The 226,524-nt window shown below is 43.8% G+C and overlaps 1 protein-coding gene across 1 annotated transcript; it reads right to left on the bottom strand.

Moving 5' to 3' along the window:
- Positions 1–6,687: 6,687 nt before the first annotated feature.
- IGF1R (insulin like growth factor 1 receptor) lies at positions 6,688–193,463 on the bottom strand. The gene is made up of 21 exons (XM_035131059.3): positions 191,529–193,463; positions 171,085–171,630; positions 62,689–62,998; positions 59,565–59,710; positions 53,448–53,592; positions 48,826–49,040; positions 46,509–46,635; positions 42,537–42,775; positions 38,672–38,839; positions 34,192–34,396; positions 29,410–29,696; positions 26,821–26,957; positions 26,386–26,545; positions 24,869–24,974; positions 24,221–24,291; positions 22,040–22,269; positions 19,847–19,957; positions 16,830–16,989; positions 15,731–15,860; positions 13,978–14,112; positions 6,688–9,869 (listed from the first exon to the last, which is right to left on the bottom strand). Exons 1-21 carry the CDS (start codon positions 191,620–191,622, stop codon positions 9,503–9,505), a joined length of 4,089 nt encoding a protein of 1,362 aa, XP_034986950.2. The 5' UTR covers positions 191,623–193,463; the 3' UTR covers positions 6,688–9,502.
- Positions 193,464–226,524: the final 33,061 nt, after the last annotated feature.

The raw sequence follows: 226,524 nt of genomic DNA, 5'->3' as shown, positions 1-226,524 counted from the left end.
CACATGTTAAGTGGCTATGGAAAACCATAGAAACATAAAGGAAAGCTGAATCCCCCCCTTGCAAATAAATAAATCTTTCTGTAACTCTGGTTCTGAAGAGGAAAATCTTAAATTTTAAAAGATGCATTACTGCAGATACTTTTGTTAAGAATTATCCAAAAGGTGGACACCCCCCCCCCAAAGAAACGAAGCTTTAACAGAAATTCATCATCATCATCATTTGGAGAGCATCTCATTAGAAGAGGCTGCATTTTTTAAAAGTATCTTGTATTCCTGAAAAAAAAAGGCAATACACAGTACGCAAAAATGCATACAGAATTCTTTTTATTTAACTTAATTATGTAGTACTGTAACTACTAGAAAAAAAAGCAGAGTAAGAGAAACTAAAGGAGCCTTAGCTTCAGCCATTCAAAATAGACAAAAGGTTCTTTTTTTCATAATGTAAAGAATCCAGAATATATCGCAACAGGAATAAATTCTTACAACAGAATATACAAAAACATTTTGAATTTTTTTCATCATCTACTGATTCATTTTAATATAAACACAGGAATTTCTTTAGGAATAATTTATACATAGCAAGTCTTTATGTAATAAATTGGCCATGTTATTACTGTTTTATTTTATTTTTTATTATTTTTTTAAAAAAACTTTCTATTTTAAACAAGGTAACTTGGAAAATGTTGTTTGCAAATGCATTCAGTTCCATAGCACTTTCTAGTTTCTGTGTTTTTTTTTCAACTTTTTTGTTCCAGAGGTAGAACAACTCTGGCCAGTCCTTTCTTCTCAAACCTCACTGGTTTAGAAAACAGAAAAAAATAAAATAAAAAAGGCAACAGAACTACCCAGAACCCTTTGGGTAAAGAGGAGAAGGAGCTGTTTTAATTTGGGTACAGAAATTGGATCTTCGGTATTCTTGTTTAAATAATTAGAATAATAAATAGGGACCTTTGATGGTCATTTAAAACAAAGATTTAACGTTGCTAAATATCTACATAAATTGTACAGGCTGCATACAAAGCCACCTTTTCTTTGAATAGAAGTGATAAGGAATCTGTAAACGTAAGTTGTCTTTCTTTCAGTGATAAGTATTGAAAGTGGTTTTTCACCACAATATCATACTATGCAGTCAAATCCTTCAATCAACCTAGGCAACAATAAAGCAGGTACTTAAATAATACAAACAATTCCAATCCCAAACACGTTTACTTGGAGATGCATTTACTCTGAATTTCAGTGTAATTTACTTCCAAAGAAGCGTACTGAGGATTGTAGCTAAAGACTGCGTAGCAGCAACAATGGTTCTGTTTCCTTAACCAATGAGGTTTTATCCCAACCTGCACCCATACAGTATAAGTGAAATGACCAGTTGAAGATGATCCCACCCATCCAGAGGGCTCTGGAAGACCAGGTGACTGAAGATACAGAACATATTCTGGGTTTACTGTGTATTTGGGGTAACAAATGAACCATGATTTAAGAGTTGGTACAGGATCCTTTTTTGGCATATTGTAAAGCTAACTAGTAAAAACCAGTATCCTAAAAAGGAAAGGAAAACAAAAGAAAACCTTAGACATACATCCACACACACACACACACACTGAAAAGTGCCCTTAAATTATTTTAGGCATTTATAAACTACAAACATTTCTATAAAAATCATTCTATGTACTTATAAAATGCAATGAAATATGTAATAAGGGTTTTGTTTTGTAAACCAGAGCTTTGTCAACTGACTACCCGTAATCTACTGGACTTAAGAGCTCTATTGAAAATGCTAATGGATTGCTAGTCAACAGAAAGGATACAAAAGTAAAAGATGACAACCACACACAAGTACACACCCATTCCACATGCACATCTAATGAAAGCCATCTGGAACTTGTGCAACACTTATTTATGGTCAGGTGGCCCAGTCCAGCAATCCCTTCCACTTGCTCTAGTACGTGCATAGAGCACATGCGCTACTCCATTTACTTCAGCAGAGCTGCCTTCCATTAAGGTGAAAAGGGAAGCCAGGTGTGCAGAACTCCATGTGCACATGGAGCTCTGGATGAGGGTAAACTTGTTATCATGGAGCTCTGGATGAGGGTAAACTTGTTATCAGAACCTTTAATGAAGTTCTACATAGTGTACTTTACTCCACAGCAAAGACATTGAGACGGGAATTCAATTATGCACGGACAAATTAATTAGTTGGATGTTGTCATGCTTTGTAAACTAGGCTGAACTTCGGGCCAACTGTGTCTGAAGATGAGTATCTTTGCCCCATACCTGTATTTCACAGTGTCTTGCATATTTTCTGCTTTCAGTTTGGATAGACCTCATTATAGTTCTTTTAAAAAACCTATTAAAAAGAAAAGTTAAGTGCCTCGACTCAGAACCAGTTGGTCTTCCAAACTGAGATGATAGCCAGCGACTTCTAGAATACAACCCCATTGGTTCTGTATCTTCAGCACCCGCGGGGGGGGGGGGGGAAGGGTTCAACCTAAACATAACGATTGAGTCGGCACATATATATGGACATGCTCTCTTGTTATTTCTCTTTGTGCCAACATTTCTTTCTTTCTTTTAATTATGCTTAAAAGAGTGGGGTCGCAGTATATAGAGTTCATTGCTGGGCTATGCAACTATCGCAGCAGCCCCAATAGATCCACTCGTTGTTATCCAGTGATAGAGTACACCATTGAAAAAACAAAATTAAAAGAGCATAACAAGAATGTGTTACCTACTACTGGAATGGAATTTTTTTAAAAAATATATAACTATATAGAACATTATATCAACAACAGGAGTGTCATTCATACAGCCATGGATTGTAGTAAACAACCCGCAGCAGGTTCCCAGAGATCTAAAAAGCAGTTCCATCTCCTGACTAGTCTTAAGGCTGAGCATTTCTTTTATTTTCTGTATCAACAGTAGCATCAGTGTTAAACTGTGAAAGAATCTTAACTTCTCTTCTCTTAAGGAGAAGAGGAGAAATGAACTGGAAATTAGCCCCACCTCATGCTCTGCTTTTGGTGTCTAGTTCTTTTCATAACAAGGTTAACATCTGATTTAATAGTAACCAAGCATGCAACACTTTTGTGTCGATACAAGATTCCTTCCTCTGAAACCAAACCACCTCCTGCACATCACTAAAAGAACTCAGCGACAGACACTTGCACATGAATCACATTTTGGGGGGTGGGTGGGGGTGGGCACTAAATCAAATGGAACTGTCCTGAAATGAAATTCTGGGGCTAATTATGAGATTAGAAGTTAACAAGTCACATGCTGTTCTTTGAAAACTCCAAATGAGAAATTGTTGCTCTTAAAACTTTGCATGTTGCTTCAATACAAACTGGCCTCCATACTGGAGGATTAGAAAGTAAACAAATCCCAACAATTATATTTTTTTAAGTGAGCCAGGAGGACCTGGAAAAAGACAGGTCCATTCACTGAACATCCATCCCAGTAAAGTTGGCATAGTGTACTGAAGATAGAATTATTAAACAGAAGCAGCAAATTGGCTTCTGCAAATTGAAATCCTGCCTCATCAACATTTTAGAATTCTTTGAGAGATTCAAAAACCATGTAGATCAGGATAATCCAATAGATATTATACTGCTCTTGACTTCTAAAAAATATTTTGCCAAAATCCTTCATCAGAGACTCCTGGATCAATTTAGCAGTTATGGAATAAAAGGGCAACTCCTCCTATGGATCACGAAGATTAAAGAACAGGAGGCAGAAAATCAGAATAATGGGGAAATCTCTCAATGGGGGAATATAAACAACAGGATCTGTATTGGGACTAATGCTTTTTAATTTATTAAGGGATAGTGAACACTCATGCTGACCGTAAAAAGCGCCAAAGAAGAACATGGGGAATGAAATTGTGATGCACACTGGACCAAAAAATAATCTTAACACATACACTTTTGATGGGATCTGAACCATCAAGTTGTTTCCAAGAATACATACTGGAGGTTGTGGTGTCTATTAATGTGCACTGGCAATGAAATAAGCCAATTAGGGATTGTTTGGAAATTTATTGAAAATAACATGCAAATAACCTAATCAATTGGTGCAAAGTCACTTGAAATGTTGGGTATGATTCTGCTCACCACATCTCAACAAGTTGGAAAAGGTCTAACCATGGGGTTGGAACATTTTCCCAGAAAGGAAAAACTAAGAAGTTCGGTGCCTTTAAAATTTAGAATATAAAACATTAAGGGGGGCGGGGATGATAAATTTTCTTTTATTAAAAAAAATGCACAAGGAAGAGAAAATGGGTTACAGAAAGTTCTTCTCATTGACACTGGATTTTGGGTCACCCAATGATAGAAGGTTCAGGACACATGAAAGAAAACACAGAACTTGCTGCTACAAGATACAAGGATAGCCACTGGTTTATATGGATTTAAAAAGGAGGCTCCATGGAGGACAAGAGGCCTTAATAATGGCTGATGGCCATGAAAGTTAAATGGAACATCTGGATCCAGATGCAACAACCCTCTTGCAGGAGGATATAAACTAGAAGGGCTGCAGCCTTCATACCTGGCTTGTTGACTGCTTAGAAACATCTAGCTGGCCACTGTGGAAAAATGGACGCTAAGACTGGTTGGATCCTTGGTCTGATCCATCAAGGTTATTCTTATGTTCTCATCAAAATACATAATGGACCTGTTAGTTCAGCTTCCTTTTTTTCCTTCAATGAAGACAATCTGTGTTGGTTAGTCACATCTGGTGACTGAAGGAGCCAAGATCTTCTGTGTTTACTATTAAGAACACGAGTAGATTTTATTTTATTTTACAACGTTAATCCAAACATCTTTAATTCAAGCCCATCAAGATCTAAAATCAGTTCTTCATCCCGTGCAAGACAGCAGTCTTGCTGAAAACCCCAGCCTCATGCCCAATATGAAGCCAACATTAATTCTCTGTTTGACATGCATAAACAACTGTATGGGAAAAGCCAGGTATATTATATGATCTGGGAAACACACATGTACACACGCACACAAATCCCAATACAAAGAACTGTGGAAACCAAAATGGAATTATTAAAAATGTTGTGAGTGCAGAATGCAATGGTAGAGTCGAGGTGGTTTGGTCCAGATGGGCTGACGTATCACATGGGCCCACTTGCTTAGTCACATGACTGCCTTACACTTGAATGCTTCTGAAATGTGTTTTTTAGATGGGCACTACATTGTTAGTGTTCTCTCCTAATATTTCAAAACCACCTACATACAATAAAAAAATAATAATAACTTGGACAGTTTTAAACAAAACCCTCTTAGCCAGCTGAAAGGACTGAGTGAGGATCCCCACGGTTGTGGAGATTTAATATGTGCAAGAGAACAGAGGCCACCACCACTACCACAAAGGGTCACCAAGAAGAAAAGGGCAAAACCAAGGGATTAAGCCAGGGGAAGCCTGGCATACCAGGCGTTCCAGATTCCTCCCCACCTCCCACTCATCCCAAGGCCAAGTGCAGGAACTAGATAGTCATGCTCTCTCAAGGCGACAACCACGGGCCATGTATCTAAGAGGCTCTATAATTCCAAAAATAGTCAACTAACACAATCAGATGCCACAGCAGGAACAACCTCCAGAATCAGGTAAACAGAATATAAAAATCTTACTGATAAGATGAAGCTGTGACAAATCTGACAACGGGATGGTCAGAATCCACACCTATAGCAGAGTTTTGGAGGTGTGGGGAAAGGATTTCAAGATGGTCCATCTGCACAGAATGAAACATGCCTCAGTGCTCCTGTTGAACAGAAGCAGCTCCCACTCTTCTCCACCAAAGTTCCTAAAGTGTACATTGAGTGGGTTCTTGGTTTGAGGACAACACATTTCACTGTCTGTTTTAGTCAAAGAACGGAACCTACTACACTTCATCATTATTATGTAGGTACCACTTTGCTCTAGCAGTCTTTTTTTGTGGGTGCTTGGGGCATCTGAAAGACATGCATCTGCTTGGACTCTTTATCCGTCCACAGCAGAGCAACCATCCAAATTCAGTACACAACTGGTGCATGATAAATGTATTAACAGTTGTCATTTTCTTAAACCCCAGAGAGCCACTAGTTCTCAGCCAGGATGACCTGGGTCTGTTGTGCTTCACTATGCCATTCTTTTCGATGACATGGGCATATTCCAGTGAGGTTTCCCCCCCCCCCCTGCCCATTCATTTCAACAACAGGTTTTAAGAGCAGCTATTGAGTTCAGCTCAAATGACTTCTGACAATGATTTTCAACTCTCAACACAGCATCAAGTGAAAGCATAAACGGTGTTTTTTAAACCAGCAGCTACAAATGTTTTTAGGTGACCTTTTTGATTTGGTAGTGACCTCTCCTCTCCAAAACCTGGAGGATGTGGTTTGTACAATGAATGAGGTTACCGGTATATCAACAGTATACTGTTGGCTGCTGAGAGATGTATATTTATATATATTTATATATATATATATATATATACACACACACAAAATAAGAGTGAGGTAGATAAATGTTTGAAAAAATAAGAAAAATAAAATAAAAAACTGTCCCCTTGTCATAACTCAAAAACCCTTATCTCAGTATTTAAAATTTATTATGGGGCGTCTCTACAGTGATTTAAACTGATAGCACAAAAATAAATAAAAAAATCCTACATAGAATACCTTTTTTTCTTTTTCTTTTCTTTTTATAAAGGGGGGGGGTATAGCTAACTATGGGATAGGTGAAAAAGAAAATAATGGGACTGAAGCTACACAAATGAGGGAGGGGAAGCACTACAAACATATCATTATCTCCAGTCACATCTAGCAATTATATTTTAATTCTTTGTTCTCAGTCAAACACCCCCTCCCTCCCAAAATGAAATATTTCAACATTTCCATCCCAGAACAACCCTTCTTTTTTTGCTGTCAGACTTTGGTTGGATCAGTGCTAATACAGAACTTCCATGCAGTTAAGTACAGGTGAATTAACGAGTGTTAAGGCACCTTGATTTTGCAAACTGCAGGCTCCTTGTTCCTCTACATATGCAACTCAGCTAACAGATTGCTCCTCGCTTTGTTTGGGGAGTTTGGTCTGAACTTATGCAGATATTCATAGCTGCTGCAAGGGAACCACTGGCTCACATATAAACAGTGGCCCCCAAATGCTCAAGACCTCTTGCGGCTTGCCTCCATTTTTAACCACCCACCATTTTCTGCAAGCTGGAACTATCAGCAACCCTTGTTTTTTCGCCACCAGAGCTTACTTTTTAAAAAAAGAAAAGAAAGAAAAACAAACGCAGAGGTTTCGTGACCTTGTACAAAGTTGCCCACGCTGAGAACTGAAAGAGACGTGCTGTTCGTAGGATGAAAGGGTTAAAAACCAATCAATCTGTTGTTTTCTTAAATGACCCCCAAACCTGGTATTGGCAGCTCAACAGCTGTTGCACCCAACATTTAAAATACATATGCATGTACTTCTTTATGTGTGTGGTTGTTTGAGAGAGACAACCAAAAACAAAACAAAGGCAAAAGGAAAATGGGGGCGAGGCTATCAATACACCAATATGAATATGAACACTGAATAAGAATGTACTAAATAGTTAACTTGTTTTCCTGACCTGAGCTTGCATCATACCTTGCACTGTAACAGACATGGGTGCTGTATTATGGGCAAAGGGCGAGGAAAAGGAGGAGACGGTTAAAAAAAGGGAGAGGAGGATACATATTTAGGCAGGACGCAGAAGTCACGCTACCAGAAATATATCTCCCCCCACTCAGGCCCGCCCAAACAGCCTATAGATACTGTTAAACTAACTAACAGAAAAGGGGTGGGGAAACAGAGAGATTTGAGAGAGAGGAAGACAGGGGGGAGGAAACAGAAACGTATTTATAAAAGGCATTAACAGTTGATGGCAAATCATGTTTCAGGTATCACGTCCTGGGAAAGTGGGGGGGGGGGGTTGGCGAAAAAGAGAAGTTACACATTATAGTACAAAGCATTTAGAAACTTTTTTGGGAATGGGGAGGGAGGGGGTGGCAAGAGGAAAAAAAGGGGGTAGACCTGAAGATTTCTCATAGATTAAATCCACAAAGATAAAGAACAAAAAAAATAGCAGCTTTTTTTTTCTGTACAGACATATAGATGAGCATCTGAACTGTAAAAAAGTTATAAAAGTGACACCAAAAGACAATGTGTATGCAAATGATCCATGGTCTAACATAGAACTGCAAGACCCTTTGAAGTCTTAATAACAGAGAGAAAAAAGGTCAACAGTGTTGGATGCTTGAATCCGTTTAATTGGCTATTCTTCTCCATTTTGTGTGTGTGTGTTTCTCTTAAGTATTTTCTCGCAAGCCTGCCACGGAACAGCAGGAACAACTCATGGAAATTCCTTCTTTTTTACTGTCTATTTCCTTTTCGTAGTGCTGTTGAATTTTTACACAAAATTCATCTCCGCCCCACCCCCCCCCCCGATTTGGCTAACCAGTGCCAGTTTTGTCCAGAATTCATATAAGGGGAGGTAATTTATTTCACCTCTACCCTCTCCTTTAGGTTCTCAACTGCGTTTTAAAAAATCATTTTTTTTGTCCAGTAAAAAAAAAATCAAATCTAGACAATCTGATCTTTTTTCTTTTTTCTTTAAATAATGCCAGTGTATGATTGGAGTGTATTGGTCTGCGTTTCATTTTAAGGGAACATGTGATTATTTTGCCCCCTCGATGCCTACCCAAAAACAAACACCCCTAAAATAAAGTTCATTTTGTGGGGTTTTTTTTGGCAAAATTTGGCAGCATTGAAAACAGTTTACAACCTTGGACAAATAATGGCCTTTCTTTTTATCTCTAAGGTGATCCTAAAAAGATTAAGGAATAATATAAAAAAATCCAGTCCTTCCCCCTGCCCTTCTTGAACTCCTGCTTTGCTTTTGTAACAATCTAAAGTGTTAAGCAGGTGCTTGCGAGGGGGAACAGAGAGAGACAGAGAGAGAGAGAGAAGGAGGGAGGGAGGAACAGGGGGAAGAGAGAGAGAGAGTGCTTCTGCTGGCCTGCCATTTTTCTCTTGATGTGATTCTTTAAAAAAGGAAGAAAAGTGCCGTACAGTTGAACTTCACGCAGATATGTTTCCCATTATGAAGCAGAAAGGAAGGAAAGGGGGATACACACATCAGATTCTCAAGTTTTCATTTGCTATTGTTACTGTCAAAGAGTTTTAGAAGGCTGAGTGTGTGCCCCACATTCAGAGTTTTGTTTTTTGCTTTGAAACAATCTTCTGCTTGCATATTGAAAAGAAAAAAGAAAAAAAATAGAGAAATGCTATTTCAACTTTTAAACTGAAGAGAGGATTCTCCTGTGTGCAGCTATGACAGTTCTGAAGATCCACTGAGGTACAGTAGGCTTTTGAATATATTGTTATTTTTCTTGCTTGCTTTGCTTGCTCTCTCTCGCCCACCCCTCTCCCGATGCTTGTGCAGATGCACGATTTCGCAACAACAACAAAACAAAAAAAACCTGGTTCTGAAAGGTCAGCAGGCCGAAGACTGAGGCAAAGGCAAGGCTCGCTCATTCTTGCGCCCCCCGTTCATGTGCGCGTACGGCTGCCTCTCCTCAAAGCTGGCCCGCAGGACCACCACGCCGGGGCCGTTCTCAGCTTTATGTCCTGAGTGTTTGTCAGAAGGTTGGAGGGTCGAGGAAGGATCCAAAGGAATGCTCTCCATGTTCTCTGTCTCTAAATCAAGCTCCTCCGTGTCGGGCGGCTTGTTCTCGTCGCTGTAGAAGAAGGAGACCTCTTTGAAGGCTGGGTCCAGTTCATCCTTTATGCTCCCGATGATCTCCAGGAAGGAGGGTCTCATCTTGGGATTGTACTGCCAGCACATGCGCATCAGCTCAAAACTGGAAAGAGAAGAGAGAAAAACACACAGGCGTGAAACCACCAATCTAGTTTTGCAGCGCTGAGTATTTATAAATGTGTCTCTATGCCGCCACATTGCAAAGTATTGGGGCAGTTTTCAAGGTGAAACTAGAAAACACCATTTAAAAGAATACAGTCGTACCTTGGTTGTCGAACGCCTTGGTACTCGTATGTTTTGGCTCCCGAATGCCGCAAACCCGGAAGTGAGTGTTCCGGTTTGTGAATGTTCTTTGGAAGCTGAATGTCCGACGCGGCTTCCGATTGAGTGCAGGAAGCTCCTGCAGCCAATTGGAATCTGCGCCCTGGTTTTTGAATGTTTTCGGAAGACGAACGGACTTCCGGAGCGGATTCCGTTCGAGAACCAAGGTACGTCTGTACAAACAAAAATATAAATTACCAGTAAGGTGACTGGTTAATAAATAACTAAACAGCTGCAAAGGCCTATCTACATAAAAATGTCTTCAACAGAAAGACAAAATGGAAGATGCCTATGCCAAATCTCTGCCGGATGTTTTCCACAGCGTAGGACCAACTGACTGACCACCGATACTAAATGACCAACTTTAGTTTCGCCGTATCAGCACCATGCATTTAAACACTATTATGCCACTTTAGACTCATGGCTCCCCCCCACCCCCAAAGGAATGCTGGAAAACAGTAGATTCTTAAGGGTGCTCAGAATTGTTAGGAGGTCCTTATTCTTGTGCCTGGAAAAATGTGTTAGTGGTACAACTGTGTGGCGTCATAAAAAAAGGCATCATAAATTCTAGCCTGGTAATAGATCATGGGTGTTCCCAATAATTTTTTGGGAGGGTGGTGGTGGTGGTGGGGCAATATGACGGGAAGCAGGCCAATTTCTCACAAAATGTAAGAATAGTGCCTGTACATTTGGTCACATACTACAAATGCCACAAACTTACTTTTTTTAAAAAAAGGAAAGCTGAAAATCTGGGATAACGGTTCATTTGAGCAGGGCAGACACTCCCCCCCCCCGTTACCTACCCCCAGCAGACGCACAGGACAAGGGGGTGAAATGTTATCTCCCCACCCTCTTAAAGTAAGCCCTATGTTTGACTAGCTTCCCTCCTCTTGAAAAGCAGGCAGCCTGTAAGAACAGCTGCCACCCCCTCCTCACCTCCCCCCACCCCCTCACAACCAAGGAGAAAGAGTGTGACAAAAATATCCGAGATCCATTTCTGTTACTTCATCGCTGTTCCTCCCCAGCTGACGAAGCTCTGTCTCCGGGGAGGGGGGGGGGGAGAACGGACTGGCACACCAGCTGGAGCCAAGAGCATGGGACACTGGGCTGGCTTCCTGCCCTGTGGCCTTTGGGCATTGCTGAGGAGATACCACAACCAGTGGAACGGGAGACACGTGACAATCAGCGCCAGCAAGCACACATCACACTTCCTTTAAGCCAGTGCCAGTGCTTCCCATAATAGGAAGTTTTTTGCTACTTGCACCGAGTGGTTAAGGAGGCCTTGTTTATACTGTCTTGGAAACAAGATGCACTTCCCAAGATGGAGGAAGAATCTGTAAGTGGATGGAACTGGGAGGGAGGGGAGAAAACCAATATGCTAATAACAGCATCTTCTTTGCTGGATTCCGAATGGAAGTCCATGTCTGAGGCTGGATTAATATGTAGTTGCAGTTGTGTGGCTGGAAATGAAAAGCAACAACCACCCCGTATTGGTCCGTCTTGGTCCCCCCGTTTAAGCTGGCAATGATTCATTATAGGTACAGTATTTTTACACTTGAAGAAGGCTCCCAGAGCAGCTTAGATATGAGCAATCGGGGAGAGATAGAAAAGGGAGGGAGGGAGGAAATCTCTGCTTGGAGGCTTGCAATATAAAAGGCACCATACAAAAGGAACAGGTGATGGGGAGAGAAGAGGGCAAGAAGAAAATTCAGGTACCCTTAAGTTAATAGTTTTTACACTGAGCAGTTAGAATGAAAACAGTTCAGGGAGAGGAAGAGCCAAATGGAGCTGGTCCTTCAGTAGAGCAAGAGGACAGGTCCTGGCGATGGATTGTTTCCTGTCCCCTTTGGACCAACAGCAGGTATGTATGATGCTGGTTGGGACAACACTCCAAATGACGGCGGCAGAGCAACATGATATACAAGCCAAATGTGGAGTAGTGGTTAGAGTGCCAGAGTAGGACCTGAGAGACCAGAGTTCAAATCCCAACTCTGCCATAAAGCATCATCAACATCATCATCATTTATTTATATGCCACCCATCTGATTGGATTGCCCCAGCCACTATGGGCAGCTCCCAACAAAAAAAATAGCAAAAGCACAATACAACATCACACACTACATACAGAAATCTAAAACAGTATGTTCTTATTCACAATATATTTCAAAATAGTCCAAAATACTCCTTGAACTCTGGTATTGCCTCTTGCTTGTCTGGATGGTGCATAGACACACGTGTGTGTGTGTGTGTGTGTGTGTGTGTGTGTGTGTGTGTGTGTGTAGAAACCAGCCTACAGTACAAAAGCAAAGTTCCCATTCATTGCTCCATCTTTCACTGATGTGTGGCCCTCAAAAGGATGTTAAGAAGGTATTGTGGCCCTCACAGTTGAAAAGGGTTCCTCAAGCCTGCCCAGGGCAAGACCTTGAACTGGACTTGGTAGTTCAGTAGCAGCCATTGGATCAAATCTTAGTAACCATATTGAGGGCTGGAATTCAAAGCTCTGCGTTTGTCTGCTGCTTTCCAAAACTGAGTCATTTACCCCATGAAGGATCAGAAAAATGAATTATGTAAAGTCTGACCATCAGTTAAAGCCAATTCAAGCGGGGGGAGGAAGAGTTATTGATTCCATAAAACATGTCAATTGGTACCTATTAGCAGCTTAACGTTTAACTCTATACAAAACTTCATTCCAATCCTCAACTTTAACCAGTGACTAATATAGCTTGGAAATGCCCGAAGGAAACAAAAATATGTGAAATATTTCTCTAAACATTATTTCAGTCTCAATGTTGGGGGGGGGAGGGTCATCAGAGCTTTTAAAACAAAACAAAACAAAACACCCTATTATTCTCATCCGTCGTCATCCCCGCCAAAGGAAATGAAAATGGGAAAACATTTCTTTTCCTCTACAGAACTCCAAAGCGCGCACACACACGCTACCCTTCCCCTCGCCCGCCTTGTTGAGCTATTCCCACAATGTCAAGCATAATTTCAAAGCCGTTTGAGCCTGCTGGAGATTCCCATCCTGGAAGGGAAAGAATGCAAGGTGGGGGAAATCCACTTCCATGGCAACCTCCAACAGGCTCTTCCCTCTTGCCCAACCCGAGCGAACGAGCAAGCAGCAAAACAACACTGGATTGTCACCGGACACCATCCCGAGTTCGCTGGCCAAATAAGCTCTTTCCCCAAGAATCTGAAGCAGCTGGGGCCCCCTAAGCTATTGCATCCCTTGTGTGGGCCTCCGACAAAATCGCAAACAGCAAGGCGCAGCATTTCTTTTCCAGAGAGCCAGTTCACAGAGAAGCGAACCATGCTTGAAACCAGCTTGTGTAAAAGCTGGGGATTGAGACGAAACAGCCTAAAGCTGGCTAACCATTGCAGCTGCTTCCGGTGGGAGGAAAACCTTCCGAAAGAAACATGAGTGCTGTGAATATTCCTGACTTGAAAGAATCATGGGCTCATAGGAAGCTGAAATGGAGTCAGACCACTTGCCCATTTAGCTCAGTACTGTATACACTGACTTGCAACAGCTCTATGGGGTTTTAGGCCAGTATGTCTCCCTGCTCTAGCTGGAGATTAAACTCAGGACCTTCTGCATGCAAAGCTCTACTGCTGAGCTATGGCCCTTCCCAACTGGAGTTACGGTCAATGAAATACATGCAATACATTGTGTAGGACAGAGGTTTGGCATTGCCTGCGTAAGAATTCCTAGCTCTGGCTTCATTGACAGCAATTCTTAATGGGAAACAGCGTAAATGGGAAAGTGACCTCAGTTCCATATCCCCCACCACCCCTTCAGCCTGCCTTGATGACCCGGACAGCTTGCTAGCATCAGAGTCAAGGCAGTCAGGTGAGAAGAGAAAGGCAGATAAAGATGGGACGATACGTACAGCATATCAGGACAGTTGTCTGGCTTCTCCAAAAGGCCGCCCTCCATCACGAAGCGAAGAACTTGCTCGTTGGACATGCCTTGGTAAGGCTGCTCTGCTAACGTGGCTATCTCCCACAAGACGACACCAAAAGACCTACAAGAAAAGCCTAAAAGTTAGGTAGCATTCTAGCAAATGGAAGTTTAAACGGAATTGGCTACTTTTGTGCACTGAGCTTATGTGAGCATCAGAGAGGGGATTGGGTATTTTGCTCACATCATCATCAACTAAGTAAGTAACCTCCTTCTCTACCCCAGACTTGCAAATGAAGGACAATATCTCACCTCAACAAAGGGGGTCAAGAGCAGAGAAATTCCAGAGGTATGGGAATCGGGCCTAACTGAGGAGGAAATGGTGCAGGGCTTGAAAAAGCCACATACGTGATTGTCCCTCATAATGAAAGGCTGCTCTGAGGTATGGAGATGAAAAGATCAAAAGGATTCCCGCTTTATTATGGGGGCAAACAGCAAGCCATGTGTTCAATGATGGCCCAACATCACATTGGCATTCTTCGAGGTACGAGGCTACCTTTTATGGCTTGGAATATACAGATGATAAAGCAATATTATGTCGTGGCTTCTTGATGACTGCGCCTACACCAAAGCCACCACTCAGGAAACCATCCACAAGTTATGGGGCACACGCCTTTTCTGATCTGGTAATAAATCTCTCGTGTTGGAAAAAGAAACGAATGCAACTGCTTTTAGGAAAGTGGCTGTTTGGGTTAGTTGCTTTGAGTGTTTTGCCGGTTTTACACATGCACCTCCCTGAAGTGTAAATTATGTCATGATTTAAAAGTAAAAACCCAGTGTTGATCAGCAGAAAATATCTGCAAAATAGGAAGCTAGGTTTATGCCAAAGCCACAGGGATTTTGTATCGCAAGTAACACTTTATGCTCCAAATAATGCAGATGCTGGAATCCATCCTAATAGAAACTTGCCTGGTTCTAACTAAAATCTCAATACCCTAGGATCTGGATTCAAATCATGCACACCCCTCCCTGCAACACTATTTCTGGCTTGGATGATAGTGTGCTTATTTTACTTCGTCAGTGGAATCTGAAATAAAAGCTATGTAAGCCCAGCTCTGAAATTAGCTTTTCCAGAAGACAGGGCTACAAAGGGAGCAACGGGTTCTCCCTTCCCAAGAATTCTGCAATGGGAAGCCAAGTGGTTTCCAAAATACACTTGTCTATGTAAGAAGCATGACTGCCAAAGCGTGGAGTTTCAAAATGTTTCTCTGGGGCTGTGGGAAAAACGGCATAGGCACAAAATGACACATCTTTACAGCTTTAAGTCTGTCATGTCAAAGAATTTAATCCCAAGCAGATATATATATATATATTTCCTGGTGTTTTCTTGCAATGTCTCTAGTTCTCCTCTCTAATTCTTTTGCAGCAGCTGCTAAGTAGCCCTGCATGTATATTACAGGACCGAACCAGCCTTCAAGCCATATAGGTATTTGTTTAAACATGTTTAAAACTGGGGGTTTGGCATGACAGAAGTTCCAAAATAGAGGAAGTAGCACCCTTGAGACTACATTACACAGGGGTTGCAGCAAGGAGTCTACAAATAGGATAGATAGATAATCCTACAAATAGGATAGGAAAAACCAGAGTTGTCCAAAAGCTTGATGTGTTTTCTCCATGCCATAATCAAGTTGCAGGGGTTCTGGGAATGTTGCAAAAACAACCCCAGACACATTCATTATTACCAGACGTCCGAGTTTGTCGTGAACACGCCGTCCTTTAGTGATTCTGGGGACATCCAGCGGACGGGCAGCAGTCCCTTCCCACCTTTGCGATAGTAATCGGTCTCATAGATATCTCTCGTCATGCCAAAATCTACATGGTACACAACAGGACACATGTTAAAATAATAATCATAATGCTAAAAATAAAACAAAAGTACCACATTGCCATAAAAGCCGCTGAATAACCTTATGAACTACCTCTAAACAATTCAAGCTGCCAACAGCTGACACCTGGGATAGAGTCAGAACATTGGGTCTTTCTAGCTTAACACTGGCTACACTGACTGGCAGCAGCTCTCCAGGGTTTCAGGAAGCGGGGGTTCCCAGCCCTTCCTGGCGATGCATGCAATGTAACTCACAGAGGTTACTGGAAGAATAAAATGAGAGTGGAGAAATCCATGTGGCACATTGCCTTGACCTGCTTAGAGGAAAGGCAATACAGTATATACAAATCTTACTTGCCCAGTGAATTGAACAGATTGGTCGCTGTTGTGGCTCCCCGGAGGTTTCTATTTGTGCTTCCTTGCATTCACAGGATGCACCACACTTACCCTTTTCATCTGCAGCCATAAGGAGGGAGGAGGAGCCAAAATTCTACCTTGCTGTAAACTGGACATTTTATTCCACCAGCCTCTAGTGATCTCACAAAGCTCTGCCTACTCCACAGCCCAAATAAATGGCCAGAAACTTGCTTTTGCTCATTTTATTCTTAAAAAGTTAAAAGCCAAGACATTCAGGGTGCTTGACTCTCCACTAGACGTAGACTTGCCCAGTGTTGTTCTCAAGACAGCTCTAAACAGAAGTAGCTGCTGAAAATGCATTTTGAGGACCCATCCTATTCTTGCAAACATAGTATGCTTTAACTGATTTTAATTCTGAATTTTAAATTGTTGTAACCAGCCCTGGGACCTGCTGGTGAAGGATGGCGAATAAATTTAATGATAACAAGCCGCAGGAAAATCCTTTTGCAGACCTGTGGCTTCCAAATGCCCTGCCTAGAACTAAGATCCTTCTTTCCTTTGCATTTCACCTTTGGACTGAAAATAAAAGGGGGGAATACCTCCAATTTTCACAGTAAAGTCCTCAGCCACCATACAGTTCCTTGCAGCGAGATCTCTGTGGACAAACTTGTTGGCATTGAGATAAGCCATGCCATCCGCAATCTCGCCTGCCATTTGAATCATCTTCTTTAGGGCTGGAGGAATATGAGCTGGGTTATTCTGAACAAAAAAAGAAGAGAAAGACAACTGTTAACATCAGTTTAAGAAGCTGTTGCTTGCTTCCTTCCTTGCTAAATTTTCAATGGTTTGGCTAGGATCTGTTCAGATTCATTTATTTGCATCTAGCAATCAATCCATTCCAAAAGAAAGGTTAAACACAGGTGGCAAACCCAGGCCTCCCTACTTGGCCTGTCAAGCCATTTCTTTGAAACCATGGCCAACTGCCCTATGGCTGATGTCACATGTGACGTCAGCATAGCTGCCAAGTTTTCCCTTTTCTCATGAGGAAGCCTATTCAGCATAATGGAATTTCCCTTAAAAAAAGGGATAACTTGGCAGCTATGGACGTCAGGTGTCTGGCAGGTAGAGACATGGCTGCAGAAAGCAGGATTGATGCACAGGGAGTTCAGTCCTGTTCAGGAATTCCAGCCAGTTCCATGCACCAAATTTGGCCCACTAGATTGGGAGGGAATACTGTACAAGGAGTTCAATCCTACTCAAGTTTGGTCAGACGATCCAATTCCTGTACATAGCAGGGAACGATCAAACAATCATACAGAGAAAAAACTTCCTCAGCAACTATCATCCAACTGTGCCTGGTTGCTAAGCAATAATTCCACCTGTCATCCTTTTAACACAAATAGAATTAACCCTTAAGTTGCACGTGGAATGATCTCTGCTGTTTTGTTCCCAACACCTCTGACAGTGGAGGGAAAACATTGCCACTGTGGCTCATAGCCTCTGAGAGCCTTTCCTCCATTAATTTGTGTAATCCCGTTTTCCCTTTCAAGGAAGGAATGTAGTTTGCTTTCCAATCACATTTTAATTGTCCTCTTCCACAAATGTGAGGTGCTCTCACTAGCTTAACTGTAAATTATTTACTCCAGAGGCTGACCGCAATGAAGGCAAGGGCCTACAGGGAGACCCGAGCATATACCACTAGCCCTCATTTTAGTAGAATATGGTTTTCAGGGGCTCCTGCTTTCGCCTACCCTATTTGGACCGTGCAAACAGCATGTGGGCGGCTGCAAGCCTTCTAATTGCCAGCATGAATGCTAAATGCTGGGTGCATGACTAAATATTAGTGTTTGTTGCAACACTCATTCATAATTCAGATCAAAACCAAAAAAGGGTAACAGCATGTAGCATTTAATACATGAGCAATTAGCTTATCTGTGCGCCTACCAAAGACCCACGCTGGGTTACACGTAGGCACAGAAAGTTTAATTCAGGCCTGAAAAGCAGGCTGACTAGCAGTGCACATGACAGGCATAAAGAAACAAGCAACTGCCACCTATAATCACTGAGAGGGATGGTGGCTCATGGGGTCCAAATCTGGGCAAAAGGGTCAAAAGGACAGCATTTACAGGTTTGAGGAGGAAAGCAGAAAATTTCTAGAAAATACGAGTACTCTATACACTGCTCATATTGAGCATAGACATATGCGACTGAATGGGTCTTATATGTATAGAACTATTTTATAATAGTTCTTAAAATCTTGTAACAAAACTATTTGAACTCTTTTTAAATGTGGAATTGCTTTTAAATGTTTGTATTGTTTTATAAAAAGAATTATTATTTTTATATACTCTCTTTAATTGTTTTTACTTTTATTGTTTGTGTGAATGTGTCCTGGTATTGCACGCTATCTTGTAATTGTTTTATAACTGTAAGTTTTATTCTTATAAACTGCTTTGGGACCTTACAGCAAATGGGGGCAAGAAACTAAATAAATTAATGAACAAAGAACCCCAACTGCATCTATTCTTCTACAAATTACTTCCGTTTTCTAGGAACTGAGCACATTCGTCTACCACAGAGTGTTGTAACCTCCTTCCCCGTATCATTTGTAGATGATAACTGCCGTTTGCCTAGCTAGGGAGCAGTGATATGGGTTTTCCAGAAAGTTTAGACTTGGAACTATTTCCAGTGGGGAAATTGCACATGGTTAATCTGAATCAGAACATTTTCTGGTTACAGGTAGGTAGCCGTGTTGGTCTGGGTCGAAGTAAAATAAAAAAATTCCTTCAGTAGCACCTTAAAGACCAACTAAGTTTTTATTTTGGTATGAGCTTTCGTGTGCATGCACACTTCTTCAGATAAGAAGAAGTATCTGAAGAAGTGTGCATGCACACGAAAGCTCATACCAAAATAAAAACTTAGTTAGAACATTTTCTGTTTGTGTCAGGAAGCGTGCCCCAGAGAGTGATCTAGTTTACCATGTTTATTTTACTTGTATTTAATAAACACAGCAAAAAACATCAAAACTGCCAAGCTTGGCTACTATTGCATTTGCAGTAGGCATCTCATTGTTACTAAGGAACTTATCAAACAGGAAAATAAACCACCCACATCGCTGCTAGGGAGGCCAGAGTCAAGGCAGTCTCTGAATTGGGAGATGTCCCAGCTCACAGGCCACTCTTCACCTGCTACAGCACCCCAAAAACACACAAGGACATGGGTCACACACACCCTGTTTTGGTTAGGACACCTCAGGTGGAAGAGGCAAGAATACCTACACCTGGGGCAGGTGGGGTTTCTTAAAACAAACCTTTGGTGATTCTGTATTTTCATATGATTGAAAGCTCTTATCCCCCCCCCCACCAATATGATGGAAAACTTCTTATTTTTAAATACAACAATGTAACAATGCTATAACTCTACTTAGCTCATAACTAAATAACTACCACATTTCTAAACAGAACAGTTAGATGAGGAGTCACCAACCATCTTAAGGCCCATGGGAGGCGAGTACCCCTCATTATCTCTCTTCCCCTCCCCAGGTCAGCCTCCTCGCCCCTGCCCCTGGTGCTTGGACTGCAAAAAAAGCAGTCAAACCTTTCAACACAGGACTGACCTCTGTGCCTGGCCGGAGCGACCGCAGGTAACTCTTCAAGTCTCCACGGGTCATAAGTTCCATGATGACCAGTGTGGGCTGGCCTTGAGAAACAACTCCAAGCAGCCGCACCTGAGAGAAGAAAGATTTGGGTTATTCACTTGCAGAGGCAGCATTTTATTAAAAGGTGTGCACTCTCATGTACTGTACAGTGGTACCTCGGTTTAAGTACACAATTGGTTGCGGAGGTCTGTACTTAACCTGAAGTGTACTTAACCTGAAGCGAACTTACCCATTGAAAGTTACAGGTAGGTAGCCGTGTTGGTCTGAGTCGAAGCAAAATAAAAAATTCCTTCAGTAGCACCTTAAAGACCAACTAAGTTTATATTTTGGTATGAGCTTTCGTGTGCATGCACACTTCTTCAGATACACTAGAAACAGAAGTGTCAGACCCTATATATATACAGAGGGTGGTGGGGGTGGGTGGGAATGGGAGATGGGCTGATGGGAGTGGTAAACCTGTAGATGGGTGTTAATGGCTGCTGATGGCTGCAATTAGTCCTGGGCTGAGGTGCTAAAGAAAGCTTGATCATGCATAATGAGATAAGAATCCGATATCTCTATTCATCCCAGGTGCTTCCATGGTTTTAAGCTTGGTAATGATTTCCAATTCAGCAACTTCCCTTTCCAGTCTGTTCCTGAAATTTCTCTGTAATAAAACAGCTGCTTTGAGATCTTGTATAGAATGTCCTGGGAGATTGAAGTGTTCTCCTACTGGTTTTTCAGTCTTATGGTTCCTGATGTCAGATTTATGTCCATTTATCCTTTGGCGTAGGGTTTGGCCTGTTTGTCCAATATAGAGAGCTGAAGGGCACCATTGTGTATGCCATCAAATGCCAACGGTGCCCTTCAGCTCTCTATATTGGACAAACAGGCCAAACCCTACGCCAAAGGATAAATGGACATAAATCTGACATCAGGAACCATAAGACTGAAAAACCAGTAGGAGAACACTTCAATCTCCCAGGACATTCTATACAAGATCTCAAAGCAGCTGTTTTATTACAGAGAAATTTCAGGAACAGACTGGAAAGGGAAGTTGCTGAATTGGAAATCATTACCAAGCTTAAAACCATGGAAGCACCTGGGATGAATAGAGATATCGGATTCTTATCTCATTATGCATGATCAAGCTTTCTTTAGCACCTGAGCCCAGGACTAATTGCAGCCATCAGCAGCCATTAACACCCATCTACAGGTTTACCACTCCCATCAGCCCATCTCCCATTCCCACCCACCCCCACCACCCTCTGTATATATATAGGGTCTGACACTTCTGTTTCTAGTGTATCTGAAGAAGTGTGCATGCACACGAAAGCTCATACCAAAATATAAACTTAGTTGGTCTTTAAGGTGCTACTGAAGGAATTTTTTATTTTACCCATTGAAAGTAATGGAAAGTGGATTAATCCGTTCCAGACGGTCCGCTGAGTACTTAAACTGAAGCGTACTTAACCTGAAGTATGAGTGTAATTGGTTCTGGAAGTCCGTATTTAACCTGAAGTGTACTTAACCTGAAGTGAACTTTCCCACAAAAAGGAATGGAAAGTGGATTAATCCATTCCAGACGGGTCTGCCGAGTACTTAAACTGAAAGTACTCAAACCGAAGCGTACTTAAACTGAGGTATGACTGCACTGCGCTTGTGAGTGTGTGACTCTTCACTACACAAACAAACACTATGCATCCACTTGAGAAAAGGGGGAGAAGGGAGTGAGGAGGAGAGAGATAGAAAGAACATAACATAAGCAGTGGAGGCCAGGCCACTAGGGTGAATGGGGCTCTGCCCCACCAACTTCAGCCTGTCCCCAGGCAGCCTCCACCTGCCCACCTTCTTACTTATAGCCAGCCCAGAGGGTGGCACCAGATGTCAGCATCCTCCTCCTAGCTGCATACACAACATAAATTTAAATCACCGCCGCCCCGTCCCAAAAAGAACCTGGGAAGAGCATTGAGAAAACTAATCCAAAAAGCTATGAAGGAAGCTTTTTTATCTGATATAGAATTCCATTTATACTGGTTCTGTACAAAAGCACCACACCGGCAAGCAAATAGCGGTTTTCCGGTGAGCAGCATCTCCCAGGATTTAAGTAGGAGAACAGGGTGGGGGGTGGTGACGGAGTGGAAGAAGCTTTAATGCGTTTCAGCAACTTACGACATGGTGGCAGTTGAACTCCTTCATAACTGAAGCCTCGTTCAGAAACTCGATCCGCTCTCGCATGCTTGCCGACTCGTTGACTGTTTTGATGGCCACCCTGGTTTCTGGCTCGTCCTTAACCACGCCTTTCGCTATCCCTTCGTACACCATTCCAAAGGAGCCTTGCCCCAATTCTCGGCACATGGTAATCTTTTCTCGGGGTACTTCCCATTCATCTGGAACGTACACTGTAAAAATCACAAGGAGAACCCGTTTCACAAGCAGCTTTGAATTGAAACGACTGTCATAATTTTTAAAATAAATAAAAAAAACCAACAGAGTGCAAGCAACATCCTCTTCCATTAAAGTATACTGTACTGGGATGTTCTTGCACAGGCACCCCCAAACTGCGGCCCTCCAGATGTTTTGGCCTACAACTCCCATGGTCCCTAGCTAACAGGACCAGTGGCTGGGGAAGATGGGAAGTGAAGTCCAAAACATCTGGAGGGCCGAAGTTTGGGGGGTGCCTGTTCTTGCACTTCTTGCTTTAATTTCAACAGTCATCTTACTGCTTCAACCCTTTGTAATCCTTACGTTGTTTAGCCATGCTATAATATTGCCCCCATTTCACAGATTGGAAACTGACCCCGAGCAAAAACATCATGCCCAAAGATGCACAAATGAGCCTATTGCTGAAGTAAGACACAGACCCAAACTTTAGCGTGTGGTGTACCTGGCAAGGGAGCATTCTGCAGCAGAGGTGTAATGCAAAAGCATATTTTAAGAGGGCAAGGACACTTTGCTTAGCATCTGCTATGCATTTCAAGAGAGGGGAGCAGAATAATGTGATTAAAAAGCTGTAACATGCATTTCTCAACAGAGGGTGGGGGATGTAGTGGCAGCCGCCATTACAACACGCTCTGGAAGGGGGGGGGGTTATGAGAAGGGACACCGGAGTTTTCCACTCAGCTGGCCATTAGATACCTTTGTAACTAATAATTTGCACCTGTGTTTTCTCATTTCCTCCTCCCTACCAATCCATTTTCCTTTTGTATCCTTTTTTAAAAGTATAAGCCTGAGAGGAGGGACTGTTGCTGTTGGGTATTTTTGTGATTTGAAAGTCACTTGGGGAACTTCTTTTGCTGAATAGGAAGATTATTTTTATATATATATATAAAATACACAAGCAACACGAAACTCCAGGTTTAACTTCCAAGAACAAGGTCAAGATTTCAACTCCAAAACATTAACATTTCCCTGTTTTTTTTGGGATGCCAGAGAGCTGCACTGCTTTGTTCCAGGAGGCAACTTAAGAGCTATAAATCCTAGCTTACAATTGGAAGGTGCAACCTCTGACAAGTCTTCAAAGAGCTACAGCCTAGCATTTAAGGAAAAAAAAGGTTAAAGGTTTCACTACAAATAAAAACTAGTGCTAATTGTAGCTGAGAAAGATGATGAGAAAGAATTGAGAAGGAAAAGACGATAGCTCTGCAGCAGAGGAGCTGCCTTTCCGTGCAGAAGGTCTCCGGTTCAATCTCTAGCTTCTCTATGTAGGACTGAGAAGGCATTTGTTTAAAATCTTGCAGGGCTTCTGCCAGGCAGCATAAACAATACTGAGCTAGATGGAGCAATGGTCTGATTTGGGATAAGGTAGCTTCTTATGTTACTATGATAGCTGAAAGATACAGTTCCCAGCAATCTTTTAATTGTGTATTTATGTTAAATATCCTTCATTTTGGGGGTTGTTTGCCTCCCTGGGCTCCTTTAGGAGGAACTGCGGGACAGAAATTTAAAGAATAACTATAAATCAATATATACAAGAGGCCTGCACTGTGCTTTTAAGAATTTAAAGAATTGTTAAAGTTCACTTCAAATGATTATTTGTATAGTTTTTATTAGTGTTTAATGTTTTATTGCTGTACACTGATATGATATTTCATGTTATTGCAATAAAAAAATACTATTAGGTATTCTTTAAGAACTTTCTGACCTACCTTGACCTTTAAAAAAGAAAGCAAAAAGCCTGAGACCCCCTCTCCTTAGCCCCCCAAACTTCCTCTTTGCCTGACTGACAGTGAAGGTTGTCTTTACAACTGATTCACATAGAGCTCCTTGTGACTCCACCTCAGGCTCTGCATTCACTTTTATTCCAAGAAGTTGCTATCTTAAAAGGAGTCAGAAGTGGAAGGCCTGACTTACCATCTGAGGCGCTGAAATATTCTGGGTTCACAGAGGCATAGAGCACTCCGTTTCCAAGCCTGTCGCTGTTCCTGTTAAAATGCAAGAGGAAAGTTTCTTATTTCAACACACATTTTTTTTTTAAAGAGAGAGAGAGAGAGATCAACGTTTCACTCTATTCTGGTCCTCTCACCTTTGAGTTCCGGTTTGTGACTTGCTTTTCACACCCACCCACCCACCCCAACAGCAGCAGCATTTGGCAAGTTTGCATAAAGGTGTTGGGAATCAATTGTGTTACTTCCCAAATATGCCTATGCTCAATGACAGGCTTATTGAACCTAGGTTAGCTGAACAAAATAACAACAACAACAACAGTAACAGCAGCAGTCAATCAACTATAGCAAGGTGAAGAACACACAATTTATTTGTCCTTGTCTAGGCTAGTATGACAAGGTTTAACCCATTGTGCCTGACTACAAAATCTATCAGGAAAAGGGCAATATTACTTTCTGACTTACTACACGCTGGCTGTCGTGTTGTTGTGAGGATGTTGTTGTGAGGATAAAATGACGAGAGGGAGAATCATATATGCCCCCTTGAGCTCCTTGGGAGGAAAATTGCAACATTTATAAATGCAATAAATGAATACAAATAAATATCAACCCTCACCTCTTTTTATTACAGACGTACAGCATGATGAGCAGCCCTCCGATGATCAAAATGACAGCAATGGGTAGAACAATAATCAGGTGCAAGAAACCCCCATAATTCGGTGCTGCAGCAATCAAAACAAGAAAGTAAATAAAAGGATGGTGATAATTCATGTGTGCATCTCTACTGCTGCACTAGCTAGTTAGACCTCTCTGAAACATAAATAGCTACTGCTGGGCAAACTTTTTAAATATAACACACACACACACAAAACAGAACACGGGGCCACCTAGAGCGTTCTTTTTACAAGAGCACTTTCCAGATGATTGGTATTTTGGGGTACGGCTCAACTACATATCAGAAAAATTCAAGCTGCACTATTAGAGCTGATTTGGAGGTCCTGTGCTACAAACCTGCTTCCTGAAAAAGAGCAGAGGTTTTGTGATAAAGGAAGGTGATTGGGAAATGGCACTGGAAAATGGCACTTGCTCTGGCACAATGTCATTTAATCTCATTGAAAATGATCACTTTAACTTCCTTGCAAATGTTATCAGAACGAATGCTCAAATCGGGATTAATGTTCAACAAGCCGATCATCTGGGGGAACCCCAAGGGTGGCTGGCTGTTGCTCCCAAGGAAACTCACACGGAGGAAAGAAAAAGAAAAAAAGGAAGAAGACACGGCTCATCTGCTGTTTCATCTACAGTATCTGCCTTGAAACACAGACATTTTATTCTAATTAATCTGGGATAAATATCCAACGATCCATTTTCTTTTTTTCTTTTTTTTTGCTTTAATAGATCTTTATTGAAAAGTAATGTTTTACAAAAAGTTTACAAAAAGTTTACAGAAAAGGAAAAAAAAGAAGGAAAAAACATTATCATTTCATCACCTAGGCAATTATATACATCAAAATACTGCCCTTGACTTCCCGTCACCATCTGCAACTTGTCTCCTTTATATTCTTCATGTACTGACATTCCTCATCAAAATCTTGTTATTCTTTTTTGTACATAATAAAGCTTATCCTACCAGATTGTCTGAGTAATTATTGTATGCCCATCAATGCAACACTGCCATGAAGATTCCTTCCCTGTTGTCGGTTTCTTGCATATAATTCCTGAACTTTTCCCACTTTTCCGTAAATGCCTGTTTGGGTTTTCCCTTTAGATTATCTGTTAATTGAGCCATTTCCATAAAACCCAATAACTTGACTTGCCACTCGCCAACTGTAGGGATTTTATCTCCTTTCCAGTTGGCAGCTATCAACAGGCGGGCTGCCGCCGTAGCATACAGGAAATGCTCTCTATATTTTACTGGCAAATCAGTATTCAGAATTCCGAGGAGGAAAGCCTCTGGTTTTTTAGTAAAATTGAGCTTAAGCTCAAATATCCAACGATCCAAATATCCAACGATCCATTTTCTGCCAGAAGTTCAGAATCTTAAATCTGAAGAACACACAAAATACTGGAGGGAAAGCAGTTACACAACCAGTGTGTCCGTATTTCCCTCCCCACCAACGAAAACATCCTTACTTTTGGGCTGCACATAGAATGAGATTGCCTCAGTCCAGGATCCATTCGCAGACAGTGATGTGGCTTGAACTCGGACAGAATAATTTCCAGGGTTCAGATGTGTCAGTTTGGCTCCTCGAAGTTTCTTGTATTCTTGCCTTGAAACACATTCTCGCTTCTCCTACAGAAGGTTTTTTTGGGGGGAGGGGGGGGAGAAAAGCAGTTAAAATGATTTTTATTAATGCATCTGTTGCATGCAGGACACCGAGACTCGAGGCTCTGTAACCTGGAGGACAGCTAGCAGAGCTTCTTCAGATGAACTTGGCGATTGGGCTGCGATAGAAGTGCTTAGGCAATCCTTAAGGTATCTTGGGCCCTGGTTGTTCAGGGCTGTGTATATAAACACAAGGACCTTGTAAATTGGGTTGGATGAAAAAGACCTATAATCCCGCTTACCTCTCCATTTTGCCCATATTTGATTTCATACATCAAGATCAACCCATTGGGGTTAACAGGTTCCGGCCACTTGAGGTATATAATGTTTTCTTCCTTCCCTTCCCACGTTACTGGCCCTGGAATGTTATCAGCTCCTTCTGCGAAAAGATGTGGGCAAGAGTCAATGTCAAGATTTGAGGCAAACAACATACCGTGGTGTCACTAAAGTAATAAGAACATACAAAGATCCTGTTGCATCATGCCAGCCAGATGCCTAAGGGAAAGTGGCAAGCAGGAAACGAGCACAATATCACTCTTTTCCCGCATGGCTTCCAGCAACTGGTATCTATACCCTTTTCAGACCCACAACATGCATTTGGGGACCCATTTCTTAATATTTTTTTTACTATAGATTTGCCTGCTAGTAGTGCTTCTGCTATGACCCACATTGAAGTAGGCCACACCACCAGTTGAAGACCAATGGTCTACACCAGGCATGTCCAAAGTCCGTGTCAGGGGGCCTCATCCAGCCTGCCGGTTGGTTTAATCTGGCCCCTGCGACAGTTTATTTCCTGGGGTAAAATCCTAAGAAAGCTCAACAACTTCAATCCTAAAAAAAAAAAGATCCACAACTTTGATCATCCCTCACGCATGTTCACTTCATCAAATCTGGCCCTTTTTGAAAAAAGTTTGGACACCCCTGGCCGACACTCTACAGCAGTGGTTCCCAGTTAGCCAATTACTGAGGAGCGCCTATTTTTCAAAAGCCAAGCCACAGACCCCCTACTTTTGAAAATCTTGATATTTCTATGGTAGTAGCAATTTTTTGAACAAAATGCAGGGTAGCCCCTAATAAGCAAAGGAATTTAGATATATACTAAAAAACAGACTAGGGCTGAGCGGTATCTGGTTTTCGACATTGTGATATATCAGTAGCTAAATATTGCGATACATCATGACGTCTGAAATGGGAGATCAGGTATGGGGATGAGGAAAGGAGCAGTCACGGACACTGGACGGGTGGTGGGGGGAAGAGGAAGTGGAGTCTGGGTATGTTTAGCCTAGAGAAGAGAAGGTTAAGGGGTGATATGATAGCCATGTTCAAATATATAAAAGGATGTCATATAAGGATGTCATATAGAGGAGGGAGAAAGGTTGTTTTCTGCTGCTCCAGAGAAGCGGACAGGGAGCAATGGATTCAAACTACAAGAAAGAAGATTCCACCTAAACATTAGGAAGAACTTCCTGACAGTAAGAGCTGTTCGGCAGTGGAATTTGCTACCAAGGAGTGTGGTGGAGTCTCCTTCTTTGGAGGTCTTTAAGCAGAGGCTTGACAGGCATATGTCAAGAATGCTTTGATGGTGTTTCCTGCTTGGCAGGGGGATGGGGTTGGACTGGATGGCCCTTGTGGTCTCTTCCAACTCTACGATTCTATGAGTCACCTCCACTGCATGGTTTGAGTGGGAGGGGATGGGTGTGTGTGCATCAAGCCGCCGTCAGTGGGGCAGCCAGCGAAGATGCACGTCCACTGTGGCTACTGCTGCTTTACCGTTGACTGAGAAAAGCTGCCCTGCCCTAGTGCCAGGGGAAGGTAGTGCCACGGTGCCTTGGAGGGCAATCAGCTGCCCTGTTCTCCGTCAGGGGGAGGGGGAGGTAGCACCTCACAATCAGCTGCCCTGTTTTCCCTCAACACGAGGGAAGGCTGCGGCATTATCGGCTCCCTCAGGGAAGGCAGCTCAGATTAGCAGCGTTACCAGCTGAGATCACTGTGCAATATTGGCAGTGCCTTGACATCAGCGGCCTTGCTCTCCTTGGCACGAGGAGCAATGTATTGCCGGGTCAAAATCGTTATCGCGGTGTGATTTTTGGCCAATATATTGAAAAATCGCACAGCACTAAAACAGACCATAAAACTTTTGATATTACCATGCAAAAAAAGGGACAAATATTTAGTTGGAGGGGACACAAGAGATGGGTTCCGCGGACCCCACCCCCAGGAGTCCCTGGACCCCCTAATTGGGAACCACTGCTCTACAGCGTGGAACGCCCTCCCGTCGGAGGTCAAGGAGATAAACAACTACCTGACATTTAGAAAACACCTAAAGGCAGCCCTGTTTAGGGAAGTTTTTAATCTGTGATATTTTAATGTATTTGGTATTTGTTGGAAGCTGCCCAGAGTGGCGGGGGAAACCCAGCCAGATGGGCAGGGGAATAAACAAACAAACAAACAAACAATAATACAGCGTGTCAGGCAGGGGTCTCTCCCAGGCTAGCAGAGACCCCTGCCTGAAACCCTGTAGAGCGTCTGCCAGTCAGTGCAGACCTTTGGTCTTCAATTAGCCCTACCTGGAGATGCCAGGGATTGAACTTGGGGGTCATCTGCATGCAAAACAGTTGCTCTACACTGAGCTATACTCCTTCCAGGTTGATTTCAACACGGGGAGTTAAAACTGCCTTTTGAAAGCAAGTCTGAGATGACAACGTTGTGCCAGGTTTTGGGTTGTTTTTTTTTTGTAAGATGCTTTGAATGCAGAGATAAAGATGGAATTGTTCTTTTTATTATTATTAAAGAAGGAAGGAGAGAATTTAAGCCAGGTTTCAAAACTGTACCTGCAGGCCTGGTTCTTGCAAAAACAAAGTTAGCGGCGCTACAGCCGAGATTTGCAGCTTCATGATTGCAGCTGTGGATGTCAATACGGTAGAGCGTGAAAGGCAGGAGGTGGGAGATAAGTGTCAGCTCCCGGCCTTCCACTTTGCTTTCAAAGAAGGGAAACTCCATATCGGCCTCCTCAGCATCCGATTCATTCGCAAAGTGCTCTGGGGCTGTGGCAGTCCTGTTCTTGTGAGCAAAGGTCGTGTTTGCAACAGGCGACACATCCCTGCGCTTCCGGTCAGGCCTGGACAGAGAAATAAGAGAAGTCAGTGAAAGTGAGATTAGCAACCCCCTTTTATAAGGAGGAAAGCAAATTTAAGAGACCCCATTTGTAGCCAGAAGTCACAATGTTTTGAGAGAAAATAATGAGAACCATTAGGACGGCTAAAGAATGACAGATGTCCAAAGCTTGCATGATGTCCCATTCAACAGAACTCTGTTTATAGGTGTTGTCTCTCCCGAGTTAAATTTCACATTGGTGATTCATCCAAGCCCAATAAAACACATTTCACAGGGAAGAGAAACAGAAAGGAGGCAGCTGAGGGCAGAAATGATATAGATAACACTGTGGGAAAACAGAAGCACTTCAAGCTCCATGGAAAGTTCAGCAATAGGACAAGCAATCATCAAGGAGAGAGGCAGATCCCATCATTGGATCCTTGCAGGAAAGCACTGGCCAGACCTTTGCTCCATATCTAGCTCAATTATTGCCTGCACTGGCTGGCAGCTGTTCTTCCTTTTTGGTTATTTTTTTATTTGCAAATTAAACAAAGTAGAAAGAAGAACAAGAAAGGGAAGAAAAAGAACTAATACATTAATAATACTAATACTAATAAACCACCAGCAGCTCTCATCGATACATCAGTACATCCAACCTACAAGAAATATATTAATATAAGACCTCCAGCTGTCAAAAGAGGTATCCCCAGACTGACATTTCATCTATAAGAAATATATTCAAATGTAGACAGGGAAGTGAGGTCTTCAGACCACTATGCAATAGGTGGTGGGTGCTTATCCTTCCTGTCTCAAAGTTTAAGTCTCTAAGCAACCATAAGGGCCCTCCAGGGCTTCAGCCACTGAGTTTTTCCCCAGCCCTACCTGGAGATGCCTGGGATTTTATAGAAATATTTAGAAATCACACTTTTAAAATAAATAAAAAAATCCTTCCAGTAGCACCTTAGAGACCAACTAAATTTGTCATTGGTATGAGCTTTCGTGTGCATGCACACTTCTTCAGATATCTGAAGTGTGGGCATGCCCTGACCTAGCAGAGGTTATCTGATATCTGAAGAAGTATGCATGCACACGAAAGCTCATACCAATGACAAACTTAGTTGGTCTCTAAGGTGCTACTGGAAGGATTTTTAAAATTTTGTTTCGACTACATCAGACCAACACGGCTACTACCTACCTGTAACTAACACTTTTAAAAAACATACAAGGTGGTATAGACCACACAAAACTACAGTAAGAATATAAACATAAATAAAAACATATTGGCTGGTAAACAGAAATTCAAATAACAAAGGCCTGTTTGACTAACACAGTTTTTAGAAGATGCTTTTTAAAAGGCAGGAATGATTCCAGCCAAACCTCTGCTACGTCAGGGCTTGCCCACACTAAAAACTCGGTCTCTATTAAAGGCCAACCAACCCTCAGATGCATAAAGAACCATAAGAAATGCCCCATTAGAGGTTCTCAGTGATCAAGGTGATTGTAAGGGATCAAGTGGTACTTAAGGATTGAACCTGGGAACTTCTGTGCTCAAAGCAGATGCTCCGTAACTGAACGACCAACCTTCTTTAAGGTCTTAGGATAACCTGCCTTGGATAGCTTAGATTGCCACCAGGGTCTCCTTTGAGAGGAAGGGCAGGATATGAATTTAAATAGTAATAAATAAAATAGCTGGGGCTAGACCTAACTGGTGATGTGTTTAAAAGAACACAAGCCTTTTATTTAGCATCTTTGGTGCTTTTGCAATGTTGCACACTCCTGCTCCAGCAGGAAAGTACTGCACCAGTCTAATTGACATACGAATTGCTCTCTCTCCCATGGGAGACAGCAATGACGAAAAGACAAATGGAGGAGGTGGGAGAGACAGACAGACAGACATGTGCAAGTAACAAGTTGCTTAAAGGGAGCAATCTCACCCAGTTCCTAATCTCACAGTTCCCTGACATCCTGGGTTCTTAAGTCACTTTAACTGCTCAGTGACTTACAAGCACAAGTGACTTAGCAGCTGCATCTCAACTGCTAAGGTTCTTCTAGCATTGAAAAAAAAATGCACCAATTATGAACACAAGCTGAGCAAAGAGGAGGAAAATATGCAGAAACAGTCAAGGCTTGTGCTAGCAAATCGTTCCCACTTGCTTCCTCCCACAACCCAAAACTGCAATCTAGAGACTGTCACAATACCTGATCATTTGCTACCATTTCTTCTAGGGTCAAGATGCTCAGGGCATTCTGTTGTTTTCACTGCCCCCACCAATGCATTACTCAATTTCAAAATTAACTACCAGCTGAAATAAGAAACCTATATTTGATTAGCACAAGAATGCCATGGCAGGAGAAAGCTTTGAGCAGCGGCTATCGGAACTAAGCTGATGGCTGTGAAAGGCAGAGCCAGGCAGAGGTTTCCCCAGTTGCCATTGGCTGAATTAGTCTGCTCCTTAGATAACTCAGCAGGGCAAGGAATGACAGCAGAGTGAATGGCCCAGAGGAATGAGAGGAAAAAGCCAGAGAGAGAAGAAAAAATGGGGCATACACGGTAGCAAGTATAAACTTCACACAACCAGGAAAACATGCACTTATCAGCGACCACATGCCACTATCGGTTCCATCTGAGCCTTTGGATATGCAGGAGAAACAGGCTTTTCCAGAAACCTGATTTTAGTATTAAGTTTTGCTACCCAAGTCTAAAAGCAAATGCTATCTCCAGCAATGCTACTGGGAAATGCTGCTTTTCAAATCTAGGCAAAAGAAAGGCAAACCATTTGCCAGGTCACCTAGGCATCTGTAAGGCCAGGAGTACCTGGCATGGTGCCCTCTGGCTGGCACTGGACTACAAATTCCATAACCCCTGACCCACTGGCCTTGGTGGATAGGGCTAATGGGAGCTGGAGTGGAGTCCAACAGTATCTGCAAGGCACCATGTGGGAGGATGCCCCATGTTAAGACTATTCTGAAGGCAACCATATGGAAATCCAAAGCTGTGGAACTCTCTTCAAAGGTTCACTAACCCCTGCAAAAAGCCCTCAAATGTGATGGGCAAAGGAAATAGCCAGCAGTGGCTCTTGGGTGTGTAAAAAGGTGAATACGGTAAGGAAAGTTTACCACCCTCTCTTGGGCGGGGCAGGGGGGGGGGAAGGAGGAAATATTTGAAGGCAGGCATGGCTTGCATAGTATCCCAAAGAAAACAATGTGATCTTGCAGTGAGGTGGGGTAGGATTTCTCATATTCGTTGTGTTACTGGAATGAGCATCTTTGGAATTTTTGTTTTGTATATGGTTTAATTTTTTTTTGTTTCTCTTTGTTATTTGTCTTGTTAAGTTGCTTTGAGGCTTCCCCTCCCCCTCCAATAAAGTGAGTAACAAATGTAAAAAACACAAAATAATAGATAACAATACTGAGCAGCTATTTGCTTCCACGCCCCAATGCAAAGAGACTGGTACTCACCTTGAATGGCTTGGGACCCAGTTATATGATTGAACACCTCCTACTCTTAAATCAAGCTGCCTGTATTCTATGCCCCAACTATGGAATGCACACCCCAAGAAGGCCCCTCTGACACCAACAGAGTCATCTTTGATTCACCAGGCTAAAACTTCATTATTATTATTATTATTCACTCAGGCACTTAAAAATCTTCCTTATTTAACCTCTTCCTTATTTGATTGACTTAATGATGTTTTCTGATGGCCCTTTTTAAAAATTCAATCTTGCCATTTTAAATCCTGTGTTCAAATCCTGCCCCAAAGTATAAATTTTGACAAAACACAATGTCTTTTGAACATGCGGCACATATCTTACATGGCTCAAGGTAACTGCACTTATTTTTGTTACTAGCATGTAGGAAAGGGTTTTCTGGTATTACTGGCTATGGGGGGGGAGAGAGAAATCAATCAAAAATACAAAACAAAAAGTTATCTGTTATATATTTTGGAAAGTTGTTCATTCACTATGCATTTGAACACCTCTTAAAGATACTGCAACCATTTCCTGCATGACGGTTCTTGAGATCAATGAAAGTTTTCGTGTATTTTGTGGTTACAAACAGATGCCGTCTTGAATCAGGATGTCAGACATAACTGTCCGACACTGCATTCACTGATTTTAACCACCAATTTCAAAAGTGCACAATTTACTCACTTCACAGCTTTCCTAAGCAATGCTGGGTATAAGGCTGCTCGTTTAAAACGAACCCCATCGTGTGTTGGGGAACCAGGCAGACGGCCTTCTCGGTAGTGGCACCCACCCTGTGGAATGCCCTCCCACCAGAGGTGAAAGAGAACAACAATTACCAGACCTTTAGAAGGCATCTTAAGGCAGCCCTGTTTAGGGAAGCTTTTAATGTCTGATGGATTTCTGTATTTTAATATTTTGTTGGAAGCCGCCCAGAGTGGCTGGGGGAACCCAGCCAGATGGGCGGGGTATAAATAATAAATTATTATTATTATTATTATTATTATTATTATTATTATTATTATTATTTATTTATTGGAAAGGGACCCCCTCACCTGGGCAAAAAGATGGCATTATGCAGAAAATTCTCGAAGACTTTTCGGTATTCCGCCTCCTCCTTCTCTGCCTGCTTCTCTGCCTCTGTCTTTGGGCAGGAGCAACAAGGTCCCCTTTCTCCCCCAGAACCCTCAGGTTTGGTAGGTTCAGTTGCTTCCTCGGTATCGATGGTGCCGTCGGCATACCTCCGAACTGGGACTTTACCTTTAAAAAAAGAGACGTGCGAAGAAATCAGAAGCTGAAGTAGGAAATGCAAAAGTCTGCTGCCTCTCTATTCCCCTCAAAGTGGGACAAGTCCCACTTGTGAAGACTTAAGTGAAGAGGGGGCAGGAGAACAGTTACAAACAAGCAAGAAAATTACCCCCCCCCCCACACACAAACACATACAAACGAAAAAGGCATAGGTGGCGACACTTGGGAAAACAGGAAACTGCCTTACACAGTTAGACATAACTTAGCTAAGTGTTGTCGCATCATGGATGGAGAAGCTCAGGGCTTACAGCGAGGTTAAAATATATTTGGTTTTTATCCAATGTTTGTTCCAATTTGTTTGCAGGGCAGTTACATGGCAAAAAAAAAAAGACGGTTCTACTCACTGTGAATGGGATTTCTGGGTCTTGTGGAAGCTGCTGCCAAACTCCTGCCATCCGGAGGTCAACAGGTAAAATAGCAAGTTACGTTGATAAACACAAATAATTCCTACTTGGCTACCATGGATTTACACAACAGTGGAAGGTATTAGGCATCTAGACAAGAGCTTATAGGATTCTGATTCCTCAATATCAGACTTGTCACTCCATTTGTCATCAACTGCCAGCACACTGAGTCTTCATATCCAAGGGAAGCAGAATACCCGAAGCTGGGATTTAAGATCCCCTATCCCGCATCAACGGGGAACTGTTGCCGTAACGTTAGGTCGGTTTGGAGATCTTGAAGCAGCTGGCTAGGAAGTGCCCTGTGGCAGGACTTTTCTGAAGTTCCCAGGAAAGATTCTTCGATGTATTGTAGGAGACTGGGGTTGAAACTAACTCCTGGAGAAGTTCTAGCAGAAACCCCCAGAACCTGATGTAACCCCTTCATCATGCCTGGCAGAGAGTGTTAGTGGTCACAAGACATTCCTGGACTTTGGTGTGGAGTCAGGGCACACTGCTAAGTCTTGAAGCAGATGGTAGGAGTCCGATTCTACTACTTCATATTGTCCACTCCATTCATCACCATCTGGATCCATCGCCTGAGGATCTAAGTGTTGGTCTTCAGGGGAAGCAGAGCCCCTTGGGAGGGACTGAGATCCCATTCCAGAGCATGTCAAAATCTAAATGGATAACTTTGGGAGCCACTGCAGAAAGCTTTCCCATCCTGGACTTAGGCTTGGGATCAGGGGCCGCTGTGATTACCTTGTCAGCAGAAGTAGGAGTGGCTGCAGGAAGATCAATGAATTTGAGTGTTTCCATAGCCTTGCCTAGAAGCATAGAGTAATGGGAGTCCTGAAATCATCTATCAGAGTCTGACTCTTCCACTTTTAATTCACTACTCCAATTGACACCCTGTTCACTGGAGGAGAGATGCTCTGATTCCTGAACTTTGGGGGAAGAAGAGCCCCATGGGAGGGACTGAGGAACCCTACAGGAAGGTCACACTCTAGACCGTCTTTTGGCCTGGTGTGTAGGAGGAGCAGAACTACCGGTAGAAGGATTGAAAGTAACCTAAGGTTGAAGAGAGGAGGAAGGCACAACTGCATTTCTGGCCAGATCTACCAGCAAAGCCTCCGTAAGGCAGTATAATAACTCTGGATGCAGATAAGGCATAGCTGGAGTCTGGAGCTGTGCGCCAAGGGCAGAAGATGTTGCTGCCAGAGGGAAGAGTTTTTGCGAGGTAGCTATGCGCTGCCAAACCAAAAGTGTAGGAACTTCTGTGGGATTTCTAGAGGACTGCCCAGGAAGGACCACTACACCAACGCCAGTGTGGTGTAGTGTTTAAGAGCAGTAGACTTGTAATTTGGGGAACCGGGTTCGTGTCTCCGCTCCTCCCCATGCAGCTACTGGGTGACCTTGGGCTAGTCATACTTCTTTGAAGTCTCTCAGACCCACTCACCTCACAGAGTGTTTGTTGTGGGGGAGGAAGGGAAAGGAGAATGTTAGCTGCTTTGAGACTCCTTTGGGGAGTGATAAAGCGGGATATCAAACCCTAACTCCTCTAACTACTCCTACTACTCCTCCTCCAAACACTTGTAGAGGGGAGCACCAAGTAGGCTGAGTTGCGGCTTCCTCTTTGCCCCAATAAAATTCTTCTGCTTCCTTGCCCTTCTGATTGAGTGCATGTCCATAGAAGCAGGGGGTCATGCCAGCTGCTGATCTTCCACTTACAGTGCCCAATTGGGTGGCAAGGTTGAAAGCAGCCTAGCATACCCTCTCTGGATCTAAGGCATTCATTGTAAAACACCCTTAGGGAGGGGGAAAGCTGACATCAAAGCTGAGAAAGCAGAAAGGATGGTTGAAGACTGATCCGGGTGACAGGGTGGGGGGTGGGGGTGCCACCATTAGGTTGTGCTCACAGAGGCTGGGTCCTTGGCCTGTAAGGAAGAGAACTGCAGTGTAGCAGCCATTAGCTCCCTGCATGACGTGGCTGATTTCTTTTAAGGCCTTGCACATATTTAAAGTGAATTCTTTTTTATTTTGCCCTTGCCTGTAGGCTAAGGCTTAAGCATAGCTGAGAGACTGAATTCTTCCCCCCACTTGCCTGTGGGCTAAGATTTAAGCAGAGCTGAGACGGGCTGAGAGCACAGATCAATGGGCTTAAGGCAAGGTGGGAGGCAGTGACAAGCAGAGGAGGGGGAAGACTCCTCTAGGCCCAGTGGAAAATGAAAGTAAAAGTGGGCCTGGACGCTTTGGAGGAAGCCACACTGGAGCTAAATAACGAAGTTATGAGTGAAAAAGAGAAAGGGGGGGTAGTGTCACCCAAGAGGGGCTCTAATGAAGGCAAACAAAGGTGAAAGGAAGAAGCAATCTGGGATAATGTCTGAAATTTGGCGATGGAGCCAGAAGTCTTACACAACTGCTTTCGATGCACGCAAAAGAAAAACTGGCTCCAGTAGAGACACGGAGGAGCTAAATAGGAATTGTTTGTAATTTTCAACTTATTTTGCCTCTTGACTGCCGGATGGCAATATAACACAGTTTGGCAGCAGCTTCTATGAGATTTAGAATTCCCATTCATGGTGAGTAGAAGTCCTTTTTTTGCCATATAACTGCCCTGCAAACAAATAGGAAGAAATGTTTCATAATAACCCAATTTGGCAGCAGCTTCTACAGAGAGACCCAGAGAAAACATTCATCCCACATTCATCTTGATTTGCTTGCGGGATATTTACACTTTCCAATACATTTCTCTGCCACTTTCCAAACTGCAAAAATTCAATGTTTAATTTTTAAGTGGATTTTTTGTACTAGGATGTAGGAGAACTTTAATCCACATTAAATGCACAAACCTAAAATTCTGGCATGCTACTAAATCACTCCCATGAAATACTGGCAGTCTGGAGGCATCCCATATTACTTTTGCCTCCAGGCGGAGGAAATCACATTTACAAATTTTCTTCTGTATTCTCCAATTCCCTAAAATGAGAACTAGAATTTCTCTAGGGTGCTAGAATTTTTGTTCCATTTTTTTTAAACCTGCAAGGAGATTCCTTTTGTTTATAATATGGAGGAATACTCAAAAACAGTACCTACCAACAGTAGGATGAAGGAGCGGTACAGCCCATTCTGAAACTTCACTCTTCTGCATGTGTAGATCACACCTTGATGATCTGCTGCCAATTTTGTGAAAAGCTAAACCAGCCTTTCCCCAGCCTGGTACTTTCCCTAAGTTGGTTGACTCCAACTCCCATCAGCCCCAGCCAGCATGGCCAATGGTCATGGATGATGGATGTCATAGTACAAAACATATGGAGAGTAAAGGTTGAACTAGATGATCTACCAGTATGCAAGGGTGGGGAACTTTTGGCCCTCTAGAAGTTTTATGAATATAGGAAGCTGCCTCTATACTGAGTCAGACCATTGGTCCAACAAGCTCAGTACGGTCTCCATTGACTGGCAGTGGCTCTCCAAGATTTCAGACAGAAGTCTCTCCCCGCCCTACCTGGAGATGATGGAGACTGAACCTAGGACCTTCTGTATGCAAAGCAGATGCTCTACCACTGAGCTATGGCCCTTCCCTAAAAGACCATATGTTGTTGCACTACATCTGCTATAGACCCCACCATGAACTATGGGAGATATAATTCATCAGCCAAGGTGTTGCTGAACTGCATCTCACATTGACTGCAGGTAGCAAAGCCAACATTCAAGACTGCTGGGAGTTGTAACCCCACAACGGGGGGTGGGTTCCCCATCCTTGCTCTATGCGATCTTAGGGATTTTCAAGTGCTAAGATGAAGAGGAACCCTGAAATGGTGTAAGGGCATTTCAACCTTGGTCTCACCTTTGGCGCAGTAGTTGTGCTTATAAAGGTAAGTATCCTGAGGCTGCTGTTGCCACCGCACAATGTAGTAGGAAAGGTTGCCGTTGGGGAAAGTGGGCGGGTTCCATTTCACAATCAACTCAGAGGAAGAATTGGAAATTGAAAAGACGTCCAGAGGAACAGATGGTACTAAGGGGGGAACATAAGAAAAGAAGAAAATTAGAATTCCTGCAAGGGGATGATCATCTGCTAAAGTCAGAAACAGAACGGGATTATATTTACAGTGAAGAAAACCATTGTTAACATTCTCCATGCAGGATATGTTGTGAACTGCTCTCAGATCTACAGGCATAAGGAGGTATACAAATTTAATTAATAAATAATAAAATAATATCCTCGCTCATTCACCAGAGCTAAAGTACAAATACAGTACAACATGGCACCCAACATGCACATCCTTATTTATTTATTTATTTATTTATTAATTATGGGTTTAGACAATTAATGTACTGGTCCATTACAATAGTCTCTAAGTGGTGTAAAATGAATGCAAAACAATGGAATGGAAATGCCTGCCAACACCTCCTGCCCCCTAATTTTAGTATTACGTTTAAAATTGAGGGATTTGGCCTTTTTTTACTAGGTAGGGGTTGCTGCTTGAGGAGGGGGGTAATCCTGCTTTTATCTATTTTATGGGGGGTGTCTCTTTTTTGTGGGGTGAAGGTAGTTCTGAGTATTACCAATCCCCCCCCCCCTGTGAAATGGGTATTTGTAGGTACCTGTGGCAGTTGTGCTCCTATGCCTAAAAAGGTCAGCAAAGGCTGTTCCAAAGCAACACAGGTTCATATGCCCCCAAATGAACCTGACACTCATTAAAGGAACCTGTGGTTCCTCAGGAGCATAATCAATGTCCCTTAATTAGATCAGTTGTGTCAGAGAAGCTTCTCTCAAAGGCAGCCCCTGGCTTCTCTCCCAATCACAACTGCCCCCTCCAGCAACATGCAGCCTTCAAAAGGGGCTTGACTCTGCACTGGGATGCACTCTCGGTTCACATGGGACAATGGGGAGGGCCCTAGAGGTCTAATCAGTGCCCCATGTGAACACAGCATGCACCCTAGGAGGCTCCTCAGAATGTTCCGCCTTTCCCTCTGCAACGCACAGGAATTCCTGGCGTGCAAAGTGTTCTTTGAAGGAGGGAAGTTTCAAAAACCAATGACATCAAGGCATAGCCAACTAAACAGATTAGCCCAGTAAATGGTCTAGGTGTACCCAACGCTATACCGGTAGAATTGGGTACCAATCTGTACCTGGATTGGAGACCACTGGGAAATCCTTGTGCACACTCTTAGCTTTCCAAGGAAGAATGGAAATTAAGAGAATTTACAACAAATATAATAATTTCTGCTACCTTAAATATGGTCAGGGATGTGCATACTCTGTTCTTAATACATGAGATTCTGAGCTAAAAATAAACACATTCAGGACTCTAGTAATGCAAATAACCGTAACATATTTAATTCCGGCTAGCCTGGGAGGGGATGGGGAGTTTAAAGAGGAACCGCACAGAACTTCAAAGCATCAGAAACTCTGTTTCAGGAGAAATGAGACTTATTTTTACCACGAAAAGTGTATGTTGCAGAGGATGGCATGCATATAGCCCCCCCCCCCCGATCCCTGTTTGCAGCAGAACCAGAATCAATCCCGTTTCCGCACTGAATCAGATACAATTTCCATTTTCAATTAAGAGAGACTTCGTTCAAGATGATTAAATGCTGTTGGGCATTTATCTGTGTTTGATTAATCTGACAATTATCACCTCTCCACACACAGCCCTGTATTGGATACAATTAAGTTCTGGCAAGGCCAGGGTGGAGTGGCGTTGTATAGTTAAAGCCATCACCGGTCTACAGGAGCTGCCTGACATGCTAACAAGGATGACTCCTTGCTTCCCTGTTTCAGCATAGGTTTCCCCCAACCTCACCATAGCTGGTCCCACAAATACAGTCGTACCTTGGTTTTCGAACAGCTTAGTTCTCAAATGTTTTGGCTCCCGAACACCGCAAACCCTGTTTCAGTTTGCGAAGTATTTTTGGAAGCTGAACGTCCGACAGGGCTTCCGCAGCTGCACTTTGGTTTTCGAACGTTTTGGAAGTTGAACGGACTTCCGGAACGGATTCTGTTCAACTTCCAAGGTACAGCTGTGTAGCACTTTCCCAACACGACCTCTTATTATTTGAATGGGACATGCACTGCTACTGCATCCTCTCCAGAATTCAGGAGACACAGAGGCACCAGAAATCTAAGGAGCACACTGACAAGTCTTAGGGAAGCTTGGGCCTGATAACAGAGAATTCGTGGAATGATAAATGGCATACATCTCCTTTAAAAAAAAAAAAGTACCATCCCAAACTAGGGAAGCTATGCTGAATTAACCTACTAATGGTATTTTGCACTGGCTAAGTTGCACAATATCGAGGGTTGCAAAGGTTGGTGGGTTATTTCCACATGTGGTGGGAATGCCCAGTCATACAAGTGTTCTGAGGAGAAGTACTTCAGGAAGTCTCAGCTATAGTGCAACAGCTTTTTTCAATGCACCCTGGACTAGCTTTATTGTCAATATTGCGTGATACAATGTGAAACGTGCAATATAAAGATTGAATCGTTTTCTTACTAGCAGATGCACTTACGGAAGCTGCTTAGTACTGGACGTACCACACACATTTTAGCTTAAGAGGTTGCTGGAGCAGAATCTGCAGATTGGCTGTGACAGAGAAATTGAGAGAGCGCAACAGACAGGCCAGAGAAGCCAAAATGCAGAAATCTTTCTCCATTACCTGCAACACCTCTCATTGTTTATGTTAATAAACAAGAGGGTAAATTACTCCAATTTTGCAAAAACCCTTCTTGCTCAGGTGTAATTCCTAAGCATTTCTAGTCACTGGTTTGATAATAATATAACTTCTGCCTCCTTTATTTTACCTTTTCAGTCTCAGTTGTGAGAATCTGTGATATTGGATGCCATATCTATACCAAGTATTGAAAAACATAATTAATAAAATAAAAAATAACAATCTAAGGAGAAGGCTCATTCATCACCCATTGACTGTAGCAGCAAGTCTTGAATTGACCATCACAGGTGAAACTTCAGCAGAACTTCAATGTAGGTTTAAAAGAAGGGCACCCAAATTATGCATATGCGTGACGGAACTGGCCAGAGCCTTAGATTCTGCAATGTATTTACTTCTGAAAAAACTGCAGCCCTGATAGCATTCAGCCTTCGTACTGGTAAGCCACATTAAAGCAGCTGATTCTAAAATTCAACAGTGACTATTTTTGCTCCTTGTTTCTGCATTTTCATATCAAAAATCCCTGGATCTTTGAATTAAACAAAGCTTGGATGAGATGTTGCAAAAACCAACAAACCGTATCTTTTGGCCATCTGCTGGAAAACCTGTGCAACACCTCCCCTTCCAATACAAATCTCAGAGTACTGACTAATAGCCTGATGCTACTATGCACATTTACTCATAAGCAAATCCCACTGGGACATAGCAGGACAAAATCTGAGTTGCATCCTAGTATCTATGTTTTGCAGCCAAAGCCTAATTAAGCCGAAACACTTGAGATTTATTGTTAGTTTATATTACCCACTGAAGGCATCGTGGATTGGTTTTCCAAGCACATAGCCCTCTCTGACAAAGCAATACCATCTTACAAAAGCGCGAAGTAATTTATCGGGACCAAGTGCTGTCACGCAGTTGTATTCAACAGAGTTTTACTCACAGTAAACCCTCTGAAAGTTAATGGAGTTAAGACATCTTCATGAATTTTGAAAATGTCTGAATATGACTAATCCTGGACATAATATTTGGGGTTTTTGTTTTACCTGCAGCTTTTGTTCGGATGTAGACGATCTCACTCTTTGCTCCATGAGCATGGTAATTCTCCATCATAGTGAGCATGACAGCCTTGACGTAAATGGCATACTGAGTCCATGGTTTAAGCGCCTGTAGCAAAATCCCTGGATTGTCCTCTTTATTTTGAGGAAGGTCCACATCAACCAGGTTCCAGCTGTTAGAGCGGCATGCATCTTGCCCGTCGTATTCCGTCACGTTCTTGAAAGGTCTGAAAATGGGCAACCAAAGAGGGCTGTGAATTTTTTACTTCTAACAAAAATCCCTCTTAAAAACTTTTAAGGATGGACGCTTCATGCCAACTTTCCCCCAATGAAACTCATAATAATAAAACTTCTGCATTTTATAGGATTTTTTAAAAAAACCAACCTGGAGAATCCCAGGTTTTTACTTCTCAAGTTCTATTCATATTTAGGAAACCAAGCCTTTGCAAGTTACTGAAATGACAAGGGATATCCAAAAGGGGCAGGCCACTGTTGTTTTTGCTTCCCACAAAATGAAGCTTTTTGTTAAAGACAAAAGCAAACAGCTTTTTATTCAGCCACTCCCTGGCTAAAGCAGACATAAAGCAAAAGAAGTAAGTAAGTAAGTAAGTAAGTAAGTAAGTAAGCAAGCAAGCAAGTAGAACCTCCCACTCCTCTTGGACAAGATGCATGCTTGCAGCCTCCATTAGGACTTGGATGGTTAGTCCCAACACTACTTTTTTATATGGTGTGTGTGTGTGTGTGTGCACTTTTCCCTTACGATTGTGGGATCATCACAATGCTGAAGTGATATTAACAGCCACCACTGGCAGAATTTATTTCCTACAATAGACTGACTAATCAGAGGTGGGCAGACTTCAGGGATAGGCAGATCTTGTCATATCTACTCCCCCTGCCCAGAACCCAAGATCTACCAAACAGACCAGATGGAAAGGGCACACAAGGGTGCCTCTGAGCACATTCTAAGCCTAAAGATTTGTTTTCAGCATTAGAACTCAGCTGAGCCCACAGTCCTCTCACAGAAGGGATCACATTCTTTATTTCCAACCTAAATTAGGCCACTGGAAAGTCAGTTTGATGTTGCGATGTTTAAAATCCTTGATGATCTACTGAAGATTGCCCCAAGATTTACCAGCGGGTACCAGTCTACCTTCCACCCTCTCCTGCTTTAAATCTATCAACCCTGCACTCTTTTAGCTCCCTAGTCTGAAGACTCCATTACTTCCTTCTCACCGAAAGTTATACAGCCCCTGTGAGGATTCACCCATCTCATTCTACTCTTCAATTTCTTGCCTTCACATCACTCATAGAGGCCCCATCTGCACCATATATTTATATCACTTTTATACCACTTTAAAGAGTCATGACTTCTCCCAAAGAATTATGGGAGCTGTCGTTTCTTAAGGGTGCTGACAGTTGTTAGGAGACCCAATACCCCCCCCCCCAATTACAATTCCCAGAGTGATTTAGCAATCAATTCTTCATCACATGGAACTCTTGAGAACTGTAGTTCAGTGGGGGGAATAGGGGCCTCCTAGCAACTCTCAGCACCCTAAACCAGGCATCCCCAAACTGCGGCCCTCCAGAAGCTTTGGCCTATAACTCCCATGATCCCTAGCTAACAGGACCAGTGGTTGGGGAAGATGGGAATTGTAGTCCAAAACATCTGGAGGGCCGAAGTTTGGGGATGCCTGCCCTAAACAAACTGCCCTTCCCAGGATTCTCCAAGGGCAGCCATGATAATTTCAAGTGATATCATAGTGCTTTAAATGTATGGTGTGAATATAGCCTTAATGCCTGACTTCTGATGAAGGCCAGTCTGCCCTCTGTAAGATGGGGGGAAACCTCATGTCATCACCATCCTGCAAGCTTTGCAAGAGGCTTTGAAAACAGCAATGTCATAAGCAATCTTGCCATGAGGGAAAAAAAGGTGGCTCTTCAATCCAGCCTTTCACAACTACAACTCCCATCAGCCCCCACTGGCACCATCTAAAACAGGCATCCCCAAACTGCAGCCCTCCAGATGTTTTGGTCTACAACTCCCATGATCCCTAGCTAACAGGACCAGCGGTCGGGGAAGATGGGAATTGTAGTCCAAAACATCTGGAGGGCCGAAGTTTGTGGATGCCTGGTCTAAAACATCTGGAGGGCACCCAGTTGAGAAAGGCTGCCCTTGTCCATCTCACCAGGACCCCATGGATTCAGTCTCCTTCTATTATTAGTCAAAATACATACACAATCACTAATTATATTTAACGAGTGCTTAACAAAGGGGAACAGATCAATATTTAAAAGAAAACCACTGTTTTGACAGATTTTTACTGTCAATGAAACTTGTTTAGTCAACTGAGTGGCATTATTCAAACAGCTCCCTCCTCACCCACTCCTGGCTGAAACACAAACTACTATTTTATATACAACTTTGAAGTTTTGGGAGCAACAATGGTAAAAATATTAGATTATACCAAAGCACTGTACACAGAAGAATTAAGAGGCCTTGCCCACAGAGTCACAATCTAGGTGCACAAGAGACACTGACTGCATTCAAGAGTAAAACTATGATTTATCATTAAGAGAACAACCCTACCCAAGCCTTGGGCTCTCACACTCCCCACTCCTCCATTACAACTCTGATGAAATTAGAAGATTCCATTTTTATTTTTGACTAACCACAGTTTAGCATTATGACTGAACCTGGACAAACTGTGGTTAGCCTCGAATATGGTTTACTTAAGGAAGCCAACTTCAAACCATGGTTTATGGAAGTGGCTCACTTCAATAAACAATAACTAACCAGATTTCACAGTCCAGATGCAATGCTGAGCTGTGGTTAATCAAAAGCAAACCAGATTGCCACCTCAAAGCTATGCTGGAGGAGGAAGGAGCATGTGAGCTCATCTACTATTGTTCCTATCATAAGCCTTATTGAGTTTATTATTATGTCTGAATGCAGCCAAGGGAAAGGAGTATGGAGAAAGGGGATGGGGAAAATCCTAGGCAAGATGGAAACTTACTGTGGATGGCAAGATATTCTATAGCTTTTTACATACCGAAATTGACAGGGCCACTTACAATGTCAGAAAAAAGAAGAAAAAATTAAAAAGAGGCAAGGGAAAAGATGGGTAATAGAAGAAAATATAAGGGTGTTTTTTTTTTGCAAAGTAACAGGCAACAAGGTTAACAAAGCAGACATGAGAGTCTGAAAAACACCACGGAATAAAATTTTCACAAAAGAGTAGCTGGGGAAACCCAGCCAGATGGGCGGGGCATAAATAAATAAATAGTAGTAGTAGTTGTTGTTGTTGTCATAAAAAGCCAACATCAAACCATGGGTTATGCAGCTGACTTGATAAACTAAGCAGAGTGATTTAAACCAGGATGCCTGGCTGAAACATAATGGGATTCTTTAGCAGTTTGTCCTTCTCCAGTGTAGGAGGAGAAAGAAAGTGGAGCACACAAGCCATACACTTTGATCAGGCATCTTCAGGCTCAAGCATATTGCAACAAACCATAGTTTAACGTTATGTGGCCACTGTATTCAAGAGGTGCTCTACCCTTTCATGCTGCAAACATTTTTTGCTCTACGTACATGATATGAACAGTCACCACACAATTTAGTTGCATATATACCCTTGGGAAACCTCAACTTCATTTCAAGTCTCCACTGAGCCATAGTGCTCGGTGGATTACCTTACACCAGTCTCTCATACACATGCAGACCTTACTCAGCCTACTTGGGATAAAGCTCTTTTAAAATGCAATTTAACCCTTGCTATAGTTTAACAGCATTTCTCTTTGTCTTCAACTTGGCGATCTTCAGTAGAAGCCACATGAAGACCCAGGCCCTCTTTTTACACAGTCAGTAGCATCCTTCATACAATTTGCTACCCTTTCCTCCCTCCACCCCACATACGCAAAACACACACATTAGTGGTATCATCTGGAGATGTGCATACTCACGCCTCTTTGTAATAAACGGTGAAGCTAATCAGATCTCTGTAGTCTTTGGGGCGATACTGTTCCCAGGTTAGCATGATCCGATTCTTCCTGGTTGTGTTGGAAATGAATTTCAGAATGTGGCTTTCACCTGAAAAACGCAGGACAGCAAGTGAGCTGAAGTGTCACAAATATGTAAGCGTTAACACACACACAAGGAATCTTGTTACATTCCAACTTCATTTCTAATTCTATCATTGTTCTGCTTTTACTTTTTTGTAGCCCAGGCTACAAACTAGCAAAGCAGCACTTACAGTCTACTTAGTCAGGAATATCATGGATCACCCGACTTTCAGAAGTTTTCCACTGATAAAACTGGTTGGAGATTAGGGGGGTTATGGCCTTTGTCTTCTCCTGCAGTGAGAGGCCTGGGACGGGGCTGTCTGGCACTTAAGGTGCGACAGGTAAAACATTCCTGTAAGCACAAATGCACTCCCCCCCCACCCCCACCCCGCTACAGGAATGTGAATGTGTAAATCAGCCAAGGTTGCCAAGAAGGTAATATGGCCCTTGAGTTGAAAGGGGTTCCTCATCCCTGCTTCAAAGTCCTTCAACGCCAAGAGCTTCCCAACTAGGGCTAGGCGATATCTGGTTTTCAACATCATAATATATCACCAGCTAAATATCATAATATACTGATATACCACGATGTCTGAAATGAGGGTGGAGCTACCCTGTTTCTCCGAAAATAAGACATACCCATAAAATAAGCAGTAGCAGGATTTCCAAGCATTTGCACAATATCAGCCATACCCTGAAAAGAAGACATAGTGATAGGCACAGTTCTGGAGGACGCCAAGGAAGAGGCCAGGCTGGACACGTAATAATAATAAAAAAAGACATCCCCTGGAAATAAGTCACCCTGTGTTTTTTTGAGGAAAAATAAATATAAGACGGTGTCTTATTTTCGGAGAAACACGGTATGTAGGAGCATTGGCTAGCTTCACGTTTTTCCGGCATCACAATTTTTGCATAGTGCGTGTGCACACATACACCATGATTTGCAATATACTTCCAGGTCAAAAATTATTAAAAACCGTTATCACGATATGGTCTTAAAACCAGTTTTGGACCATATATCAATTTATCACCCAGACTATTCTTAATATGTTTCATACAGAAGTGATTCAGCCAATCCTTGCCAAGTTAAATTGGAAGCTTGTTTACCATGAACCTCTGTTCATGGAGAGAAGTTGTGACCCCCCCAGGATAGCACCTCCCTCCAGCTGAGACAGGCTGGATTCTCGAGTCTTCAGACTCATCAAGCAGGGGAGGGGACACCCCACCCTCCAGATCAGTCCAGGGTTTGTCAAGAGCGCCAAGTGAACAGGCGACTTAATTCCTCATCTTCCAAAGCCATCCAATTCAAAACAAAGAGGGATGTGTGTGTTTGTGTATGTTTCTTTTTAAATACCCTTAATTCTTGCATTGAGAATCCAGCATGCAGAATGTCAAACAGGGAAGCAGGTTCTTGCTTGCTTTGCTGCTGTTGTTTCTAAAAAGAAGCTTGCAAATCTCAAGAGAACTACCAATGCTTCATCCCTTTTGTATTCTGGCTCAAAAAACTGCCAGCATTTCAAAGCCCATTTAGCTTGTTTGAGAAGTCTCTCTCTCTCTCTCTCTCTCTGCATGGAAGGCGAGCAAGTCAGAAAGCTCTTTTGTGTGTTTGTGTATGTTTTAAGAAACAAACAAAGGCTGGCGTGAGATTTGGAGGCAGCGGTAGCAGCAGTAGCATTCCAGGCACCTGTTATTCGTCTAGGGCTCATAAGCCTGCTGCCCCCTCAGCAAAAAAGCAGGCTGAGGACTAGAAACCAGGAAAGGGCCAGCAATTCAATGGCAGTGAATATAGGAGGACCCAACACCTCTAGGTAGGGCTGCACAATTCTCCTGTCTGAAAGAGACACTGTCATTTAACGCAGACAATCCTGAGCTAGATGTGGCTGCCTTTTTGTGGAACACACTCCTCAGTGAGATGCCTGGTTTTCTGGCACCAAGTAAAAACTTAACTTTTCTTTTCCTTCCCAGGTTTTTGATGCAGTACAATGATGTTGTCTGGTGCCAGTGTACTATTAAAGCTTTCTGCCACTATGGGATTGCTTTGTGTACTTTTACTGAATTGCATGTGTTTCTGTGTAAATGTGTTTCTAGTATAATGTATTTTTTTCACTTCTGTTTTTAAATATATTGCAAGGCACTTGGAGAGTATTTGCAAAACAACTAACAACTTTCATTAATTGCAACTGTAACAGAACCATCATTATCTTATACTTCCTTTACGTACAGGACGCTCTCTCTCCGTTGTTCCTTGGATTTATGTCGCCTTTACTCTGCCGGTCTTTGGTTCCAGTAACCCTCTCCATATCCTGGATCTCCGAAACACAGAGTCTGGGATTAAAAGCAAAGTACATCTTGCCTTCCTTTATGGTCAGGTTGTGATGGCTCCAGTCCCATAGCTGTTGCAGGTTTTGGTTGTCCAGAACATAAAATGAGTAATTCCTATAAAAAAAAAATAAGGGAGGGAGAGGACAGGAATGTTTTGAAAGCAAATTCAGTCTTTGCTAACAACTGTACACATTTTCTGTTCTGCATGTTGCCTCCCTGCAAATAAAACAAATAAACATTACAGTAGGGAGCTTACAAGGCTGACAATCCACACAAGTGTGTGTGTGCACGCACACACTCCTTGCTTGCCTTTTTTTAATAAACATTTTTATTAGATTTTCCAATTTAAATATCTAATTCATTCTCAAATTATACAAATTATGCAAATATCAATTAAACAATTAATCCAGATCTTCTGCCAAATTATACAAATTTAAAATTGACTTCTCATGCTTCAGACTCAGAAAGCTCTGACCTCCTTCTGTCACTGCTTTCTAATCAATAATATCCAGATCTTATCCAATAATCTATTAAAATCCTTTTATCTTCTTTCAGGCCCCTGAGTTTTCTCAGGCAAGCGAATATGACCAACATATAAGTTTCTGTGCGAATTTGCGCCTATGATTCCTCTGTACGTTAACGCTGTCTCTTCGCATGCTGGTACCTTGCCAGGTCCGTGCAACAATCCAAAGATCCTTCTCTCTCAGCCAGCAGCAGCCATCTTTAAGCAGTCCCCATAAATCAGATCTAGGGAGAACCCCCACAAGAATCACTGATGCTCAGAGAGAGTGACTTCCCCCACCCCAGAAAAGCTGCAACAGCAGATTAAGAGGCACTTTGGAGAGTGCTGTGCATTGCAGGCATCCAAAGCCACTAAGGAATAGTGCACTAATTACCATTGGGGCTCCAGAAACATAGGAAACTTCCTTACACAGAATCAGACCACTGGTCTATATAGCCTAGCATTATCAACATCAGCTTGCAGCAGCTCTCTTGGGTGTCAGGGACTGAACTGGAACCTTCTGCACCCAAAGGATGTGCTTTTGCTTGCTTCTCCTGAAGCATCTAGAATCTAAAGGCACAGTAATGGCTCAAAAGTCAAACTAGCATTCTTGCTGTAGCCTTGTAAACAGAGGCACTTGTATAATCGTCCCTGGAAAGTGAAGCATTGCCTTCAGGAAATAAAAGGATAAAAGCTGGTTTCCCCTCCCTTTTTTGCCTGCAAATGACTGATTAAGGAATACAGTACAGTGGAACCTCGGTTTACGAACACCTCGGTTTACGAATTTTCGGTTTACGAACGTCGCGGACCCATCTGGAACTGATTAATTCACTTTCCATTACTTTCAATGGGAAAGTTTGCTTCAGTTTATGAACAGACTTCCGGAACCAATTACACCCATGCTTCGGGTTAAGTACGCTTCAGGTTGAGTACTCCGCGGACCCGTCTGGAATGGATTAATCCACTTTCCATTACTTTCAATGGGAAAGTTCGCTTCAGTTTATGAACACTTCAGTTTATGAACAGACTTCTGGAACCAATTGTGTTCATAAACCGAGGTACCACTGTATGTGAATGAATAACTCCCTTGTGGACTGGAAACTTTGAAGGACTTTTTTACAAGATGTATCTTTTACGTTTCTGAAAAACATGGTCATAGTACCATGCCCAGACACTTCTCCAACAACACCTTTATTGCAAGGAATAGAAACAAACATGTCTTCAGAAACTGTATGCGGTAGACTACCCTGAGAAACATGCGGGCATGACTATGTGTTTAGTTGGTAGACAGTACTGCTTGCAGCTTACTGGTTTCCATACTGGTAAGAATGGGTGGCAGAGGGCTGCACCATTAACTCAAGGGTCAACAAACCTTTTCCAATTTGAGGACTATATTATCTTCTGGGCAACCTCCTGGGGACCACATGCTGGGGTAGGTAGGGCCAGAGGCTAAAGAGGGCGTAGCAATGAATATAAATGCTACTTTCAACCAGTAGGCCAGTTTCTATCCTCCATCCATGGAAGTGTGAGGCATTTTGAGACTTCAAGGGCACATTCCAGCACTCAAGGAGAGTGTGAATGAAGCAGGGCTAGTAGGAGGTGTGATTAGGGAGAGCCCTCAGCAGCATTAGAAACTCGGATATATACTGTATATACTTGAGCATAAGCCTACTTTTTCAGCACAAAAAATGTGCTGCAAAAGTTGCCCTCGGCTTATACTCGAGTGAGGTGGGTGGCGGTGGAGAAAGGCACAGGACCGGGCGTTCGGAGAAGTGCTGCACTGCGACTCTCCAAACCCCTGTCCTATGCCTGCTATGTGCGAGGCGGCAGAGAGGGAGAAGCGGCAAGGAAGGGATCCCTTCCTCGCCGCTTCTCCCCCCACCCTGCCGACAACTGGGAAAGGCATAGGACGGTATTTATTTTTATTTTTGAAATTTACCAGTAGCTGCTGCATTTCCCACCCTCGGCTTATACTCGAGTCAATAAGTTTTCCCAGTTTTTTGAGGTAAAATTAGGTGCCTCGGCTTATAGTCGGGTCAGCTTATACTCGAGTATATACGGTAAGCTACGGACAAAATGGCTCCTTAAACCAGGGTTACAGTTGCCAAAACAGAATGCCTAGTTGCCATTTGCGGGGCAGGTGGCTCAGAAGTCATATTTTTCAATGACTTTTTGGTTCCTGAAATTGGTTAGGATTGTGCAGATGAAATATAATAGAAATAGAATTTTACAGGAAGTGTTGTTAGTGTGTGAAAACAGTCAAGATCCAAGGATCCCCAAGCATGTATCTCCAGATGGTGGAGTTGTCGGACGCCATCCTGGCATCTTTCTTCATTTGGTCACAAATGGCCAACAGTCAGGCCCAAAATGTGCCTGGTGAATTTTGAATGCTGGGCCTGAGGGTCAGGCAGAGAAACCTGGAGGCCCTAGGGAACTCCCATAGTGGCTTTTAAAGAGGATTTGACAAATTAATGGAGGAGAAGGCTATCAATGGCCATCGGTTCTGATGGCTGTGCTTTGCCTCTACAGTCAGGGGCAACAATGCTTCTGAATACCAGTTGCCGAAAACTGTGGGAGTTGCGAGTTCTTGTGTTTGGATCCTGCTTGAAGATTTCCCACAGGCATCTGGTTGGCCTCTGTGAGAACAGGATACTGGAACAGATGGGCCATCAAATAGGTTCTTCTTATGTATGGCCGCATTCAGCCGTAGACATCTTCAGAGAGAGCTGGGAATGTCCCCTGCTGGAAACCCTGGAGAGCTGTTGCCAGTCAGTGTAGAAGATACTGAGCTGGATGGACCACTGGTCTGACTCAGTATAAGGCAATTTTTTTAATGCTCCCATGTCTTAAGAGAATGGCCTTAGCTCAGTGGCAGAGAATCTGCCTTACATGAAAAATGTCATCGGGCATCTCCAGGTAGGGGTGGGAATGTCCCCTGTCTGAAACCCTGAAGAGCTGCTGCCAGCCAGTGCAGACAGTACTATGCTAAATGGGCTAATGGTCTCCCTTGGTGCGAGGCACTTTCCTTATTCAAGAAACAAGAGCAGATCCCAGGATTTGCCAGGAGCAGAAAGAAGAAAAGTACTTGGTTGCTGCTCTCAATGTGCACCGTCAGGGCAATCTTCACAGGGAAGGGAGACAGTGGGATTTTTCGAGTGTAGAATCGAGCTTATTCTATCACTTAGTGGAATTTTAAGAATTTAAAGCTCACCAAAGCACAGCCTGAGAAAAAAGGGAGGCTTGTGAAGAAACCCTCATGCTGTAACATAATCCTTTCAGACCTGATAAATCAGAAATCAGACACATACAGTGCCTTTCCCATGACCTTGCTACCACCTTGTTCACAAACTGTTTTCCCCAAATCTGTGTTTATTAACTGCTGTCACAGCTTAAATCCAAAAGGAATTGGGGGGGGGGAGAGAGAGAGCATAGAGAAAGAGAACATACACAGCAATTTCCCAAACAAACTCCACTGCCACAAAAACAACCACAACCTGCAAGATTCTGACATGCTGTCTCCCCTCCACTACTGATAAATGTTGTTGCACGCATATGGTGCAAAGGTGGAAATCACCCTGTGGTTTGAGACCACAAGGAGTGGGGTCAGAACACATGAAATAGTGAGTAAAATATCTCAAAAGACCTCTGCCTCACATGCATGGCCGTTATTTAAGACAGCGTAAATAATACAGGATGCTGCAGTGGTACAGAAACATCAGTGTAGGTCTTTTAAAGCAAGTTTCTAGGCCTCATGGCTGGGTAGATGTATTTGGGAAAGCCAGGTGAGAAGCTGGAGTGGGGAGGCTTAATAATATTGATGGTGCCACCACTAACTAGTTGCTGCATGGCTGGTACTCTTTCCATTCCAACAGAAAATTTTGCCTCTTCCACAAGCACATGACCACTGAGAGACCACCACGTGTGTGTGTGTGTATGCCAAAGAACGTATCTCCAATGGCACTGTTTTCAGAAGAAATAGTGGAAACAAGAACATCATTACATGGCAATTAAATGCTTACCCTTCCAGCTGATCCTCTCCGTTAATATAGCGGAGATTCTTCAAAAATGAGAGGGACACCAGTGCATGGGAATGCCGGATCTTCACATAGCCAGTCACTGTTTCTATCAGGCCCATCAAGTTCTCCAGTTCCGAGGCAATGTTGCCTGAAAGAAGAGTTGGAGAAAAACTACTAGTTTCAGAAGCTTCCCTTTGCACATTGGCCCCAATCAGAATACTAATGATTGCCTTCTCTGATTAAATACAGGTTCCTTGTTCAGCAGTCCAACCTTTATGATTTACCTACGAACACAAGGCAAATGGAACGCAAAACAAGATACCGCTACAATTTTACACCGTCAGTTTCTGGCCAGTACGGATGGCCTTCCCTTCATTATGAATGCACCCTGCTAGTGCCAGCGTCGGATTCTGAGCTTTCAACAGCCAATGCTTTGGCAAGAGTTTCTGATGCAGTTGTAAATTTAAACATACAGGAAGCCACAGCTCCTGTTAGGCTCCATGACAGACGTAAATTTTACCATACTAATGCTAACAGAAAACATCCCGCTGAGAACCTCTGCCCCCGGAACCTCAAGCTATGCAAGTTGTGCTAGAGAAATAAGCAGGGTCTTCTCTAAAATGTAAGGTCCGTAAACTCAATTTAGGATTAGACAAATTCAGGGAGGATATAACTCTCAATAGCCAAGAGCCACAATGGCTATTGTTCTACTTCCACTGTCAGACGCTGCATGCCTCTGAATACCAGTTGTTGGGAATAGCAAGTGTGGAGAATTGCTGTTGCGCTCAGGTCCTGCTTGTGGGTTTCTCATAGGCATCCGGTCGGCCACTGTGAGAACAGGATGCTGGACTAGATGGGCCACTGGCCTGATCCAGTAAGGCTCTTCTCAAACACAGGACATAGTGGTCAATGCCCATCACCAATTTGGTCAGAAACTTTAGTTATCCAGAGGTTTGCGACTCTTGGAGGTTGGCTCTCATGGTCTTCATTAATTTGTCTAATCTGTGTTTAATGGCCTCTAAACTTATGACCATCATCCCATTCTGTAGTGGTGGTCTCTTTTAAGTTAGTTACGCATGGTGAGAAGTAATACTTCCTTTGGAAGTAGGTCCAGGACTGCCAAAACAACTTAGCTTCATTGGGTAATTTGGAATGGTAGGATTTCCACTCTTCTGATAAAGCGCCAACCTTCTGATAAAGCGCCAACAGATTCCCAACAGACTCCCTGTGCTAAGAAAGCTTCACCTAGATAACTCTCCCAAGGAGTGTTTGGGTTTCCAAACAAATTAGTGTCACCCACACACACCCAAAAATCTCTGAGAAGCGAGAGATTTCAGGGGTGCCAGAGCATACTCCAGGTTTTGTTTCCTTGGAATAAAGTTCACTGGAGTCTGTGCTCTCTTTGCGAGATATGGCTTTATTTACACATACATACAAGCAGAACAAAAGACGATTCAGGTCATTAATGTGCCAATAGTACTTGTTTCCTCATTAGGTTTCTAGGCCCCTGAAAGCCATAGCTGTGGATGCTGTGTCTGCCCACCTCCAGGCCCACATCGGACTAGCCCAGACATTGTTCTCCTACACATACCAGGGATACCACCTATAGCCAGGGCATGAGGCAGGGGAAGTCCTGCCTTCTGGATGCATCTCCAGCACAGTAGTTTCTATGGCAACTAGTTGCCTGTACTCTTTAATCATGCAAAGAGATATCCTATAGCTATTCATTTAACCAAGAGACTGGTTTGACCGCTTTAGTAGCCTCTTTCTACAGAATTCCATCATACAGGCAAAAAACCATAGGCCTGGACTCAAAGCTGACATCCAGACTAGCCCTCCCTATTCCTGTACCATTAGGATAAGGAGAATAGTCGGTCCATGTTTACAACAGGAGACTAAATGGAGTACAGATTCTCTACAGCACTTTTAAGAAAGCTGCTTATCACTTCTTTGAGTTTAGGTTTCCCACAAGCTTTGCTTTAGGGAAATAAATAGAGGGGAAAAATTATGGTATTTCTAGGGCTGTATCATGACTCAGGCCAAAAGGAATGTCATCCCCCCCCCCAAAATTATAGCTTTTAACTGCCTCTCTTATCTTGGACGTTTTGTTCTTGCAGATCCAGTTAAGACAAACGATGAACTAACTTAACAGTCAACATGAGGCAGAATTTAAAGTTCTGTTTCAAAAGGTGTGAAAATGCTATCAAGAGGGAAACAAAGTTGTAATCAATGGAGGCTGGATCCCATTGGGGCTGGTAGGGCAGGAGGCAGGGAGCAATTCTCCCGTATTCCCTGGGAAACCCCCGTTTTTCCAGCTGTTCCCAGCTGAAAGAACGGATTTTTTTGTTTCCCCCCGGTTTATTCTGGTGCGGCGGCCATTTTGGAACAGGGCGGAGCATGCTCAGAAGCGACTTTTGATGCAGCTCTGCCCAGTTCCAAAATGGCTGCAGTGTGACTTCGGCTGCCCCTTCGGCTTCCTCGGCGAAGGCAAGCAGGTGGGCTGTCTGCCTGCTTGCCTTCTCCGAGGAAGCGCTGCTGCTGCCGAGTCGAAGCGGCAGCGTGCACTTCCTCGGCGAAGGCAAGCGGGTAGACAGCCCACTTGCTTGCTTGCCTTCGCCGAGGAAGCGCCGTCCCATGCCGGCGGTGCGCGGCAAGGCAGCGGTGGGGGGGGAGGAGCGCTTCTCTCCCCCACCGCCTCGCCGCACACCTCCAGCATGAGACGGGGCTTCGGAGACCGAAAGGTCAAAGCAGAGCGGCCGGGGTGGGGTGGGAGAGCGCGTGTGCAACGCCCGCTTGCTGCTAGTTGCCGGGGGGAGCAGCCGGGAGCAGCGGTTGGCGGCCGCAGGTAAACGGTAGGCGGGGGGGGAGCGCGCGCAAGTGTGCGTCCAATCCCTGTGTCCCTGGGGCACGTGCGCAGTAGCGCGGACACAGGGACTGGACGCAGAGACACAGGGACTTTATTATATAGGATTATGGTGCCTTTAAATGTTCAGCAGAAATGTGGCTTCATGAAACAGACAAAATTATGGTGTTCCTCTCTGGATTCTTCCTTGCTTGTTTATAATAAAGACAAATCACACATTTCAAGAAAAAGAAGAAGAGTTTAGCATTGGTTGGAATCTTCCCAGAGTATGATTCACTACCCCGACGAATCGTTAACTAAGCACTTGTATTCTGTTAAGACATGTACTTGGTGAGGCCAGCTCATGGCACCAGGGAGGGCAGAAATGGAAGCTTCGGCGCCAGTATTTAAAGAGGGCATCATGTACACTGCAGGAAAAACTTTGCCAGTGGGCAAATACCTTAATCCACAGACGTGCCACCCAACGTCTATGCGATAGGAGGTGCCAACATTAAAATGCATCCTTACATTAAAAAAAAAACTAAAAGAGAAACAAGGGGAAAAAAGAAACACCACAAGCTTCTAAACGGCAGCAGCTCTTTGTTCCCATATTTGATTTGAAAACATAGGCCAAATTTAAAGTACTATGATACCGCATTTAAACAGTCATGGCTTCCCCCACCCAAAGAATTCTGGGAGCTATAGTTTGTTAAGGGTACTGAGAGTTGTTAGAAGATTCTTATTCTCCTCCCAGTTATGCAATTCCCAGTGTGGTTTAGCAATCAATCCAATTTTCGCAGAGAACTCTGGGAATTGCAGCTCTGGGATGAGAATCGGTTCTAGGCATGCCATATGTCCGAAAAATTCCAGGCATGTCATGAAATCGGAAGCCTAAAATGACGTCCTGGGGGAAATTTTGAATTTTAAGAGATGTCCGGAATTTCCCATACACATGACAACCCAGGCTCCCCCCCCCAGTTCCCCCCCCCCCCGCTGAGCAGTGGAAAGAATGTCCCCCCCCCTTATGTGGGAGACCCAAAGCGTGCTTGTGCCCCCCGCCTCCCCATGCGCAGCAGCCCAAAACTGAGGGGGAGGAGGGGAACACGGAGGACGGTGGAAAGAGGGTAAGAGCAGCCCCGAGACCCACCAGCCGTCCAGAGAGGAAAATAAAGACAACTCAGTTATCTTGTCCCTGCCTTCCTCCCATCTCAAGAGCCGCTGTGCTACCTTCTCAAAGCTGCCGCAGCTGCTGCCTCGAGGGGGGCAATTGCTCCCCTTTCCAGGATGCAGAGCAGGAGGCGAGGAGCCTGGCTAAAAGGGAACAGGGCACCTGTGGCTACTTGCCTAGGAGCTATTTGCTCAGTCCCACCCTCCCAAAGTGTGTGTGGGGGCACCTCAAATGGGAATCTCCCTTTATTTCCTCCCTGGTGGAAGAGGAGGAGGAAGAGAAGAAGAAGAAGAAGAAGAAGAAGAAGAAGAAGAAGAAGAAGAAGAAGAAGAAGAAGAAGAAGAAGAAGAAGAAGAAGAAGAAGAAGAAGAAGAAGAAGAAGAAGAAGAAGCTCTTGAAGACGCTGGGGGTGGTGGATTTTTGCTTTGTTTTTCGGGAGGAGGCTGGGAGGGAAAGAGAGAGAGAGAGAGAGAGAGAGAGAGAGAGAGAGAGAGAGAGAGAGAGAGAGAGAGGGTTGAAGTTGGAAAATGTGTCCTTTCTTTCTTTCAAAAGAAAGGGGATGTCAGGAATTATGGCAAGCACACTACAGCTCCCAGAATCCTTTGGAGGAAGCTATGACTGTTTAAAGTGGTATCATGGTGCTTTAAATATATGGTTGTGAATGTTGCCCTTATCTCAGTATCCCCCCCTCCAAGGTCATACTGTGAATTCATTTCCCTTATCTAAGAAGAGGCAGTAATTGTCTGAACAACTGTGGAACAAAATAGGTTCTTCATCCACCGCTCAGAGCTTCTCTCCACACTATATAATCTACTCCAGCCTTCCCCAATTTGGTGCCCTCTGGATGTTTTGGACTAAAATTCCCATCATCATAAACCACTGAATTCTAACGGTGGCTGGGATGTATGGGATTTGTAGGCACCTGTACAGTGGTTTGGTGAAGGCCATTCTACCCAGATCAAACTAAAAATTCAACTGTAATAACTATGTGGATTTATCGTATCGGCGCATATGCGTGCGTATATATATATATATATATATATATATATATATATATGCATGCACTTTTAATACACATTTTATTTATTCTGTTTCAACAATCAAACTTCCAAATACTTATATTCATGGTGGGAAGCCAAATAAACAGAGGTAGACCAGGTAAGGTAAGCACAATGTAGTTTTCCATCATCATCAAATTTACTGCACTGGCCTAGACAATTTAAATAATACCGGTAAACGAAATAGTAAGCTTTGAATATATAAGCAATACATTAAAAGTTAAAGTACAATATGATTCAAGAGATTACCAAACCATTCTACCACTCATGAGAGCTAGAAACTTTGCTACAAGCTGAAAAGTTGCCCATAAGCAAGCTTGCAGATTTCGGGTTCCCAATAACAATCCAAATGGAAATGCTAAATATGCTCCCTGGCCATTTGGCTAAGGCACTCCAGGCAAGAGGAATCTTCTCATTTTCCTTACTGACGCAATGGAGGAAGGCGGGAAGTCCCTGTAATTATTAGAGAAACTCTGCTGGTGAGGCAGGAGGTGTTGTAATGCAGAGATGAAAGGGGGAAGTCAATGCCAGTGGAGAGGGCAGGAGACTCAACTTGCCTGCAGTCTGCCTACTGTTTGAAGGATGCTTCCTTTCCTCCCTCCCTCCCAATGCCTGCTTTAGCAAGTAGCTCTCCCAAATGGCCTGCATTCTACCAAGCAAACATTATTCCATTTCTTTTAAAGGACTACGTTACCATCCTTCTGCATAGCTTGTTGCTTTTTATAAAGAAATAAAAATATACCATTAAAAAGGGAAAACTTTTTTTTTTTTAAAAAAAGAAGAAGCTTGCATTATTTGCAAGGTGTCCAAAATGGAGACGTTTCTCAAACAACAGCAGTGTTGATCGGAGCTTTTCTTTGGCCAGAGCTCACAGGAGCTCAGTTCCGGCACCTCTCAGGTAGGCGCCACTGCCATTCTAAGAGAGCCAGGGAGAAGCTCATCTACATTTTCTAGAAAAATAGGACTGGTGGTGATTAAACACACACACACACACACACACACACACACACAAACATGTGCAAGCAAGCAAGTGAACAGAAACTGCTTCTTACTTCCACGGCGAATGTTGATAACGAGGCTCCCTTTGATTTCTGTGCATCCTTGTAACAACTCTGCTGACGTGACAGAGTCAATGGTTATCGTCTTTTCAAAGGAGCACACCTTGGGGCAGGGTCCTTCGCAAGGGCTGCAGAACATGCTGTCAGGAGAGATGGGCAACAAATGATCAGCAAAAACCTGCCATTTTTCAATCAATGGTTTTTTTTTTAATTGAACTTCCCCAAGGAAAAAGCAAAACAATAGTCAAACAACACAAGATAAACAAAAATAAATCAAAACAATTATGTTCTGTGTGCACATTTAATGAGGGGGGAGAGAGGAGGGGGAGGAGGAAGTGGTGGGACATTCAAGCAAATAAAACTGGGCAAGAAGTCCATATATTTGAGAACTTCCAGTCTCTCCCGACTTTATAGAGGGTCACCTTCTCATAAGCCGCCAGTTTTTAGTCATGATGGTAATATAGGTAGGTAATGGCTTTTAGTCATGATGGCTATATTACCTTCAATATTGGAGAGAGAAAGGCAGTATGTAGGAGAACACTTTTGCTATGGATGTTCCTGGATAGGGATATAGTTTGGCCACAATTTTCTCTGCACTGAGAAGCTCGTGGTTGGGTTGCTGCAATATGTTCTATGCAAGGCTACACTTAGGGCTGGTCAGGAGGCTGCAGCAGCTGGTGCAGGACACAGTGGTTTGGTTCCTTGTGGGGACAAATTGCCATCAGCTTTTTTTTTTGATGTAAATTGCCTTGAGACAATGGTTTAGAAGGCAATTAATTAACAAATGTGGATAATAATGATGAAGAAGATGATAATGTCCAGCTCTTGGGTCTCCCAGAGATATCTCCTTGACCAACGTGATATTAGAACGCTGGACCAGATGGAACTCTGCTCTGCTCCAGCAAGGCTGCTCTTATTTCTACTGCCAGCTCCTTGGGGACAGAGAAATGACTCTTCTCTGTTTTATGAGCTACATGGAGATTCTTCAAGTCAGCTATTCCCACAATGACTATACTCCAGTCCCGGAAGAACTGCTCCCTGCCTTGCAGGCCTTTTCCCACCTGGCCTGGGAGGGTGGGGCTCTGACTGACTCCAGCTACACAAGCTGAGGCTGCTGAACAGAATCTTGGGCTGGGACATTGTTTAGGAGGCAGCGTTGCTGGGTGGCGGGGTGTGGGTACGTTGTTGCTGTTAATTTTTTGTAACTTTTATTTCAGATCTTACGGTTTATGTGGAAATTGTCCAATTTGGCTGTGTACTTTTTGATGTTTTGTTTATTGTTTCTGACTATTATTGCTACGTTTGGAATTATGTAATGTTTTATATGTTGTAAGCCGCCTTGAGCATGGTTTGAACTTTGGAAAAGCAGCATGCAAATTTATTTGTTTGTTTGTTTAATTTGTATACCGCCCTATACCCGCAGGTCTCAGGTTACAACATAAAAACAAAGAATACATTCAAAAAAACAAAAACAGCCCAATGATTGAATGATCCTCACACTTATTTCAAGCGCTCTCAGTACATGGCCCTGTTGGTTCATGCCAGAAACCATTAAAAGTAAACACACCAATAATTACCAACCCTTCCCTTGCAGCTATTAGTGCTAATCATGGGAAGGCAAGTGGTGAAGGGAGGAGGGGACACTACAAATTTCATTGGCTTTCAATTCACCACTTCCCATCTTCTCCATTGCCACACAGAGGCTCAGATAAAGAGCTTATGCTTTTTATGAGTGTTTTTAATCGCCTGAAAACTCAAGCAGACAGAGGCAGCAAGGAAAAAAACTTTCCCCAGTAAACACTGGGCTTCTAATTAGGGGCAAAGATCAGTACTTTGCACCTGTATATAAAGTAGGAACTCTTTGGGGGGCCAGAGGAAGGTTTGTTTGGATAAATTAACATAAGTAAGAAGTCAGATGTCAACAGGAAATGAAATCCCTGAACAAATAAAGGCAAACACTCCACAGAACATTTTTTTAAAAAAAGTTCAAGAGGAAGGATGGTATTTATTTATGTAACCATCCACTCATGAGAATGCCAAAGTTTTATTTTTATGGCACCCAACAAAGTAAGATTCTGGGCTCACTTCTGACCCATTAAGTTAGTCTGTCTCTTTTTGCTGCAACAGACTAACATGGTCATCCCTCCGGAATTTGTCACCCAAGCCCTTTGGCCAAAGGTTTATAAATGAAACACATGCTACAATGCCAAAGGGATTTAGGGGCAAGTTCACACAGATTTTCATTACTCATTGACTGCAACGCAGAAGTAGTCTGCGCACAATAAGTTGATCTGCAGTGGAAGAATACCTGTCCGTGTTGTTCAACTTGCCTCGTGGGCACAACACGCTTAAAGCACTACTACACCGCTTTTAACAGTCATGGATTCCTTCAAAGAATCCTGGGAGCTGTAGTGTTTTTAAGGGTGCTGATAGTGGTTAGGAGTCCCCCCCCTTCTCCTCAGAGAGCTGAAGTTCCTTAAGGTGGTTTAACAGTCAAACCCTCTTCCCAGGGAAATAACAAAAGACCCTCATCTTACTCCAACCCTGTTATGTTCCTGCAATAAAAAAAGTCTAGTTTCTGTGCACACACCTGCCCATCACCGAGGGCTGACACAGCCATCTCAGGTAGCAGAATTCAAGTGGCGTTTCCAGGCCCACCTCCACTGCCAAAGTGGCTGCAGTGGCTCCCAGCGAGATCTCGTGAGAATTCTGCAAAATCACAGAGACCTCCAGAGGTCTGTGACAAAAATCTGTCATGTGATCTTGTCAGAACCCAGAAGCAGTAGCTGTGCAACCCCAGTAAGTGAGGCTTCGAGAGGTGTGGCAAGGGGTGTGGGTGTGCAGTGCAGTGCGAGCATAGGGTTGCATCTTTCTGTTGCGCCTCAGGCAGCTAAACGGGATGGGCCACCCCTGGTCCGCACATAAATAGTTGGTACATTGATCAAAAAGCCACACCTCCATAATAAAAAAAAGGTACTGCATTGTTAACGGAATATTAGAAAACGGGACAGGTGTTCTACTGCAATATCCTCCATGTCTGAATAGTCTTTCTCCAATTCTGTTCCTCAAAGAATACAGCAACTTGCAATGTGTGTGTGTGTGTGTGTGTGTGTGTTACCTTTGAGTATCATTGCGCACAAATCCAGGAGGACAGTCGGACACACACGCATCGTCATGAATCACAAAGCTGTCATAGTCGAAGTGTTCCAAGGCCACCTTGGAGCAGGCCTCCTTCGTGATGCAGCGCCAGCCCTCAAACTTGTACGTATTGAGCGGGCAGGTGGCGACGCAGGTCCCATCGTGGTAGTAGTTGCGACAAGCCACACATGCAGAGTTGTTGTTTGGGGCCGTACAGCTTCCCAAGCACTCCGGGTGGCAACATTCATTTTGGTCAGTACAAGCATGTTTGCCACATGAGCTGGGGCACACTGTAAGGAGGAGGAAAAAGAGCAAAGCAGCATAAATAAGGGGCACATTATAAGGCATAAACGCAACCCAAACAATGGCACAGGGGCGGGGAATCTCAGGCCCAGGAGCTGAATGCAGTCACCTGGGGCTCTCTAACTGCCCCCCAGCTCTTCCCAGTCGCCCCCCACCCACCCATGGGACAGGTTTCGAGGAAAGAACCTAGGAACCTTCGGCTTGCAAAGCAGGAGTCTGAACGCTGCGCTACAGTTTCAACCCTTTCACTTGCCTCACAGAAGTTACACAGCCTAACAACATTCTTTTGCTGACATTTCCCCGCTCAAGCAGTTCAGAGCTGTTAGCGAACACTGCATGACATCACAGCAGCCTTAGCCGGCTGCGAGTTTTCTTATTTTTGTCTTCAGCTAAAGATAGTAAATGACCATTCGCAGTATTACTTTGAACGAGTAGTTTAAATAAGTCAACCGGTGTTAACCTGACATCATAAGGACTCTCTGCTTGGATGCCAGATTTGCTAGCCTGCAGTGGGCTGTGCCTCAGCTCAGTGTACGTAAATATTAGAAGTCTCCAAGGCTATTAAGGGATTTCATTAGCAGCTCCAGACAGCGCGTCTTGCAAACAGATGGATTGCTGCTCCCCACGGGTGCCAAAACGTAAGATTTAGTATGGTAACAAGATTTCCCGTTTACACAAGGATATCAAGCAAAGCCGCAGACACATGCATATATACCATGCCTTTAGAGCTCAGCTTGTGATACCTAGAAATATTATGTACCTTGATGCACACTTATTTAGGGTGATTTGCAAATGAAAACAAAAACCTACAACACTGCATGGGTCATCCACACCATCTCACCAAACTAATCTGGCATCAATGAGCTGAAGAGCACAGTTACACAAGGTTCTCTTGCATCACTCATGTTTCAGAAAGCATAAAAAGCTACAATACAATCAGAACAGGCTGTTTCTAACACAAGCTGCGTTTATACCGAGCCCCTCTGGTTTCCTGGCCTCGATTTTTGCCCTTTTATCATTTTAAGTACACAAGAGAGTCCTTACTAGAGTAGACCAAAAGCCCATCTAGTATAGCATCCTGCTTTCCACAATGGCTTGACCACAAGCAGGACATGGGCAATCTCCTGCAACTTTCCCCAGCATTTCAGAGTGGACATTCGCAGCCCTCCCTGGGGAATGAACCTGGGATTGTCTGCACACAGCTCTTCAGCGGAGCTGCAGCCCATTTGTGTTAACTTTAGACCACTAGTCTTCGTCTTAACACTCTCTTCGAGAAAATGCTTTTCAGTACGTGCCTTGAAATATTTATTTTATTATGAAGCCATTCTGTCTCTAGTTAGAAGGCTCAAGTAACAGGTGATTTGAAAGTCCCCCTAATAGGAGTAAGATCCAGATTCTGCAGGTTTGGACTATAACAAGGCTATTATATGGCAAAACACAGGAAAGTACCTGCAAACCGACAGAGCAGAAATATCTGGGAACTGAGCTTGATTAATTGCCAGTGAGGATAATTATCAAGAAGAGTCAGTTAACAGCTTATGTAAAAAAGACAATTTAATACTTCAGGTGTTGGAGTGGGCTACTCTTGTGTTATAAAAAAAATAGTTCAGAAAAAGGATGGCTATGAATGGAAAATGCAAAAGAAAAAAAATGTTACTTTGAAATGTATGTGAGGTTAATTTATGTGTATTGGTTTGTGTTTGGACTAGGATGTGAGAGATCAAGGTTCACCTGGCCATGTAGCTCACTGGGTGACCTAGGGTTAGTCACTGCCTCTCCATCTAACCCACCTCAGAGGACTGTTGTGGAGATTAAATGGAATGGGGGTGGAGGAGAGGTCCATGTACAGTGCCTTGAGCAATATTTGGCTATAAATGCATAAGAACAAACAAACAAACAAACAAACAAACAAATGGGATGCTTCCCCTCTTTTATTGTTGAATATATATAGTTTTGCTTTGTTTATAAAGAGAGTCCTCTCTGCCTTGAGACTCTGAGGAGAGCAGACAACAGAAGGGAAAACATACAAATGAAGCAATTTCTCACATTCCTAAAAAAAAGTAAATTATTTAAAAGAAAAAAGGGGGCAGTTTCAGTATTAGGGGGACCATACTACTGTCTTTTGAACACAAGACTGTGTCGTGGGAAGTCCTCTCCGTAAATTATTTTGTCGAAGCATAACAGAGCAAACACACTAAGTTTTCTGGAATGCCTCAAAAGGTCGCCATGACTTCACCGAGGCTGAAACAGAACAATCAGGTGAATAAACAGTCAGTTGGAGGGAATGAAGAAACGTAGCCAGCAGCGTAAGACGCCTGGCAAGCGAAGGCCACAGCCTCCGCCAAGATTGGCAGGGAGCCAGTCGCACGCGGGCAGACACAGAGTTGCCAAGTGTGGTGGTTTTCTTTTTTTTTTCTTTTTAGTTTTTAAAAGAAATATTCTTCCCTTTCTTGTAAAATGATAGTCAAGTCTTCCCTTTGCTCTCGCCAAGCCCTATCCTTCCCACAAACCCCAAAATTAAAACAAATCCCCATCCAATTGAGTACTTCAACAAAACTTTTGTCTCAAGAAGGGAATTCAGAAGGTGATGAGCATTTGTATATGACTTATGCATTTGTATATGAGCTGTGTATATGAACGTGCCTAATTTCACTCACAAAAAGTGGAACTTGGAAATAGTAACTCGTATTAAATCTTGGAAGAGGCTTTTAAAATGTGTTTTCTAACTATCTGCTTGACATCATCCGACAGAAATTGCCCTTCAGAACACATTATTGTACAGTAGTGCCTAGCAAGACGAATTTAATTCATTCCGCGAGTACATTTGTTTTGCAAAAAATTCGTCTTGTGAATCGCGGTTTCCCATAGGAATGCATTGAAATTTCTTTTTTTGCCCATAGGAACGCATTATTTAAATTTCCAATGCATTCCTATGTGAAACTGCGATTCGCAAGCCGAATTTTTCGCAAAACGAATTCGTCTTGTGAATCACCATTAGATCACAAGACACATTCGTCTTGCAGGGCATTCGTCTTGCGAGGTACCACTGTATTCATTCAGTGCATTTTAAATTTCTTAAATCAGAGGTTATCAACATGGCACCTATGGGTGCCAGGATGCCCAATAGTACCATCTATAGTGCCCAGTTGAATGTCTTTTAAATATCCCTTCAAAAATCCGCATTATATGAGAGGCTATCTGCTCTTCCTACACAGTTCCTGTTTGTACCGAATGGGCCTCTCCTACACTGAACACACACAACCCTTAAATGTGCCCACATTTAACTGAATGTCAGGATTGGAATCCTAGCCTCTTCTGAACAAAGGACAGATGGAAAGAGCCATTGGTTTAACAATCAATCCCTCTTCACAGGGAACTGTGGGAAGTGTAGTTTTGTGAGGGGAATGGCGTCTCCTACTAAATCTCAGTACCCTTAACAGACTACATTTCCCACAACTCTTTTGGGGATGCCATGATGGTTTAAAGTGGTATGATAGGGCTTTAAGTGAATGCCCTGAATGTGGCCTAACTTTGCATACTCCCCACTCCTGCCTCACTGGGTAAATCCTCTTCTTCGCCAGAGCAGCTTAATAAAGAAAGAGATGGGGTGGGTGGGATAAAAGCATAGCTGCCAAGTTTTCACTTTTCTCACGAGGAAGCCTATTCAGCATAAGGGAAAATCCCTGTTAAAAAGGGATAACTTGGCAGCTATGGGATAAAAGACATGACACTTCTGTGAGGAGGAACTCACAGGAGGAAAGCGTCATAACACCAAGCATGAGAACACTGAATGGCTTCCTTTAGCTTCCTGATAATTAAACCACAATTAGAAGATTTCTTGAAGGTGGTGGTCAGGGGAGAACAGGCTGGGGAAGGAGTAATCGCCTGCTAGGCCCTTATTTATAGCTTTTCATTCTCACTGTCGTTCACAGGTGCTAAGAACTGCAAGCAATTATCTGCTCTTGCTTTAAACTCCAGAGTTTGCACACAACTGCTTGCACTTGCAAAGAGCATAGAAAGATTCTGCTGTCCCAACAGCAACTCAGGGCATGCTGTCTACCATCCAAGAATTACATTTGACCCAAATTCATTTCAGGAACCACCATATGTTCCCTGTTTACATCCTACCAGAGCCACTCTTATCCAACGGAGGCTTCCAAGATATTCTGAGGATCTTCCCACATAGCAGTCCCTCCCTCCTGCTACCACTTACATTTCCAGAATTAACAACATCTGGTTGGGGGAGTTACATTTGAGACTTGTACTAATACATACAGACCCTAATCGAATTAAGCTTCAAAAACCTTGCCAATTAATTGCCTTGCTTTCAATTGATTGACTGAGGTGACTGGTTGAAATACCAACCTATTGAGGATTTAACAAGAACAATAAAAATATTAATATTAAAACCAAATCTTGGGGGGGGGGAGGAAAAAGAACAATGCAGCACCAAACGTCTTAGAACTGGACATCAATCAGCAAGCAGTTCACAAGTCTGGCGGAGCATTGCACTAGTAACATTAATTCAAACATATAACACTATCATTAAATGGAACCCAAAGTTCCTGGAGACAAAGTATTTCAGAATGTCACAGTGCTTTATTTTATAAAGCTTAAAATAATAAAGTTAAGAACCTAACCTAAAGCAACACTTCAAATACAGGGTCCCTCGACTTACGAACTTAATCCGTTCTGAATGCACACTCGTAGGTCGAAAATTTTGTAAGTCGAAAAGTGGATTCCCATAGGAAAAAAATATTAGGAAAAATTTGTAAGTTGAGGAAATCGCATTAAAAAAATCGCAAGTCGAGGAAACCGCATTTAAAACCGCCAACAGTTTCCGTTCGGATGTAGAAAAAATTTGTAAGCGTGCGGCCATTTGTTCCATTCCTAAGTCGAAAACTTCAGATGTCAAGTAATTCGTAAGTTGAGGGACCTCTGTATTTTTTTGGGGGGGGGATAATAGACACTATAAATATTTGCACTAACAAATTCCATACAGAGTTATATATTGCTAAATACAGTATTATTGGGTTTTTCTTAATAAGTTCCAAAAATTCATCTTTTGCCAGGGCAAGTGACAGATCCTTGGATGGGGTGGGAGGTGACATCCCAAATGTATTTTGAATATTTGAAAGTTGTTTTTTATATATTCAGCTGTTTTATATATTCAGCTCTTTTATTTTATTTTTATATTTTTTTTAATATATTCAGCCTTTGTATTGTAAATTGCTTCCGGATGTCTCGTGGGAAGTGAGCTTTAAGTGAAATAACAATTCCCATCATCCCTTGCCATTGGCCATACGGTACTTGCTGGGACTGACTGGAGTTGTAGTCCAGCAAAATCTAGAGGGCCAAAGGTTTGCCACACCCAAGCTATGCTAACTCTCAGCCAGCCACCTCGCCACAGCCTACAGCTATGCTGTCGCCCACCCAAAACATTTAAGCAGCAAGCCACATGGCAAATGATTCTCAAAAACAGACCCCTAGCTGTGAGCAGACTTCTCCCCGACTAAGGAAAAGATACTGGAGACTGAAGGCCTCTTCTAAGGGCAGCCGAGGTTAACAACTTGAAATGTGCGACAGAAAAATTATTCCACCAGGTGTAATGTTTAACATTGCTATAAGGCTGACATATCATTTGGTGTTTACCAGAAGAGATTGGGAAGGGAAAAGGACAGTGTGTATATGTGTGTGAGAGAAAGCAAAGAAAGCACGCTCTTGTACAGAACAGATCTTTTATCAATATTTTTTCATCTCCATTAATCCACATTTCTCGTGACGATGTCCTCAAAAAAGGAAGGGCACCCTCATATGCATTTAAAAAACACACCAACTTTAAACACTTGATGAGTTGCTTTAAATGCAAAGCTGTTTCAATATTCCTTATAAGTTTATTAAACTCTCAACTGTCCGTCCATGACTAATGAAAGTGGAATTGAGACGGTATTCTATATTTATCGCTCCACTGCTTGTTTGTGCCGAGGGCCCCATTTTTACACTTTGTTGCTGTGTGCAGAGCTATGCGAGGTATTGTGGGCTCCCAAACTTTGCCGATTTCCTAACAAGGCAGGTTTGTGTCCCAGGGAGAAACAAACCCAGGGCTGTTTTTGTTTTTTTGCAAAAGAGAAGCCTAACTGAAGCAGCGTCTCCAAGCTCAAACACACAAAGTGGGGTTTGGCAGTACATCTCAGACCTGGTACCAGAGACCATTTATGTGTAAATTACATGCCTGATATACAGCTCCACATCAAAATGTCTGAAAGATACGGTAACTCCTTTTCTACTTTTCGTTTCTCTCTATAGTTCTGTTAATGCAAAATGGTTTGAGCAGAAAGTGTACAATTTGGGGGTAGGAGTCATTTTTAAATCTTCTGTACTGTGTCAAGCTGTAAGTGAGGAGGAGGGAATCTCTAGCCCTCCAGGGCCACATTCACTATACATTTGAAGTACTATAAAGCCACTTTAAATAGTCATGGTTTCTCCCCAAATAAATTCTGAACCTGTAGTTTGTTAAGGCTGTTGAGAACTATTGGGAGACCCTTACTCCCCTTGACAGAGTTATAGTTCCCTCTCTGAGTATTATAGCTCTGTGTCAAACAACTTTCAGTACTCTTAAACTACAGCTCCCAGAATTCTTTAGGGGAAAGCCATTACCATTTAAAGTGGTACCATAGCGCTTTAAATTTTTTGATGTGAACTACAACTCTCATAATCCTTAGCCATGCTGACCAGGGCTGGAGGGAGTTGTAGTTCTGGAGGGCCCAAAAGTTTTCAATCCCTGCTACTGGTTATCAACATATAATACTGATAGAAGTACTAAAACATATTGCCCAACTATATTCAATACAACATTAGGAATAGTCAAGAAATGCAACCAAGAAGCTGCATTTGGTCACCAGGAGCTTCTAATTCAGCCATCCCCCAATCTGATAACCTCTATGTGTTTTGGACTACAACTCCAAACAGCCCCAGCTTCTAACTCAGCCTTCCATGCTGGATGTGGCTAATTATGTGTCTTTCTGGCCCAGTTCAGCCTCACTGACTAGGCTAGGGCCACGGGTAGCAGAAAGTGGAACAATGCATATGACTTCTACAGAGGACTATATTCCAACCACACAAAAGGCAGAGGTTTCCACACACAGGCGTCCCTCCCAGGCAAGCAAAGAGCAAGTGTGGGCAACCCGTTGGCCATCCAGATGTTGCTAAATGACAAGACCATTAATAGGCCATTGGCCATGTTTGCTGGAGTTGATGGGAGCTGTAGATCAGCAACATCCCCGCTGCACCGAGGATTCCCTGTCCGAGCTGCTTCAGGTCGTGGCGGATGTTCTCCTGGAGACACCTAGTTTGGTTGTCCTAGGGGATTTTAACATCCATGCCGACACGAACCTACAAGGGGCCGCTTGGGACTTCGTGGAAAGCGTGGCCGCCATGGGGCTGTCCCTGAATAAGTCTGGCCCAACTCATAGCCGCGGACATGCCTTAGACCTGGTGTTTACCTCTATGGATGTTGGTGATCTGACATTAAGTAAAAGTGAAACAAAAGAAGTGTCATGGTCAGATCACTTCCTGGTGCAACTGGACTTCTCCGCGACTCTTCCCCTCTGCAGGGAGGTGGGACCGATTCAGATGGTCCGCCCCCGCCACTTAATGGATCCAATTGGCTTCCAGAGAGTGGTAGGGGATGTTTTATCCCATGTTGATGGCCTTTCAGCTGATTCCCTGGTGGCCCGCTGGAATGTGGAGTTAACCAGGGCTATTGACTGTCTGGCTCCGAAGCGCCCTCTCCGATTGCATGGAGCCCAGACAGCCCCGTGGTTTTCCCCAGAGCTGAGGGTGATGAAACAATCGCTGAGACGGCTAGAGCGCCGGTGGCGGAAAACTCATTCTGAATCAGACCACATAACACCGGTCCTGAGAGATCTACACTGGCTCCCAGTACGTTTCCGAGCACAATTCAAAGTGTTGGTACTGACCTTTAAAGCCCTCAATGGCCTCGGTCCTGTATACCTGAAGGAGCGTCTCCACCCCCACCATTCAGCCCGGACACTGAGGTCCAGCACCGAGGGCCTTCTGGCGGTTCCCTCATTGCAAGAATTGAGGTTACAGGGAACCAGACAGAGGGCCTTCTCGGTAGTGGCACCCGCCCTGTGGAACGCCCTCCCAGCAGATGTCAAGGCAATAAGTAACTATTCTACTTTCAGAAGACAGCTGAAGGCGGCCCTGTTTAGGGAAGTTTTTAATGTTTGATGCTGTACTGTTTTTAATATTCAGTTGGAAGCCGCCCAGAGTGGTTGGGGAGGCCCACCCAGATGGGCGGGGTATAAATAATATATTATTATTATTATTATTATTATTATTATTATTATTATTATTATTATTATTATTATTATCTGGAGGACCGCAGGTTGGAATAAGACAGAATCAGGGTTCAAGGGCATTTTCCAGTCATGCAAAAGTACTCCTGTAGGGCAGGGAGCAGGGCCAGTGAGGGGAAGGGCCTGGGCACCTCCCCATTCCTGATCTAGGCCAACACTGACTGGCAGCAGCTTTCCAGGGTCTCAGGCAATGAGAGAGCAGGGGAGAGAGACCTTTCCCATTACGTGCTTCATGAAAGCCTTTTAACTGAAGAGGCTGGAACGTTCTGCATGCAAAACAACTGCTCTAGTCACCAATAAACGGTCCCTCCTTCTCATGCAAGGAAGTGTTGTTGTTCGTTTAAAAATAATACTGTGAAATTCTTCCACCTATAGTCTCAAGCAGTGCATTCCTGAAAGTGTTCTACCACCACATTTGCAATTAAGCTGCCATGGTGTCCAAGTCCACACTTGGTCCCTTTACCAAAATCCTAGAATGCTTCCTTCTTCAAAATGCAGACGGCCCCACATACATGCTGCTCTGTATCAAGCCGCACCCCCCCCAAAAAAAACCCCAAGTTCAAGTGAACTCATCTGGGAGTTTTGAAATGAAAGGAAAACTTCCAGAGCAAGTTCTGGCAAGTGATGCCAACCTCAGAACATGTTTTGCAAACAATTAGGAACCCCTGAAACAAAACAAAAAGAGCCATAGGCTGAAGTCATTACGGGGATAATTAGCAATAGAGTCATACCAGTCCTATTTTGCTTGTAAATTCAGCTCCCATTATAAAAGAAAGAGCTGAAAAACAGCCATTCCACCCTCTCTTTCATCCCTGGATTAAGGCAACTGTTCCCAAGTAGAGATGAGTATTGCAGATACCCATGTGTGAGGGCTGGGTAGCAATCAAGCAGCAGCAGCAGCACCCCTTATGCGAGCGAGACTGTGCTGGAGGCTGCAAAAGAGGTAATTCATTAGATATAAAAACATGGACGGTTCCCTTGCTGGGTTTTTAAAAAACAAACAAAAAACATATGCCAGAGTATAATGTAATGATTAGTGATGGGGACGTAGGCAGAGATATAGGGTTGTATCAAATGTTACTCATACTCACAGGAGACCTACTGCAATTCATGGATGACTAAGGCCACATTCACACCATACATTTAAAGCACTATGATACCACTTTAAACAACAATGGCATCTCCCAAAGAATTATGGGAACTGTAGTTTGATAAGGTTGCTGATAGTTGCTAGGAAACTCTTGTTCCCTCCACAAGCTACAATTCCTAGGATTTCCTGGGAAGGAGGATTGCCTGTTAAACCACTCTGGAAATTGTAGCCTCTGAAGGGAATAGGGGCCTCCTAACAACTCTCTAACCCCCATTTCCCTCATGGAGCTGCAATAAACAAGAGTGGTTTAACAATCAATCCCTCTTCTCAGAAAACTCTAGCAATTGTAGCTCTATGGGGGGAATAGGAGGCCTCCCCACAATTTTCAGCACCTTTAACAAACTACCGCAGTGTTTCCCAACCGTGTGCCTCCAGATGTTTTTGGACTACAACTCCCATCATCCCTAGCTAGCAAGACCAGTGGTCAGGAATGATGGGAATTGTAGTCCGAAAACATCTGGAGGCACAAGGTTGGGAAACACTGAACTACCACACTATTCCTAGAATTATTGGGGGGGGGATCGTCCTGACTGTTTAAAATGTAATTATAGCACTTTAAATGTACAGTGTGAATATGACTTAATGTGGGCTGGTTAATTTTAATAGGTCCTCTTCAAAAAACATTTAGCTGTACACAAGCCACCAAATTCAAGCAAAGCATTTTTATAGATGAGTTAAGAGGGTTGAACTAAAAAAAAAAAACCTCCTGCCAAAAGCTTTTCAAACTGTAAATGTTCAAAAATAATGAAACTTTAAACTTAATGTTCTAAAGGGCAGCCCACTGATCCAAAACAATCTAATGCAGGAGTTGTGAACTTTTGGCTTTCCAGATTTTGCTGAACCATTATCTTTGGCATTGGGCCATGCTGACTGGGGGCTGGTGGACATGGTGGATGGTGAAATCCACCCACACCTCTTTGCCCTCTCTCAATATTCGTGGAAGGCTGTAGCTCACTGATGGGGCATCTGCTTTTGTTTAGAAACTCAACTATAATGAACTATTTCAAGCCAAACTGAATTTTCTTCATTTGCATTATTAACTGTGCTTATGCAAATAAGTTTGCCCTGGTTGTACATAACAACATACAGGTAGTGTTACAAGTGGTACTGTAACTTGCATTATTTGAGCAAGAATTGAAAAGAAAACCTGAAGCCCTTGAAATACTGTACGAAGAATGCTTTCCTCCCCAATATTCTAGAATCTAGACAGACAACTTACCAAAAGGGGATGGGGGAGAGAGGCACCAACTGGGGTTGGTGATTTAAAACCTGCATTTAAAGACCAAAAAACACTAGCATACGAGTCTTTGCAACAAAACATACCAGGGAAAGAAGCAGCCATATAACTAAATGGAAGAAGTTGGGGGAAGAGACCTGGTTAATCTACTAGTCAGTCAGTCCCATAATATATGCATATAAGCATCATCCTAATGGCTGAAAGAGAAGAGATAAAAGACCCAGGTCCCTTCATATTCTTTTACGCTGAAGCCCTGGACAGACCACATGACATGGTTGTTTATGAGTCTGGAGCAGAGTCACATGATATGCTGCCAACACCTCCTCCTCCTGCCTTACACAAGGCTTTACAGCTTTGCCAACACAAACAGCAATGACCTGCTTATAAGGAGGCGGGTAGGAAATCTCAGGGCAGTGATGCTGTCTCAACACATCAACCAGGATGCATTGCAGGGAACTTCCACTGCAATCCAAGGACAATGAAATTCAGAGCATTGGAAGCTTTTCACGCACAGCTCAGCTCTCCCACAAATGTGCATCATGTCTATCCATTTAAACAAAACTTTGAATCTTAGATTCAGTCACACGTCAAAAAGAGGGGGGAGAGAGGGAGGAAGGAAGGAAGCAGATGCATAAATACGTTTGCACTATATTTAAAGGTTGCATTATCTTTTAGATAATGCGTTTTCAAAAAATGTTAGTAGGATATATAATAGCTGTTTGCATGCATTATCACACAAGACACGTACAAATCAACTGCATAAACCCATCAACTGACATGCACTATGCCTATTTTCAAAAATACAACTGTAACTGGGTCAAGGAATGTTCTTTAATCTGTTTGCATATAACAGGGTAGCAAAAGGAGAAAGGAAGTAATTTTGCCTATTGCTGACAACTCACACCATCCCTGACCACTTGACTACGGCTGATGGGTTATGTGGGGAGGGGGGAGAGAATGTGTTTTAATATTAAACAGATTTCCATTCTAGATGTGAGAACTAGCATAGCAAAGTAGGAGATAAGTACCCAGTTCAAATCTCTACTCTGCCATGAACACACTGCCATCTACAAGGGCGGATTTGAGCACTTGAAATACATTTGCAAATTCTCCCCTTGATTTGGTGATCCACAACTTTTCCTCCAGATAAATGAAGAAGGATGTGTCAACTGCAATATTGGTACTGTATATTCCTGCGTATAAGACTACTTTTTAACCCAGGAAAATATTCTCAAAAGTCGGGGGTCGTCTTATACGGTATACACCTACCCACAACACCATTGGGAAGATATGGAGACACACACACACTAACAATTGCTGGGACCGCTACATTTGTTTTCAACTGGACACACTGCAGGTAATACAGAATTAATCTGCAACGTGCTTTCATTTTTGGAATCAAACTAGTTTCACAAGATGTGTTTTTCAGGGGCAAAATATACGCAGTAGATCTACATTGTGTGTACACTACAAACTGTAAACTGCCCTGTAGTCTTCAGATGAAGGGCAGCATAGAAATTTTATACATAACCAAGTACTTAGAGCCAATTGATTCTAGAAAATACATGTGTGCACATGGCCAGTGTCTACCCCTGAATAACTAGATAATTAATGTGGAACTATTCATTTGAAGTGATGGTCTGCTTTTCTTTAATTCGTGTGCCCTGGAAGCCTTATTGGGATGAGTAAACGTAAAGGTAAAGGGGCCCCTGAGCAAAGGTAAAGGTAAACGTAAAGGTAAAGGTCCAGTCGTGTCCGACTCTGGGGTTGCGGCGCTCATCTCGCTCTATAGGCCAAGGGAGCCAGCGTTTGTCCGCAGACAGCTTCCGGGTCATGTGGCCAGCATGACAAAGCTGCTTCTGGCGAACCAGAGCAGCACACAGAAACGCCGTTTACCTTCCCGCCGGAGCGGTCCCTATTTATCTACTTGCACTTTGATGTGCTTTCGAACTGCTAGGTGGGCAGGAGCTGGGACCGAGCAACGGGAGCTCACCCCGTTGCAGGGATTCGAACCGCCGACCTTCTGATCAGCAAGCCCTAGACTCTGTGGATTAACCCACAGCGCCACCTGGGTCCCTATTGGGATGAGTAAAAATAATTAAATGCCAAGTTAAATGCAGGTTTTTCGGTATCTATGTTCTTTCATCACTTTTTTTATTCAAAAAACAAAACACCAAAGAATCCCAGCCACTCAGAGATAAATCGCGTATAGAAAGGAAATCCTTCTGGATTTTTTTAAAAGATGCCTCCATAATCCATTCAACACATATTGTACTACAGATTCCAGAAAGGTTGTTTTCCAGCCAACATTTGTTTCATATTCATAAAAATCGTCAATGACAGGGAACAGAAGACAGAGGCAGGCCCATTAAAGCAGCCTGGAACACAGAGAAATACTAGTCTCTCTCCCACACCTCCTATTGCTGCATGTGGTTATCAGGCTTGCCTTCTTACTTAATCTGCCGGATTTTCTTTGCCTCGTTTATTGTCAACATTGCTCCTAAAATGTCTAGACAGAACAAAAAGTTCCATTAGCTTGCTTTTGCCACGCACATCCCTACGTCTGGTCACAGCCAAACCGTGTAAGGGTAGGGTAGGGTAGGGTGGGGTGGGGTGGGGAGGAAAGAAAGAAAGAAAGAAAGAAAGAAAGAAAGAAAGAAAGAAAGAAAGAAAGAAAGAAAGAAAGAAAGAAAGAAAGAAAAGCTAGAACTTAAATGAAGATAAGCAAGAGCTTTTTAAAAGCTATTGGGGGGACTTAAAGTGGCCTTGTATTTTATTTTAATTGGCTCGTGATTTTTATATCTTGGCAATGTGCTCACCCAAGCGCCTATTTATTATTACAGAACATTATTATTTATTATTATCACTGCACTCAGAGAGCTGCAGATTCTCAATAACGCCTGCAACGAACCTGTAAGGTAGGCCAGACCAGCCACATCCCCACATTTCGTATGGAGAAAGTCCAAGAAGAGTGGCTTGCTGAAAAACACTAACAGGGTTGAGTGAGAAGATATAGGATCCCCACTCCTGCACCATTAATGTGCCAAAGACTGATCATGTCTTTTACAATCCCTTATAAATATATCCACCCAAAAGCAGACACACACACACACACACACACACACACACACACCCCTACCTGTCTGGTCGTTTCATACATTATACTGGGGCAAACCCAAGTTTGCCACTGCCAAATCTATTCAACCATGAGTCATGGCCAAATCATGTTTTGCAAAACTGGGTGGGCAACATTCACACCTGAGACTTAGGTACTGAACCAAGATTTTTCATGCTGAAGCCTAGGAACAAAAATATCTCCTTTTATCTGTCCCCTCCACTCAAACGTCGTGTTTTTATGAACATACACAAGAAATCAGTGGCAATGCCTCACTCTACTCCTGGGGAGGCTATAGTGATTTTCAAAGCAAGATCTACCAATTAGTCGACAAAATACTAAATTTCCATCCTAGTAATACTCACAAATCTTCCATGCTTCTACTACATCTAGGCATTAAACTTAAGAAAGGAGGCGGAGTTCTTTAAACCATTAACATTATTTTATGTGCACTGGATCAACCAGAGTACCAACCATTTCCCTTCTTATTTAATACACCATCAGTTGTGCCACTTACTACTTTGCATCCAGAAGCTTGGGCCACATGGTCAGGCCAAACCGGCTCAGTTCAATTCTGACAGAATGAGAGTGTTCTAGAGAAACAGTGTAAACCACTAACATGCAGCCTGTTCTGTCCTGCTCTTCAATTTGGAAAAAATTGACACCATTCAGAAATGCTTTAGGACACTTTCATCATATTCTTTGCAGACTACTGTAAAAGCTGTGTTTTGACACTGTACACAAGGGGGGTGGGGGACTGACTGGTGTGATAAACACGCATTGGAGGACAAAACCACAAATTCTGAATAATGCTCACAACATCCTTGCAAGAGAGAAGGAACTGAGGCTAAGATTTAGAGGTTTTCATATAGCCAAACAAGTTTCAGGACAAGGATGGACCATGAACTTTGGATGCTCCAAACCTAGTGAAGCGAAGCAGAAATTCTTCTAAAATGGACAGATTTCCAGTTATAAATACATTAGTTAGAAGGAATGGGTGCCAATTGCAAATAGGTAAAAAAGGTAAAGGACGCCTGGACAATTAAGTCCAGTCAATGGCGAATATGGGGTGTGGGGGCAATTGCAAATACAGTATCAGGTGAGCTTGGTAGTTTCAAAGTTTTCTACTGTGTTTACTAAACGTAAGTAAAGCAAACATGCTGCAATTGGATCACTCTTGGGGACACCCTAAGATTTTTTGAAGCAAACTAAAAAGCCCCCAATGCAAATTACCCTATTTCGCATAGGAAAATTTCCCTTTTATACCCCCCATATCCCCCCCCCTCAAAACCATAACCTCCTGCTGTTATCATGCCGGATGCGCCACTCCCCACCTTTTGTCTCTCCTGCTTCACACCACTCCAATGAAGAATTCTGAACAATCTGGAAGTTCTCTCATTATTTTGTGACATTTTTAGCTGGTTCAAATCAAGGCATTGCCAAACTGTGACCTATGGATTCTGTTCTATTAGACCAAGGGGGCTGCATGTCCCCTTTGTGATGCAAGTGCTGTGCTGTTTAAGACTAACGGTGTACAATAAGGGGAATTTGTAAAATAAAAACCTCATGGAGCCCTTTCTGTTGACGTTTCATTGATCTTTCACAACAGACTGAATCAAATCCGCCGGCTTCTATTATAATAATAAAAAGGGCAAATTCCCATGCAAAGAGTTTCTAGAGCTTCTCTTAGCATGACTCCCACATTTAATACTCTGAGAGATGAAAAAGCAACAATTCTGGCCGACAAGATAAAACAAAATAAAAACGCTTCAAGCACCTAACCTGAAGCATCACCTTTCCAACACACTTCTGGCCAGGAAAAGGGTGTGTGTGTGTGTGTGTGTGTGTGTGTGTGTGCAAGCTTGCGAGCATTCACTACCCAAACTATCCATGTTAATATTGGAGCAACTGCATTCTGCAAGAGGACTCCACGCCACATGTTCCAAGCAACCCTGTCACAAATAATTCATGTCCACTACTCCTCTGTCATACTGAATACAGGCACATTGTGCTGTGTGGAAATAGGAAACCTAATTCAGGTCATAGCAAAAAGCTTTTCTCCCTCCTGCCCCCCACCCCCCACTCACACCACAACATTGATCTTAACACAACAACCCTACTTTTCCTACAACCAACCGCTAATTCGAAACTGTTGTGGAAGGCAGGGAAACCTAATACTAGATTGGGGTGGGTGGGGGGTGGAGTGAATGTGAGTCGCCCAGTGCTTTGTTTCCCCCTGGCTGCCTGCATCCCAAAATGGTTCCATGCGCGTGTTCCGCCGCCATGCTCCTTTCAGTGCCATTATTAATAAACAGACGAGGCGTCTAAGCCTTTTCTCAAGAGCATAAAAGTGGGAGATGAACAGATAGGAAGATGCAAAGGAAGTGGGACAAAAGGCTTTCCTCCCCCAGCCGAAACAAACCACCTTTGAGTTCAGCATGCATGCCGTTTCTCCTACCGTAGCAGCTCACATATCAATAAGAAAACCCTGCATTTAGAAATGAGCACAATAAAATTGGGAGATATATAAAGGAGGACTGCGCTCTGGAAATTGCTCTTAAAAAAATACAAAAACGCAAGGCAGGGGTTGCCTCTATCAATTTAAAGCCAAGATTGCATATTCCTTCCCTGGAAGCACCCCCTCCCCCCCGCCCTGCTCTGTTAAATGCACAGACACTCTCCTGTTTACAGGAAGCAATTATTTTACTACATCCCAGCTAGAAGCAAGAGTTTCCCCGGTTCTATTGCAGCAGCATTGCTCTGCACGATGCCCAGTTGGATCATTTGCCAAAAAAACAAAAAAAGAAAAATCCCGACTAGTCAGCCAGCTTTGCAGAGCCCAGCCATAAAGGTGGAATTTCCGAAGGAACCAATTGGATGGCACGGAGGGCGGATCCAGATGATTGGCATGTTATTCAGAGTAGAAAGTAGTAAACAACCCCCCTCCCTCTCTCTTCCGCTGGCTGGGAGCAGAGGTGCCGGTAAGCACAAAAGATGCCGTGCTCCACCCTTTAATCTCTCCCACCCAGTGGCGTGCTCTAAGACAAAAGAGGACAGGCAAGAGCCATTTCGAGGTGGAGTCAAAGTCACACGTAGCCAGAGAGAGAGGATGAGAGTGGGATATGCAGTTTCACACAGCAAAAAGCCTTCTAAGAACCCTTTCAAAGCTGCATCCTCTACTACAAAACAAGCAGGTTTACTATGTCCCCACCCCTCCACCAAGAAATATTTTATTCATTTAACGCCCTTAACTGTTTATATAGGAACAACACAGGAAGTTGCTCTTATGCAGGGAGTCAATCCCCACCCCCCACCCCGGCCTTCATCCAGTTCAGTACTGTCCACACTGAAAAGGCAGCAAGGATTTCAGGCAGAAAAGACTTTTTCCCAGCCCTACCTGGAGACACCAGGGATGGAACCTGGGGCCTTCTACATGCAAGGCAGATGCCCTACAGCTGAGTATTAGACTGATCTTATTAAATGTGTCCTGCACCCTTTCCATGGTGACATTTTGGATATCTGTAACATACGCTTGAAGGATTAAGCATCACAATAATCCTGCACCCAAGCAAGTTACATTTCTGCACGCCATATAAGCAAATCAGCACAATAAATGCATTTTAAATGCAGCACAGGCGTTTTAAATGTGGGTTCTTTGCCGCATTTCAATATTTACATTTTGTCGATCTGAAATGTGATGCTCCACCGCCAAGCAGCGCACTGGCAGCAGGAATTGTCTGGGCAAGAGTCACAGCTGAGTGGCGGAGTATCTGCTTTGCATACAGAAAGGCCCAGGGTCCAATTTTTCCAAGTCTTTCCTGGAGACTCTGGAGAGTGAACCTGGGACTTTCTGCGGGCCTGAAATGCCTGGAGGGGGAAGACAAGTATGATCTGTGGGTGCTGCCATGCCAGCGATGCAGGAGCAGGTGGCAGGAGAAACTGGGTGGGAAAGGCACCTGCAGTTTTGCTACCCAGATGAAGTGCCACGGGGCAGCTGCTGTTCTCCCCCCCCCAAGAAAAAAAACCCTCACAACTGTGTGCTAAACTGAACAGCTGTTCAAAGTGATACCGTAGATTGGAAGGCGAGAAATAGGCTCAATCTGGCCCACAGTTTGACTTTCCTCCGAACCCCAGATACCACATACAGACATAATTTATGCCCTCAAGTAGTTTTCTGCTTCCAACACACAACATGGGAAAGTTCTCAAAGCTTTACCAATTCTATCTTTGGTTTTTAATGATAAAGTTTGTGTGCATATTGGTTTTTAATTGGTTTGGGGACTATAGCTATGTTTCAGCTACAACTTTTGTAGTTGTACACAGCCTGGGGAACTCCCCCCCCCTAACTAAATAAATGGGCTTTCTAACCAGGACAGGACAGATGAAAATTCACAGCACATAGTTAAATGATGGGGTTTGCTCTTACAAGATGTAGTGGAGGTCACCAACCTGGACTGCTTTAAAAGAGCATTAGGCAAATTCATGGAGTGTAAGGTAAGACACCATAGCTGTCAAGTTTTCCCTTTTCTCACGAGGAAGCCTATTCAGCATAAGGGAATTTCCCTTTAAAAAAGGGAGGACTTGACAGCTATGCTACTACACTGTGGCTACTAACTACAGTACTGTGGCTATGTTCTATCTCTGCTGCTGGTGGCAGTATGCTTCTGAATACCAGTTGCTGGGAATCACAAGTGGAGGAAATGTTGCTGTGCTGGTGTCCTGCTCTGGTTGTCCAGGATGCTGGGCTAGATTGGCCTTTAGTCTGATCCAGTACAGTAGAGCTCTACCTATGTTCTTACTGTAGGAAGAGACACATTTCATTTTGGCTTTCCTGAATCTACTGGCAACCCGTATTACTGGGCCACCCCAAGGTGCACTACTTTGCACAGTGCCTAGTGAAACTATGGGATTCGCTCCCACAAAATCAAGTAACAGCCGACAACCTGGGTAGCTTTAAATGGGGTTTAGCCAAAGTCATGGAGGCTGCTGTTAATGGCTACTGTGTTCTCCCCTCCACTGTCGGGAGCAGTATTCTCTGTGAATGCCAGTTGCTGGGAATTGCAAGTGGGGGAAGTGCCGGCCAGCAAAGGTCCTTCTGGTGGGCTTCCTTTGGGGGCACCTGGTTAGCCACTGTGAGAACAGAATGCTGGAATAGGTGAGCCTTTGGCCGCATTCTTATTGCTTCAGTAGAGACCAGGAGTCTACATACAGAATAAAAGGAGCAACAAGGTAATGAGGGCTGTGTAAACAAGAGGCATGTCACTGTAGCACCCAGTGCACTCAGCACAAACCTTGATCAGAATGATAAAGCCAACTCTAAAACAATGGAAAGATTAGCAAGAGGCACCCAACTTATATATACAAAGCTCATCTTTGAGACTTGGGAGGGAAGAACAAAAGGTTTTTGTTCCCCTTCCCGATACACGCATGCAGGTACACGTACGTGTACACACACACACACACACACACACACACACACACACACACACACACACAATATCCCCACCTACATTTAACAAATTACAGTAAGTCAAACAAGTTTGTTTGTATTCTGAAGGGACTGTTTCTTATGAGTTGTTTTTCATAAAACGATAAACTAAAACATAGGACATCATGTTCTGTCTCCCCAAAAGACAAAAGTTTATTGTTAACCATAGGGCTGAACATTCAAATACCAGAGAATTTCTAGGAAGCCTATAAACAGAAGGTGAAACTGACTGTCTTGTTTTTAATGCTGCGTATCTATCTAGGCAATATGAAACATCATTCCACATAATATGTGTAATTCAAAAATGGTCACATTAGCAAACCAGGGAGAAAGGTTTTGGTATTATTAGCCACTGGGTAATCTCAAATTTTCAGTAGCTGCAGCACGAATGCATGAAGCCTTACTAGGAGTACAGTACTAATTTATTTTATTTATTTAAGCAGATGAGGGAGGAAGCATTAAATCCTGCTCAGTTTGGTCGACCATGCCAACCCACATGCCTACAGGAATCGTGGGGGAGATACGTTTGCAACCCCTAAGCTAGTCCAGTATTACGTTCTTTGGCTAGAAGCAGCAGCCCAGAATTGTAGGCAAAGCTCTTCCCCATCCCTCGTGCCTTCCACTCTTGTTGCTGCCATCTCAAAACTTGCTGCCTTTCAAAAGTTGGAAGAGCAGCGAGTACGACCCTTTCTATGGCTAAGGCTACATTCCAACCAACCAAGAGGATTTTACACAACCACATCTAACACAGATATCTTACCATCTAGGCAAGTAAGAAGCACCAGCACATTCCAGATAGAAAAAGTACACAAGGATGGCACAGAGCAGGGCTGGGATGCCCGAGAAGAGTCCCAAGGGCCAGACAGTGAGGCGGGGGGGGGGGGGCCGCACAGGTCCAAGGTTTCCTAATCCTGTTGTTCTATAGTTCTCAAGCGTCTCCAAGCAACAGGAAAGACAAATTGTAAGCTCATCAAATATTTTACCCTAGACAAGGGGGTTAAAGAAATCTCTGCTCACACCGGAGATGTACTTGTGCAAAACCTCAGGCAAAGGAAAATTATTATATAATCACTTTTTTAAAAAGACGTTTCGTTTTCTTGTGAAGTAGGGTTAACTACGCAAATTCAATGGAAATTCATGTGAACCAAGCATGCTCCTGCCACCATTATCTGGAAATGCTTATGAAATCACACTTGACACTCCCCACTTACTAATCTTGGAAAGGGAATTGCCTGGCTGCTGCACAATGGCCACATGCCTTTATCATACTGCTCCGAGCAAGAAACCACAATCCACTTGAGAGCCTTTTCACTGTTGTTATACATCCAAAATAGGAATCTACGGCTACCCAGAGCAGTTGGTAAACTCTGTCCCAAGCAAGTAAAAACCAAGCAAGATGTAAACACCTCCTCGAGTTCACTGCTGTCGCTGAATTTGATGATTCTGAATGAAAGATTCATTTGCTGCCTTGAACAGAGTCAGCTCAGTCTTGCCTACACTGGCAGCGGCTCTCCAGGAATTAAGAGAGAGGTTTCGTCCAGCCCTACCTGGACTGAACCAGGGGTCCTCTGTATGCAAAGCAGGTGCTGGGCTTTCAGTAGGGCTTGTATGATAATCTTGTCTGGTTCACTGTGCTGAGTGGGTCTGCCCCTTCTCTTGATATTATGTAGACTGCCCAAAACCTGAGCTTCTAAGCCAGAGGTTTTCAACCTTTTGGGTCCACGGCTCCCTTGACCACCTATATTCTTTCTGTGGCACCCCTGTGGGGCTCAGAAGCCCAGTTATGTCACCCTTTGCTTGCAGAGCTCGCAGCCCCTCTCCGCTCCCTTGTGGAGGGTTCCCTCAGCCTCCTCTCTTCTCCCCTCTCCTTGAGAGTCCTCTGGGCAGCTGCAGCTGCCATCCCTGGTCTCTGAGCTTCTCCCCCCCCCAAAGATAGGTGCCTCCTTACTCTACCCCACAGGAGCCTGAGAAGCACCCCCTGACCAGCCCCAGAGGCAGCATTCACTTGGGGAGCTTGTAGCTAGGGCTGCTGCAACAAACAGCTGTGCAAGCATTTGGGAGGCAGAGATGCTAGAGGGCATCAGAGGAGGGAAAGAAAGAAAGAAAGAAAGAAAGAAAGAAAGAAAGAAAGAAAGAAAGAAAGAAAGAAAGAAAGAAAGAAAGAGGGAGGGCAAGTGTTGCTCACGGCACCCCTGACCATCATTCAAGGCACCCCAGGGTGCCACAGCAAAGTGGTTGAAGACCACTGTTCTAAACACATGGGCAAAACCTGGTTTCTAGGTGCTTTACCAGTTTGATGCTCCTATTTCCGCCATGTTAGGCAAGAGTGGGCACACTTCAGGTTTCCAGGCTCTGTTTAATGTTCACTCAACACCCCCAAACCCCATATTCACACAAAGGAGTCAGGTGCAAATATACTCTTTTAAGAGTTAAGAGTCAAGATACTTCTGAGTACATGCTCTTAGCCCAGGAATTGGTTTTCAGTACCAGAACTGAGCTCCCACAGTCCCATTACACAAGAATTCATTTCTGGTTACCAGTGCCTCTCCATGGTTACAGACAGAGGTTTTCCCCGGTCCTACTTGGTGATGCCGGGAATTGAACCTGGAATCCTCTGCACACAAAGCAGGTGCACTAACACACAGCCAGCAAGCGCATCAGTGTGCAGGGGGGGGATGCTGCTACTCCCTCCTCATGCATTCATTTGCATGTGAATGTCTTCCTGTAATGATGCAAAGGTTTCTGGAGAGTGTCTTAGGAGGCCTGCACTTGCCCTGGCCTGCTGGGCCTCTTCCACACACTGCAGACAAACACTTCCTCACAGCTGTGAAGGAAACTCGCTCACCAGACTGACCTTCTCACTGAGGATTCCCAGATGAGCTTCTAAGGAACTTCCAATTTCCCCAGAACAGTTTGAAAAACGCTGCCTTAAATTCTGCTGGCCATGTGAGTTTCACAATCCCCTTCATGGGGTTATAAAAATAACTACTGAAAAGCCAACAGCCTACTCGTGTTCCTTTTTAAGGTCTTAACAAAAAATTTCCAATGAATCTCACTGACCCAACACATTCTGAACTCCTCGTGAATTCTTAATTTCCTCCTTCATATGCAAAAAGTCACGCAATTATGCCATTTCCTTTACACCCTTCCACCTTGCATTAAGACAACATTACACCCCGTTCCCCTGCTGCCAACATACATTTTCAGTCTTATTTTTGTATTGGCCACAGATCATTACAGAAGTGCAATAGACAATATATTATTTATTCAATTAATTAGTGGGTCGCCTAACGCATGCGAGCCCATAGACGGCAACAAAAACTTTTCAAATTCAGTCTAATGCCTGGGTGAAGAGCCTTTAACCTGGTACTGGAAAGAAATCAGTTTTGGCGTAAGGCCGGCTTCAATGGGGAGAGCATTCCACTTGTGGGGGGCAATCTAAAGGTGGCTTTTTTCCTTGTTCCCACCATCTGACTGCCTCTTGGAGGGCGGGGCACACAAATAAAGGCCTCAGATGATTTACTGCACTTCAACTGATTTTATTAAATCTTTAAATTGCAATGTTTTGGTTATTGCTTTTTGTATATGTTAGCTTTTGGGGGGGGGCGGGCTCTGGAAAAGGAGGGGTAAACCACAAAGGGCCCCAGATGACATTTGTATGGTCTGGGTACATTCATGTTAGGAGAGGTATCTGGTTCGGTAATGAGGTTTTCAGCGGTATAAGGATTATCATCATCATCATCTAATTTCACCTATTATCAGCCCTTCATCCTAAGGTCACAACAATATAAAATACATCAAAAGTTGTTTTTAAAAATTACAAGAGGTGTGTTTTCAGCAGACACATAAAACTGCATAGTGAAAGTAACAGATATACAAATAGTGCCCCCTCTGTTAATCTTAAAACCTGAGCCAGTCTGTAGGGGAGGAGGTGGTCTTTCAGATATTTTGGGCCTATGTGGTCTAGGGCTTTAAACATAAACATGAGCACCTTGAATTAGGCTCAGAAATGAACTGGCAACCATTCTGGCTATTTTATGTTAACTTATTGCATTTATATATAATTTTTCTCTCCAAAGAGTTCAAGATGGTGCACATTGTTCTCTTCTGCCTCATTTAATCCTCACAACAACCTTGTGAGGTAAATTAGGCCAGGAGGGAGAGTGGCTGGCTGAAGGTCCCCCAGGATGGGCTTCCAAGTCCTAGTCAGATGCTCTAACCAATACACCACACCACCACCACCTTCATGTTAAAATCAGCAATGGCAGCAAACAGTTGTCTGTCCTCATACGCCTGTATACATTACTATAGATGAATGATTAACAGAGACGATATCATAACAGGCAAAAGGTATATCAACCAGGAGACATTTGTTTGCGAATGAAATCCTCTGCCAGGGATTGCTTGCTTGTTCACACTTGAGAAATGTTTTCTTATTTACAGCAGATAAAGGGGAGAATTACCTGATCTCCACTTAACGCAGAGTCCTAAATTGATTTTGTTAAATTAATGTTTAACCAGAAAACAAACAGAGCCATCTGTGGCAAAGAAAAATGGGCCACTTGGCATAAAGTTCATGGGAATTTCTAAAGTGATGCTGGCGTTATAAGCAATAGACCTCTTCTGCCCCACCCCAATGAAGACACATTGCTGCTGACAGTGCAGCACTTAACAGAATTGTAATTTTTCTAGGCGAACCACTAATTGAACATGAGTTTATTTGCTTTTAAATCATATGGATACCAATTTACGGATGAGCAAACTTTTGAAGGCTTAAACATATGCCCCCTCCATAAAAAGACAGGCCAACGTTTTTGCGTTAAGCCTGAATGGCCTCCACAGCAGCACCTGGAAACATCTTGGCAGTGTGGGAGGACAAACAGTTCCTTGGGAAACTGCAAGCTTTTCTCTCAAGCTTATAAACAGTCACTCACCTGTTCACCTGTTGTAAGCAAACATCAAATCCAGGAAGCCAAGTATGGGATTATGACCCCCACCACAAAAAGTGTTTGTTTGCCCAAGTAGGAGCTCATACAAATTCACACAGTATTGGCAAAATAAAATAAAAAATCTGGGCATGCAACTTTTGTGGAATTATTTGCAGTAGTTCTATCTATCCCATGGACACATCTTGAGAAATTCTAGGTACCAACTAGTGGAGCATGCACAGAGGGCCAGTGCAATGTAGTGGCTGCAAGTGAGAGCCATGATGTTCCCAGTTCAAATCTTGCTGCAGCCAAGTGGCCCTCTCTCACACACACTCACACTCACTCACACACACAAACACAGTGAATGTCAAGAATATAGTGTGTACATTTTGCCTCATATCTCAGGCCCCATCTCTACTATACTGTTAAAAGCAGTGTCATACCACTTTAAACACACACACACACACACCAAATCAATTCCTGGGAACTGTAGTTCCCTAAGGATGCAGAGAGTTGTTAGGAGACCCTTATTCCCCTCACAGAACTACAATTCCCTGGGAAGACAGATTGTTAAACTCCTCTGTAAAGTGTAGCTCTATAACTGGTATGATGCTGATTTAAATTCACAGTGCAGTTTGATCCTCAGGTTCTACAAATTCTTTTTAAAATGAAAGCTATCAATCTGGGGGTTACGGCTCATCTGCCCACTCCCCTCCAAGCAACCCCTCTTCTCTTGCAAATACAGATCATTTTGCAGGTAAAGAAAGACTGTTTTCGGTTGAAATCTGGTGTGCATATTTCACTATCGAGTTACTTTCTAGCAATTGGAATCACAGACCAACAACAATAGGCTCAATTGTTGTCTAAGGGCTTGGCAACCATGAAAACAATGATCTTCTGTTTCCCTTCCTTCCACCTAAAGCAAAATTAAAAACAGTAAAAGCCCCCCCCCCAAACCCCTATTTCTTGCATTTCAAGCGGAAACAGAATGCTTTCTCTTATGCTTCCCCCTCCCTCCACCAACCATAGAGTTTGAGCTTCCTCTGGGAGGACTTGAGCTTAAGGGTTTTCCAAAAAGGCTACTCTCAGCCTTCACAGCCTCCTCCTTCCCACTGCCAAGGAAGATATCACCACAAAGGTATGCATGCTGCTATGCCAGGCATTTCCCTAGAGAAGTCATTTTAGCCACTACACTGGGGTTCTTCCTATTTAAGAAGTCTCACCTACTCTGCAAAACTGCAGATGTGTAGGCCAAAGGAGAATACCGTAACCCAAAAGCCGATTTTATGCATGTACTGAAATTGTTCTCTCTCTCTCTCTCTCTCTCTCTCACACACACACACACACACACACACACACACACACACACACACGTTGCTCATTCTGAGATATAACCCAAGCAAGGAACACTAACTAGGGCACAACATCCACCCACATTTAAAGAAGCAAATGCAGAGATTGGAGCACTCACTTCAAAGCAAAAGGAATTGTTTGTTTACAAGCAGTGCAATTGCACGCACACACACACACTGCCACCAAAACATTCATTACTATATGTTTAAAAAGGAATATGCCTCTGCTTGCTAGATCACGCGGGATTGATTAATGTCTGTTCAATGCCAGGTTTTGCTACACCATTCAAGGCAAGCGTAGCACTCAAGAGGGAAAGGTACTAAGCGGTTGCCATCTTGCTATGCTTTTCCAAACAATGGTACAAGCGGCAGGTAATATGTCTTTAAAGATGGCTGTGCACTTCCACTCACCACCCTGCAAAGGCAGAAGGCAGAACTAAGGCTCAATTCAGATTCCCAAGTCTCTCCGTATGTTTTCCTAAGCAGCCAAACTCAAGCCCCTGAAAATTGCTCTCAATTTGTCATCTATGAATCAGTCTGCATGAGAGTTCAGAAACAAAGCACAGAAATAGCCAGTTACTTAATTTTAGGAAAAGTGGTTTGAGTAATTATGACAAAAGGTTAAATGCTTTTCAAAGAAAGAGGGGAAATAATCTGCAATTTTAAGAGTCAAGAGGCATCAAGATAGGAAAAGACAATCACAATCCCTAAGGAAAGAAGGAGCACAAGGTCAGCGTTTTTGAAAGAACCAGACCACCAGCTCAATTGACACCCTGGTGCCTTTTGAAAATAAAGTTGTCATCTCCCCTCTTTCCCTGAATTTTCTTTTACTACACGCTTACAGTGTTTGGTTTTGTTTTCTTTATGTCAAGCGGACACTCAAGCCAAAGGTGGTGAAGCTTTGCAAAAGTTTCCCAGATTTGCGCGACGGAAGAGAGGTTCTCTCTTTGGGCTGCCAAAGAGATGCTTCACAGGAAAGTTGGATAAACAGAGCACATCTGTAGGAATCCCAAAAGCCGTGGTAAATTTCAAGGAAGCCAACCATTTCTATTTCCTTGATGAAGCATTTATGAGATGAAGCCATCATGTAGGAGCCCAATATCGGCAACAGCTCATAAAAAATCTGAAGTGTGATGTTTGTTTCTTCACACACACTTAAAATCACTTTTCTTAGCATCTGTGGGTCCAAACCAGGCATACAGTCTTGCTTTGTGGATGAACACCATTATTTGAAGTAGGGGGGGGGAGGTACATTAAGCTTGCTTTTTTTAAAAAAAAATTAAAGTAGAAAAATACATTCTTCTTGTGTGTCTTCTCTTTTCCCTGATGTTAAATGCATCTCTGTGGACAGAGATAAGTTTTCTCCCTCTCTCATAAAAGTAGAACTCAGGGACACCCAACAAAGCTCAACACTGGACAATTCAAGACAAGACTAAAGAAAGTCCTTCTTTACCCAGCAATATGGAACTATGGAACTCCCTCCCACAGGAGGCAGTGATGGCTACCAACTTGGATAGCTTTTAAAGAGGATACTAGCCATAATAGCTATGTTCTGCCTCCATGGTTGGAGTTAGTAATGCGTTTGAATACCAGTTGCTGGAAACCACAGGAAGGGAGAGTATTCTTGTAATCAGGTCCTGCTTGTGGGTTTCCCACAGGCATCTGCTTCATCACTGTGAGAACAGGATGCTGATCTAGATGGGCCATTGGCCTGATCCAGCAGCTCTTATTATGTCTGTTCGCTAATGCATGGTGCTTGCATAATGAAAACATATTGGTAAGGTAGCTTCAGGGCCGTGTTAAGCTTATCTGGTGCCGTGGTGCAAGGATCCCTCTGGCGCCCCCCACCCCATCCACCCCTCCGGGCGGGCAGCAGCTGGAGGACGGCTCCTCTGGCAGGCGCGGCATGGCGGAGATGCCCTCCAGAACTTGGCGCTGTGGCACCTCGTGCCACTAGCTCCTATGGCTAAGATGCCCCTGGCCCTAAGCTACTGAATGTAATAGGGCCCTCTATATGTCAAGCTAAAGGTTCTAGAATAAAAACAGAGATTTGGGCAGGAGCAAGAGAATCAATGCCTATATAGCAACCTATATTGTATGTTGTAACCCTCTCCCCATCTTCTTTGCTATATATGAATACTGTGTCTTGCCTGAAGGGCATTACTCTGACACTAACACTGTTCCCTAGAAGCACCCACCCACTTTGCTGGCCAAGATGAGGCTCTCTCTTCTACTTATTACCCCAGCACTCACAGCCAAGTGGCAATGAGGGCTGCTGGGATGTTCCCTGGCAAACTTGGCCATTCAGACATAATGTGTGTGACTGTGTCTGTGTGCAGAATGGTTGCATCAGATGCTGAGGGAGGCAAAGGGGTACATAGGCCCATACAGCACTCCTCCTTTTTTCGATCCATTAGCAAGATAGAAGGTTGCCTTATTTTGAGACAGACCTCTAGCTCATTGCTGTCTGCACTGACTGGCAGCAGCACTCCAGATTTCAGCCCTTCCTGGAAACATCAGGAATTGAAGCTGGGCCCCTCTGCGTGCAAAATATGCTCTCTTCCCCTTCTTCTGCCTGGTTGTGGAAGCCCCTTCCTACCTTTGCTCTAATGGGTGTGTAGAAAGCAGGGGGTACCTGCCCCTTGTTAAAGTCTGCCTGCCACAAAGACTTCGGAAGAGGTCCCAACTGCAAAGCCCCAACACCCGTAGCAGCAGCTCTAGAAACCCTTTCAAGGGAGGGGAACACACTCTCTCTCTGCCTTCCACATTCCCATCTCTTACACGGTGCTTGCGACTAACGGGCTGTGGGTGTGTAAATGAGTACTTTAACGTGAAGAGGGCGAAGGGACCTCCTCCAGGGCAGTTTAACTGGTCCTCAATACATGCTGGACGCTTGTCAGAAATGGGATGCTTGTCTAAGGCTGAGGAACTCCTTCGCTCACATGAACATGCAGCCAGAATGCCTGAGGAGGCAAGCGCATGCACACCTCTGACGATCACCGGTCTGCTGGAGAGCTCACTGTGCCGTCCCGGGAGCACAGCTTTCTCCCCACAAGGAGGACCCCTGCTTACTGGCCACAAACTTGCGGAGTCTCAGCAGGGACGGCTGAGCGGTTTCTAGCCGGTGGAGCGAGAGGCAGGAGTTGTGGGTCCCATCGGCTGTGCCGCTCTGCCCCGCTTCCCAGGGCTTTCCTCAAGGACCCGAGGGAAAGGCGGCCGAGCCTTCGCGCCGGTGGGTGGCAAACTCCCTCCCTGTCTCGCCCTGAGGGAGGAGGCGCCACCTGTAATGGCTGCCGCACGGCGAGAAGGAAGCCGCCCACCCGGGCACCGCTTTCTCTGCAGTGTGAAGCCGCAGTGAGATCCAAGTGGGGCCTCGAGGAGAAGCCTTTAAAAAACATGCTAGCGGTTGAGGGTATTCCTGTGGCCAAGGGAAAGGGAAGGCCGCCGGCAAAGCCGTGCAGCTTCCCCACTTGCTGGGGCGCCCTTGAGAGGCCGGCGCCCTGGCGCAACGAGCCACTAGGCCCTATGGGAAAGACGCTTCTGGGAAGCTTCTAGGAAGGAGGATGGCTGCTTTGCACTGTGTAGCCAGCCTGAGTAAATCTGACTATTCTGGAAGAGGTGACACTGGCCTTTACGAGTGTGTGGCCAGATCCAACAGGCCTTGCACATACTGACTCTGTCATTCGTAACACACACCGAACCCAAATGTTCAGATTATCAAGTTAATTTTGGCTCCTTCCTTCCCACAAGGAAGTGGTCTAATCACATAGGCCTCTCTAGCTGGGCCCTGAGGCTTATCCCAGGCCACACCCACAACTCCCTAGGCTCTGCCCTCAGCTGCCCTGCTTTGAACTCTCTTCAAGTGCTTCTGCCTTGCTGGAATGTCTCAGTGAACTGTGATAATGCCTCCTACTCGCCTGAAGGATGGGGAGATGTGTGCGAATCTATGTAAAAACCTCCGAATGAAATATAGCCTACTGCCCAAAGCTAAGTGTGGCACCACTGGCTCCACCCATTTGTGTTATGGCTTCACGGCTTCACGCATCACAAGCATATGACTCCCAGAAAAAGGTTCGCCACCCCGGACATAAAGAATATGATGCATTCCAGAGTGTGTGCCTCTTTGCACAGCTCCTTAACTCTTAAAGCACCACCGAACTTGTATAGCCTCAAGAGACGTACGTTATTCCGGTTGTTTCCCCCCCCCCGGCCCCCCACCTCAAACAAACAGCATATTTAACTAGCATTATAAAAAAGAGAGCACATTTAACCAGCATTATCCATTCGCTACAGCAACCCATTTTTCACTCAGGTTCATTTAAGGACCTTCGTTGTTTGTTTTGGCTGCAACTGTCCACCATGTTTATGGAAAACAGGTTACGTTTTTGGCACCAAGTTCCTTCTGCAGAACCTCAGCCTTTGAAACCGTGCCCTTTTTGGAAAATGTTTTTCTACCTTGAGGCACTGCATCTTCTCTTCGCGGACCCACGCCACAGCCACATTGGGCCAACCCTTGACAGCACCTCTCTGATTGTGAAGCCTTTATAATCAGAGAGGAAAGAGCAAAGTGGTCCATAGCAATACGTACCTGAACAGGTGTGATTTGAATAGATAGTGGAAGCCCAATTCTTAGGATATGCTCAAGGTAAGTAAGAGGAAAATGTGGAATGAGGAGTGTGTTATTCCTGAAGTTCAGGGCTGGGGATCGCCATGCCTAGGAGCTGAATGCGGCCCTCCGGATCTCTCTACCTGGCTCTTGAAACTCTCCCTAGACCACACCTCTCACTGGCCCTGCTTATACACTCCAAATGCTTTTGCCTAGCTAGAATGTGTCCTTGAACTCTGGCGATTTCTCATGCTTGCCTTGACGGAAAGGGAGGGTAGAAACTAGCCAACTCTATTACAACATATGCAAAATTTACATTAGTAGCACCATTCCCCTTTTGCCCCTGGCCCTCAGAAGGCTGCCCAGAAGGGAATGTGGCCCTCGGAATGAAAAGAGTTCCACATACCCTTGCTGCAACTAACTTCCCTGCTCCCTCTCTTCAAACCGTTGACAATCTGATGTGAGCAGTCCTTTTGCAACTTGAAAAATTTGGGGACTTTTTTTTGGGGGGGGGGAGTAAATGTGCAGCTGGCCAGCCTCCAAGGCACCTTGTGCATCTGAAGGACTTACCCAAGGTCATCCAGCGAGCATGTGAAAGTTATGCACAGAAACTATGATAGCCTAATAGTTAATAGTTATAGAACTGACAATAATCCCGCTTATAAGGGCAGATGTAGAATACAAAGATACTGCCTGGAATAACAAACCTTAAGGGTCTGTTTTAAAATTGTAAGTTTATTATCTCATTAAACCCCTCATCAATTTGCTTTACATGCAGAAAGCCCCTCAGATTCAATCTCTGGCATCTCCAGGTAGAATGGAGAAAGAAAGAACCCTGCCTAAAATCCCAAAGAGCTGCTTCCAGTCAGTGTAGACAATATGGAGCTAGTTGAAGCATTAAATATTTGGTGGAAACTGCAACCTGAGTTTTGAGTTCCTCATTGAGTGAGAGCTAGGACAGGCAGATTCCGATGTTCCACGTCTAAGAGGATGCTCGCTTTTATCGGGGGAATGAAAATCACTGCACTTAAGAGCACCAAGAAAATCTGCCCACTGATATCGGCCAGTTCCCACTGGGTGTGCACTCACCCACCATTTGTATATGCACAGAGCACAAAGAGATCCACTGTACACCTCCACTTTCCAAGTCAGGAGACCTTGCAGTATGCAAGAGCTCTTGCATAATTCCCATGGTCATGTGGGAAATAGCTTAAGGAATAGTTTAAGAAGTTATAAGAGTAAATGTCAATACCACTGTGTTCCTTGAAGGTCAGAACTATTACATATTAAAAAGAGCTGCATTAAGAAGTCACAGGATGTTCAGAGGAGCAATGAGGACAACAATCTCTTTGGAGTCAGGATGAACTTTTAAACTTCATCTAGAAACAATTTTTTGTGTATTCTAACAAGAGGATCCAAGTTCTGCGCAGGTGTCTCTGTTGAGGACATTAAAGCTGAGGTCTTTGATTTAGCCACAGAACATACAGTTTTTTGGTTGATGAATGGTACTTCCCTTCCTTCTTTGCCTCCCCCCCCCCCAACACTAAAGATTATTAGAAAATTCAAAGAACAAAAGACAGGAACAGGTGTATCCCAAGCAGAACCTGCAGACAAACACACACAAACACCAATATACAGAGAATGCAAGGCGTTTCAAACGGACAGTCCACTCAGCCAAAGTAATTGATACAACGATTCAGCTTGAAATGGTATTGTAAAGTGGTTACAGTGCCAGACTAGGACCCTGAATCCCAGGGATCAAGTGACTATTGAGTGACAAAGCTCATGGGGCTTCCCTTAGGCCATTTGCCTAAGCTACCTCACAGGGTTGTTGCAAGAACAAAATGGGACTGAGCTCTATCAGGAGCAGGGAACTGGGGAAGGGCTCAGTGGTAAAGCATCCACTTTGCATACCAGAAGTTGCCATGTTCAATCCCTGGCATCTCCAAGTGGGACAGGGAAAGACCACTGTCGGAAATCCTGGAGAACAGCTGCTAGTCAATGCAAGAGTCCTGAGCTAGATGGGTAGACAGTGTGACTCAGTAAAAGGCAGGTTCTTATTTAGAGAGAACTGTGAAAAAGCAGGCTGCAAAGCAGGCTGCATTTTGGCAAGATCTCCCATAGACTACGACAGGGGTGGCCAACTCCTAAGAGATTGCAATCTACTCACAGAGTAAAAAAACTGGCAGTGATCTACCAGAGCTTTTTTTTTACAGAGAAGGAATACCCCTTTTGGGGGGGGGTGCAGGGCAAAATTGTTGACCATTTCTTAGGGGTGCCAAAGTTGTTGAGCTTCTTTGGGGGAGAGCCACTGATCTACCTGTTGGATGTGCCTGGACTACTACATTATCGTGTTGTAACACAACTGGAGTAAATATGCACAGGTCTGTCATGGGGATGGGGGAGGGAAATTGATATGCTTATTTAAAAGCACAGAATATAGCATTAACACATGCTTAATGAAAATAGGCTGTGCACGTATTTAAAACAAATCTATGAAGCATTTTGTTCTATTTTATTATGCTTTTGTACTTCCTTCTCGCCAAGACGCCCACAGCAGTTCACTATTTAAAATATATTGTGATAAAATATCAAAGCAAAACGTCACGAGTTATTTGTGACAAGCCATTATGCAAACAGCCTATGTTCTAATACAGCCTTTGCTGACTGGGTGCCCTCCCGAAATTTTGGACTACAACTCCCAACAGTGCCTGCTGACAAGAGTTTCCGCCCAAAGCAGGTGGAGGGCACCCGGTTGACCGAGGCTATTCTAAGATGAATGTGTGTGCATTCATACATATTCTGTAATTATCTTGTAGCAACAAATTTCTACCTCATACTACACTGGTAACCTGCCTCTTCTGTTGTTGCACACTTTCTGGAAACCACAAAATAACTGACTGTCCCTTAAAAAAAAAAAAGTTTGGACAGCATCAAAATATCCTAGCAGCAACATCAAAATATCCGATTCCCAGCAGCAAAGTTAGTGGGCAAAAGGCAAGACAACTTAGCCTCTCTTTTGAGCGCCTGTGAATCACGTCTCAGCAGGGAAGTTAACACGGGCTTTCCGGATTGGTTAGCCATGACATCACTTTACTATTAAGCCTTTTCTCCCGGTTGCACTTGAGATCCCCTCCTCCTTGTCCCGCAGCTCTCTAAGACCTCACACAGATCAGCCCAGGCCGCTCAGAGGCCATGGTTTCTCAACGACATGTGCTGGAGGGCTTCTCTTACCCGCTAGACTCGAATCTTTATCAGCAGGAGCAAAGTCAAGGCAGCTGAAAAGTTCCATTTTCCCCAAAAGTTCAATAATGTTGTAATATAACCCAAGAAGGCTAACGTGCAGATCTGCAAAGCCCAGGGCAGAACGGATTATGGGGCAGGAGTGCTGAACCAGACACTGTAAGCTCTCCTACAACAGTGATCCCCTTAGCAAAAATTGCTTTGTGTGCGACTGTGAAGCGTGTTTTGCACACATACTCTTTGCAGGGATCTACACACAAGGCTAACAGTGCCCAAAGGAGGTGCACATTCTTCCACCCCATGCATCATGCCAAATCACCAAGAATAGCTGTGTTTTTGCCGGGGAAACTGAAAATAGATTTAACATATGATCCTACAGTTTCTACTTTTTCCCTTTAAAATACTTTCCCTTGTTGCTCTAACACTGCCAGATGCTGTTGTTACTTCTTTAACCAGTGCCTTTAAGTCACATGCCAATATTGTTTGCCTATAGGATTTTTGCCTCTCTTTAAGGTGCTTGTATTTTCATATCTATATATATTTTAGTTGGAGCTGAGGGGACTGAGAGCACACCATAACTACTACCCGCCCCCCCAAAAAAACTAAACCAACCACTCTGTGTCTTGAACTCATTTTTTTTCCTGCACTGTTGGTCCTGCAAAAATGGAAAAATGGGGGTGGGGAAGAGAACTGTGGAGTACAAAATTACCAGTACTTCTGGTAAAAGCAGAAATCCATACAAGACTGAAAGAAGACAAACTAGCTTAAGTCACACATACCCAATACCATAAGGCTGTGTGTCATAGTAAGAGTGTCAGATTAGAACATCGCAACTCACGAGTGTTATTGTTGGGATTATGTATCAGGGAGAAAGGTGGGGAGAGAACCATGTAGGCAACCTTGGATAAAAAAGTGGGGTCTAAATGCAATAAACAAACAAATAAATGTAAAATGGCTGCAATGGTTGCCAGGTCATCTTCCAATACAGTAAGTAGCAATAAACTCCCAGTGATGCCATTTTTGTTTTCCATGTAGGACAAACAGGTGATCATAGATTGAAATCTGATATTAAAAATGGCAATATGTCACTTTTTATGACATTTGACATTCTTTTATGACATATACAATGGAACCGTCATTTTTAAGTCAACCCTTGTCACAAGCCTGGCCAATCTGGAACTATACTTGCTGATCTGGTAACATTTGATAGTCTTCACTTGGACTTTGTTATTTTAATTTAAACCCATGTGTAACTGTACTCATTCTATGTGTCTATTTTACACTTTCATCTTTTAATTTTCGTCTGGTTTTATAATGGTTTTCTGTTTTACCCAAAAAAAAGGGTGGGGGAAGGATGGGCTATATGTGTAATGTGAGGTTTTTGCAGGACTTTTGTATGACTTCTGTTAATGGTATAAGTTATGCTATGTGCTGCAAGTAGCTTAATCATCATCAGTAGTAACCAGTAGAACATTTTAACCAGCCAAAAGTGAAGCAGCCTTCAAAGGAGGAACTTCAAAGGGAAACTTCAGCATGAAACTGTTGAATCCCAGTTCATTATGCAATTCAGTTCTGACACCTGTGGCTTGAATAGAGATCCTACGATTGCTATAACATGCAAGGAAAAAGGAAAAAAGAAAATCGGGAGCAGGGTTTGAAATTAGCAGGGCACCAGGCGCATTTTGCACCTATGGATTCTCCATTTGCGAGCACCTCAAAAAGCCTGGGTGCCATTTTTTGCGCATGGCTAACATTCAACGATTTCTGAAATGTATGGGCTTTGAAGCCTCTAAGTATATGTTAAGGATAGACAATATGTTAAGGAGTTTAACAATCAACAGTAGAGTGAAGTATGGTACCAATATTTTTATTGTAAACACCAAATTAAACATTTTTAAACAATTTTTGCTGAAACATGATATTAACGACGTGTCACTTATGTGAATTGTGTATTAGTTCATGCTTATCAAAATAAAAAAATAAAAAGGGTTGCCGACCCCACCCCCCGGTGGCGACTACACATTCTGTTTTGGCACCTACAACCCAGGTCCCAGAAGCCATTTGGCTCCTAGCTTTTCTGTCGCAGTTTCTAACACTGGTCGGAAGGCGGGGAGTTTGGGAACCATTGTTGTAGATTGTTATTATTAGCAAAGCTGATATAAAAAAAGGGTAGGTGGGGAGAATGAACAATTTTCTATTATGCTGAAGAAACTCATAGATGTCTGGGAAAGCTGAACAAGAGCCTGGAGACCTATGGCTTTTCTCCTGCCCAGGATCACTTAGATGGATTAGGGATGACAACTATGTTGGACACGTTTCCAGGCTCATTTGCCAAACAGAAAATATCCTAAGAGGCTTGTTTGACTGGGAATCAGACACAACACATACATTTAAAAAGAGTAAGATCTGACACAGCTGTACTGGAAAGATGTTTCTAGCATTGAAGCAAGTGAACCATCTTCTTTAAGGGGAGAGATCAATCACGATGACGTTCCTACTGTAAGCCTATTTCACATTAACCTGTTGCCAGCACACAGAATGTGCTTTCTGGAGTCTACAGTTAAGTCAAAGGGCTGGGGGCAAGGGGGGAGGGAGGAGACAGAGAGAATTGGAACAGAAATCAAGCGCTGAATGTTTTCAGTGCTAATCCTTTCCTTTGGCACTTTCTCCTGGTTGGGATCTTGCCTTCGTTTCTATCTTTCGCAAGATCCTTCCACTACTGGAATTTGAAAACGTCCACACCAACATGAAGGACAGGACAGTCATGTTGCCAACTAGCTTCTTTTGCCCCTTTGAAATGTTGTCCAATAAGCAATGCATTCGAGCAATCGCTGCAAGTGCTATGGATATACTGCATTTTAGAAGAGGGAACAACTTGCATGTATTTACCCGTTTGTGTATTTTTTTCTCCTGTTATCATTCTGAGGAGTGTCAAAAAAACAGAAACGAGTTCCTGCTGGATTGGGCCAATGTCCCATCTAGTCCAGCATCCTGTTTTCACAGTGACCAAAGAGATGCTCTCTGGGTAGCCTGCAAGGAGGACCTGGGCGCTTCAGCAATACTCTCCTGACTTGCAATTCCCAGAAAATGACACTCAGAGCTACACTGCAAGGCACTGGGAAATCCTGTTTCCCTCCTTGCCCAACTCCTGATGCTACATTTTCAAACCTGTGCATTTAACCTTAAGGACTAGGCACTTCTCTTTTCCTTCTAAAATCTCAGGATGCTGAACTTTTTTTGCGCTGTTAAGTTTTGCACTTGTTCGGAGCGACTGTGAAGTCAAGACACTTGGCCCCAATCTCAAAAGTTCCAAAAGACTGTATGAAATACTGGACTAGGAGACCTTAAAACAGGAAGTCACTGCTCAGTGCAAGGTATTTCCAGCCATTAAGAAGCAATTATAACAAGGCTGCAGAAAAACAACTGGGCGGGCAAGGAAATGCTAGGTTCCCCCAGTCTTTCCCAGGGCCGTCTTAAGCGCCCCTGTCGCTATGGTGCGCCGGATCTCTCCGGCGCCCTTCCGCCCCGTTTCCCAGTGCGGTGGGCGGGTGGGCGCGGCGCTGCTGCTGCGCGGCGGGTGGGCAGGCACAGCGCGATCTCTCCGGCGCCCTCCCACCCCGTTTCCCAGCGCGGTGGGCGCCGCGCGTGACCAGCCGGCCAGCGGGCGGGCCGGCGCCATGGTGCCCTGCGCTACCGGGGGTCTACGTAGAGCCGGCCCTGGTCTTTCCATGCCACTGCTGCATATGGTCTACCACAAAGAAAGGTGTCTTATGCAGTAAACCAGGCCAATGATCCAGCTAGCTTAGTCTACCCTGACTGGCAGCAGCTCTCCAGGGTTTTAGGCACGAGGGATCTCTCTCAGCCCTACCTAGGCATGCCGGGGATTGAACTTGAGACGTTTCTGCATGCAAAGCAGATGCTTTACCACTGAGCTAACCCCTGTGTGGGTTGACAGTCTGGTTGCAACAAGAGTAAGACTAGTCCCCTGAACAGAATTCTTTGCAAGGCTGCCCTATACCAAAGAGGCACCTACATTGAACTGAATTTACAAAGGGTATGGAAGTTCCTTGCGGAATCCATAAAAGGAGTTAATAAGTGGTTGGTGTTGTTTTCTTTTAAGGATAAAAGGGAAACGAGCTTTCCTGCCCCCTCCCACCCCCTAGAAAAACATCAAATATTTTATTCCATAAATAATTGCAATAGGATGTTGTAGCTTTCCCCAAACAAACAATAGCTTGATTGTGCAATGTTTTGCCATGGGCAAAGCAGGGGGGGTGCAGAGAGATGGGGGAGCACACAAAGGGTTGCTTTCAGAACTTGGGACCTTACTACTGAAATTTCCCCCCTCCAATGCCCCTTCAAGAGTCTACTCCCACTCCCCATCTCCAGCTGTAACTTCCACCTCCCTCCTTCTTGGAAACAAGCAAAAGTGGAAGGTTTGCGTAAGAACTCTTTTCTGTTTTAAAAGATCACTTAAAAAAAGAAGTCCTCAAATAGTTGGCTTGCTTTTGCTTTAAAAAAAAAGTTTGGCCAGAAGAGGACTTTTTGCCTTGGAAAACAAGCCCAGGGTCACTTTGCTATTATTACCATTATTATTGCGTAGCTGATACTGTAATCGCACAGCACCCTTCCCTCCTACTGCCGCTGCTCGCAGCCTGGCTTGGCCATCTGATAAATTCATTGCTTTCTGCACTAAAGCAACAACCTCCACAAGACTAAGCTGTGAGGAAAGGGGGGGGGGAAGCAAAGCACTCAAGCACCAACAAGGTCTATGCTTGCGAATCAGAAGAAGGTGAAGGGAAAGAAGTCTTGCCTTCCAGATCAGGGATGGAGACAATCTGTGCCCCTCCGGATGTTGCTGGACTCAGGAATCTCAGTAAGTTAGATCTGCAACTCCATTGTCTATGCAGGCTAGCGGTAGCTCTCCAGAATTTCAGACAGCCCTTCTTGGAAACGCTAGAGATTGAACTTGGGACATTCTGCATGCAGCGCAGGTGCTCTACCGCTGAGCTACGGTATGTTCCTTCCCCAAGGGCAGTGGTGTCCAAACTTTTTTTCAAAGAGGGCCAGATTTGATGAAGTGAAGGGCCGTGAGGGCCGACCAAAGAGCCAACCCAAAGTTGTTGACCTTTTTTAGGATTGAAGTTGTTGAGGTTTAAGTTGTTTTTAACAGGGGCTAGATTAAACTGACCGGCAGGCCAGTTTAGGCCCCCGAAACGCCTGTTCAAGGGGAAAGGGCTTTGGAGCCCCTTCATCTCAGGGCCCTTCACCCCCATCTGCCCCAGTCAGCATGGCCATCAGCCAGGGATGATGGGAGCTGGAGTCTGGCAAAAGTCACATGTTCCTTCCCCATCCCTGTTGCAGATAAATTTAAATAAGGAAAAGAGACTCTCCTGCAGGGTATTTAATGCCAGAGGTGCAAGTGCATTCCCCCCCCCTGCGGCTTCACAACTGTTTTATTCCATTTCACATTATTTTTTAAGTTATAGCTGACTTTCTGCCTTTTCTTTATATTCTTTATATTAATTATTTTAATGTGTTTTGTATTTTGCTGCAAGCAAGCAAACAAACATCATCCTTGTTCACCTACTAAGCAACCAGTAGTTGTCAAAGCACATCTGTTAAATCGCAGTTACTGTGTAGTCTTGCTCTGAGAACTGTCACTCTTCCCCTTTTTCCACAATCCAATTTCTGGACTTAAAAGCTTTAGATAAGCAATGTGAATGTTCAGATTCTTATCTGCAATTGCACTTCTGTTGCTTTCTCCCCAACATCTCCTAAGCCTCCAAGACAAATATTTTCCCTAAACTTTGCAATTCTCTATGCTATGTTTTGTAGACTTTCCTCCCATGTTTACCTACGTTTATCCAGAACTTCTTCCAAGTCATTCCCCTATCTATGAGTACCAGTTGCTGGGAATCATAAGTAGGGGGAATGCAGTTGTGCTTACGTTCTGCTGGTGGGTTTCCCTTTGGCATCTGGTTGACCACTGCGAGAATAAAATGCTGAACTACATGTTCCCTTGGCCTGATCCAGCAAGGCTTGCCTTATGTTCTTGAACACTAAACATCACAATGTAAATTTATTTGCAGCCAAGAAAGAGTGACAAGTGTATGCACTACATCGAAACACTGTCAACATTCCTGCAAAGAACTCTACATTTTCTTCACAAAAACTAGGGACTGGGGGCCTTTTAAAAAAGCATGTTACAGGAAAAGAGACGGAAACAGCTCATAAACAGTTAACAGAGGACTCCAATTACTACCTTGAACACAAGCATAGATGGTCACTTCCACAACTTTAAAGCTAGTTCTCTTAAATTCCAGTTCCTGTCACACAAATCAGCCCATCTATTCTTCACCTCCACTGGTTGTTTTCCACCATCGTAACCTCATGGCCACCTTTGTCCAAGCACTGCCACTTCAAGACATTCTCCTCCTCCCCTCCATTTTTATGGCTTTATTATTTCCTAGAATGTGCATCCACTTGGAAACTAAAACAGCTGCAGAGCAGGAAGCCCCATGAGCAGTTATTCCCTTTACCAGGTCCCCCTGATGGGCAGGGCCATCTGAAGAGCAGCCATTTACAGTCTTTGCCTTGGGAGCCTTTTGGGTTCCTATGCAAACAGCATATTTATTGCATCCGTCTGGGAGGCTGGTTTAACCCCTTCTCCTCCCCTTACAAAATGCCTTTCCAGCCTGCCAGTCATGAAGAACCAGGATTATATTAGCATATGTGTGTGTGTGTGTGTGTGTGTGTGTGTGTGTGTGTGTGTGTTTAACTCTGTTAGTGACAAAAAGTTTTGAACGGCCACTAGTTACTGCAAGGTGGAATAGAGCAGAGATGCTTGACTGCACTTTTCCCATGCTGAAAACAGACCAATCAATTAAAAGCAGACAGACCCTGTTTTGCCACCACATGTACACCCCCTATAGCAGGAATGGCTCCTCAGATTAGGTTCGGCCCTGTTACTTCTGGCCTTTCCTGCTGACCTTATGGGTAGACTGCCAGGTTCTAAGAGCAGCTGAAAGCAGCCACCATTCACGGCTGCTGCTCCCACCATTTTTCACCGGCAGACCAAAGACCACCTGAATGAAGCTGGTGAACAGCACCGCTGGGACGGCTCAGTCAGTAGAGCAGGTGGCTCTTAATATCAGAGTTGTGGGTTCGAGCCCTACATTGGGCAAAGAGATTACTGCCTTGCAGAGGGTTTGAATAGCTGACCCTTGGGGCCCCTGCCAATTCTATCATTCTATGGTTCTAACAACTGGTGGTCTGCAAACCACAATTTGGGAACCCCAGACCTTAGAATCATAGAGTTGGAAGAGACCACAAGGGCCATCCAGTCCAACCCCCTGCCGAGCAGGAAACACCATCAAAGCATTCATGACATATGCCTGTCAAGCCTCTGCTTAAAGACCTCCAAAGAAGGAGACTCCACCACACTCCTTGGTAGCTAATTCCACTGTTGAACAGCTCTTACTGTCATGAAGTTCTTCCTAATGTTTAGGTGGAATCTTCTTTCTTGTAATTTGAATCCATTGCTCCGTGTCTGCTTCTTTGGAGCAGCAGAAAACAACCTTTCTCCCTCCTCTATATGACATCCTTTTATATATTTGAACATGGCTATCATATCCCCCCTTAACCTTCTCTTCTCCAGGCTAAACATACCCAGCTCCCTAAGCCGTTCCTCATAAGGCATTGTTTCCAGGCCTTTGACCATTTTGGTTGCCCTCTTCTGTACATGTTCCAGCTTGTCAGTATCCTTCTTGAACTGTGGTGCCCAAAACTGGACACAGTACTCCAGGTGAGGTCTGACCAGAGCAGGATACAGTGGTACTATTACTTCCCTTGATCTAGATGCTATACTCCTATTGATGCAGCCCAGAATTGCATTGGCTTTTTTAGCTGCTGCATCACACTGCTGACTCATGTCAAGTTTGTGGTCTACCAAGACTCCTAGATCCTTTTCACATGTACCTTAACTGAGTTAATACTACGGCCAATGGAAAGAAAAATAACTGCTTGTAGTTGCCACACACTGGACCTTCATCAAGCTATTTGCTTTCACACCCCATGTCTTGCTCCTGGTCATTTGCTTTCACACCCCATGTCTTGCTCCTGGTCATTCACGGCCACTTCAGAACCCGTGAGCATTTATGCCCATGCATATTATATTATTATTATTATTCTTTACTACAGTGGTACCTCAGGTTACAAAAGCTTCAGGTTACAAACTCCGCTAACCCAGAAATAGTACCTCAGGTTAAGAACTTTGCTTCAGGATGAGAACAGAAATCGTGCTCCGGCAGCGCGGCAGCAGCAGGAGGCCCCATTAGCTAAAGTGGTGCTTCAGGTTAAGAACAGTTTCAGGTTAAGAACGGACCTCCGGTACGAATTAAGTTCTTAACCAGAGGTACCACTGTATATGTTTTGGAAAGTTTGTCTATCCGCTGTCTATAAGTTTGTCTGCCTTTTAAGATATCATCACCAAACTCGACATGAGGGTTGCTTAAGTGGAGGCGGCGATGTTAAGCAGCATTTGGATGCCAGGTGTCATTTTTATTGAAGATAAGACCAAAATGTGACTCTGGCATGACTTCACCCAATTTCTACCATAGCAGGTCCAAACTCACAAATTACACTACCCATTTAAAAGAATACACTTTGTTTGTTTATACATACAAATTCCCAGGCATCGCCAGGCACTCATCACTAACAGTTAATGTGTTGTGTTTCTCTGACTTTTTAGTGCAAGTTGCAGGCAAGCTGCTTTAAAATGAACTGCGATCCTGAGACGTGGCATCAAAATCGCTCTAAACATAAAAATAAATAATTCCTTGCCATGATCTAAATGCTCATCTTTGAACATCCATAAATAAATTTCATCAGCTCAAGCAGAGGCTGGATGGTCATCTGTCATGCATGATCTACATGAGATCCCCGCATTGCAGGAGATTATAGACTAGATGCCCCTCGGGGTTCCTTCGAACTACTAGGATTCTGATTTGGGGGCAGCAGAGTGGGGAGGAAACTACTGCATATCTTTTTCACCATCTCCTCTCCTCTCCTGCCCCTAATGCTATCTTGTCACATCCTGCAGTGAGGTTGGAACACACTATTCTAGATCACCCCCCCAAAAAACACACACACACACACACAAAAACAGGTGCAAACAAGTGGCCTGTGAAGTCATCACGGGTGCCTGAGAATTACTTCAGAACAGTCCAGTGCTAGTGGCTTTAAACCAAGAGTCCTCTCTATTAGCATGCTAACACTTCCCCTGGAGGGACGTTTCTGCAACACCAGGAGCTCCAAGTTGGGGATCATAAGCTGTGCCTATGAGGAGCCAATCAACTCTGTGTTTAAACTACAGATAGGAGTTGGTGTGTGTGTGTGTGTGTGTGTGTCCAAATGTTGCCCTCGGTTCGTGCGTTGGAGCTCCTTGATCTAGTCTATTCCAGTGCTACACCAAGCTAGTGGCTGGATACAAACCATAGAAACATAGGGAGCTACCTTATGCAGTCAACCCATTGGTCCATCTAGCTCAGTATCGTCCACACTGGCAGGCAGGGTTTTGGACAGGTTTTTTTTTATTTCTCAGCACTACCTACCAGAAGACACCAAGGATAGAACCTGGCACACCTTGAACCTGAAGCTGATGACCTCTTCCTGTGGTTTCATGTAAATGTTGAAAAGCACGGGGAACAGACAGGCGCTTCCTTACCTGCCTTGCTATTCCTTAAAGTCTGACGGGAAACTTGAGTTAATTTGCCCTTCTGGCTTTCATCTTCCTTGAAGCTGGTTGATTTCTGTATTTTGAGTGTGAAGCGTTTATCTGATTATCTTCCCCCTTTGCTGCTGGCAACACTGTTTTGTCTTACTACAAAGCTTTTTCTAGCAGTTAACCCAGCTTGCCTACGCTTAACTTTATCACTTGACTCTGAACGGCATTTGATAACTTTGTTGTACTTTTCGACAGAGGTTGAGCTGCTGTAACCAGCTTCTCAGGGAGCCTCACTTGAACCAAGGGCAGGGGGTGGCATAAGGCCTGAGGATTTCACTTACTTATGGTCTTGAAGACTCTTGATGTAGCCTTCTTCATCTGGTATCCTGGGCAGTCACTGCCAGTCAATGTAAACAATACTGAGCTCACTGGACCAAAGGTCTGGCTATGTTGACACTATTACAGTGGTGCCTCGGGTTAAGAACTGAATTCGTTCTGGAGGTCCGTTCTTAACCTGAAACTGTTCTTAACCTGAGGTACGGTACCACTTTAGCTAATGGGGCCTCCCGACTTAAAAATGGAAAGCGTAATTCTGGTGGCCAACAAAAGAGGTTTAAAGACTGTCTCAAGGCAAATCTAAAAAAATGTAGTATAAACACAGACAACTGGGAAATACTGGCCTGCGAGCGCTCCAGTTGGAGAACAGCCTTTATCAAAGGTGTCATGGGCTTTGAAGACACTCGATTTCAGGACGCAAGGGAGAAACATGCTAAGAGGAAGGCACGCTTGGCAAATCCAGACCATGATCAACTCCCGCCCGGAAACCAATGTCTCCACTGTGGAAGGACGTGCAGATCCAGAATTGGCCTCCACAGTCACTTACGGACTCATTGTTAACACCGTGCTTATGGAAGACAATCTTACTCGGCTACAAGTGATCGCCAAAGAAGAAGAAGAGCCTCCGCCACGCGATTTCTGTTCTCATCCTGAAGCATAAGTTCTTAACCCGAGGTACTATTTCTGGGTTAGTGGAGTCTGTAACCTGAAGCGTTTGTAACCCGAGGTACCACTGTGCTTCTTTACATGCAGGGGGGACAGGGATGAGGGTGGTCTACCCAAAGCCACATAAGGGGTTTCTGGAAGAACCACAGCTTAAGTACTAGCTTCCCAACATCGAAAAATTCTGGGGTTTCTCAAGGTTCGTACATTCACCCCACAACTACAGAGAAAAAATAGTTTAACCCTATGCAGGTATTTGGTATGCAAGGGCACCGAATGCCTGGATAGGGATATCCCTGTTCCTTAAAAAAGGCTGGGGCAACCAAATATTCTTGCAGTGGAATGAAAGGGAAACGGAACTATTTCCACTAGGATTCGTGTGCACGTTCCCGCTCTCCATCTCTCTCTCACTGCGGTTGCCATGCAGGTCCTTATCTATAAAGGGGATAAGCATGAGTTTCAAAGAGTTTATTGTTAGTAATTAGGTTTCTCGCCCTATGCAGTCACCACTGCTGGAAGGCTCAAACAAGAAGCTTTAAACTGGGTTGTCCATCTCTTTTGTTTTTTGTTTTGTTTTGGGGTTTGTTTGTTTTTTTGCTTCGATAGAGGCTCAATTATGCCCAGGAACAATGGCTAGTCTCTTCATTCCCCCGCTGAATAGGAAGCGAGGGTGCCATTGTCGGGGAAGCGTCAATTCAGTTGTGAGCAACAGGAGGGGTCTGGCCTGCCACAAACAACCGGCTACCAAATGTAGCCAACAAGAAGGGGGGGCGCACTGGGGAAGACGGGACCGTAGCCTGTGTGAGTCCCATAGCCATTCCTCCGATGCAAAACCCCTCAACTTCTATGGGGAGCTGGGGGGGGGCAGGCCTTTGGTCAGTGTTGTGTTCCATGCTAAGGCAACTTTATTCCTTTTTTAAAAAATAAAATAAAAACTCCCAACTAAAGGGTCCAACCGCCTACACAAACTGGGTGAACTGATAACATTTGCTTAATTTAATTCTAGGCATTGCTTACACACTTTAAAAAAATCCCTCTGCAGAACAAAAACAGACTAAAAAAAATCCTACAGAGGTGTATTCTGTACCATATCATCACAGAATCATGGTATACAACTGCTGGGCGCATTAATTCACTACTACTTGGAAACAGTATGGAAAAGGAACCAATGCTTTTATTAACTTTTGTTTTTTAACCAGAGGGAGGGGAGACTTTGGTGGAAGAATGCAGAAACTAGAGCTGGGTTGATGTGTTCCTCAGCCATAAAACACATACATACACACACACACACACACACACACACACACACACACAATTGTTCAGGAAGAGGGAGGGGGGATCTGGGACACACAGAAAACAACCCTGGTTTAACAGCCATGTTAGGAAACCACTCGAAAAGTAAAATGGATAAAAACAGAGGTTAATTTCTCTGGATTCACAAGCCACTAAATGAAACAAGAGTGCCAGGCTGTTATCGTATCGGAGGTTGTCTTCCCCCTGCCACTGGTGCCTCTTTTATAAATGGCTGCTCTGGGGAGGCTTCACAGCAGAAACCAAGAGGTGGAAAGACAGAGAAAACAGCAGAAGCTGGAGTGTGTGTATACATTTATTTGTTTTATAAAGCAGAATGCAGAGATTGGTGGAATCAAGGCAAATAGGAAAAACTTCAAAATCCTCCGCAAACCAGACTCAGTATAGCATGCATGCGCGCGCGCACCCTACCCCCTCAGCCCCAAGTCAAAGAGCTGCACAATTTGTAACTCAACTTGGACGTTTCAGGAAAGCCGAGAGCTGCAGAGGCTTAATTTGAAGGAGGGGCAACACGTGAGGCTCTGCAATCTGAGGTGCTTGTATGTCATCCAAGAGGAATTCTGGAGGGCTGGATTTTACAACACAGGGCCTCCTATTTTGACTTATACGAAAAAGCTTTTCAACAATTGCCAAGGCATCATCGTGTGTAAGTGAGCGAAAGCAGCAAGGACAAGATTAAGAAGTATACATATACAGAAACATCTTAAATCCGGCTTGCCGAGGAGGAGTTTGGTTAAGAATAAGGAGATACAGTGATACCTCGTAGTTTGAACTGGGGGAGACTTGAAGGGCCAGCACATTTTAATAAAATTTAAATGCTTTTCTCTCTCCTGTTAGTCTGCACAACACTTCTGGAAAACAAATATGCCATCAGTAAAGCAATAAAAAGTGAAGAACCCAAGTGCATAGGAAACTTGTTTCTATTGAGTCAGACCACCGGCCTATCGAGCACAGGACTGTCTACACCAGGGGTCAGTAACCTGTTTCAGCTGTGGGCCAGTCCACCGTCCTCAGACCATGTGGTGGGCCGGACTATATATTGAAGAAAAATACAGTCGAATTTCTGTGCCCCACAAATAACCCAGAGATGCATTTTAAATAAAAGCACACAATCTACTCATGTAAAAACACCAGGCAGGCCCCACAAATAACCCAGAGATGCATTTTAAATAAAAGCACACAATCTACTCATGTAAAAAAAGCGGGCCAGGTTTAGAAGGTAATTGGGCCGCATCCGGCCCACGGGCCTGAGGTTGCCTACCCCTGGTCTACACTGATTGGGACTGGCTCTCCAGGGTTTTAGAAACAGGGTTCCTCCCAGCCCTACAGATTGAACCTGAAACTTTGCATGCTAAGTTCCTTCCCAAAAATCAACAGCCTGTTGTTAAGATGACAAAGGAGAGGAAAGGGGAGATTTGGGGGGGGGGGGATAACCATAAACAAAAGTGCAAGGCAACAAGAAGGCATTCCACATTCTGGACAACTGGGCCCATAGTAGCATATATGGAGGAATGTTGGGTTTATGTACTTAGCATTTGTGTTTTTCCATGTACCATGTTTCTCCGAAAATAAGACACCGTCTTATATTTATTTTTCCTAAAAAAAAAAACCCACCACCACTATGGCTTATTTTCAGGGGCTATCTTAATTTCTTCCTCCTCCTCTTGCCACGGCCAGCATTGCTGCTGCGCCTATCACTATGTCTTATTTTCGGGGTAAGAATGCTTAAAACAGTGTTTCCCAACCAGTGTGCCTCCAGATGTTTGGGGACTACAACTCCCATCATCCCTAGCTAGCAAGACCAGTGGTCAGGAATGATGGGAGTTGTAGTCCCAAAACATCTGGAGGCACACTGGTTGGGAAACACTGGCTTAAAAATCCTGCTATGGCTTATTTTACGACTTACGTCTTAAAATAGGGGAAACAGGGTAGTTCAGAGATGGACAGTCAGCCAAGGCACTTTCTCTTTGCTATACAACATGTGGAAATTAATGAATGACTACCTCCATCTGGAATCCATCTTGGCACACATGCCACTCCTGGTCATGTGCCACAGACAACCAGGCACAAGGCTGCATTAACCAAGTTTGATTCAACACTATGAACATTACTAACCTTGGTGCACAACTGGGTGAAGAACCCCTTGTAAATAGCGACTCACCTGGTATAAATTGTGGCGAGAAATCATCACCACCCAGCACCCAGCAAAAGAAACATTGCTGCCATCCTCCATTTTAGGCCAAAAATTATTAATTTTGGTTTAATTTCATACCCCACTTTTCTGACAGATTGGCTCCTATTACAGCACTAGAAAACAAAATATAACATACAAGGCAGAGGATAAGCAAGACAGCCAAGCTGATATCCCTGCTAGCTTAATGCGAGTAGGATGGCTTTGTTTTTTAATTCACATCAAAGAATAAGCTCATAAGAAGCCATGTTGTTTGGCATATGCAAAAGGAAGGTTATTTTTCCTCTGGAAACCCCCGAAAAGCAAGTACTGTAGATGTGCCTACATTTCATTAGCAAGAAGCAAGAGTAATGATTTCCAGCCTGATGAGAAAATCTCCACATTTGCTTATCACCAGAAGATATGCCAAGTGTCAACCTATATTCCTCAAGTATACTTGGAAAAAATACTAAGGCAGAAGGAAGGTTGGACCGTTTATCAAGCAGACAGAAAGCAATTTAGACTCCTTGAGTGATGAGATATGTGGACATTTTAAAACTGTTAACCAGAAATTCTTACATGATTGGCGGATATGAATACCAAAATGAAAAGCAGGGCTTGTCTGGGTTAGCTAAGTTGATTCTGTCTTCTTGTTCTGCCCCCAAATCTTGAAACTACTTTTATAAATACAAGGGCTGTGTAATAAACACACCAAGGAACGCTTCAATATGGAAAACCCAAGCTTCTAAATTCAGCAGCTTATCAATGAACCAGACTCAACGGAGACATGGATTTTTTTCTTCTTCTTCAAATAAATCAACATGTTTGTTGGGGAAATTTCCACTAGCAGCCTTGCCGCCCAGGTGGTTCACAAATTTCATATCTGGGTCTGTGTTCCTCAGTAGGTTTCATCTCCATGAAATGCTACACTGAAAACAAACCCCACGTCGCCAAAAATACGCATTCTCTTCTTCATGCAATTTCAGTATAATTTAGGCAAACCATTTCTAATTAGTTTATGTTATTTGGGGTAGGGGGAGGGGGGAAAGCACCCAAGAAATGGACCTGTAAAATGCAATCTGCCCATAACTTTATAAAAGACATGCAAGGAGTTTTGTTCCTCACTAAACAATTGGGGGGTGGACAATCTGATCTCAGTTATGAGAGCTTTGCTATGGGCTTCCTTCCCAACTTTAGAGTCAGCTGTGACTCAGAGCTGAAACTGTACCAACCAGAGTTATCACCCATGGTTAAACTTTATATTTTGTCATGGCCAAAACTCGGTTTAGCCGTCTACTGTCTATAGGGCGGCACACCCTCCCCTCTACTGCACCTCCATTTGCTTCCTCATTCCATGGCAACCAGTCTGTAGTGATGCCTCAATATGACAAGCAGCTAAATTGCGCATCCAAGCCAAATGAAAAACCCTGGTTTGAAGGCTACCTAGGGTTTGTGAGAACCACAATTTGACATGTTCAGGCATCAGGGCAGACATCAGTTACTATTAGCAAGTAGCAGAAGGTGAGAGCAAAACCAGTGTACACAAACCCTGGGTTGAAGCAAACCATGGTTAGCTATTAATTACATCTCCAGGCAGAGAAGGAAGTGGGGAATCTGCATACAAAGGGGGAGGGAGGGAACAAGCCAGCTTTACAACCATTAAATTAAATAATGATCGTCAGTACTAGGATAAGGGTAAAAAGGTAAAGGTAAAGGACCCCGACAGTTAAGTCCAGTTGCGAATGACTCTGGGGTTGCAGCGCTCATCTCGCTTTACTGGCCGACGGAGCCGGCGTACAGCTTCCGGGTCATGTGGCCAGCATGACTAAGCCGCTTCTGGTGAACCAGAGCAGCACACGGAAATGGCATTTACTTTCCTGCCGGAGGGGTACCTATTTATCTACTTGCACTTTGACGTGCTTTTGAACTGCTAGGTTGGCAGGAGCAGGGACTGAGCAACGGGAGCTCACCCCGTTGTGGGGATTTGAACCGCCGACCTTCTGATCGGCAAGCCCTAGGCTCTGTGGTTTAGACCGCAGTGCCACCTGCGTCCCTTAGGATAAGGGTGGCTTCTGCTTAATATGGGAAGCAGATATAATGGAAATATCTGGAGGAGATCTTCTTTTAAATCGATCTCTGCACTTGTTAAGGTGCAATGACTCTGCCACAACTGGTATCTAACACCAGTGCATTTATATCTTATTTACGGCTGTTTTCCCTCTTGGTTGGCAGAGGTGCTCTACTAATGGGACTTATACTCACTTATGGTGGGAGTGTCAGGATGTAAGCAAGTTTTGGGACAATGTGTTCCATGTGATTTCTAAAATTGTAAATACTGCAGTGATGTGATAAGGTTTGCAAGGATGCGGCTGGCGCTGTGGTCTAAACCACTGAGTCTCCTGGGCTTGGCTAATTGGAAAGTCAGCAGTTCGAATCCGGATGACAGAGTGAGCTCCTGTTGCTCTGTCCCAGCTTCTGCCAACCTGGAAGTTCGAAAGCATACCAGTGCAAGTACTGGTACCGCTGCGGTGGAAATGTAATGGCATTTCTGTGCGCTCTGGCTTCCATCACAGTGTTCTGTTGCGCCAGAAACTGTTTAGTCATGCTGGCCCCATGACCCGGAAAGCTGTCTGTGGACAAACGCTGGCTCCCTTGGCCTGAAGCGAGATGAGCGCCACACCCCAAAGTTGCCTTTAACTAGACTTAACTGTCCAGGGATCATTTACCTTTTACCTTTACTTTGCAAGAAACCAACACAACACTGCAGAGCAGTGACAGAGGTGACATTAACAGAGGTCAATTTTATAATAACTTGTCACCCTTCATTTCTTTCATTAATTCCTCACCGGAAGAACCTAGACCACCTTTTGTTCACTCTTCTTTTGGAGAGTTGTTATCTTGAACTTTTATCTTGATATTCCAGGTTTTCTTTATTTAGATATCATTCCACTGACTCTCTCTAAGGTTTAAATGTCATTGTTGTTCACTTTGCATGCCTGCTGCTTTAATCAATCCTATATATTCTTTCCAAAGTGTGTAATGAGGTTGCACAGTTCACATGTGTGGGGGGGGGGGTTTCCGGCATGAGCTTTGCATGAGTTTTGATTGTTTTATATCGGTTTGTTTGTTTTGATGTTTTGTCTGTAATAAACTGTAATAAACTAAAAAAAGAATTAAATATTATGACTGTTCCAGCCCTAATTAACAGTTAAGATACAGGACCACAGGAAACCACAAGCACTTTAAGGCAAAAGAAAGGGTCCCAGGAAACCATAGAGTTAGTAGGGTACTGAAAAGTACACAGACCAACCCTACAAACTGGTGGCACAAAGTAAATACACAAACCCCAAACTTAACCACATTCAAGTCCCCACTGATTTGTGATAGATAAAATTGCAGCCCCTGGGAACTGGTATAATGCAGCAGTTATGAGAGTTGTAAGAAGCCTGGAGAGACCCATATTGAAATCCCTACACAGCCTTGAAGCTCACTGGTCTCACCTCAGGCAAGTCACAATCTCTCAGTCTAACCTACCTTGCAAGGGGGAAATTGGGGGCCCAGGGATGAAGGAAACCATGAGGACAGGTGGAACAGAAACACAAAGTAAGAATCCAATTATCCTTGCTAGGTTTTGATTAAAAATTCTCCTCAAGCAAAGCATTTTTCTTTTTTTAAAAAAATATATGCCGAAAAGCATAGCCACAGCCAAAATCACTAAGGACAGTCAACACTGAACACATACTTAGCTGCTCACAAAATGTAATGTTCACTATTTTCTTTGCAGCAAAAACAAAAACAAAATTATAGGGGGAAACAAATAATTCTGCTCCCCACTGGAGTACAACATGAGCTGTACAAAGATGAAGTTCTGGAAAAAAAACAAGGAGCCTTATGGCACCTTAAAGATTAACACTTTTACTATACATGGACTACTTCATCACATGCACTTGATGAAATCCACGTGGATTGTAGTCCACGAACACTTCCTACAAGAAATGTGTTATTAAGCTGCCACAATATTCTGTTTTTTCCTGAGGGCTCCTTGCTGCTTTTGCTAAAAGAAACTAACACAGCTACCCACCTGAAAACTGCATCAGGGATGTTAGTCCAATGATAGACTACTTGTCTTCTGAAGCGGGAAACACCACTGGGGAATGAACTTTGCTCAGTGGCAGAAAATCTGCTTTGCATACAGAAGGTAACTGGTTTGCATACCCAGCATCTTCAGGTAGGGTTGGGGAAAGCTCCTGTCTGAAACCCCAAAGAGCTGCTACTGGTCAGTGCAAATTGTACGGAGCTAGATGCATCAATAGGACCCAGGTGGCGCTGTTGGTTAAACCACTGAGCCTAGGGCTTTTGCTGATCAGAAGGTTGGCGGTTCGAATCCCTGCAACGGGGTGAGCTCCCGTTGCTCGGTCCCAGCTCCTGCCCACCTAGCAGTTCGAAAGCACATCAAAGTGCAAGTAGGCGGGAAGGTAAACAGCGTTTCCGTGCGCTGCTCTGATTCGCCAGAAGCAGCTTTGTCATGCTGGCCACATGACCCGGAAGCTGTCTGCGGACAAACACTGGCTTCCTCGGCCTATAGAGCGAGATGAGCGCCGCAACCCCAGAGTCGGACACGACTGGACCTTATGGTCAGGGGCCCCTTTACCTTTAGATGCATCAATGGTCTGACTCCACATAACAGGGTTTCCTCTCCCATTTATACCAGAACCATGAGGACTGGAATCTTGGGGAACAGCCACAACACCATGGTAACGCAACTGTTTTCCATGCAGAAGGACCCAGGTTCAATCTCCAAATAGGGCTGAGAAAGATTCCTGACTGAAACTCTTGGGAGAGGCACAGTGCAGGAGAATGCAAAGCTAGATGGTCTCACTCACTCAATCAATCAAATAAAGCTGCTTCCTACAGCTTGTATACTTTGAGTAGACCCATTGCAGTTGCACTGATTTGACCAACTTAGGCCCAGAGAACAACGTAGATGGATACAACCCTATGTTCCTAAGCATGTTATTATTGCCAGGTAAAGTGATTTTTAACAGGCATGGCAGCCTAGGAGAAAAGGCTGTTCCTTGTTTTCCTTTCAAAAGGGGTGGGGAGAAGATTGGTGGGGGGAGAGAGACCCTCCGAAATATGTTTCTCTCTTTCCACAGCTCCACAGACAAAAGGCCACACAGCTCATGAATGGAGCCACTAGTACCAAACTGCGATCACTTGACTTAAAACGGGCACAGCAAACATCTCCATCTCCGTTCCGAAAACAAGAGTTGGGGTTTTTTTGTGCAGGGTGGAGGTGGGGGGAAATAAAGGAGGAGCCATCTTCAAGCAAGTGGGCTCGCCTTCTCGGGTAGCTTTAAATAGTGTGTGCTCCAGAGCCCTCCCTCTTTTCCCTGTACACAAAGGGCGGAAAAACAGACCACCCCCTCGCTTCAACCACCCCTTTCGAGGTGCCTCACTTGAGCGTAGCCTTCCAGGGCCTGGAGCAGCCTGAACAAGCACAGGGCCTCAGCGAAGGGGTGGGGAGAGAGGGAAAAGGCACCAGTTTCACCACCCCTGATCTCAGCTCCTCGGAACTCACACCCTCGGCCTTTTCAGTCGCTTTCCTGGTGCAGCCTTTTTTTAGCAGGCCAGGGGCCCCATTTCTCTCTCAAACACATGCACGTTATAAAAGAAAGCAAGGAAGAAAAAGAAGCCATCCCTGGGACGAGTCAACGCACACAGTCTGCTCTGGGGAAAAGGAAAGAGAAAGAGCTGCCGTGCCCGTTTCAAAAGCTGACCAGATTCAAAACCGTAATAAGTTATTACAAGCGCCACCGAGGCTCTGTTAGTCATGTTATAAACAAGGCTCCCCCACCCACTCCATGGCAGGAAGAAATGGAGATTAGTGAACAGCAACGTTTTTCCTGAGCGTGTGCAGACCGTCTTTCATCCCTTTTGCTATGGGAGCGCCCACAGCCTGCACTCACATGCCAGAAAGAGTGCTAAGTCCAACGAGGCAACAAAGCCTAGAATGTTTGGCTTTGTTATGAAACAGTAATATTTTCAATTATTACCATTTTGTGCCGTGTCTCCTTGAAGAAACTTGGTGTGATTGATGTACATGGTTCTCTCCTGCCCCATTTCATCCTCACAACCAGAGTCGCTACAATTCCGAGAGTGGCTTCGCAATCCACTTAACTGCAGTTCTGTGAGGAGGAATAGAGGTCCCCTAACAACTCTCAGCACCCTTAACAAACTACAGTTCCCAGAATTTTGGGGAGGGAGACATGACTGTTTATTAAAGTGGAATCATATGATATAAATGTGGTCCTAAAATGACACACTTAACCACAGGTAGGCAAACTAAGGCCCGGGGGCTGGATCCGGCCCAATCGCCTTCTAAATCCGGCCTGCAGATGGCCCGGGAATCAGCGTGATTTTACATGAGTAGAATGTGTGCTTTTATTTAAAATGCATCTTATTTGTGAGGCATAGGAATTCTCCCCCCCCCTTTTTTTCTTCAAAATATAGTCCGGCCCCCCACAAGGTCTGAGGGACAGTGGACCAGCCCCCTGCTGAAAAAGTTTGCTGACTCCTGCTCTTGACCATTATACCATGCTGGCTATCACTAGATTCAAAGGACCCGATATATTTGAAGCTGCAACACACATGTAAGGTCCATTCCCTTCTCTGCCTCCCAGCACATATGCTGGACAAAACACACAGTTTCCTACACTGAAATGAGACTGCATGGAGAGGTTCTTACAAGTCATCTTGCTACAGCTCAAAATATTTGCATTTCCAGCTCCAGGAAGAGAATTAATAAGAAGTTAGTCCCACCATTAAGTCCAGTAGCAGTTCCTGCAGCCATATCACCTCCCACCCTGAAAGATTTTGAGAAGATTTTAAAGCACAAAAAAAAGCTGAGGAACTTTGCAGCCATAGGGGCTTGGAAACTGAAGGCTGGTGTAATAAAAACCTGTTCTTCCAGGCAGGAACCGTTTTGGTAAACAATGTATCATGTTCCTTTTAAAAGAACATGACACAGGGCAACCAAATGGCTGGCTCTGGAAGCACACCGAGCATTGTAAAATCACAAGAAAGTCAAGTATCTTTGGAGAAAGGAGCTTCATGCTATTCCCTCATGAGCTCCTGCAAGTATGACTTAGCATGCTACCTTTAGGCTAAAGAAAACACCTCACTATCAATAAACTGGCACAGGTTTGTTCTGTCAAAATGAATAGCATATGGCGTAGTCCTCTCTGGACTCCAAAATGCAGGTGGGGAAAGAAGGGAGAAAGGGTTTAGATCCAAGCCTCAGTCAAGTTGGCACGTATACCTCCAGGACTTCAACAAAATCTGCATGCAGGCCCTTCCAGAACACCAAATTCGGATGAATCAGGCGATGAAAGGCGTCAAGGTAAGCTTCCAAACACCAGCTGCTGCTCCTGGCTCCTGCTTTGACAGATGTGCTGAAATGGCATCCTGACACGTTGAGTAAAAAAGCATTAAAGCTATTCACAGGCCTCGGAGGAAGCCCAGCACTGCCACCGCGGCGTTTGAGGGAACAGAGGGGTGCATCATTCAGCGAAATCGTTTTGCAACACAGTAAAGGTTGGCACCACACACACACACACCACACTCCAAATATCACTGGCAGCATTTTGCTCTTTAAAAATTTGGTCATGCAAACACAGTCGGTTGATTCAACCCTACTTAAGCAGGCAGTAGCTAATGGCCTCAACTGAGCAAGCAATTACCATCTCCCTTGTTCAGAAGTGACAAAATAGTGGTCCTTTTCTAACTTGGCAGACTTTGTAATTAACAGGCACACAAGTTAGGCCAGGGGTCCATGAAGTTCATTACTGTCTAAAGCAGGAGGAGGGAATCTTTTTCAGCTTGAGGGCCACATCCACTCCTGGTCAACCCTCTGGGGGCCGCAGGACAATGGTGGGGCCACAAGCAAAAGAGGGCAGAGCAACTAAGGTCACTTTTACTTCTGCAATCTAGGCTAGGTTTCTATACAGACATCCACACCCTTCTCTATCCTCCTTCAAAGTTCAAGGACACATTACAGTGAGGTAAAAGCAACCGAAGAGGGTGGTGAAGCAAGGAGATAAAGTGTGTGGGCCTAGAAGGTTCCAAGGGCATGAAAAAGCATCACCTTGAAACACAGAATCATGAAACTGTATAGTTGGAAGGTACCACATGAGTCGCCTAGTCCAAGCCCCTGCAATGCAGGAATCTTTTGTCCAACGTGGGTCTCAATCTCATGGCCCTGAGTTTAAGAGTCCCATGCTCTACCCAGCAAAGTAGAAGGCAGGCACACCTGGCATTCAGGCCTAAAGCTCCCCAACACTCTTTCCAATATTCTGAATTATTACAGTTTATCGGGTTGGATTGTTTTGAGTAATTTGCTGTTGTTGCTTTGCTTTATTTATATGTTACTGTATTTGACATTGCAACTCCTTTTGTTATTGGATGGCGTTACAGAAGACACCACACACAACATTTAGATGGGAGGCAGAACCCACTGCACTCTAGAACAACTCTGTCAGATGGATGAGTAATAAGACGAAGAAGAAGAAGAAGAAGAAGAAGAAGAAGAAGAAGAAGAAGAAGAAGAAGAAGAAGAAGAAGAAGAAGAAGAAGAAGAAGAAGTCACCAATGGAAGCTGCCCAGTCTCTCAGGGAGCATGACTGCAGAAAGGAGGAGGCCCACTAGATAGCACTGTGCCCTTTGTTTCTCAATAAAATTGTAGGGCAAGTTTAACTATAGTTCCCACTTTATCATCAACACCCATGTCCATACCCTGCCTTTCCAGTTTTTGAAAAAAGGTCAAGGTGACAATAAAACCCATAATAAGGAACAATTAGCACAGAGCAGCAGAGCAAAAAAATAAGAGTCTGTTCAGTAGGCGGAATGACCCTGGGAATGGCTGTAGCCCAGTGGTGGAGCATCTGCTTTGCATGCAGAAGGTCCCAGGTTCAATCCTCTATATCTCCAGGTAGGGATGGAAATTTCCTGTCTGAAAACCCTTGAGAGCCACTGCCAGGCAGTGTAGACAATACTGAGGTAGGCGGGGCAATCATCTGATTCAATGGAAGGCAGCTTATTATAACTATTTAAAAGGTTACTGCTTGTTGGTGGAAGAACCTCTCTCAGCAAGGAGTTCCAAAATCCAGTTGCAGCCAACAAGGGGTTCCTTTCTCAATTTTCTAGCCAATGCATGTCAGATGTTTCTGCAAAGCAACCTGTTCAAGCCAGGGTGGATAAAAATCAATGATTTTTTAAAAAAAATCAAAAAAATCGGATTTTTTTGATTTAAATCGGATTTTTTTGATTTAAATCGGATTTTTTTAAAATAAAATGCTTTTTGAGGAAAATATATTACCACCCAAAGGTTATTCCATCATGAAATAAAGATTGGTTTTTTAATTATGTAGAATAAGGTTGTATATGTTTATTTTTGGGGGTAAATAAATGCCATTAATCCATTCACAATGTCATGCTCTTCCAGAGGTTTTTGTAAGATTATTGGGCAGATTCTCTGCCTACAAGATATTATCACAGATACTTGGTTTACTTTTGCAGTTCTCAAAACTGAATTTGACTCAACAGAGATCACATGCCTCTTCTTCACAGCAAAAATGTTATAACATGAACAGAGTTGAGAAAAAGACCTTAATCCTATTGTTCTACAAACCTATGAATACAGAAACAACCCCTTCAGTGCTAAGTTTCAAGAAGTTCAGTGAATAGAATAGAAACAATATTTTTCTGATTGTTTGGAGTGGACAGTATTTAAGTTTTTCATGTGATTTAAATCGACTATGATTTAAATCAAGCCTTACTGACTAGTGATTTAAATCGTGATTTAAATCATGATTTAAATCAGTTTGATTTAAATCAAATCCACCCTGGTTCAAGCTACACTAAGAATCCATGACACAGACAAGACTCGAATACAGATCTCCCCAGATTAAGGAACCTCTCTGCTGAAAAGGGACCGGCATCCATATGAAAAGCACACTGCATCTCTCTTTAGTCAGTTGCAAAAGGTACCATTTGCCAGACTTTAACTTAAGAGAGTGTGGAGCAAAAAAGAGGAGAATCCTTTTCATGGACCAAAGCCTGACTTTCTCACACACAAAAAAGGGTTTCTTTTTGCAAAGACCAGGAGTCCCTATGATTCACCTCCTCTCCGGGTGGCTTTAAGAGGCTCTTAAAAATAAACAGTAATTATAAAACATAGACGAGCTGATGAACAGGGGATGTGGAATGCAACCATGAATGGCTCATCGTGGGCAGGGTAGTAAACTCAGTGGCTGTTCTGAGGAAAGTTAGTCTTTCATTGCTGCATTTCTAGAGCGTTTAAGGGGGAAAAATCCCAATGTAAGCCAACAGCATGCTCAGGAGACGTATAATTAAAAAAAAATCATGTCTATACAGTTAAGCGTTAGAGGTGAGCACACCACTTTCAAATATTTTAAATCACAAATCTTTCAGATTTCACCCTCCAAAGTACCATTTTTATAAGGGGAAATGGCCAACGGCAGAAGCAAATATGTGGGGGGGGGGAGCAAAAATTGCTTTTCAGGGCACACATTGCTCAATGTGGCTCAGGTATACCTTGAAACGTTTTAACCGCTCAACAGCACTTTCAAACCCTAAAGAATGAAAAGGGACTTTCCACTTCTCCGAAATACACAAGCACAAAAATGAAGCCAGAGATTTCTCATCTGCAACACCAAACTGGTGGTGCAAAACTAGGGTGTGGTGCATTATTTGTCTAGGGTTCGATCTAGAAACTACCATGCCCTTAGGTTATACCTCCATGGAAGTGCCGTAACTCAGCGGTAGATCACCTGCTTTGCATGCAGAAGGCGCCAGGCTAAATTCCGGGCATCTCCAGGTTGGGTTGGGAATTCTCCCCATTTAAACTCTCTGGTGAGGCACGGCCAGACAGTGCAGAGACAATACTGAGCTAGGTGGACAATGTTCTGATTCAGTATAAGAGAGAAAAAACATGTACGACTGCATTTCGCAGCAATTTGAAGCCCCTATACTGCCTGCTCTAAGAACCACAAGTCCGGTCTTCACTTCAGTGTACTTATTCCAGGTAAGCTAACATAAACTTACCTGGTGGAAGGATCTAATCACCCAACCACCTGAGTATTGACTTCATGCTATGGCCAATGACGATCGGTGTGGCGGTCTCACCTGTCACCTGTGAGGACAACTAATGAAAATACTTCTGAGCACAAGGTTACTCTGTTCTATAACCACTGCTTTTAGGAAACCAACTTGGAAGACGAGTGTCCTCATCCTATTTTGAAGATAAGCCAAGAGACTGCCTGTTGCAAAGCAAATGCACAACCTCCAGAAATTCAGAACAAACTCCATGGAAATGTGGGTGGGAATGTTACGCAACTCCTATTCATTTCAACAGGGCTTTCATCATTGAGGTTTCTAATTAATTACAGCGCAGGTTCAACCACCACACTATCCTCAAAATAACTGCAGCCAAAGCTGGGCTTGACAGAAGCAACCCTCAAATCACATCAATACAGAGCACCCACTAAGTTCCTGAATCTACCCCAAAGCTTCTGATTGGCAGATCCTGGTCAGCAGACTTACACCTCAGTATTCAGTCTTTCCTGTTCCATTCAGTTGAGAGTCAACCAGTGGGGTGCAACACTTAAAGAGTGTTAGAAAAGGACTTTGGAGAGAGGGTTCAAATCCCCACTCAGCAGCAAAGCTTGCCAAGTGATCTTGGGGGGCCAGTTGCTCTCTCTTACCCTAACCTACTACCTCACAAGGTTGTTGAGAGCAAGCAGGGTAGGTACACTGTCCTGTGCTCCTTGGAAGAAGGATGAGATAAAATCAGAATCATCAGAATCATAGAACTGTAGAGTTGGAAGGGACCCTGAGGATCATCAGCATCATCACCATCGCAGAATTATAAAATTGTTGAGTCGGCAGGGACCCTGAGGATCATCCAGTCCAGCCCCCTGCAATGCAGGAATATGCAGTTTGTCCCCGACGGGGATCGAACCTGCAACCGTGGCATTATCAGCACCACACTCTAACCAACAGAGCTATCCAGTCAGCTGAAGGACTTATTATCACCACCAATTAGAGAAGGGTGAGGAGCATTTAATGTAAAACCCTACACCACATGTCAGAGATAAGAACTTAAAAGCAGGAGGACAGACACAAGATAGGCTTCAATTCCCAGCACCTTTCACAAAAATGTTTTTTTAAAAACAAACCACCCACTTTTGCACATATTAAAAACAAGTTACTAAATATATTCATGCTTCTTACAGTGGCCTTCCCCAACCTGGTGCTCTCCATATGTTTCGGGCTACAACTCCCATCAGCCTCTGCAAGCCCAGCCCTACCAACTAGGGTTGATAGGGGTTTGTTGCTCACAGAACGCCAGGCCGAGGAATGCTGCGCTGTTTTGTATGAAAACATTTGTTAGTATGCAAAAAAAAAAACTCTTCTGCAGAAAAACAAAAGGGTCTTTGAGGGTTTTCACACCTCTTAGCCAAAAACCACTATAAGCAGGACCTCTCTCCCTTTTTGGGGGGGGGGAGGCAAACACACTATGATCTCCCATCATTAACTTCAGACACAGCAAAGGTCCCTCCCCCACATGGAGAGTTCATCTTTCTCTGAATATTGCAAAGAAGGGCGGCAGTTGTGTTTGGGACGACAGAACGTCTCCAAACATCAGATTGCAAATTTATGACTAAAGCATATTTCAAAAGCCGCAATATCCCTGTAACCTGTTTTGGAAAACCATTTCCTTGTTTTCAGTGACACCGGGAATAACAAAAATTAATTATCTGCTTAAAAGGATACGGGGACAGAGAGAGAGAGAGAGAGAGAGAGAGAGAGAGAGAGAGAGAGAGAGAGAGAGAGAGAGAGAGAGAGAGAGAGAGAGAGAAGTCAAACAAGAGGCACTGTCACAATTCTGGACCCATTTCCAGACAGAGGAAAAAGCACATGAGGAGAGTGTGGAGCAAGGTTGGTGAGGAATGTGGGATTGGAAAGGAAACATGGATGATGTCTCAAGGGCCACATGGAGATGCGTGGAGGGCCACATTCAGCCACAGTGCCTGCAGTTCCTCACTCCTGGTATTTATGATTAGAAAGTCATTAGCTTCTCCTTCCTTTGGCTTCAGTCTCCTGTGTGACTATTATTTTCCCCAAACCCACACAAGCCTTTACAGCTATTCACTTTCAAACCATGCCAGCTGCCATGATTGGTGGCACAGATACTGCAGATTTTGTTGGCATGGTGGGTTTGTGTTTGTGGAGCTTCCATGCTGGAAGATCTCCTGTATTTTAAGTTATTCTGCTTGTTGTGTTCTGAAACTAAATTTTCTGGTATCATTTTGGCCCATTCAATCACATTTTCTTCCAGAAAGGTTAAGCAATCTACTGTCTGATACTAATACCCGTGTCGCCCCATAGGGTTTCCTCTTAATGCTCTGGCCACCTTGATTATTCACATGAACATTTTTTCTGATGCAGCACCCAACTGTTGTGGGGATGTTTTGATCTGGCAATCCCATTGGTTTATCTGGCTACCGGTAATATGCCAATAATATACATGTGAACAGGGTTATCTGGGTTAAGAATCTTACCTGGAATGCCCAATTTCAGAAGGTGGTTCTGGGGCCTACTACTCTATTTAGACTGCGGGTTCTTAACCTGTGGACCATGAAACAGGTGCAAAGAGATTTTCCAGTGCAATAATATACATTGCATGCAAAATGTTGTGTGTATAGGGAGGGGATCAATAGCTTTAATCATATTCTCAAGGGGGTCCATGACCTAAAAAAGGTTAAGAACCAATTATTTAGGCTATGGTGCTTGGCAGGGTTTGACCTTGCCCCACTTCCTTTGTAAGGTCTATATAGAACCACTGAGTGAGGTCAAAGGCGGATATAGGGTAGTGTGTCATTAAAATGATGAGAACAAGCTCTCTCCCCAGACGTCTGATACAGGTTAAGCATAAACCACTACCGGTATTCTCTGCTCTGTCATGGAACAGCAAAGAGCTCAACCCAGACAACAAGCTGGAGATGTTGGTGGATGGAAGTATCACACAATTGGGTTTTATGCCACAACAGCAATTTGATTCTGTTATTTTATAAAGTTGATTGCTTGGCATGGATTATTGTGCAGCTGCCCTCAAAATGTTTATTTGAAGGGCAGGACACATTAATAAAAAGATCCACAGAAAAGAGAAATCCTAGCTGACCATGGGGCCAGTGGAGGGGGGGGAGGTTGCAAAAAATAATCATCAACAACATCTTGCTGCAGATATTAAAATAATAAATGTGTGCATTAAAATAATCTGAGCAGCTGTTTACTTTCAAACAGACAAAATACTTGCACTGCTTAACTCTGGAGATGTCCCTTTTCTGCAACAATGGAAATTAATAGAGCACATCGACAAGGTCTTTGTTGAATGCGGTATGACAGCGAATTGCGAGTTTATAGCAGTGTAAACACACACACTCTCACACAAATGTGCTTAGAAACATTCAGTAGTTTCAGCATTTTTATACGGCCCAATTGCCTTGCAGGGGGCATAAGTATGCAATGTCTGTAATGGTTTAAGAAATGGATTTTTGATTGGGCAAAATAATTGTTTTTAAAGAAAAATAATAGGCTAAGGGGAGATATTAGAGGGTTGGCAAAATATGGAAGTTATATATAATGATTCAATATAATATGGTTTAATTTGAAGATAGGTAAATTGGAAATGAGATCTGATTAAAAGTTAGTTTAATATTTTTTATTTTATTTTTTAAAATAAGTGATGATTATAAATGAATAGTACTGTAAAGTATAATGATTTAGAATAATATGGTCATAATTTGAAAGCTGTGTAAATTGGATATTACAAAGGCTCAGAAATGGAGGGTCGGGTAAGTTGAAGTTGAGTTATGAAATGTGTTTATATGGTGATAGTTTTTATTTTTTTATTTTATTTTTCTGTTTTTCTTTTGCTATTTTGAATATTTGTATTTTTGCATTTAAGATTTTGTTGTGTGTGTTGATTTCATGATTGGCTAGAAAAAAACCAATAAACATATATATATTTTTAAAAAATAAGTATGCAATATCTAGGGGAGGAATCAAACAAATAATGTGACTTTCTAAGGGTCTCCAGATTTTATCCAATGCAGAACTTTGGGGGAGAGGGAGTGGGGGGGGAGAGGGGAGAGAGAGAGAGAGAGAGAGAGAGAGAGAGAGAGAGAGAGAGAGAGAGAGAGAGAGAGAGAGAATGAAGAAGTTCACAAGAAACAGAGTCAATAAAAACCACGTTGTTTCCAGTACTGTACTCCAAAAGTGAGTTTCACCTTGAAACAAGCCACATAATTACCTGGGAATACTCATAAACAACACTGTGCCTGGTGATTTTCAGCTGAAGATGCTACTGGCTTGCAAAACATTAAGGAGGGGATTGCTAAGTTGTAATTGAAAAAACAACAACTGTCTAGCTAGAATACTGAAGGTACTGTGCATTTATTTTCAGGCAGCTCAAGTCCGACTATATCAAGTGGCACATCAAGACATTGTTTGTAGAAGGAAGAAGTGCTGTGGGGAAATGCCTAGGAAAGAGTCACACCTCTTCCCCTAGAAGGTATTTAAGAGCTATCAGTGATAAATAAGGGGGATAGCCACCACTAGGCGCATCAGAAAACAGCCTTTAACTTTTCATAATTCACCAGCCTCAAATATTCATATGGGATCTATTTACCACTAGCTGCCTTGTACTCAGCACTACTCAGGAATTCCAAGAAACGAATAAGTCAGTGCCGTTTTCAGAACAGTGGTTAAAAAACAGTGTAATTTTGAAGGTTCAGTCTGCCATCTTGATTCAAACAGATGAAAAGTGCTCCTTCATCTGGCTTCACAATCAGTCCCCCCCCTTTCCCAGGGAACTCTGGGAATTGCAGCTCTGCGAGCAGAATAGAAGACTGCACCCTAAAACTACATCTCATGTTTAGAGGTTGAAATTTCTTACTAAGGCCAGAACAGAGGTGGCAAAATAGGTCCAGCTTCAAAGCAAGGCAGGAAACAAACTGAGCACCCAAGGAAGGAGACTCACTCACATCCACCCAACAAGGGACAACATCTTTCTGCTTCCTCCAAGCAGTGGAGGTGTCCTACTGACCACTTGAGAAAGTAATCTCATAACAACTCTCAGTACCCTTAACAAGTGACAGCTCCCAAGATTCTTTGGGGAAACAATGACTAGTTAAGCTGCTGTCATAGAACCTTAAATGGAGTTTTAATGTGGCTATGTCCAGGCTAAGAGATAGTAAACAAGCTTACAGTCCAACTCTCCAACAGGTGTTAATGCTGGACCAGAGGGAAAAGAGGTCTCAATGGGTACGCACGCACACATGCAGCCCAGCCTGCTCTGGAAGAATGGGATGCAGATACTAGAGGTGGGACTGCATGCATTGCGCATTTCGATGGCTGAGTCTCCTCTTCGCAAAAGAAGTATTTTTTTTTTACAACAATGTACAGGCAGGAAAAGACAAAGCAAAAGGACGGAAAGAAATCAAAGAAGCCTCTGCCAGGTTATGTCCAACAGTCTACTGCTGTGTGTGGCAATCTCATACTCCCACATTGACACCCGCCAAAGCTCCCTACACTCAATTTTTTTTGGAAAAATTTTTTGGGGGGTGTTCCCACTTCTGAAGGGTTGCTTAGTTGGGGGGGGGGGAGTCAAGGGAGTTGCCTGCTTTTTTGCCTCTATTTTATTTCTTAGGTGGGTGTATGAGTACAGTGGTACCTCGCAAGACGAATGCCCTTCAAGACGAAGGGCATCTGATGGCGACTCACAAGATGAATTCATTTTGCGAAAAATTCATCTTGCGAATCCCGGTTTCCCATAGGAATGCATTGAAATTTAATTAATGCGTTCCTATGGGCAAAAAAAGAAATTTCAATGCATTCCTATGGGAAACTGCGATTCGCAAGATGAATTTTTCGCAAAACGAATTGACTCGTGGAACGAATTAAATTCATCTTGCGAGGTACCACTGTATTGCCTGTTTTGAGGGCCTCTGAGTGTGATCAGTTTTCTTCAGTAAAATGGGTGTTTTGTGGTGCCCTAGACAGTTCCCAGAACAAAGGAAGGCTAGAGATCTCTGGCCTATTGTCTAGGGCAAGTATTTATTACATCACACTTGTGGATAACAGCCATACCAACAGTCATAGCATCTCCCCCACTCCCTCTGAAATTAGGTTTGGAAGAAACATTCTATTCTAGCAATGTGATATTTTTTGTGTGTGTGCTTGGGGCCCAAAACAGTTTCTCCAGTTTGCAAATGTGCCCACGGGCCCCAAAACACTGGTGACTCTCTAGGGTCAGGCATGGGCGTGGTGAGGTGTTAGACAAGTTACTGCAACACAAAGCAGCAGTATCCTTGCCCCTTCTTTTCTCCCCTCCTCTGCTTAAGATTTTTTTAAAAAAAAACTATGGTAAGAGAGAAGGGCTTTCAAAGAGCTTGAAGGTGGTTTGAGATCATAGCAGCTTCTTTTTGCGGTGCGTATATTCGCTTCACTTTCCCCTTCTGGTGTAGAGGTTTGGCAGGTTTCAATGACGTTCAAATGATCCTGCCAACCTGTTTGGCCAGAGGAGTGGTTGTGGAACATAAGTACACCATGAGAAGAAAAGCCTGTCCCAAGGCCCTTCTGCTGGAGCAAGAAGCAGCTGGAGATGGCTCATGCAACCTTCCCACCCCATCCATCCTTTTGACATGGGCAGTGGGAGTTTCACAGGCAGCGAAACAAAAACTATTCATAATTTCAGAACACACACCGGCCTATGCAAGCTGCAAATTAATCAAAAGTAACTGATTTCAATGCCAACATAATCCTGCTTTTTCGGTTTGTTTTACCTCTAGCTGCCAAAACTGAAAAATGCCGGGAAACCTTTGCTTCATCTGAAATCAGCACACCAAAAAAATTCTTTGAAGCATAATCACACACACAAGTTAACAAACTACCTACAGGTCCCATATTCCAACACCTAACTTTGATCTCATCAAGGAAGATGTTGGGTTTTCTGTTTTGTTGAAGGGGGGGGTAGGGATTCTCTGGCCTTTCTAATTACATGACAGGATCACCTGCAATCCCTAGACAAGGTTGCCTTGTTTACAAAATTTGCATGGCTGGCCACCTTCTCTCCCGGATTATTTTCTATTTCCAGACAGCAAATCTGTCCCTGAACAAACTGAGCTATTTCATGACTATCTATAGCACATACGAAGCTGCACAATTAATTTAAATCCTAAATCCTCTTCCCCTTTCATTATCTCCATAACAACAACAATAGTCTTGTGAGGAGGGCTGGTTAGACAATGAAGAAACCTGAAAAACTTTGCACAAAGTCGGATTAGGGCCAGTATTGAAGGCTGAAAACGTACACACCAGATCACAGGAAAATATGAAAATCCAGAAATTTTGTTGGTCTTCCTATACAGTCCAGGCACTGATCTGACGCTTTCTACATCTGAAACCGTAAGAACTAGAAGTTATATTTTATTATATTTTATATATTAAAAAAGAACTTAAAACACTTAAAAGCAAACCTTGCACTCAGTGTTGAATTTCACACTTCCTAAAAGCAAACCTTGCACTCAGTGTTGAATTTCACACTTCCTATATTCCTGTAGGATTCTAGTGACTATATGGGCACAGATTCCACATTGCCTAAGACCACATTCACATCATACAATGAAAGCACTAAAAAAACCACTTTAAACAGCCACGCCATCACCCAAAGATTTCTGGGAACTGCAGCTTGTTATGGGTGCTGAGAGTTGCTATGAGACCCCCTGTTCCCCTCACAGCACCACCGTTCCCAGAGTGGTTTAGTTATCAATCCCTCTTAACAGGGAACTCTAGGAATGGTAGCTATATCAGGGTGTCTCATAACAACTTTCAGTGCCCCTCAAACAATTACAGCTCCCAGAATTCCTTTGGGGAAGCCGTGACTGTTTGAAGTGGTATCATAGCACTTTAAATATAGGCTGTGAATGGTAAATGGTAGCAATGCTACAGTGTATGCCAAGACAAGTACATTCACTTCCATTCACCTTCTGACTCACAACTTCATTTTTAATCTGCCCAGTGGAAGGTACTTCTACTTTTTCCAGGCTCAATGGCTCTGAAAATTTAGGTCCTGCCCAGTTTCTTCTTCTTCTTCTTCTTCTTCTTCTTCTTCTTCTTCTTCTTCTTCTTCTTCTTCTTCTTCTTCTTCTTCTTCTTCTTCTTCTTCTTCTTCTTCTTCTTCTTCTTCTTCTTCTCCTCCTCCTCCTCCTCCTCCTCCTCCTCCTCCTCCTCCTCCTCCTCCTCCTCCTCCTCCTCCTCCTCCTCTAATTTTCAACCTCCCTAAGCAGATTGCTCTCCCAGTTCCTTGCCAGCTAGCCAGAAGGCGAGGTAATTTGGGAGATTAAGAGGAGCCAACGCTGAGGAATTTCTGGAATCTCTGTTCCTGACAACATTCCTTAATCCTTCCTAAAGCCCCCACACGTAGGCACAAGAGGTGGCAAACCATTTAAAAGGCTGGCCCTCTCTCAAACTCACTAAACTGCCAGCAGCTTAAAAGGCCACCCGTTTCAAAGACCACCCCAAATTAAGGGGGGAGCAGGGGGGGGCAGAAAGGGTAGCATTCTTGGCAATTGAAAAGTCATCTAAAACCAATTTGAAGTTACTATGGAAATGGCAGGCAGTTCATAGGACAGGGAGTGACAACTTGTTCTGGTCACTGTGTCTGGAACAGGCTAAATAAATAAGGATTGAAATAAACCTACAGTACTGAAGAGAAAGATTTCTGCTGGGGGGGAAAGTAAGGTATAAATTTACGGGGTTGGGAGAAAGATAAACGAAGAGAAAAGGCAGGATTTTAATGCAGTGCTTTAGTTGTTGCTGTTACCGACCCAGGGCTGGTGGGGGGGGGAGTCACATTCTTTGCTTAGGGTCATGGGTTCAAGCTCCACGTTAGGCAAAATGATTCCTGCATTGCAGGGGGTTGGACTAGATGACCCTTATGCTCCCTGCCAACTCTATGCTTCTATGACCAAGAAGCCAGGTAAAATAAGGAAACAGTGATGACCACATACCTTGACAGCAAGAGTGTTCACTCAGCTATTTCCCTATTTCACAATGTACAACACAGCACTTTTATAGGAGAAAAGGAAGAAGGTGGTTCTTCTTAGAAAGGGATGCAACTTCTTTCAAGTTTTGAAGCAGCTGGTACTCATGACTTTGATAGAGTGTTTTAAAAAATAACACGCACTGCAAATGGCACATGATTTTTAGGCCCATGCATGACAAGATTTTCAAGAAAACTCAAGTAATACATTTAGATTATCATCACAAATTCAAGCGATACACATTTGCTACTTGCAGCGACAGACGCTATGGTTAGGAAATTCAACCCTTTGAAAAAAAAAAGTATGCAAACTAACTCCTATGAACTAACTCTTCAAAGGGGAGCATTGTGTAGCTTTTTGGCAGATCGTGGCAAACTGAAGCAGTTGGGGCCAGTAATAAATCTAGCTGCTGTGCCGTCCTCCCACACTACATCCTGGGATTGTAGTCTAGTTTGTGACATCTCAAAATGCCAGCAAGGTATCTGCGTTCAGAGAAGCCACACAGAAGGCCTCAACTTTGCCCAAGTAACAAGGAGGAGGCAAAGAGGACGATGCAAGGGGGGACTCCATCTCTGGGAGATCTGTGGGGAAACTTCCTTTTGAAGAGCCCGCTCCCCTTGGATGATGGCTTCCCTGCTCAGCCAGTCAGCTTGGATGTTCAGTGTTCAGGGTCCCTTTCACACGGACAGTCAAGGTAGAAAAAAGGTGTTTGTCCACCCACTGGAAGAGGAGACTGTTCCCTTTCCCCGATGATGAGCTTTGGCTGTGACCTTGTTGGGAAGAAGACATAGGGACACAAGAAGATGCCTTATGCTGAGTAAGGAACCCCCCCCCCCACCTTGCTCAGCACTGACTGGCAGCAGATCTCCTTGATTTCAGACAGCAATCTCTCCTGGCCCTACCTGGAGATGCTGGCAACTGAACTGGGGACCTTCTGCATGCGTGGCCAAGAAAAGCAAGCTCAGTAGTTGCATGGGGCGGGAGGATAAACTCTAGGGTGTTAATGGGGGGAGGAATGGCAGGGGAGTTGGCAAGTGGAGTAAGCAGGGGCACAGCTCTGTGTGTGTATGTGTGTGTGTATATGTGTGTGTTATGGATTTCCTACCCCAGGCACCAAAATATCCAAATATATTGACTGATGTGTTTATTTCAACAGGACAACCCAAGTCATGTATGAAAACTGTAATTCTTTTACTCAAATTATTGAAAATAATAATTTTCCTGTGATAAATCTCTTACTTGGGCAGAGACATCGTCCCCCCTGTTCATATGCAAGAGGATGTTGGGGGGGGGGGTAGAATAATAATAATTAGCATCCCTATAATAAAAGCCATATTTAATTAGAAGCTTTTTAAGTTAATTAAAAGAGGCTGATCATCATGCACAGAAAAAGGTGTAGGCAGAAGGGCAGGAGGCTGGGTTTTACACATGCAAATTAAGCATCTAGTCATTTCTAACTCCACAGGGGTAATGTGTCATGTGGGAACAGTTCAGGGATTGTTAATTGCTTGGGAGCGTAGCAGGGGAGGGGAGATGTTTCCATCTCACTTCTTCAGAGGAGCCCTTCCAGTTACCCTGTGAGATCAGCTAAGAGGAGAGCAAATGCTATGTCAAAAGGCTGCCATTGAAGTTCCTGCCTCAAGGAGCACTACCCAGATCCCTAACCAATCATGAAATTTGGGCATAGCCCCTTGACCTTAAAGGACTACCCAACGCACACACAAAACACCATTTTCATCCAAGTGGAGGGATGAACAAAGGCAGATGTTCAGTGGCACCATGCATGTTCAGATTGCACAATTTCTCAAGGTCACTGCCCAGCTTTCATAGTCCTAGCAGGTGATGCCAGCTTTTCTGGGGTCAATAGGAAGAAACTGTTGTGGGCATCAAAAACACCCCTCACAATCAACCCCACACTGCAGTGGCTAGAACGGAATAAGCTTAATATCAGCAAGGCAGGGGAGAAGTTGGAGGGGACCCTGCAGCAACACGTGGACCTGCAGGCAGCCCAGTTGCTGATCCCCGATGCCATGTTTTCGTCAAATATACCTCCATGTTCAGAGTGGTTGAAAGGAAATAAAACAGTTTAAATATAAATATACAGTGGTACCCCTGGGTATGTACCTGATCCGTTCCAGGGTGCCGTTCTCACCCCCAAAAGTACGTATCCGGAGCGGCACTTCTGCGCAAGCGCAACGCACCGATAGAACGCTTCTGCACATGCGTGAAGTGCGCAGAATGCTGCTGCGCATGCGGCAGAACCCGGAAGTAAACACTTCCGGGTCCGCCGCATACTTAAGCTGAAAATACGCAACCTGAAGCGGACGCAACCAGAGGTATGACTGTAAATATAAACAATAACCATAATACATAATAGTTACAATTAAACGTGCAAGCAGATTTCTGCTGACTTTGCCTCCTCCCCCTCATTCCACAGCCCTCTCCCCCTTTGTTGTCGCCTTGTGCATCTTGGGAGAAGGAGAGCCTTCAACATCCTCAGGGAAGCCCCAGGATAGCGGAGAGGACGAAGGTGTAGGCAGAGGGAGTGTGCACAACAAATGACGGGGTCAGGCACACGACAACAGCAAAACATTTTTATTGAAGTCCAGCTTTTGCTTCTTTTTGCTATCTTGCAAATCTGCTATCTGCAATTTTGTAAAGAGCTGGGATTTTGTAATTGTTATTATTTTTTGCAGACTTAAATGTCCTTTAAATAATCAATTCAGCAATTAAAACTCTGGAGTCCAATTCCGGCAAGCAAGCACTTGGGAATTTCCCAGCTCTGTACAAACAACGGGAAGAAAAATTAACAAGTATTGAGCTGAAGCAGACAAGCAATTTCAAGCATGCCTCTATCAACCAAGGAGAGGAATGGGAACGTTTTTGAAAGATTATCTTCTTTAACAAGAACGGAAATTTTCACCATGTGAAAACATTACTAGACCCTCATGTCCTGTAACTCCGCCACTCCCGCCCAATCTAGAGATTTGGTGCAAATCATAAAAACCAATGTGCTGCCAAGGGATGGTGCAAAACATTCCACGGCCGGAAATGCAAGGTGGCCGCCCCCTTGCACTAGCTATAGGGCTCAGTGCACCTCTAAATTCACCTGTGAGAGCGTCATGCAAACAAACCAGTGAGCGCTTTGCAGTGAATTGGCATGAGTGAAGTGGTTTCCCTCTTTTCTCACTCTGCCAAACTTTACAGCACTGAAGAAGTTTCCAAGGAGTTAAAAAACAAAGTGCTATCTCCAGTTGCCAGGGAGGAAAGTCCCACGGAATTCCATGGGGAAAGAGAGGAAGAACTTTCCAATTGTTTTGTTGTTATGTACACAAACCACAAAGCCAGGGCCTTCCTTGGTAAATGAAGAGCACTACTTACAACTAGCATTGGGGGGGGGCAGTGGGGAGGGGAGAGAAAAACCTGTTAACACTTATAAAAGGCCATTATCCTGCCATTAGATAGTCACTGAATGTGGTCTGTTTTTCAGCCCCACTTGGGCGCAGAGCCACAGCAAGCAGTCATTATATTTATCAAAATGTAAACTAACCTTAACACCTCATTAAGATAGAGAAAAATTGAAGTGCCAAAAAAGGGAGGTCCTTTTGCTACTCTTTCTTTTCCAGCCAGCAACACGGGTCTCAGTCCTAGAGCTCTGGAAACTAACCAATGTGCAGGCTGGATTCTTTACCCCAAATGTATTATTAGTGATGGTGCAGAGCCCACTTCGTTCCATAAAGCTCCCTGGGTGACCTCAAGCCAGTCACTCACTCTCAGCTGAAGAACACAAGAACAGCTTGCTGGATCAAGCCAATGGCCCACCTAGTCCAGCATCCCATCCCTAAATCCATCCCTAAATATGAGTATCCCAAACTTGGGTCTCCAGCTGTTTTTGGACTACAACTCCCATCACCCCTAGCTAGCAGGACCAGTGGTCAGGGATGATGGGAACTGTAGTCCCCAAAGCAGCTGGAGACCCAAGTTTGGGAAACCCCTGCCCTAGATCAATTTAGACCTGTTCAGGTTGGGGGGGGCAGTGTCGTGTGCCAGAGGGTACAAGTTGCTCAGTATGTGAAATGTTAGGATCCTTTGGCCTCTATGAGAGAGTAAACACAAGCCAACAAGTGGGAGGCAGAGGCCTTGTTATATGGAAAGGCATTTGAGGGGAGGGGGCTGCAAATGGGGAGTAAGGCCTGGACAGGGTGAGAAAGAGTTGAAGTTACACATTAACAGAAGGCAAGAATGTATTACAGTGGATGCTCTGCTTGGGAATGTGATCCATGCGGGAGGCACGTCCGCAACCCGCAGCGCCGCGTCTGCACACGGGTTGTGATTTGGTCTTCTGCGCATGCACAAAGCACGATTTAGCACTTCTGCGCATGCACCGAAACCCGTTCGGGTACTTCCGGGTTCGCGCAGTGTGCAACCCGAAAAGACTCAACCTGAAGCGACTGTAACCCGAGGTATGACTGTATCTGCAAGTGGGAATTCAGAAAAGGTTTCAGGGAAATGAGAAAAGGAAGCGGTCACCGCTTCACAGGAAGGAACTGCCCCCACCCAATTATTAATGAAGGAAATCTTAAGTGCAATCTTCAACCCAGGCTAGCACCCGACCACACCGTGTCCCAATTTATTTATCACAAAATTTGAGCACAGGTTATATGTCCCTGTGATTTTCCATGCAAGAGTCTGGGGTTGTTTGCGGGGGGGAGGGCGTGTTGTGGAGGGGGAGATCTTTTGTGAAAGAGGTTATTCAACCAAAGCTACCTATTCCAATGTGCCGACTGCTTTCTTTAGAGCATGGTGCTGATAATGCCAAGGTTGCAAGTTTGATCCCCGTATGGGACAGCTGCATATTCCTGCATTGCAGGAGGTTCGACTAGATGATCCTCAAGTGTCCCTTCCAACTCTATAATTCTAGGATTCTACGATTCTTCACACAAAGGAGAAAAAGCAGCAGGTACCAGAACATATGAGAGATCCACGAAAAAGTAAAAGCTAGAAAACACGCTCTCCCTCCCTCTCTTTAAAATCAAAACATAACTTGGTAGAATACAGTTGCCCAGCTAACCTACAACACAAAACAGGTGACTCAGAGGGTTCCCCTCCCACTTTTCATCATTGCACACTTGATAGGGAAAGCAGCTAGTTTAAATCCCTCCCAGGTTTGTGATGCTGCTGCAGAGCAGCTCCTGTTTACTTAAGACAAATGGCAGGGTGACCTGAAATTACAGTAAGCTTCACTCAGAAGCCATAAGCACATCACCTTTCTGTTTACTGCTATCAGCCGGGCTACCGTTGCCTCTTTTGTTTGGGTGTCTGGCTGCCGGCAGTGCTGCAGCTGTGCCACAGAGTGTATGGATGCTGCACACACACAGCACATGTCTGCACACACACAAAACACTGCAGAGGCGCAGCCGCCTCTCTGAGCATGCTTTTGAACAAAGGCAGCAAAAAAAGGGGGGGGGAGATGAATTCTTCACCTAAAAGGGTATTTTTTAAAGAATAAAAATGGTCTCCAAGTAAGAAGGCTTGCACAGGACAATTAAGGATCCCAATAATCGCTCCACCATCAACACGTACAGTGATGGCATTTTAGCCCCAAAGATCACACCAAATGCCACGAGATGGTTGTTATTTCTAGCAAGAGAATTAAATAAGCAAAAGCTCCCACGAGCCAAACGTCTCCACCCACAGAAAGGGCTGCCTGCCGCCTTTCTGCACGATTCACTGCACTGACCTGACCTCTTTCCAATCGGCCTGGCAAGAAGGTGATTTTGGCATGTTTCTGCATTTGGTTGACTAGATCAGGGGAGGGTGGAGTTCAGACTTGTTGAATCTACTTTTGTTTTGTTTTTTACTAGAACTCAACGATCCATTAACTGGAACGTAAGTACCAATGGCATACATTTAAAGACTAGAATTCTGAGACCAGGAATTTGAGTGCCAGAACTGAAGGGAATACATAGTCTTTTCGCACAAAAATTAACTTCTGGTTATTGCTTCTCTAAGGAATATTCGTTTCAGCAGTGTATCTTGGAGGCTGCAGGGCGGGCGAGTGGGGGATAACTACTAAGTTGGAAATTCTTGCCTATCTACTTCAAATAATGCAGAGGCCTACCCAAAGATCATGGGTCTACCTCTGAATTTAAGCTTTCAATCACTGTGGATGCAGAGGAATGTTTGCTGCTGAAGGGAGTGGTTGCTGTTGTTGTTCTGCTCCTATAAATCCTAAATCTGACTCAGAACAATGACACACAGTGAAAAGGGGTCGGTAGGTTGATATTCTACACCTCTCCGTTTAAAAAAAAAATCTCACAAAGAGCATGATTTCACTATAACACACAGCCTCCCAAATACATAAATGGGGTGGGGCAGAAGGGGGGGGGAGAAATAAGTTACACTAAAAGTAGAAGAAAAGCATCAGGTTAAAACAGGCATCCCCAAACTTCAGCCCTCCAGATGTTTTGGACTACAATTCCCATCTTCCCCAGCCACTGGTCCTGTTAGCTAGGGATCATGGGAGTTGTAGGCAAAAACATCTGGAGGGCCGCAGTTTGGGGATGCCTGGGTTAAAACAACCAGTTAAGCAGAATTCTGCATCACTGCCCTGGAGGTGGGCATCTCTGTCAAATTTAGCAAGCATATTAAGAGTCTTAATAGCCTCTGCAGCACAGCAGTTAGAAGTGATGGACCTTGGACGCCAAGGGTTCAAATCCCCAATTCAGCCACGAAGCTCACTGGGTGACCTTGGGCCAATCACAGCCTCTCAACCTAACCCTCCCTCACAAGGCTGTTGTGAAGATAAAAATGAGGACCACCTTGCACTCCCCCTCGGGAGAAAATATAGGATATAAATCTTATGAACGAAAAACAAACAGCACCATACTGCTTTCTGTAATTTTGCCCAACAGTGGGCAATGCATTGCAAGAAAGGAGATGGGGCAGGGAGAGAGATATCCAAAGGCAGGTAGCCCAAAAAAGAGGGACTATGGTGACAGGTAAGTGACCAAGTAATGACCCCCTATCAAGTGACTAGCAGGTGCTCTCCAACCTATTAAGATCCCCCGTCTTTCAACAACTCTAAATAGCCCAACATTCCACCCTGAGCTAACAGACCCCTCTGTATAGGTCCTGTGCCCTTTTCCCATCCCCCAGCACAGATCCACTGTGTACCAGAAAGGAATGCGCAGCACGGGGGGGGGGGGGGCTGTGACATTAGGTGCTGACAACTTTCAATTCCGAGATTACACTGTGTGTTGATGAAACAGCCTTCCAGTATAACCGAGGGCAAGACTTCAAACCAGGAAAAAAAGAGGAGCCAATTGAAACTCCCTATCTTAAGAATGCAGTCGCACGAGACCGGACTGTGCAAAAATATTTATCGAGCCCTTTTGTTGCCCAGGTAACAGGGAAGCATCCCCTTCTCCTGATCTCGCAGAGGAAACAGGTAAGGGGAAAGGGATCCAGGTTCTCTCGCATGTACAGAGGATAGCTCTATATATTTTTCAAGGCAGAGAAAGGTAAACATCCTCATTACCTTATGACCAAGGAGGCAGAATGACAGGGGAAGCCTCAGGGGCAACGAAGCTACCTGCAGAGGCCACACAGGCAGCCCTAGATTTAAATGGTGTCTCACGGCCCTGAGATTAACATGCTCTACCAACTGAGCTATCCCTTCAGGTATATTCACACAAATGCCCTACCTCTTGCTTCTCCCTCCAGACCTCCAACTTGCGTATTTTTATGACTTGGTCAACTCATCTTCTGCCCCCCAAACAAGTCTTCTCTATTCTTTTTTTTTTATTTTTGGCGGGGGGTGCAGAGGAAGAGAGTGGCGAAAAACAGCTCAAACTTACCAAAACTGTATTGTGTATAGTTCTGATCATTTTACCCCAAAAACAATATTGCAAAAGTTTGAAAATGTTCAGAAAAGAGCAAGCAAAATGAGGAAAGGCTGCAACCTCCTTCATAATACTAGAACTCGTGGACATCCAATGAAGCTGAATGCTGGAAGATTCAGCCCAGACAAAAGAAAATACTTAGAATCATAGAGTTGGAAGAGACCACAAGGGCCATCCAGTCCAACCCCCTGCCAAGCAGGAAACACCATCAAAGCATTCCTGACATATGCCTGTCAAGCCTCTGCTTAAAGACCTCCAAAGGAGGAGACTCCACCACACTCCTTGGTAGCAAATTCCACTGCCAAACAGCTCTTACTGTCAGGAAGTTCTTCCTAATGTTTAGGTGGAATCTTCTTTCTTGTAGTTTGAATCCATTGCTACCTGTCCGCTTCTCTGGAGCAGCAGAAAACAACCTTCCTCCCTCCTCTTTATGACATCATTTTATATATTTGAACATGGCTATCATATCCCCCCTTAACCTTCTTTTCTCCAGGCTAAACATACCCAGCTCCCTAAGCCGTTCCTCATAAGGCATCGTTTCCAGGCCTTTGACCATTTTGGTTGCCCTCCTCTGGACACGTTCCAGCTTGTCAGTATCCTTCTTGAACTGTGGTGCCCAGAACTGGACACAGTATTCCAGGTGAGGTCTGACCAGAGCGGGATACAGTGGTACTATTACTTCCCTTGATCTAGATGCTATACTCCTATTGATGCAGCCCAGAATTGCATTGGCTTTTTTAGCTGCTGCATCACACTGTTGACTCATGTCAAGTTTGTGGTCTACCAAGACTCCTAGATCCCTTTCACATGTACTGCTCTCAAGCCAGGTGTCTCCCACCCTGTATTTGTGCCTTTCTTTCTTTTTTGCCCAAGTGTAGTACTTTACATTTCTCCTTGTTAAAATCCATCTTGTTTGCTTTGGTCCAGTTGTCTAATCTGTTAAGGTCATTTTGAAGTGTGATCCTGTCCTTCTTCACATGATGCATAGCTGAACTATGGAACTCACTCCCACAGGAATAACTGATGGCCACCAACTCTGATTGCTTTAAAAGACTGGACAAATTTGCAGAAAAGAAATGGCTATGCTCTGCCCTCCATAGTCAGAGGCAATAATGCTTCTGAATGCCAGCTGCTGGAAACCACAGGAGGGGAGAGGGCTCTTGTGTTTTGGGCCTGCTTGCTGGCTTCCCATTGAGACATCTGGTTGGATGCTGTAAGAACAGAATGCTGGACTGGATGGGCCATTGACCGGATCCAGCAGGCTCTTCTAATGAATGGAAGTTGCCATTGGTCCATCGAGCTAATAGAATTCCCTAAACTGACTGGTGCTCCAGGATTTCAGGCAGAGAATATTCCCAGCCCTACCTGGATATGTCTGCGATTTAAAAAGTGGCCTTCTGCATAGAAAGCAGGTGTTCTGCCACGGAGCTACACAAGAGCTATCAGAAAGTTTGCTTCTTTAAGTGACACATGCACACACTTCATTATATTAATTTTCTAAATTTCCTGTAACTAAGACCAGCCAAAGATGCTCAATGAAAATTGTTAGCGGTGGTTCTTTAAAAAAAAATTGTAAAAAAAAAAGCACACAAGACACAATCAAATTAAAGACTTCTGAACTAAGATGTGATCTGAGCCTGTATTAGACTGTTGGCTCTTGCTAAAGCTTCTCATGAAGAGAGGCTTTTCTTTTTTAAAAAAATGTTTAAAACACAGGCCGTTTACAAAAAAGTGACATAACCAAGGGCAGATATTTCAAAACATTATTAAACATTGCTCCTTTGAGCTCTTAGCCTTTAGAACATTTCTTGGACGGAGAACAGTCTCCTGTAAAGAGCCTTTTCAAGATTATAATTATTCTTAATATAAAAAAAATCTTCTAGAGTGGGAAGAGAGAAGTTTTCTGGCTTAGAAATAAAAGGTATTTAGGAGGATCAAGCTCTATAAAACTGCACACTCCCCCCCCTCCTAGTTTTAAGGGAAGAGAGAAAAATGAAAAGCGGTTTCTAAATCTGTCATCTTACACCACATCAGGAAACAGAGTGCTCTGAAGTATTTTCATAGCCGCCTGCCAAACTTCCTAGAACACTGGCTTATTAGCCCACAGTCCACACAGCTTAGATCCTAGAAGAGAGGGGATGTGAATCATTTCTAACCAAAACAATTTTATTTCAGGTTCTCAAGTCAGCCGAGCCTCTATCAGAAGCATCCTGTCCCATAATCCATGGGACTACACTGGTTATTTCCTTTCTGCGCCCTGCACCCCCTAAAGAATGACTTAATGCTATAACTTGCTTTGATGGTTCAAGGGAGAAGATCCATTTCATATTTGACAGCCCTAAGGGTGGGAAACTGGACCACAGGTGCTTACGAAGTCCAGTGCAAGTCACTTTGCAAACTGCTCAGTGGGGTTTGCAAAATGCTGTGCATGGAGCTCTGAAAGCCCGTTTATGTGTCCACACCTGACATTTGGCTCAATTGGCCCAAACAGCCTCGTGCCCAAACAGGGAAGCCTGGCGGGCCAAATCTGACTTGCAAGTAGAGGTCCCCCCCCTCCCCTGCTGCAAACTCTGTTCGCTTTTGTAAACTAGAAGGCTGAATATTCTTGGAGAAAGTGGCCAAAGAGAAGCTTTTCTCCCTCCTCCATAATACAAGAACCTGTGGACATCCAAGGAAACTAAAAGATGGAAAGTTAAGAAAAGATTAAAGAGAATGCTTTTTTGCCCAGCACACAGTTAAACTATGGAACTTGGTCCCCCGACAAACTGTGATAGCCTCCAACCTAGATGCATCATGCGAAATTAGCCAGGCGCATTTTGCACCTGGCTATCGAACACTTTTGACCAAGCAAAGATGCCTGGGTGCCAGGATGGTGCCTGACATCTCCACCATCTGAGGATCATTTGATCTGGACTGTTTTCACACACTAACACCACCTCCTGTGGAAGTCTATCAGTTATATTTTATCTGCACAACCGGAATGAATTTCAAGAACCAAATTGCTTTTTATGTGGAGCCTGAGCAGAAGCAGTCGCCATTAAGAAAAAGAGGTCAGAATAGGCCAATATATATATGTGGATTGCCCCTGGATCAAGAGACTTTCCTTCTTTAAGTTCTCGAAGTTCTTAACCTAGTTCAAGGATGTCATCTGAACTAGCTAGATGTTTAACTGAGGATCAATCCATCACTCCATCAACTGAAAAAATATGACTTTAGAGCCGCCTTACCAAAAAATGACAAGAAGGCATTCCATTTTGGTGACTGCAACCTTGGTTTATGGAACCATTTGGTGCCTAGCTTATATATTATTTGGAACCATTTGGTGCCTAGCTGTAGACTTCTGTAGGGTCACAGACTCCACCATCTCTGCCCCCGAATCAGATGACCCTCTGCAAAGCCATAAAAAAATGTAAACAGCTGGAGGAGCAGAGGGCTTTAAGCGGGAGCTAAAGGGGTATTCAGTGCCGCTGTTGGGTGTTCTTTGCCAAGTAATTGGGTATACCACAGACACAGCTGTACACCTGCAAATAAAACATTTTAAGCGTGTTTTAAATGCAATATACAATGTGACACTAGATGGCGATGGCGAGCCTTACGGAAAATTCAATGCATTTTTAAAATGCTTTTTTTTCAGGGGAGGGGGGGAAAGCATTTTCAGAACGTTTTTTATTTGTGTGTAGATTCCACCCAGGTCTAAACTGACTGACTGGGTATCAGACAAAAGTCCTTCCTAACTTACCTGGAAATGCTAGGGATTGAACCTGGAAACCTCTGCACACAAAACATTCCGCTAGCCATATCCTCAACAGAGTTCCCCTGGGGATATACTGGCAGCTGGGGCAAAAAGACACTGGTGAAGTGGACAAGAACAGGCACGCTACGGACTGCAGGGGGGAATGTGTAAGCCACTTTCATCGCCGGATAGAGGGGGTGTATAAGATTTCATGCATCCACACACCTGCAAATGCAGATCTTGTGGTGGGGAAAAATCTCCTGGGTTCTAGAATAAAACTATATATTTGGAGCCTATATCAACTCTAGCACATGGAGGGATCAAGCAATGCTTAAATAATGACTCTGAGATTTTTTTACAGCTCTATCCATGCCCCAAGCTTTGGTAGGAGGAATTTTGCAAGCTGGGTGGGTGAAGAGAGCCCACAATGCCACTCTCCATTACTTGAGAGTTCAGGCAGGTGGAGAATTAGCTACTTGCCCACAGCGTTGCAGTTCTTCACAGGTGAGTCAGCGCCCAGTAAGGGAGTTCTCCAGCTGCCCTGTGACTCACCACAGTTACGTGCAGGCATGTAGGTGAAAAGTCTTTTGGTGGTCTGGAAGGCTTTTTCCAATTCCTACTTGGGATTCCAAAGCAACACAAGGATTACATGATGCATTCACATTCCTCAAGGATAAAGGAGGTTTGGAAATCTCAACAAAAGGACTAGAAGCCCAACAAAAGGAAAGAACTTTTTAAGAGAAAACATTTGCTTCGTTGCTTAACTTACGGCTCCTTCAATAACTTGGCGCCCGCAAAAAGTCCCATATTGTTTGTAACTGTCAGGCCAAACTGGGAAAAGTCATGTTTTGGCTTGCCATCTTGATTCAAAATGGCGGCTGGCCAGCATTCAAGTTTTATCAGCAGTTCTCTATCCCCTCGACAAAGAAAGGAGCAGCAGTCTCTAAAATAGAGTGGCTTACTTCACAGTGGCAGGTTGTCCAGAAGCTGCAATCCCCTCTCTAGAAAAATGTTTGAGCAAAGCCAGAGTACGACATAGCTTCACAAGCGAAACAGTTCTGCATCCATACTATGCATGGTGGCAATTGGCAGCAATCGATACAAGTGGTTGCATCATTGCAGAAGAAAAACAGGGAGTTCTCCTTCATTCTAAGCCAATGATATTTCAAAATGAATAGACAACTTGGAAGATGAGTTTCAGAAAGCATTTTATGGAAAATATTTTTTTTAAGGGACAGGCCACTTTTGAATTTCAGCATTTCAATTTTCAGTGACATTAGCTCAGAGGGACATTCAAAGCGACACTCTGCATGAGCCCAGTTTTGACATGATCCCCACACAGTATCTGTCCCCTGTCCTTTTAGATTATAAGGTTTTTCCTGCAATGGAGGTGATATTTTCTACTCGCAAAGCTATCATTATTTCTTAGACAAATTGATACCTTTCTTAACAAGCACTCTGGAGTGAGGCTCAAATACTTAATAGACACGCTATACGATCAGGGCAGTAATAATAATATCCCGAATTCATAAAACTGTTTTTTAAATCTCAAAAGATCTTGATGTGCCATGCAAAACTACTTTAAGAGGTCTAGCTTGCTTCAACCACTCCCAGGAAAAGAACAGCCATCACACAATGCGTGTACACTCAGTGAGTAATTTAGACAAAGCAATCAAGCCAAGTAATTTAGGCAGAAATCTAAGTTGTTTTATCCTGAGACACAGCATCGGTCCATTTAGCTCAGCAATTTCTACGCTGACAGGCAGCAGCAAACTGGAGTTTCTGCCAGCCCTACCTGGAAAAGATGAAGACTGAACTTGTGACCTTTTCTAAAGCAGGTGCTCTACCACCCTTTCTCTCAACGTAACAGAAAATATTCAAATCCAGTAAATAAACTGAGTGCAATATGCAGTAACTCATTTCAATGCTTAGAGAGGATGCTGTTTATATAAAGCCCTACAAAACAATGATTTTTAAAACTTTTATAAAGCCCTTCCACTAACAGAATGGATGGGCCAGCACAAAGGAATTCCTAAGAAGGACAGAGTTTGTAGTTGCAACTCTGTGTCAACAGAAGATGCAACTCATGTGTTCCTTGAATGCCCCTTTTCATAATGAACACAGAAATAACTATATTTACCCATTGTTAAGATCACAGCAGAGAAAGTCATCCCTAGCAAAAACTTGGGGTTTTTTTTGCTATCCAATGTAGATAAGTCTATATCCTTTAGAATATCTAAATTTCTTCCTAAGGCTCCACAAATATGTGCTATTAAAACTTAAAGGGGGTATGGGAAATTATCTACCCGTTAAAGGTTAAGGAGAATAAATGTAAATCTCTATTATTATTATTATTGTTGTTGTTGTTGTTGTTATTGTTTTCATGTGTATAATGGCAGCCTGCTAATAAAACACAATAAACTGACTTGACTGTGACTGTGAAAAGTATCATAACACAAACTGCAGAAAATACCACTTTTGTACTGAAGGTTCACAAAGAGGTAACAATTAGGGGGGGAAATGTCTATCGCCAACCAAAGTTGAAGATTCCCGGGACACTAAGACTTCTCTAAAACACTCCACCAGAAATATGGAGTCATCTTCTTGCAGAAATTGCTATGTGTTTTCAGTCAGGCGGAATGCACTTGCGTAACAGATTGTCAGCAAACAATTACCGGGATCTGACTTTTAGAAGACATCTGAAGGCAGCCCTATTTAGGGAAGTTTTTAATGTTTGATATTTTATTGTATTTTAAATATTTTGTTGGAAGCCGCCCAGAGTGGCTGGGGGAACCCGGCCAGATGGGCGGGGTATAAATAATAAACTATTATTATTATCAATCCAGAAACTGACAAATGCTACACAGCTGATTTAAGTAAGATGCTGACACCAAGAGAGACAAAGATTCCTGTGAAGCACTGCAAGGCACCAACACTGGGTGACCTCATCAATAGGACACACTCTGTAGTAGCAAGAGAAAAATGTTGTGAATAAATGCATCTATATGAAGATAGGAAGCTGCCTTATACATAGAGTCAGACATTCATCCATCTAGCTCAGCGATGTCTACAGTACATGAATGGCACGGAGGAAATGGAAAGAGAAAAAATCATAACATGGGAAAAACCGTGAAGAGGATCATCACTTCTCTCATAATTCCTGCTGCCCCTGTTGCTCTGTACTATAAAAAAAAAGGTCACAATATGTTAAAGGTAAGTAAAAATGCACCATTTTTTTTAAACCTAAGTAGCAGCAGTTTCAGGACATTACAGTGGTGCCTCGCAAGATGAATTTAATTCGTTCCGCGAGTCAATTCGTTTTGCGAAAAATTCATCTTGTGAATCACGGTTTCCCATAGGAATGCATTGAAATTTTTTTTTTGCCCATAGGAATGCATTAATTACATTTCAATGCATTCCTATGGGAAACCGCGATTCGCAAGACGAATTTTTCGCAAAACGAATTCGTCTTGCGATTCACCATCAGATCGCGAGACGCATTCATCTTGCGAAAAATTCGTCTTGCAGGGCATTCGTCTTGCGAGGTACCACTGTACCTTGTTCCCCTTGACAGTTACATCCTTATTTCTGACATCATGATGTATTGGTGTATCACAATGTTTAGCTGGAGATACGATGTTGACAGACAGACATCACTCAGGCAGCACAGCCAATGGTCTGGAATGATGCGAATTATGGTCCATCATCATCTGGGAGGATATGAGCTCCATACCTTGACCTAGCCTTTGCTTTTCTCAGGTTCAGAGACCGGTCAGCATCTAGGCACTTGATTTTCAAGGGAAAAGGTTTCTTCTTTCAGCCGCAGTGGCTTGTTGCCAGCACAAGCCCACACCAAGCCCCATTGTGGGAATTAAACGCACACAGTCTCCTCAAAGGAAAGACTCTCTAAAGGATGTTACTTTTCAGTCCATCCATTTGGGACAAACAACAAAAGGGGAACACCAAATGTAAATTTAAAGACCTAAGAAGTGGCCTCAGCATGCTGTTTGCTCTTCTTGCCCTCCCAGTTTTTTTGGAATTAATCAAACCCTTTACAAACTAGATGAACCTCGTGGTCCCATCCAACTCTTCTATGGTTCTGTGATTCTAAAGCAGCACAATTCTACTATGTGTGCGTGCCAGAATACACAGAATGTCAATTATTATTATTTGCTTTAAAACTGGAAGGTTTTGCTATCATACTTTTCTTTTGACATCATGCACTGCAATTCCATTCATGCAACTAAATTGATAATGCTAAATCCACTGCAGAAATATTCATGTGTGTGTGTGTGTGTAACTGCTTTCCTAGAGCAAATGCAATTAGTTCACATTAGAGAGCCGGCAGTAGTGACTGAGCAAGGTGAAATAACAGGATATGGATTAATGTAGTCAGGATATTATCTAAATGGAGCAAGACTCCTGTATGCCCATCACTGTACATGCTCTCCCCTGCCTGGCTTTGCTGCTGCTTCTCCACCTCAAATAACATTAAGATTACAAGGAATGCAATTCAAACTCTTGCTCTGCTTTGCTCAATACAGAATTAGAAAGTCACTACATGAAGGAACGGTGGGTAAGTAGAAACGAGCATTTTCCTGTTGATGTTACAAAGAAATGGACAGTGTGGTGCTTAAGTTTGAATTTGCTGTATGATATGAAAACCACATGGTAATACTCCAAACGATGCAAAAGTAGATTAGTTAGTTCATGAAATCTGGGCATTAAAGTCCAAGTGCAACCTTGAAAAAATGAGGGTTTTGACTTCAGCAACCCTAAATGCAAGAGCGGTTTTGTGGAGGTGGGCTGATAAATGAGTGAGACAATAGAGATCCAGGCTTTTCCCAATTAGATTTCTCCATCTTCACATTAAAAACCAACAGTTGCAAGTTCCATTTCCCAAAATATACCTTTTCATTTTTAAAATGGAGCAAATGAAAGAAGTGATTGAGGCTCTAGTCTGGGTATTAACCCAAAGAGCAGCCTTTCATCCCCCACCTCATCTGGGCCCCAAGTTCTAGAATTTGTTTGTTGTATTCAATTTGAATAGAGCTATTCAGATTAATAAACCTAAGTTAGCCAGGCCCATTAACTTCAGTTGGTCTGCTCTGTGTAGGACTAGTTTTGAATACTGCCCCTCTTTCAAGAAAAAGGCTAACTATGGAATAGAAAAGAAATAGAAAAGAGAAAAAATACATAGCCAGGGCTCAATCTAATAGTATGGAGTTGTCCTATATAAATAGCTACTCTGGAGTCAAATTAAAGAATGCAGAAAAAGCCAAACAAAGCAGACTGTAGGGTGTGGAGTTGCCTGGACACCCTGCCCATGAAAAGCTAGAACGTCAGAGAAAGGACAAGTCTGAACCCATCCACATTCCATTTGGAACAAATAATTCTGCAAAACATGGTACAGCATTCACAATCAATTAATCTCCCACCTGCAGTCCAAAGTTCAGGAGAGTCAATAATCTGCCCCACATTTTTTAAATCACCTCTCAGATCCAGGACAGCAACAGCACAACAGGCTCAGGGAATGAGTTTTGAAGCCATTTATTCCATAGCGATCTATCCTGTAAACTTGGGCTCACCAACATGGCAACTGTGAAAACAATGGCACCCTGGAGGTCTTCTGCTGATGCCTGCAAAGCCGCTGAGATCACCACCCCTGCCTCACCACCACTCACTGCCTGCTTGGTCATGGGGGTGGTTACCTTCTTCTCCCTTGAAAAGAATGTAGAGTTGAAGGAGCAAGGAAGACTTTCCCGCTTCCTCTTTCAGCTCTACCAGCTGCCCAAAATTTAGATTAGTTCTACTGGGTTTACCCAGATTCCTCCCTCAGGGTGGGGAGCTGCTAATCCAGGGGAAAGAAGTGGCGAGAGTGGGTGGTGTCTTCAGCACCCGCCCAAATACACAAATGTGACCACAAACCTTAAGAGGATGGCTATAAACAAAAAGGCAGACCCCTTCCAAAGTCAAGGAAGACTTTCCCAGAGTATCTGGGAAACACAGATACTCAAGAACAGCGTCGGGTACCTGTTTGGCCTCAAGCAAAGCTCTGTAAATCCCAGTTTCTGCTATGAAGTACAGAATACAAAAGAAAAAAAAAGAAAAAGGCAAGGCAAGGCAATAGGCAATAGGCAAGCTTCATCTACAATCACAAGACAACACAACACAAGAGTAGCCAGTCAGGACATAAACTGATCAATTCAGGATGGCTGAAGTTGTAAGCAACCACCCCACCCACCCACCCCCACAAAAAAACCCCAGACTGACTTATTACATCCAAGTTCCTCCATGCACAGTGTTGAACAAGGGCCATCTGGGCTGAATGACTCACACACTTTTCTATAGGATGACTGTTCTCTTGCATGTCACTGTTACAAACCAACTGCAAGGCAAGTAACCTACAAGTTATAGGCTCTAGTTGAAATTCCTGCATTGCAAAGGTTTGGACTAGATGACTCTCGGGGTCCCTTCCAACTCTCCAAATCTATGAAGAAATACAGCAGTGAGGAAACACGACTCTCCAAACTGCTGGTAATCCTAGAGATGCGCCATGAGGAACCCCACCCCTGCCTGTCTGCAGCGCAAGTTGACACCCCCCCCCAAAAAAGGTACTAGATATCCCAAAAGTCCGAGAGCAAAACAACTTCTCCATGCTTAACTATACCAGGGTTACTAGAGTTTGCATCCATGTTGCGGATTTATGAGATTTCATCAGAAGCATTCAAAATTGGCTTGCTTAACTGGAGCACTTAGTCCCTGTCTAACTGGTTCCCCATTAGCCTCCGGGATTCGCCGTATAATTCTTGCACATACTACAGTGTGAGATAATAATAAAAAAGCCAAGGGTAATATTTGGTTTCGCCCATGTACTTCAAAAGTCATTCTCAAGCAGTGATATTATATGCAGGAACAGAATGTGCATTAATGCAAATGGGATGCTGAACTGGATATACAGCAGAAGGCGGCATTCCTCTTTTTCTTTGTCTGCAACAAGCGGGAGAAGATTAGGGAGTTTGAAGCTCGAATAGAAAAACAATCCTTACAACATGGGGTGTTTCTCTTTAAATTTAGGATTTGAGGAAGCAGAGGAGAATCAGACACTGGATTCGACACATGGCTGGGGCAGAGAACAGGATCAGGCTGCATCCCTCAGGCTCCCCACCTTCCATGGGCCAACTTGGCCAGGTGAGCAGAACTTCCCACCTAGCAATCACCAGGTCTCATGTATGTCAAAGTTCAAAGGGGATCAGCTAATGGGGTGCTACAGAGCGCCAATCCACTGACTGGAGATGGGAACAAACCTTTAACAGGAATCTGCCTAGAAACTCATAAAATTTGAGGGGGTTTTCTGGGGAAGCTGTCTTAGCAAGCAGCCTCAATTGCAAATGCTTCGAAACAGAGCTGCCTTGGCTGCACTCAAGGTTTTTCAATGTGGTGCTCCCTAGGGTAGCTAATACCTTAGGGGACTCTCCTATCAGTGATGATCAGTTGAGTGGAACTGACAGTGTGCAAGCTCCCGATTGCCGCATCCGTACCTGCCCCACACATGATATTGTATATGGGGCAGGTGGGCTTGTTTTGTGCGGAATGGCCTCACAGGCCAAACTGGGCCCCATGGTAGGCCTGATGAGACCCATAAGACAAAGGTTCCCATTTATTCCTTACCTTCACACCCCAGTCTGTGAGGTAGGTTAGGCTGAGAGACTGTGACTGGCCTGAGGTCTTGCAGGGAGATTCATGGCTGAATTGATATTTGAATACTGCTCTCCCAGGTCCAAGTCCAACACTAAACATTGCACCCCACACTGGTGAAATATGACCACATATGAGATTTGGTGAGGCACTGCAGCTAAGTACACGAGCTGAAGTCTCAGGAATTCAGACTCTCTTCTCTCCTGCACACAACTGGTCTTCCAACCTCATCAGTTTACAAAGCAGAATTATATACTTGAAATGTTGTACAACTGCTGCTATTAACTGCCCCCACAGTGAACACTATCTACAAGCAGAACTTCAAAGTATTACTGGTAAGAGAATGAGTCAACTATGTGGCTTGTATCAGACCCAGGCTGCATTTAACAACTTTTTGATCCTTTTGAAAAAGAGAGACATCCTCAATAACAAAGCTGAAAAACCTTTTACAAGTTTCACCTTCTTTTTAAATATTATTTCCTTTCCACAAAATATGGAACAGCCAATGCAGATAAATCATCTCAGAGCAAAGGGGGGGGGTTATTTAGAAGAAATTAATGCATTCTAATACTGTACAGGGACAGCAATTATACTTTTAATTTCCAGTCTTAGAAGCTTATCCTTGACACGCAACAGTGGGATCAATTTATAATTCCTCCTTTCCCCAGTCCATTTGATGTGCCAATTTCTCTGCCTCAACTAAAAACTTACTGTTCATTTTGATAACCGTTTCCCAATATTTAAGGAAGCAATCCATGCTGCTACATTCTGCTGTTTAAGGAATTCTGTTAGGAATCAGTTATTTATTTTGTGCCTGCTTGTGAGCAGGATATCTCACCCGCCATTCACCATGAGGTCGCAAGGCAATATTACAACCACATAGACCATATAGTTATAAAAAACAAGCCTAACCATCACAACTATGAAAACAAGCAAAGCATAACCATTACAGCAGAAACACAACAGTACAGGTTCAACCAAAGAGGTGTGTCCCACAGAACAAAATACCGTAACTATCAAAGGCCAGTGGAAAGAGTTTTGTCTTCTTATGGAGAGAACTATACAATGAAGAGGCACCTCTGTAAGAAGAGAGTTCCATGGTTTAAAAGCTGGCACAAAAAACACTCAAAGCTGCGTCATACAAAGTTAGTGCATTGCCCATCTAGCTCAGTATTGCCTGCACTGACTGGCAGCGCCTCTCCAGCGTTTCAGACAGGGGACATTCCCAGCCCTAAATGGTGGTGCTAGGGATTGAAACCAGTGTTAGAAACTCAGGTATATAAACTAGGCGCCAAATGGCTACTTAAACCAGGGCCACAGTCGCCAAAACAGAATGTCTAGTTGCCTTTTTGGGGCCAGGCAGCTCAAAAGTTGTATTTTTCAATACGACTTTTTGGTTCCAGAAATTTGTTCTGATTGTGCAAATATATCATGAATAGAATTCTACAGGATGTGTTGCTAGCGTGTAAAAGCAAAGATCCAAGGATCCCCAGACATGCACCTCCAGATGGTAAAGATGTCAGGCGTCACCCTGGTGCCCGGGAATCCTCACTTGGTTGCAATGGGCTGATAAAGGTAAAGGGACCCCTGACCATTAGGTCCAGTCGTGACCGACTCTGGGGTTGCGCGCTCATCTCGCATTATTGGCCGAGGGAGCCGGCGTACAGCTTCCAGGTCATGTGGCCAGCATGACTAAGCCGCTTCTGGCGAACCAGAGCAGCACACGGAAATGCCGTTTACCTTCCCGCTGTAGCGGTACCTATTTATCTACTTGCACTTTGAGGTGCTTTCGAACTGCTAGGTTGGCAAGAGCAGGGACCGAGCAACGGGAGCTCACCCGGTCGTGGGGATTCGAACCGCCGACCTTCTGATCGGCAAGCCCTAGGCTCTGTGGTTTAGACCACAGCGCCACCTGCATCCCCTGATAGCCAGGTGCAAAATGTGCATCTCTGCTGGGCTGCCATTCCCCACACTTTTGATGGTGACAGAACAACCAAGAGCACCCCCTTTTCTTTTCTTAACACGCAAGAATGGAGGCGGTACATATACACACACATCTGATATATTCATTTTTTTATATCAAATAAGTGTGCCTGTATTTATACATTTCTTGTATGTGAAACCACAACACAGTCATGGAAAACACAGCAGTCTATTCTCCTTGGACCTAACACTCTATGGCTGTTTTTTTTAAGTCTGCCCTCTGCATTTTGATTCCATTCCAACGAAGCTTGATAAAAATCATAGCATAATCTTTCCTTGTTCTGCCTCTGTTAATATTTTTCCCCCTTCCTCTGCCATCTCCCTAGGCCCAATTATTCTGGCACATTATTAATAAAGTATCTAATTTTAAATATTAAAAGAATCCATACCTCTAGGCTAGACATTCTTTTCTTACAAAACTAGTCATATGAAAAGATATTTTCCTTACAAATCAAATCCTAGGTCTGTCCAGTCCTTGCAGAGCCCCATTCCTAAAGGGAACTGAATTGATACCCCAGGTTGAATTCACTATGGTGTATCCCAGTTCTGACACCTGGATTCAATAACCCTGTGATATAGGAAGCTGCCTTCTGCTGTGCAAGGCCCTTGGTCTCTATAGCTCAGAACTGTCAACAGTGACTGGTAGCAGCTCTCGAGGGTTTCAGACAAAGGTCTCTGCCAGTCCTATCTGGAGATGCCAGGGACTGGACCTCAAACCTTCTGTAGGCAAAGGGAAATGTAGCTCAGCAGAGCCCCTGATTTGCACGCAGAAGACCCCAGGTTTAATCTCCAGCATCTTCACATAGATCTGGTAAATACTCCCTGTCAGAAACCCATGACAGCAGCTGCCAATCAAATGTCAACAATACTGAGCTAGGTGGACGAATAGTCCGATTCTGTGTTAAGGCAGCTCTATAAACCTAGCTACACAGCAGCATGTAGCAGTCTATATTTCTCATCTTTTCCTCATTTCACTGAATATCACATCACTTTTCCTCTTTTAAACATCTCTCTAGACATTCGGCCATCTGCTGACCAACTTCATGGGCTGTTAAATATGTGCATTTGTAACTATTTTTTGTGTATTTCCGCCTAAAATGTTTTGATGATGCTTGGTGGGGTTTTTGTTGTTGGTTTGTTTACAAAAAGTGCCAAAGTTTGGGAGAAGGAGTTCTAAACAGCCTCCCCTTCTCTCCCCTACAGATCCTGCCCTCCTCTTTTTCCTGCTAGGGGATCGTCTGGATCCCTGGAAGCATACACAAGACCACCAAAGTGACTCAGTGGGGAACGGATTACTTTGCTGCTGTTGTCGTCTTCAGAATTCCACATCCATGGTCCGACCCACAGAGGCCTTGCTCTCCAGCCCATTTGCCACACCCAAACCCCAGTCTGTTTAAACCATGCTGAAAACCCTGATAGGGATGGCTGAGCCGGGGGGGGGGGGGGAGAGAACCTTCCATTTTAGCGAAACAATCTATCTGCTCCATGTGACTCAGAGCCAAGCTCTAAGAATGCATCACTGTTCAGACCAACAGTCGCAGCCTCACGCGAGAACAGCGCATTTCGTTCACACACATTCCTTAGGGATGACAAATTCTTATCCAAGGGCCTCTAACGGTTGGGGCTTGTGGCTTCTTCAACCCCCCCCCCTCCCCACCTTAATCCACCCAGTACTAGGATGACTAAACTGACAAAAATTCCTACCCAATTATAAACCCACTTAAAGAGAACAAGCCAACCCCCCCACCCCAAACATACACGCACCCCCCCCCAACCCCTCTGCCATTCTATACTGCAAGTTTCTATTCATAGAAGGAAAAAGAGGAGGGGGGGGGAGAAGTCCACCTCGAAGACCTTGCCCACATGCTGAATACGCAATGCCTTTTCTAGGCGCACGTCTTTCTGGTGCGCTTTTGGAGAACGCATCTTTTCTACCTAATCCAATTCATCTTGCCTTATTAAAAAGCCTTTGCATTTATACACAAAGAGACACCGGCGCTTTAATGCAAGCCAGCAAATAAAAATTGAGTCAAGTTACCAACATAAACAGAGATTAAGGCACTGCCGAGAAAAGTAGAGTTTGGGGGGGGGGGAGAGAAGAGATGAGGCATGAACACAGCCATGCGGGGTGGGGTGGGGATTAATCGAAACAAGAGAAATATGTCTGACTGCCCTGGAAAACCTTTTGCAAATTAAATATTCTGCAGCAAACGGGGGCAGCGGAGAATGGCTCAAACCGAAAAGGTCACTGTGCTTAGATAAAGGTTTGCTCAAGCGTTTTGCAAAACGTCAAGGTACCTGAGAAGCACACGTTGAACTTTAAGAGGAGGCCATTGTAAGCCACCAAGAACACTCCTGGGGGAGAAAACAGCACTTAAATGCATTTTCATGAGAAGGTCAAAGCCCTATTATACAAAAGGTGAGGGAGGGGCGGTCAGAGGGAAGGAGGCGGGGATGTACGAGAGATTTGCTTAGGACACTTGAACAGAGGGTCAGTTTGCAGAGTAGGACACAGGGCTACAGGTAGGTATTTGCATGTTAAGAATGCAGAGAACACTAGCGAACACTTCTAGCCTAGTCTTCGCCCTCTCACCTGAGAGAGTGAACTTTAAACATATAAATGGGGCAATTTGAGAAAAGACAAGCTGCTTGCTTTTAGTTAAGTATTCATTGGTGCAGTCACACAGGAGTTCCACCTCTTGGACCTAAATGGAGTGTCATTGTGGACCATGCCATAGCCTAGAATTCTTACCATAACTAAAATAATTGTTCCCCACCCCCACCCCGGATGAGGTGATCCTCTATGCTTCTTTTTACATAATTTTTAATCGCCCTTGTTCAGTGTCTAGCAACTCGTTCACAACTCGTTTCGGAAAGTATATTTGAGGAGGGAGTCCTTAAAGGCCTAGACTTGCTGCTTGCTTGTGTCTGTAGGGTTTTAACTGGCTGGGGGCAAAGAATGGGGATGGGTGGGCGGGCTGAGGGGGGAAATGTCAAGAGTAAAGCCAGATGAATGTCATGCGTTGCAAATGTCTGCGTAACAAAAAAACAAAACAAAAAACAGGTTCGGATTAGCTAGGGCTGCCATACGTTTGGAATTTCCCCAGACACAGCCAGGATTCGTCTGTAAAAAATGACGTCCAGGCAGAATTTTAGGAAGTCACTTGGAAATGTCTGGGGAAATACAGTCGTACGGCAGCCTATATTGGAAGTGTGGCAACCCTAGATTAGTAATTTTTTAAAAAGCATAATCTCTGAAAATAAGAGAAGCAAGCATGATCCAAATCATGCTTTGGAAGAAAACCATGTTTTTTCTGTGAACCTGCTGTGATCTTCCTTTTGGTGGTCTAGTTTTCCCATTGTGCATGTGAGTTTCGTATCAATATTGTTGTTGGTTTATTTTATACTTGCCCTTCACAAGCCGGTCCCAACAGCACTCTTCACACTTGTGCTTCCCCACACCTTGTATTTGGAGGGCACATACTAAGCTATCAACATTTGGGCCACCTGCAAGAAAGGACAAGGACACAAGACCAACCCAAGGGGTCCATGAAGCCCAGCATACTGGCTTCAATGAAGTCGAGCCAGAGGAAGCCTATCAGGATGTCCTGAAGACAACATAGCCTTTCACTGCTTCGAGCATGAAAATCACAGGTACTTTGGCTTCAATTTAGTCTTCAGGGCTAATGGCCATTGGTATATCCCTGATACGGCATTCTGTCTCAGGGTATGGAACCATGCAGAAACAACATCATGTATGTATATAATTTCTAATTTTAACTATTTCTCTCTCCCCCCCCCAATCAAAAACAAGCAGCTGTTGCATTTATCAGCTGCAGAATGCCCTGCACTACAACCATTCCAACCTAGTAATTACATACATTCCTAGGAACATAATTTGCTATTTTATATATAGAGATATATAATAAATAGATCAGTTGGTGCTTTAAGCGCTGGCCAAGTAGCCACAGGCGAGAAGGAATTGCATGAAGGCGAGTGCATGAGATTCCACAAGCGGAACACTCAGTTCCCTCCTCTGCACCAAGCACAGGCTGCAGGGGGCTCTTGCAGGAGCGGTGTCCTTTTGCTGCTAGCCCCCAGCAGCAAATGGAACTGGCTGTGGCTCAGCAGTAGAGCCAGAGTTAGAAACTCAGAGATATAAGCTAGGCGCCAAACGGCACCTTAAACCAGGATTACAGTCGCCAAACGGAATGCCTAGTTCCCATTTTGGGGGCAGATGGCTCGAATGTCATATTTTTCGACTTGAAAAATCCTGAAATTTTGGTTCCTGAAATTCATTCTGATTGTGCAGATATCAATGATAGTATTCTACAAGGTGTGTTGCTCGTGTGTGAAAAAAAATTAAGATCCAAGGACCCCCCCCCCCCAGGCATGCACTACCAGATGGTGGTCAAGCACCATCCTGGTTTCTGGGCATCTTCACTTGGTTGCAAGTGGCAGATAACCAGGTGCAAAATGTACCTGGCACCTGGCAGATATTGAACGCTGGCTAGAGCACCCACTTTGCATCCTGCAGTTCCCAAGTTCAACTCCCAATTACAGTGGTACCTCAGTTCACAAACACAATTGGTTCCAGAAGTCTGTACTTAACCTGAAGCGTACTTAACCTGAAGCGAACTTTCCCGTTGAAAGTAATATTAAGTGGATTAATCTGTTCCAGACGGGTCCGTGGAGTACTCAACCTGAAGCGTACTTAACCCGAGGTATGAGTGTAATTGGTTCCGGAAGTCCATACTTAACCTGAAGTGTACTTAACCTGAAGCAAACTTTCCCACTGATAGTAATGGAAAGTGGATTAATCCGTTCCAGACGGGTCCGCGGAGTACTTAAACTGAAAATACTCAAACTGAGGCGTACTTAAACCGAGGTATGACTGTATCTCCAGAAAAAATCCTGTCTCAAACCCAGAAACTAACAAACCCCCCTTCTTTCCCAAACAGACTAAGCCCCTTCATGACAGGCACCAAGACTGAGCCCTGAGGTTTAGCCATCTCAAAGGGGCTAAATTATGATCACTGGCAACCACTCCCAAGAAGAATTGGATTCCTGAAGTGCAAGACCAGACACTCCAGAAAGAGGTTCAAATCATCACAATGTGACGTCACGGTCTACGGTATCAAAACAGCAGCCAGGAATTAACAAATGAATGGGAAAACATTTTTCCTACCCCGAAAACTTTCAGATATAGATCAACTTCCATAACTTTGTAAGAATGTAAGAAAAGCCTCTCTGGGTGAGACAAAAGGCCCATCTAATCCAGAATTTTGTTTTGCAGAGCCCACAAGCAGGAAATAAGCAGCAGTCCCCATCAAGTCCTACAAGAGTTTAGCAGCGCAGTCAAAAAACAGAAGCAATGCTATCTCTCTAATGTCAATGTGTAGTGTTTGGTTTAAAAAAAACCCGGTATTGGTCATGTTCATGAATTGATGTATTAACTTCTCCAATTCTTTCTTCTTCTTCTTCTTCAGGGGGGAGAGGAGCTGTTCTTGGCACTTACTGTTGACGGATATAAATACTAAACAGCAACTGCTGCAAGACTGCTCCGTTGGAATCTTGAGGATCTGTAGCACTGCAAAGTGCCCATTAGCAATATTTAAACCAGTGGTTCCCAACAGGTGGCCCCAGGGGTCCGCGAGCTATGCCAGAGGGGTCCACAAGATGCTATTAGAATAAAACAAAATATTAAATATATTTCGTATGATAACAGATATTTGTTTTGGCCGCTTCCTGCATGAGCAGAGTCTAGCGCAAAACTAGAATTAGATAGAGGCAGTAGTTCTGCTGTATGCCGTTAGGTGGCGCTTTACAAACACTACTGTTTTGCAAAGAGGCAGCGCGCGCATTCTACTAACGCTCACCTCCCCAAGATGCTTTGTGCGTGTCGGCTTCATTTGTGCACTACTGCGCAGGTACCCTGTCTTCTCCATTCCCCTCCCTCCTCCCTGGTGCGCGCTGCCTCTTTGCAAAACAGTAGTGTTTGTAAACAAAGCAAGCATTTTCTTCCATGTGTTTCATGAAAAACAAATATAGGAATCGGTTCGACATGCGGTCGGATTTCAGAGTGAAAGTTTCAAGTTTGGAACCTAATATTTCAGAAATAATGGACTCAAAGGACAGATTTAACTCATCTCATTAAGAACTGAAAATTAAAACTAACTGTATACTGATGGAGTACTCTGTTGTAACTGTAAAAAACGTATAAATATAAAATATAAAAAGACTCTTAATTTGGCTCCTACTTTTTAATTTTAGGATTAGGAATTAATGGGGGTCCTTGTCACAATAGCGGCTTGATGAGGGGTCCTCGAGAAAATTTTGTTGGGAACCCCTGATTTAAACATACCACTTCACCCATCCTTAACTCATGAAATGTTTTCCTCCAAGTTGCCAGTTTTTCCACCTTCTGGAGACTTTTTTTGTTTTGCATTTAATTTTTTAAAATTTGCAAATAAAAAACATACAAGAAAAACTAATATAATTTTATTAAAAAACACTGCCAGCTGTTGTTGTTGTTGTTGTTGTTGTTATGATTAATAATCCATCAGTCCTGATTTAAACATACAAATTAAAACAGGCCAGTCCACTGTTTTGTTTTAAGTGAGGTTCCGGGTTTCCACATTTCTCTACTTGCCTAAGACCAGCTAGATCGATCTTTCTCTAACTCTCCCATGTTCACCCACAACTCATGGGCATCAACCCCACCAAACTCAGCTTGTGAGGCCTTCGACAGCCAGGCCAAGGAGAAAGACATAGAAATCCTTTACAACCCCACTTTATGGAGCTGGTGCAGGGATTACGGAGATGATGTATGTGAAGCATTTTCAAACGCTCCAAAGCGCTATCAAGAGGCTCTACAGCATTCATTCAGGACAATTTAATCAATGACAAAGGCTAACAAAGTGTCCAGGAAGAAGGGAACACACAGGAGGCTCTTTCAGGTTCAGAATTCCTAACTTCTTTCCCACACTTGTTCAAAAGAAGCCTTTCGCTTCAAAAAGAAGTAGAAAAACTTTTTAAAAAAGAAAATGGGGAAAAAGAAGGGAAGTCCCCTTTTGCAACCAGCTAGCCACCACACTGTTCAGGCGCCTCTAACAGAGGGACTTACTGTGAAAGCAGATGGCCCAGTTGAGCAACAATCCACATCCTCCCCGTGTAGGTTAGATTAGCAGATTTCTGAACAACAACAAAATTACTGCTTTGCTAGTACATCCTGATACTGCATGCATTCAAATTTCAAGAGTGCAGTGTTGGAAGCATCGTGTTTTGAACAAATCCTTTTTTATTGAAACGACAAAAAATAAAAGGAGACAGAGAGGAAGCTAATGAAAAATGAAAACAGCTACCTATTGTGACAGGCGTATTAGCTGGAGGAACTGCTTGTATTTGGCCCAGTGTTCAAAATTAAGACAGCTGCCAGGTGCATTCTGCACCTGGCTATCAAACACTTTTGACCAAGCAAAGATGCCTGGGTGCCAGGATGGTGCCTGACATCTCCACCATCTGAGGATCACTGTTTTCTTTCCTGTGGAAGTCTATCAGTTATATTTTAACTGCACAAACAGAATGAATTTTAAGAACCAACTTGCTTTTTCCGTGCAGCCTGAGCAGAAGCAGTCGCCATTAAGAAAAAGAGGTCGGAATAGGCCAATATATATGTGGCCTCTCCCTGGATCAAGTGACTTTTCTGCTTTAAGGTCTCAAAGCTGTTCACCTTGAACGAGCCAGAAGTTTAACTGAAGATCAACCATAGTCACTCCATCATTTGAAAAATAAGACTTTAGAGCCCTCTTGCCCCCAAATGGCAACTAGACATTCTATTTTGGTGACTATAACCTTGGTTCAAGGAGCCATTTGGCACCTAGCTTATATATCTGAGTCTCTAACACTGATTTGGCCATGATCTACTTGGGGTGCAGTGGGCTGCAGGATTTTTCCTCAACAGGGAATTCGCCACCAGTGGCCAGCAACCACAGGGCAGGCGTTGCAATTTTATTGAATGAAACATTTATATGCACTGCCTTTCATAAGGACAACAAAGAAGTGTATAAAACACTACAATAAAGTTACAAAATTCAGAATGAAACAGCAGCTGCTACATCTCCTTGCACTCCTGTAAGCCACTGACCTACTCACTCGGCCATGAGATGGTTACCCTTTTCACCTCTGAAAAGTACACAGAACTGAAGGAGGAAATTGGGAAAGTGACACTTACCCACTTCCTCTTTCAGCTCTATGCACTTTTCAAGGCTCAGGGTAATTCGACTTCTATTCAGATTGCTTGGAAAAGCAAAGTGCATGTGTGAATTCCGTCTGCCTCTTGGGGTAGGGACAGATTCAGGGAAGGAAAGGGGGAAAGTGATCAGAGTGGGTGTTGTTCGTAATCACTCAAAAATCCAAATGTGCCCATGGGCTTGAAAAGGCTCCCGACTCCTATGCTAGGTCAAACAAGCAGGCAATTCAAAAGACCCATTAAGTAAAGTTCATTAGTAACAACAAATGGGTGCCAACTGCAAATACTATATTAGGCACGATCGTAAGTTTTTAGCTTTTTTTTTTTAAAAAAAAGTAAGTGCAAGTAAAACAAACATGGTAAATTAGATCACTCTCTAGGCAGGGCATCAGAAAATTTTCCAATGCAAACTACATATTTTCCAATACAAATTAGGCGGATTTAAGTAGGAATGTTTTCCAACTCAAAATTTTCCAGGAAACCTACACCAGGGTTAAGTACTGCTGGGACGTAGAAAGCTGCCTTAAACAGAATCAGACCACTGGTCAATCTAACTCAATAGTGCTTGGTGTAGACCAAGGACATCCAACTTCCAGGAGACTGCGATCTACTCACACAATTAAAATCTGGCAGTGATCTACCCCTTTTTTGGGGGGGGTTCAGGTCAAAGTTGTTGAGCTTTTTTGTGGAAGGGAGGAAATATTCCTTAATTTAGGGGCTTAGGTTTAAAAAAAAGGTGCTTACCAAGAGATCGCTAATGATCGCTCTAGCAGTCTAGAGGACAGGGCCAGGGCCAGATGGAGGAGCCAGCGATTTACCACGATCTACCGAAACCACCCGGGGATCGACCAGTCAATCAAGATCGACCTGTTGGACATCCCTGGTGTAGACCAAGCATTCCCAAACCGTGCCCCATGGACCACCAGCGGTGTTCAAGCTCCATTCAGGTGGTTTGCAGCATTCCCACATAAAATATTCATATTGATTTTTAATTATATTTAAATTGCTTCTTTTGTTTCTTATATTGCATTTTATTGTATTGCAATTTGAATTCTATGGAATGCAAATCATAATACAATAAGATACAATATAAGCAATAAAGACACCATTAAAAATCAGGCTGAAAAATCATGAAGCAGTCTGCCAAGACCATCAGCAATTTTCAACTGGCACATGGAGGGGGGGGGGAGAAAGGTTTGCGAACTACTGGTCCACACCAGCTTCCAAACCTGCTGCGCTCCAAATGTCGCTGAACTACAACTTCCATTATAGCCAACCACTGAGCATCTTGGCTTAGCTGCAATACAAAGCAGCTGATAGGGCACCACTACGTTTAGGAAGGCTGCTCTGCACAGTGTCCATTCGCCAAGCACAATCTCTTATATCAAGACTGAACAAAATAAAAAAAATCCTTCCAGTAGCACCTTAGAGACCAACTAAGTTTGTCATAGGTAGCTTTTGTGTGCATGCACACTTCTTATACCTACCGTATGACAAACTTAGTTGGTCTCTAAGGTGCTACTGGAAAGATTTTTTTATTTTATTTTGACTGCGTCAGACCAACACGGCTACCTACCTGTAACTAGTATCAAGACTGAAATTCAGTTTAGGGGAAAGGCAAGGAAGAAGGGACATGATCAGCGTTCGAAACTCCCATTGTTCTAGGCACATTTTGTGACAGGGAATTTCATCAATGCAAGCAGTTTCTGAGCTCTGGACTGAGCCTAAGATTTCAGATTAAAATTGCCACTGCACTGCTGCAAGAAAAGGACCTTTTTCTGCCTCCCCACTTCCAGCCACTCTTTGAAGACTGGAGAAGGGACCCTCATAAGAATATTACACTGGGGGGGAGGCAGGGGGAGAATGGTTTTGCTTTTTTGTTGCAGTCTTCAAATGAGGACTAGGCCATGTGAAAAATGAAGATATTTTAGCTGCAGTTCATTCATTTCCAGCTTTTAAAAAGGGTTAGACAAATTCATGGAGGAGAGGGCTATTGACAGCTACTAGCCATGATGGCTATGCTCTGCCTCCAGTTGGTGGAGACAGCTAGGAGAGTGCTCTTGTGCCTGGGTTCTGTTTGAGGATTTTCCATTGCAACATCTGGTTGACCACTGTAAGAACAGGATGCTAGACTTAGATGAGACATATACCTGCTCCAGAAGGCTCTTCTTAAGAGAATCATAGAACTGTAGACTTGAAAGGATCCATGAGGGTCATCTAGTAGAACCCCCTGCGATGCAATGTGGGGCCCGAACCCACGACCCTGGGATTAAGAGTCTTGGGCTTCAAGCAGTCCTTTCCCCACCGTCATCACTTTCCTGTTCCTCAAGAGGAAGCTAAATTTTCAAGCAGGGCTTTCGCAATGACTATTGCATCACATCTAATTTCTAGGAGAGAATTTTCTTAAAAGGGTCTGAAGCTTCACCCCACCTAACACTGGCCTGGGATTGAACCTGGGACCTTCGGAATGCAAAGCAGGTGTTCCATCACTGAGCTGTGGCTGCTGGTTTATTATTTAGCACCTGCAGCATACATAGCAGAAGAGGACAAGTTCCTGTTCTGAGGAACACACAGTCCAAAACTTGGCACAGGGTGATCAAGAGAAAGGGGTAGAGAGAGCTCAGGAATGAGGTATACAAAGACACATTTAAGTTGCCCCTTTTAAGCTTCTACTACAGATTTCCCCTGCATTCCACACAGCACAAGACAAATGCAAGAAGCAGCTTCTAAATAAAACAGAAGGAACCGATTCAGGGCCTAAAGGGCCCCCCTCCCTTTTCCAGTCATGCCTGCATACTTTGCATAGATTCAATATTTTCTAAAGGACAAAGAACATGGTCTGACAGCCGAAGAAGGAAAGAAGAGTTTGGAGGCGCGTCGTGAAGCACAAGTCTTCCTACTGGACTGCCAACTTCAACACCACTGCACTGCCAACTTCAAAATAAGGTCCACTCGCTCAATTCAGCTGCATACCAGCAGAGACTGAGTCCTAGGTTTACTGTGATGTTTAGCTGGTGATATATCACAATGCTGAAAACCAGACATCGTCATTCAGCCCTACTCACAAACAGAAACTGTGTTTTCAGAGCACCTGAAGGGCAGACAGGATTCTTCCCGCAATCATGGAGAGCAGTACTAACTCATCCATGCCACCTCCAGATGTTGTTGGACCACAACTCCCATCATCCCTTACTGATGGGCATGCCAGCTTGTGGGAGTTGAGAGTCCAAACACATTATAGGAATAATACAAATTATAGGGATTTATATTCCATTGGAGCCTTAGATACATTTTATGGAAAGTGATCTTGAGGTAGTCAGATCACTGCAGCAAAAATAGTAAGCACACACAAAAAAAACCTGAAGGGAAAGAAAAACCCTCACCATCTACTATATTTGAATGAACTGATTTGATATATGGTTAAGTTAACCTACTAAGGGAGACTACAAGCTAATCAACCTAATAAATTTAGGGAGAAAGAGGTTCTTCTCAATGTACTGGAATAACAAATGCAATAATATACAGTTATATGTTTAGTTTATTGCAAATTTTGTCACAGAGGTATTGCACAACTTGAAAATAAATAGGTTTTTTTACAATAAAAAAGCACAAAACCATCATGTAAACAGGCTTATATATGATACGATGTATGCATGTATTATACAGGTTCCAGTGAACACAGCAAAACTCAAAACCCCAGAAAAATAAGAAGGGGGGAGGACATAAGGCAGGTGTGGGGAACCTTGGGCCCTCCAGATGTCGCTGAACTACAACTCGCATCATTCCTGGCCATGTTTGCTGGGGCTGATGGGAGTTGTATTTCAGTAAATATCTGGAAAGCAAAAGGTTCCCCAAAACTGACTTACTGGAATAGCAGTAAAGGGTCTGATGAAGCCCCCGATTATGTCTAACATGTATTCCTTAAGGGGCCCAATTTGCTCCAGGAGTCAGCAGCTTGCAGTTCATACCAAAACAGTAGATAAATCCAATTAAAGAGCAGATTAATCCTTAGAGAAGCCAAGGAGTCTTCATGTACAGTGAAGTCAAGCCCAGTTTATTTAGTCTACAGGCCATAAATGTCAAATACATGTAGTATTAATCAAGACAATCACAGGGAAAACAACACAAAAAGTATACAGGTGCACACATAGTGCCTTTTACGAGGAGAGTATGACAAAATCGGAGAGACTGAATCCCAGCCACGCGCTCGCTTAAATTAGTGAGCCACGCCCCCCTGGAGCGTCCTGATTGGACACGCCAAGGGAGCGCCGCATCTGGGAGCCAGCCAATGGGCTGGGAGAATGGCAGCCATTCCCTCAGCATGTGCTTGGGTTCGTGGCCCGCCCACAATCTCACCTCCTTCTACGTCGGAAGTGACTCTACTGGACAAGTTACTGTAGCTATATGTTGTTCTTGTATTGACATGAGAACCAAAAAAAAATTTGGATTTAAGAAAAAGAACTACTGTAGTTAAAAAGCACAGACAACTTTTAACTCTGGATTCATTTTCCCTTTAATAATAGCGACCTAGTTTTGATTGCTACAGAAAGGAATCTGGCTATATTTTCTGTGATCCGGTGGTTGGCAAGTGTAGAGAAAGCAGTGGGGAGATAAAAAAATGATAACGTAAATAAATTCTGGGCGGCATTTTAAATAAATGCTATAAAATGACAGCACTGACTGGGGAAGGGGGGGGGAGGCCCTCAAAATACAACAATTGTTTGACTCCTATGGAGATCCGATTAATGTTTTTATGCAGTGTTGCAACATCAAAAGTCTCTCCCTGCTCTCCAGAATTTACTCCTGATGCCAAACTTTCATCCAAAATATATCCTTAGCAAAATGTGGGGGGGAGGGGGAGGAGGAGAGGGAGGGAGGGAGGGAGGGAGGGAGGGGAGAGAGAGAGAGAGAGAGAGAGAGAGAGAGAGAGAGAGAGAGAGAGAGAGAGAGAGAGAGAGAGAGAGAGAGAAGGGAACAACTACTCATCCCAGCAGCTGCTGGAAAGTATCCAACCACTTCGCTTTTCCGGAAATCCGGAATGGCAACATCATTCTCCAGTTCTACTGCCAAAAGGAGATGTAAGCGAAACTACGCAGTTGGCATTCTCCCTACAGCTTGTGAAGAAAGCAAAGAGTAAATATTGCAGGATTAGCGTTGCAAATGCCTGTGGGAACTAACATGAATACAAGTACTTAAAAGGTTAAAGGGGGGGGGAGAGAGAGGAGAGAAGAGAGGTACCCACAGAAACTTGAATCTTCCTCTCCCCCTCTCTTTTGACTTTTCTATCCCGTTTATTTATCGCTATTAAAAAATACCACAGTCCTGGATAGCTGGGGCCGGTGGGGGGGGGGGAGAGAACAGCCCACTTTTGACATTGTTTCCATGAGAGTTGGGCCAAAGGAAGCGACAGCTTTTTTGCTCCTTTGTTTGTGATAACCGGCTTCTGCTCGGCGACGAAATTAAACAAGCCAGCTTGCTCGCAAGAGAACGGAGTGTTCCCACACAGCACTTACCCACCCACTTGATATCCTTCAGTGGAAGGTCTCAGCAAGGACAAAGGGATTCGAACACAAGCTTCCTGGAGGAACTGGGGTGGGTGGGGGCATCCGCACCAAAACTTCCCAAGCCAGTCAGCCGAGAGCACAAATAAGGACACTTGCGACTGTGCCACCCTCCAAAAGCAGTGTGTGTGCGCGCACACACACACATACAGCCACAAACATAATTTTTGTACAAGTTGATACCAATGTTAGAAACTTATATATATATAAGCTAGGCACCAAATGGAAGAAGAAGGAGGAGGAGGAGGAGGAGGAGGAGGAGGAGGAGGAGGAGGAGGAGGAGGAGTTTGGATTTGATATCCCGCTTTATCACTACCCTAAAGAGTCTCAAAGCGGCTAACATTCTCCTTTCCCTTCCTCCCCCACAACAAACACTCTGTGAGGTGAGTGGGGCTGAGAGACTTTGTTACTAGCCCAAGGTCACTCAGCAGCTGCATGTGGAGGAGTGGAGACGTGAGCCCGGATCCCCAGATTACAAGTCTACCGCTCTTGACCACTACACCACATTGGCTCCTTGAACCAAGGTTACAGTCGCCAAAATGGAATGTCTAGTTGCCATTTGGGGGCAAGACGGCTCTAAAGTCTTATTTTTCAAATGATGGAGTGACTATGGTTGGTTTTCAGTTAAACTTCTGGCTCGTTCAGATGACAACCCTGAGCTAGGTGAACAGCTTTGAGACCTTAAAGAAGAAAAGTCACTTGATCCAGCGAGAGTCCACATATATATTGGCCTATTCCGAACTATTTTTCTTAATGGTGACTGCTCCTGCTCAGGCTGCACAGAAAAAGCAATCTGGTTCCTGAAATTCATTCCGATTGTGCAGATAAAATATAGCTGATAGACTTCTACAGGAGGTGGTAATAGTGTGTGAAAACAGTCCAGTTCCAATGATCCTCAGATGGTGGAGATGTCAGGCACCATCCTGGCGCCCAGGCATCTTCGCTTGGTCAAAAGTGTTTGATAGCCAGGTGCAAAATGCACCTGGTGCCTGGCTAATTTTGAACACTGGTGGGTGGGGCCAGGGGCAAAAGTAGGTGGGGCAATGTACTAGTGTACAGCAAACTGGCTTCTACACACCCTTCCAGGTCCACCACCCAGGCAAGTGGACATAATTACCCGAGTTCAAGGACACATTCCAGGAGGGCAAAAATGCTGCAAGGTGGGTGTGAAGCCAAGTCGGTTAGGAGCGTGGCCTGAGGAGATGGGGTGTGGTTGGGGAGAATCCCAAGGGCTAACTTCACTCGCCAGATCCATCTATAAATGAATATAAGGGAAAGCATGATAGGACTCTGCCCTGTGGAGCTTCCAATCAAACTGTATGCGTCTTCTGGTTTTGCCACAGTTGGAGGCTAAGAGGCAATGTCAAAAGATGCAGAGAAGAAGGTGGCTTTTGATGAGGGCTTGAACGAAGAGGTAGAAGTGGAATGGAAGCATGAAAGGGAACCAAATGGGGTGCAATCGTGGAAAGGAAAGAGCAGCGGGTGATGGTGGTAGATCCGGGGTTCACAGACTCAAGTGGAAATGAAAAGCAGGCAGGAGAGCCAAGCATTTGGGAACATTCTGCTAGGTATTGCTCCCCATTCAGAGGAAGGGCGAGGCAAGTCCAGAACCCATCTGCCCAAGGGACACAAACCTATTAAAACCCTGGAAGGTTTTCAGATGGGGGTCCCTCCAGCACTACCTGTAGATGTCAGGTGTTAAACCTAGTGCCTTCTGCAAACAGTACTTGTGCTCTACCACAGCCACAGCCTTTCCCTGTAAGTTTTCAAATAACCTGATCCCAAGCCAACAAGGAAACATAGGGAATGGCCACACCAGACCATCTAGATCAGGGTTATCTACTCTGACTGGCAGCAGCTCTCCAAGGTTTCGGATAGAGAGCATTCCTAGCCCTACCTGGAGATGTCAGCATCTGCAGCAAAGCTGATGTTCCGCAGCTAAGCTGCAACCCCTTTCCTGTCCCTCCTCTGTTAATGCTCTCCAACATCCAAGCAGGGTAAACAGGAAGCTCCCTTTTAAACAATTGAACATTTATACTTCCCTTATTTTCCCTACTGAAAGAGCAGGCAGTTCCCCCCTCCAGTCATGCTGAAGGGAAAGATGATGTTTTCCCTCTTTGCAATCCAGGCTTATTACCAGTAGTGCCTTTAAATTTCCCATAAAATGAGTTGTAACTCTTTCTTAATCGGTTCATTTCATGCCTGTGGGCCTGGAATTTTCTGTCAGAAAATCTCAACCTTGTTTTGTGCTGTTTTTAAAGCTTCTAGCCCTCAACAGACTATTGACAAATGTGTCATTTCTGCTGAAGCCTGGGAAACACTTCTGGCATCTTGCCCAAACCATCCTTTGTTCTGCACCTATAAAGGTGAGGACCTCCCACTAAAACCTCAAGTGTGGGAGGAAGAGGAGGAGAAAGAAACCCAAGTCTCCTGGCGCACTGGGAGTGCATTCCAGCCTCCCAGGCAAACTAGGCCACAATTGCATTGTACATTTATAACACCAATGGGAGCTACACAAAGGCAGCCTTACATTTTTTTTTTGGAATATAGAACAGAGGTCTCCAGACTACAGTCCATGGGCCGGATACGATCCAATGGACCAATTTATCCGGCCCGCGGCAGACCCGCCGCCACTGCCTGCTCTTAGCGGCGCGGTGGCCCACTTCCGGGTCGCTGGAAATAACTTCCGTGCATGCGTCATTTCCGGCGCACTTCCGGGTTGGAGGAGGCTCGTGTGCATGCACACTAGCCATTTCCGGTGCTTCGGCAACCTGGAAGTGCGCCGGAAATAGTGTGTGCGCACACGCATGAGCGCATGCTCCCCCGGCCCCCGTGCGGCGCTTCGAGTCCCCAATTCAATCTTCCAACCACTCAATCTCAGTTCCTATGATCAGTAATATGGGGATAATTCTGACTTACCTCACAAAGTTTACTTCATGAAATGGAACAGAGGAATATTGGAAGCCGTATTATCGATTCTGAATGGCAATAGTTTTCCAGGATTTCAGATTACAGTAGATCTCTCCCAGTCCTTCCTGGAGAGGCCAGCGATTGAATCTAGACCCTTCTTGCCCAGTAGAGGCCCTATTACTGGGATATGATCCTTCTCTCTGGTTTCAAAATTTGAATACGTTATGTAACTTAAATAAATAAAGCAAAACCCAATCTACCCAAATTTCTCTCCAGAGAGAATGGATTATGTTTGCCCACATCTCATATGAGGTTGGGGGTCTTCCTCATAACAGACCCACAGAGTACACCCTCCCAACCTAAATATTTCACTCCTACTGATAACATGCCATAAATTTCTCCTCATATTTGGTGCTGTCCACTGATGCCAGCTGCATCTTCACTACAAAATGGAGGCTTCTGCTTTAAAACAATAACCCATAGGCCCCTTCACCATTTCAAAACACACTACCATAGTTCTGTTTGCTCAACGCCACTGGACGAATACAAGAATGGATGCACTACCCATTATCCAAGCAGCGAGCATGTTCGTCCTAGTTCCCACACGCACACCTCAAAGCAGAAAAAAAAACCACAAGTGTTTTGTTTTGCTTTCATCAGGGGGAAGACAAACTCTGCCACAGGTGATAAGACTGCGAACAGCAGCGCCAAGCACAATTTCACCTGTGCACCCAGGTGTAATGGTTACGTAAAACCACTAGGTACCACATTCAAAATCCATATTTACTCCAAAAATAACCCACCTCCGTCCACACTTGCTTTGATAGACAAGTGAAAGATCAGTTTGAAAGCCTGAAATGGGAGAGGAGGAGCATTGTCGTTCTAAAAAAATGCACTACTTTGCACTTTTGAAGATTTGTCAGCATCATGTAGAACCCATTTCCAAAAAGTGGAGTCTCTCCTATAAAGCGACTCTCTAAGAGGAGCAACAGTGCAAATCAAAGGACCTGCATAGTCTGCCCCCCTCTCAAATTTCAGGTAATTTTATATCTACACGCCGCAGACAAACTCACCTAACCGCCATCTGGTTATGTGGTTCTATGATTTTCCACACACACATCACGAAGTCAGTACCAGGGTAACTTCCGTGAAGTTATACATTCAGCATACAGAAGTGGTGATGCTTTTCCTGAGGCTGTCCATGTTTAGGTTGCTGTGTGGTGGTGGGATTTGCATGTTTGTGTTTTTTTCAACACGGAGAAAATATTATGGGCACATACAAAGCTAGCCTTTATCCATATAGCGTCCTGACCACCCTCCCAGTATGGTATGCTTTTCTTCTTGTGAAGTCTCCTAACATACTATCTTCCCCACCAGCTGCCCAAAGTGGTACCAGGCTATGGTTCAAGGGACACCAGAGAACGACAATTGCTAGAGCTAATCTGGTCAGTGCCTGGAAGAAGAGAACACCTGGGCAGTTTGGGTTTTATCCAATGGCATTGCTCAGAAGACGCTCCATCAGTGCAATTTGGAGGAAAGCCATTTTCAGCTATTCCCCCCCCCCTCCTTGCACCTCCGCAAGAAATACCTCGCCCCTAATTATGCTTTCAAGTTTCCCACAACTTTCTTGAGCAGATTTAGAGAGGGCAAATCATTGAAAATTGCTTCCCTCCCCCTTCCACTGATGCTCCCTTACCATCAGCTAAATTGCACCACTGGACACAACTCTGAATATCTCCATGACCTCAAACTCCATCATGAAAGCAAAGATAAAAAGATCAGGGGCGGGGGGCCTGTGGCCTTCCATTCTTAGTGGACTACGGCTTCCATCATCCATGGCCATTAGCCATGGCCATATCTGAACAGCCATAGGTGTCCCCACCCCTACAATAAATATAGAACACCCGATCCTTCTCTGTCTTATTCTAGAATCTGGTTCAAGAAGTGGACAAAGAGAATTATCTGCAGTTTCAAGGTCATTTCTGCCCAAATCCACACTGGTTTTAAAACCGTGCCTTTTCTCAGACAGCTCCTGTCAACGATACATGTCAGGTGTATGTGTTATAAGAGGTTGAGAGGAGTGTTATTCCTAAATGAAATGCTTTTCAAAAGGGGGCAGAAGTTAACTACCCATGCTTACTTTTCTGGCAGTGGCCGGAAGTCCAGCAGCGATAGCTGTATTCGTTGTTAATGGATGTCTTCTCACAAAGCGGCCTCTCCTCGGCTGTCCCCGGACACAAGTCCCCGCATTCCTTTGGCGGTTTATTCCCCACGATGTAGTTGTTGGAAACAGCATCCAAGATCAGAGACCAGTCCAAGGTAGAGAGGTAACACAGGTCAGAATTCTTTTCGATCCGGATGGCCCCCCGGGTTATGTTCCTCAGGTTGTACAGTCCAATTTCCTTGAGGTTAGTCATCTCAAAGATGACCAATGCGTAGTTGTAGAAAAGGTTCTTGCCGCGGATGACTGTGAGGTTGGGGAAGAGGTCTTTGAGGGTCTCCAAGCCCGCCACACGGAACAGCAGCAGATAGTCCGTGATCATCGTGAGTTTCGGGAAGCGGTAGTGACTGAAGTCCTCGGCTTGGCTGATCAACAAAATCCGGAGGTACCCTTCAATCACCGTACAGTCGTCCAGCTGCTTGAACTGCTCCACATTGTTACGAATGTCAATGTTTGGCCCACAAACTGGAAGGCAAATAATCGGGGGTAGGGAGAAGAACAGAAAGAACAGGATTAAAGAACAATACATGGACTCATCTTTAAAGCTACGCTTAAGGTTATAAACAAAATATACTTTAAAATCGAACCGTTCTGCGGTTTAGAAAAACTCAAGCCACATTTACACCATACATTTGAGTGGCTATCATGCTACTTTAAACAGCCACGGTTTCCCCCAAGGATTCTGGGAGTTGTTGTTTGTTCATGGTCCTGAGAGTAGTTAAGAGGCCCCCGTTCCCCTCACAAAACTACAATTCTCCAAGTGAAGAGGGGCAGATCATTAAACTGCTCTGAAATTTGTAGCTCTAGGAGAGGAACAGTGGTCTCTGAGTAACTCTCAGCACTCTTAAACTACCACCCCCAAAATTCTTTGGGGGAAGCCATGAGTGGTATGATATTGCTGTAAATATATGGCGTGGATACATCCAATATCATGGGTTCCAATACAAAGCATCAGAGACCATTCTTCCCCTCTGTCACACTAATCTATTATGAATCCTGTAAGTACCGTCTCATTAAGCTATTAAAGTTCTTTGAGAATGTCAACAAGAGGAGATCCAGTAGCCACAGTGTACTTGGACTTCCTAAGAACTTTCAACAAAGTACCTCACCAAAAACGCATGAGTAAGCTTAGCATTCATGGAATAAGAGGAGAAGTCCTGGCGAAGCAACAGGAAGCAGGAATAAATGGGCAGTTCTCCCAAGGGAGGGAATCCCAAGCCACCAAGGATCTATACTGGACCAAAGCTTTTGTTAGGGATGAGCAGTAAGGTGGCAGTGTCTGCTGATACTAGTTTCAGGCTCAAAGCAACAACAACAAAAAAGGATCGCGAAGAGTTCCAAAAGTACTTTCCCCAAGTGAATGAGTATAATGGCAAATGCAATTCAAAATAAGTTTATACGTGAAAGCCACCTTACTTTCAGAGATAATCTCATGGAGTTTGACAGGGCAATGACTGACCAGGAGTGAGACTATGGGGTCATAGTGGACAGCTCAATGAAGCTGTTGACCTAGCATGCAGCTTGCATGGAAAAGGCAAATTCCATGCTAGGGATCATAAGGGAAGGAGTTGAAAATAAAACTACTGGTGTTGTAATGCTGCTATATAGAACCTTTTTATTGAGGGTGGGGGAGAGGGACCAGAGCTTTGTTGTCAACACTGCAATTAAGCCCACTAAAGTTACTATCCTGCTGAGGGCTGGGAAAGGAAGGAATGAGAGATCTATCCCTCTTGCAGCACACAACTCCATTTCTGGGCACAGAAGCAGCAAGCCATTTGGTTTCTATGCCAGGCACAGCCTGCTAGATAGATCGCATGCAGGTGAGCAAGCAGGTTGATGGAAGAAGGACGGATCCCAAGCAAACACTTAAATACACAGTTGATTGTATTTGTTGGTTAGGGAAATGAGGCAGGACCATAAAAGCCACAGCTTGAAGTTGGTTTGCTTCCCTAAATCATAGTTAAACCATGGTTCACCTTGTTCAATTTTGGAGCAAGCAAGTGGCTGTAGTTGGCTGAAAACACGAGGAAGAAAGAGGCGGGAGAAGCAGAAACGCCAAAGGTTTGAGCATGAAATGCTAAAAACTCTGGTTTGGTGTTGTGTCAGGGAGGCCACAGACAACCCAAGCCACTCCCTACATCCAAACCTCCCCTTGGGGTCTGTTTTTTGGTCTGAAGACAAGAGTGACAGCACTAGAAGACAAAGTAAGAATATACCTAGGGCACCTTTTTTAATAGCCGCTTAATAAGACTTCGCTATTCGTTCCCCTGAAGGACCACTTAAGCTTACACTGCTTACAATGCATCCAGAGTTTTGAGGTTTCAAGACGAAATTCACATGATTTAATAAGATTTGAATGCTTTTCAAGAAGCAGTATCTAACATTTTTGCTTTTCTGTTTTACACCTGCCTTTGCCCTTTCGTCCCATCTTGCCTTCCTTTTGTGAAATTCAACTAACGACTGCACAACACGTTATTTCTTATTTTTGTTCATTTCGCCCTGAAATTAATCTATTAGAAAGACAAACTTGATCCCAGTTCAAAGAGGACTACAGTTTCTTTTTGGCTGCGTTCTGTTTTCTTTGGACCACATTTTACACACAGAGGAAGTGTGTGTGTGTGTATGTGTGTGCTCGCGCTTACCGTGGTGCATCTTCCCAAAGGACAAAACTGAGGACTACAATGTTCTTCATTCACCATTTTTAGCAAATACTCTGCCACTTCCTTCTAACTAGTACGCAATCCAGAGAATTTATATAACTATGCTTAACCTCTAAAGGAACACAAGCTTTGCTTCATACTCATTTTTATATCAGCAGATGGATGCTACGCCACCCAGAGAAGATAATGAGTTACTTTAGCTCTCAAAGAAAATTTTCTCTTCTCTTTCTTTTTAGCTCTGATCAACACATTCTCCGTGCCCAGATTGACTCAGCAGATGTCCAAAAAGGGCTATTAAACATGTCAAGGTTCTGACAAAGAGGTTGCACAAGGGTACAGATATCCTGACTACATGGGGGGCAAATCCAAGGGCAGTTCAACCTCCATAACCAATAACTTAAACTTGCAAGCATAAATATGATGGCAAACACTCTGCAACAGGTGTCTCTGCTATGCCCTATCATGACCTTGCAAGTACAGTGGACGCTCGGGTTGCGAACGTGATCCGTGCGGGAGGCACGTTCGCAACCCACAGCGTTCACAACTCACAGCACCGCATCTGCGCACGTGTGGGTCGCGATTTGGCGTTTCTGCGCATGCGCAAAGCGTGATTTAGCATTTCTGCGCATGCGCTGAAACCCGGAAGTAACCCGTTTCGGGACTTCCAGGTTCGGTGCGGTGCGCAACCCGAAAACACGCTTTTAATGTTTGATGGATTTCTGTATTTTAATGTTTTGTTGGAAGCCGCCCAGAGTGGCTGGGGGAACCCGGCCAGATGGGCAGGGTATAAATAATAAATTATTATTATTATTATTATTATTATTATTATTATTATTATTATTATTACCTGAAGCGTCCGTAACCCGAGGTACGACTGTACACTCAAAACTTCCCCGTTAATACAACTACCTATGTTCCCAATTCAAACATGTCCCTGTGAAGTTTATCTGTATTTAAGCATCTCCCACCCACCCACCCATCCCCCGCAGACTCCCACTGGAGCCCAGCAAATGAACACATTCCCACTGACACTGCTTGCTATGGATGATGGGAACTGTAGTCCAACAACATCTAAGGAAAGACTGCGGCAGAGTGGGGAAAAGAGCAACCAAACTGGTATCTCTTAACCAGCCTTTTCTCCCATGAAACTGAGCATGCTGCAGACCAGCAAGAATGCTAAGAGCCCTGCTGAATCAGGCTAAATAACCCACTTAAGTCCAGTATCCTGTTCTCACAGCTGCAAACCAGGCAGCTGTGGGAAGCTTGCAAGCAGACTCTGATCACAAGAACACCCTCTCCACCTGGGGTTTCCAGCAACCGGCATTCAGAAACATTACTAGTAGCCACTGATAGCATAAACTACATACACTCTGTTGGTAGGAGCACGGACAAGCTATAGTTCCCAGGGTGTTGCCCCTCTTCCCAGGGAACTCTGGGAATTGTAGCTCTGCTAGAGAAACAGGGGGCCGCCAAACAACTCACAGCAACTTAACACACTATACTTCTCAGGATTCTTTTGCAGAAACTGTAACTGTTTAATGTGGTAAAATAAAAAAAATTCCTTCAGTAGCACCTTAAAGACCAACTAAGTTTATATTTTGGTATGAGCTTTCGTGTGCATGCACACTTCTTCAGATACACAGTTTAATGTGGTGTTATAGTGCTTTAAATGTATGGTGTGCATGTGGCCGTGGTGCAAGGGTCCTGTTTGTGTGTGTATATGTTTTAAGGGTTCTCTTTAATATCTGTGAAAAAGGCCCAAGCAAGTGGCTAGACTTCCATGATCTGTTCCCTTTGTAACCTCAAGCCACAGCAACAGGAAGCACAGCTTTTGCCGCTTCAAAGGCTGCTTTTCAATATGAAAGAGAGAAAGAAACAAACAATCAGTCTTAGACCCTCCCCAATAAATCTTGGGAGCAGAACATCAGGAAGTAAGGGGGTGGAGAGTGGTCTGATGAATGCAAAGAGGGAGGGGGCCCCCCACCTCCTATGAATAAACCATTCCTTCATCCAGTGAACTATTAGGGTTAGGAATTCCAAAAATTCGAAGCATGTTGCATTTCCCCCCCTTGCAAACCTAAGCAAGCCGTGGGGTGGAGCTTCAGACTTAACCCTTACACCACAAGGAAGATTTCTCTCAGGCAAAATATCTGTATGGCCTAACAACAATTAAAATATAGTTATACCCCGCCCATCTGACTGGGTTGCCCCAGCCACTCTGGGCGGCTTCCAGAATATATAAAAACATAGTAAAAGGGGAGACACACACACACACATTTGTCCTCAAGGAGCCATTTGTGTATGTTACAAGAGTTTCCAAAGCAGGAACTTCCAATCAACTAGATCGACTTTCCACTGTTGCATACGAAGTTAAAAATATTCCACTCCTTATTGGAATTCCATTGTTGCTGGAGTGGTAGGGTGGGGGTCACAGTACAAACAGAGACTTCAGCAATATGTGGCCTCATTCTAGGTGTGCACTGTAGGTGCCAAACTTGCCAGGACCCAAAATATCCTAAACAGAGAATAGGGTATGGCAGGAGCACCCAAAGCAATAACAATTTGGGAAATTTATGGGGAGAATCATGGTTCAGTGTTAGCGTAACCATGGTGCAAACAGAAGACTGTAACGATGTACCAATTCGCATTTCCGTTCGGACATATTCATAATGGGAAAGTGGCATACAAATTGAAATAAATAAACTTGTGTATTTATCTAAAATAAGTAACCACCAAACAAGCGATCTCATCTCTAAAAGACAACAAATCCAGATAAGGATTGCCCTGCCGGAACCCCTTACGACTTGGTATGCTCAAGAACACATTCAAATGGGAAATTATGAATGCCATCTAGCCTTCAACAGCCAGTTCACACAATCAAGGTGCTTGTGAGTGGTCCAGCAACCAGTAGGGCGAGCTCAAAAACTCACCATCACTAAGCAGGAGCACTTGCAAGAGAAACTAGTCTCTTCTACCACCCTGGCCACAATCACACCGCTACATTTAAAGCCCTTTAGCCAATAGTCATGGTTTCCCCCCCAAAGAATTCTGGAACTTCTGTGCATTAAGAGTGCTAAGAGTTGTTAAGAGACCGCCCGATTCCCCTCACAGGGCTACAATTTCCAGAGTGGTTTAACAATCAATCTCTTGCCAGGGAACTCCAAGAATTGTAGCTCAGGGCAGCAGGGAATGTGGGTCTCTTAACCCTCAGCACCCTTAACAAACTACAACTCCCAGAACGCTTTGGGGGAAGCCAGGGCTTTTGTATATTGCAGGGTCCCCAAACTAATAAGGCCTGTGGGCCGGATGTGGCCCAATCGCCTTTTATTTAAAATGCATCTCTGGGTTATTTGTGGGGCATAGGAATTCGTTCATATTTTTTTTCAAAATATAGTCCGGCCCCCCACAAGGTCTGAGGGACAGTGGCCTAGGCTGAAGTGGATGCAATGACGGCAGAAGCGTCGCCAACACCCTTCCAAGGCTGAAAAAATATTCCACCTGGCTGACCCCTCCAGTTTTGCTACACAGCTAAGCAGAATAGCTTATTTATTGCAATTATATTTATCCAAGGAGTACATAGTTCTCCTCCTCCTCAGTTGATCCCTACAGCAACCCTGTGAGGTGGGTTAAGAGGCAGTGACTGGCCCAAGGTCACCCAGTGAGCTTCATGACTTAATGGGGATTTGAACCCTGGCCTCCCAGGTCCTAGTCTAGCACACTAACCTCTACACCGCACAGGTTTCCTAGAGTACTTCTGCTATGGGGCAGCTATATGAATTAAGTAGGTAATAAATATGGGGAAAGCAAAATGTCACTCGGATAAGGATCTGAAACAATTTCCTTGAAGCTTGAGTTTGTTTTCTTCTGGGTTTTATTTGATGTCTTGATGTGTTGTAGACACTTTGAGATTTTTTCTTTAAAATATACAGTGGTATGGAAATGAAAACAACAACTCCTCCCACTGAGGGGGGGGAATGGCGCCCATAACCTAAGTTTAAGGTGCATTTGGTCATTGGCGTGTGTGTGTGTGCCGGAGATTGCACCTGGGAGCTTTTGCTTGCAAGGCAGATGCTATACCATTGAACTATGACCCTTATCTCTGGGCCACATTCACACCATACACAGAAGCTCTGGAGCAAACACAACCATTAAGTCGGCAAGGTCTGTAGCTCAGTGGTAGAGCATCTGCCTTGCATGCAGAAGGTTCCAGGTTCAATCCCCACCATCTCCAGGTAGGACCGGTAGAGAATCCTACTTGAAACTCCAGAGAGATGCTGCCAGTCAGTGTAGACAATACTGAACTAGAATGGACCCAAGGGTCTGACTAGGCAGCTTCCTATGTTCCTATATTGACTTATTCCCTCCCCATCACCACCCTGCAGAGGCCCTTGCATGATAACTGAGCCTAGCAAATGTCACCGCCTTTGCCGATCCCAGATTCTCCTCCCACCTGTTGAATCTTGCAACATTCATGGCACAGTTGGCAGGGTTGGGAGGACTGGAGCATTACACATCGCTGGGCATTTGAAAGAAAACAAAAGAACTGGGAACAAGTACCCGGTGGAAGCAGGAGAGGGATGACGAAAACGTACGAAAAACAAATGCAGAGCCAACCTACACAAGCTTTGTTCTAACAGCCAGAGAGCCCGTGTGGTGTAATGAATGGGAGTGGTAGACGACAATATGGGAGACCAGAATTCAAATCCCCACTCAGCCATGAAGTTCACCGGGCAACATTGGGCCAGTCATTGGCTCTTAACCTAACCGGTCCTGAGAGATCTACATTGGCTCCCAGTACGTTTCCGAGCACAATTCAAAGTGTTGGTGCTGACCTTCAAACGGCCTCGGTCCTGTATACCTGAAGGAGCGTTTCCACCCCCATCGTTCAGCCTGGACACTGAGATCCAGTGTCGAGGGCCTTCTGGCGGTTCCCTCACTGCGAGAAGCAAAGCTACAGGGAACCAGGCAGAGGGCCTTCTCGGTAGTGGCACCCGCCCTGTGGAACACCCTTCCATCAGAGGTCACGAGAGATAAAGCAGCCCTGTTTAGGGAAGTTTTTAATCTGTGATATTTTAATGTATTTTAATGTGTGTTGGAAGCCGCCCAGTGGCGGGGGGGGGACCCGGCCAGATGGGCGGGGTATATATTATTATTATTATTATTATTATTATTATTATTATTATTATTATTATTATTATTACCTGCCTCACAAGACTGCTGTGGGGGCAATGGGGAGAGCCATGAATGCCACCTCAGGCTTTAGGCCTGGATGATGTATTGATACATTGCCCAGGACCGGTTTGAGGGCCAGAGAGCGAAGGCGCCTTTGCCCAGCAGTATATCATGGCTGGGGCTTGCCTGTGCCTTACATTCTCCCCTGCCTCCTTCCTCCCTGAGCCAGTTTTCCCCTGGCGCCTCACGGGACCACGGCCGATCCAGCTTGTTCCTCCCTCCGCCTGTCAACATTGCAATGTATTCCTGTATCCCAATGTTTTGTGCGATGTTGAAAAGTTGGTATCGCCCACAGCCCTATTGAGCTCTGCGAAGGAAAGGTGGGATATCAATGCCAGAAACAAACAAGCGCAAACCTTTCCCTCAACTCAGATACAACCACTCCGCTATGAAATCTCCAACTGTGGGAGACCCTTCTCTAAGCTTCGGAGCCATTTTACACTTTAAAAAATAAAAGCCAGTAGTATTTATTTAATGCACTGGTAGCTCTCCTCTCCTCTGAGGAGACCAGAGTGGCATTATGTGGGTTTATCTTCCTATCCATTTTATCCTCACAACCTTGTCAGGGAGGTAGAGACCATGTGACAGGCCCAAAGCTGTGCAGTAAGCATCATGATGGTGCTATGAAGATTTGCACCTGGTCTCCCCAGTACTAAGGCTGGGCTCCAACCACTACACTGCACTATCTGTGACACTTGTAAAAGAGGAAGTTAGTTCAGCTGAAGGAAGATGCATAAGCACAGCACTTCTGCTAGTGGAGAGGCGAGGCACACCTCTTCCTCACCCACCCAACCCATTTCTATTCAACCAATGGTGGCACCTTTTTTGCAAAACCAGAGTTTTAACCTTCCAGTTTCTTTCTAAGCAAGCCCAGAAGTCCCATTTGCCTCGTTACTGAGGCATCCAGAAATACTGTGAAAGCAGATGTCTTATTCAACCCTGTGCAGGATCAATGGCTAAGCTTCTCATGCTACCTTTCATTCAACTGCTGCCTATTTTATTCCCCTCTTCCCTCCCCACCCAACAGGTAGCATAAATTTATTTCCTTGGTTAATCAATTTCCCAGCACACTATTTTCTCCCTTCCAAGAGAGTACCAGTTCAATGTGTGCCCCCAGTTGCAATATCATGCTACGCTCCAATGGTTACTGTTCACCTTCTGACTTTATGAAAATTTAGCTTCCTTAAAAAACGGGAACAGAAAAAAGTCACTCTTGTTAAGTTCATTCGTTCGCAAATCAACTCAACTCTGGGCTTCCAAAAATGTTCTCCCAGCCACAGTATATTTGTGTCAAATTTTGCAAGGTCTAAAGTAGAGCTGGGGGTTGGGACTAGATGACCCTTGGGATCCCTCCCAGCTTTACGATTCTATGAGTCTAAGGACTAAGGCAGAGGTTTTTAAGCTGTGGTCTGTGAGTTCCCTTTGGGTGGCTGGTGAAAAGGCTGCAGCATAATAAATATATCTGTACTCAGCCCTGCACACACTTTCTTTGATGTAACGAAGGAGGAGTAAGATGTACACAGCAAGGGGTCCATGGTTCCAAGATGCGCATCTTTTGCTGCGCACGAGTGAGCTGGCTCGATGAAGATGTCAGTCGCCAATGTGGTGCCCAGAAATCTCCGTGCAGTTGAAATTGGACTCACGCTGGTTGCAAAACATGCCTGGTGCCTGAGGAATTTTGAACACTGTTTATGGAGGGACTGGGAACTGCCACAATCACACAGCTTGCCCCCAATCACGTAAGGGCTGTGTGTGGGCCTCCCCTGTGACCACCTTCTGCAGAACACAACACACACTACCATCTTGGCCTTGGTTAAGAGCTCAAACCCCACTCTGAATCAACTAACTACAATCAGGGCCAGGCCCCAGCGCTAGACGTCACTTTACATGTAGAGAAGGTCCCGTTCCCATGTTGGCAAAGGGGTTCAGCATCACAGGTTCAGCATCTGCTTTGCATACAGAAGGTCCCAGGTTCAATCCTTGGCAACTGGAGGTAGGGCTGAGAGAGCCCAGCCCAACATCACGGAGAAGCACTGCCAGTCAGGAGTTGACAAGGCTGAGTTGGATGGACAAACAGGGAAGCTACCTGCATATCGGGAATCCATGGCTTCCCCATCCCAAGCAGCTCAGGTTGTTGAGGTGAGAGTGGCTGCTCTCCAGGTTTCTCAAGCAACTGGAGCAAAGGTCACAGGGCAACATCAATGGCCACGGGTCGTTCCCTCCCCAAAAGGAGTTTCTTTATTATCTGGGAAACTTAGAAAACAAGATAGCAGCCCCTTTGAATTTTGTAGTAAGGGCAGAATTGTGCTGATAGGAAGAAGCCAAGAAGGTCAATGGTTTGTTTGCTGAAGATCAGAACCCGTGTGCTGCGTGCCGCTCGCTCTGAGCCATTGCGCTTCACTCGATTCTCCTTCCAAAATAATAATGTTCCTTCCCTCCCTCCCCCCCCCAAGACACAAAACAGCAAAATTCAAAACACAGCAGATGTAATGTCATAGCCAGCTGGACCACAATATTGGTTCATACTTCGAAGTAAACAGGGCTATCACTTACGGTGTGCTGCAGCATCAATAGGTTTACACATGATAAACATTCTCCCTGACCACTTCCCATTCCACCACCACCACCACCACCCCACCTCCAATTTTTTCAATGCTTATTTGTTGGCATCACACAGTTTAATGCTATTTGCTGGCATCACATACCGTAGGAGATGAAGTCACCAGGTTCAGCTAGACTCATCTGCCCACGGAAATGGGAAGCATGTGGCTGAGAACGACTATTACTAGCATTAACTCTCGCCCCACCGGGACAATAGTCACCTCCTTAAATCTTTAAAAGATGTTCACTTGGAAGTCACATCCAAATTAGTGAAGTTTTCTCCTAAGTATGCTAAGGTTAAAGCATCCAGTGAACATTGCCTTCCACAGAAAGTGAATGCAAAGGGGCTTTTTAAAATAAAAAAATGAAACAACAACCCAGCTACCAATTAAGACCATTGCAAGTGGTCAACATTGCCACAAAACTTTGCATTTTAAATAAAAGGACACATTCTACTTCGTAAAAACATGCTGATTCCTGGACCGTCCGTGGGCCGGATTGAAAAGGCGATTGGGCCACATCCGGCCCACGGGCCTTAGGTTGCCTACCCCTGCCCTAGACCATGGGCGTCCGACTCCTAAGAGATTGTGATCTACTTGTAGAAAAAAATGGCACTGATCTGCCCCTTTTCGGGGGGGGGGGTTCAGGTCAAAGTTGTTGAGCTTTTCTTTTTAGGGGGTTCAGGTTTTAGGGAGGAAAATGTCAAAATTTAGTAAAGGGGGAAAGTCGCTCGCCAAAAGATCACTAGGAAAACAATCAACCTGTTGGACACCCCTGCCCTACATCAGTGGTTCCCAATTAGCTAAGTAATGAAGACCCCATTTTTTCAAAAGCCAAGCCATGAACCACCTACTTTTGAAACTGTTGGTATCTTGGTGGTAGCTTTTGTTATGTGAATGGTGGCATCATACTCTCCAAAATGCCCCAGCACCGAACTGGGACATGCGTCTTCCCGGCTGTGCTCCCACATGATTTACATAACCTGTGCGAGAGCATGGCCCCCAATACATGTTGTCCCAGACAGCTGACGGGTATGTGGCACGGACCCCTTGGGGTCTGTAGACCACTAACTGGAAACCACTGAGCTAGCTTGTACTTGTAAGGAAAGCGAGGCCCTGAACAAGTTTTCTTTTATTACTAGGGGGGGAAACACATAGCTGTTAGCTATTGTGTTATTTTGCTGTTGGTTCCTGGACAATGGGCTCAAAGACAACAATCTGGCTGGCCAGACTCCTAGAACGGCAACTTCACACCGTCATTGTATCCCCACATCTTCAAACCTAAGCTGATGTGGCAGTAGTGGCAGGAGCTGTGAACAAGCCAGGATAGCAATCAGAGGCAGATGCTCAAGTGCCAGGGGCACAGGTTCAATACCCAGCATCTCCAGGTAGGACCGGCGGGGGGAAGCGGGGAACCACGACTCTAGCCGCAAAACCTGCAGAGCAGTTGCCGGTCAGTATACAGAACACTGAGGTTTATGGGCCAATTGCCTTGACTATTTTAGGCAGGTTCTTATGTCCCCAAGCCTGAGGCACTGTATTCCATGCCTGCACAACTTGTGAGCCAACTGCGACCCATCCATTACGTGACCTGAAAGTGGGTAGTCATCAAAAAAAGAAGGCTTACTGCAGCCCAATGGAACATTGTAAATGACTGGTCAAACATAAGTTGCACAGGTCTGCAGTAACCCAGTGCACCAGGTTATTAAAAATAAAACAAGAGGATAAATCTAAACAGTGTTAGAAATTCAGAAATATAATCGAATCGCAAAATGCCACCTTAAACCTAGGTTAAGGTCATCACAATGGAATGTCCAGGCTCCATTTTTAAATGAATATTGTTGTTGTTTTCATTTCTATACCGCTTTATATTTTAAAGACCAAATCTCAAAGTGGTTTACAACACATTAAAACATCAAATAAAACAAATTTAGGCTTCAAGGAAAATATTTCAGATCCTTCTCCAAGTGACATTTTGCTTTCTGCAGTCACCAACCTGGCATCCACGTGGTCGCAATCAGACGCACGTCAGTTGCAAAATGCACCTGGCTAATTTCCAACACTGAACCTGAACTATTGTATACAGTGGTGTAGCTGTCTAGGGTCATACAGTATACAGTGGCACCTCGACTTACGAACAACTAGACAACCGAATTTTTCGACTTATGAATGGGGGTAATGGCCGCGCGCTTACGAATGTCTCGATATCCGAAAGGAAACCGCGGCAGTTTTAGATAGGGATTTTCCGACTTACGAATTCTTCTGTTTCCAATGCATTCCTATGGGAAATCGCGTTTCCAATGGCGTTTTTCGACGTACGAATTTTTCGACCTACGAAGGTGCCTTCGGAATGGATTAAATTCGTAAGTGGAGGCACCGCTGTAACTATTTCTGCAGCTGGGTCCATCTTCTGCAAAGTTCCAGAGCCAGCCATCCAGCATGGAAGCGGAGCTTTTTAGCTGCTGTATGCTCCAAAAGCTCCAAAGTGTTTAGGAACACTTCAAACATACGCCACTTCAGTTTCAAGAGAAGGGCGTGCAAGTTCTCTTACACACAATGCAACTTCACGGAAAACAACTTAGGTCGCTTCAAAATGGGATACTTGGAGCACTCCAAATCCATTTCCCCATGTTAAGCTCACAGAAAACAGTAGATCAAGCTAAAATACAACACATGAAGATCTGCATTCATCATTGCAATGCATTCCTAATTATTACTGTTCCATAATTATAAGATTATTATATACTCTGAGAAGGCTGCATAATCTTAGAAGGTTGTGACTATCATGAAGAGACGCCTGCACTTCTGAATTTAAAACAGTGACTATAGAACATCTTTTGATTATTATCTCAGCTTGGGAAAATGCACCATTTAATACAAGGCTGAGGAACTTCGTTCCCAGCAGCCTTCAGCACTCTATTTCTGGCTGTGGGGACTCTCTGAAGGCCACACACCCTCCTCAGCCATACCCCCTCCTCAGCCACACCCCTTATCCCTCTGCCACACCCCTCACCAGCCCTGCTTTACAAACTTCTTGAGTGGTTTTGCCTGTGATGTGTCTTTCAACTCTGATAATGCTTCGTGCTTGTCTTGATAGTTGCACAGAAAGGGAAGTCATAGAATCATAGGATTGTAGAGCTGGAAGGAACCCAAGGGTCATCTAGTCCAACCCCCTGCAATGCAAGAATGCATACCACTGTCAAGTGACCCCCGAAAGGTTGCCTAGAATGGAATGAGGCCCTAAAGCTGGGAAAGTTTCCCAACACTGGATTTAGCATCTTGTGCTGAATTTGCGACGAGGTGCAATAAATTGGTTTACACCAGTTAGAAAACGTAAAACACCACTTCTTTTCCTTTTTTTAAAAGGAACCAAACGTATTCTTACACATAATCAGCTGATCCAACATACATTTTGTTCTTGTGAAATTTTAAGCAAGAACAGCCCGTATGGTGCTGATTGAATCCTGGGAAACCCCAATAAAGTGACGTATTTTCCAACCAAGATAGTCAATCCATCCACTTCAAGCAAACTTTCATTCTAGTGAGTTAACTGTGACATCACCTGGAAACTGGGTTGAAACCCTACCTCAACCAATATGGCCTTAGGCAATTCATGATCTCTCAGTTTAAGCTCCCTTTGCAATACAGTATGCAACAGTAAACGCAAGCCTACCTTACAGGGGTGCTCATCAAAATTATATGTGCAAAGCACTCCAAATGCACTATGGAAGAGCTATGGAGAAAAACAGTATACCTTTTCTGAAGAGCTTTAATGGGTTTTAGCATTTCTTATCAAGTTATCCTCCATGTTTAGCATACACCATTCATACTAGCAAAGCAGCTTTCCCTAGATTTTGTAAACAGAGAAGTGTTATCTTTATCTGTGTCCATCGTACAGAAAATGGATTCAGTTTAAGATTTCCGATAAGATCTGTGAAAGTTCCTTTTGTAAAGTAAGAAAGCAGCACCTTCCTGTACAAAACTCACAAAGCATGCTAAACTTGCTGTAGTATTATGATGTTGACAGTGCAATTCTATGGACATCGCTCAGCAGTTAAGCCCCACTGAGTCCAAGGAAACTTACTCCCAGGTACAGTAAGTGTGCACAGGATGGCAGGCCAGGGCGCCGAGATCCTATGCATAACTTGCGGAAAAGAGCCTCTCAGTGGCCTTTTCCCGTCTCAGCAAAACACACATACAGAGGCTCAAAACAGCACATGCACAGCCAAAAATTCAACACACACTCCACGAATGGAAGGAAGACTAAACAAAGTTGCACAAGAGCCCAGATAACAAGCTTGCCGCAATCTGCCTTTTATAATTAGTTTAAAAGAGCAACAGGGACAGGCTAACAGTTAGGAAAGTTCCCTTATTACTCAGCCATAAGAAAACCACAGCATCTCCCAACATGTTAGGGAGTTTTACGATTTTACAGGGTGTGAAGGTGTTCAAACACTTTTGAAGCAAGGCAACTTCCAAGTATTTAAAGCACTTGCAGAGTTTGAGTTCCATAAACTCTGCAGAATCACTTTTCTGTATAGGTGGGAAATCCTATGTCAATCAAGTTTTGTGGAAGTTCCTTTTTTATTATTATTAAAGACACGATTTGGGGTTCAATACAAAACACATTTTCTAAGGGAGTGAGCCAAAAATCAGGAGAGAACTTTAAAGCTTTTTAAATGGCACCTACAGAATCTGTCTGGAAAACCCACTCAGAGAGATACGACTTCCTCCCTGCTTACTATGCTGTTGCAAGCTAAGTCGACAAAGCACTTCCCAGTTAAGTTTAAGTAGAGATCTTTTTTTTCCAAGAAAAAATACCTCAAAAACCATAACCACAAGAATGTTTTGAAAAAGCTGCAATACTACAGTTCTTTTAAGGAAGTGTCTTAATATGGTGAAATAGGGATGGGCTTTCAAGCTTGGAGTATCTAAGATCTTGATGATGAAATCCATTCTTTAGAATGAACAGATGGGAGGAAGCGAAAGCAAACTATTATTTTCCGTTCCCTGCTTACCAGATCTACTACAAGGGCTTTGGCAATGTGTGAACTTTACAGTAATTTTGCTTAGCTTCTCTTAGGACCCATCAATACATATGCAGGATTAACTAAGCAGGTAGAGAAAAATTCTCACCCCAACCCAAGAATCATGACTTAAGCAAAATAAGTTATTTGCACGGTTCCAAGTTTCAGAATAGCAGAACACCCATCATCATTTTTCTAACTATTATCATCACCAAAGCATATTTAAATACTTAAAATAATATCCTAGTAATAGCAAATGAATTAAGAGGCTTCTCACATACTTAAAAAAAGAGGTTACACCTCCATGTGGTTAGAAGCAGGTTGTGAGGTTGTTACTCCAAATAACCAAAGTTGCAATCCTAATCCCATTTACTGGAGAGTCAGCCTTATTGAATTCAACGGGACCTATTTCTGAGCAGGCACAGTTAGGACTGTACTGTAAATCACCATCAACAAAACCTAGGATCCATTGTGTACATCCTGAGCAAAGTAACTTGGCTTTAATGGAGTACTGGTTCACAAGGAAAGAAAAGTCTCTGTTCAAAACATTACAACCAGAACACAGTGTCTTGATCACAAAATCTAAATATGGCAAAGTTGCCGGAACAGAAGGACTTCTTCTGAACAGAGGATAATTATGGCTTCATTCAAGTTAGCCATTTAAAATCCTTTAAAGCTAGTTCACAAAATGGGGGTGGGTGGGTTCTGAATTAGTACAGTACAGAAAGCTGAACTGTTTGTCAAATTTAGAATGCCAGTTTGTTTTAAGATGCCTGAGCCACAACACAGGTAAGTGAAAGAGCTAAGACTTAAGTCTACATATACAAGAAGGAAGAAGAGGAATAATCACTAGTGCCAATTAAAAATTGCCTCCAAGTGACCACAATAAGCATATTTATGTTTATTTTCCCTTTTAGCACAACTGGGATATGGAAAACGGAAGTGGACTCATGCAGCAATAAGCACTTAAAACAATATTTGCGTCAAAAATGAGTTTTTTCCTATAAATCTTCGACAATTTGGAAATTTTGAGTTTGTCTGCTTAGGCCCAAGGTTATCTAAAGCTGATACCAGGTAATATATTAATATTGTATCTTCTCATTTATTAACTCACATTAAGTGTTTGATTCCAGTGGTATAACCTCCAGAGCCAAATTTTTACCCTTATTTTTGTTGCACACAGGGCCAAGGCTTCAACTGACATTTCCTTCTGACATCAGTTGCACCTGCTATCAAATAACTACTCACCTTCAACCCCTATTCCACTGTGAATACCCCCAAACACACCACCTGTCAAGAGAACTGCACAGTCATAACTGCATCCAATTATGCAATCCTTTGCTCAGGTACCAAAACAGTTTGCAGCATCCACAATTCAGTTAGCCAAAGAACATACTGGCGTAACGGAGCTGGCAAGCAAGCAAGCTGTAAAGAATCGAAGGAGGCACGACCAATACACAGTATTTAGGAACGCACTCGTTGCCATGGACCCTTGACATATCACCTCTCACTGGTGGTTTGCAATGAAATATCCAGTCCCTCTGCCACCTAGGTTCTTAGTCAGTACACCAATCCCCTTAGTGGCGAGGCCATTTTGCACTCAAGTATCTAAATTACATTGGGAATTACCTTTTACGCTCTCTCAAGCTAACTATATTCGCTTTATCAGCAAGCACATTAAGAGATATTGATGTTGATACTATACACACACTCACAAGAGTAGTAATTACAGCTATGAGGGGTTTTTGCTACCTATTCGGAGATAGAGATCTAAGTGAACAGAGCTGAAATGTGCTCTATTAAATAACACAGTTTTAGTGCAGCAAATGGGGACCAGCACTGGGGCGATTTCCCCACCCCGCCACACAAATCAATAAGGTACAGAGGAGGTTGTTTTGGTGTCAAAGCAGCCTGTATTTGTCAGCGCCTTAAGGACTGAATGGAAGAAGCTTAATGCGCACTACCTCGGGGAAACAACCTAAAGGCCAGATAAGAATTCAAGTTGAGGGTCCACGCAAAACCCGCCTCATGCATAAGGGGCCGCCCACCTGCTTGGAAAAGCTTAACATGCAATTTGTACCAACACACACACACACACACACACACACACCTGCATGCAAAACATTTCAGTGCTGTACAAAGACATCTCAGCAAGAAGAACCATAAGCGTCAACAACAGATCACTTGCTTTCTTAATTGACTGTGTGTTTACTATTTTCTTCACCAATCACATTTTAGCAACTTTAAAATTAAGTGAATTAATTGAAGCTTCCACATGCACGCACCCTGCCTTCCCCACCCCCCAATCTTGGTCTCAACGCTTGTGTATTCCTATTTAGGAATGCATGGCTTCTTATGACCGAAAATGGAAGAGCTTGTAGGACTATGACACATTCTATTTTTTTAAATAAAAAAATCACATAAAAATTAAGACAAAATGTTCCTTCCTCTACTATGAAGGGGCTGCATCATGAAATTATCTGCTCAGGACCATTTCTCTTAACATGAGCATTTAAAAAAACAAACCACACAATGAGGGTGCTTTTAACTGAACTACGAAGATGAATTCCCCCCAGACAGAAGCAGCTATGTTATGTTTACTATCTGGAACACACACCATGAAAAAAGGGCTTTTAGTCCAACAGCTCAAAAGAAACCATTTAAAAAGGAATCCCCATGAATATAAAAAGAACGTGCAATCTTATTTTATTTTGCTGGCTACTAAGAATGTTGTTCAGATGTTTCATTAAGGATGGGAAAGTTAACACAGGTAAAGTATAAAACAAAACTTTTACACCAACATCTTAAAAATTACGCCTGGCATGAAATTCTTTCAAGACATTAAATCGCACTTGTTCAACTGTCTACTGTACTTCTAATTCTATTGCCAAACATGCATGCACAAACCTACGCAGCCATTTAAAATTTGGTAATCGCTCTTCCCGCATTCTATCCCCAAAGCAAATTTGTGGCCAATGTTTAAATTCGGGGAGGGGGAGGGCTTTCTGGGGTTCCCCTCTGCTCCCTTTGTGTGTGGCGGGAAAGGTCAAGCAACAATTGCAAAAATCCATTTATACCCAGAATTTTCACCAGGTAGTAAAGAAACAAAACAAAGAGCAACATGACCTCTGTATCTAGTAACCTTACCACAGCAGGTCCAAAGCGCTTTTATGTCCAACCAGCACCCTTTCAACACTTTTTAAAGAAGTGTATTAATAATGGATCACTCTTAAGACAAAGGAGGTGCATCCCTTTCATTCAAGAACATTTTATCACCAAAATAACTGCAGGGTAAACAACAAATCCAGCCGCCAGCTTTGATTTGGGAGCACATTTTTTCCTCGTTTGTTTTTATAGATTCACACATTGTAGTGGCAAAGCTTATAACGCATGCCTCTTTCCCCACTCTCAAACAACGCATTTCTCTGCACCCAGGCAGTAGGAGACAGAGGGATGCAGAGTTAAAATGGTTGCATTGAAGCAATAGCCGCCGCCCCCCCCCCCCGCAACTCGACACATACACACACTCTCGCTCCTCTTGAAATAAGCAAACTGAATAAACCACATTTGGGGGTGGGGGTAAAGAAGGAAAGGAAGAATAGCCCCTTAGCTATTCAAACAGACCATTATCCGTGATAGTTCCAGAGTTATAATTAATTGCAAGTTGGACTTATTTACAACCCAACTCTCTCCCCCCACCCCACTTGGGTCCCTCTTAGAACCCAAGCGGGCGGGCAGGCAGAGGGTTGGGGGGGAATTCGAAATTAAGCCTTAATCGGGACTTTTAAAAAAATATTATCCCAAGCAACCAAGACAGACGCTGATCTCAAAAAGATGCGGGAAGGGGGGGGTGGCGGGCCGGCGAGAAACACGCACGCACACAATCCAGACATCTTTGTCCACACACTGGAGACTTTAACCATTTGCAGAGCGATGCGCACCAGCAGAAAGGCGCGCGCACAAGGAACCACGTTTTCGCAACGCAGGAACTTGGGGCACGTTTAGACACAAAAGAAAACAAGAAGCAGGCGGGGAACGGGGAGAAGAAAACACCGCCAGCATCCCTCTCTCTGTTCTCCCGATCTTCTCGATTGCTCAGACTGCTGCCGGACCCACAGCATTCCCCACACCAATCCTTTCGCCCCCAGGTCGAGAGAAAAGCATCTTTACAACTGCGTTGTTGTTTTTTACGCAGCACTGCTCTCGCAACCATTCATCTTTCCCCATTTTTTGGTCGGGGGGGCCGGAGACTCAAAGCATCACTCACTAGGAATACAACATCAATCGAAATGAGATTTATTTTCCCCACAAATATTATTCGAATGGTGAGTGCATTATTTCGAACGCATTATTCTCAGCCTAAAATGGTTAGCGCTGGCAGCGTATTAAGAAGGCATCACCAGTCTCTCTTCTGAGATTTTAAAATGTTTGCTTTGATGCGTAGCAGATACACACACACGTGTGTGTATGTGTGTACACACATACACATAAACACACATACTCACACACAATATGTATATCTGGGAGGTTATATAGGCCTGGAATAAACATCCTAACAAAAGGGAAAAATGCTTGCTTTTTTCTAAAAATGGGAAGAATATGTATTCTGCATTTAATAAACTAGAAATCACACCAACAAATGGAGGGATGAGGAGGGGTTGTTGATTTAAACACCCGTTTTCAGGGCCAATTTCAACAGCACACCCGAGCATTTAAAATCACCCACTTTCTCTCGTTGCCACCGCAATGCGAGGCACAGGTCTACACACACCCTAATTAAACCCCCAACAACACCCATTAAATTGAAGGGAATCCCCCACGCTCCCCAAAACAACAATACTCACTTTTTCCATTTGCTGGCCACAGGCAAAATGCAGTCAAGATAATCAGAAGTCCCCCAAATAAGGTCAGAGACCCTCCTCCGGCGCCTGACTTCATTCCTCTTTTTTGTTATTATTATTTTGGAGCAAAACGGCCTTTTCTTGATATATATACACAAAAACCCAACAGTTTTAAGTCTTCAGTTCTCCTCTCCTCCCCACGAAAAATAATGGGGAGGGGGAATCCAAGCCTCCCCTTCCTTCAAAAATTCAGGGGAGGGGGGGGGGAAATAAGGAATTTTGAAAGGTGAAAAATAAGAGATGTTTTGGAGCCAAGGGGTTTTTTCCTCTCTTCTTCCCCCTCCTTAGGAAGGAAATTGTTCTGTCCCCCTCTGAATGAGAAACCAAGACGGGGGAAGGGGAGGCAGGGGGAAAAAGCCTGTTTTGGTGCCTGCAAAATAAGGGAACAGACTTCCCCCGCTTTTCCCCCCTCCTGAGACAACTTCTTCCTCCTCCAAAGTACTCCGAGAGGCTGGAGAAAGGTCGCGGCGCTCAGCGTCGCCTGCAGTCACCCAGAAGTAGCAAACATATACCACTTTGGAGCAAACAGTCCGCATCTTCGACCTCCATCTTTTCTTTTGCTCCCCTTCTCTCTCTCTCTCTCTTTTTCCCTCCCTCCCTTTCTCTAAATAAAAACACAGAAGAGGCTGGGAGCTGCGTGCGTGCCTGGGCTTTCCGATAAACAAATGGAGAGATCCGCAGATCGAAGGAGAGAAACGAGGGGAGAAAATATTTCCAGCGTCCCCCTCCCCACACACAATTTTTTCCTTTAAAAAAAAAACTCCCGAATTTAAGAGAGCGGAAATCAAGCTTCCCAAACAAACAGCCTTCCCCCCCCCTTCCCCTTTTGCAAGAAATCTGAGGCTCCCTTAAAGGGATCTCCCAAAATCACCACCACCCCCTTTTTCTTTTTTTTTAAAGCGTTTGACTTGGAGAGAGACAAAATGCGGAATCAAAATGAATGGAAGGAGGCAGAGTGGCTTCCCCCACTCCACCTCTTCCCTCTCCCTCCCCCCCTCCAGGCGCCTTCCCCAAAAACGGGGGAAAGAATAGAGAAGTCCCAGCAGGCAGAAAATGCAGGCAGCGAAAGGCGGCCGAGGTCGTTTCTTCCTCAGCACTCCATCCCCGGGAGCTGCTGTTTGGCCATTGCAACAAGGGAAGAAAAGAAGGAAATCCAAGCAAAACAAACAAAAATCCAAGCGGCCTTTTCTTTTTGTCTCTTGCTTTTTTAGGAATATATATATATTATTTCATTCCATTCCCAATCTCTTCCTCTCCTGTCCACCCAAAGCAAAAGCTACAATTTGCAAAAAGGAGGGAGTTGTAAAAACGCCAGACGATGGTTTTGGTGCTGTCTTGCTTGGGATCCGTTGGGGCTGAAGAGGAGGCGGAGGGAGAAGGATCCAGTCGCTGAAGGTCAAAGCTTTGCAGCAAAGCAAGCAAACAAACAAAACGAGAAAACCACCCGACTCTCGCTCTCCTCTCCTGGAGCTCCTTTTCCTGGGCTTGGCAGAGGAAGGAGGGGGCGGTGGGCGAGCGTGTTGTCCAGCCCTGCGCTCGCTTTCTCCGCAGGAATCCGCCTCCCCGTTGCAGAGGTTGGCCTTTGCACAGCGTCTCCTCCCGCTGCTGCCGCCGCCGCCGCCACTGCGGAGCGAAAAAAGGAGGAGCGCCAGATGGGTCTTCCCTTGCTTTGCTTCTCCTGCCGCTGGATTCACAAGATTTTTTTTTTTTTGATTGATTGATTGAAGGGTCTTGTTGGCTTTGCGCAAAAACACACCCTCCTCAAAGAAGGGGCCGCGCGAGGCTGAGAAACGATGCAGCCGGCTCTCAAAAGCAGGATCCCGGTTGCTGTGCGGGCTTTTGTGTGTGTGTGTGTGTGCTCGGTTATTATGGCACAGGGACCATAGCTAGGGAAATCTGCTCGCGAACGAGAGAGAGGGAGGGAGGATTACAGAGGCGCCCTCGGGGTCGCAAAGCAACGGAGGAGGTGGAGGCGGACTGCGCTACCACAACAACGGCAACAACAACCCGCCCCCCCGCAACACACACACACACACACCCGAGGGGAAAAAGGAGAGGGAGGGGGAAGAGGCCCAAGCGGCGCGCGCGCGCAACAGCAATTTGCAGAAGCAACCAGCGCGTCCGCAAGGCCCGGGCAGGCGCGTGGTAAAAGCAGGAGCCGCTCAAATCCAGGACCGGAGCCGCGTTTGGCGGCGCAGGGAGGAGGAGCGCGCGCTGGTGGTGGTCAAAGGCGGCGGCGGCGGCGGCGGCGGCTGCAGATCCTTGCAACGAGGCAAGCCGGGAGGAAGGCAAAGCTAATGGCAAAAAGCGAGAAGGGGAAAGGGAGAGAAACGGGGGGGGGGAGAGAAGCACGGTTAATAAGCCCGCCCAGGAGAAGCTGCGCGCAGGCGCTCCTAGCCGCAGTTGCATTAGAAGCGCACTCACACGCTTCTCTCAAAAAGTGTGCCTGCTCCTCCTCTCGAGTCGGAAGTAAGCCTTTCTAGATGCAACGCAAAAGGTTTGCAACGGAGCTGCTTTGACTGCGCAGGGGGCGTGGTTGAGGTGGCAAGGCGCGCGCAGATGTGATCCTACGCATGGTCTTGCTCAGTGAAATGCCAACTGGGCTTCGTCGGCGGGGCGTGCTTTCCAATCATTTATAACTGCTTGGAACTTGGAAGTATTTCTTTTGCAACGCAAGCGGTATATAAATTTTAGGGTGTGTGTGTGTGAAGGAAACTTGAGGACAAGCAGGGAGGTCCTGACTGCAAGAGCAGCGCTCCCCACTTGTGATTCTTTGCAACTGGTCTTCAGAGGCAATCCTAAACCAAAAGGACAGATCCAATGGTCTGTCTTAGCATGAGAACATGAAGAGGAGCCCTGCTGGATCCGGCCAAGGACCCATCTAGCCTAGCAACCTGTCCTCACATTGGCCAAGGACAACCAGGACCTGAGAGAGACTGTGATCCCCAGCAACTGGTATTCATGGCTCTGAATATCTATTACATAATACGTTATCTGCTGGATTTTTAGTTTGGTTTGGTTTGCTTAATTATTCCAGATCTCCCTGGGTGAACTGGATGTCCTTGTAGCCAAGGTTAGCTTGCCAGGAGGTCAATTGGTTGGCATTGGCTATGGGCAGATGTGGGACGCGGGTGGCGCTGTGGTCTAAACCACTGAGCCTAGGGCTTGTTGATCGAAGATCGGCGGTTTAAATCTCCACAACGGGGTGAGCTCCCGTTGCTTGGTCCCAGCTCCTGCCAACCTAGCAGTTCGAAAGCATGCCAAACGGCGTTTCCGTGCACTGCTCTGGTTTCGCCATGTTGGCCACATGACCCGGAAAAACTGTCTGCAGACAAACATCAGTTCCCTCGGCCAGTAAAGCGAGATGAGCGCTGCAACCCCAGAGTCGTTCACGACTGGACTTAACTGTCAGGGGTCCTTTACCTTTTTATGGGCAGATGTAAAGGGCCAGGAAGAAACAGCATGGGAGCCAAGAGACTCTTTCTCAAGTATTTATGTATTGCAAAAGTCCTAAATTTCCCTGCCTCTTCACACACTCCAAATGGTTCAAAACTCTCAACACAAAATGTTTGGCCTAACGTGGATTTCAACAAAATGCAGTTTACATAATATTGTTCTTATTTTGGGCTTGGAAGCATCATATCTGTAGCAAATGCAATTCAGTTTTATACTATATCAAAAGTTGGATACACTTGTACACCACTTAATAGGAAGAAAACCCTTTCCCCTCTTTTCTTTCTTTCTTTTTTTTAACCTGTCAGTATCTCAGTAGCACAGGGCAGCTGGAAAGCGTTAAGGGCAATCCTCATAGGCTTGCCAACTTTTTCTCTCTGTCCCTGTGCCTTTACTAACAGCCTTTACTGACACAGAATTTTAGTGAGGGAAGCTTTCCAGACAGTTTTGTATCTATCACTGGAAAAGTGTCACCTCTTTAATTTAGGCATGCCAGACGTTTGTGCGTGTGTGTGCGTGTTTAAGGAAGAGCAGAGACAGTGAAAAAGTTGGCAACTCAACCAAATTTGTGCTGAGCAATCCTGAGGCTGGAAAAGAATTGTGGCTCCATTGTAGAGCATCTGCTTTGCATGCAGAAGATCCCAGGATCAATCCCATCATCTCCAGGTAGAGCTAGGAATGTTCGCATTCTGCAATCCTAGGGAGCCCCTTCCAGTCACATACTCTGTGTAGACAATTCTGAGCCAGTAGGATTGGTAGCCTAAAAGCTAGCTTCCTTTTTCTCTAACCCAACCTGTGTGTTCAGGAATGCTTCCTGTTGTTTGTCCATGGGATCTAAAACAGAGCTTCTGAATATGGAGGCCTTATTAAAATCGGAGCCAATCACAGTTTTTATTTGGATCCTGCCTGTCATCCAAAGACCTTAAGGTCACACACACACCATTTTATCCTCACAACAGCCCTGTGAGGGAGGCTAGGCAGAGGGAGAGAATGACTGGTCCAAGGTCACCAAACCATCTTCATGGTTTAGTGGGGATTTAATCCTGGGTTTCCCAACTCTTCCTCCAGCATTCTTGAGTTTGTCTAACCCTTTTTTGAAAGGCATTTAAAGTAGTGATCCTCACCACATCTTGTGACATTGCTGCTAAGATGCTAGCCAGCACCACATGTGCCTGAATTCTGTGCATACTATTAGTAGTAGTAGTTGTCGTCTTTATATCCTATCTTTCTCCCAAGCGGGGATTCAAGGTGGCTTACAACATTTAAGAAACATTATGAAATACAGAGTAATCAAAGCAAACTAGTTAAAAGCAATAATTAAAATGCATCAGAACACATTTGGTACCATTAACTTTGCTGTTAATCCTATTTCCCCTGTTGCTTCTACCCTTGTCACTAACATCCTGCTCACCTTCCGGGTGGAAAACTTGACTCTTAAGAACAATTTCAGAGCTGCAGCACCTGACATTCTGCACAGATACGCTGCAAACCACTTGAGTGACGATCACAGACCACAGTTTGGGAACCCCTGAGCTAGCCAATTTTGATCAACTAGAAAGATGTCCCAGATTAATTACAGCACAATCCTAACCATGTCTACTCAGAAGTATGTCCTATTGAATTTAATGGGACTTTAACATCTAGGTAAGTGATAGTGTCCCATGCTAGTCCTACTTAGAGTAGATCTGCTGGAATTAGTGGATGTAGCTATTGATTTCAGTGGCTCTAAGTAGAGTACAGCCCTAAATCAGCATATGTTTTCCAAATTTTTAAGAAGGAATACCTGTGAGATGGTGCCTTTTTCAGCAAAAAATGCATGCACTATTTTTGTTTCTGGAGAATTACTGTTTTTTTCATTAAAAAAAGTTGATTGATTCTGTATGCACAATCAGCTACAATTCATTTGATTAGTTAGCTACAATCAAATGAGAGCCCCCCAAAAAGGTGTTTCAACAATCGCAATTTGCAATTGCACATTCAGAGCAAAGGGTTGTCTCCAGTTTTACTCAGAGTAGGCTCACTGAAATGAAGGGACCTAATGTAGCCAAGTCCATTAATTCCAATGGGTCTAAGTATGACTAACGTTGGGTATGACCCAAAGCTATCAAATGCAACACAGAAAACAGTTTGTACTTGCAACGTCAGTCTCACAACGATATGAAATGCAGCAATCCTCCCTTAACGGGCTGAGCAATCTCAGTTGTTGACTAGGAGGAATGCAGAAGATGCTTCATTTGGACTGAAAGTTTGCACCGAAAGCCCCCTTGATCCTTCCATTGGATCAGGAAGGTGGAATCTGCCACAGGTTTGTGGTGGTGTTCACCAATGCATTCACCAATGCATACCTAGAAAAATGGAAAATGCAACAAAAATATACATCCCAAGTTGCAAATCAGTGAATCATAACTTCATTTTGTATTAAGATTGGGGGTGGGGAATGTTCCACAGGAATTTTGCCAGAACAGTTAGGGGGTCCTCCAGCTTCTCGAAACAGACCACATGATTGTTTTTATATTTAAAAAAAGACCAGTTATACCGTATAGTTTAAAATGCTGATTAGGCCTACTATAACCATCTTAGCTGATTTCCATTTGCTGTAGGGAACTAGGCAAATATTAGCATGTTGTGAAGGACAGCTTTTAAAAGCATTTCAGACTTGATAGTCATCAAGGTGACATCAGGTTTTCCCTGCATAGTCCTGCGTTCTGTGTGTTTTTCTACATTTTGTATGACTGCATCTTTGAGAAATGGATTACTCATATAGGTGCAACGCTAGCCAGATGGAATACTGGTCCCAATATGAGAGAGAAGGGAAGAAGGCTGGTCATTGTAAGGGGCTCAAGAACAGCAAATTAAAACCAACCTGGACACGAAAGTGAGCAAAGTTCTGTGTGGATCTTGTTAAACCTCATAAAGCATTCATTTAGAGGGGAAAGTGCACTTAAAGTAATAACCCACAAAGTATTTATTCAAAAGGGAATTCCCTCCCTCCCATGTTCATGGTGAATGTACGACAGTGTTAAATCATGGTGGCCTTGTTAACAGATGAAATGATCATGGAAATCATAGAATCATAAGTGTTGGAAGGGACTAAAAGGATCATCTATTTGATTGATAAATCATTTGCCTTTCAAACAATTAAGCGATTGGGTTTAATTATATTTTCTGGTGACCAACGCCTACCTATTGGGAGGAAATGGAAGAAAGTATACAATTTCAAAAGTAAAAGAATGAAAATCCTCCTTTAGGGTTATTCACATCCATTTATTTCAGCAGATGTATAGTACTCCTCCAAGTATAAAACGTTGCCTATCTCCCATATATATTTTTAAAATTCTTCATTGTAAAAGATACCAGAACCTAAAAGAATCAACCAGAGCACTCTTTATTTGTGTTTTACAACCCTGTCCTATAATCTAGATACACCAACAGTGGCTCACAATAAGGATGAAAAACATAATAAAATGTTTTTTTTATGCAGTCTTTCAGTTTAAATTAGCAGCTCTATGTTATATGCAAGCAGACAGAATTTGTCAGTTCCTCAAGTGCAAAACTAAATAACTGGTTCAGAACATTTTCTGAGCTCTTCGTATACACTTGTGAGGCTTAAGAAGTCTATTGCATTTTGTAGATGGGAGAGAGATTGAACTTCTATGGATCAATAGCAGAGGCAGCAAGTGTCAATTCCCTCAAAAGTTGATAGTTCTAATCTAGCATTCATTCAGCGTAACTATTATTTTTTGTTAAAAATAGTTAATATAAATACAGTAGATGTAAATAATCCCCCAATCTTTCTAACTGGCAATTTCATAGGGAGCTCCCCAAATTAACACATCTACAGATTCACACAATCGTGGATATATATTTTGAGATCACCCATCTTACATAATTCCATGTTTGCTCTGTCCTCCAGAGCAATTAACATCTGGTGGCTAGAATGACCTTCCATAACCCATGATATTTTGCATGCTCTTCTAGGATAACAGTCAGTGGCTGAACACTTGTACCAAATCCACTGTATACACCCCAGATAACAACAAATGGCATAGAAGACTACACTTGGGGAATGGGTGAGTGCAGACCAGCTTTACCCAATCTGATGTTCTCCAGATGTTGGACTCCCAACTCCCATGAGCCCAAATCAACATGGATGGGCAGTGTTCATGGTTGGAATTGTAGCCCAACAACATCTGAGGACTCAAAATTGAACACTGTTACACCCGCTAGCACAGTCTCTTATAATATCAGCCAGATCTTGAGGGAAAACTCAAAAGGAGAACATGATGGAGATAGACTTGTCCTGTTATTTCCCACAGTATCTGGTAATCTGGTGACCATTTAGCTGCTGGGATAAGCTCAAGGTGCCGTGTGGAGGGGGGGGGGAGAGAAACACACAGAGTACGCATGCGCATTCAACTGCCTAACAGCGTCTAAGTCACCCAGGACATCACAGCTGCAGAGATGACAAGAGTCATTCCATTGTCTGGAGAGGTCACTTCCTGGCTCACACAGAGAAGCCATTTTCAATGGAGCCCAATGATAGCAGTATTGAGGCAGCACCGGGTGTTGAAAGTTTGCGTCCATAACCATTTTGTGCCTGGGACAACTGTCCCTGTGGGCCCCCCACACGCTATGTCACTGGATGCTCAAAATCCCCTCAAAAACAACAGAGAAAACACCCACACACCCCTCAAAAATAAAAATGCAAGGCAAAAAAACCAAAAACTCCCAGCCCCAATACTTGGAGAGACTGGATAACTTTGCTCCGTTGCCTTGCTAAGCTTAACACCATCACAATCTCCTACAGCAGAGTGTTCCACAGGAATCATTTTTCATCAATAAGGACGGCCTGGGAAAGTTTGTACTGATGGCTAACAATATAGTAAGTTTTGAGAAGGTTAATTTAGTGACTATTGAAAATTGCCTGCTTATCCAGATTCACTATATTTAGCTCTCTCTTTTTTAACCAAAAAAATGTTTCCCACGCTAAATTGACTTTGTGGGGAAACCCAACTTTTAAAATTGGGGGAAAGATGCTGTTACAGAAAAATTGGATGGAAGTGGGAATACTGACTTTGGATAAACTGAGAGATGATTAAGAAGAATTTTTAGCATACATTGTGTATGAGATAAATATCAGCTATCAGATGTAACCCAGTGGCAATACCTACAGCTTCAACATTTGTTAAAAACTTTGGATCAGCAGCATTTTCAGCTTCTAAGACAGCTGAGGTACTAGAACTTGTACTAGAACTAAAAAAACACCTGTGATAATTTTTATATTTATTATCATTTGATATGCAGATGTTATAAAATGAATGGAACAAAGAATTTGAGGTTCCTATATTGCCTTGACAATGGGAGAGTGTTTTAACTTCTATAACAAGGGTGCTGGTGAACCTTGAATTACAACTTGCATAACAGAAAATTGTATTTATTGGACCCCGCTACATTTGTTTGAAAAAGGAATATAGTAAGATAGCGTTTCACTGGAGATAGGGACCCAGGTGGCGCTGTGGTTAAACCACTGAGCCTAAGGCTTGCTGATCAGAAGGTCGGCGGTTCGAATCCCTGTGACGGGGTGAGCTCCCGTTGCTTGGTCCCAGCTCCTGCCAACTTAGCAGTTCGAAAGCATGTCAAAATGCAAGTAGATAAATTGGAACCGCTACAGCGGGAAGGTAAAAGGCGTTTCCATGTGCTGCTCTGGTTTGCCAGAAGCGGCTTTGTCATGCTGGCCACATGACCTGGAAGCTATACGCCGGCTCCCTCGGCCAATAATGCGAGATGAGCGCGCAACCCCAGAGTCGGTCACGACTGGACCTAATGGTCAGGGGTCCCTTTACCTTTTTAAGATAGCGTTTCACTGGAGATGTAGCAAGGATATTGTTTCTTTAAAACAAAAGTTTTTACAATGTTCTATACTTAGTACATTTTGGAGAAAAATAATGGATTATATAAATATGACTGTGGGAAAAGCTAAAAAATTTCAGAGGATAATATTCTTTTGAACTACATACCTAACTACATGGAATTTGACAACTGGACAATGTGAATGGATACTAATGCACGGATAATTATAATGAAATTTGAACTAATTTAAACAAAATAATCTAGGTTAAAAAATTTAATTGTTAACAATTGCTATAGTGATATACTATTTTCTTTTTCTTATTTTTTTCTTAACTTTCTTCTTCTTAAAAATAGCACCTTTCAAGTAAAGAATAAATAAATAATATAATATAATATAATATTAGACCACCAAGGAAGACCTTTTCATCCAAACATGCTTGGCTTATTCTGTTGAAAATATGCTTCACACTGTTCAGCCTCTTAATGAATTTTCATTGTAGTGTTTGAATATAAATTAAAATTTTATTATAATAAACAATGCTGGTGTTGTTGGGTTTTTTATAATATATATATATGCATCCCTCCCAATCATCTCTGTTTGCAAAATGTTTCACTGTTTCTTTTTGAGGATAATTTGTGTCTTGTTTATCAGAATAGTTCAGGGGCAGAATCAGGCTGGAATGCAGGGGGGGTTTTCAGCAGGAACTCACTGGAACTCAGTTCCAGCAGCTCCCAAGTGGGTGCCATTGCCATTCTAAGAGAAAGAGGGAGGTGTTTGTGGTGAGTTCCGGCACCTCTTCCTCTAGGAAAAAAATAGGTGTAATGGGTTTTGAGTGGGATTAGGGCAGAGGTAGGCAGTTCAGAGAAGGAGCCACAGGAACCTGGTGGACTCTGAATATCTGGTCCAATGCCTCCCTTATGACAGGTTGCCACTGGGAATGACACAGGTAAGGGGATCGGCACTGGTAGCCCCCCCCCAAAAAAATATGTTACTACTGGTTTCTCGGGTTTCTCATTTCCCTTAAATTCAGTTCAACATGTAGATTCTTTTTTGTTTTGTTTTCTTTCTTATATTTTTTAAAGCCCTCATGAAAATTTGTTGGTGTTGTTTTAGTGTGCATTTCCCTCCCTAATAAACACATTTTTGCAATGTTTCCCAGTCTACACATTTTCACTAGCGATTTCTGCTATTTTTATTTGTCACATTTTAGTCTGCTATTATTGTTACTTATTAGTCACATTCAAGTACCTTAAAGCAACTTACAAAGTAAAACAAAAATGTCCTTGTCAATTGATTTACATACCACATTTTCCACAATTAAATATGTGCTCAAAGTGGCTCACACAGAAATCCCAGTATAATAATACAATAACTACATGCTTAATACATATATCTCTGCAATGTAACACAAAAAAATTAATAACCAACAATTAACCGTTCATTTAACATGTACAAACATTTAAGTAAGCATGCTGCTTACTAATAGGTCAAGTCAAAGTATCCATAGCAAAGACATTAAAATCAGATAAAATAGAATGCATTTTTTAATGTTACCTCCACTAGTATATGCATTGCTATGAATGCTTTTCCCTAACCAACATTTTCAGTTGAGGAGAACTGTGTTGCAAAATTCAGAACTGTGTGAATTTTCAAGGATAGGTCTGTGTTTTGGTTTGCACATTGTTCTGGGAAGTGTGAATGGAGCAATGTTGCATGAAAATGCCAACAGGACCAAATTTCTGTCCCAAGCCTATTCACATGGACCAGAGGCTAGAGGGGTGGTAGTAAACAGGTAGGTAGCTTGAGATCAGATCGGACAACAACATCAGAGAGCCAAGGGTCTCGTTATAGAAAGACTAGAAATCAAATACCGAACCGCAGAAGCAAAGCAAAGCAAAGTATCTGCATAGTTACCGAATGAGATAAGTTGCTCAGAATGCTGGACCAGCCTAGAAGAAAGGCCAAGTGGCATTCCATTGGTTATGGGAGGTCAGCTGACAACACTGCAGCCTGGAGAGATGCCCTTGTCTTGTGTGTGGTCTGACTGGCTGGTTGAAAGCGCAGAATGCCAGAGGCACAAGAGGTAGGAGGCCAAAGGGTTGCCCCAGAGGGCTTTGTGAAAAATTGTCGGTGTTTGAGGTCTAATTTCTCCCACCAGGGTGGGAGCTGGTGGCACTGTGGTCTAAAACCACTCAGCCTCTTGGGCTTGCCGATCAGAAGGTTGGCAGTTTGAGACTGTGCAACAGCTCCTGTTGCTCTGTCCCAGCTCCTGCCAACCTAGTAGTTCGAAAGCATACCAGCGTAAGTAGATAAATAGGTAACACTGCAGCAGGAAGGTAAACAGCGTTTCCATGTGCTCTGGCACTCATCACAGTGTCCCGTTGCACCAGAAGTCGGTTAGTCCTGCTGCCCACATGACCCGGAAAGCTGTCTGTGGACAAACTCCATCTCCCTCGGCCTGAAGCAAGATGAGCGCTGCACCCCAGTCAAGTTTGACTGGACTTAACCATCCAGGGGTCCTTTAACCTTAACCTCTCCTACTGCACACATTTTTATATGCAGTTCTGTCTAATGTACACGACACAATTTTCCCAAATGCAATGAATTTTTGTATGTTATTTTCACAAACATATGCATACTTTACCCCAGTATATTAATCTTTGTACACATTGTTCCATTGCAAAAAGTGGAGAAATGCAAAATATGAAAGATGTGGCTGCATTTTCAGTTCATATATTGTTTAAGAAAATACAAAAATGTTACATTTCCCTTTAGATGTGAGCTGGATTGAGCTTCTCCCCCATCCCTAGTTACAACATAGGGTGGTTGTGTTCGTCCTTAAGGGAGTCTATTTTGCATTGTTGCAATCACGCTAGAGTTTTATTGTGTGCGTAGCAGGATTGCTCCTTGTAAAACATAATGCTCTCAAGAAGGCATAGTAAAATGGAGACTATCGAGATTTTAATGAGCAATATGCTTTTATGTGCTTACAAGCTTCTGGTGCTATATAACACCTGAGCCCCCAAAATACTAGAATAGCTGCTCCCAAATCACACTATTAATAGTGTATAATGAATGTAGTGCTGAAGTGGCATAGATCCGGCCACTTGCTGCATCTAGAATAAAGTAAGATGTGAGCCAAACATATTTACAATTTTTTGCATTTGTAGATTCAACAGTGTCTGGACTGACTTTACCCTGCAAAGGAATGTTGGGTGCGTTCTAGATAGAGATCATAAAATCTATCAATTTCAGGACCATTCAACACTTACTATTTTATGGTGTCATTGTTAATGTTTGATCTGACATTTTTTGCATTGAATCTGTAGCTGCTTGTCTGAACCCTTTGGTCATATGTTGCTGTTATTAGACAGGGAGTTTTCCTCTCCTTTCCACACTAAAGGCGGGTTGTACCTGAATGAGAAAAGTTTAAGGGCTGTAGTCACATCCCATATGTACCCTAATGATTCTCCAATAATAATGCCTAATATTCTGGAATATTATTGGGCCAAATAACAAGAACCACACCCACAACACCCCACACATTTGGCTGGGTTGCCCCAGCCACTCTGGGCAGCTTCCAACACATATAAAAACATAATAAAATGTCAAACATTAAAAACTTTCCAATACAGTGGTACCTTGACTTACGAAGGCGATCTGTTCTGCGGCGCTCTTCGGAAGTCAAATCCTTCGTAAGTCGAATCGTCCATTTTGCGCATGCGCAAATTTGCACTTTGTGCATGCGCAGAACGCGTGCAGTGAAAATACTTCCGGGTTATCGGACTTCGGAAGTTGAAACCTTCGGAAGTTGAGGCATTCGTAAGTCGAGGTACCACTGTACAGGGGGAAAGTTGTGTACTTTTTTTTATCTCCTGGACTAAGAGACTAGAAGAAATATGTGTCTGCTTGAGCTATGGCAAGCCTGGTTATTATTACAAAATTTTGTACGCAGCTAAAGATTGCTTTCACGAACAGTACTTTGAGTACCATTGTCCCCCTATGGCACATCTCTCCTCTGAACTGAGCTCGCAAACCGACAGCTCGCGGGCCACAGTCAGAGGAAGTGGTGCAAAGGAGATGGGTCTCAAGCCCCGCCCACGAACCTCTCGCTCCCTTCCACACAGAAACCAGGATGATGTTTGCAGATATGCCACAAAAATGAAAATATTGAGGATCCATTCGGGATATATCACGAAAGTCAGTTTTTCTTTGGCAGTAGAAGGAAAAAGTTTCTTTGGTACAGTTGACCAACATCTTGTGCAGGGGGTGGCGCATATACACAAAAACACGTAGCCCCCATGTGAACCGCCCCCATGTGAACCATCTTAATTTCTGGGTCAAACAGGCCTTACTCCCCAAGCAAGGCAGAGAGCTTTTAAGCTCTGCACCTTTCCTACCAGGTTCTGAGAAGCTCTTGCAAGGGCTCTGGCCAGAAAACCTGATGCAGAAAGACCTCTGACCTCGCCACCTTGCGTGCTTTTAATTTGTGTCATTTCAACCGGCCATAAATGCATGCAAGTTGCGAGTCAACTATACATCATTCTGAATAATGATGTATAGTCTAACTGAAAAATAATTGCATCATGTGGAAACATGCTAAAAAATCTGAAAAAAATGGCAACTATACCACTATAAATGGCAAGTACGGAAATATTCCTGTTTGTAATTTTTCAACTCTCACATTCAGTTCTTCACATTTCCACACTAGAGCACAATTCCCCCCCCCAATGTCCTCCTTAATATTCATCTGCATTTTAGTGTGAAGTCCTCTTGAAAGAAACAGTTATTGTGCAACTTTGCCTACTATTCACATTTTTGTCAAGCAATTTCCCTATATATATGATGCAATTTGCTATGTTTCTTTCACCTATATATTCAATTCTAGGCACACTTCACCCTAATATATATATACATTTGTTACTTGGCTGGAGAACTACATTTCAGAATTCTAGCAAATTTCAAATGGTGGCTGTGTTTCAGCTCATGTGTTTTCCCCTCAAAACCTCAGATTAGGTAAATTCACTTTTAAATATGAACTGAATCAGCCCATTCTCAGTAGGGACAGATGGACAAAAGAATTCCTAGGATGGTTCCCTGGTCTAATTCTGGGTTCTCACACCAGTGTTCATTGGGAATGGTAACATGCTAGCCACAAAAACTGCCCTCTCTTTTAAATAAATTTTATTTGCTTCTGTGACACAAACAAAACAACATTTAACATCATAAACACATAGATAACAGAGTTAAAAGCAGTGGCTGAATCTCTGTTGTACTGCAAAACATTTTTTTACTTATGCCTGGAATTCTCCTTTTTCTTTGAATACGTGGGGAGGGGGGAGCAATTTAATCTGAAGCAATTTAATATTAAATGTATTTTCAACTGATAATTTTGAATATGCACTGTGTCCCTCCCTCCTAATCAATGCATGCAGTAGAATGAAATGTAGGTGGGATAGGCTGCTCCATTTCAAAATTTGGGGGTGCGGGAAAACAGTTTTTAATTTCTCCACCATATTAAAAATATATGTCTACAAATAGAAAACTATCACTATGCAGGGACGACTATGGTAACCGTTCCTCCTAATGTATTATTATTGCTTTTATTATTAATAATATTTATTATCACCATTACTATTATTTGTTTATTTACTGGCAGAAAGTTTTTCTACATGGGAGAAAATTAAAAAGAACATCCCCCTACCTATAGAACGATGTGGTACAATTCAGGATTTCTACCACCTCCTTTTGCTGTGTGTGCATATTGTAATATGGAGGATTGCAAAATTGGGGGGTGAATGGGCAGAATGCTTGATGCATGTTGGACATTTTGCTGATATGTCTCTCCCTGAGCTCATTCTGTGTTTTTCCACCTGCAGATTTATGGAAAGGTTTTCTCCTAACCACCTGGCCTTGAACATGCTTATCTGTAACTTCACCAGTACTCACAGTTTATTTTATTTTTCAAAATTATGTATTACCAAGAGCAACGTGAAGAGATTCACCACCTTGATCAGGAAAGGCTAATTTTGTATTTTTCCAGAATTCTGATTTGCTAACAGGTCGGGTGATAACAAATGTCATTTGAAACCTGTATTAAATATAAGTAATAATTTTAAAGCACAGGAAAAGGACTAGGTGCAGAGCTGAGAATCAGCTTTGTGAAAATGATTGGAAGCTACATAATTAAAACAATATGAGGATCCCACCCGAGCCACCCTCTCTCATTTTTTTTCACACTCTACCACATCCTCTGTTGCGAACTCAATCATCACTGCATATATTTAAAACAAACAACAGAACATATTTTCAAGATCAAATTTCTGGACCCAAATAAGGCCAAATTCTTCAGTTGCCATTTTCCAACTTCTATTTTGGAAAAGCTGTTTCTAATCTAACATATTTGCATGCTTATAATCTGCACCAAACAGAATGAAACACTCAGTTTCTCCTTTGATATGTAACTGTCTTTGGATACTGGTAACTTTGAGAATAAAGCAATTTTAGTTAAATATTTTTTTTAAAAAACACACACAATTAAAGCAAGGAAAGAAATGACTGAAGGGCAAGAAATGGAAGAAGGGATGTTAAAAAAGGAAGGAAGGAAGGAAGGAAGGAAGGAAGGAAGGAAGGAAGGAAGGAAGGAAGGAAATAAATGAGAGAAAGGCAGAGAGGGAATGAGAACAAGAGGAGAAAAGAATTAAGCAGTGACTGACAACTTGAAATAGGAGGCTGGCAATTTTAAATCCAGAAATTAGGGTTGTTGTTCATCTAAACTCCTAAACCAAATGTGGGAAACTCAGCCATGGAACCAAATGTATGTTTGACATCTGGATTGCAAACTGCTTTCAGAAGAACACTTACTGAAAAGCAGCATGCAGATTTATTAAATACAAACTCGTGCCCTCTTGCCAAGACTCCTGAGTATGTAAGCCACTTTGCACACCTTTGGGCTGAAGAATGGGGTACACGTATTCTAAATAAAGCATCCCCCATTTTCCTTAAACCTAGCATCTTACCATAACTTGATTTAGAACAGGTCCTACTAGCTTGGGATGATGGGAGTTGTAGCCCAGAAACAGCTGGAGAGTCTAGGGTTGCCAAATTTCAAAAAGTAAAAAACAAAAATGAGGGGAAATCTGGATGTATGGCAGCCCTACTGGAGACCCAAGTTTGGGAAATCCTGATTTATAATTTTGTAAGCTTACCAGGAGCCTGGGAAAAAGTGCTGCAGTAGCTCATCCCTGATATAAGACAAGCATTCTTGCTGGTAGACACAAAGAGGAGAAATGTGCCTCATCCTATGCACATTTACTTAGACATAAGGCTTCATTTGAAGCAGTATCATGACACTTTAAACAGTCATGGCTTCCCCCAAAGAATCCTGGGAACTGGATATGGAGAGCTGATAGGGCATCCTTCTTGCCCTCACAGAGCTACAGTTTCCAGAGGGATTGCTTGTTAAACCACTCTGCAGATTGTAGCTCTGTGAGGTGAACTGGGGGGGTTGAACAATTCTTAGTACCCTTACCCAACTACATTCTCCACGATTCTCTGTGGGAAGGCATTACTGTTTAAAGTATGATACTACTTTAAACCTATAGTGTAGATGGGGCTTTATCCTAATGAATTCCCTGGCACTTACTTCTGAGTAAGTGTGATTAAGACTACAGCCTTAGACAATATAGACTCAAAAATAAAGAAACTGAAATCAGAGGATAAACCTTTCACTAGATCTTCTCACTTCCCCCTTCTAGTTAGAACTCTCTACAAAGTCAGGTCTTTTAAAAAATGCCAATTAATGCATTTTAACCAATTAAAAGATCACAGTGCCTCTATAAACAAATATGCATATGTCACTGGAGGGATATTTAATGACTATTTTTTTGCTACTGTTCACTTGCAAGGCAAATCATTTGGGGATTGGAGGATGTACACAAATTTGTTTAAAATCCTATCAGTAATTAGCATTTTTAATAGGGACAGCTGTGATTTTTCAATAAATACACTCTTTTAAATCTGTAATGAATGCAATGATGCTACATGCAGATTTACCAAGCAATAAATTCCAGTACTAGTAATGGCATAATCAGTTTATATTTAAAAATAAATCAGAGGAATGTTTGTAGAAGTTACATAACTGGATCACATATACTGTAAATCACCTGAAATTATTCCTCCTTTGAATTCCTGTATCAGAACAAAAATACACACACACCCTAGAACTGGCTTCCATCTATATTTACATAGCTGTTTAGATGCCAACATTCATTGTGTGTTCAGTCTCAGAAGATTACGTTTCTGTTTGGTGAGTCAACAACCCAGAATGGACTTGTTTGACCACATGCAGAGAACTACAGATACATGAATGAGAGACACATAAATAATTGCAGAAGGGATGGCAATGCTTCCTTATTGAAAATGAAATAGCTGGGAGGGAGAATTTGGGTGGTGTTTTGCCTGTGCTCCCCAGAAACAAATCTATAGTACTCAACATCTTTACTAAAAATAAAAAAATAAAAGACTAAGGGGCTTTGCACCATAAAGTTATAACCCCAAACATATTTGCTAACAAATGAGTAAGGGGAACTTGCTTTCAAGGGGTGCACTTTTAATTTAATCTTCCATTCTAAACCTAAGATAAAATAATTCTACGTTAACCTATATTAATTATATGTGTCTATATATCTGTTTTGTGTGTAAATGTGTGTATACGCACACAGGTCTGCATAAAAATAAAACCAGTGGATGTTTCTCTCTCAGTAATACTTGCACTTGGGGAAAGAGGCTAACTACTTTTGCTCTGAGCATAAAGAATAATGCAAGACACCGCAGTGCATTAATACCTTTGAAGAAGGTAAGTTGCTACCTCTCCCAACCACCAGGGCACCTGTGCTTTTAACAGCTGCAGGATGGGCAGAGATGACGCTCTTCCCACCTCTTGTCTTTCCAAGGCTGGGAAAAGCTGCAACTGCTGAACATCTGCCTGTCAGCCAGATGTTTAATAGGCACAAGAGCCCTGCCAGTAAGGAAAAGTTGGCAACCTTAGTTCCTGGAGGATTTGACCCACTGAAGTAAATTCTGCTTCCATCCAGGTGTGCTTCTGGGATCAACACATCCCCCTCATATTAAACTCATGTTCCCTACTGTGGGTTTTTTTAAAAAAGAAATACTGATGGTTGAAATGGCCGAATTCTCATAGACGGGAGTATCCCCTTCCAAATACTTCCTGACTGAGGCGCCAGACTGCCCCAATTACTTTAATTAATTGTACGACAACCAAACAAGAATCAGGGAGCCAGCTCTAACCCTCCCTTCTCTCAGACATCTGCTCTAATAATCACATGCACTCGGTTTCAAGGCACTTAAAAAGCCTTTGAGCGGTGGGGAGGGATCCTGATTCTGCCTGAGTGAAACTCCACTCCACTTTTTATAGCATCACATATTTTGCTCATGACATATGAGCTACCCTCTCTGCTCTGCAGAAAACCCGGGGCAGATTTCCCTTCCGGAATCTGGCTTTTGATTGAAAACCCCCATTCATGCAGAGTAAACACAGCTACACAAAAGCCTACAGGCAGCCTGAGCAAGGCTATAAATAGGCACTGTTTATTTTACATGGATTTCACTGGGCTGTGCCAGCGAGTCACGAAACAGATCGCCCCCCCCCATGTGTGCGTGTGTGTATATATATATATACGGTAAATCTGTTTTGTTGCCCACAATCTAAATTAATGATAGTTAAATATACACGAGTCCATTTCTTATGCTTCGATAAATATGTCTATTGACTGATAACGTCGCTGAGTTCAAAACTGAGGCAGCAGCCAAAGGCGTAATCCAACAGCAAACAATGCACATAAAAATGTTAATTTCATATAGAGCAACATGGATGCGGAAAGACTGGGGAAGATTCTCTTGTTTAAATGTGGAAGATTTGTGTTTGCACTAACATTTTGCAAAAACCATCCTGAAATTTAAAATCACTTTACAGAATTTACACACACACACACACACACACACACACACACAATATCTTACACATTTCAGGTATACATTCTGGCGCCAAAATCCATCTTAACGCGATTTCCAGTAAAATACTGAGATGGATTTTCCAGTACTAAAACCCCCAGCTCTTGTCAATTAACTAAATGGATACAAATGTCACCTGTAACCTTTTAAGAACAATTTAATGGGCATTTAAAAAATTTGATCCATTTTTTCTTTAAAGGAGGCAGTGCTTTGGCTATTACCCCCCCCCCAAAAAAAACCCCACCACTCTGTGTGTCTGTGCTTGTAAGTGTTGGGAAACAAACCAAGTTTTTGAACAAAATCTGGCGTCAAGGGGCAGGAAACATGGAGATAGTTGGGGTGCTGGGGGTGTGAAAACTGACTTTCGTATTACTCACCAGTTGTTTATACTAGTGTATTTTAAGTGTCTAAATGTGTCACAAGCCATGTGGCAGCATCTCTCATAAGGAAAGGAAGAATGGGATGTGAATGCCAAACTGGAAGGGGCCCTGAGTAGTGGGAGGCTCTGATCTAGATCAGGAGTCAGCAAACCTTTTCAGCAGGGGGCCGGCCCACTGTCGCTCAGACCTTGTGGGAGGCCGGACTACGGTATATATATTTTTTTGGGGGGGCGAACGAATTCCTATGCCCCACAAATAACCCAGATATTCATTTTAAAAAAAAACTCATGTGAAAACACCAGGCAGGCCCCACAAATAACCCAAGGATGCAAAAAGGACACATTCTACTAATGTAAAAATATGTTGATTCCCGGACCGTCCGCAGGCCGGATTTAGAAGGCAATTGGGCCAGATCCGGCCCCGGGACCTTAGTTTGCCTACCCGTGATCTAGATGCTGAGGCCCTGCAGGTTGTCTGAGGAGAGACTTTCCTTAGCATTATTGGATGTCCCAACTGCCCATGGAAAAGTCACCTGACATGACTCCACCACCACCTCCTGTCCCTGAAGCTGTTCCCCACTTCTAGGGAGGTGCCTGAGAATATTTCCGCACCATACACTTAAAGTGCTACTTTAAACAGTCTTCTCCCTCAAAGAATTCTGGGAGCTGTAGTTTGTTAATGGTGGGGAGAGTTGTTAGGAGACCCCTAATCCCCTCAGAGAGCTACCATTCCCCAGAGTTCCCTGCAATGAAGGATTGTGTTGTGTATTAAAGTAATAGCACAGCCAAGTATGTATTGTAATATAGAGTTTATTGTATTGTATTACAGAGTTTATTTGAATGTATAAGTTCCAGAGGGAATGTCTATCAGAGTGCAGGATTTGGATCCGCTGCTGGATTGGTTTCCGCTGGAGGGAATCCTTGCCATTGGTTCCCGCCAAAATGTATCTTTCCCCTGCTTGTTCTCTGTTACTATATAAGCCCCAGTTTTCCCCATTCCCAGTGTTCTGGCTCTTGTTCTTTGAAGTAAAGAGATGTACCAGATCCTCGCCTCCTGTTTCTTATTTGCACTGAGCTGAAATCACTGAAGACCCACTATACAACAGATTGCAAACACTATAGTTGTATATCTGTAACTACAATGTTTTAGCAGTCCTGTTCCAGTGTAACAGCAATAATTTCTTCACAAAAATCCTGGTTGATATGGTTATCTATTTAGCGCCAGTGTGAAGAAACTGTTGTCCTCCAAATGTTGCTGGACTGCAGCTCCCATCGTCCCTAACGCAGGCTTGTTTGGGTATGATAAACACTGAAGTCTTGCAAGATCTGGAAGGCCACAGGTCCTTCGCTGCCAGTTTATAGGTCCCTGTTGCCAGAACGACAATCCTAGTCTCCCTGCACCCAGGGCCGGCTCTATGGCCAGGCTGGGTGCCGCCGGGCGCCACCACGCAGCCACGCCTGCCACGCCCGCCGCTCCGCATACCCGCCTGTCGCGCAGCAGCGCCCTCGGCGACCACGCTGCGCGCTGAGCCCACCCGCCCATCGCACTGGAAAACGGGGCGGCGGAGGGATCCGTCACACCAAGGCGCCAGGGCACCAAAGGTGCTTAAGACGGCCCTGCCTGCACCCACCAGAGCAGTGTGGGAATTCAGTCCTATACACACCTGGAAGTCTCACTGAACTCAATGAAGCTTACTTCTGAATAGACACACAGAGGACCCTCCAATCCCAGATTTATAGAAGCCACCCCAGTTTCTTATTTGATCCTGGAATGTCCTGCTTTATCCCAAACGTTGGAGGTTATGGAGTTATGCGAGCCCTGGGCCAAGGAGATAACTATACAACCTTTAGGTAAAGGTAAAGTTCGAAAGCACGTCAAAGTGCAAGTAGATAAATAAGTACTGCTCCGGTGGGAAGGTAAACGGTGTTTCTGTGCGCTGCTCTGGTTCGCCAGAAGCGGCTTAGTCATGTTGGCCACATGACATGGAAGCTGTACGCCGGCTCCCTCGGCCAATAAAGTGAGATGAGCACCGCAACCCTAGAGTCGTCCGTGACTGGACCTAATGGTCAGGGGTCCCTTTAAGGAATGAAGCACCTGCAACTTGATCAATATGCACTACACACAGCACACTTACATTAGGTAAAGGTAAAGGGACCCCTGACCATTAGGTCAAGTTGTGACCGACTCAGGTTGTGGTGCTCATCCCTATTTTCATCGGAGAAATGTTGGAGGGTATGGGACTGCAATGACCGTCTATGAGAGCTATCAAAAACTTGGTGCTCTTTGGATGTTTGAGACTACAATTCCCATGCTGGCTGGGGCTGATGTCCAAAATACCTGGAGGTTATCAGGTTATTAAAGGCTGATCTTTGGTGCAGATGTGCCCTTAAGGTGCTGGTTTACATATACAGAGATTCTTGGGAAGTACATAATCCATTCCAATGTTGCCTTAACTTGGCAGGCCTTATTAGGATGCACTACTTTTTTGTAGTGCACTATTTAAAGAGTCCCATCAATGTGAAAATACCACACACTGCAAAGACAACGTTCTGTCATTGTGTAGGGAAGAGTGTGTGGGAGTATCTTCCAAGCATAAGAGGGAGAATGGCAGCACAAAAGCCATAGTTACCACGGAACTGGCTGTCTAGATGGAAATTTGTTTTAAAATTGTAAAATGAATGCAGTGGAACAGAGGCATCTGTTTGAGAGCCTGTAATGGCTGACCCAAGAAAATGCCAGGTCTCTGGACTTGATGCAAAGTTTCAGGGTTTGAGCTAGGGGTTATGGGAAACAAATTTCAGGGACACTTAAAAGCCCATCTCAAACGACAGGTGGGGTTTTTTGTTTGTTTTTAAATACAGAAATACAAATAACAGGAACATCGGATTTTAAAGCTCCCCCCCCCTCTAAATTATTCTCTGGCTCAGATAAAAATCTAAGCCACAGATGAATCCCCAGTTTCCCCCATTCCCCAGCAATTGCATTAGCCCATGGGAGAACTACAGTACTCCCATGATCAAGGCTTTTGTGTCCTGTGAGTTCCCTGGAAATATGAGTTTATTGATAAGCTGCTCCGAGAATTGCAGGTTTGTGAGGGGAATAGGGGTCTTCTAACAACTCTCAGCAGTATGAACAAGCTACAGTTTTCAGGATTCTTTAGGAAAAGCCACGAATGTTTAAAGTAGTTCCTGTGTTTGCAAGTCATGTTGCACTGATAGAGCTATGCACTGAACGAGATGATCCTTGCGGGGTCTGTTTCAACTTTACAATTTTATGGTTCCATTATCACCTGCCACTTTCTTTCTTAAGAATGGGGAACGACACGGACAAAGTCAAACGATCCCTGAAGTGTTGTGAGGGAGGATAATAGGGGAAGCAATGTCACTGTTTAAAGAATGTATCAGTCTTCCACAACCTGGTGCCCTCCAGATGATTTACACTACAATGTCCATCAACTCCAGCCAGGTGCTGTTGGGAGTTTTAGTCCAAAATATCAGGAGGGCACTAGGTTGGGGAAAGCTGATCTAATATACTGCATACACAGTTTAACTATGGAGTGCTTAGACAAATATACAGACTCTCCCACATCAAAGACCCTCACTTGCTCAGTCCTTTTGCTTATTTCATCTTATCATTAATTAAATTCTCCTCATTAATTAAGGAGTTCTCCTCCTCTCCGTTTAATCACACAACAACAACCCTGTGAGGTGGATCAGGCTGAGAATGAGTGACTGGCCAAGGTCACACCCAGGGAGCTTCATGGCTGAGTCGGAGATCCAAACCTTTCTCCCCAAGGTCTTAGCCCAACACTCTAACCACTACACCACACTGTCTCTTATCTAACCAGAGTTGTTTCTTAGAACAAAGTAAAGCAATAACTCCCACAGCTTTTCTCCATAAACCTCCTATGAAGCCTGGGGCAGGGGGAAGAAATGTAGTTGCTTAAAGGGTCTTAAGATCATGAGAAGAGCTTGCTGGATCAGGCCAATGGCCCATCTAGTCTAGCATCTTGTTCCCACAGTGGCCAACCAGAAACCTGTGAGAAACCTACAAGCAGGACCCAAGCACAAGAGCACGCCATTCTCCTGAGATTTCCAACGGCTGGTATTCAGAAGCATTACTGCTTCCAACTGTGGAGGCAGAGCATGGCCATCATGGTCCATGAGTCTTAAGGGGAGAAAATGCAAGCTGGGCCAAATTCAAGTTTCTTTAACCAGAAGACTTGTTTCACAGCACAGTTCTGAAAGGATGGGAAGCCATCACAGCTACAGCTGGCCCCCTTCAACTCCATTATTAACTCCCTGGAGCGGTCTCCATCCAGGAGCTGGCCCTGAGCACATGTATAACGCAGTACACAAAGATGCCCAAAGCCTAATCCTTGTGTGAATGGGTTTCCTATGAGGTATCTGCGCAGTGGGTGGCCAGGCGGAGGCACATCGACGCTGAGGGTGGCTGTCGAAGCGATGTGCCCAATAATCCACCACCGGCCTTCTCACAAACGGTGCTTAAGTGATCCAAAAAGGGGCCTTGGACATGGGCTTCCTCTGCAGAGCTCTGGCAAATGAAAAGGCCTTTTAATAATGCTCCAGTCAACTTCATTGTGGGTGCCGAAAAAGTATAATTAGAGCCTACATTTATTGGTGGTTATGTCATGCACCATTCAGCTACAGGCCCACGAAGGCTTCCCTCACCACTTGGAAGCCTGGAAAGAGACAATTAATGATCAAGGAACATCTCTGTTCATGAACGGGGCCTTTACAGAAGAGAGTTCAGGGCTGAGGGAAATTTTTCAACCAGAAACCTACATTCCCATCTACGCAACCTTCTGAGGGCCGCATGCCTGCTGTGACCAGGGGCCAAAGGAAAAAGTGGGTGGAGCAGTGGATGTAATTTTTACTTTTGTGCAGTAGGCTACTTTCAGACCCTCCAAGTGTCCTTATTTTCCAGGGACAGCCCTGGATTTACAGAAGTTGTCCCGGTTTCTGTTTGGATCCCGGAATGTCCCACTTTTCGCTAGGATGTCCCTATTTTTATCAAAGAAATGTTGTGTAGTGTGGAGTTAATGTGACCCCCGAGCCAACTGAACACCATCATTTCCTTCTATTTTTCTTATGTAACAATAGCTATCCTGATACGTTTGTAATTTGGTGATAATATTGTGATGGTTTGACCCCTGCGCCCTGCAAAGATTTTCTTTCAAAACAACAACATTCCTATTCATTTTTCAAATATCAAACAATACGATATAACACAATAGAAAGGAAAAAGAAAGGGGGGTGTTTCAATCAGTTCCAGTAAAATGGTTACATAAGTCATATCTGCCTTTCAAATGTGTCCTGCCAAAAAAATTCCATGGAAGTCCTATGGTCTATAATTCAGGGGGGGCCAGCTCCCAAGAGACTGCGATCTACTCACAGAATAAAAAACTGGCAGTGATCTACTCCCTTTTTGGGGGTTCAAGTCAAAGTTAGTTGTTGAGCTTTTTTAAGAAGGAGGAAGGCTCATTTTGGGGGGTTCGGGTCAAAGTTGTTGAATTTTTTTCAGAGAGAAGGTAAAATGTGGAGCTTTTTTTAGGGGAGACACAGTTGTTCAGCTTCTTTGGGGGGAGCCAATGATCTACCAGTGATCTACCACAGACGTCCAGTGATCTACTGGTAGATCACAATCTACCTGTTGGACATGCCTGTTAATATCCATGTCCTTTTGTTGCTAAATAAATAATAAAACTTTCTACAAGCTCAAAGCTGATTGGTTAATTTGTCCATGAGTGCCAAGTTCCAAAATTGCTGATGCCAGGTCACCATAAGATCAGTGTCCAAAGTTCTCAGGAATCGAGCTCAAGTGAGTTTTGCTGAGGTCACTGAATGTGTTACTAAGTCCTTGCAACCCAAATCTCAGTTGTCGGACTCAAAAACAGAGAGACCTCTGTTTTTAGATGAGGTGGAATGACCTGGTTAGTTATTAATTACAACTCATGGAAAACAAGCAACCGCAGATCTCAGGGAGGTTCACAACATAAAATCACAATATAAAAAACTCAAAATACATAATAAAATCAGAAACAAAGACAACCCTATAATCTTCCCTTCCACAACACGTTTTAAAATGGCTGCCTGGTGATGATGGATCTTGTATTCCAAAAATTTGGAGTGCTCCAGGCAAAGGCTGCTTTAGAATCATGTGACTAGAAACCCCTCAGCCCCAACTTCAATTCTACCCCAAGTCAGATATTAATCCACATAAGCCAGATCACACTGTAACATTATGACTAAATTAACACCAACCGTCTTGAGGACCGGAAGCTTATTTTTAAAAGTTTGGATTCTAAATAGTTTGCAGGATGGAACTACATTTCCCAAATGTGGGAGCCATTTTTGACCTCTGGCATGGACTAGAACTGAAGCAAAATTCACACACACTCACCAATGTGGCATTTTTAAAAAACAGAAATTACAGCTGTTGCTTCTGAAGTCTGAGGAAGCTTTTGAAAACTCAGAACACAATGCATACATCTAAGTGTTTTTGAAATTATTTTATTTCAATGGCAGAGTTTTAAGCATGCACTAGAATCCTCTTGAGCTCATGAAATGTTTAACTCGGGCTGCATTGCACTGTGAAATCTTAAGAGGTTTCATGGATTTTAAGTCAATTATATGCACTCTTCACAGGTCCCCTGTTCACACTGTCCTTAAGGATTCTGCCCGGCTGGAATGTGCCTTCGACCTGTGTTTCTGAGACTTACTTGCCTGAATGGAGGATTGGCGGGGAGTTGAGTGCGTGCAGAAACTAGCCTGTTGTGCAAAGGTGAATTGCATTCATTGCTGCACCCATTATTATTTTTTGCCTCTGGCCCTGCCCATGACTGACCTGTCACACCTGGAAAGTTGTGCCCCTGGGCCAAAAAAAGGGTACCCCTTGCTTGAATTTGATAGTTTCATACCTTATTGTTTTCCACACCCCTTAATCCAACAGCATCCACACATGAGGGGTGTTGGGGTGGGAAGAATATGGAAACCTACATGTGAATTTCTGCAAGCAAATCTGCATTTTAAAATGCTGCTGCTGTAGGTTTCCCCTCACTCCCATTTTCCTTCGTTTGCTTATCTCTGCCATTGATGAGCTGGTTTGTTTGTTGTGGCAAAATCATGGCGTATAAGATGAGATAACCTATGCAAAGTCTTCCAGCTAATGGGAGTTATATTAATGCAACCATAGGATTGCTCTTAGCAAAGCACGTTACGACTGAAGGATGTGGAGCAATACTAGGCATGGTTGTATTTTGTGTGTGTGTCCATTCTTGTGGGTTTCAGCCACTCTGTCAATAAGTCAGGGAATCCTAGCCTAAAATGAGATTAAACAGGGAAGGGCAACAGAGGATTGGAGATAGGTCTACAGCAAGAAAGCTGTAGGTTTCAGCCTCTGTCAATAAGTCAGGGAATCCTAGCCTAAAATGAGAATAAAGAGGGAAGGGCAACAGAGGATTGGAGATAGGTCTACAGCAAGAAAGCTGTAGACTTACAGCATGCATCTTTGGTAGGCATATAGACAGGTGTGTATGCTGAGATCAAAAGCACTTCATGAGATCCACGTCTCAGACCTAAAAGCCAAGCAAGGAAGGTGGACACATTGGAGAGGTGAAGCTAGAAAAATGGCTGGCCAATCCACTGAGAAATGGCTGCATAAACACCAAGCTCTGACTCTAAACACCAGATTTCTGTATGATTGTAACCACCAGTCTGACCTAAGAAGGTAGAGAATGTGCACCTCTGCCCTGCATGCTAAAGAGAGGCATCTTAAGGCATTTTAAAAGCATTTCGAAAGGATAGGAACTGGGGCTTGTAGCGACTCAGCCTGTATTGTGGGATAGATTCAGCAAGTGCTTTGCTTAGGTCCGGACTTCATTCTCCTCAGAGGGAATTAAAAGCACTTTAGCAGTCTTTGCTTTCTCCCAGGTTAGTCCACTTCTTTCTTTTGGGAGAAAGTACATTTAAGAGCAGGGGCCATCATTGGTTTCCAGCTCCCCAAACTCCAAGTGGTGAATTCCCCAGCTGGAAGATTCATCCAGCCTGTGTTCTTGCATATTTTGTTCCTGAGACGAAACTACGAAACTAGGGTTGATGAAGACATTCAGTTTGGTTGGCATTGAAAGGCAAACCTACCTAATTCACACTTTTTGAAACAATACATTAACCTAAACACAGCTCTCCTTTGAATTTTTCCAAATGCAGTTCTCCAGCAATGTATTGTGCACAAAAATGAATCTGCATGTAAAAATGGTTTCTTGGGTAAAAATGCATACAAAATATGTACATTAGGAGAACTTTGCGCTAAAATGCTGAGTAATGTTTGCGATGATTTTTTAAAACTGAAAACTGATGTGGAAATGTAGAGAATTGAACTTGGAATTGGGAAAAAAGAGAAACTGGGGGAAATGAAATTGACATATTCACTCATCCCTACCCACCAAAGGTGCTGTCCTAGCCTATTCTATAAAACAAGATGTGAACTGGTAACTAGTTAAAGAACAGGAAGCAAAGAGCAGGAATAAATGGACAGTTCTCCCAATGGAAATATATAAAGTGGATTTCTTCATGGACCAGTGTCACGACCTGTGCTTTTTAATAATTGTGGTTGTTCATAAATGATATATAGAGTTAGGGGTGAGCTGTGAGGTAGCCAAGTTTTCTGCTGATACCACAGCTGTAATTTAGCTTCCTTTAAAAAACAGAAACAGGGGGTGGGGGAAGTCATGTGTCTTGATTATCAGTCTGAGAACTTCCTTTGTTCTCAAATAAACTCCGTGCTTACAAAATGTTCTCCCACTGTTTGCATTGAATTTCTGCAGTGTCTACAGATAATAATGAGAGAAGCATCTTAGGTGCCAATCAGCCAAGCTAGGAACATAGGAAGCTTTATTATACTGAGTCAGACCCAGTTCTTCAAGGAAGTTGAAGCGAAAGGGGATTATGAGGAGCTCCAAAATTATCTGTCCAAGTTGGATGAACGGGCAGTAAAATGGCAAACGCTGTGGCGTACTGTTCCTTTACAGAGAACTGTAGGCAACACTTGCAAGCACAGACAAAAGTGTTTAATTAGCCAGGATGCTTATGCCTGCTCTTCAAGTGTACGTTCAGTTCTTCTGGGTCTATGATTCAATGCTAATGCTTACAGAAGATTTGGATGCCTTCAAGTCTGTTTAACTGCACGCCTAAGCAGCAGGTATTACAAATGTGATTCAATGTAAACAAGAGTAAAGCGATGCCTGTTGGGACAAAGAAATCCTAAATTTGCATGTACGCTAATAGGGTCTGTACTGGGAGTATCTGACCAAGAATGGGTCCTTGGGATCATAGTGGATAGCTTGATGAAAATGTCAACTAGGTGTGTGAGACAGCTGTGAGAAAGGTGAATTCCACGCGAGGGAGATTATTGGGAAAGGGATTGAAAACCAAACTACTAGTATCAATAACTTCTAATCATGAAGGCTAAATTCCTGCCTCCACTGTTGGACCAGTTGAACACCAGTTTGTACAATGATTCACAACATGGAGAAAGTGGACACAGAAAAGTTTTTCTCCCTCTCTCATAACACTAGAACTTGTGGAGATGCAATAAAGCTGAATGTTGCAGGATTCGGGACATATAAAATAACGTCTTTCACGCAGCACATAGTTAAAACTGTGGAACTTCCTCCCACAAGAGGCAGGGATGGCTACCAGCTTGGATGGTTTTACAAGAGGATTAGACAAATTCATGGAAGATAAGGCAGTTAATGGCTACCAGCCACAATGGCTGTGCTCTGCCTCCACAGTTGGAAGCAGCAATGCTTCTGAATACCAGTTGCTGGAAGCCACAGGAGGGGAGAGTTGATCTTGTGCACCAATCCTGCTTGAGGGTTTCCCACAGACATCTGGTTGGCCACTGCAATATTTGGATACTGGAGCCAATGTGCCATTGTCCTGATCCACTCCAGCAGACACTCCTTACGTTCTTATGTTCTTTAGTTGTGGACTGGTGTGCAAAGAAACCCCAATCTCTATTAAGCCCTGGCTTAATACAGTCAAATTTCTGAATGAACACCTGTTCAACCATCTCATGCCCCATCCATCTATGCTATGTGACCTTCCTAAGAAACTCTGAGGTTTGCGGGATTGATCTAGTAAGTATCCCTTTGTTGTCCAAACACAGTCTTCTTTAATACTGAAGACTCCTTGACGCTAGGAAAAGTTCAAAGAGAAACTTTGTGGTGGGCATGTAATAGATGCCCTTTGCACTGGATTATACAATATAAACTGAATCTTTTGAGTGAAGGGAGGGGGCTCTTTTAATTGGCTCACATGACTTGACATACGACAGCCTACTAAGTTTACACCGTTGACTTGGCAGCAAGGTCAGATGTTTTTAATCAGATTTGACTCTTAGTCACCTCCAAGTGACATCTGAGAGGCCCTAATACTTTGGAGCTAGTAATATCAACAAAGAATACGGCGCAGGATGGTGGGCATCTGAGGCCAGCCTTGCTTTCATTCGTTGCTATGTAAGGAGAGTGAGAAGCGCCGGTCAAATGGTGTCACCTTGGGAGGAAAGCACTTCTCTTGCCAAGAGAGGTCCAAAGGGAGAGTCTTGTAAAGTTCTCATGGAAGACACATCCTTTGGCTAACATCTCCAAGCACCCAGAAATCACTGTGCTTACAAAGCGGTTCATGACTCCTTAACAGCTGGTGCATATTGACCCTGACAGCTCCTCAACCCGAAAAAACAAACTGGGTCACACTGAGAGTAAAAAATTCTCGTCCTCTGAATTGGTTTCACCTACATGGATTTTACAGCAAAGAGTTGATTTGCTTTACACATAAATCCAAATTCTGTATCAAGGTAATGCCAAGTCCCCTTAATGTTTTGCTGTTTTGTTTTAATTAGGTTCATGCTTTTAACTTGTACTGTATTTTACTCTGTGAACCGCCCTGAGATCTTATGATGAAGGGAGGTATATAAATCTAAGACATTAAATACAGTCGTACCTCTGCTTACATACCCCTCTGGATACAGAATCTTTGGGTTATGGCCACGGCAAACCCGGAAGTGTATACTTCCTGGTTCCACCACGCACACATGCACAGAAGCACTCAATCACGCCTCTATTTACATAATTTTCAGGGTGTGAATGGAACCCCGGAACAAATTAAGTTCGTATCCAGAGCGTCCGCTGTAAATAAACAATTAATTAAATACTCTATCGTCCCTTAGTTTGCATTATTTCTTTCTGAGAGCCAGTGTGGTGTAGTGGTTAAGAGCGGTAGACTTGTAATCTGGTGAACCACATGCAGCTGCTGGTCCTCCACATGCAGCTGCTGGGTGACCTTGGGCTAGTCACACTTCTCTGAGGTCTCTCAGCCCCACTCACCTCACAGAGTGTTTGTTGTGGGGGAGGAAGGGAAAAGGAGATTGTTAGCCGCTTTGAGACTCCTTCGGGTAGTGATAAAGCGGGATATCAAATCCAAACTCCTCCTCCTCCTCCTCCTCCTCCTCCTTCTGTTCCTGCTAATGAAAAGCAGGGTCAAAAAGCTATGTAGACCACCGGAATCCCAGCCCCTGGGAATGCCTACCCAGCTTCATGCATCAAAATATTTCAGGCAAGCTCTGAGTGATTCCAAAAGCTGTGAGTTTGTGAATAGGGCTGATGTGGTTGTAGCTGCTTGAAGGAGGTTGCGGAGTCTCAGGCATGGAGTCTAAGTGTGGCTCTCTAGATCTCTCCATCGGGTTCCAGGTTATACCTGCTATATAATAATAATTTATTATTTATACCCCGCCCATCTGGCCGGGTTCCCCCAGCCACTCTAGGCAGCTTCCAACAAAATATTAAAATACAGAAATCCATCAAACATTAAAAGCTTCCCTAAACAGGGCTGCCTTGAGATGCCTTCTAAAGGTCTGGTAATTGTTGTTCTCTTTGACCTCTGGTGGAAGGGTGCCACTACCGAGAAGGCCCTCTGCCTGGTTCCCTGTAACTTGGCTTCTCGTAGCGAGGGAACCGCCAGAAGGCCCTCGGCGCTGGACCTCAGTCCAGCTATTCAGCCACACACACCCTCCCCAGGCCACCTCCTTCACTGGCCTTGCCAAAATGGAAATAAGATTCAACTGTCAGTCTGGCATATATTGAAGCAGCATCAAATCGGGCCGCAAAATGTCTTGGGTCAGCCCACCATCCTGTTAATCAGGTGAGGGGGACCTTTGGCCCTCCAGAAGTTGCTGAACTACAAGGCCCATCAGTCCCAGGCGCCATGGCCAATGGTCAGTGATAATGGGAATTATAGTCCAGCAACATCCAGAGGAGGAAGGTCTCCCCCAAACTGCTATAAAACCCTCTGGAACTGGAGTTTGGTTCTTTTGCAGCCCTAAGCACAGAATGGGGCAGGAGACACCATAATTATCTCTTGCAAGTCACAGGACAACCTCCCCCCTTCATACAAACACAGCTCCCCCCCCCCAATTGATGCAAGGTTGCCGGACCAGCCTGGCAGCTTCGGAAGATAATAAACAAGACTTCCAACAGCACTTTCCATCTCCAAGGCAATAAACAATGCCCCCCCCTTTCTGTAATGGATGCTTGCAACACCGCCCTGTGCTGCTATTATTATATCTGTGTCACCAAAGGGAGAAACAGTGTTCCAAAGCGAGGTGAGGAAACTTGCCCGAGGCCATAGAGGGTGGTGAAAACACCGTGGCAGAGGTGAGATGAGAACTCTGTCATTCTCTCCCGCCTACCTTCAGCCTCGTTGAAGAGCGACTCCTTCATCTTTCGCCTACACCAGGAACGTTAAGGATGGGTAGGGACGGATTTTGGGTTTTTAAGCAGGGTCTTTCAAACCATACACAATTTTCCCTCTGGGGCAGAGGTGGGGAACCTCAGGCCTGGGGCCAAACATGGCTTTCCAGTCTTCTCTATCTAGCCCTCAGGACTCTCCTGAGGCAAAGCTCCTTCTCCTTAGACCACGCCCTCGCTTGCATTGCTTCCCCGCTCCTTGAGTATTTTCAACAGGCCGGAACGTGTCATTGAACTCCCAGGATGCCTCTTGCCTGGTTGGAGTGTACAGCCTACTTTGTAAAAGCAAAATTTACAACCTGACCACTTTTGTTTCCGGCCATGTCTGCCACTGGTGTGTGGCCCCCACAAAGTTGCCCAGAAGGGAATGTGGCCCTCAGGTGGAAAAACCACACACACACACACACACACACACACACACACACACACAATCCATTCTAGAGCACCCAGCTCACTTCACCCAGCCACCCTGAGTGGCGATTTTACAATGCTGATTCAGGGTTTCTTTGTCAGGAAGATTGCTGATGAGCAACTCCAGATTATCAGTTGAAGGGAGCTCATGGCTGGGAAGCTCACTGTGTTGATCACAGAAACATAGGAAGCTGTTAGCTTACCTAACCCAATATTGCCTGCTCTGACTGGCAGCTACTCTTGGGGATCTCAAGTGAAGGTCTACTTTGTCACCTGCTTACACAGACCCGAGAGCCACCTCTGACTCCCAAGTTACAACATGGGACCCACTTTCACATTTCCGCTTTTGATTTTTCCTTAATTGACGATAAGTTAAAAACCAGATGAAAAGGCCAGTTTCCTAAAAAATGTTTTTAGCAGGTGCCAAAAAGAGTACAGTGAAGGCACGTGCCTAATGTCAGTATGCAGGGTGTTCCCAAGAGTGGGTAAAGGTAAAGGTAAAGGGACCCCTGACCATTAGGTCCAGTCGTGACCGACTCTGGGGTTGCACGCTCATCTCGCATTATTGGCCGAGGGAGCCGGCGTACAGCTTCCAGGTCATGTGGCCAGCATGACTAAGCCGCTTCTGGTGAACCAGAGCAACACACAGAAACGCCGTTTACCTTCCCGCTGTAGCGGTTCCTATTTATCTACTTGCACTTTGACGTGCTTTCGAACTGCTAGGTGGGCAGGAGCTGGGACCAAACAACGGGAGCTCACCCCGTCGCAGGGATTCGAACTGCTGGCCTTCTGATCAGCAAGCCCTAGGCTCTGTGGTTTAACCCACAGTGTCACCTGCGTCCCTTACCAATGTGGAACAAGTACAGTATTATGTGGCTCCTGTAACGATGCCAGTTCTGCATATCGAAGCTGTTGAGTGGCAAACAATGTGTGAAAACCTGTTTGAAATATTAAGCTCGCATCTGCAAACACCTCTAGTCCAGTACTGATATTGAAAGTCAGGCTTTGCCTCCAAATATCCCCTACCCCTCCATCATGTGTTCAAGAAGTTTGGACTTCCCTTGACGGTCTCCCCCTTTTGAAGGGTTTGGGTACGTTTTACCTGCAGAAGAGACAATTATGAGGCGAGAGGATAGATATATCCATAAATCGAAAGACTGTCCCGTAAATGATGGAGCTAGTTGGTTTTCTGTTGCCCCAGAGGACAAGCTCCAAATTACAAGGTGAAGGATTTAGACCAAACATTAGGAAATCGATAACATAATGTTGTTAATACGAATCTATGGCACGCCCATACTGTGTATGGTTCAGGGTCATAATAGTTTTGGTCACCTGATCTCAAAAAGGATATTGTAGAACTGGAAAAAGTTCTGAAATGGGCAACTAAAATGATCAAGGGGACGGAGCAACTCCCCGGTGAGGAAAGGTTGCAGACTTTTTAGTCTATGGAAAAACCAAGCTATAGAAGGCCGGGGGATTTGACTGAGGTATATAAACTTAAGCATAGCACGGAGTAAGTGGCGTGGGAATGGTGTTTGTTGTCCCTTTCTCATAAACTGGAGAAGATAGAGAAAACGTTTTCTCCACCTGTCATAGCACTAGAACTCATGGCCATCCCATGAGGCTGAATGGTGGAAAATTCAGGACAGATAAAATAAATTCATGGACGAAAAGGCTACCAATAGCGACCAGCCATGATGGCTATGCTCTGCCTTCACAGTCAGAGGCAGAGATGCTTCTGAATACCAGTTGCTTGGAAGGTGGCGCAGTCTTCTTCACCAGATGTTTTAAAGCAGAGGTTGGATCAGGGATGCTGCAGCAATGGATTTCATGCATTGTCAGGGAGCTGGATTAGATAAGCTGTTGAGATCATGTCTGTGGTTGTTCCATTATTTGGGATGGGTTACCGTCTTAGGTCCCCCAAGGTGAGCAGCTGGGATGTAAGAGTTAAAGGCAAAAACAGTGGAAAGGGCAAAAGAGACAGATCAT

The sequence above is a fragment of the Zootoca vivipara genome, chromosome 13 (assembly GCF_965207765.1).
Source record: "Zootoca vivipara chromosome 13, rZooViv2.hap1.1, whole genome shotgun sequence".
Taxonomy (NCBI): Eukaryota; Metazoa; Chordata; class Lepidosauria; order Squamata; family Lacertidae; genus Zootoca; species Zootoca vivipara.
This window is presented reverse-complemented; position numbering and strand designations above follow the sequence as displayed.

Excerpts from the sequence above, each read along its gene's own strand:
- IGF1R (XM_035131059.3), bottom strand. The coding sequence starts at position 191,622 with ATGAAGTCAGGCGCCGGAGGAGGGTCTCTGACCTTATTTGGGGGACTT. Across the intron at positions 59,711-62,688 it reads GTGCGCAATGATACTCAAAG|CATGTTCTGCAGCCCTTGCG; the intron begins GTAACACACACA and ends CTCTCCTGACAG. Across the intron at positions 38,840-42,536 it reads CATCCGAACAAAAGCTGCAG|TACCATCTGTTCCTCTGGAC; the intron begins GTAAAACAAAAA and ends TTCCCCCCTTAG.